Source organism: Panthera pardus, unplaced genomic scaffold (genome assembly GCF_024362965.1).
Source record: "Panthera pardus isolate Hobbes unplaced genomic scaffold, ASM2436296v1 HiC_scaffold_10, whole genome shotgun sequence".
Classification (NCBI taxonomy): Eukaryota; Metazoa; Chordata; class Mammalia; order Carnivora; family Felidae; genus Panthera; species Panthera pardus.
In genome coordinates, this window is record NW_026526655.1 from 110,023,093 (window position 1) to 110,224,986 (window position 201,894).

General features: G+C 41.4%; 4 protein-coding genes and 1 non-coding gene across 18 annotated transcripts; 2 read left to right on the forward strand and 3 right to left on the reverse strand.

The window, feature by feature from the left end:
* Positions 1-3,157: 3,157 nt before the first annotated feature.
* On the forward strand, positions 3,158-5,964 carry SFT2D3 (SFT2 domain containing 3). Its single transcript, XM_019469479.2, has one exon. The coding sequence runs from the start codon at positions 3,198-3,200 to the stop codon at positions 3,852-3,854; it is 657 nt and encodes a 218-aa protein (XP_019325024.1). The 5' UTR covers positions 3,158-3,197; the 3' UTR covers positions 3,855-5,964.
* Positions 5,965-6,972: 1,008 nt separating this feature from the next.
* On the reverse strand, positions 6,973-114,156 carry WDR33 (WD repeat domain 33). Of its 12 annotated transcripts, none has more exons than XM_019469466.2 (22): positions 114,042-114,156; positions 74,806-75,032; positions 72,896-72,964; positions 72,202-72,306; positions 69,567-69,662; positions 69,229-69,380; positions 67,417-67,514; positions 29,426-29,552; positions 26,930-27,084; positions 26,763-26,841; positions 26,207-26,317; positions 25,335-25,429; positions 25,048-25,134; positions 24,441-24,580; positions 23,692-23,844; positions 21,733-22,803; positions 19,010-19,118; positions 15,508-15,946; positions 11,121-11,284; positions 10,916-11,008; positions 9,829-10,044; positions 6,973-7,627 (listed from the first exon to the last, which is right to left on the reverse strand). In XM_019469466.2, the coding sequence occupies exons 2-22, from the start codon at positions 75,007-75,009 to the stop codon at positions 7,398-7,400; spliced, it is 3,993 nt and encodes a 1,330-aa protein (XP_019325011.1). In that variant the 5' UTR covers positions 75,010-75,032; positions 114,042-114,156; the 3' UTR covers positions 6,973-7,397. The 12 variants fall into 12 exon arrangements, with proteins under 12 accessions (XP_019325011.1, XP_053766078.1, XP_019325013.1 ...); XM_053910108.1 differs by having other exon boundaries at positions 7,514-7,627; positions 9,829-9,946; XM_053910103.1 differs by lacking the exon at positions 19,010-19,118 and having other exon boundaries at positions 9,829-9,946.
* Positions 92,615-92,721, forward strand: LOC128772870 (U6 spliceosomal RNA). The gene has a single exon (XR_008416969.1). It is a non-coding gene; the product is annotated as a U6 spliceosomal RNA (small nuclear RNA).
* Positions 114,157-131,980: 17,824 nt separating the features above from the next.
* POLR2D (RNA polymerase II subunit D) lies at positions 131,981-146,893 on the reverse strand. The gene is made up of 4 exons (XM_019469480.2): positions 146,760-146,893; positions 139,428-139,608; positions 134,625-134,720; positions 131,981-133,693 (listed from the first exon to the last, which is right to left on the reverse strand). Exons 1-4 carry the CDS (start codon positions 146,830-146,832, stop codon positions 133,615-133,617), a joined length of 429 nt encoding a protein of 142 aa, XP_019325025.1. The 5' UTR covers positions 146,833-146,893; the 3' UTR covers positions 131,981-133,614.
* Positions 146,894-151,951: 5,058 nt separating this feature from the next.
* Positions 151,952-174,064, reverse strand: AMMECR1L (AMMECR1 like). Of its 3 annotated transcripts, XM_053910171.1 has the most exons (9): positions 173,762-174,064; positions 172,090-172,199; positions 162,977-163,421; positions 160,500-160,610; positions 160,075-160,189; positions 159,318-159,408; positions 157,258-157,354; positions 156,280-156,333; positions 155,457-155,570 (listed from the first exon to the last, which is right to left on the reverse strand). In XM_053910171.1, exons 3-8 carry the CDS (start codon positions 163,381-163,383, stop codon positions 156,306-156,308), a joined length of 849 nt encoding a protein of 282 aa, XP_053766146.1. In that variant the 5' UTR covers positions 163,384-163,421; positions 172,090-172,199; positions 173,762-174,064; the 3' UTR covers positions 155,457-155,570; positions 156,280-156,305. The 3 variants fall into 3 exon arrangements, with proteins under 3 accessions (XP_019325026.1, XP_019325027.1, XP_053766146.1); XM_019469481.2 differs by lacking the exon at positions 156,280-156,333 and having other exon boundaries at positions 151,952-155,570; positions 173,762-174,058; XM_019469482.2 differs by lacking the exons at positions 156,280-156,333; positions 173,762-174,064 and adding an exon at positions 172,545-172,669 and having other exon boundaries at positions 151,952-155,570.
* Between the last annotated feature and the right edge of the window lie 27,830 nt (positions 174,065-201,894).

Here is a 201,894-nt window from a genome sequence, read left to right on the forward strand (position 1 = left end):
AAATGTCTGGTGACCTTGTTATGAACGATTTTGCTGACATAGTGGGATGAAGAGGGTTCAAGGAAGAACAGGACTAAGAGGAGATGCGGGGTTGACAGATTCTTTAAATGAATTCTGCTGCAGTAGCTGGAGTGCAGGTGGTATCCAGGGATGGTTTCATTATGTCCTTCTATCAGTGCAGGAACCAAACCTGAACATATTGTCAGCTTTCATGCAGTTCGATCTTAAGGAAGATTGCCTTGTGCATTAGGAAACCAGAACTTACAGCCCTGCTCTACCACCAACTTTGGTGGGGGGGGGGGGTGGGTTAGGCAGGTTATTTAACTTCCTGGTATTCCAGTTTCCCCTAATCTGAGTAGACTGTCTTCTGCATCTCATAGCTGCATAAATGATTAGGAAAAAAGTCATTTGTGGACCACTATTCTTTCTGTCTCTATCAATCTGACCACTTCATAGAAGTGGAATATTACAGTACTGGCCACTTTGTGACTGGCCTATTTCACCTAGCACGATTTTCTCAAGGTTCATCCATGTAATAGTATGTGTTAGAATTTCTTTCCTTTTAAACACTGAATAGTATTTCATTGTCTGTATACACTACATTTGGCTTATCCACTCATCTTGGATGGACACTAGGCTGCTATTGTTAATAATGCTACTATTAACATGGATGTACAAGTATCTCAAGACCCTGCTTTCAATTCTTTTGGGTATATACCCAGAAGTAGAATATTGGATCACACAGTAATTCTATTTTTAATTTTTTGAGGAAGCACCATACTGTTTTCCATAGCAGCCATACCACCTTCTATTCCTACCAACAGTGCATGTTACAGTTGCTCACATCCTGGCCAACACTTGTTATTTTCGGTGTGTTTTTTAAACGTTTATTTATTTATTTTGAGAGAGTGTGTGTGCATGCACAAGTGGGAGAAGGGCAGAGAGAGAATGTCAAGCAGGCTCCTCCACACTCATCTAGACCTGACACAGGGCTCTATCTTATAACCATGAGATCATGACCTGAGACGATCTTATAATCATGAGATCATGACCTGAGCTGAAATCAAGAGTTGAACACTCAACTGACTGAGCCACTCAGGTGCCCCAGTGTTTTGTTTTTATTTCATAGTAGCCATCCTAATGGTTTTGCTCATGGTTAGTGATCCAAGATGATCACCATTATTACCAAGTGCAGAAGAATTTCAATCTAAAATGAAACCAGAGGACAGGAAATGGACATGCTCTCAGGAAAACAAAACTTAAGAACTGAAAAGCTGATTTCCTCTAAATCCTCAGTTTACAGAAGACAGAAATTTATCTCCTGACCAAGGAACATCCATCAAGGCTCTCTCCCCATCTGGGAACCAATGAACTTACCATCTGGACTCTGGCTGGATTCCCCCATCTTTGCACTCCTTGCTCATAAATACAGCCCACCACACCCCAAATACTTAGTGGGAGTCACCTGTAGCTTGCTAAAGTCTGCATTCCCCAAACTGTAATTCCTCTGCTTTTCCCAAATAAATTCAATTCTGATAATTCAAGCTTGCCTCAGTTTACCGCTTTAGGTTGAGGTAACAAATCATAATGTATGTTGAGAAAGAATAATGTATATCAGGATGCAACCAGACAGAAAATATTAAAGAGAATTTAATGGGGACAACGGTTACACAAGTAACAGGCTGAGAAGCCAGAGATGACACCAGCAGAAAGCCATGAACACCTGCCTCTTCCTAGGGTAGAGGAGGAAAGAGCATTACCTGTCCATTAGCTAGCGTCATGTTCTGTCACTGTGGGGAAGCTAGTACCAAGGTGATGAGGGGAGCTGTAGTGCAGCCAAAAGAAAATACCCCGGCTTCTCTGCATCAGTGCCTCTGAAGCCAGGTGACAGAGGATTACTGGAAACAGCTATAGAGGTAGGCACTGCCTCTCATCCCCGGTACAAAGGAGTGTAGGGTACGAATGGTCTTCTGGGGCAAGCAAGCCAAAGACCTGCCCAAAAACAGACTGCTGTACAACTTACCGGTACTGTCCTTTACATTCCAAAAGGACTTCCATATCATCATATTTAAGTTTGCAAGAGCTATTTATGAAGTCTAGCAAAATAGGTGTTTCAATCGATGGCTTCAGGCCAGATCCCTCTCAAGCACCTTTACTACACCAGAATTGACAGCTTTGTGCATTTGCAGCAGCCTTTCAAGTCCTAGAAAAAGGGAGACAAAAGAGACCCTGTGCTTGAGTTGCTGGCACAGCCTTAAACAAATAAACTTTCACAACTGGGAAAGGTGAGAATGTCAGCCGTAGGCAGTTGCAAGTGTGGCTAGATCTGAACGTCCAGGAGCAGGAATTAGCCAGGTGGAAACAAGAGAGCACAGAAACCATGGAGGAGACCTGCTGGGTGTGACCTTTGTGAGTAACCCCAGACAGGCTCTGAGGAAGAGCAGGATCCCTGGGAGCCACCTCAGAACAGATCTAGGAATTGACTGAAGTATGGGCAAGCTTATCACTGATCTGCCCATAAATCAGGAGACCGGGACCCAAAGACGCCAGGAGCACAAAAAGGTGAACCAAAAATATAAGGCAGGGGGACCAACAAGTCTTGCACATAGGTCTTGAAGGAGTCAAGAAGCCTCTGATGAAATGGGGAACAGAAGATAAGCAAGTAGGTGAGGGGGGGTGGCGGGGGGTAACTCTTCATTTATCAATTCCGGAAGCCTTCCCAAAGAAACCACCTAAGTCCTGAGCTCTGAGCTTTCTTAAAAATTAATTTATGAAGAACTGCAGATTAGCATACAGTGTTAAGTAATACGGAGATTCTCCCAATGGCAACATCTTGCAAAACTACAGCACGGTACTGATACCCATAAGCTCAAGATACAGAACTGTTCCATCGCCACCCCAAGGGTCCCTCGTGTATCCTTTTATAGCCACAACCCACCCCGCCCCACAACTAACTTTTAATGACAGGACATAATCCAGACAGTAACAGCTCCCACCTGTAACACTTAGCCTGGGCCGCTGCTAACCCAGACAAAAGTCTGCAGAGGGGCGGCCCCGCCCCTTTCACGCAAGCTGCAGGCCCCGCCCCCCCGCCGGGGCTGACCAACAGCCATCTGGAGACGAGCCGCTTCCGTCAGCGACCGAGAAAAACCGGAAGTCGGCGCCAGTCTTCCCCTCTCGCGGCTGCTCCGGCCAAAATGGCGGACCTCCACCGCCAGCTGCAGGAGTATCTGGCGCAGGGGAAAGCCGGCGGGCTGGCGGCCGCAGAGCCGCTGCTCGCTGCGGAAAAGGCGGAGGAGCCCGCGGCGGGGGGCGGGCCGGCGGGGGCGTGGCTGGGCCGCGCCGGTCTACGCTGGACGTGGGCGCGGAGCCCCGCGGAGCCAACGGCGGCAGTGACCTCAGAGTGCTTTCCCAGCGTGACGCGCGCGCAGCGGCTGGTGGCGAGCGGCGTGTGCCTGCTGCTGGCTGCGCTCTGCTTCGGCCTGGCCGCGCTCTACGCGCCGGTGCTGCTGCTGCGCGCCCGCAAGTTCGCACTGCTCTGGTCCCTGGGCTCTGCGCTGGCGCTAGCTGGCGGCACGCTATTGCGTGGCGGCGCGGCGTGCGGGCGCCTGCTGCGCGGCGAGGAGACGCCGTCGCGGCCAGCGCTGCTCTATGTGGCCGCACTGGGCGCCACGCTGTACGCGGCGCTCGGGCTGCGCAGTACGTTGTTCACGGCGCTAGGCGCCTGCGTGCAGGTGGCCGCTCTGCTGTCCGTGCTATTCGGTCTCCTGCCGCGGGGTGCGGTCACCGCGCTGCGGCTAGCGTTCGGGCGCCTGGGCCCGGGAGCCGGCCTCGCCAAGGCGCTGCCGGTGTGAGAAGCCCCGGGGCCCGTGCTGTCGAGCAAGGACGGACGGAGGTCCTGTACGGAGGCGACGCGGAGCCCGGCCCCGGGACGCGCCGTCGGAAGACCACCGGGAGCCGGTCCCTGGCGCGGCGCGGACGGAGCCAAGGACTGCGCCCGCCGTCTTCCATATCGCGCTGGGTAGAGGCTGCTCCGTTGTGCCACCGAACCTGTCACCTTTGAGCAGCTATTCTAAAACTGAGACTTGAGCCGCCTCGGAAGCTCTTCGGTTTCAGCGTCTTCCGCCTTACTGTTGCATGTGCTATGAAATCGAGATGTTGTGGTTGATTTGGTGAGAGTACTGCTGTGAAACACGGTAAATTGCTTTTGCGTTAACCGTGGTCTTAGATTGAGCGCAGTAAAAAATGAATGGCTCTTCGGTTTTAATTAGCTGCCCTTGTGACTTTTCTCAGACTTTTACCTTTTGTCGTTTCAGAAATCCAGTGGTAGATTGTAGTAGCTTAGCTACAATACCCTTTTCTTTGCTCTCGAAAATTTATTCTTCCTCAATGAGTGGATTCTTAAGCGTATCAAATTAAACACTAAATTTAGCCACCAGGTTTTTATTTAAGTACTTTAGTTAAGACCGTCTACCTCGGTTTTTCTTTTTTTTTTTTAAGTGAAATTGTAAATATGGTGCCTTATAAAATTGAAGGAAAATTGGTTTTGTATTAGACATGAAAGCGACGGACCAAAAAGTAAATGCCCCAAGCATGACCTGTCGATGATGCTATGAGAGGTCCCTGGGCAGAACTGGGTTGGGGACTCTTGCCAGACAAGAGACTTCTACATGCAAAGTTCTGTATTTGACGGAAATCATGGATTTCTACAAGTCCTAATTTATCATTCCTAGTTTTATTACCTGCTTTTTAAAGTGCAATTTATATTTTGTAGGCTGATTCTAATGCAGTGTAAGATGCTTTTCATATCTGACAAGTTGCCTCTTAGGTTCAGCATTTACTCTTGTCTTTGACTTTATTGCATACCCTAATGTATTGCCAAAAAGTTCGGACTCAGTATTCTGATGAGTCCAGAAAACAAGTTTTGTCAGTAGCTCTATATTAACTAGAAAGTAAATGTACTTAGGATTTTCAAATTCTTTATCAGTGGGTCTCAGTTCACATCAAAATTACTTGAAGAACCAGATCAATTCAGCCAGAATCTGGAGAGGGGTGGCGGGGAACCCAGGCCTCAGTAATTTTTTTAGAGCTCTCCAGATGATTCCCTGTTCAGCTAAGGTGGAGAACTACTTTTCTGTGCACTGGATTGCACAGTTTGAAAATAATTTTCTGGGGCTGGATTCCACTTTGCCTAAACAGGTGTGTCAGGCAGCAATAGAGCATTGCCTCCTTTTGCTCAATATTTATATTCCTAGATCCTGATCAGTGTCCTAATCCCTGCCCCAACTTCATGGGGGCTCCGCACCCCAGTATTCTCTAAGAATTACTGCCTTGTTCCCCTTTCAGTAAACAGGGCTACTTACCTACCTCAAGAGGAACAGACAAGAGGGTGTTTGTAGTAAAAGCACATGTTTTTAGAGAGGGACTTTTTTTTGTAATTGGAAAAAACTTGTGCCATTGGCTGCTCCTTCTATCCCCTAGTTAAATCTCTGTCCTAGTTCTCAATTTCTCTAGAATTTGCACAGCTGAAGATCTGACAGTGTTTAGCCCATTTTTATGTTGATGCTGTTATGGTTTTTTTAAATTGTTTTCCCAGCATTTTCTCAAGAATTCACCAAAAATGTAGCATTTATAAAATTCAAAGCACAATACCTTGTATGTACTTGGTAGTGATGTTCTAAAAGTTCCTAAGTATTCAGTAAATTACAGTGTAAAGATTGCAGTTTTTTTTTAAAGGAATTCTTTCTCAAAACGTGATGTGGTTATCTGTTTGCTGAGGTACTGTATTGTTTAAAGCTGAAGCCTAAAATGTTATGATGGTAAAGATCTTAGCACATGAATCTCAGAAAAAGCCTCTCAATATGGGTTTGGTCCCTGGATCCCATTTTAGCTTATCGGAATTTGATTACAACTTCTTAAGCTGTGCCAGTGGAGGACAAATAAAGAACGTCCCACAAACTTGAAGCATTCTGGAGCCTCCTAATCGTGTGTTCACATTGACATGCTGGTAAACGTCCTTATATTTCAAAACAAAGTGAAAATTATTCACTTGTAGTCTCTAGGTTCTAGCACCCTGAAGAGCAGTGTGTGTGCAGAAATAACTTACCTTTTGCCATGTTTTACATTGACAGGGAACCAATTAAGAGGGTTTTGTTATCTGTCCACCTGTGCCAGCATCCCTGTCTAGGCAAACGCTGAGACTCCCAGCACCAATGAACTGGCCAGGTCAGCTGGTCTCCAGTACCAAATTGAAGCTGGCAAAGTAATAAGATGTTAGGGCGGCCACGGGAATATCCTTTGAGTAATAGTTTTCTTATAAAAACAAAGTGTCAGTAGAGAAAATATGGGGTTATCGAAACTGAACCTTTGCTTCCAATCCAAACCGGGCCAAATGTTAACATTTATTTAAAACTAAAGGAGTTTGTTGGGGATGAGAACTTCCTGGCTTTAAGCTAGAACTATTCCCTGCCTTAAACACTGGTAGGAGAGAAAGTTTTGCAAAACTGTTTAGGAGATATTTGGTCTATTCCTTAAACAATTTGTGACATGATGTACAGTAATCAGAAGGGTACACGTAGTTAATTTCTGGCTTACATCAGGTTCCTCTCATCAGGAACAAGAGAATTCAAGTCTTAAGTGTGATTACCAGGAGATGCACCCAAGGGCAAACCCCTACTTGCACAGCCAGAAGATTTTTTTTCTTTGGAGTATAATTTTCCACCTGCCAGAGCTGGTGGGTAGCTAAGGCTTTGGATCCACATCAGACTGTATTATAGTTTCAAAGTATTTCTCACTCTTACAAAAATAAGTGTGACAGAATGGGTAGAGGAGGATTTAAGACAAAGTTCACAGATAAAGTTAACTTCGACGGCTTAGAGGTACCCATCAAGTGTGCTCACAGATACAAGCTGTAACTATACACCCCTCAGCAGCCTGGGTGCGGTGGGAACGAAGGGTTCCTTAAGGCAAGCATTTCACAACTAGTTTTCTGTTATTTCTTGCATAAATCACATTCTGTATTCATACAAAAACAACTTAATGTTTTTCTCTGACAAACTGTACATATAGAAACATTTCCAATTGGACATGAACTTAAATTTGTGGAGGCTCCATGTCGCGTGACACCTAAAAAAAAAAAAAAAAAAAGATTCCAGCTTTTCTCTTCACAAAACAGTGGGAGTCAGGGCAGTGAGGGTGGACAGGACAGAACGAGGCCGGCCACTCTGGGTCGCCAGCAGCAGTCTTCATCTCGACCTCATTAGGGACTCCTGGGCTTCAGCTGCCCCAGAAAAAGTTCAGGGCTACATGGTGCAGGCTTCCTTTTGTTTCTCTTGGTAAGTCCACAAGAAGTTCTTAAATACTGTCCAGAGAGGCCTTGGGATACTCAGCCCCAACTTCTACCGACCCCTTCCACCACCCCTTGAAGCTCCTCGCCGTGGCGGGCCAGAGTTCATGTTACTCCCTCTACCCCAGTTACTGCTGCTCCGGCCCCCTCTGGAAGGAGTACCGCTGCCCGGAGGGCCCCCAAAAGGTTCATCTCTGTGGTAGCCGTCGTGGTGATCCCCATCCAAGGAGCTGGAGCGCCCAGATTTTGGCACTCTCTGGGAAGGTCCTGGGCCCCCTCGGCCTGAAAGAAAACAAATTGATTTCACATGTTACTTTTTTATATCAGAGACTGTTAATCTAAGTCCTGGTGCAAACTCTTAATGGTGATAGTGGAAGGAACACTCTGGGTCTTTAAAACAGAGTTCTGAGGACATGAGCAGTGGCACTCAGAGGGTTAGAAGTCGTGCCTCCACCCTCTGGTCACCACTGTCGCAATCCCATCCAGCCTGGGGCCATGCTCCTCAACAACCACACATGCTCCCCGAGGCTGTGCGATGGACAGGACAGGAAACCCAAGGTAAACACGGAGCACCTCTGGGAGCCACAGACCACGCTGGGCCACGTCTCTAGCAAGTGTATCTTCACTCTCAAGTGCCACCAGGGGTTATTCTGTTCTGGGGAGACTTGAAAGGCAACTAAGAACTTTGGAAGCAACTAAGAAATACAAACTGTTGATGTTAATTACAATGTATTATCATTATCCCACAGCTGTGGCATTTTTGTTTTCTTTTAAATAGTAAAAGTATTTCTTTAAAAATAAGCAATTAAAAAAAGGAAAAAGAAAACTCAGCTTTCAGAATTATTTCTCCCAGGGATAGGTTTTTTTTGTTTAAATTTTTTTCAATGTTTATTTTTGAGAGACAGAGCACGAGTGGGGGAGGAGCAGAGAGAGAGGGAGACACAAAATCCCAAGCAGGCTCCAGGCTCTGAGCTGTCAGCACAGAGCCTGACACAAGGCTTGAACCACAAACCCTGAGATCATGACCTGAGCCAAAGTAAGACACTTAACCAACTGAGCCACCCAGGCGCCCCCTCTTCCAGGGATAGTTTTATCTGTTCCAGACTTGGACACAAAAACCTTTTAGGTATATTAAAATTCTGACTTAAAACATTTTTTTTCTCATGAGCTGAATTTGGTCATATTTCCCATAATGTACTATCAGAAGACAACTGCCAACTTTATTTTGTCTTAATGTTTTTTTAATTTTTAATGTTTTTTTTTGTTTTGTTTTTGAGAGAGAGAGAGAGAGTACAAGCAGGGGAGAGGCAGAAAGAGAGGGAGACAGAAACCAAAGCAGACTCCAGGCTCTGATCTGTCAGCACAGAGCCCAATGTGGGGCTTAACCATGAACTGTGAGATCATGATCTGAGCTGAAGTCAGATGCTTAACCAACCAAGCCACCCAGGCACCTCTTTTTTGTCTCAAAATTTTGAATGGAATGTGAATCTAGGTAAAACAAGGAGGTTAGGAAAGCTAGCCAAAGGGGAAATGTTGGCTTCTTTTCCTACAAAGTGTAGCCCAGACCCACCTGAAGGTGACTGGGCAGAGAAGATGTCGTTAGGAAGTAATTTCCACACTAGCCCTGTGGCCTTGGCTCGGGACCCACAGGTGTCCTAAGTGCCCATACTGACCAGCAAAAAAATGTGTGCTTAGGTAGGGAGACCTACCAGTGACATGAAGTAGCTTCTGAGGGTTTTGCTTTGAGAAGAACCACCAAAAACAAAAAGCACAACGTTGTAATGAAGAGACTGTAAATATGAGGCAGGTTAACTGGGCTTACTTTCTAGCAGCCTCCAAACTACCACATATGCAGTGGCCCAGCCTAATCTGAGACCACATGGTGGCTACTGTTCCGGGCTAAAAGTGCTACATCCAAAATAAAGTTCCCAAGTTTCACGCTGTAGAAGTAATCTACTGCCCCTGAAAACACCCCTTCCGGACCATATTCCTCAAAGTCTTTGTGACTCTGAGCATCAGCAGTTCCTTCCAGACCCGGAAAACACAGAAGCTGGGAGAAGACCATTGTTCCTGCCACCGAGGAAAGCCTGGAGGGCCGGGAGCAGCCAGAAGCAGACAACACATGTGCCAACGAGAGCATGAGACATCCTGCTCTGAGGTACCCTGACAGCAGGAGTGGAAACCTGAAGGAACGAGGGAGGGGACTCTCAGAAGCAAGTGAAGGAGGCTAATGCAGAGGATGAGCCTGCAATCACTGAGTGAGGGCTCAGACTGTTGGCATGAGCCCCAACAAGCTATATCTGTAGCACATTTGGGGACATGTGCCTTTACACAGCCTAAGACCTGGAGGGGAGAATGGAGGAAGGACCCTGGGTATCCTGCCCAGAACGGATAGAACAGGAACACAGGGATGGGGCTGGCCTATGGCCCCGCAGCCTTCTTGACAGAGCTCCCACCACTGTTGATCACTGGCCTCCACTGACCTTTGCCTCCTCGATCCTCAGACGGACCCCCCGGGGCTTCCATTTCTCTGTGCTCCGAGGTCCCCGGCCCGTCGTGCCAGGGGCGCTTTCGGGGTGGCAGGGATGCCATGTCCATGCCCTGCAGAGAAGAGGAACGTTCTCTGCTAGCTGGGGAATGACCGTCGTGAGGGGGATGATCAGGGCGCGGAGCATCACGGAAATGTTCATGACCTGGCCCTGAAACGGGAGACACAAGGCTAAGCATCTGACAATCTTCTAGTGTGACCGAAAGCAGGTGGAAATCATACTATTTAGTACCAACTTGAGAACCAATGTTCATTCATGCAAGAAAGGTATGCTGAACACCCACCTAGGCCACATCACGAGTACATAAAAAAAGGTCAAGATCAGAAATCAACGTACCTCTTAAAATAAGAGACAGGCAGCGTCCAGAAAAGTGGTTCTCAGACTTTTTAGTCTCAGGATGTCTTTACACTCTTAAAAATTACTGAGATTTAATTTATGAGACTTATATTTCATAAAATTTGCCATACTAGCAATTAAAGCTGAGAAAACTTTAATGCATTTAACTATATTTTCTGAAAACAAAGCCACTTCGTGGAAAGAATGGTAATGTTTTCTATTTAGACAAACCCCTCTGACATCGGGCTCAAGAAGAAGAAAGGTGGATTCTCCCAGCCATTTCTGCACTCAATCTACTGCAATAAAATGCTGCTGCCTCAAGGATCTGAAGACAATCCATCTTCCCATGGAAATGTGAGTTAGAAAAGAGAGGACCTGGGGGCACCTGGTGGACTCAGTTGGTTAAGTGTCCGACTCTTGGTTTTGGCTCGGGTCATGATCTCATGGTTTGTGAGTCTGAGCCCCGCATCTGGCTCTGTACTGACAGTGAGGAGCCTGCTTGGGATCCTCTGTCTCCCTCTCTCTCTGCCCCTCCCCCCACTTGGTCTCTATCTCTCTCTCTCTCTCTCAAAATAAATAAACAGTAAAGAAAACGGACCTGGTGGGCCCCCAGAAGTCCCCAGACCACACTCTATGAGCGGCTGGGCTCAGATCACCAGAAGCCACAGCAGCTCTCCTTCCTTACCTGGCTCTCTATTTCCATCCCAGGAGTCTGGTTTCCGTCCTCCTTCAAAGCGAGGGAACTCATCAGGAGTGGGGAGCAAACCCTTCCTTCCTCCTACACACGGGAACAACACAACACCACACTCACAGACCATTTCAGGTGTGTCCCCAGCGGCAAACTCTCCAGCCCATCCTTGCTAAGCCCAGCATCCTCAGCACACACTCACCTCGTGGGGTACCCCGACCTCGACCTCGGAGATCTCTTCCTCGGGCCGATTCATCAGAAGGATCAAAATTCTCCTCTGGACCAAAGTCTTCAGGACCAGGAAAGCCATCCCTACCTCGGGGCGGGGCACGGCCTTCATGTCTTGGGGGTGCTCCTCTTCTAAAGCTGTCAGGGAAAAGCAGCAAAATATCCACCTGATGAAACCCCTCACAGCTCTTGAGTTCATGTTTCAAAGAAACATAATGGTGTAAGAAAGTATGATATTAATGTTAAATGGGAGGAAAACAAAATAAAATTATGTATTTTTTTTTTTTTAAGTACAGATTTTATAGTCCCAATATTAAAGGCAAAAACAGGAAAGAAAATGTAGGGTTATGTTCATTTTCTCCGAAAGCTTTTAGGAGTAACGAAAGCAGTGAATACATTTTAAGTGCTAATAATCATGCTTTCACTTTCAGATTTCATTTCATCCTCAGCACCCCATTATTAATTCCATTCTACCCATGAGTACACTGAGGCACAGAGAGGTAACATCATTTATTTATGACACACAGTAAGTGTTGGGATTTGAACTCAGCCAGTCTTGCCTCCAGCCCATGCTCTTTTACCACTGCCCTCCCAGTATTTTTCATGATCATTTACAATCAGAAAAGGGAGGGTACAGATTTATGACTGCCAACTGTACCAGACTCGTTTGGGAACATCTGCTCTCCCGTCTGCCCTAGCCCACCGCTTCTATGCAGGGCTGGCCATGAACTTCACCCACAGCTCCACTCCACAGCTGACTGCTGTACAGGCAGGCACTTGGCAGCCCCCACACTGGCTAGCTGGCAGCTTAGAGCCCTGGCTGGCGGACAGGTTCACTGTCCCTCAGGATTCTGGACTGGAGGCCAAGTTGGCCAAGAGTACTGCCAAAGCACAGCCATTACAAGAAGAGTGTCCGAGCCAGAGGAGGCCTGTGGGGAAGCAGAAAAGGGGCCTACAAGCATAAATGGGGCATGAGCACGTGGAGAGAGGCCTCGGGGCTGGAGAATGGGTCAGGAGGAGTGAGGGCACAGGGCCAGTCTACGCGAGCAGCCAGGCCTTCCACTTTTCCTGAGTCTCCATTCAGTTATCTTTTACTCCAACATTTCACTTTGCAAAATTCCAAACCAAGAACACAGTTAAAAGAACAGAACAAACACCCATGTGTCCTTCACCTAGACTGATCAGTTCTCTTCATTTTGTTTTTTTAGAGTCATCAGTTCTTAGGACACTGCCATGTGTACTTTATCTTCTCTCTCCATCTACTTACAAATCCACTTTCTAAGCCATTTCAAAATCAGTTGCCAACAACATGACCCTCATCCCTAACACCTCAGTATGTTTCTTCTAAGTACAAGGACTTTCTCCTACAGAACAATACCATTACCACTTGAATAACATGGAATATTCTTTAATACAGTCCAATTCAAATTTCTCCCATTGTCTTCAAAATGTCCTTTATAGTTGTTTTTAAATATAGATTTCAGTCCTGATCATATACTGTTATTTAGCGGCCCTGTCTCTGGTCTACTTTATCTAGGACCTTCCTATATTTGATCTTTCATGATCCCAGCATTTTTTAAGATTACATCCAGATAAAACAAGGAGCCTGGGTGGCTCAACTGGTTGAGCATCCGACTCTTGATTTCACCTCAAGTCATGATCTCACCGTTCATGAGATCCAGCGCCATGTCAGGCTCTGCACTGAGCATGGAGCTTGCTTAGGATTCTCTCTCTCTCTCTCTCTCTCTCTCTCTCTCTCTCTCTCTCTCTCTCTCTCTCAAAAATTAATATTTTTAAAAAAAGATTCTCTCTCTCTTTCCCTCTGCCCCTCTTGACTCACACACATGCACTCTCTAAATTAAATTTTAAAATTAAAAAAAAAAAAAATCCATCTAGGTATTTTATAGAATGTACCACAATTTAAATTTATCTATTTCCTCATGACTAGACTCAAGTTAAACCTTTTTGGCAAAACTGCTTATACCGTCTCAGTGATGCCAGGTTGTCTGCCTGTTTATGAGGTAAAAGTGGTGTGCTGAACCAAATTTCACTGTTGCAAATGTACACTTTCTTTCCTTCACAAGTAAGGAATCTGTGGAGTGATCTATACAGGGTTTTAGTGTAAAAAGAGCTTTCCCTTTTCCACCCCAGCTATCTTTTTTAAGAACTGTCTTGGTCCTGTGGACCCTGATGACTCATGCTCCTGCAAGCAAAGAGGGTGTGCCCAGGACACTGGCTGAAATAACAACTAAAGGTAAAGGTGGAATTGGCCAAAAGGAGATGAGTGGAGCAGGAAAAGTACAGCAGAGGGCGCTGTCTCCCTGGGACAGAGTTGGGGAGAATCCCCACGCCCCCAAACACCACAGGACTGGCCAGGCAACCATTACAAGGCTGCCCTAGTTACGACAAGACAAGAGAATCTAATGTACCCTCATTAGAAAGTAGCTCCTATCAAGGACTAAACGTGTCCTCTGTAAAACTTGTACATGGAAGCCCAAATCCCCAATGGGATGGTATTAGGAAACAGGCCTGTGAGGGGTAATTAAGATTAGGGGAGGTCATGGGCATGGGGGCTTTGTGATGGATCAGGGTCCTGATAAGAAAGACACCAGCAAGGGCTAGCTCACTGTCTCTCTACTGTGCAAGGACACAGGGAGAAGGTGGCTGGCTGCCTGCAAGCCAGGGAGATAAGTCTCACCAAAAACCCACCCTGCTGGACCTGGACCCGTGTCTTCAAGCCTCCAGAACTGTGAGAAAACAGACTCATGTTATTTAAACTTCCCCAGTCCTTGGTATCTTGTTATGGCAGTATGAGCTGATGAGTACATCCCCGAATGAACTGATCCTTCTCAAATACCTCTCCCCATTTGACAGATTCACTAATTCAACAGTTACTGAGCACCCATGCTGTGTCACCATTACTGCTCTGGGTCCTGAGGCCACAGAGGTACATAAACAAAGCCCCTGCCCTGGGGAAGCGGTCATGTTCCTGGGAGATACACATAATAAGAAATAAACACATTGCTTAATGTCAAGCAGTGCTAAGTGCTATGAAGAAACAGGAAGCAGGGTGAAAGAACTGGGGTGAGAGGAGGAGGGCTCTGACTGCAGTGAGCCACAAACGTCTGCAGGACTGTGCTCCAGGCAGAGAAAACAGCACACACAACAGGAGCAGGAGCACCTCTGGCTTATTTGAAGAGTGATATTAAGAGCACTAGGCTGCGGGTCTGTCGCTAACAGATGAAATACAATACAAACTGAGGCACAGTAAAATCTGAAACTGAACAAGGTGCAGAGATTCAGGAAATTGGTGAAGGTTATGCTGATGCCAAAGCCACTGGAGATGCAGCTCCTGCAGACACACAGAGCCGTTTCGAAGATCCTTGAACACCACTGGTATACCTCGGATACCATTAAGACAGGCCCTCAAGAAAACTAGGAGCCCTTATGTCTTTTTAAAGAACTCCCCTCTGATGGCTGCTCCCCCAAACCCCTTGGCCATCTTATCAACCATTCTTGTCTAACACATCCCGTGAGGAGGAGGGAATGCCAACCCTTGACTCTATCCTCTACTAGCAATGGTCCAAATGTGACAGGAAACACTGCGGCAGGGATGGAAAGCAGGAGTGGCACACAGCACCAGCACCGCAGTCTGCCAGCCTGGCCTGAAGCCGCTGGGACACTTCTGCCTGTCCGACGCGTCCACCTGTCCTAACGTCAAACTGCTGATTCTCAGCATGGCCCCTCATCTGGACACTGCTGACAAGAACACCGATCTCACAATTCAGTGGCACACAGAAATGCTCAATTATCATCACCCCTGATTATTTTCTGTCTCATCTGCGATTCACTAATTCTTGTTTTTGCTCCTTATTTCTTTATACCTTTTTTACCCCAGGCAAGCTGAGTGCTCAAGCCTGACCTTGCCCTAATTCAGCAGCAGAATATTTTTTCAGCTTGATTCCACGGTGTTAAGCTCTTTAGGCAATTACACAAAAACAATCTCATAATTCCTTTACTCTCCACCTGGATTATCTGTATCCTACTGCATCATTCTAAGAGAAGCTGGTGCCTCCTAATCAGGCCCCAGAAACTTGATACTATCCTGATGCTCACATCTCTTTAAAAGAACCAAAAAGTAAGCAAAAACAAAAAGATTCCTAAATTGCAAAGATAAAAAAGAAGCACAAAAAGGTTAAAAAGCATAATTACTCGCTTCAAGTCTAAACGCAAAACCTAAAGAGGGTAGAACTAGCAATCAGTCCAGTGCCCCCTGCCCAGCGAAAGAGGAAAGAGACTTCTGGGGAGAGAACAGGGCCACAGCTCCAGGGAAGAGCTAGCAGACAAAGCGTCCGTCCCACCTTTCTTCTCTGCGCCCTCGAAAACGTGGGTCCTCAGGATCCCGGGGGAATCGTTCATCTCCAGGTCTGCGGCCTTCCCAAGCCCCCGGAGGGCCCCGAGCTGCGCCCCGGCCATCCCCCTCGCTGAATTCCCTGTGATCAGGCGGAAACGGAGGCCCGGGGCCCCCGCGCCTCCACTTCTCTTCTTGTGGTAAAGGTCCTCCTCGCCCCTCAAATTCACGTAATCGGTGGCCAAAGCGTTTGTCCGGGTGGAAGTCATCTGGTCTGCTGAAGTCGTCAGGGAAGTCGGGGTGAGGGCCACGCCTATCAGGGGGACCCCTGCAGTCCTGGCCGCCCCGGAAAGGCCCCCTCTCAGGCCCGTGCTCAGGGCCGCTGCTCTGCTCATGCCGCCTCTCTGACATGGGGCCCATGTGGTGGTTTGGAGGGCCGCGTGAGTCACCTAAAGGAAACAAAGCTGATTTTTACCTTGTCTTCCAGGAATCCTGCCAACACAGGTCTGATTTTCAGCATCTTAAACTCTCAGAAAGCATTCTGGCATTTAGAATGTTTTCCCTCCTTAGCTCTCAGCACACTCAGGAGACAAATCCCTCAGGCATCATCTAATGGAAGAATGTAGGTTTTGGGGTGCAGATTTCAACCTCATCACTCACTAGCTAAGCAACTCCACCTAGGGCAAATTATTAATCTCAAATGAGATTAGCAACTACTTGGCTGCTGTGAGGATTAATTCAAAAAACATGAGTCTCACAGGCATAAGGACGAGCACCCCTTCCTGTCCCCATTCCTTCAGTGACTTCCTTAGGCCTGCCTGCCCCCTACCCAGGGAGGAGATGGCAGAGGACACCCATGCAGCAGGCCAGAAAGCCAAGCATAGGGAGGCCACCTCTACACCTGAAAAGGCCCTCAAAGCCCAGGGTGCTGTACCTCCACTTCCTCCACCCCTGAGGTCGCCCTTTTATCCTCCACTTCATTTAATTGATTCGTTAACTCACACTTTCTTTTTTTTTTTTTTTTTTTTTTTTTTGACAGGGAATACTTTATTCAAGCCCATCAGAGAAATGGACAGCTTGGGTCAGTAACAAAGCACACTTTGACTCTTAACAAAATCCTCTGAAAAGCACATGGAACCACAGGCCTCCCTAATAACTGCCTGGTGACCAAACAGCCTTGCTATGCTTCAGTTTGGGGGTTTATACAAACACATTTTCCTGCCCCTTCGCATGAATGATATATATCCCTCATCTGTAAGAATTATCACCATTCTTTGCAGACAGCGTTTGGAAACCCACTAGAGATTTTTTGAAAATACTTTAATATATGTAATATATTCAACATCCTGAATAAAAATGGAAACAGGCCAATTAAACTTGTGATGGTTACCTTAGCTCACTTCTTAACCTTGGAGGGATTTGTTCTCCTGGCTACTGAACTACTGCAGCCATCGTAAATGGGTACCTGTTTTCTGTCAGCGTACAATTCAAACCAAGCATTTTTAAAGGTAGGTAGCAAAGGGCCCCTCTTGTTCCAAAACAACTAGGTTTTTAGGATGGACTTCCTCCGAATGCCTCCTCCTGCCCCGCTCGTGCCTTTCCCCGCTTCTCCCTGGCAATAAAGATGAATACCCTCTCCTCGAGCCACAGCCAGCCAGCTTTGTCCCCTCCCATGCCCTTCCTCATCCCTTTTGTTCCTTTCTCTTGGCCATTTCAATCCCACCTCACCATTCAACATGAATAAAAAACTTGTAAATATCAGTATAAAAAAACACCACTAGAAGGGTTCTCTCTGCTCCTAAGCTCTTCCTGCCTCCCGCTCTTTCCTTCAGTAAACCAGTCCTCTCCATGCTGAGGAAAGCACCTTCTAAGTTGCCTCTTTGTTCAGTCAGTTTGCAAATCCCAGGGCCCTTTCCTACTATAAAGTGGCCCCCCCACTTCTCAGTGGGTTCCTACAGCTAATGGCTTCTTCTCTGACTTTAAGTTGCTTGAACTTGGTGTGATCTCAGACACAGCAGACTTTGACCTGAGGAAGCTGAACACATTCCATTTGGACTTACCTATGAATAATAATCCTCCCATTACCTCTATCTGTTTAAAAGTACCCTGGCTCCTCCAAGGAAAGAAACCCACCACTACAAATTAGAAGGGGTGTGGCCACCGGTGGTGGGGCGGCGGCGTTGGTTAATCCAGTAGGGGATGGCAGGGCCACTTTCTCGGCTCTCCCTTCTCCCTTTGGTCCCTGGGAGGAGAAAGAGAGGAGGAAGAGAGAGAGAGAGAGAGGTAAAGAGAAAAGGGGAAGAGCAAGGAGGAGAGGGAAATAGGTGGAGACAGACACAAGGTAGGGGAGAGGAAGAGAGGCAGGCTCTCAGTTCGTTGATAGCTGTACCTTGTGGGTAACAGACTCTTCTTTTCTCAGGGTCCCCAAATTCCAAAGATGGGTTCCTGCTTTCTCTGTTTCCCTGTTGGCCACCACTTCCATGCAATGAGACTACCATAAAGATTCTCCTAATCTCTTTACTGCTCCCTTTCCTAGGACGTGCTGCTTCTCCCAAAGTCCTAGTGCTGCAAAATGCTGATGGTAATTTGATAAAGTGAGGGCAAGAAATGTAACGTCCCACAGAGTGCTGTGGGCTCCGCTCATTAAAAATTACAGGGACTGAAGTTCATTGAAGTGCAGCCTCCACAGTGCTCCTAGGTTTCGGGCCTGTGTCCTCCCTGTGAGAAGCACACTGACTCCAACGCCTGCACCTCCAACCTGCCCTCCATCCACACCCCTCATAGTCCTGCCCTTGCCCTCTGCAGCCAGCAGCCTGCGGCCCCCTCGGTCCCGCTCCAGCCCTTCTCGTGTGACAGCACAACATGTGAACGAGACTAGGGGCTGCCTCTGTGCTCTCCTTCAATTCCTGCAATGAACTCAACTTCCAAACAGCCTTACATCTTGATACTGACAGTTCTCATCTCTGTGCTTTCCATAAGATCAAGAACCCGATGCATCAGTACATTGCTTTCTTCTTTTTCTTAGTGAATCATGCAGAACAATATAAGCAGCTAAAGCATTCAATATGTGGCACAACTCAGGGGCAGAAGAGGGTGATATGAAAAACACTACTAAAACCTCTGCATTCATGACCTCATCAAAACCTGTAAGTGGAAGCAGCTGAGCTCTCCAGGATGCTAACGACATGCATGTGCACTCAGTGTGCACAGGAGTCGCTCCCACTCCCAAGAGAGGCACGCGGCTGACTGTCCGAGGCACAGGCCCTTCTCCCAGGGGTCGTCCCAGCAGTCTCACTGCCAGCTGCCACCTCCTCGGGGCGGCATTTCCAGCTAACCAAAGCAAGTCTAAGAAAACACTGTTAACAAAGCCTTTACCTGAAGTGACTGTGCTCCTAGTTTTCCTATAGGTTCAAGTGCCCATTCTATCAGTTACTTACCAATAAACTATTTACTGTGAGATTTACCCAGAGGTAGTAGAATGCAATCCCTTATTCAGCCAAGCAGATATTTACCTTTGTTAGGGCCAGGTCCTTGTCCAGGGTTAAGAGGGGGGATGCGACCTTGTGCTCCCTGCTGCCCTAGGCCTGGTATCAGGGGTGGGGGGCCTGCGTTCTGTCCTTCCTGAAAAGATGTTTTTAAAGCGGGGGTGTGAAATCATAGGCTTGTGCTTCATGAATAGCAATTTCATCATAATGTGACAAGATTAAAACACTAGGTTGCCCCAAAGCCTCCAGCAGTAAATATACAGCTAGTGACATTATAGTAAAATGGTCCTTAGATTGGGAGGAGACACTTCTCTTACCATAATAAAATGAAACACTTACATTTTAAACCTGATGACAGGTTTCATGTAAAGCTAGATCTTTACCTGTAATGCCAAGTAAGAACCACAATGGAAAGTCAGAAATCCTACATAACACTCTGCATAAAGGAGGAACTTCCAGCCAAAGTGAAGATCTGGAAATCTGCCGGGACAGGTAAACTCTGCTCTCACACTCAAGACTCCCTTCCAGCTACAGAGAATAATCAGTCCTCTCAAGAGGCTAGGGCTGGGTTTGAAGAGGCAGAAGAAAGGAGTTCGTCCACACTGGCTTTCTCCCACCACCTCCTTCCTTCCCTCTTTCTCGACCTCCTCATTTCCCATCCTCAGCACCTACTTCTCATTCCCAGCTGAATCACCTGGGACCCTACCAGACTCCTTAGGTCCCTGCAGACACAAACCTGCTGCTCTGATCCTCTGTCCCTGCGCTCGGGAACCCCAGAGTTCACTCCAGCGTGTCCCCAAGACTCTGCATTTTTACCCAGCCACGCCTAAATTCTGAGTCTCCACACTGTCCAATGACCTTGGATCAGGTCTCTTAACAAATTCCTTTATATAAAAAATGCATTTGGTGGCTGGACCTACTATGAAAACAGTAGTTGCACATTCCAAACCAGCTCCATGAAAGAGCAGCCATGACAGGACATGTGGCATGCGGCTACAAGGCCACCATTAACTCAACACCAGTAATTTCCGTCCTTTGTTTCCTCTCCCCCTGACCCAAAGACTGCTCTTATCAACATCTCTCAAGCTGTTACTTTAGCACCAGAAAGCAATTTCACTAAATTAAACCAACTGACACAATGGGTTTAAATAGTTGGCTTCATCAAAGTGAAGAAAGTCAAATTTCAGCATATAAAAAATATGACCAAAGATGTTTATCAGGCAACTCTTGAGATTTGAAATGTCCTATAATGTATCAAACCTTCACACTCATTCCTTAGGTCAACTAATGAGTCTTTAGAACCATTACGCCTTTCATGTATAAAATCTGTCACTACTTGATACAATAAAAACTCTTACTGAACTGTCCCAGAAACTCAGGCCTATCCTCTTAAATCTGACATGTTTATAATTTCAGTCATAATGTGGTAGCTAAAGTTCATCACTATTTTTGTCCTTCAAATGAAAGCAGTTAATTCATTACCATAAGGTTAGGTAACTGATACTGTAAACACACACAAATGCTCTGTGTGTTAATAAAATCTATAACACTTCCAGTTTTAGGGCAGTTAAGGACGATCAACCTAGATTTATTCCACTCATCCTAAATTCTAAAACATGCCCAACAGATTCTGGAAAGAAACTCAACTACCATCGGGTTCTTTGCTACTGTGACACCTCTAAATCCTGGGAGATCTACAGAAGGGTAATGTGTAACCTTATTTAGCTATTTTAATTCAGTAGACCCTACGGTCATCTTCATGTGACAGATTCTCAGGTGTCTGAAAAAGCAAAACGGGCCGTGTTCTGCACATGCAGCATCAGCAGCACATCCTCTCCAAGTGGATCGAGTGCCTCCCAGTGAAGACCCAGGGGGTCAACATTAGCTCACTCACTCACTCACTTTTGGTCCACAACTGACTTCAGGGACACAAACCCAGTTGTTCACACCCAAACAATGCTTCCACACTATGAAACGGAGAAAAATATAAAAACCACAGAGCCACACTGTCAAATCCATTCATGCTCATGCAGTCTTTCTCTAAGTCCCCCATGAACCCTGAGCCCTCCTCTCAAAGCACAAGCCCAGCCAAGGGGTAATAAAACTTGGCTAACAAAACAGAATCATCAAAAAAAGGGCCCAGAAAATGTCTACAGAAATATTCCCTCCAGTAAATTGACATGTGAGCTAAAACCCTGAACAGAATTTTGTCCAAAGGGTCATCATTTGATGATGCATCATTTGAGAATGCACAATTCCGGGCTCAGAGGTCTCTAAAAGCATTCACTGAAATGAAAATAGTGAGATCAGAGTCTGCTGTAAACTTGTGAGTTACATACTCCATCCTATCTTCAAGAGTAGAGCCGGCAGGCAAACCAGCCCGTGAAACACCAGGCTACAACATGAAGAGCCCAGAAAGGGGAGGCCTGACAGGCTCAAAGCCATCCATGCCTCTTCCTCAGGGTCACAGCTCTTTTAGCCCCAGGGACAATTAGGAACTGTACTAAACTAAGAGTTGATCTTTTCTGGAATAACTGCTATTGAAAAGATTCATATTACATTATGTATAATGGTCCATTTAATTATTCTCATTTGCTTCTTCAGCCATGATGCTACTCTCAAGCCACCATCACTACTTGAGAGCCCCTGATACGAACTGTGACGGCTTCCCATAGCATCTGGAAGGGCCACTTCTGTGCAGGGCATATTTTCCCAATGTGTAATGCCTAGAAGTTAGAAATAAATAATACCTGATTGAAGGGGGCCCGAGGCCCATCACCTAGCAGAGCTGTTTTCTGCTGCTGGAATGGTATTGGCCCTTGAGATGGATGTGGCCCTCTTGCCGGGTTCTGCTGTCCCTGAGGTCCAGGGGGCCCTTGCATGCCACCCTGGGGTGGAGGCCCCAAAGAGCCCTGGGGCGGCCCCTGCTGACCTTGTGAGCCTGGAGGCCCCCGCAATTCCTGGGGAGGGCCTAGCATGGACCCTTGGGCTGGAGGCCCCTGCATGCCTCGCATCTCCTGAGGGCCGTGTCCCAGCAGTCCACTTGGAGGGTGAGGTCCTCTCATCTCTTGAGGCGGGTGGCCCATCATCATCCCTTGGGGAGCAGGACCCTGGTTCTCTCGGGGGCCTGGAGGACCCTGCATTCCTCTTGGATTCAATCCCATCAGAGGTCCCTGAGACACAGGACCTTGGATCCCTTGAGACCCTGGCCCACCTTGGATCCCATGAGGGTGAGGAGGTCCTTGCATTCCTCTGGGACCAGGTGGTCCCTGCATACCTTGAGTACCAGGAGGCCCCTGAGGGCCCAAGTGACCCTGGGGACCAGGTGGGCCTTGGGGGCCTATGTGACCTTGTGGGCCAGGTGGACCCTGAGGCCCCATATGACCTTGAGGACCAGAATTACCCTGTGGTCCAGGTGGTCCTTGAGGTCCCAAAGGGCCATGAGGTCCAGGATGCCTTTGCATTCCTTGGGGCCCATGCATGTCCTGAGGCCTCGGCAACCCCTGGGGTGGGCCCTGGGGCCCTTGTGGTCCCATGAATCCTTGTGGCCCCCCACCTCCCTGATGCAGTGGAGGACCTTGTGGTCCCATTTGTCCCTGGGGTCCAGGGGGTCTAAACTGTCCCTGCGGCCCCGGAGGCCCCATTTGAGCCATGTTCATTGGCATCTGCTGAGATGGATGGGGTTGTTGAAAACCTTGAGGAATCTGAGACATTGGACCTTGTCCTGGAAAGGGCTGGGGTCCGAGGAGAGGAGTGCCAGATGAAGGAGGAGGCTGAATTTGCTCAGCCTGTTTCTGTGCAAGTCTTTCAATTTTAAGTTGCTGGAAAGAAAGAACAAACACACTGATAAATATGCCGCAGCCCTCAACGATGACAATATTGCTATCACTGGGAGAGCCTCAATACAAACATAAGGCATCGACCTCCCAACACTCCACAGTAACTACAATCCATACAACATTCAGGTATTCTGGGAGCATGTAAGCACCTTCTTTTGAAATACTGGGAAACAATAGTCAGAATTATTCATATCCAATAATTTACTAGTTCTTTATCGTTCTTGCTAACTTTCAAAGGTTAAAAAAAAAAAAAAGGAGCAAATCACCTGCTCTAGAGCTGACAGAAAAAGAAAAATTATTTTATCTGTGGGTAAATAAATGAATTCAAGTTAAAACTGTGCTGGCTTTATCTTTTCTATGGAAAAGGTACGTTTAACTTAGTTCGACTCACTGCTTGACTGATCTGGTTTCAAAGTCTAAGAAACAGAATTCTTTCACAAACTAGCTTCCTAATGTAGCAATAAGAAATGGTGGTGCTGGGTGGGGGTATGGGCAAAATAGGGGAAGAGGTTTAAGAGGTACAAACCTCCAGTTAATAAAATAATTAAGTCACAGGGACAAAACGTACAGCATTGAGAATATAGTCACTAATACTGTAATAATGTTGCATGGTGACAGATGATACACTTATCATGCTGTGCACAGCATAAGGTATAGAACTGGTGAATCACTATGTTGTACACCTGAAACTGTGACATTGTATGTAAACTATACTTCAATTAAAAAATGAGAAAAACAGAAATGGTGGTGTTCGTCAGATCCATCTGAGAGTCCCATCCCCTCTCCTTAAGAGCATGTCAATAAATGTCTTTTAAGAAAGATCTACTTTCTTAGATCATCTTGAACCCTCCGCTAAAGAGCATCACACACCTCCAGAAGCTGTGGGTTAGTATACTGTAACGTGGCCATTTCTTGTTCAATTTCCGCTTGTGTTTTCTTCTTCTCTTCCAATTTAATGTCCTCTTTTCTGTCATTCAGTACCTCATTTGGGGCAGGAATTGGAACTTTATTTTGCATCCATGCCTTGGGAAAGAAGAGAATATTAAAATATACCCTAAGTGTGTATATTATAATGAGAGAAGGTGAAAACCATTCTGTAAGGTCATTGGCTCATTCCAACCTGCTGAAAAGAAGTCAGTTCACCTGGTACACTGCCTTTATTTCTAATGCTTCTTCTTGGTGACACAAGAATGGAGTTAGGCAAGCACATTGCCAGGTAGAAATTACTAACTTAATAAAAACTATAAGATCTTATGTGTTATTAAGAATGAAAAGTCTGCCCACATCTTCAAAAGGGCACAGGCACTTTGTGTTGCAGAGACAAATAAAGTAGAAGACAGACAGACAACGCAGAGGAGAGTCAACATACTCTCTCTGTTCCATGCTTCTCTCTTCTCTTTCCTCTGATGGCTTGGACAGTAAGACATAGGTGAGAATCAAAGAGCTACAAGAGTCATGACGAACTCCACACGAATGCAGAGCAGCAGATGGGAACTCTGTCTAAGAATACTCCAAAGAAGTCTGTAGTGCAGAAAGACCTTCCACGGATGAAAACATGCAAGAAAGCCTCAGCAGGCAGAACCTCCTGGTGGAGGAGGGGGCTGCTGGTAGTTACTCACCTGCTGGAACTGAGCAGGAATAGGTTTTGCATATGGAACTTTCTTCTGAGGAACTTTTTTCTGATCCTTTTGCATCACCTCCTCCATTCCCCAGTCCAAACCTGGAATTGTCATCTCAATTTCATTTGACTCATCTTTCCCTGTAACCATAAAAAGAAGCAGTTAGCCAAGGAAATAAGAGAAGGTGGCTACTTCATCAGTGAATGCATTTTTAGAAGAGACTTTAAATAATATGTAATAGATAATTCGATGACTTTTATCAACATGTCTCAACATAAATCATTTGGGCACTTTCAAAATAATTCAGCATCATGAAGGTAAGAAACAGGTCTCCAGGGGCGCCTGGGTGGCTCAGTCGGTTAAGGGTCCAAACTCTTGGTTTCAGCTCAGGTCATGATCTCACAGTTTGTGAGTTGGAGCTCTACACTGGGCTTTGGGCTGCCAGCTCAGAGCCAGCTTGGAATCCTCTCCCTCTCTCAGACCCTCCCCTGCCTGTGCATGCTGTCTCTGTCTCTCAAACAAATAAATAAACTTAAAAAAAGAAGAAAATAGAAGAGGTCTCCAAAAATTTTATAAAAATAAAACGTATAGGTACAATGTCTCTTACCCATCTGCTCCTGTTCCATAGCCAGTTTTAGTTGTTCTGGTATTCCCATTCCTGGAATTACTGCCAGGCTATTAGGTTCAAGGTCATCTACAAATAGAAATACATCTATTGTCAATAGAGATTTTATAAACATAGTAGTCCAATAAAATGAACACTTTATAAAAATGAATTATCACTCAATAAACTGTAAAACTGAAATTAGTTTTATATAATCTTATCCATACCTAATAACACTTTTATAAAAGAATATCAGATTTCAAAGAACAATAAATGTGCAAGGGTCTCACCATATTCTACTCCATCTTCAGACATTCCAGGCAATAGGTTGAGATTATATCGATCTCGCATTTTATCACCTGGTCGGTTTCGGGTCCAAAATTTGCTGTCAAAACAAAACCATTTGGAGGGGCGAGGGGAGGAGCATAGTTTTGGTATATTTCTGGGCACTTACAAATACCAAGCAGGGTAAACGCAATAAAGTTTTAAACACCTTTCTTCTAAAAATTTAAAATGTTGAATGATTTTTTTTTATAAGAAGGCAGAACAAAATTTGAATAACAAAGTCATACTCCATACTCTATCTCCTTATTATTATATACATATTTATAAATCACTATAAAAATGTTGAACTACAGGGGCGCCTGGGTGGCTCAGTTAGCTGAATATCTGACTTCGGCTCAGGTCACAGGTCATGGGTTCGAGCCCCATGTCGGGCTCTGTGCTAACAGCTCAGAGCCTGGAGCCTGCTTCAGATTCTGTGTCTCCCTCTCTCTCTGCCCCTCCCCCTCTCATGCTCTCTGTCTCTCTCTCTCTCTCAAAAATAAATAAAGATTTAAAAAATTCATAAAGGGCTCAGTCTGACTTTGGCTCTCAGGTCATAATCTCACAGTTTGTGGGTTCGAGCCCTGCGTTGGGCTCTGTGCTGACAGCTCAGAGCCTGGAACCTGCTTTGGATTCTCTGTCTCCTTCTCTGTCTATCCTTCCCCCTCTCATTCTCTCTCTTTCTCTCTCTCTCTCTCTCTCTCTCAAAATTAAATTTTAAAAAATTTATAAAAAAGAGGTTGGACCACAAATTAATACATCAATAAAAATAAATATATATCTTCTCTGCAGCTCTATAAACACAGTAATTCCTTGTTATTTTTGATATAAAGCTTACCTAGTATGGTCATTTGAACCTGAGCAGAGAATATGTCCAAGAGGATGCCACGCCAGACTCCAGATCATTCCTTCATGGGCCATCTCCATCCCACCCACTTCCTTCTCTACCCTGTAATAGCACCACAGAAAGAAGTCTTTTCAATAAAATCACACACACACACACACACACAGACATTTTGTTTTACTGTAACACAAAGCTACCAAAGCCTTTTACTTTGAATCTGGTCAGTTCCACATGTTTCAGGGGTACTGATTTGTCATCAGTAATATAATCTTTGATTCAAAGAGCACTTCAGAGGGAAAAATGCTTCAAGAATGATTTCACCAATAAGAATCAAAGAAATCTGTTTTATTCTCCTTTAATGGTTTCCACATCCAAAATGAAGGTGCTAAGTTTTCTATTCCAAGCTGGGTTTACAGAATTGAAAACTGCAGGAAGACTCTGATACAGGACATAGGAATACTCAGAAAAAAACACAAAATACCATGTTCTATACTTTTGGGAGCTCTCTTCATAAAATATACAACTGTTTTACATGGTAAGTATTACATACCCCACATGCCAGAATAACAAAGAGCCATCGGACCCGCCACTGGCAAATAGTCCTTCGTGAACAGGATGCCAGGCCACAGCTGTAAAACAAACGTGGGGGAAGGCAAAGTCGTCAGCATCTCAGCATACTAGTGGTGACAGAATGAGAAGCATGCCACAGCCACCGACCTGTGGCTTCTTTCTTGTGACCTCGGAAGACTTGAAGCTCTTCTTTCAGGTTTCGGATATCAAAAAGTTTGCAGAGGTGGTCACGTGATGCGGTGAGCAGCCAATTGCCATTGAGATTTAATTTCACTTCCATTACTGTGTTTTTATGGGCGTGACTAGAAACAAAGTACCAAGGAAATAATCTGTCAGAATTTAAAACAAGTATGAATCCATACAATGGCCATTTTGGTTAAAAAGGACATGGGTCAAGACGGCAAGAGGTCTGTAAAGCATGTAACAGCACGAGACCACAGTTAAAGTACACTTGAAAGAAATAGGTCAATGACAGAAATAACATCCATTATCTAAGCATAGTTTTCATTAACCAACTAAAATAGCAACAGAACCTCAACTGTACAGGGAAGCTGATCTGTGAAGCAGGGAAGCACCTGAGCATGTAAATTAATATTCAATAAATCTCATTAACTTTTCAAAGTTCAGTGAAGCTCCTCTCATTAAGACAAAGCATAAAAAAGGGTCACAGGCTAGTTTGAGGGTTAATTTGAACTAAAAACACCGCAACAAGTCGAGGCCTGCAAGGAGCACCGCTCACATTTCCCTTCAGCGGCTGCAGCCACTGCAGTCTGCAGCAAAGCAGCCTTGCTCCAACCCCTCACTCTGGATTTGCCTCCCTTCCCAGTCACAAGGACCAGGATCCAGCTGTTTCGTCAAAAACATGTTAGTAACATAGCCATTTAAATATGAATGTCAACAGATAATTCAAAGACAAAACTTTATTATGAGGCTGCATCAGAAATAAGCACCTCAGACAAAAAATGAGAATGGATTCAAAACTGGAGGGGAAACTTCTCTCTAAACAGATGTGGTGAGATGGAGAGGGCTGGAGCAGATGTGCCGAGATGGACAGATGTGGTGAGATGGACAGATATGGTGAGATGGGACAGATGTGGTGAGATGGAGAGGGCTGGGGCAGATGTGGTGAGGTGGGCAGATGTGGCGAGATGGAGAGGGCTGGGACAGATGTGGTGACATGGACAGATATGGCGAGATGGAGAGGGCTGGGGCAGATGTGGCAAGATGGAGAGGGCTGGGGCAGATGTGGTGAGATGGGCAGATGTGGCAAGATGGAGAGGGCTGGGACAGATGTGGCAAGATGGACAGATGTGGCAAGATGGAGAGGGCTGGGGCAGATGTGGTGAGATGGACAGATGTGGCGAGATGGAGAGGGCGGGGGCAGATGTGGCGAGATGGACAGATGTGGTGAGATGGAGAGGGCTGGGCAGATGTGGCGAGGTGGGCAGATGTGGCAAGATCGAGAGGGCTGCGGCAGATGTGGTGAGATGGACAGATGTGGCAAGATGGAGAGGGCTGGGACAGATGTGGCAAGATGGACAGATGTGGCAAGATGGAGAGGGCTGGGGCAGATGTGAGATGGACAGATGTGGCAAGATGGAGAGGGCTGGGGCAGATGTGGCAAGGTGGGCAGATGTGGTGAGATGGAGAGGGCTGGGGCAGATGTAGCGAGATGGGCAGATGTGGCGAGATGGAGAAGGCTGGGCAGATGTGGTGAGATGGACAGATGTGGCAAGATGGAGAGGGCTGGGGCAGATGTGGCAAGGTGGGCAGATGTGGTGAGATGGAGAGGGCTGGGGCAGATGTGGCGAGATGGACAGATGTGGCGAGATGGAGAAGGCTGGGCAGATGTGGTGAGATGGACAGATGTTGGCAAGATGGAGAGGGCTGGGGCAGATGTGGTGAGATGGACAGATGTGGCAAGATGGAGAGGGCTGCGGCAGATGTGGTGAGATGGACAGATGTGGTGAGATGGACAGATGTGGCAAGATGGAGAGGGCTGCGGCAGATGTGGTGAGATGGACAGATGTGGCAAGATGGAGAGGGCTGGGACAGATGTGGCGAGATGGACAGATGTGGCGAGATGAAGAGGGCTGGGACAGATGTGGCGAGATGGACAGATGTGGCGAGATGGAGAGGGCTGGGACAGATGTGGCGAGATGGACAGATGTGGCGAGATGGAGAGGGCTGGGACAGATGTGGCGAGATGGACAGATGTGGCGAGATGGAGAGGGCTGGGACAGATGTGGCGAGATGGACAGATGTGGCGAGATGGAGAGGGCTGGGGCAGATGTGGCGAGGTGGGCAGATGTGGCAAGATGGAGAGGCCTGGGGTATGTCTAGTAAGTGGCACAACATCAGCTCCATATACCAAATGGTACATTGTGAGACATGGCAACCTAGGGTAGCGAGAACCACCTCCTCCTCCCCACCCCCACCCCCAGGATCCCCAAATTACATTTAGATACATATAGCAGAACAGAAACCACACTTAATTAATAAGAAGACTCTAGGTACGAGTCCATCTGTTGTCTACCCTAGATTTTCAAGAATACATGGTGGGAAAGAAGGCTCAAAGTTAAGGAATACAGGCAGCCTTGTGCCCCTTCGTTTAGGGACCAAGGTAGGGTTCCTATCACTTACAGTGTTGCAAGACTCTGCCCCGTCTTGGGATCCCAGAACTTGATTGGTTGTTGACTATCTTTACTTCCTGAAACAACTAACCCTTTTGTTGGATGCCAGTCTACACATTTCACATCTGCACCATGCCCTGTGGGAAACAAATTAAGATAAAACCTAATCAGTCACACATTTAAAGCAGAACTCCACTGAATTTAAACCAGAGTAGACAAAACTATTATAAGTTTTGATCCTAGTACTGTCATATTAATCTTTTTGAAAAGACTCTTTGGTCTTTCGAGTTTTGGATACAGCAACCTCTTCCAAGGCCACGATGCACAGGAACTATTCCTCTTCTCCTACAACTAAGCTCATCTTCTTGCCTACCTGCTGGAGGGCCAGTCAAAGCATTTTGGAAGCTGCATCACCCAAGCCCCATATTTAAAGCTTTTTATGTTTTTGCAGGACGATCATAATCATTGGGCACGATCCTTGCCGTTCACTCCAGGTTTTCCCACTTCACAATGATCCTTATAGATCAAAAGTCCTAAATTCAGATTCACACACCAGCATTTTCTAGATGTGGCAGTAGGAAAAGTATTCCACTTATTGAAATGAATTGATGAATTTGATTAAATCAAAATGAGAAAAACAATCCCTGTGTCATTCACACACATGCCAGCTACTCTGTTTAGTGCTTACTACAAGCATCACCTCTTGAAATCCTCACAAAATCCTGAGAAAGATATGATCATTACATCCTTTTTATAAGGGAAGTAAAGAAACAGAAGGACTGGAGGGGTTAACTAAGACGTCCTAGTTTCCAAAGCTAGTCAACGAGAACAGGAGCTGGAATGTGAACCTGGTCTACAGGATTCCAGAAATAGTTCTCTCAACCACAGTGCTAGAGCATGAGGTCACTTCACAAGTGGAACACATTAACTGATACTAAAACTCACTAAAGTCAGAATCACAATTTACAGAACTCAAAGAAACTAGTTATGGCTTTTAAAAAATCAGTGCTATCCAGAAAAAGCCTCAGGAGCAGTTTATACAGCACTACAAAGCAGGTGAAAAGGGAGGTAGAGAGTATTTCAAACAGCTCCCTCTCTAATCAAGACCAAATCCAGCTTCTATGAAGTTTGAGGTGGGAAGGAGAAAGGATATGGAAGAATATCAAGGGAGGGAGGTAGGGAAGAAGGAAGAGATGGTTCCAGAGGCAGTAGAAAGTAAATTTGCACCAATTAAGGTGAGTGATTTGGGGCACCCATGTGGCTCAGTTGGTTGAGCGTCCCACTCTTGATTTTGGCTCAGGTCATGATCTTGCAGTTCGTGAGATGGAGCCCTCTGTCGGGCTTGCGCTGACGGTGCAGAGACCACTTAGGATCCTCTCTGTCCCTCCCCTGCTCGTGCTCTCTCTCTCAAAAGTAAATGAAGAAGGAGGAGGAGAAGGAGAAGGAGGAGGAGAAGAAGGAGAAGGAGGAGAAGGAGGAGAAGAAGGAGGAGGAGAAGAAGGAGGAGGAGAAGAAGGAGAAGGAGGAGGAGGAGGAGGAGGAGGAGGAGAAGGAGGAGAAGAAGAAGAAGAAGAAGGAGGAGAAGAAGAAGAGGATGAGGAGGAGGAGGAAGAGGAGGAGGAGGAGGAGGAGGAAGGAAAGAAGGAGGAGAAAAGAAGGATTTGCATCTCAAATAAGCAGGAACTTTAAAAACAAGACCCCATGCTGGCAAGCATGTAAGAAGATGCCAACTGCCTGGGCAACAGTTTAACAATGTGTACTGAAGCCTGAAAAATGTGCGTATCCTACGACCCAATGACCTCATGTCTCAGAATTTATCCTGAGGAAATAATGGATGTACAGAAAGATTTATTTACAAGAATGTTAACTGATAGTTTATTCTGAAATGCCCTCCAGAAACATATTGCAAAATATATTTCAGTATGGCATATGGGCTCAATGGAATATGATGCACCTGATGCACCTGTTAAATGATAATATAGTAATTTAACGATGTAATTACAATGTTCATGATACAATCTCAAAAATACCAGTGTGTGCAGTATTCCTGATGCCACGAATGTAAAAGATAAATTAAGACCATGAGTGTATGCAAGCCTATCTAGAGAAAAAATGCAAGAAGTCTAGACACCAAACTGTTTCCAGAAATATTATTAAGATGAGTAGAGGTATTAAGGTGATTCTTATTCCTGTGTGTTTTGTTTTTATATTTTCTTTTTGTAATGTTTTGTGCTGTATATATATAATGAACATATATAATTTTATATATGGGACCCGAAGGTGGGAAAGGGGAAATTTTATTGTTGTTTTGATTTTATTAAGAAAAAGAACTGAGCATGGTAATATTGAATAGAAATACACTTCAGTCCCCCAGCCCCTTGTTTGGCTTAAGAAAGTTTAATGTCATTAACAACTAAGATATGGCCAGGAAATTAAAAAAACTTTATGGGCCACTATCACCCAAAATCAAGTATTATGTATAGATACATGTGTATTTTAGCCAAATTTGGAAAATACGTTAGAAAACACTTTTAAAATACGATGCATTGTGCAAAAAAAAGTTCATACTCTAAGCAGCCCCCTCTAACCTCGCCTTTTCTGGGATACTTTTGATATTGCCTCCACTTTATATGTTTAGTCTATATAGTATATGTTTAAAGAAGTATATGCAAAAAAAAAGAAAAAAGAAAACCCTATCAGTTCATAAAAAAGAAACAACAAAATATATTTTAGCTGCTTTGATTTTGTTTTCTGAAGTTTTCTACAATGTATTTAAGTAGAATCCAAGCCAAGTGAGGAATCCCATCTATCCTTTTCTGCTAAACAAATTTACCCATATCCAGACAAATCACTAATAAAAATTCAACTGATTGGAACTGATTCTTGGATATTATTTTATTGGTCATTGTCCTTAATAATAAAATAAAAATACTACTATTAGCAAGCATATACACTTATTATATGTATGGTATTATTCTTTTTTTTTTTTTTTTTTTAAGAGAGTAAGAGCATGGGGGTGGGGGGGGGGGCTGGTGGCGGTGGACAGAGAGAGACAGAGAGAGACAGTGTCTTAAGCAAGCTCGACGCTCGGTACGGAACCTAATGAGGGGCTCGGTCCTACAACCCTGGAATTGTGATCTGAGCCAAAAACAAGAGTCAGACGCCTGGCTGAGCCACCCAGGCACATCTGTATGGCACTATTAGTTATTCTAAGCAAAGCATGTATACTAATACTTTACATATGAAAATTACAAATAGGTTGAACAACTTGCCCATGATCACACAGCTGATATATGGCAGAGCAGACATCTTGAATGCAGGGAGCTGGCCCCTAAGCCATAGCTCTTAAATGCCTATTGCCCCATTAGATGTGGAAAGGTTCGTCTAAGAGTTACAGGAGGAAAAGAAAACATATCCCTTTCTATTGGCTTCTATATGCACAAAGACTCACTGAAAGATAGCAGACAGGGAACAGATGGAAAGGCAAGTATCCAAGTCTTTACATTATTTTATTTTTAACTATATGCACATGTCATCTATTTTTTTTTATTAAACACAAATAAAAGTTACCTAAGAAAATATGTACAAAATAATATGTGCACCATGCTAATTACATTTGTAGCTTAAAAAGACACACACACAGAGCACACACAAACATTTGCTCAAAAATGTACAAAATGTGCCTGAAAGAAAACACAAGAATCTCATCACATTAATTGCCTCCAAGAGAGGTAAATGCGTAAGGAGACTTCACTGTATATTGTTTGGTACTTTTTAAGTACTGAAACACATGAATCATCTATTGAGAAAAAAATCAACTAAAATTTTTAATTTACTAAATAGCAGTAGACTGATTACCTCTGGAAAGTGGATACGAAATGGTTACAAGTAGCATGTATCATTGTTACAATTTTTTCAAATGAAAAGGAGGAAAAATAAATAGCTTAACCCTGGCGCAGAAGCACACTGATCTGCAACCGCTTCCTTCTTCAGTAAAAAAATGTTACTAAATTTCCAATGAAGTGACAAAAATGCTTTCAAATGATAAAATTGTACCCTCTCATGTCAGTGTTGACACAATTAGATCCAGAACAAGGAGACTAATAGAAATTTATCCTAAGAAAATAATCTAAAGGTTTTTTTTAACTTTTATATTTAAGAGATGGCATTTGAAACCTTGTTGAAAGTAGTGAAAATGTGTGAACAAATTTTAGAGGTGGGATAATTAAGCGAACTGTGTCATGGCCAAAAAAAAGAACATACAACTATTAAAATAAGGATTCTAGGAACAAAGGAAAATGCTCGTGAAATAAAGTGAATTTTAAACTAGCAAGCAAAATAACATATGTATAAATGGTGCATATACCACAGGGGTGATTATGAAAATGTTCATGTGTAAGTACAGAAATATGAATAAGCAGCAAATGAAAACTATATTGAGATCACAGAAACAAAGGTGAAGTGTTCATATTTCCTCTAATGTTACAGTGTGGTTTTAACCATAAATCACATAGGTTAGATTTTTGTGTGTGGGTAACTTTCTGATGTTTTTAAAATGAGAAAAAAAACCACCACTGAATGCAAGTTACTTTGCTAGGCAGTATTTTTCTATCAGAGTAACAAAAATTAAATTTGGTGACCCCAGCAATAAGAGAATAATAGGCACTGTCATCCATTACTGGTCAGAAAGTAAACTGGTACAATTTTGGGAGAGGCCATTTGGTCAAATCTATCAAAATGTTACAGGCTTGGGAATGCAAGCTGGTGCAGCCACTCTGGAAAACAGTATGGAACTGTTTCAAAAAACTAAAAATAGAATTACCCTATGACCCAGCAATTGCACTACTAGGCATTTATCCAAGGGATACAGGTGTGCTGTTTTAAAGGGACACATGCACCCCAATATTTATAGCAGCACTATCAACAATAGCCAAAGCATGCAAAGAGCCCAAATGTCCATTGATTGATGAATGGATAAAGAAAATGTGGTACATATATACAATGGAATATTACTTGGCAATCAAAAAGAATGAAATCTTGCCATTTGTAACTACATGCTTGGAACTAGAAAGTATTATGCTAAGTGAAATTAGTCAGAAAAAGACAAAAATCGTATGACTTCACTCATATGAGGACTTTAAGAGACAAAACAGATGAACATAAGGGAAGGGAAACAAAAATATAAAAACAGGGAGGGGGACAAAACAGAAGAGACTCATAAATATGGAGAACAAACTGAGGGTTACGGGAGGGGTTGTGGGAGGGGGGATGGGCTAAATGGGTAAGGGGCACTAAGGAATCTACTTCTGAAATCATTGTTGCACTATATGCTAATTTGGATGTAAATTTAAAAAAATAAAAAATTAAATTTAAAAAAGTTATAGGCTTAATTCTCCTAGAAATTTACCTGTGTCTGTAGTTGTAAAATCACACCAAAATTTTACAAACATATTTATTGTTCCTTGTTTGATTCCCAAGACTGAAAACAACCCAAACATCAATCAATGAGGGGTTACTTAGGAAAATTAAGGTAAATCCATGTAACTGAAAACAGTACAGCTGTTAAACTGAGGCAAGATGAGGGAACGTTTTGGGGGTGAAGGAAATGTTCTATATCTTGATTATGGTGGTGGTTACAACAATGAAGCAAAGGAAAGGAACATTTTGAAGGGACTGAAATGTTACATATCTTCATTATGGTATATGTCAAAATTCATAGAACTGAATACCTACCAAGGGTGAGTGTTACCATGTGTAATTTAGACCTCAATAAGCCTGACTTTTAAAAAAATATAAGCAGAAAAGCAAAGTGTAATTTCATCCAATTTGTACAAAAGAAAACGTAGCTGATAATAGTTTTTTAGGGAAAAGAAATGCTATGGGAAAAAGTAGGCATTTACTCTTGTACTGCCTGAAGTTTTTAACATGTTCTTTTATTACTTTACTTAATGGCAACTGCCTTTGGTCTCCTTCTATTCAAATCTTAAGAAATGACTGATACTAATTAGTGCCTTTGTCACTCAATACAGAACTAACCAGTGCTTGCAGTCCCAGGAAGATGTGCTTCAGAACCTCAGTGGGGATGCACTTTTTCGGATAGCTCTCAGACTCAGTATGAATGAATGAAGTTGCATATTTCAGGTTTTGTGAGCTGGGTGCTATATATAGAAGCTTAATTTTATATAAATTATTCTCTCACAGAAAAATGATTGAAGCCCAAACACACAGCTTATCAACTGTAACCATTAACCCAAATGAATGTCTCTATACTAATTTTTATCATTTCAAAGGTCCAGAATTTCAGGATAGAACCATTCAAAATTCTTTGTGATCCCCAAATATGGAAACTTCACGAACGTAATTAGTATTTGCAATGCTGAAGCAATTAACACAGATGGAATTGAAAATTTATTCAAGTGATAACTGTTTTTACAAACCAGTGACCTAGATATTTTAGAACTAACATCTTGCTAATGGCTCAAGATCTAGGACTAAAAACTTCTTGCCAATGGAACACCAAGCAATTTTTAAAGTGGCCCTTAATTGTAACTTTTCAGAATCAAGCCTGAAAATATGAAGATAAAATTCAACATCAAACCCACTCCAGGTACTACAAAGCCTAACACAGGGCAAGGTGTAGCCTTGCAGGGATCTGACAGGGGTCTACAGGTAGACTGTGGTAAACACATACAGTCTTCCATAGGAGAAGAGCTTTAAAGAGCCAGCAATATAGGTGCATGGTTACCAAGTAAAGATTCCAGGATCCCTGGGAAAGGTCACAGTACCTCTACCCACACTTGACTGCAATTAGAAAGGGAGGATATGCTGGAAGAAAGATTAATATTCAAAGTTGGAGCTGCAATCGCTAATTCTAAAACTAAGAGATTCCAGTTGCAAATCATTACATAAAGAACAAGACTGTCATAATAAATCTATGTGTGGAATCCCTTAAATACTTACAGATACTTAAGAATTTAACCTGCACTGTCCAATACAGTAAAACTTATCAGCCACACGTGGCTACTTAAACTTGTGTTAATCAAAGTAAAAATTTACGTTCTTCAGTCACACTAGTGACTTTTCAAGTGCTTGACAGCCACATGGAACTATTGGCTAGCATACTGGACAATACAGACATGGAAAAGTTCCATCATCACAAAAATTCCTATTGGACAACACAAGTTTAGACTGTAATTAGCCATTTTAAAGAAAGTTCCTCCTTAAGTTCCCATAATGGTATCATTTTTATTCACTGTTACATAATGAACAACAAAAGAAGTATCTTCAATTGATACTAGAGCCAGGGAAGACCTGCAAAGTTATCCAGTGCTGAAATTGTTACATTAAGATAAAGCTGAGGCCTAAAAGGGGTAAGCCAGTGTCCAGAGGTGGCCTGGATTTCCTTACCATCCCTATCTTCCCTTCACCTTACTATATAGAACATCCAAATGAAGTGGCAAAATACAGCTGACCCTTGAACAGGGGATTGAACTGCACAGGTTCACTTACATGCACATGTTTTTTTGATAAATACAGCACTGTACTGTAAATGTATTTTCTATTCCTTATGATTTTCTTGGTAAAATTTTTTCCCTCTAGCTTACTTTATTCTAAGAATACAACATATAATACATATGACATATAAAATATGTATTTATCAACTGTTATGTTATCAGTAAGGCTTTCCCATTGACAGTAGGTTATGAGCAGCTAAATTATTTTAAGGGAATCAAAAGTTACACATGGAGTTTGCAGCGGAGGTATCCAGGTCCCTAACCCCTGCATTGGACAAGGGTCAAAAAGGTTCCTCTTGTTTCACCATCAGTCACATGTAACTGAGGAGACTGCAGTAGACCAACTTCTGTACACCTTTCCATGTCTCAGAATGACAGAAGAACAGAATCGAAGGGTAAAATTTAAAAATAAATACATAAATGAGAATTGCTTCTTTTAACTACCTGAGAAGTAATCAGATGGATTCTGGAGACCAGGGAGTCTTATTAAGAATAAAGGGATGTGGGGGACAGGGAAAAGAAAAGAAAAAGAAAGGAACATGGCAACCATGACCTAACTCCACCCAAAGAAATTATAAACTAACTTAACAATACTAGGTTACCTTTAGAGATTAAGCTTTGTGGGGAACGAATTCTGCATCATTTCTTAGCTAGCTAACACTCTCTTCCGGTCCTAGCTAAATGAACAGTGACAGAATTAGCATCTTTTAGGAGACAGGTGGTACTGCTTTGTGGATGAACTGGAGTCTGACACACCACACTTGTTTAACTTACTTCTTCAAAATAATTATTTGCAAAAAATAGCCGTAAGTTGTACACCAGAATTTATGCCAAATAGGAAGAAAACAACAATTTTACTTATTATACGTGATCATTCCTTCACACGCTCATTTGTGTGCTTTCCCTTGCTCATTAATTCAAAATAAGTGTGCACAATAGCAACATTTATTGGGCTCCTACTTTGGATGCTCAATCTCTAAAATATGTATGTGATCACCAAACAAAATGAGGACTGAACACTGGGGAAATATTTGTAGAATCATATAATCCAGGTACTGTAACTTTCAACAAAGTTAATACTTAGAATAAAATGTTTGCCGAATAAAGACTGAAATCAAGCTAACAAAAACTAATGGTTCTTAAGAGACTTTTCTCCACAAATGAAAACAGAAAAATCTCTTTTAAAAAAAAAGTTACATAACTTGCCTAAAATAGCAAGATGCAGAATGCAAAACAATTTTTCCTAACTTGATGTGTTTTTCTTAGGACAGATCCTAGAAATAAAATGCAGAGACTTCTTAATAAAACCTAAAACTCGAAGAATAACAGGACAGATGGTTTAGTCATTAGATATTTGATGAACAGTCCCAGATGCACTTTTGTAGAAAGTGGAGGCTTTTCTGTTTATTTCCTATCTCAGAACCATAACATGTAGTTCAGTGACAGAAGCCAGTAGGGGAATGAGGTCTGTTTGTAGACTCTTCCTTTAGAAGAGGAGGTTCCCTGGCTTCTGTGATATTGTATGTAAACTGTGTGCCTCTGTGTATTCAAGAACCTCATCTCTCCTCCACAGCCTCACCAGATCCTAAGGCATCTGTCATCCCACACAGGTAAATAGTCCTGCCTTAAGACAATGCATATGACCCCAAGGCTCGGTGAACAGTCTGAAAACCAGTATTTTTATTTGAAGGTCAAAAATAGTGTCCATTTTCCCATTTTATTTTTCCTGGATCAGGCCAGTATATGAACAAATCTTAAGAAAAATTTCTTTTACACATAACTTACAAAAAGCACCAAGATTTTCTAATACAGGAAGAAAAAAAGCAAACAAAGAATTCAAGTACCATCTCATACATTAACAGTTGAAGAACTGTTATTCAAGAAAATGTGTCAAACAATAACAACAAACTCCATCTACTTCCAGCCACAGGAACATAAATGTGACAGATCAGTTTAAAGCAAAGGGTATTTGTTGCCAGGGTCCACAGCCAGACATTTTAGTATTCAATAGATTAGCGAACTCCATTAAAAAATTAAACATCATAAATAACTTGTACGCTGGCCAATAAATAGGCAATTTATTAACATTTTACCTCCCTTTTTTTGCAAAATGATTTTAAAGCCAATCCAACTGTCAATGTCAACTGAAAGTGATACTATTAGTATTTCCATCATCTAAATCTAGAAAGTGACATTAGTAAAAACTGATAGAATTAAATGGAAAGTCAATCATGGAAACATTATACCTCTAGGCAGTGTTTTCAAGGAGTATGTTCCAAGCAACAACAGAGCACAAAATCTTGGATTTTGTTCTGTGGTCAAAGAGTCAGGCAATGTTGAATTTTAAAAATTAAGTTTTTTTTTTTTTTCCATGTCTGAGAGTTGCTTTCAATATAGATTACAAATCTGCAGGTGAGAATCTGACCATGGTTGTTTTTTTTTTTTTTCCTCAAACCACTCGCAAGTCTCCCAGAAGATGAATGTGGGAAATTATGAAATGCTAGCTTATTATATTGTGTGCAGTGATGAACTAAAATTCAGGACCGCAGACACCTCTGAGGGAAGAGGGGAAGGGCACTGGGGAAGGGCGTGTAAAGGGATTTTCACCACGTCTGTAATGTGCTCTTCTTTTAAAAAATTCAGAAATAAGCATGGCAAAATGGAAGGATTTGACACAGCTGAGTGTTAACACAAAAGTGTTTATCAGGTTGTAAAAAACTGAAATGTATGGTGTCAGAAGAGTATCCAGTATACAAGCATAAAAATTCAAATGAAACAAGGGGGTAAGATACATCATAAATTTGCCAATCTCCTACTTAAGTCACACATTTAATTTGCATATGCAAGTAAAATGGTTTCTATTTATCTGTACCATGTATTTACATGAAAGACTGACCTAAAAGAAATTGTCAGGTAGGTTAAAAACTGAAATTAAGCATACATGTCATAAGATTAATGCCAGGTAGCTACTTCTGGCATCAAAGTGAAATGTTTTATGAATATATGACATATAAATGATTTCTGAGCCCAATAAAAACATATACAGGTATAAGTTTGCTAAAACTTACATGTCAGACTGCTACTGAACTTACACAATAATGTGGGGGAAGGGTGTAACAGAGGAAAAGCACAGCTTCCCTGAGTCAATTTAAAAGACTGTATTTAGAAAAATCTTGTGGATTATGTAAGGGAGAAAAACAATTAAGAAATGATTGATACAACAGGAAACTCTACACTTTCCCCCCAAAACACTGCCTGATAGTGTAAAGAATGAGTATCAACACTCTATATTCTTCAGTTCAAAAAGCAGGAACATTGCATCTTGTTTTCTGCCAACCTGCAAACTCTTTGTTGGTTTTTCTTCTTTTAAAATATTCAAAAAAAATAAAATTACAAGGCTATTTTGGACAATATTCATCAAAGAAGCCTAAAGGGAAAGAATGCAACCAAATATTCTTTCAATCTCATTGCTATTTTACTGTCCCAAATATTAACAACCAGTATCACAAAGCACAGGAGCCATTAGTCTGAGATGGGAGCTACCTGGTGTCCCATACACATGGCAGAAACCAGCTACAAAGTCCTTTATAAGAAAGTGTGCACTGGTGTGTGTGTGTGTGTGTGTGTGTGTGTGTAAGATCAGAAGTTCTCTAGCAAACATTTCTGCACACATTCATAATTCAGTATTAATATACAGATGATGTAATAGTCTTAAAGAATCACGAAAAGAAGCATATAGTCACCACTTGAAAAACTAGAAAAGAAAGTATAAAAACCAAAAAAAAAAAAAAAAAAAAAAAAAAAAAAATCTTGGAAAGAATAATGGGAAGGCCTGGCAATACCAAGACTCCCAAGACTCCCAGAAAGAGTAGCACCTATGGTGTACCACATTAACAACAGAGTCACGACCACTAGTAGACAAGACACCTTGGCCAAAAGTGAAAAGAAGCCATGCCTGAAACCCCTAATAAAGAAGAAAAGGCAGAATCACAAAAGGAAAACAAGAGTAATTTTAAATTATACTTTAAGGCATTTTGGGGGAAAGCTTTCCTTCTGAAAAAAAGATTTAAAAAGTAAACTGATTCATCACCCTCAATTGGCCAGATTAAGGTCACTGTTTTTTAAAGTTGGAGGTTTACATACACAAAAGCAGTAAGGAATCCTGACCAAACTAGAAGTAATTAATTAACCCCATGATAATCATAGTTATGCCCAACATCAACTGTACTGTGAATCTCTTGAGTTTTGCCAGTATCTACTTGTGTATATTTGCACATTTTTGGCTCCCTATAAACCCTTTTCATCTACCACTAAGGAAGGTAACAATGGCAAACTTAAAAGAAATTTACCTGTATCAGAACAAGGTTACACAAACCCCTAAGTAACTGCTGGAGGCAGGTGTCTACCACATGATTCCCAGCAGACTGTAATTTCAAGCTATTATTACTAAGAACTTTTTCTATAAATACATAATCCGAGATGGCATCAACACTCCAATTGGCTCTTAATTATCTCCCTTTCTGTTTCAAAGCAGAAATAAGAAAACAAAACCTCAGCTGGGAGCTGGTGATATTACTTAGCTTCCATCATAGTATAAACAATCAAATAAATATGAGTCCACAATGACCTAAATAACTGAATAAACAAATAAGAGTGGGGAGAAGAGTTGAATCTCTTGTGCATGAAAATTCCAAATAACTTATGTAGTTACTGCACCCTCAAGGACATGAAATGGAACTTCCCACACCTTAACTGTGGGCTGTGCTTCATGACTCTGCCTTCCAAAGAGCACAGCAGGGGAAGGCAGAGAAAGAGTAGCCTTACACTGGACAATTCTGACAAACACTGCCTCAACCTCGTGATCAAGGTCATCAGGTCATGTTGTTAGTGTACATCCTTGCTCTGAGGTAATGAAAAGGGCACTTGACCTCTGTGATGTTCCCCCTCAAATCCCATAAAACCACAACCAATCATGAGAAAAACATCAGATAAATCCCAATTGAGGGACATTCTACAAAGTACCATAAAATTTTCTCTTAAGTCATGATCTCATGGTTCACGGGATTGAGCCCTGCATCACGCTCTGCACTAACAGTGCAGAACCTGCTTGAGTTTCTCTCTCATCTCTCATCTCTCTCTGCCCCTCCTCTCTCTCAAAATAAATAAACATTAAAAAATTTTGTTTTTAAAGACAGAGTAAAACTTCTCATCAAAACACTAGCTCCAAGAAGACTGGAACAAGATCTTGACAGTGCTAAAGTTGGGGGTGCGGGGCTGGAGGGAGACTCTGAATCTAGAATTCACTACCCAGTCAATGCCTCTTTATAAAGGTAAACATGAAATGAAGACATACAATAATTTTTTTAAATTTCTCCCACAGATCTCAGAAAGAAAAAAATATTTACCATTCTAGAAATGTGGAAACCAAGTAATAAATACTTAGTAGGAAATGTGAAAATCCAAACCGCTTTAAGTTAAACTTAATATATTATAAAGAATACCAGCATTTCCTTGAGGTGATTAAAATCTGCCATCTTCTTGTATTTTACTGAATGAATAATGAAAAGCTGAGAGAGCAAAAAATACATCCATGCACATTGTATTAAAAATCAAAATTGTTTTCTTAGGGAAAAGAGATCAATGGTTAATTCTGCCCTCCTCTCTGAGCAGCATCAAGACAGAATCACAAAAATTCTCATTTCCACATAGTCTACTAGACTTCCCTCCATAGGAAGAAAAGATGAAATTAGCTTTGTCCAGTAGAAGCACAGGTACAGTGCCAAAACAGTATTATTTGAAAGCAAAGAAAGGATATATTAAATATACTTTAATTCATAGTGGTACATTGTTTAGTGCTCATACATTATACAGCAGTTACTGGTAAAAAATATGGAGTAGGGGCACCTGGGTGGCTCAGTCAGTTGAGCATCCGACTCTTGATTTTGGCTCAGGTCATGATCTCCCAGTTCGTGGGATCGAGCCCTACCTCTGCACTGACAGCACAGAGCCTGCCTAGAATTACCACTCTCTCTCTCTCTCTCTCTCTCTCTCTCTCTGTCCCTCTCTTAAAATAAATAAACATTTTTTTAAAAACCTGCAGTAAACCTGACCTGTTCAAACATCAGATGTCACCAGTTACAGCCTTATGTAATTTACTTAACCCTTGCTAAGCCTTAATATTTTTAAGTGTTAATACTCAATTATTGGGTTGTTTCAGGAATTAAATGAGAGCTATATAACTTATCATCATGCCTGGCACACATTTTGAACAGTCAACAAATGCTCTTATTTTGATTCAATCTCTGCCCTGAAAAATTCCACCATGAGGACAGATATTTCCAGAGTCAGTTATCCAGCAAGAGCTCTTCCTACTATGAACAGAATACAGGAAAGCAGAAAATGGCTCGATTTAAAACTACTTCCACAAAGTAAGACTTAAGATTTTGCTAAATTTCAGTTTTCAAATGACCTCTGAGAAAAGAACATTGAGTTCCAATGACCAACATCCAAACCAAGTTTTAGACTTGATCTCATGCCGTGTCTCTCTCAGAACTGGAAAATCGATAATGGGGGCGGTCATTGCCTGAATGACTTTGACAATGTTTTAAGTAACTAAGAAAGACAGATAATACTTTTGCTATAACTATGGATTCCACTAGACTAAGATAATGCAGTCTCCAACACAGAGACTTACTTTTATATGTATGGAGTAGATGTTTGACGATTCTCTGCAGTTTCTCTTTTTTAAAAGAATATTAACTCCTTTCTAGGGAGAAAGAAACCTATAGGAAAAATACCAGGTTTAACTCAAGTGTCTTTCAGTCATTTTACTCGATCACTTACCTCTAAATCCCCCACTGCCATGTATTATCTTAAGCTTCAAATACATGATTAAAAATTTCAATACATACTATTTTTTAAGATATAGAGAAATGATGTAAGTAGGAAAAATGCCAGGAGGGAAGTAATGGAAATTGCTTTATTTCTATTTATTTTATTTCTAAAGGTCACTGACGTGAAAAAGAAATTATGTCTTAAAATAAATCATGATTTTAGTACTAAATGAAATGGTGTATACAAGCCCCTCCTTTACTTTCAAAGGTTTACAGTGAAGGCACTTATTTCCCAAGACCACTAATTTTATTAAAATTTCAAAAAACTTCAAGCCAAGTGTGAGCATTCTCAAAAAATAAGTGGGCTTATTACTGAAGAATAAACCAGAGCAGAAACAAACGAAACCCTAAATACACAGCAGACTGTTAGAGGCCTTTAAGACACTTGGGGGCACCTGGCTGTCTCAGCTGGAAGAGCATGTGACTCTTGATCTCGGAGTCGTGAGTTGAAGCCCCACACTGGGTGTAGAGATTACTAAAAAATAAACAATAAAAGACTCTAGGCTCCAAGACAGTTCAATGACAAAGGCTGTGATGTTGTAGTGAGGATAATTACAGAAGCTTCCATAAAGTGACTTGTCCAGGCCCCTGCTGACCTCTCATTTATACAGAACAGCCACCTTCAGTTAAAGTCAGACAACAGCTTTCTAAACAAAGCAGAAGTTAAGTCTTGGGAGAAACCCAAGAACAGGATTTAAGACTGGAGGAGAAAGCAGCACATAGCTTGAGGCAATGCTGCACTGTGACCCCGAAGCAAGGACAGAAGGGAAGGAAGAGGAAGAGTGAATGGGGAAAGAGGAGACAAGAGAGGGAAGGAGGGTGGGGAGGAGGGAGAAAGGAGAAGAGGCATTCTATCTGAGAGTGAAGTCAACCAAGCATTTCACCTCATAACACAATCCACTTAACCGTGGCTTGTGGCAGACGCTGCTCACTCCACACCTGTCCTTCCCACCATCACCACCCCCACCCCCACCATGCACACACAGTCAACAGTGAGGGCTGGCATCCAGGGGAGGAGACTCTGGGGTAAGTGGACTTATTTAATGGTAAAAGAAATGAAAGACAGCTACTTATGCTAACCAATACAAATCTTCATTCAAATATTTAACCAACCAAGGATCACTGAACATCTGAGAAAAGTCAAACAGGAAGAAAGAGAAAGACCAGGAAAAAAGAAAGATTAAGTTACCCCAGGGAAAACAAACAGGAACAAGACCAAGGCAAACCAAACCAAATAAGCTGATTACTATGCTAAAAACTTAAAGGGGTATATTCATTTAAAACAAACAAAAAAAGCAGGTCACTATGAAAAACAAAAATACCAGGGAACCACTAGGAGATCTTGGAAATTACACACAGTGGTAAAATTAAAATTTCATCAGAAGGGCTACAGAACAGACTGGGCATGACTAAAGACAGTATTCTGGAAGATAAAAACAGAAGAAATCTCCCAATTCTTAAGAGGAAAGGAGAGAAACAAAATATGAAAGGAACAGTTAATACAAGGCAGATAGCTCCAAGAGGCCCAACATTAATATATTAAAAGTTCTACAAGAGATAACAGAAAATGATAAAGAAAGAAGAAAAACTCTTTGAAAGAAAGATTTGAAAGTGTAGATTAAAGTGAGCCAAAAAAGATAAAAGTTTAAAATGCTAGGGGCTGGGGCACCTAAGTGGCTCAGTCGGTTAAACGACCAACTCTTGATTTTGGCTCAAGTCATGACCTCACAGTGCATTGAGTTCAAGTCCCAAGTTGGGCTTTGAGCTGACAGCTTGGAGCCTGCTTGAGATTCTCTCTATCCCCCACCGCCCCCCTCTCCCTCTCTCTCCCTCTCTCTCTGTCCCTCTTCTGCGTGCTCTCTCTTTCCTCTCTCTCTCTTAAAAATAAACACTTTTTAAAATTTTTAAATAAAATAAAATATATGGGGAGCCTGAGTGGCTCAGTCAGTTAAGCATCCATCTCTTGATTCTGGCTCAGATAATGATCTCAGGATCATGAGTAAAAGCCCCACAGTGGACTCCATGCTGAGTGTGAAGCCTGCTTAAGAGTCTCTCTCTCCTTCTACCATTCAAGCTTTCTAAAAAAATAAATAAATAAAAAATAAAATACTTACACCTTAGTGTGGGTACAGTAAGAAAAGAAGTTGACAGAGAAAGAGCAATCATTTCAAGAACATTCAGAAAGGAAATCTAGGTTATATGCATAATAATGAGAATCAGAATAACATCTGAAATTGATAGATAATAGAGGCCTTCAAAATTCTGAGGTGTATTCTAGAAGCAAGAATTCACAACCCAAACTATGAGTCAAATATGATGGCAAATTATACACCTCTCCAGGCACTAAGAATTTTGAAATTTATCTCCCAAACACTGTCTCTGGAAAAAAAAAATTTTTTTTCTGATGTATTGTCAATTAAACTGAGAAAAAATGAGTGGACTTAACAAAGGAAGCCAAAGAAATCCCAGTATGACTACAGTCACTGGCACAGAAGACAGTTCAAATCAAAGCAGGAAGTCAGAGAGCCGGCTAAAGAGTGTCTTCAAAAATAAAAACAGGCAGCTTTCTGCCTCCAGGTCCTGTCCCCATGCTTTAATAAAATCACTTTTTTTTGCACTAAAACAAACAAATAAACAAACCAAAATTCATGTACTGTCACTGCAAAACTAAAAGAATTTTTAAATGCTTTTGGTGACCTTACAAACAAAAAAACGAGGAAGTAGTTAGAAATTGCAAGAAAAACTAACGCAAACTAAAATCCTTGGCAGTGTCTAAAAGTAAAGGGAGGAGAGAAAGTAGAAAGACACCGAGGGGCATGTGTTTCCTCATGTAACATAAGGTGAGTGAGTCAAAGGAGGCTGCTTAAAGTTGGTGGCCTGAAAAACTAATGAACTAATAATAAGCACATCGAAAGCTATCAGAAACCACCAAAACAACTATAATTTGTAATGATAAAACCCAGGAGGCAGAAGGCAGTTGGTGGTGTAAGTACATGAAACTCTTCATCTTTCATGACAGGAAGTAAAGAGACACCATATCAGACAGATATACCATATACCAGGAAATATATTATTTTAAATTCTGATGGTAACCACAGGAATAAAAACAAATTGGTTTAAAATTTTTATCTCTGGGGAGTTGTAATGGATTGGCAGATTTTTATGTTTCAAATTCCATCCTGCTATGATGCTGGAGAAAAGACTTTACCATGTGAGCAGACTGTAATTTTTAAAAATAAGATTGCATTCTTAAATGGTGGGAAAATCTTAAAATGTTAACCCTGTCATTTTTAGTTTTTGGCTAGACCACAACAACATTCTTAAACTTTATCATTAAGGACTCCAGGACTGTGAGGACAACTAAGAAGTATCTCCCAAAAGCTTAAATGTTCATAGTCTTTGATCCATCAGGTTCACGGTTAGCTGTCTATCCTAAAGGAAAACTTACATGAGTGGGAACAAATAAAAAGGTACAAGAAAGCTTAGTGTACAACTCTAAACCTCTTGCAAATCCTAAACGTCTATCGATGAGAATGGTTATGTAAGTTATGGTAGATACATGCTATGGAATGTTATAGTTACCTAAAAAGACTGAGGTAGTAATGACACGGAAACATGACCGTGATATATTGTATTGGGAGAAAAGCAAACAGCAGAAGAATATATATGTGGTATAATCCTGTTTCACGTAGTTTTTTTAATGTATACCTTTTTGTATATGCATAAGAACTGTGGAAACATACACACCAAACTATTAACAGAATAGTGATGAACTCTGGACATGAGACTGAAAAAGGGGAGAGACAGACTTTTCACTTCTAATTGTGTGAACTTTTTATGAATGTTTATTACCTTTGTAAAGGCAGAAAACCTCAAGAAGATAACTTCCACATTAATCCCACCCAGTTCTTTCCTTACCTTTCCACCCCTCCACTCCCCCAACACTGTTGCACCACAGATCTCAGCCTTCCATCTGGCACATGGTGGGGATGTGTGAATCCAAACCTTACAATACTCTCCGAATCTTACTTCCGTGCAATACACAGAAAATACTTGCTGCCATGCATGACTGATGAAAACAATGCATCTTAATGTTGCATTTAGTCTTCGGCTTGGTTGGCTGCGGCATGGCATTGCTAATAAAGCCAAAGTTACAAGTGATATCCCCACATAAGCCAAAAACTGTTATGCAGTCTGCTTTCATACTCATCTGTCATCTTCCTGGTGACAGTACAAGGTGTGGAAAGAGCAAAGTAAATCCATTTTAACTAGTGGGAACAAATGGACAGTGGGCTTCAGTCTCATGGTTGTATTCTGAAGAACACACATGCACATTTGTGTGACCAGTTTACACATTTCTTTGCCAGTCGACTGCACACAGTCACTGAGTTGTGTCATGTTGCCCAGAGAGCGCTGGTCAGCTGAGTATCTGCAGCAACACTGCCTGTCTGTACTCTGTGGGAATAGTGTGATGCTGGGGTATGTGGGACCACGAAGTTCTCAGTTTCTGTTCTTTAATTCCCGTCTTCAGTCATCACAGTGAACAACAAAATCAAAGTAATATGACAGAATGAAGGCTACACAACCTTCACTGTGCTTGAAGTATCATTTTTCTTTCATTACTCATTTTTAGAGAAGGCAACAGTAAGAGGAGAAAATCAAGACTGACGGATAATAGAATATATGTGGACTTACAAAGGGACCACAGTGCTAGTTATATAAATATCTCTAACGATGGAGTATTGGATTCTGATCTAAACTTAAAATGTCTATTAAAGGGGCGCCTGGGTGGCTCAGTCGGTTGAGCATCCGATGTCGGCTCAGGTCATATCTCAGGGCTCATGGGTTTGAGCCCCGTGTCGGGCTCTGTGCGGACAGCTCAGAGCCTGGGGCCTGCTTTGGATTCTGTGTCTCCCTCTCTCTCTCTCTCTACCCTCCTCCGCTCATGCTCTGTCTCTGTCTCAAAAATAAAAAAAAAATTAGAAAAAAAATTTTTTTTCAATGTCTATTAAAAATGCCCAAATAAACAACTCACACAACAAAAACGTATCATGCTTTTGGCCCTTATATTTATTTCAGGATACTATAAACCTAGTAAAAAGTAGCAATGGAAAAGGGGCACCTGGGTGGCTCAGTCAGTTATATATCTGACTTCAGCTCAGGTCATGATTTCACAGTTTGTGAGCTGGAGCCCTGCATCGGGCTCTCCGCTCTCAGTGCAGAGCCCACTTTAGATCCTCTGTCTCCCTTTCTCTCTGCCCCTCTCCTGCTCACGCCCTCTCTCTCAAAAAAAAAATTTTTTTCTTTTAAGTAGCAATGAAAAGAAAATTCTGCTATAAATCTGTAAGACAACTCAGTATATCTTATGCTCACCAACTATCAACTGACCTAACTAGAACTCAAAAAGAAAAAAGCTAGGAGTTATCAGGAAGACTCCAATCATTATCTGTTCAAAAAGCAAACAGACCAAAGGAAAAGAACAGAATCTGGGGGACAGTGCCTGGGGAATAATGGGGGTGCACTACCGCCTTAAGGGAATACGGTGGTTCTGAGATGACAGTTGGAAGTAAAGTATGAGGACTTGCATAAATACAATTTTAAAAAATAAGTCATAGTTCCATTTCAATGTTATTTATTTAAATGTGGCTTACAATACAATTAATTTGATTGATGACACTTCTAATCCTAAGAACCCTCACTGAAAATAGGATAACCACATATAATATCCCATCCCAAATCCCAAATCTTGATCTAGTCATATCCTTTTAAATAAATCCTTCATAATGCCTTTCCTAATGAGCTCCAAAATCCTCTTAAATCAAATTCACTGAAATATGTGACTTTCTTTACACCATCTTTCTTTGCACATAAGTGATGTAAGCAACACACATTTACTGCATGCCTGCCACGTGAGAAGGGGATCTTCTGTGTGCTTCTCCGACCCTCACAACCACCCTGTGAGGTAGGTATCATTAGCCCTATGTGACAGAGGAGGAAACACAAACTCAGGTGGACTTGCCCAGTGGCAGAGCTGGGACTCAAAGCCAGAACTACGGACTCTCAGATGACTTATGACTGCCCCCAGGGAAAAACTATACTGTACCTAGAACTCTGGTGCAGCTGGAGAAGAGGCTCGATAATTTTAAGTTCCTTTTTCCTTATCACTTAAGCATTGTAAACAGCAATGACACTATGTTCTCCTACCATTAAGTTATTTTTTTAATTTGGAGGGTATCTTTTATTTATTCGTTTATTTTTTAAGTTATCTCTACACCCAGCATGGGACTCAAATTCGTGACCCCAAGATCAAAAGTCACATGCTCTACTGACTGAGCCTGCAGGCTCCCCTCTTATCATTAAGTTTTGAATGTTAACAACACATAAAATAAAATTTACCCCTCCCATTTTACAGGGAAAAAATAACATACTACAAATAGACTTACAGTCATCATTAATTAGGAAAAGACATAGTAAACTGTACTATTATTCTACATCAATCCATCTGGTAGATGGATACTTACAAAGACATAAATGTAAATCCACTGGTTGTAATAAATCATAGAAGAGTAAATTCTGTGGGGATCATTAAAGTGGGTTGCTGCCCAGACAGATTTAGTTTCAAAACACAAAACCTGATCCAGAAACTTTAACCAAGAGAATGTACCACAAACCTACATGCCTAAATTATATGAAGACATGTCCTGGCATCAACACATAATTTAGACACTGATAAAAATGGTTATGTAATAGTTCCCTGCTAATCTTAAAATTGTGGTAACTCTAGGATCCCTTTCCCTATGCAAAATTGCGTACTGTAGTTGGCAAATAAAATCGAAATGATAGTTCATTTTAGGGTGTTTAAAACTTAAAACACACACATTTTTCTGCGTGGAATGGTCTTTAGGTCTGAAACATTATCACCCTTAGTTGTGTCCAAAGCAACCACACTCTAATGCTACTACTGCTCTACCAAAAGCACCAAGGTGTAAAAAGTTTTGCAATCTAAATACTTTCTTAAAGGTTTCTGAGAATCTCATGAATATGCAAAGCTATCATAAAGCTATGAAGAGTTCAATGACCGAACATTATATTCTTTGTTGCCACAGGAAAATTCCACAGACCAACAACAGATCTAGTAGTACTGCAGGAGGAAGACTGGTTTGCCTAGAAGGTATCTTGCCTGATGGAACTACACACTTTGCATTCTCCCTTCTTGTGACACCACCCAAACGTGCTACTCAGCTAAGTCTTAACTACTAACCTAACTTTTCTAGTTCTAACACTTACTCATTTTTATTTTTACCACAGTTTTTATTTTTTTCAGTATTAAGGAGAATACCCTCAACTTGTTATTCAAGATGAAGATATATAAAGAAGCAACTGATACATATTGCAGTTTACTAGGACACAAAATTTTGTCCTCAAGACCTCCAATTTAGAAGTATCTCTGGACCTGCCTGAGCCGATGCTCCAGAAACATGTGACTTTTAAAAATTACTACTTTTAAAGCTACAAAAACTATAAAACTACCTTATTAATCATACATATATTCTTCTGTATACTGTAATAAAATCATGCAGTGCTTAGTCTAGAATATATGTGAAATTAAGAGACTATTAAAAGTGATGACTGTAAAGCAAAAATCAGCTACCACTAGTATTGCTCATGAAGACAGGAATGGCTATTTGACCCCTTCTTCCATACCCAGGGCCTGGCACTTAGTAAGCAGCAATTATTTGAATAAATGAATAGATATAAATTTCCCTTTCGTGCTCTTTGATGAACATGACTAAGATGGACAATGGAGCTATGAAAACATGATCCTTTTTTCTTTTTTTACCTTAAGTCAATCTGACAGTTCATAAGGAATTTTTACAATTATTATAATTTTTTGTTTGTTTGGAGAGAGAGAGAGAGAGAGAGAGAGAGAGAGAGAGAGAGAGAGAGAGAGAGTGTGTGTGTGTGTGTGTGTGTGTGTGTGTGTGTGTGTGAGGGGGGAGAGGGACAGACAGAAAGATAAAGAAAATTCCAAGCATGATCCACACTCAGCACAAAGCCCGACACGGGGCTTGATCCCACAACCCTGGGATCACAACCCGAGCCGAAATCAAAAGTCAGACACTCAACTAATTGAGCCACCCAGGAACCCCAATTATTATAATTTTTACTCGTATTTGACAGAGTTCTTAAATCTTTAAAATCCCTTTGGTATTTACTGCTTTATATTAACATAGATAATATAGAAAATGAATGACTGACCCTTCCCAGATGGAAATAAACCACCCCTGAAGCACTACAAACCAATCCCTGGATACCAAATTTAGTGGGGTAAACCCTGGGATCCCCCAGAGAGATTAATGCAGAAAAACTCACACATCTCATTTCTTTTATTAAAAAGAACATGTTTGTATTTTATCCACCACTTCTAGCCAGCTGAAAACTGATGTGCTTCTCAACTGTTTTGTTTTATAAAAACATAACTATTGGTACCACTGCAGCTTGTTCCAATGACATGCCCAATGTCACGGCTACTGAATCCTGACCTCCCCCCACCCCAAGCTGGTTTCTACAGAATGAGAAGCCAGTTTGGATTTAAATGCTTTTAAGTTTAAAAAAAAAAAAAAAAAAAGGCAGTCTCTGACCCCTGAGAAATAATCTAATACTCACAGCTAAGCCGCAATGTTATTACAAACTGATTTGACATTTACCATTTTGCTCTCCTGATCTCTCCAGACATCTCTGTCATTCTGAGACCATAATGAAGTCAGATCAAAAAAAGATCACCGTTCAACCCACAAAATATAAAATGTCTCTTATGCTAAATGAGTGACAGTCCTCCCTCCCCCAAATCACCCAAAGCCCAGATCCTATAATACAATCTTTGTAACACCCTCTCACTGAGACACCCCATAGTTCTCTATGGTCTGTATTCTTTGCTGCAGAGAGTAATAAATCCAACTTGCTCAATTACAAGTGTTCCTGGAGGTCTCTGAATGAAGGGTATTGACGTCTGTAAATACTAATGGTGGAATGAAAATAGACTACATGTTCTAGGGTTACAAAACGGTTCCAAAATATGGCTTACTAGTACACATCTCACAATTCACAGAGAGGGCAGCTTTGGATAACTTTGGTATAACACTTCTTCCATTTTGCTTTTAATGTCAAGACCATGCTAACATGTGTTGAAAGTTCAGATAAAATAAAAAGCATTAATGACAATCGTACTGAAAATTGTTAAGGCATGTAGGAAAAGGCCAGCTAGCAATGTTCATTAGGAGAATGAGCAGGGGCGCCTGGGTGGCTCAGTTGGTTAAGCGTCCAACTCCAGCTCAGGTCATGATCTTGTGGTTTGTGAGTTCGAGCCCCACGTCAGGCTCTGTTCTGACAGCTCAGAGTCTGGAGCCTGCTTTGGATTCTGTGTCTCATTCTCTCTCTGCCCCTCCCCTGCTCACACTCTGTCTCTCTCAAAATAAATAAACATTAAAAAGTTTAAAAAAAAAAAAAAAAAAGAATGAGCAGGCATTCGCCAGGAACCATGTCAATCGGGGACATGCTCACATATCTGGGCTATACCCAGATGCAGAAGTGTTTTAAAACAAGGACTCCAGTAAGATACCCAACAATAATAAAGCCAAAGGTATAAGGAAAAGAAAAGGTGGCAGAGGGTAACTTTTTCTTTAAATAGTGTTCACCATAACTACTGGAAAATCTGGATAACAGGCTGTGAGAGGAAAAGGAAAGCAAAATTTTTCTATGTGCTCTTCACTGAAAGACTTTCTCAATGTGCAAAATCTCCCACTTTGCAGCTAAATGTTATTTTTGTAAGTATAAATCACACCACACAGAGGTATAAAAACCAAGAATACCAACTTAGAAAAAAAACAAGTCCTTACAACACAAATAAATCTACTGAAGACACTAAAAAACTAGAAGTCCTAAAGAACCTGAGGGGAATAATAATTTTTTTAAAAACCCTTCTCTGCCCCAAAGATAAGGCAGAAAACACCTTTTAAGTGTCAATTGTATAATCAGATTTTTACAAACCTATGAAAATAAAGCTCCCATTACCTACCTACCTTTTAGATAAAACTGAAAGATTTTCATGTCTAGGAGGTGGGGACATGGGTTGTGTGTGTGTGTGTGTGTACACACACACACACACACACACACACACACACACACACACACACACACACACCCACTTCCCCAAGTGCCTACTGTGTCCTTCCTGGACTTGGAAGACTAAGTGTGGATCATCACATAAAAGTCACGGTCTTCGAAGGCACATCATTTCTTAGCAACCTGCACTGTATGGGAATTTTGGTTCAGAGAAAAAAATACATTCATCACCACTACCCTCTCATCTGTGTAGCACATCAAGTGTTGTATATATTACAATCTGATTTCCGTTAGATAGGCATTACCACTTACTTTCTATGAATCATGAAAACCTTGTTACAAGTAGAAGGAGCAATGATTTAAACTCATCTTCTGATGCCATTATGTAGTTCAAAACTATGATTTAAGGGGCACCTGGGTGGCTCAGTCAGTGAAGCATCCAACTTCGGCTTAGGTCATGATCTTGCAGTTCGTGAGTTTGAGCCCCGCACTGGGCTCTGTGCTGACGGCTCAGAGCCTGGAGCCTGCTTCAGATTCTGTGTCTCCCTCTCCCTCTCTGCCCCTCCCCCGCTTGCACTTTGTCTCTCTCTGATAAATATTTAAAAAAAAAAACAGAAACCAAAAACTATGATTTCAGAGCACCTGGGTGGCTCAGTCGGTTGGGTGTCCGACTTCCGCTCAGGTCATGATCTTGCAGTCTTTGAGTTCAAGCCCCATGTCGGAGCCTGGAGCCCTTCAGATTCTGTCTTCATCTCTCTCTGCCCTTCCCCTGCTGTGTGTGTCTCTCTCTCAAAAATAAAATAGAAACATTAAAAAACCCTATGATTTCAATATAAAAATGAGAACCAATTTTTAAAAAACTATTTAAAAGCTTGTTCAAAGATAATACGTATTATATGAAGTAATGCCTGTGTGACTTACAGTAGGAAAAGAGAGTTTGTGGTCTCCAAGTCCATGTGGTGAAGGAGGTATTAGGTATTTTGGAGAATAATGGGCTAAATATTCTAAGTTACATTTTATAGTACGTTTATATCCTTTCATCTGTATTTGTATTAGAGTATTAGAGATAATCCAATTAAGAAGGCTGACTTTTCCACTAACTCCCGGCCTCCTCTATAAACCTCTTCTACAATTTTTCTATGAAAAGGAGAATTACGACCCAGTGAATTTTAGCACATTTAATTCAAGTGTCATTCTACAATAACAATGAAAAAAGACACCAAACTGTTGACTACTCTCTCTTTACAGTGTAATCCTAATAGTGCCAAGTTTTATCCTTTATGATATCACAGACCTTGGTGTGCCTCCTCCAGGACTAAAACTCTCCTCTTTCAAATACCTTTCATTTCATAAGCATCAATATCTAATATCCAATTCTTAAATCAGAACTGTCACCACCTGATTTCCCCAGTGTGGGAGGGCAGCAGTGTTTTTTTTCCCTTAAAAAAAAAAAAGGCCAAATATTAAAAAAAAACCTAAATTTCAAACAGTTCATTCAAAGAGTTAAAGTATTTTACAGTAATTGACTTAATAATTTCTCTTCTAGAACTTAATAAACCAAATAAAATGCCTAGCAAATCACTTGAAGAATTTTTTTTTTTTTTAAGAGAGAGAGAGAGAGAGAGAGAGAGAGAGAGAGAGCACATAAGCAGGGGAGGGGGAGAGAGAGAGAGAGAGACACAGAATCCGAAGCAGGCTCCAGGCCCTGAGCTGTCAGCACAGAGCCCAACGCGGAGCTCAACTCTCGAAGTGCGACATCATGACCTGAGCCAAAGTCAAGACACTTAACCAACTGAGTCACCCAGGTTGGGTGAGCCCGAATTTTTGTTTAAATAAGCATTTTATTTTTACCAAGAAGATCCTTGGTAATTTACACTTGCATGACACATTAAAACAATAAATCTGTAAAGCAATAATACACTTTTAAAAGATGTAAATGAAAGTTTCCATAAATTTCTAGAAAATGATGAAACATGTAAACTATTAATAACCAAACTTCCACAGTATTTAACATTCAGGGCCTACAGAAATAACATTAAAACTGGGCACTGTATTGTATGACCTCAAAAAAGCAGAATTTAAGTTTGGGAATTACTAAACTTACAGTGTTCTTTAATGCCTCGTATCTCCTTTAATACCATTCTATTTGCTCTTAGAATCACTTTATCAGTAGGGCCAATATCTGCCACACCTGAGATAAGGATTTAGCCTCCCACCCTCCAACAAACTCCACCAAAGACTTTTGGGGTAGAACAGGTGACATCCCAGCTAGTCTGATGGGATGGGGTAGAGGCTGATCAGAAGGCCCCAAAAAATGACATTAGGTTTCTGTATTTAAGTCCCGTCTACTAGGACAGAAAATACATAGAATTAGCTTCCCCAAGACCCCTAACTTACCACTGACCACCTTACTCATCAAAGAGGATAAACAGAAATGATATTCTACCACAGTTAGCACTAGCTCATCCAACTTCATTACTAAATGGAGTCAGAAATTACTGTGATTAAATTTGGTCAATAGGAAAAAACCTGTTCCTCCCCCCAGAGAACAATAAATGCTGTCCCAGTGAAATAGTCTAGACACCAGTGACCAGTCTGTAGAGGTGTGATGAGTTGTGACAACTTGATTTTCAGTGTATTCAGCATTCACATTCACCATGGTGCTTGCCCAATTCACAAAATGTATTTGAAGAAATGAAAGAACTAGGGAAATGTTGGAAATGCTGCTTAAGGACGAGGCCATGCCTTGAGAATTTTTATTGACCAGAGTTGGCAATCATTAAATATTTGATTCATGTAACAATTAAAATAGAATCTTTAGGGGCACCTGGGTGGCTCAGTCAGTTGGGCATCCGACTCCAGCTCAGGTCATGGTCTCACAGTCCGGTCCATGGGTTCAAGCCCCGCATCAGGCTCTGGGCTGATAGCTATCAGAGCTATCAGTCAATAGCTATCAGCTATCAGCTGGGCTCTGGGCTGATAGCTATCAGAGCTATCAGTCAATAGCTATCAGCTATCAGCCCAGAGCCTGAAGCCTGCTTTGGATTCCGTGTCTCCCTCTCTCTGCCCCTGCCCCCCGCTCACACTCTTTCTCAAAAATAAATATTTTTTTTAAATAGTGAAATAAAATAGAATCTTTAAATGCTTCCATATGAGATCTTGTTTAAAAAGGCCAATTCTGAGTGTGGAATTTTTTTATACCTGAAAACATCGGAAAATCGTGACATTTAAGCAAGTGGCCACAGTGCTAACCCCAGCAGAACGTACACTAAAGAAGTGGTCCTATTTATGGACCACTCGTAAACAGGAACCTTTACAACTGCAATAACTAATGGCAGTGGCTGAAAAAATTTACATGAGAAACGTAAAATATACTTCTGAAATAACCATTTTTATCCTTAAGTAGGCAGAGAAATGGAAGCAGGCTCTGAAATTAGTTTTGGAAATGAGGTAATAACTGACATTGATCAAACGTTCTTTATGGCACTACATGCTTCTCATGAATTAACCTATTTTATTCTCATCACTACTCAGGAAGGTCAGTACTACTATTAATCCCCATTACACAGAAGAAAACACAGATACAGGAATGTGACTTGCCCCAATGTCTCATGGCTGGTAAGGAATAAACTGTGACTAACATCCAGGTTCCAGAGCCTGTGATGATAATACACAATACTATCTCTTTATATAATAACTTTTGTTGTGTTGCTTTTAGTATCAGGAAACTAGTAAATGAAGCTAATCAGAGAAATAATAAAACACTGTTTTCAAAAGAACACAGAGGCAGGGCTCCTGGCTGGCTCAGGTGATCCAGCATGTGACTCTTGATCTTGGGATCATGAGTATGAGCCTCACTTTGGGACTAGAGTTTACCTAAAAAAACTAAAATTAAAAATAAATAAATAAACCCTTAATGTTTATTAAAAAAAAAAAAAAAAATAGGGGCACCTGGGTGTCTCAGTCGGTTGAGCGTCCAACTTTGGCTCAGGTCATGATCTCACCATTTGTGGATTCAAGCCCCACATCATGCTCTGTGCAGACAGCTCAGAGCCTGCAGCCTGCTTCAGATTCTCACTCTCTGCACCCCCCAACTTGTGCTCTGTCTCTTTCTCTCAAAAATAAATGCTAAAAAATTAAAACAAAAAAACAAACAAACAAACAAACAACAACAGGGTTGCCTGGGTGGCTCAGTCAATTAAGCATCCAACTCTTGACCTCAGCTCAGGTCGTTATCTCACGGTTCACAAGTTCAAATCCTGCATGTGCACTGTCAGTGCAGAGCCTGCTGGGGATTCTCTCTCACCCACCTTGATCTCTGCCCCTGCCCCGTGCACATGCACTGTCTCTCAAAGTAAACAAATTGAAAAATATAAGAAAGAACACAAAGGCAAATCAAGGAAATTAATACAACTCTACAAAAAGGAAAGGGAGATGATAGAAAGAAACCACAATATGACCCCAAAAAACCCCTTGAAAAACAGTAGAAAAAAAGGGAAAGTAATTTAAAGAAAATATGTTTGAAGGTCTAACCTACCTAACAAAAGGCTTGGGTGGAGTAAAAGGCATGAAGGAATCTTTAGAGTGCTGAAAACATTCTTTATCTTCACTGATAATGACCACTACACATAAAACTTTTTATAAAGGCACCACCAGTGCACACTCTTGAGAAGAAAAATCTATTTTACATAAAGTGTTCATTATAGGGTATTACTGCCTCCACCAAAAACCAGTGGTTTGGAATAAGTTATGCTAAAACAATCCTTTTTTAAATTTTCTTTTCAGAATTACTGAAGGAGTGTCAACGAAATTATAGTCAAATAATAGGCAATCTTTTGAACTAGTCTGTGGATCATGGCAGAAGATCATGGCTTTATAGCCACATGACTGAAAGGTCATTTCCAACGTTAGTTTCCACTAGATGTTTTGTTACCTGTGATGCAAGTCTGCAGAGAGGGCTGCAAGGTTCTTTACTTGGCTTCTGTCCCGTTTAACATCTTTTTTTAATAATCTAGATGGCCAGCTTTGCAAATTTACAGGTGATCCAAAGCTGGCAGTTCTCTAGGTGTTAGGATTCAAGAAGATATTGTGATGTTAAATTTAATGCCTTAATACATAAAATGTTAACTGAAGATAAATATAAGGCCCAGTATTAAGGTTTTCAACCTCAATTCTGGCTTATGAGTTTACATAAGAACAAATGTAGAGGCACCTGGGTAGCTGACTCTAGATCTCAGCTCAGGCTCTGTGCTGATAGTGCAGAGCCTGCTTGGACTCCCCAGCTCCCTCTCTCTCCCCGAAAATAAATAAACTTTAAAAAATGTGCAGGTTTTAGATGATTAGTGTGAATTTGTATGGTGTCCTGCCTTCCCCCATTTAGCAAAAATGGGTGTTCAGAATGGTGAAGCTTAATTCTGCACTAGAGATGCTCAGAATGGCAGCCGGTCCAGAAATCGAGAAAGAGTAAAGGGATTAAGTATTCAACTTGGGTAAGAGAGACTTAAATGCCATTTTCAAATATTTAAAGCATTATGTTTGAAAGTCGGGTTGGATTTATTATATACAGATCTAGAATTCAGGGGGTGGGGAGGATATATCATATATGGGTTTAATGATGGAAACTTTTTCCTATAGAAAAATGAGAGGGCTGCTGTGTGAGCTCTTAAACGTTCCCTGGCCCAAACTGGGAGGTCTGCTTGCTGGCCCCCTGTGGTGGCTGTGCCTTCCTGGTATTCCCTAGGGACCAATACAGTATTTAAAGATATCAGCAAATTGAAGCAGATATAATTCATTGGGCTAATCATCCAAGTAAAATGTGATATGCCAAAAGAATGCTAATAATGGTAAAGTTTGCTCTTTGAGAGCAAAGAGAGTTACAGCAAAATACCTTCAAAGGGAAAAAAACAGAGGATTCAGCAGATTGGCTTTGAAAAAGTAATTAGTGCTTGTTGGGGAAACTAAGACTAGTTTATGAAATAATCCATAAAAAAGGATAAATGGGGTGGAGGGGTGGATGGGATAGGACTTAGAAATACCATTTCTTGATTTCAACAGAAATTCTTAATCTGGTCTCTCTATAACTAAAGAGACCATAGCACTGTAGGTGCTTCTTATAGATTCCAGACATAGGACATAAGTCAAACTTTAAAATGGTTTTCTGACACATCATTAAAATATAAAGGGAAAAAGTAACTATTAAAACAACAGTATTGGGGTGCCTGGGTGCCTCAGTCAGTTGAGCTCTCGATTTCAGCTCAAGTCAAGATCCCAGGGTCGTGGGATCGAGCCCCATGTCGGGCTGTATTGAGCACAGAGCCTGCTTAAGATTCTCTCTCTCCCTTTGCCCCTCTCCCCTGCGTCCACTTGCTCACTCTCTCGTCTAAGTTAAAAACAAAAAACATAAAAAACACAGTATTTGTTTTGGTACTTAACCTCCCTCGTTGACAATTATTTTTAATGTATCATAATCATTTAAGGATCTACCCACTAAAACTGAAAAAGCCAAAAGTATATTACCTATTCATCTAATTTCATCAGCTCTTTGCAATGCTCTGAATTTTAACTTTAAAAACTACCAAAGAGGGGAGCTTGGGTGGCTCGTCCGACTTCAGCTCAGGTCATGATCTCATGGTCCGTGAGTTCCGGCCCCACATCAGGCTCTGTGCTGTCAGTTCAGAGCCTGGAGCCTGCTTGGGATTCTGTGTCTCCCTCTATCTCTGCCCCTCCCCACTCATGCTCTGTCTCTATCAAAAAATGAATAAACATTAAAAAAAAAAAACTACCAAAGATAGGGGCACCTGGGTGACTCTTCGTTTCGGCTCAGGTCATGATCTCAAAGGTCATAAGCTTGAGCACAGCGTTGGGCTCTGCACTGACAGCACAGACCCTGCTTGGGATTTCTCTCACCCTCTCTCTGCCCACCCCCCACCTCAAAATATGAATAATAATTTAAAACTATAACCAAGAGCTGGATGCTTAACTAAGCCATCCAGGAACCCCTAAAGAAATTTTTTTTAACTATGAAAGATCTAATTAGCTGGGAAGCTCTAACAATATAACCAGGTAACTAATTCATCACCAAATGGAAATTTCAGCCTCACTCAAAATAAACTGAAGCAGGGGCACCTGGGTGGCTTAGCTGAGTGTCCAACTTCGGCTCAGGTCACGATCTCACCATTCATGAGTTCAAGCCCTGCATCAGGCTCTGTGCTGGCAGCTGAGAGCCTAGAGCCTGCCTGGATTCCGTGTCTCCCTCTCTCTCTCTCTCTCCCTCTCCTGTTCACACTCTGTCTCTATCTCTCTCAGAAGTAAATAAACAAGCAAACAAATAAATAAATAAATAGCTGAAGCAATTATAAAATAATTAATGCAAAGATGCACATTCTTTCTGGGAATCGACTGCCTAAATTATTTTTTTTTTAATGTTTATTTTTGAGAGAGACAGAGCACGAGCAGGGAAGGCAGAGAGGGAGACACAGAGTCGGAAGCAGGCTCCAGGCTCTGAGCTGTCAGCACAGAGCCTCATGCAGGGCTCAAACTCACGAACTCTCTAGATCATGACCTGAGCCAAAGTCAGACGCTTAAATGACTGAGCCACCCAGGTACCCCTCAACTGCCTAAACTATTAATCATTGTGATTTGTTGCTGTCAAGAAACCAGAATCTTTTATATAAAAGTGTCTGGAAATTGCTAGACTCTTAATTAAAACACTGTTGGTGGCAACAGCATGCAACTCTGGCTTCCCAAGAAAGCCACAGATCTATTTTCAACAAGTTTTTTGTCATATTATGTGCAACATTTGAAATTAAGTACAGAAATAGAAAGAATAAAGCCCAATATAAAAATCTGAAAACAATTCCTGTAAAAATGTGAATGTACCATATAAAATCAATATTTCAGGGGCACCTGAGTGACTCGGTCGGTTAAGCATCCAACTCGATTTCAGCTCAGGTCATGATCTCCCAGTTCACAGGTTTGAGCCCCTCATCAGGCTCTATGCTAACAGTGCAGTGGGAATTCTCTCTCTCCTTCTCTCTGCCCCTCCCCCTGCTCTCGCTCTCTCCCCCTCAAAATATACATTTTTTAAATAAATAAACAAATAAACAAACAAAATGGGTATTTCAGAGCCCTACTAATTTCTCCAAATAATATGCTTTGGAAGTCTTGTTAAGACTTATTAAGTCTTTTTCCCACTCATTCTCAGATGATTCTTTACATAGAAGAACCTACCATAATCCAGTCCTTACAGGAGAGAAGGAAAAAAGCCTTAAAATAAACTTCCTCAAAATAAGGAAACACCAAGAAAATCAGTGTCCATAAGTAAAATTGGTTTACATGATTATTTGGATGATTAAGTAAGATGTCCTTGAAGAGCTTTAATATTAAAATATGCTATGTTAGTGGAAGGAGTTATTCTGATACAGTCTTTTTTGCTTTGCCTTTTTTTTTTTTTTTTTTTAATAGGATCTTTTAAAGGAAACTGGGTGTTTCTGGCTTTTGTCTGGGGGAGAACAGACAGGATCTTGAGGAATGTTTTGTAAAACATTATAGAAATAAAGTAGGTCTCTTAATCATAAACTATGTGGTTTACTTTAATAAGTAAAATTATTTCCAGTAAAGCATCAAAGATTTTTGGAATACTCAGACTTCGTAAACATGTCTTCACAAATTTCAAAACACACTGCTGAACCAAAAGATCTTTGCAGAGGGATTGATCTCATTTATTAAAGACCACAGTCAATGCAATAAGGAAGGCATACACAGGGATTTATCAAAAGTACTAATAATATTCTTCTTAAGTTGTGTGTACTCAGGGGTTCATTTTCTCTCCATGAGTGCTAGATCTGAAAACTAAAAACAGACCTTACCCCCGAATAAATCTCACGATAACTCCTTATGTCCATGTCCTTATTATATAAACCAGCATATATCTTATAACCCATTCAGTTTAAACTATTCACTATAGTTTAATTTTTCTGTTGTTAAATATATCATACATTGAAAACCTATAATATGGACAGTTTTAAAGAATAGTAAAATGACCTTGAGTACTTAAATTACTTCCCTCTAACTACACTCCTCCTCTTCCCCCCCCCCCACCCCCAAAAGAAACTCTACAATTCTGTCATCACAGCTTAGGAAGACATCATTATATCCATGTTGATATCACTTTTAAAACAGAAAAGAGGCAGTTTAACATAGAGATTGAGTATGAACTCTGGACCAAAAACCCTGGGTCCAAATCTTAGTCCCACTTCTTATAAGCTACCTGACCTTAAGACAGGTTTACTTAATTTTTCCATACCTTGGTTATTCGTTTGAAGTGTGGAACAAACAGTATTCAGCTCACAGGGTTACCAGAGATTAAACAAAGTTCTTAGAACATGCCCAATACATAGTTAAGTGTAATATGTCGGCTATAGTTAAAACTAAGAAGGTAAAACAAAAACTAAAGCATGCTAAAACTTGTAACCTGGGTTCTTTTTTAAGAGTATTATGCTTCTAAAATTCGTTTCAGTGTTCTTATTGATTCTATGCTTTTACCCCTTCTCATGTGCATTCTAACTCTACACTTCTAACACTATCATGACCTCTGATAAAACTGGTAAAACTACACTTCTAATGCTATCATGACTCTTCTCCCATATTCTCCACCATCTTAAGTATGTGAAAATACCTTATCTTCCCTACTAAACTTTTTTTTTTAATGTTTATTTTGAGAGAGAGGGAGAGAGCACCCACACTGACAGTGTGGAGCCCGACGCAGGGCTCAATCCCCACAAACCATGAGATCACAACCTGAGCCAAATCAATTAGTTGAATGAGCCACCCAGGCACCCCCACTACTAAACTTTAAGAAGGAGAGGGGTCATACCTTTTAAAAAGATTCTTCTACCAATGGTAGAAGCATATGCTCATTAATTTTAATGGCTCTGTTTCACTTGGAGTCCAATGCATAAGTATCAGTAAACCAGAGACTCATTTAGTCTCATGTACTCCTGGTGCTTAAAGGTTCTTTTAATCCCAGCCCATATACTGAGTGCTCCAAAGAAAAGAATAGAGGCACCTGGGCAGCTCAGGCAGTTAAGTGTCTGACTCTTGGTTTCGGCTCAGGTCATGAGCTCATGGTTGTGAGATAGAGACCTGCGTCAGGCTCCGCACTGGGCATGGAGCCTGCTCAAAATTCTCCCTCACCCTGTCCTCCTCTCCCACTTGTGCGTGCTTGCTCTCTCAAAAACAAAACAAAACAAAAGAAGAATAACTGTGTATAAAATATGCTGACTTGCATGTGCTTTAGTAATGACTGGTATATGACACTTCTCAATTTTGCAGTATATTCAATTTCATACCTATGGACCAATCACCATCATCTTTTGAGTAGCAAATCTCGTAACGATAGGTCTGTGTTCGTTTTAACCTTAAAAATCTGATTGCTTTCTCTTGTGTAACTTCTTCCTTTTCCAAGAAGCATGAGAACGATCTCAGAAAGGACACTTAAAGGTAACCATAAATCCTGCGGTCAGTAGTACGGTATCATGGCTTCTGCCATGCGTAGGGATCCTGTATTCTTACAGCTGACGGTCTACGTTAAGAAGACATGATAACAGTCTTCAAATAAAGGGCTGCCATGAAGAAGACAGTATAGTATAGACTAATTTTTTTGTTATCCAGAGGCAGGACAAGTCATACAGAAGCAGATTTCTGATATAATGAATGAACCTTCTGAAAACTAGAGCTATCCAAAATTGGAAAAGATAATCATCTGAGGTAGTGAATACTAGAATGCTAAAAATGTTTATGGGTAGAAGACGGGTTTTTAGGAATGATGTAGAAAAGGTTAAGTATTTGATAGAGTTGAACTACATGATCATAAACACCCCCTTCAATTAAAATGCTCTTATATTTTCCTTATAATTAAACCCAAGTTGCAGTCTAATGTACAACACTAACATGATGCAGGAGTATGCTTACCTGCCCAGTGTTTCAGAGTCTATATGGGTTACAGGAACAGCAACCCTTCACAGAGGCCAACTGGCATTTTAGATGTTGGAAGATCCTATCCTTATTTGACTCTGTGATCCAATTTTCTATGTATAAAAGCTAAATTAAATTCACTTCAAATTTTATATGAAGAATTTCACAGCAGCCTTGAGACAACTGGAATCCCATCACCCTGGGGATCCTCAACCCACAAGCAAAGAACAGGAAAATCATAACACCAGTTTTACTGTTTCATAATCACTGCTAAATTTCAGAAAATTTAGAAAAACAGGGAATGACAGAAAATGGATACTTGGAACCTAATAACTTATCTACTATACCAACCTGCCTGCTACTAGAACTACTACTTGGAGATACAATTAACTTGGTTTAATAGATTCATATTGGTCCCATATACTCATGGAGGTACTAAGAAAAAATATTTTTAAAAGGAAGCAAAAATCGTGAATAAGCTAGAACACATATCATAAAAGTACATGGAAGTTCATTATACTTTTGTATGTTTGAAATTTCCGTAGCAAAATTTAAAATATTTAAATTTAAAATTAAAAGAGCCCCCACATAAAGAAGAAAATTCTACTCTCAATTAATATAGACAGGATGCTGGTATATTTTTTAAGCTACAGGAGCAGATAATAACTCAGCATCCATTTACCATTATCCAAATTCACCTCAATTCAAATCTGAAGAATATCTCACATACATTCTACATTGCAGAGGAAAAGTTTTTTAAGTACTATTTAGAAACAGCTGCATCACCAAATTGGGTAACATTTCATTGGAACATGAAACTGAAAAATGTTATCATATGTCAGGTTTTCTTTTTTAATCCAAGATACATAGTGATTTTAAATCAGACTTCACAATTATTGTGGTCCTCCCTAGTCCTCTGTAAAAATAATTGTTTTGATACTTTAGAATATTGCTTTTAGTAACTACAATTATTGTGTTTCCTTTTTATTTCTTAGGATTTTCAAAGCCCAGAAAAAGTTGTCCGTCTTAGTTCTGTTTAACAGCGAAGACTTCTATCAAGAGGAAAGATGCAATATTATCACAGCATTAGGCAAGGAGTCAAGTGATAAGATTCTAGTCCTGGATCTGAACTTATTTCAGATGACCCTGAGCATGTCATTTACTCCTGCTGGGTTATGATGCTCATCCATAAAATAACTCCAGCTAAATAACTCCAAAGACTCCATCTAGTTCTGAAATTACACAATATTATAGCCATCATAGTGAGTACACTCTTTAATACGTACTATATCCTTATACTAGCTATCACCATACAGTAAGTACTGTGGATGAACCCACACAAAATGTGCAAAGCCAGGAATGTTTAAACAAATATGATTTCAAAAACTACTGGCTTGAAATATGGGTTAAATATCAAGGGCATTTATTTTCTTATCTAGAAAGCATCAACACTGAAGGCTTTATAAAGTTCTGGAACATTGTTAAAAGCTTATAATTTAATCAAGACTTGAAAGGAAAGGAAAATTGCTGAACAGTAATTTCTTGACACCCAATGTCTATGGTACTCATGTGTCTACCCTGCATTTATGTGTCAGAGGAAGATGTTACTTTTATGCTATACTGAAATCAAGAGATTGGAGTAGAATGTTTGTTAAATCAGTACAAATTCAAATTAAGCACTTGAGAAAACTACCTTCCTAGTTAACAATAAACCAATGAGATTACATGTTTTTATTAAATGTAAATGTTTTTGCCTCAATGTTTGTATTACATATATAAAACACAGTTAATTCCCTAACACCCACTGATTTCACATAAATGGTACTGATAAATTGTTAGCATTTTCACAGCCTTACTTTAAAACTAACCTAATCCAAGGTAAAACTATGGATTTCTTTTGTAGAAGGGAGTAATCATAAACGTTAGTTTCTAATTATGAAATCAATAAAAGTAAACAAGAAATCCCTCCAAAATTTAATAACAAGTGGGCCTGTAATGTATAAATGTGATATACTTTAAAAAAATACATTTTTTTAAACACCTGCTTGCAGAAACAGCAATAATGAGAAGTACAGCTATTGATACTTCAGGTAATCATTGTAATAGGACTACCAGGAGAATGTGAGCCATGTAAATAAAAAATATAGTGTCATTATGTTGGAGAAAGCTACCTGGGCTACAAGACAGGAAAAGGAATATAGCCCTAACAGATAAATACAGATAAGCAAGTAATTGGGGAGGGGGGTGGAATGACAGAAGGGGAACAGTTGTATTTAATTTATAGCTCAAAGAATTCAAAGATTTTAGTAGTAATAAAAATCTACAAAATGACTGTGAACCAGAAAGAGAGTTCAGGCTTCTTTAAAAAGGCTGGCGGAGACGGTGTATATGTAAAAAAATTGAATGGAGATGTAAGCTGGTATTGTGGTATTGTGATGATTTAACCACAAATGCCTTCCCTATTTAAATATTCCAATCAGGACTGTTAGTACACGTACCTCGGAGAATTCTTTCCTCATGGCAACGAAGAAAGTCCCAGATTCTAACAGTGCCGTCATCAGAGCATGTAGCAAATTTATTATCCGTGGGTGAGAAACTGTTACATGAAGACACACAGCAGGGGAAAGAAGTCAGCATTTAACAGATTATCTGTGCTTCTCAGACAGGGAAAAATAAAAACACTGTGCTGCGTTATAAACAGGAGAGGGAAGTACTCCAAGAGTGAAGAAGCCCTTAAAGAGAATGTTGTCAGCTAACAAAAGCATCTCATCAAAGGAAGAATTTAACACAGCAGTTGCGTCTTAGTTTTCAATCATTGATATTCAGAGACCTTTACCGGTGTATTATTAGCACTGATGCTTCCCACACTCCCCACAGTAGAATATTTCCTGTCATACCAACAGAAAACGTGAAGCTCATTTAAGTGTAGAAACTAAATGAAATCTGTTTTTGCAATATTCCTACAAACACGCTGTTAAATCACATTAGGAATACCGCTCCAAAAATTAGCATCAGCTTCTTCTGCCTGGGACACTTCATGACATGATGAGCTGAAAATTTTGGACAGGCTCTTTAAAACTCGTGGCTAAACATCACTACATACAATGTTTCTCGTTTATTTGCAAGGTCTGTGGAAAACTTTCACACCTTCTCCCTGGCAAGCTATTCCATGAATGTTGCTCCTTTTAGGGAAAACTTTAACACAGGGACCTTCAGACTGTGTTTGAAGCCAAAGGTAATCTCCTGCAAAGGATTTTGCCATCTTTACCTCCTTGCCATGAAAGACCATCACGTTTCTCATCTACCTCTAAGAACTTCCTTGAACTTTTGGGTCCTGTGACTAACAAAGAACCAACTGTGAAAACTCAATGTATGGGCAGGACACTACAGCACAGTCTTTGCAGAAGCATGTCAGTCCAACAATTTTTGTTAAGGCTCTGAACGTAGAAACAAGTGACTGCAGCGGATGATGTTTCTATAAAGATGTCAACCTCCTCCCACACATGGGCGGTACGACCGTAAAGAATGCTGCTTAGCTTTATTCTGAGGCTGCAGCAATTCGTCAGGCTTGTTTTTGAAACTTTGTTTTCCAGTTTTACTATGCATATCTCATTGATATGTAAAAATATACAACTCACTGAAAATACTTTAAACTCCACTTATTATTATACATTTGCATAACTGATGTTCTCAACAGTGAATCAGAAGAAAAAGTCCTAGAGTCCTCTTGACAATGGTCTGCTTACAGTTTCAAAGCTTGAAGAACCCATTCATTACTCCATTAACGTTTGCCACATCCAGGGTCACTTGTGAGTTTTTAGTCCTACTACACTTTCCTTTTGAAGTCGTGGCATAACCAAGCCAACCAGGTCTTCACTTAAGCCTTTTTTTCTTGTATTTTGTGTGAACTCTGAAGGTGTTTTCTGTAGGCTTTAGATTTTATTCAGTTGTATAATTAAAGACTGAATTCTTTATTTGGAATGAAAGATTCTTATCTTACACAGTAGGTAATAAAAAGGAATAACGTATACACATTATTAACCATAAATGAAAAGAGAAAACCAGTGCAAAATGCGGCAGACAATACATCTCTAACATATTGCAAAGGCTGATACCGGGACAACACTACTTCAGAAAAGTGCCAGCAAAATGGTGAATGTGTGAAAACAAAGAAAAATATTGTGTTTATAGGGTGCAGAAAGTATCCCAGAATCTGACAGAGCCCATGCATCTCTGCACCCAGAATACACTTAGAGAATAATTTAACCATGACAATAGGGACTACAGAAAATGGTATATTGTGTATAAACCTGGCCTCTCTAATCGCCTCCTTATGTGCCTGGAACATCTTGACGTTGTTCATGTTCGACTGCCAATATTTCACATATCCTCCATGGTCTGCTGTCAACATCCACATGTCATTATGTGACCAAGTCATGGCCCTCACTGGGCTATCATGAGCCTGTGAAAACATAAAACAGTTTAAACATTATATAAAAGAATGTATGACAGAAGGCTTTACAGGAGCAGACATCAACTCACAACAATTACTTGTCCAATTTCAAGTTTAAAACGCCAACAAAGTAACTGTATCTCCAGTTCGTTACAGGACCACAGGAGGATGCTACAGTCTGATGATTACTGTTACCTGTAATATTGTTTCAAAATTGAAGGTGAGTCCATTCCACAAAGTGAACTCTCCACTAGAAGCTCCAGTGACCAAACGTCTTCCTTCTGGAGTCCACTAGGAAAGAAAAAGAAGACAGGTTATCCAAGGTCACAATTCCTCAATCTAGTTAATTTTTAAAGCACTTAGAAAGGATTTATAAAATATCCAATAATCACCATTAAATAGACAATACTTTCACTGAATCGTAGTTCAGATTTATAAGTACTTTGTCAGAAAAAAAAAAAAAATGTTAACACAGTGCAGGGAAAGCTCTAGCACTTTAGCCCATAAACTAAATTAATAATGGTAAATATATTATAAGTACCTGGTTAAGTTACATATACCTACATACATTAAAGAACCTTTAAAAACAAAATTTGCGAAGACCACATTTTTCTAGGATACAAGGCAGGCTAACAAATAAAATGGTCAGTCACCAAAAAAAAAAAAAAAAGAATTACATCTGCTAGTGGACCAATTCAAGCAGAAAAGTTAGTGGTGTTTTATGAAAAAAGCTAATTTAAGGACATCAAGGCTATCAAACTTTTCCTGGCAACTAAATGTACTTTAAAAAGCTCTCCTCTGTTCACAGTATCAAGCAGTCTTATAGTGATCTACTTTCCAAAACATGTAATACAACACTCATGACTAACACTACAGCAATATTTTAATGCCATTATTTGTATACTGAAGGAAATCTGTGACATATGCTTATCAATTCAAAACACAACATTTTTTTCTCAACTTTTTATTTTCAAGTTTCCATGACAGATTACACACTAATTTTCCTTAGACAATGTAAATACATGAAATGAAAATACAACAACTGCATTTTCCAAACTAAAAATTGTAACACATACTTGAAAACTGGAAGTGTGCTTATCAGAATAGCAGGATGAGACACATAAAGACTATTTGGGGGGGTGCCTGGGTGGCTCAGTCAGTTAAGTGTTGACTCTTGGTTTCGGCTCAGGTCAACAATTTCACAGTTTGTGAGTTCAAGCCCCACATAGGGCTCCCCACTGACAGCTCAGAACCTGCTTGGGATTCTTTCTCTCTCCTTCTCTCTCTACCCCTCCCCTGCTTGCGCGCTCTCTCAAAATAAACAAAAATTTTTAAAAATAAGGGGCACCTGGGTGGCTCAGTTAGTTGAGTGTCTGACTCTTAGTTCCGGCTCAGATCATGATCTCACTGTTTCCAAGTTCAAGCCCCACATTGGCTTCTGTGCTGACAGCACAGAGCCTGCTTGGGATTCTCTCTCCCCCCACCCTCTCTGTCCTTCCCCGACTTGCACGTGCACTCTCTCTCAAATAGATTAAAAAAAAATTTTTTTTTTAAAGACTACTTGGTAAACCTGGCTTTTTACTGCTTACCTGCACATCACGACTTTGACTATTATGAATAAAATCTTCCTACTTTCCTAGTTCCTGTTATCTGCTATGGATTGTAACCAAGTAAATACTACAGGCAACCAACTATATAGGCACAGGACCCTGTTTTTATGTTTTAATTTCTTATAATTTGGACTCTGCCTCCACTATGTGCAAGTGTCTCCTAAGATCTTACAGTCTGATCACCATATAAGAAATTTATCTAATGAACTCCAACAAATAAAGTTTTACCCTTCTGTACTGTGACGCAAAACGCTCAGATTTTATTCATTTCAAAAGATGTTCTGGGGCGGCTGGGTGGCTCCATCAGTTAAGTGTCTGACTTTGGCTCAGGTCATGATCTCACAGTTTGTGATTTCGAGCCCTGCATCAGGGTCTGTGCTGACAGGTCAGAGCCTGCAGCCTGCTTTGGATTCTGTGTGTCCCTCCCTCTCTGCCCCTCCCCTGCTCATGTTCTGTGTGTGTGTGTGTGTGTGTGTGTGTGTGTGTGTGTGTGTGTGTGTCTGAAAAAAACTAAATAAACATTAAGAAAAAGAATGTTAAGGGGCGCCTGGGTGGCTCAGTCGGTTAAGCGTCCGACTTCGGCTCAGGTCATGATCTCACGGTCCGTGAGTTCGAGCCCCGCGTCGGGCTCTCTGCTGACAGCTCAGAGCCTGGAGCCTGTTTCAGATTCTGTGTCTCCCTCTCTCTGACCCTCCCCCATTCATGCTCTGTCTCTCTCTGTCTCAAAAATAAATAAACATTAAAAAAAAACATTTTTTTTTAAATATACATTTTTTAATTTCATGCAAATGTATGGAGTACCTACTATGTACCTTAATGGAGCTAATATTTATGGTTGACCATTGGTCTTTAGCTCTTCTCAGGTGTTTTCCTTACTAGTGACACCTAACAGTCTTCATTAACCCTGAGATGCACTTTCTAAACAGCAGCAAAAGCATCCCTATTCAAGAGCAAGTCCGAGACCTGCTGCAATATAGATCCATGGCCTGCGCAGAGAATTCTATGGAAATTGTAACATGAAGAACAATCCAAAAGCAGTATCTTACTCAATGTCGCTATAGTGGGTAAGTGACTGGGTATTTCAAAAGATTTATTAGCAACACACTAATGTTCATACCAGATATATATTTAAAATAATTTAATTTTCTCTGTCCTGTTAAGTATATGTACAGATTAACTCAGGATTAACTTTTCCAAAAAACATCCAAAAGAATACTTACCCTAACAACAAATACGGGACACTTTACTTTATTTGTTGATGTTCGAACAAATTTTGTTGTTACTGCATTCATAGGATTATTCAACATCCCTATAGGTGGGACCAGCTACAAAAAGAGAAAATTGGGTTTTAAAGAGCTCCTGATTATGCACAGAGCATAAACCAGGGACAGAGCAAGGTAATTATTTCAACATGTAAAGACAAATTCAAGACTATACAGGACTTTCAAAAAAACTATTATTATAGATAATAATCAGTCAGTATTAATTAAATTTAAAAAACTGAGACACAGGACAGTTAAATGCCCATTATTAATAAACAAACAAAAAAATCAAGTACCAGATTTCACCAATTACCTCTCAAGGTCAACATAATAAAAACATGTTTCACAATAAGCCAAATTTAAAATTAGCTTTTGTATTCCACAGACTTTGAGGTAGTGCAGTCTTTTGTTAGACATGGCTTTAAGCCCCAAATAAAAAGTTCACCCACCATTAGAGTACAAGAAAAATTTTAATTGAGATAAAAACCAATGGAGTACATACATGTTATATTATCTCTTTAGGAATCTTTTGTTTTAATTATAAATCCGTAAAAAGAAAATTCCATGTTGCATTTGAGGTCACATAGTTTTAGGTTCAAATGTCCAAGCAAAGAGGTTTTATTAAACTAGTATGACACATCTTAATACTCACATCATTATAATAACCTGCGTCAGGCTGAACTGCCCGCATGTCTCTCTGGTCTCTTTGCCATATTCTATTCTGTTTGAAATAAACAAATTAATTAATTAACATATGGCGCATTATACTCAGTTTCAAACTAAAGTAAGCATTAACAGAATGTAAGCTGCTATCAAATGGGGAGAAAATAGGATTAAAACCTTTTCACAGGTTCTAACACAAAGATAACAGTGGGTATCTTATCCTAGGGGTGCCTGAGTGGTTCAGTGGGTTAAGCACCAGAATCTTGATTTTGGCTCAGGTCATGACCTCTGTTGGTGAGGTTAAGCTACACCTTGGACTCTGCACTGACAACACAGAGCCTGCTTAGGATTTTCTCTCTCCCCCTCTCTCTGCACTTCTGCCACTCATGTGCACACAGCACTCCTTCTCTCTCTCAAACACAGAAAAAAATTTTTTTTCTATGTTTGTTTATTTTTGTGTGTGTGAGAGAAAGAACGAGCATGAATGGGGAAAGGGCAGAGAGAGAGGGAGAGAGAAATCCCAAGGAGACCCTGAGCTCCCAGCACAGAGCCTGACGTGGGGCTCAAACCCACAACGTGTGAAATCATGACCTGAGCCAAAACCAAGAGTCGGACGCCTAACCGAGCAACCCAGGTGCCCCAGAAAATTTTTTTTTAAAAATCAGGGGCACCTGGGTGGCTCAGTCAGTTGTGTCTGACTTTAGCTCAGGTAACGACCTCACGGTTGGTGAGTTCGAGCCCCATGTTGGGCATTGTGCTGACAGCTCAGAGCCTGCTTCAGATTCATTCATTCTCTCTCTCTCTCTCTCTCTCTCTCTCTCTCTCTCTCTCTCTCTCGCCCCCTGCCCCTCCCCCCGACTCATATTCTGTCTCTCCCCTTCTCTCAAAAATAAACATTTAAAAAAATTAAAAATTAAGAGAGAGAGAGAGAGAGAGAGAGAGCTCTTACCCTACCTACATTGCTTAGAATCTCCCTCCTCTCTTTACTACACCTCATCCCCAACCAATCATCCAAGATATTGCTGACCATTCTCACCGTACTTTAATAAAAGGAAAAAGAATAAGGGATAGATAGGCAGATGTCTTCAATTTCTTCAAAATCCTCAGCACAAAACAATTTCTGGTATCCTGCCCTTGGTTGTCTTAAGACATCTCAAGCTCTCTTAGACTAGTTTTGCAACTGAATTACCTGGAAAAAACTAAATCTGTCTTCACCTCTGAATGAATCTTTTTCTCATGTCTGCAACATACTAATTATATCCAATATGCCAACAGGTCTTTAACAGGTCTCAGGTAAGAAAAAGCAAACATTTTCTTCATTGGAGGCCAGAGAAGACCAAAACCTGATCAAAGTAATAGGGTTAGTAATCAAAAGCGAGTCACAGAGACTAATTCCTTGGTGAAGACAAGTAAATAAAGAACTCAAAGGGAGAAAGATCAGACAGAGGTTTCTGCAGACCCCTATCCTGCCTGTGAGTGCCACCCCCCAGCAGGGCCTGAAGAGTCCCTGTGCCTTGCGCCAGAGCTTCAGACATGCAGAACCGCTATTCTGAACGTGTGTTCTCACAGGAATATCCTCATATTGGTAGTGTCAACATTTCATATGTACGTGGGTTTAACAAGTGTCTTAAGGCTGGCCTAGGGATTAAAGTACCATTTTCTGAGATTTGCTATGAACTTTAGAACAAGGCATATTTCTAAATTAGAGTTTAAATTTCACAATTTTTGAGAAGACTCACACATGCAAAGAGTCAAAATGTACTGGTGACCAGCTGCACTCTGGAACTGCACTCCATCCCATTAATCCAAGGACACAGCTATGCTTATAACCCTGTGTTTTAAAAACTTTCTTTTTTTAAAAAAAGACAAAGTTTGATCATCAGAAGCACATTAACTTACCTCCAAATACTTAATTACAGATGGATTATAGTCTATGGTTTTTCGGTTTACTGCTTTCCTCATCCGTTTTCCATCAAAAGTAAGCTGTTGCATTGCTTGCTGCTGGGCAAAATCAGGTCGCTTATAAAAGAGTTGTCGAGGTGCTTGGTGTTGGAACCTTGGCATATGGAAAAAACGAGGAGGAGAACCAATTTCTGTAGCCATGGTGAAGTTTTCGTTCTAGGACACTAGGGTAGGGAAAAAGTACTTTCACTACAAACATCAGCACTAAGCACTGCTTGAAAATATTTTTAAATGAGTTATTTTTTACACTTCTCTTCCTTTTTCAAATAAGTATCATTTCTAGCTTTTAGTCAACCTATTTACAAAATGAACTATTGGATTTAATGGCAGAGACCAGTTATATATTTTAAAAAGGTCAATTCACAGAATAAGTGCTAATAAGCATTTATTATAAAATTCAGGCTGACGGAAGGAAAAAAACCACAGTTTTTAACAGTGTGGGGTGTGTGTGCTGAGTATTGTGCATGTGTGAGGTAGGGGGTAGGGTAGAACCACTGAGAACTGTTCACATTGTTAAAATGAAGTTTTCAGGAGGCGTCTGGGCAACTCAGTCAGTTCAGAGTCTGACTTTGGCTCAGGTCATGACCTCACAGTTTGTGGGTTTGAGCCCCACATCAGTCTCTGTGCTGACAGTGCAGATTCTCTGCCTCTCTCTCTCTCTCTCTCTGCCCCTCCCCAACTTGTGTTCTCTCAAAAAAAATATATAATAATTAATTTTAAAAATGTGTGTGTGTGTATGTATGTGTGTATATATATATATATATATATATATATATATATATATATATATATATATATGAAGTTTTCAGGGCACTAGGGTGGCTCAAGTGGCTAAGCATCCGACTTCATCTCAGGTCATGATCTCACAGTTCGTGGGTTCGAGCCCCATGTTGAGCTCTCTGCTGTCAGCACAGAGCCAGCTTCAAATTCTCTGTCTGCCTCCCTTTCAGCCCCTCCCCTGCTCACACACTCTTTTCCATTAGAAAAAAAAAAATTCTTTTTGTTTAATGTTTATGGGGGCACCTGAGTGGCTCAGTCGGTTGAGCATCCGACTTCGCCTCAGGTCATGATCTCACAGTCTGTGAGTTTGAGCCCCACGTCGGGCTCTGTGCTGACAGCTCAGAGCCTGGCTTCGGATTCTGTGTCTCCCCCTCTCTCTGCTCCTCCCCAGCTCTCTGTCTCAAAAATAAATAAAAACATAAAAAAAAAATTTAATGTTTATGTATTTTTGAGAAAGGAAGAGAGACAGAGTGCAAGCAGGGGAGGGGCAGAGAGAGAAGTAGACACAGAGTCAGAAGGAGGCTCTAGGCTCTGAGCTGTCAGCAGAGCACCTGACTCAGGGCTTGAACTCAGGAGCCACGAGATCATGACCTGAGCCAAAGTCAGACACTTAAGTGATTCACCCAGGTGCCCCCCAAAATAAACATTTTTTTAAAATAAATAAAAATATTAAGCTTATCATAAAACCCCATTTTATTTATGCAAGAATAACTAAAAAAATGTTTAAATCGGGGGGGCATCTGGATGGCTCAGTTAGTTGAGTGACTGACACTTGATTTCGGCTCAGGTCATGATCCTGAAGTTCATGAAATCGAGCCCCACATCAGGCTCTGTGCTGACAGCACGGAGTCTGCTTGGGATTCACTCTCCCTCTTTCTCTGCCCCTCCCTGACTTGTGGGCTCTCACTCTTACTCAAAATAAATAAATAAACATTAAAAAAAATTGTAAAAAAAAGTTTTCTTTTTCTTTCTAATTTTTAATCTTTTTTGTCCTTTCAAATTTCCTAGGAATAGTGTAAAAAGAGCAATAAACTATCCTATTTCATATGAATGTGGAAAGTATGTATATCTAATTTCAGGATCAAAACAACTACCACAAAAACGTGTTTCTCAGCATTGTGTATTTACATATTCATACAAGCAACACTAACATCTGAACAGGAAAAATATTCTCTTGATTTCGACTCAGGTCATGACATCAGGTTCATCAGATGGAGTCCTACATTGGGGCTCCGTGCTGAGCAGGGAGCCTGCTTAGGATTCTCTCTCTCGCTCCCTCTGCCCCTCTCCCCTGCTTGTGCTCTCTCTAAAAAAAAATAATAAATTGTTTTAAAAAGCTCAAAAATAAATAAAAATCAAATGAACATCTTTAGGGGTGTCTGGCTGGCTCAGTCAGTAGAGCCTCCAACTCTTGATCTCAAGATCATGAGTTCAAGCCCCAATCTAGGCATGGAACCTACCTAAAATAAATTTTTAAAAACAAATAAACAAACAAACAAACATTTTTAGGGGCTACACTTCAAGGAACTATATACCACCAAATGGAGAAAATGAAAATAAGAGCTTTATCCTTCATAATTACTGTGATTTCTACTTACTCTATTATTCACTTAAGCTACATTAACAGAACAACTTAAACTACACTCACGTTTGTCCCCAAAGCATGTTCATCTATCTAGTGTGGAGGGAAGGTGGGACAAGAAAGAAACTAAGGTACAGAGAGGACAAGTAATTTGGGTATGATTATTAAACACTACATACTAACAAGAAAACCAAATGGCTAAGGAAAAAAAAATCCACATGAAACAATGAACTCATCATGTCTTTATTGTACACACAAGCCTTCAATGTTTCAAGCAATAAGCAAAATTTCATCAAGTGCCTACTTTATATTATACCCTGCACCACATATAGCATATCATTCTGATTTACTGAGTATCACTTCTAAGTTCAGAGAACAGATTTCAGACCTTGTGGTGGTTGGACCCATCTCTATTTTTGGCAAATACAAAGACTCCTGAGTTCACAAGAGTTTGCAGCATATTCTTAGCCTTCAAGCTTTCAACTACTCCCCAAAAATAAGCAAACCACTCAACTTTCTGCCTATGTGTTCTCAACCTGGACAAGGAAGTTAATGTACATAACTTCCAAGATTCTTTTTGCTCAAAGATACTATTTTAAATGAAATCTACTATTCTGTTAGCCAACACAGTGACTAGTCTGTTGAACAAAGTGGAATATCCAGACTTAGTTCTCCACTGTTTGCGCACACAAGTCTATATCAGCATTATAATTATGGTTCTTGTCGCAACTGACACAAAGTAACAGGTTTTGTAAGCTTCATCATGTGGCAATTATACCAAAATTATACCTGAAGATAGAAAAGTGAATAGAAAAAAACCGTAAGTGCTTTCCTTCAATAACAGTCATTACAAATTTCACATTGTAGAACTGTGCTAAACAAGAACTCATTTTATTAAACCTAAGCCTCCAAATAAAGTAACAAAAACTGTACATGAATGCTAACAAAGCCTCAAAAATTATGAAACAAATAGTACAATGAAGAGAAAGAACAGGAAGGTATTCATTAGTAAGGGTAAGACTTAAGTTGGAAATTAGATAGAAAAATTAATATAGGGTAATGAGCAGGCACTACCAAATGTACTGAGGCAGTTCCCAGCCATGAATACACACACATTTAGAAATTGCTGAAACAGTTGAAAAATCCCCATGGCAAAGGGAAGCATAATGAGAAATTCAATTCATTTCAACAATTTATCAGTGAGCACTAACTACCTGACAGGTTCAAAAGACACACACACACACACACACACACACACACACACTGCTATCAAAAGACTGACAGTTTGTAAGTAGGTATTGTGCCTGACTACAGTAGCTATGGCAGAATTTGGTCCAATAATCAAATCAAGTAATTCTTACCATGTCAACCAGTAATCAGAGCTTCTGATCACAAAAAAAAAGCTTGTTTTCCCAAACTGAGATGAAATAATTCTAACCAAGAGCAAATTATCTATGTATTAAAGAGCTAGGATAGCAAGTACAATAAGTATGGAACTTTTAAAAATAATAAAAGGTTTTAAGATCCCCACATGATTAACACAAACCTGGATTCCACTGTCAGAACCTTAGCCTGGAAACCTCTATTTTAAGATTATTGATCTCCAGGGGCACCTGGGTGGCTCAGCTGGTTAAGCGTCTGACTCTTGATTTCAACTCAGGATATGATCTCGCAGTTTTGTGATTTTGAGCCCTATGTCAGGCTTTGTGCTGACCATGTAAGCATGCTTAGAATTCCTCTTTCTCTACCCCACTCATGCTCTCTCAAAATAAATAAATAAACTTAAAAAAATTTTTAAGACTATCGATAGCCAAACCAGTAAATATGTCCTGGGATGAATAGTCTACCCTAAATGAGATCTGATACCTACAAAGTCCCAGAACTTTGAGGGGACCTACATGAGTGGTAAACAAGGCCAGTAACAAAAGCATCATCATGATCTCTTTTTCTTCACTGCCCAATCTTTAATAAATGTGAATCCTCAACAAATTAGGAGAAATTATAATGAGACCATTCAGTTTTTTAAAGAATAAACAAGACAGCTGTTTATATAAGTAGTTTTTAAAAGTTCACATGATTCTGTATCTTGACTGTGGTAGCAGATACACGAACCTATCCAAAAGGTTATATCTGATTGTACACTGTCATTTATGTGACATTCTTGAAATAACAAAATAACAAAAATGGAGAACAGGAGTTAGGGATAGGGAAGGGGTGTGATTATAAAAGGGGAACTACTGTGGTGATGAACTGTTAAGGATCTTGACTGTGGTGGTAAATACACAAATATATACATATAATGAAATTACAGAAAATTACTCACACGAGCACCAGTAAAACTCAAGAAATCTGTATAAGATCTACAGATTAAAATCAATATTAATCTCATCTTGTGATATTGTGCTATCATTTCCAAGCTGTTACCCCTGGGAGAAATTAGACAAAGTACATGGGACCATTAGGTATTTTTTTTTTAATTTTTTTAAATTTACTTTTTAAGACAGAGCATGAGTGGGGATGGGGCAGAGAAGAGAGGGAGACACAGAATCTGAAGCAAGCTCCAGGCTCCGAGCTGTCAGCACAGAGCCCAACACAGGGCTCAAACTCACAAACTGTGAGATCATGACCTGAGGCAAAGTTGGATGCTTAACCAACTGAGCCAGTCAGGCGCCCCATTTGGTATTTTTCTTCCAAATGCACTAAACATACAATCATCTCAATAAAAATTGATTAAAAATGTTAACATGAGGGGCACCTGGGTGGCTCAATCCATAAAGCATCTGACTTCAGCTCAGGTCACAATCTTGCTGTTTGTAGGTTTGAGCCCCACACTGGGATCTGCACTGTCAGCTTAGAGCCTGTTTCGGATTCTCAGCCTCCCTCTCTCTCTGCCCCTCCCCCATTTGGGTTTTCTTCCCCCCCCCCCTCCCCCCCCCCCCCCATCGGGGGCCTGGGTGGCTCAGTCGGTTAAGTGTCAGACTTCCCCTCAGGTCATGATCTCACAGTTCAGGAGTTTCAAGCCCTGCATCAGGCTCTGCACTCACAGGGACAGCCGGCTTTGGAGTCTCTCTCTCTGCCCCTCCCCAGTTTGCACCTTCTCTCAAAATAAACTTAAAAAATAAAAAAATAAAGATTCTATCTCTCCCCCTCTGCCCCTCTCCCCTGCTCACTTGTTCGCTCTCGGGGGGGGGGGGGGGGGGGGGGGAAGGAAAGAAAAAAAAGAGCATTTTAAGACTACCATAAATTTGTTGATAACTAAATTGGACGTTAAAAAGCAAATTTTTTGAAATGTTTATTTTGAGAGAGAGAGAATATATTAGTGGGGAGGAGCAGAGAGAGAGGGAGCCAGAGGTTCCAAAGCAGGCCCTGCACTGACAACAGCAAGCCCAATCCAGGGCTCGAACTCCCAAACCATGAGATCATGACCTGAGCTGAAGTCAGACATTCAACCAACAGAGCCACCCAGGCACCCCTAAAAATCAATTTTATTTAACTCTCAGTGTAGGAGTTTTCCAACTTTTATAGCTTTCAGCCAGTTTCAACTGCAGAACTCTTCATAACCTGGGGTGAGGAGCTTGCACTGCATACTTAGCTGTGAAGTTACTGAAATATTTAGTGGATACTGAACTTGACCAATTTAACATGTTACTTAATACTATACTTGGGCTTTTAGATTGTTTTCTGTGCCATTTCAAGAGCTTTTACATATAATCCACACGTGAACATAATTCTGGCTGTCGACTTAATTAGAAAATAATTCAATATTCCACAAGTGTGATTCTGGGATAAAGAAATCTGTACTATCAATTGTCTCAATGGAGATAAACTCAGTGTGGTTTTTCCCCTTGTCATTAGCATACAAAACAAGAGAGCTTTTCCATTTTTATGTGTTTTTTAAACTGGATTATGTATTAACTTACCAACTATTTAAGCCAATAAAAACTGAACAAACGAAGTCTCACTGGATTACTGAATTCATCTTTGCAAAAGTAAAAATGATGCAACATTTTCTAGATAAAGTAATCTCCTAAACTAGGAATAAGGAATTCAAAGATTCAAGTATGAGCCAAAACCAGCAGTTCCCAAAGCCAGGCTTTAAGTCTCTCATCTTCATTCTGATTTAACTGTATGGGATATAAACCAAGCAGCAGAGATTTTTTTTAATGTTTATTTATTTTGAGGGAGAGAGAGCAGGGAAGAGAAAGAGATAGAGGAGAGAGTGAATCCCAAGCAGGCTCCACACTGTCAGCACAGAGCCCGACGAAAGGTTAAATGAGAAAAACCACAAGATCATGACCTGAGCCAGAATCTATAATCAGGCGCTTAACCAACAGAGCCATCCAGGCACTCCGTGAGCAGCAGCGCTTTTTAAAGCGTGAATCAAAAAAAAAAAAAAAAAAAAGCGTGAATCATCAAACAACCACAACCAAGATGCAGAACCCTCTGTTATCAATCTCCTATCACTACCCCTAATCCCTGGCAACAACTGATGTTTCCCATTACTGTAATTTTTCTCTTTTGTTGAATGTCAGATAAATAGAATCACACACTGTGTACCTTTTTGAGTCTGGCATTTTTCACGTAGCTTAACACTTTTGATATTCACCAATGTTGTAGCAAGTACCAATAATTCCATTTTTTTAAGTTTTATTTATTTACTGAGAGAGAGAGAGAGAGAGAGAGAGAGAGAGAGAATAAGCAGGGGAGAGGCAGAGAGTGGGAGAGAGACTCCCAAACAGACTCCACACCATCAGTACAGAGCACAACACGGGGCTCAATCCCATAAACCATGAGATCGTGACCTGAGCTGAAATCAAGAGTCAGATACTTAACCGACTAAGTCACCCAGGTGCCCCCCACCAATAATTCCTTTTTTATTATTGAATTCTATGGATATACCACATTTTGTTTATCCATTCTCCAATTCAGGAGAATGCCTGTAGCACTTGACAATTTGAACAAAATTGCTACTGACATTCACATGTAGTTTTTGTGTGAACTGTTAAGTCTTCATTTTTCCTGAGTAAATATCTAGGATTGAAACTACAATGGTGGAGGGCGCCTGGGTGGCTCAGTTGGTTTAGCGTCGGACTTCAGCTCAGGTCATGATCTCGTGGTTTCATGAGTTTGAGCCCCATATCAGGCTGTTTGCTGTAAGCACAGAGCCCACTTCAGATCCTCTGTTCCCCTCTCTCTTTCTGCCCCTCCCTCACTAGTGCTCTCTCTCAAAAATAAACATTAAAAAAAATTTTTTTTAATTAAAAAACAAAACTACAGGGTAATGGAAGTTTTTGTTTAACTTTATGGGAAGCTTTCAAAAGATTTACCAAAGTGGCTGTACCATTTTGCATTCCCACAGCAATGTATTGTATGTGGGAATGTGTGTGTTCCAGTTGCTCTACATCCTCACTAATACTTAATATTGTCAGCTAGGGAGAGAAGGATTGTTTATTTTCTTAAGTCACCCTAACAAGCGTACAGTCACATCTCACTGTGGCTATAATTTGCAATTCCCTAATGACTAATGATGCAGAGAATCTTTCAAGTCCTTACTTGCTACCCATACATCGTGTCCAGTGAAGTTTCGGGTTCAAATCTTTTGCTCATTCTTTAATTCGGTTTTTTTCTTATTATAGAGTTTCAGAATTATTTCTGTACTCTACATATAAAATCTTTGTCAGATATGTGATCTGCAAATATCTTCTCTCAGTCTGCCACTTCTTTTCACTCTCTTCAGAGTATCTTTCAAAAAATGGAAGTTTTTATCTTTTTTTAAGTTTATTGGGGGGAGGGGGAGAGAGAGAGAGAGAGAGAGAGAGAGAGAGAGAGAGAGAGAGAGAGAGAGAGAGAGAGAGAGAAAATCCCAAACAGGCTCTGCACTAGCAGTGAGGGGCTCAAACTCATGAACCATGAGATCATGACCTGAGTCGAAATCAAGAATCACACCACAAAGAGTGGAAGTTTTTAATTTTAACGACATCCAATTTATCAATTTATGTTATGCTTTTGGTCATATGTAAGAAATTTCATCTAAGCCAAGGTTACAAAGGTTTCTCTCCTTTGTTCTCTTCTGCCAATTGTATTATTTTACATTTTACATTTTACATTTTACATTTAGATCTCTGATCTATTTCAGTTCATTGCCACATTAGGTATAAGATAGTTTAAAATTCTTTTTTCTCATATGCTGTCCAATTGTTCTGACTCCATTATGTGGAAAAAAAGGCTATCTTTACACCTTTATCGAAATCAACTGACTGCATTTTTTCTATGGGTCTACCTCAATACCCTGATCACTATAACTTCACAGAAGGTCTTGAAATCAGCTACATTTCAGATCAAATCCTCCAACTATGTTGTTCTTTATCAAATGGTCTAGCAATCTGTGTTCTTCTGCCATTTTATAATTTTTAAAAGCAGTTTATCATTATCTACAAAAAAAAGTGTTACTGATTTTGATCTGGGTGCACCAGGCTGAGGAGAAATTACATTTTAACAATACTGAGTCTTCAAACCACAAAGAGTAATTCTCTACAAATATTTAGGCCTTCTTTGATTTGCTGCATCAGTGTTTCGTAGTTCTAGACACACAGATCCTGTATACACTTTGTCAGATTTACACCTATTTTTGGTGCCACTTAAGTGGTACTGTTTTTTACTTATTTCCATTCCTGGTTGTTCATTGCTAGTATAAACAAATACAATTAATTCTTATACATTGTGCATATATTCTGCAACCTTGCTAAATTCACATGTTGGTCCTAGAATCTCTCTTGTAGATTCCTTGAAGTATTCTACATAGACAATCATTATCATCTGCAAATACGGGCAATTTATTTCTTCCTTTCTGTTCTAAAAACTTTTTATTTCTTTTTTTGCCTTATCACACTTCTCCATCTTAAAGGAGAAAACATTGTCTTCACTAGTAAGCATTATGGCATTAGCTATATACTTTTGTAGATGCCCTTCATCACATAAAAGAAAAACTCAATTCCTAGAATTTCTAGTTTGTAAGAATTTTTATCAAGTATGAAAAATTTTGTCAAATGCTTCTTCTCCATGTACACAGATGATCATATGGCTTTTCTTAGTCTTCATACAGTAAATAAGCCTCAACAACTTTTAAATGTGGAACACACTTGCATTCCCAAGATAAATCCCACTGGTCATGATGTATCATCCTTTTAATATATTGGTGGAATTTAACTCACATCTTGTCGTGACTTTTGCATCTATGCTCATGAAGAATATTAACATAGTTTTCTTTTCTTGTAACATCTTTATCTGGTTTTATTATCAAGCCTCATATAATGAATTGGGAAGTATTCCTTCTAACATTTCCTGGGAGACACTGTGTAGATTTGGTATCTTTTCCTCTTACATGTTTGGTAGAATTCACTTGTGAAACCATCTGGATGGACTTCAAGTTTCCTCCACTGGAAGGTTTTAAACTATGAATTCAGTTTCTTTAAAAGAAGACTATTCTAGGGCACCTGGGTGGCTCAGTTGGTTAAGCATCCAAATCTGATCTCAGTTGAGGTCTTGATCTCAGGGACCTGAGTTCATGCCCCATGTAGGTCCCCATATTGGTCACGAAGCCTACTTAAAAAAAAAAAAAAAAAAAAAAAAAAAAGATGAAGACTATTCCAGTTATCTATTCCTTCTGAGTGGGTTTTGGTAGTTTGCTCTTTGAAGGAATTGAGCAGTTTCACTCAAGCTGTCACATTTTGGGCATAGAGTTGTTCATGGTATTCTTATTATTGTTTTAATGTCTATAAGATCGGTAGTGATAGCTCCTCTTTCATTCCTGATATTGTTAACTTGGTCTCCTCCCTCACTATCCATGCTCTGCTTCTATTAAACAGTCTGTCATTCTTTCAAGTAAAACACCAGGTTCTGTAAAAAGTGAATATTAATATTAATATGAATATTAAATAATTTCCTCAGGGAACTACTGTACTTCTGTAAATAGCAAAAGTGCTTTATCCACACTTCCCATTTCATCACACACTATCCATTAGTCTGCTTGGCTTGCCATAACAAACTAGTACCGACTGAGAGGCTGAAACAAAAATTTCTTTTCTCACAGTTCTGGAAGCTAAAAATCTGAGATCAGGGTGCCAGCACAGTCAGGCTCTTGGTTTGCAGACAGCCACCTTCTTGCTGTGTCCTCACATGGCAGAAAGAGACAGCAAGTACTCTGGTGTCTCTTCTTATAGGGACCCATCAGGAAGCCCCTACCTTCATTCCCTCATTTAAACCTAATTATCTCCCAAAGGCCAGATTTCCAAATCCCATCACATTGGGGGTTAGGGCCTCAACATATAAATTTTACAGAGACATGATTTAATCCACAGAACGCTCTATTTAAAAAAACATATATTCAAGGTGGGTGGGAGGATGGGTGATACAGGTAATGGGGATTAAGGAGTACACTTGTCATAATGCACACTGGATGATGTATGGAATAGGTGAATCACTACACTGTACATCTGAAACGAATATAACACTGTGTGTTAACTATACTGGAATTAAAATAACTTGAGGGGGAAGGAGGCCTGGGTGGCTCAGTTGGTTAAGCATCCAGCTTAGGCTCAGGTCATGATCTCACAGCTTGTGAGTTGGAGCCCCACATCAGGCTCTCTGCTGTCAGTGTGGAGCCCACTTTGGATAAATAAAAAATAAAAATAATTATAATAATAATAAAAAACAAATTGGGGCACTTGGGTGGTTCAGTCAGTTAAGTATCTGACTCTTGATTTCAGCTCAGGTCACGATCTCATGGGTTTGTGAGTTTGAGCCCCACATCAGCCTCCATGCTGGCCATGCAGACCCTGCTTGGGATTCTCTCTCCCCCTCTCTTTCTGCCCCTCCCCTGGGCATACACGCGTTCTCTTTCTCAAAATAAATAAATAAATTTTAAAATAAAATAAATTAGAGGCGCCTGGGTGACACAGTTGGTTAAGCATCAGACTTCAGCTCAGGTCATGATCTTGCGGTTCATGGGTTTGAGCACTGCAACACACTCTGTGCTGACAGCTCAGAGCCTGGAGCCTGCTTCAGATTCTGTGTCTCCCACTCTCTCTGCCCCTCCCCCATCGGTGCTCTCTCAAAAATAAGCAAACATTTAAAAAATTAATTAAATAAATTAAAAACGCAAAACCAAAGTGGCGCCTGGGTGGCTCAGTCAGGTAAGTATCAAACTCTTGATTTCGGCTCAGGTCATGATCTAACAATTAGTGAGTTCGAGCCCCAAGTTGGGCTCTGCACTGACAGTGTGGAACCTGCTTGGGATTCTCTGTCTCCCTCCCTCTCTGTCTCTCTCTCCCAGAAATAAACATTAAATATATATATATTCTCAAGGGTTGATATTTAATTAAATTATTTTTAATGTTTTACCAATAACATTCTCAGGTGAAATTGACTTTTTTTCTTTCCAACTACCAGTATAAGGTGGTAGTAAACATAAAATGACTATTAGTAGAAATTTGATACCACTGCCTTGAACCATGCTAAGGAGCCAAGAGCTTTATCCATTACTGCTTTCACACCATACATACAAATGTCAACATAGTAAAAAGGCCTAATAATATCTTAGTATTATGAAAGTAGTTCTGACCTTAATTTGAAAACTTGCCACTGCTATACAGAATTAAATTCAAATAACTAGCACAGAAGAACTTATTACAAACTATGAAGTACATTATTAATTTAAGATATTACAAATTACAAGAAATTATTAATTTAAGATATTATTACAAATTACAAGAAATTTCACAAGAAACATAACCAATAAAACCTGACCAATTCCTAAGCTTTCCAAATTTATTTATGAAAATAATAAAGTTATGCTTTCAACTTGATGAATATACACCTTAGAAAGAAATGGGAAATTCCACAGAATCTAAAAAGAACAAATAAATAAAACTATCTTGGTTGGAATGAAACAAACAAACAAAGCAGGCCAGTGGTATGCTATAAACACTCTCAAATTTGTTTATGCTTGTATCACTTATAAAAAGATATGCCAGGGGCGCCTGGGTGGCTCAGTCGGTTAAGCGTCCGACTTCAGCTCAGGTCACGATCTCGCGGTCCGTGAGTTCGAGCCCCGTGTCGGGTTCTGGGCTGATGGCTCAGAGCCTGGAGCCTGCTTCCGATTCTGTGTCTCCCTCTTTCTATGCCCTCCCCCATTCATGCTCTGTCTCTCTCTGTCTCAAAAATAAATAAACATTAAAAAAAAATTTTTTTTTTAAAGATATGCCAGAAACACTATCAGTGATGGCTTCTGGGGAAGGGAATTAGATGACTTAATGTAAGGAGGAGAAGAAACTTACTCAACACCTTTTGAATTGTAGGTGTTCAAATTCTATTTGAACCATCTATTATATGTGTTACCGCCCAAAATAAATGAGATTTGTTTCATTGGTAGTATTTAATGTTCCGGTGTATTAAAAACTCAATGTAAAACACTGTAAAATTTCACCGTCTCACTCAACTTAAAAAACAGAAGTCAGAATTCAGTTTTGTTTTTAAGAATATATTTTTCCAGGGTACCTGGGTGGCTCAGTTGTTAAATATCTGACTTCACCTCAGGTCATGATCTCATGGTTTGTGAGTTCGAGTCCCACATCAGGGGAGCTCAAGCCCCACTTCGGGTGAGCCTGTGCCCCGCTTCAGGTGAGCATGAGCCCCAGATCCGGTGAGCTCAAGCCCCGCTTCAGGTAAAACACAAGGCCCACTTCAAATAAGCCCCGCTTCTCTCTCTCTCCCTTCCTCCCTCTCTCTCCTCTGTCCCTGGGATTCTCTCTCTCTCTCTGTCCCTTGCTCACTTGTACCCTCTCTCCGTCCACAAGAACATATTTTTCCATTTCAGTATATAGTATTATGTATTATCATTCTAAAGCAGTAAGGGTCCTATTTGATCTCCTTTAATGAGTAGATAGTATCCATTTATAAATGACAAAAATACAAGTTTAATTGCATATTCTATTTGGGATTAAGTTTTCAACCAAAAACTTGGGATAGTTTTTAGCTGGAAGCTCTGTAAGACTGAAAAACATGCTTACATGCTTGACATCTATGTGATAGGTCTCTCCAAATGGAGAATTCAGTTCAATACAGTTATTTCTGGAGAACTGACAGTTTCACTAGTACATTATTTCAAACACACAGACAAATAAGGCACAAGTCTAACAACTATTTTATTTGGAATACCATTTTTAATACTTTTAACCAAAATTAATTTTAAATGGAAAATATGACTGTCAAAAAAACTGTCCTTTCACATGTGCTTACACAATACTGGAAGAGAAAAGGAAGACTTATTCCAGATTATGTGACTGTTTATCTGTTTAGATAAACTAACCTTGGGGGCGCCTAGGTGGTTCAGTCATTTAAGCACCTGACTTCAGCTCAGGTCATGATCTCGAGGTTCATGGGTTCGAGCCCCATATCAGGCTCTCTGCTGACAGCTCAGAGCCTGGAGCCTGTTTCGGATTCTGTGCCTCCCTCCCTCTCTGTCCCTTCCCCACTCGCACACACGCTCTTTCAAAAATAAATAAACATTAAAAAAAATTTTTTTTTAATGTAACTAACCTTGATGGAACCCTGATTTAAAAAAAGAAAATGTTAAACAAGTGTCAGTGAGGATGTGGAGAAAAGGGATACCTTGTACATTGCTGGTGGGAATGTAAATTGGTATAGCTACTACGGAAAACAGGATAAAGGTTCCTCAAAATATTAAAAACAGAACTACCCCAGGATCAAGGAATTCTACTTCTGGGTAATTATCCACAGAAAATAAAACTACTAATTTAATAAGATATATGCACCCCATGTTTACAACCTAAGTGTCCATCAACAGATGAAAGGATAAAGAAAATCTGTGTGTGTGTGTGTGTGTGTGTGTGTGTGTGTGTGTGTGTGTGTATGCAATACAATATTTGGCCATAAAAAAGAATGGAGTTTCAACATAAAAAAGAATTGCCAGTTTCAACAACATGGATGGACCTTGAGGAAACTATGCTAAGTAAAATAAGTCAGAAAAAGACAAATACTGTATAGGTGAAATTTACATGTGGAATCTAAAAACAAAACAAACAAACAAAGGCCAAGTTCATACATTTAAGAAAACAGATTAACAGACTGGTGGTGACCAGAGGCAGGGGATGAAGGTGGGAGACATGGGTGAAGGGGATCAAAAGGTACACCACTTCTAGTTATAAAATAAGTATGTCATGGGGATGTAACGGACACTTGTTAATGGACACTCATTAACAATACTGTATTGCATATGTGAAAGCTGCTAAGACAGATCTTAAAAGTTCTCATCACAAGAAAAAAAAATTTGTAACTATGTGAGGTGATGGCTATTACTAAATTTGTGGTGATCATTTTTCAACATATGCAAATACTGAATTATTTGTACACATGAAACTAATATAATGTTATATGTCAAGTATACCAGAATTTTAAAAATATAGTGCAAAAAAAGTTATACAAAATAATTTATTGAATTTATATATAGTTCAATTAGGTAACCTGGGTAAATAAAGTTAGGTAAATAGAATTTATCTGCCACATTAGATAAACAGAATACATATTAATTAATATTAGGTAATTATTGCTAGTTTTCTTTTCTTACTGCTATATGGTTAAGAAAATCTCTTTATTACTGCTGATGATGAACACGGAGGTTTTTAAAAGTCTGCATCTTTCAGAGCTCATAAAAAACCTAAATGAACAAATTAATCCCTCTCTAACGACTATTAGAAGTCACTTGAAGATCCTGTTCCATCTCAGTATCACATTATTATGGACACTGATGATCCCATTATATATGCTGAGTCAAATCTGTATTGTCTATTACATAATTTGTATATTTTTAAGCCTTGGTCCACTGTGAAAACAACACATGGTAATAACAGATTATCTGATAAAAGAGGAGAAAATAGGGGCATCTGGATGGCTTAGTCAGTTAAGCATCTGATGTCAGCTCAGGTCATGATCTCACAGTTTGTGGGTTTGAACCCCACATCTAGCTCTCTGCTGTCAGCACAAAGCCCACTTTGGATCTCCTGCCTCCCTCTCTCTCTGCCCTTCCCCCCCTCTCAAAAATAAATAAACATTTAAAACAAAAGAGGAGAAAATAAAGTAGAAAATAAACATACCACCATTTGCCATTAATCATGTGTACAATTGTGGATTATGTACATTTTTATTCTTTTTTCACATTAACAATTACAATTTAAGAGCTTTCCACATTACAAAACTCTTTGTAAATGTTTTTAACAACTTCCTAAATGTTCCACTAAGAATATGATTTACTTAAATGTCTCAATGCTTAGTAAAGGAAATGAGCCTCCACCATCTCTTCTTTAATAAGATCTCAATTCACAGACAATGTCCTCTATGCTGTATTTGCCAATGGAAGTGGACAACAATTACCTTGGGTTTGTTTGGTGATTATAATTTCAGGTCTGTCACTCTTGTGACACTGGTGGACATTCAAAGGAAGAGAGAAAATATATACAATCATCTCAACTAATTTTTACTTCTAACAGGTAAACGTAAGTAGCAGTGCAGGGGTGATCTCTGTTTCCTGTACCGTGACATGCAAAAGGCTCTCCTAATAATCCACATTCAAACTGAAGAGGAAAACTGAAATCTCTAATGAAGCTGTATGTACTTATGAGTATCAATGAATAAAAACTGCTTGGATGGTTTACCTTTAAAAAATCTCATTGCTGGATTTTTTAAAAGTATTTTTAAAATTTTTTTAAATATTTATCTTTGAGAGAGAGGGAAAGACACAGTGCGAGTGGGTGAGGGGCAGAGAGAGAGGGAGACAGAAAATCTGAAGCAGGCTCCAGGCTCTGAGCTGTCAGCACAGAGCCCAATGCGGGGCTCGAGCTCACAAGCTGTGAGATCATGACCTGAGCCAAAGTCAGGTGCTTAAGTGACTGACCCACCCAGGTGCCCCTGGTATTTTTATACAGAAGCACACATAAGATTATGTTTCAGCTGGTCTTATGCAAATGTCATCCAAGGCTCACAAGAATCTAACCCTGTATTTCCCCTAGGAACAACCATTTAGTATTTGCTAATTCAGTGTCATAACAATATCACAAAATATTATTGCCATGAATAACAGGAATCAACTAGAGCTGGGAATACTTACTATTAACAGGGAAAAAATAATAGAATTGGATGGGAAAGACAGTGCAAGAATGTTCTCATTCTCTTTTTAATCTCTTCCAACTATAAGAGCCCCTTCCTCAAGTCAGTCTTAGAAGCAAGTTCAAGATACACAAGAAAATTGTACCACTCTAATACTATTCACAACTCCTCCACAGAACACCTAAGCCTTGGGGGGAGAGGAGTACAAAGCATTTGAATAAAAAGTATAAGGAACTAGGAAAGCTAACTAAGACTCTATTTGAGGCTCTGATAACTTCCCTGCCAATGCTGGAGAACTTTTTGACACTGTGATTTCTTTTTTAAAGTTTTTTTGTGTGGCTCCTGGGTGGCTCAGTCAGTTGGGCATCCGACTTTGGCTCAGGTCATCTCACAGCTTATTGGTTCGAGCCCCACGTCGGGCTCTGTGCTGAAAGCTCAGAACCTGGAGTCTGCTTCTGATTCTGTATCTCCGTCTCTCTCTGCCCTTCCCCCGGCTCGCATTCTCTCTCAAAAATAAAAACATTAAAAAAACATTTTTTTAATAAAGTTTTTTTTTGGAGGGAGGGGGGCAAACAGAGAGAGGAGAAAATCCTAAGCAGGCTCAGCACTGTCAATGCAGAGCCCGATGCAGGGCTCAATCTCACAAACTGCAAGATCAAGACCTGAGCTGAAATCAAGAGTCAGACATTCAACTGACTGAACCACCCAGGCACCCCAATATTTTGATTTCTAAAATGAAGGAATAAAATTAAGGACCACTAATATCACTCAATACTTAAAATTTGTAAAGCACAGAATGATTATGAATTATAATCCTGTATTTGATATTCAAGAAAACTTTTGCTATTTTTAAACCAGGTTACAACTGGCTGTGATTTCCAAAAGTACCTTTGTATATTTACAAATTTCAGAAAACCATTCTATGATTTAATAGAGATGAACAGAGGCAAACAAAAAATGTCTTACAAAAAATTTTGTCTTGCAAAAAAATCTTTCAGTCAAGTTCACAGGCATAAGCAGCAGAGAGGAAAAAAAAGACTATTACTTCAACCTATCTGTAACACGAAATTTTATATAACCATTTAAAATCTCGAAATATTTTAAACAAATTGCACATGATCTAATGTTAAGTGGAAAAATCAGATTGTGAATAATTACAATTACTTTAAAAGAACCATACACTTTTGCGCAAAAGCCAAAAAATAGGTGCTCACTTCAGCAGCACATATTCTAAAACTGGAACAATACAGAGAAGATTAGCATGGTCCCTGCACAAGAATGACACACAAATCCGTGAAACGTTCCGTATTTAAAAAAAGGGGGGGGGGGGAGGCAGAAAAATGGGAAGGAACACATAAGAAAGGCAACAAAGCATGGGAGTTACAGTAAAATTTTGCTGTCTTCTTTATACCTTCAGTTTTTCTAAGCTGTCCACAACAGATGTGGATTACTTTTACAAGAAGGTAGGAATGGTGTTTTCTTTTTAAAATGCTCTTCTGGGGGCACCTGGGTGGCTCAGTCATTTGGGTGCCCAACTCTTGATTTCACCTTGGGTCATGATCTCACAGTTTGTGGGGTCCAACCCTGCATAGTACAGAGCCTGCTTGGGACTCACTCCCTCTCCCCTGACCATGTTCTCTCTCAAGTGAACAACAACAAAACTCTTCAAAAAAATAAAAATGCTTCTCTAATATCTCTAACTTTGCCAAATACTCCCACAACCACTGTTAACTACAACCAAACCACTGTTAGTTAATATATTCCTATACTGATGCTCTCAATTTTTTGTTAATTTATTCTTACCTATTATGCTCAATTTATTCAGCAGTCTTTGAACTCCCAAAATATACTATGCATAATCCTAGAAAGCATACATCACACTGGTAAACACACACACACACACACACACACACACACACACACAATCTTTCTACCTAAACTTCAAATTCCTTGTAAGCAAGGACAGCATGGGGTTTTAAGTTGTTTTTTTTTTTTTAAGTTTATTTACTTTGAAAGAGAGCATGGGGGAGGGGCAGAGAAAGAGGTGAGAGAGAAATTCCAAGCAGACTCTGCACTGCCAACAAAGCCCAATGCAGGGCTTGATCTCACAAACCTGAGAGATCATGACCTGAGCTGAAACCAAAAGTCAGACTTAATCAACTGAGCCATCCAAGCGTCCCAAGGACTGAATGTTTCTTTTTTTTTTTTTAATGTTTATTTCTTTTTGAGACACACACACACACAGAATGAGCGGGGGCGGGGGGAACAAAGAATTCAAAGCAGGCTCCAGGTGCGGAGCTATCAGCACAGAGCCTGATACGGGGCTCGAACTCACAAGCTGTAATGTGACCTGAGCTGAAGTCGGAAGCTTGACTGACTGAGCCACCCAAGTACCCCAGACTGAATGTTTTTAATCTCTGTATTTCCAATGCCTTGCATACAGCCTGGCACATATAAAAATTGTCATATATATATATATATATATATATATATATATATATATGTTAAAATATATACTAACAGGGGCACCTGGGTGGCTCAGTCGGTTAAGCGTCCAACTTCGGCTCAGGTCATGATCTAGCGGTTCATGAGTTCAAGCCCCGCGTCGGGCTCTGTGCTGACAGCTCGGAGCCTGGAGCCTGTTTCAGATTCTGTGTCTCCCTCTCTCTCTCTGACCCTCCCCCGTTCATGTTCTGTCTCTCTCTGTCTCAAAAATAAATAAACGTTAAAAAGAAAAAATTTAAAAAAAAAAAAAAAAAAAAAAAAAAAATATATATATATATATATATATATATATATATATATATATATATATACACTAACAGAAAATCACCATTGGAACACCCAATAATACTTTGCTGCAGACAGGATCCACCAATGGATTAAGAAAATTCATAGGCAGAAGTTTGAGAACAGTATATTTTACATAATTCCAAAGTATCTACTCCAAGATACTTACTAATTACAAATGAAAAAACAGTAACTATGCAGTAGAGAACCTGCAAAGTATCTGCACAGAGAACAACATTAATTGTTGTATTTCTATATTACAGAGAATGAGCTAAGAGAATTTTCACCAGATTGAAAGGGTATGTTCCAGATAGTCAAAACTTAAAATACAGAATATGTGTTGCACATATAAAATAAACATTTTGAGGTGGTGACACAATCCCTGAGATACACAAAAAGATAAAGTCCATTTGCCAGAATAACTATAACAGAGACAACTAATGTAAACAGCCCTCTTAACTATCCATCAAGAGCCTTCTGTATATATACTCACGTATATTAATACAGCCTTCTGTATTAATACTCTTGGATGGGTGCGTCTGGGTGGCTCAGTCCGTTAAGCATCCGACTCTGGACTTTGGCTCAGGTCATGATCTCACTGTTCATAAGTTCAAACCCTGCATCAGGCTCTGCCCTGACAGTGTAGAGCCTGCTTGGGATTCTCTCTTCCTCTCTCTGCGCCCCTCCCTGGTGCTCACTCTCTCCCCCCCTCTCAAAATAAATAAACTTTAAAATAAATAAAATAAAGGGGCGCCTGGGTGGCTCAGTCGATTGAGCGACCGACTTTGGCTCAGGTCATGATCTCACAGTTCATGAGTTCAAGCCCTGCACTGGGGCTCAGAGCCTGGAGCCTGCTTCTGATTCTGTGTCTCCCTCTCTCTCTGCCCCTCCCCCACTCATGCTCTGTCTCTGTCTCAGAAATAAACATTAAAAAAAATTTTTTTTAATAAATAAATAAAATAAAATAAAAATAAAAAGGACGACTGCTCTAAATAAACAAGACATACAGGGCCTGGAGCCTGCTTCAGATTCTGTGTATGTGTGTGTCTCTCTCTCTACCCCTCCCCCACTCTCACTCTGTGTCTCTCAAAAATAAACAAACATCAAAAAAATTTTTTTAAATAAACAAGACTTAGGAGCCAACCAAATCGAACATATAAACCTTGATTAGGTCCTGGTGTTTGAAAAAAACAGCTATCAAAGACCAGCTGAATGTAGAACAGATATTACATAATAATAGGGAACTATGACTAATTTTCTTAGATACGATACTGCATGTTACTACTGTATGCTGAAGCAATATGTGTCATGTCTGCAATTACTCTCAAATGGTTCAAAAACATGTATGTACGTATGTATGTATGTAGAGACAGAATGTTATGGATTAAATTACATTCCCCCTCAACATCCTTAAGTTGAAGCTCTAACCCTTAGTACCTTACTGGGTACTAGGGTCATTGCAGATGTCATTAGTTAGTATGAAGTCATATGGAGTAGGATGAGCCTGTAATTCAACGTGATTGGTGTCCTGATAAAAAGGGGAAATTCTGGACTTCTAGCCTCCAGAACTGTGAGAGAATAAATGCCTTTTGTTTGAAAAAAAAAAGGGGGGCATGGGGATTTGGACACACATAAAGATTGGAGTTATGCCAGCACAAGCTAAAGAACTACCAGAAACTAGGAGAGAAGCCTGGAACAGATCCTTCCCTAACATCTTCAGAGGGAACAAGGCCCCACTGATACTTGATCCCAGACACCTAGTCTTCAGAAATGTAAGACAATAGGGGCGCCTGGATGGCTCAGTCCGTTAAGCATCCAACTTCGGCTTAGGTAGATCTCACCACTTATGAGTTCAAGCCCCCATCAGGCTCTCTACTGTCAGTGCATAGCCCGCTTCAGATCGTCTGTCTCCCTCTCTCTATGCCCCTCCCACACTCACATTCTCTCCTTAAAAAAACCTCTTCGACCTCAGCTGCAGCAATTTCCTACTTGACACATCCCCAAAGGCAAGGGAATTAAAAGCAAAAATGAACTATTGGGACCTCATGAAGATAAAAAGCTTCTGCACAGCAAAGGAAACAACAAAACTAAAAGGCAACCAACGGAATGGGAAAAGATATTTGCAAATGACATATCAGACAAAGGGCTAGTATCCAAAATCTATAAAGAACTCACCAAACTCCACACCCAAAAAATAAATAATCCAGTGAAGAAATGGGCAGAAAACATGAATAGACACTTCTCTAAAGAAGACATCCAGATGGCTAACAGGCACATGAAAAGATGCTCAATGTCACTCCCCATCAAGGAAATACAAATCAAAACCACACTCAGATATCACCTCACACCGGTCAGAGTGGCTAAAATGAACAAATCAAGAGACTATAGATGCTGGAGAGGATGTGGAGAAACGGGAACCCTCTTGCACTGTTGGTGGGAATGCAAACTGGTGCAGCCGCTCTGGAAAACAGTGTGAAGGTTCCTCAAAAAATTATAAATAGACCTATCCTATGACCTAGCAATAGCACTGCTAGGAATTTACTCAAGGAATACAGGAGTGCTGATGCATAGGGGCACTTATACCCCAATGTTTATAGCAGCACTCTCAACAATAGCCAAATTATGGAAAGAGCCTAAATGTCCATCAACTGATGAATGGATAAAGAAATTGTGGTTTATATACACAATGGAATACTACGTGGCAATGAGAAAGAATGAAATACGGCCTTTTGTAGCAACATGGATGGAACTGAAGAGTGTTATGCTAAGTGAAATAAGTCATACAGAGAAAGAGAGATACCATATGTTTTCACTCTTATGTGGATCCTGAGAAACTTAACAGAAGTCCATGGGGGAGGGGAAGAAAAATAAAAAAAATAAAATAAAAAAAGAGGTTAGAGAGGGAGAGAGCCAAAGCATAAGAGACTCTTAAAAACTGAGAATAGGGGCACCTGGGTGGCTCAGTCGGTTAAGCGGCCGACTTCGGCTCAGGTCATGATCTCGCGGTCCGTGAGTTCGAGCCCCACATCGGGCTCTGTGCTGACAGCTCAGAGCCTGGAGCCTGTTTCAGATTCTGTGTCTCCCTCTCTCTGACCCTCCCCCGTTCATGCTCTGTCTCTCTCTGTCTCAAAAATAAATAAACATTAAAAAAAGAAAAAAAAAAACCTGAGAACAAACTGAGGGTTAATGGGGGGTGAGAGGGAGGGGAGAGTGGGTGATGCGTATTGAGGAGGGCACCTTTTGGGATGAGCACTGGGTGTTGTATGGAAACCAATTTGACAATAAATTTCATATTTAAAAAATAAAAAAAAATGTTTAGTGGGAGGGGGGATAGGCTAAATGGGTAGTGGCACTAAGGAATCTATTCCTGAAATCATTGTTGCACTATATGCTAATTTGGATGTAAGTTTTAAAAAATAAATAAATAAATAGAAAACAAACAAACAAAAATGTTTAGAGGGGCACTTGGGTGGCACAGTTTGATGGGCGTCTGACTCTTCATCTCAGGTCAGGTCATATCATGGTTCATGGGTTCAAGCCCCACATCAGGCTCTGCACTGTTGGTGTGGAGCCTGCTTGGAATTCTCTCTCCTTCTCTCTGACCCTCCCCTGCTTGTGATATCTAAGTAAATAAACTTAAAAAATAAAATAAAAAACAAATAAATGTTTAGAACTGTAAAATAAAAGTGACTATTGTTTTTTTTTTTTTAACATTTATTTTTGAGACAGAGAAAGACAGAGCATGAACAGGGGAGGGGCAGAGAGAGAGGGAGACACAGAATCCAAAACAGGCTCCAGGCTCTGAGCTGTCAGCACAGAGTCCGACGCGGGGCTCGAACCCACGGACCGTGAGATCATGACCTGAGCCAAAGTCAGACGCCCAACCGACCAAGCCACCCAGGCACCCCAATAAGTGACTATTGTTTAAGCAACCCAGTTGTGTTATGGCTGCCTAGCAAACTAATAGAAAAAGAAACTACACCAAAATTGTAATAAATGTTGAATCTAGGAGGCAAGTCTATGGTATTAACTACTTTCAACTTTTCTGCATATCTAAAATGTTTAGTACCTCAGGTAATACCTTAGAAATGTGTGAATATTCTGTTCTCTAATAATCAACCATTTAGTAGCCATTGATGATACTTACCTGAATAAAAGGAGCTTTGTTTATCGATGTATCCATAAAATAGCTTGCTGGGATTTTGAATTGGATCACACTGAATCTACAGATCAAATTCAAAAGAACTGACAGCTTGAACAATATTGAATCTTCCTATCCATGCAATATGGAATATTTTTCCATTTAAGTATTATTTGATTTCTTTCAAAGAGTTTACAGCTTTCCTCATGCAGATTTTGTACATTTTTTTAAGATTAATATCTAAGGGATTTGGGGGGGGGTGCTAATATAGATGGCACTGCTTTATTTCCAGATTCCAACTGTTCGTTGCTGGTATATAAGAAAGCAACTGGCTTCTGTATATTTATCTTGTATTTTGAAACCTCGCTATAATCACTTATTAGTTACAAAAGATACTTTGTTAACTCTTGAAATTTTCTTTTTTTTTTTAATTTTTTTTTTTAACGTTTTATTTATTTTTGAGACACAGAGAGACAGAGCATGAATGGGGCAGGGGCAGGGGCAGAGAGAGAGGGAGACACAGAATCAGAAGCAGGCTCCAGGCTCCGAGCCATCAGCCCAGAGCCCGACGCGGGGCTCGAACTCACGGACCGCAAGATCATGACCTGAGCTGAAGTCGGACGCTTAACCGACTGAGCCACCCGGGCGCCCCAACTCTTGAAATTTTCTACACAGACAATCACATCTGTGAACAAAGACAATTTTATTTTTTCAAAGAGCTTAGTTTATTTTTTTTTAACTTTATTTATTTTGGGGGCGGGGGGGAGCACGCACAAGGCATACGGATGCATGGGGCAGGGAGAGAGACAGAATCCCAAGCAGGCTCTGCAATGTCAGCACGGAGCCCAACCTACGGCTCGAATCCACAAACTGTGAGATCATGGCCTCAGTCAAAATTCAGAGTCAGACACTCAACCAACTGAGCCAGGTGCCCCGAACAAAGACCATTTTAATTCTTCCTTACCAATCTGTATACCTTTTATTTCCTTTTCTTGTTTTACTGCATTCTCTAGGACCTCCAAGACAATGCTGAAAAGGAGTGGGGAGCAGGGACATCTTTGCCTTGTTCCAGATCTTAGCCTTTAATTTCTCACACTATTAAAGTATGATGTTAGCCATGGGGGTTTTAGAGATGTGCCATATCAACTTGGGAGAGACCCCCTCTATGTTTGGTTTGCTGAACATTTTTATCATGAATAGATACTGAATTCTGTCAAACGCTTTTTTGCATGTATTAATATAAAGCATGATTTATTAATCTATTAACATAATATTAATTTTCTTCACATAATCATATGATGTGATAAAGTACATCATTTCATTTTTGGATGCTAAACCAGGCTTGCATACCTGAAATAAATCCCACTTGGTCATAATGTGTGTAATTCTTTTTATTTACCGTAAGATTCATTCAATTTGCTAATATTCTGTTGAGGATTTCTGCTTTTATGTTCATGAGAGATACTGATCTGTAGTTTTCCTCCTGTATGGTCTTTATGTGGTTTTGGTATTAGGGTAATGCTGGCGTCATAGGATGAATTAGGAAGTATTCCCTATTTTCTGGAAGTATTCCTTCTATTTTCTGAAAGAGACTATAGAGAATTGGTATAATTTCTTTCTGAAATGTTTGGTAGAATTCACCAATGACATTATGCTAAGTGAAATAAGCTAGCCACAAAAGGATATAGTATAATGTCTCTTATATGAGGTTTCTAGAGTAGTCAGATTCAAAGAGGTAAAGTAGATTGGTGGTTGTCACGGACTAAGGGAGGGAAGAATGGGAAGTTAGTTTTTAATGCGTACAGAGTTTCAGTTAGGGAAGTTGAAAGGGTTCTGGAAACAGATGGTTGTACAATATTGTTAATGTATTTAATGTCCCACAAGTGTATATTTAAAAAGGTTAACTACCACTGGGAGAAAAGAATGAAGTTAAATTGTCAATTCTACACTAAGCATGTTTTAACCAAAACAAACAAACAAACAAACAAAGCTAGACATGGAACCTAACAGGTATTCAATAACTATGTAATGAACTAGTGGCTTTAATAAATGTGTATAAAGGATTAATTTTTAAATGCTATGAGAGGGAATACTATGGGAAGAAACAAGAATTAATGAGCGCGGAAGCACAGATTTAAAACAAGTTTCAAGTGAATTCATTTATGCAGTCAGTGATAGGAGCACCTGGGTGGCTCAGTTGGTTGAACTATTGTTTTCAGCACAGGTCATGATCCCATGGTCATGCTCAGGTCACACTCTGCACCCAGTGTGGAGCCCACTTAAGATTTTCTTTTTCTTTCTCTTTCTCTCTCTCTCGTTCTTGCTCTCGCTCTCTCTTCTCTCTCAGGGCACCTGGGTGGCACAGTCGGTTAAGCAGTCAACTTTGGTTCAGGTCACGATCTCGAGGTTCATGGGTTCGAGCCCCGCATCAGGCTCTGTGCTGACAGCTCAGCCCCTCCCCCACTTGCGCTCTGTCTCTCTCTGTCTCTCTCAAAAAATGAATAAACATTAAAAAATTTTTTTTAAAAAAGATTCTCTCTCTCTCTCCCTCCGCTCCTCTCTCCAACTCATGCTCTCTCTTAATAAAAATTTTAAAAATTATGCAGTGATTAAAAAAAGGAATATACCAACTGGACAACAGGCAGAGTGAAATAGCAAAAAGAATAAAAGGACTCTGTTCTAATGGAGACAAAATTGACATATAACACTGGATTGGTTTTAGGTGCACTTAAGTTTTTAAAAGTGGTTCATGGACAGGGTAGGTGTTAAGAGTGAGCAGCAGAGGAAGTTCATATATTGGAGCTGAATTCTGAAATTCCTGTTATGTCAACCTACACATGCTGAAGACATGCTAAATCTATCAAATAATGCAGGAAGCCTTAACTGGGGTCTATGGATACATAAATGAGCAAAAGGAGTTCAGTGACCCCCTCACCTCACAGCTGCAAGAATTCTAATATGAATATTTACATATTTGTCTGGGAAAAGAGTAAACAACTTTCATCAGACACCTCACGGGGTTCAAAAAAGTATAGGGGCACCTGGGTGGCTCAGTCGGTTAAGTGTCCGACTTCGGCTCAGGTCATGATCTCACGGTCCGTGAGTTCGAGCCCCGCGTCAGGCTCTGTGCTGACAGCTCAGAGCCTGGAGCCTGTTTCAGATTCTGTGTCTCCCTCTCTCTGACCCTCCCCCATTCATGCTCTGTCTCTCTCTGTCTCAAAAATAAATAAACGTTAAAAAAAAAAAATTAAAAAAAAAAAGTATAAAACTATTGTGGACAATGATGAGTCATCCAAGAAATGTGAATGATAAAATTTGAATTTTAGAAAGATAAATTATCCTATGCAATTTTAAAGGAGGAATAAGAGACAAGAAAAGAATTTACTCAATTATAATAATCAAGGAAGATGTACATATCTTTTTACCAAAATCTCTCACTAAATTTTTTAGTCTTCACAAATTTTTTTTAAATCTATGGTTTTGGGGCGCCTGGGTGGCTCAGTCAGTTAAGCGTCCGACTTCGGCTCAGGTCATGATCTCGCGGTCCTTGAGCTCGAGCCCCACGTCAGGCTCTGTGCTGACAGCTCAGAGCCTGGAGCCTGTTTCAGATTCTGTGTCTCCCTCTCTCTGACCCTCCCCCATTCATGCTCTGTCTCTCTCTGTCTCAAAAATAAACGTTAAAAAAAAAAATTTTTTTTTAAATCTATGGTTTTTACCTATACAAAACAAGATTCTAATGGACGGCCCTTGAGATCTACTTTAAATAATGTATTCAATGAGCTGCATAACATTTTACTATGCAAAAATACACCCCAGAAATGATCAAAAAGGGGCAAATTAGTGATTTGATTTTATTTTGAGAAAAACAGAAAGTGAGCAGAGGAGGGGCAGACAGAGTGGGAGAGAGAGAATCCCAAGCAGGCTCTGTGCTGTCAAGGGATCTATCTGTGGGTTTGAACTCAAGAACTATGAGATCATGACCTGAGCTGAAACCAAGAGCCAGATGCTCAACCAACCGAGCCACCCAGGAGCTCCCAAATTGGTGATTTTAAATTCCCTTCAATACTCATGCTGAAGAATGACTCTTCATCACTTACTGAAAAGCAACATCACTCAAAAAAGCAAAAATCAGGGGTGCCTGCTGGTTCAGCAGGTAGAACATGTGACTCTTGATCTCAAGGTTGTGAATTCAAGCCCCACATTAGGTGTAGAGATTACTTCAAGTAAAATCTTTATTTAAAAATAAAAGCAAAATACCAGGGCACCTGGGTGGCTCAGTTGGTTAAGCGACCGACTTCAGCTCAGGTCATGATCTCATGCTCCATGAGTTCGAGCCCCGCGTCGGGCTCTGTGCTGACAGCTCAGAGCCTGGAGCCTTCTTCAGATTCTATGTCTCCCTCTCTCTGCCCCTCCCCCGCTCATTCTCATTCTCTCTCTCTCTCTCTCTCTCAAAACAAACATTAAAAATTTAAAAAAAAAGCAAAATCCATAATACATGTGTTGATGTGAGAGAAACAACTATACTCAGGCACTAATGGGGTACATACTTTGACCAAGCAATCCCATGTCCATGAATTCACCCCTACACAGGCAGAGCACTTTTTGCAATAACAAAGACTGGAAACCAACTATGTCTGTTAAACAGAGGACTAGTCAAAGTAAACCATGAAATATATATACAGTGCATATTACAAAAACTACCATAAAGGAGGTAATTCTATTTAGGATCTCCAAGATAAACTGTTAAGTGAAAAAAAGGAAGTACAAACCAATATATAGAATGTTAATGTGTGTGTGAAAAGCAACAGAAAAAGGAACACATACACATCTATAGTGCATAAATTTGCTACATATACCTCACATTACTTTGGAAGATTTCACAACAAACTGATAAAGACAGCTACTGCATAGAAGAAAGAAGATAGTTGCAAGAAGACAGATCACTGCACATCCTCTTGTACTTTTCACTGTTTCTTAACACATGTATATAGCACATAAATGAATGAATACACAAAAATGAAATAACTTATAAAAGTAATGCTACCAACTGTAGTGTTAGTGTTATGAACACAGCCAGACACAAAACTGGAAATGTCTACTCTGGGCACAAAAGCGACATAAAAAATATAACTGGAAATGAGCACTGGGGTAGAAAATGTAGGTGAAGGGGGCCTGGGTGGCTCAGGTGGCTCAGTCGGTTGAGCGTCCAACTCTTGATTTTGGCTCAGGTCATGATCTCACAGTTCATGAGTTTGAGCCCCCCCACATCAGGCTCTGCACTGGGGGTGTGGAGCCTGCTTGGGATTCTGTCTCCCTCCTGCCCTCCCTCTCTCTCTGTGCCTCCCCAGCTCTCTCTCTCAAAATAAACTTAAAAAGAGAGAGAAAATGTGGATGAAAAAGACTCTTATTAATAATACCAACTACAATTTGAGTATATGAAACATAGGGAGGCACGGGGCTACATTTGGGATGTGAGGGTGGGTGGCTGTGTGTGTTTCTGTGTGTATAAAATCTACTAAGAAATATTCTCCCAAATGCAGATTTAAAGACTGAAAATCATCACATTACTAAAATAAAAATACACCAAAGTTCTCACCAGTAACCAATTCTGAACAAAGCTATTTGTGACAACTTAAGGACCACAAACAATGTGACCACTTAAATCCTGATGGAAGATTTTCCTATTTTAGACTCTTTTAGGTATGTAACTTGTCATTTTAGCTCTCTCCCAGAGACAATGAACCAAACAGCCCTTCCAAGTTATACTATGAAATGCTCTGGGTTTTTTGTAAAGGTGGAATGAAGAACACTAAACTGGTATTCAGGTGACCTGAATTCTGCCACCGTGTGACTACAAACAAATTTAATCTCTTCAATCCTGTTTCTTTATCTTCAAATTAAAAAGTCTAGATTTGATGACCTTCAAAAATAAAACAATTCTATAATTTCAAGATTACACAGGGAATAGGTAAGAATTTTCCTAAATTTCGTTCAGCTCATTTTTAATCTAGCTTAACAACTAAACTGAAGGTAAAAGCACTTAACAGAATACCCAAAATCATTCCCAAAGCAACAATCCCTAAAGATATGGTCCTGAATATTTCAAATTTGTCAACAGCAAGATAAACTGACATGCTCAAGGCTTTGAATGTTTCTTGATTTTGGACCAGTTCTCAGTTTCTAGTTCTTACCCATATTGGCCTAAAAGCCTAACAAGTTCCTCAGTATTTGGCATTTACGGTGTCTTTAATTACCCTATGACACACACTATCTCAATTTGTATTTCCCTCCAACCCAGTCTGGACCTCAAAAATATAGTGGTTATTAAGGACACAGTAAACTGAGAGTTAATCAAATATTAAAAGTGAAATTAGGGGCACCTGGGTGGCTCAGAGTGTTGAGCGTCCAACTCTTGATTTTGGCTCAGGTTATGATCTCATGATTTTTGAGTTTAAGCCCTGTGTTGGGCTCACGCTGCCAGTGCAGAGCCTGCTTAGAATTCTCTCTCCTCTCTCGCTGCCCCTTCTCCTGCTCGCATGTGCACACACAATCTCTCTTTCCGAATAAACTTAAAAAAATTTTTTTAATAATAAAAATGAAGTTAAAAAAATTTCACTAATGGAGCACCTGGCTGGCTCAGTCAGTAGAGCATGCAACACTTAATCTCAGGGTTGAGTTTGAGCCCATGTTGGGGGTAGAGATTACTTAAAAGCTTTAAGAAAATAAAAATAATAAATAAATTTCACCAATGAAATATATATCCTTCCTTACCCTTTATAAAATAAAGGTTAAGTACAGTTATGTAAAACTGCTTTTATTAGAGCCAAAACTAAAGCTTAAAGATTTCTAACCACAAAGTAAAGCCTTACAAGTTTCTAACCAAAAAGTCAAAATCCTACTCATATACCCTATGGACAACACACATTCTTGGTTGGGTAAATCAAATGCTTGACCAATTGCTAACTGCATCAAATACAGCAAATATATAATATATTCATGACTATGAGACAAAGCCTTCTTAAGATATAATACCAAAAGCACAATCAACAGAAGAAAAAATAAATTGGACATCATCAAAATTACTTTTGTGCTTCAATAATACCATCAAGAAAGTGAAAAGACAATCCATAAAATGAGAGAAAATTTCTGCAAATCATGTATCTGATAAGGGACTTGCAGCATTTACAATATATTCAGTAATAATAAAAAACAACCTAATATTTTAAATGGGCAAAGTATCTGAAAAGAGACTTCTCTAAAGAAGATATATAAATGGCCAATAAGCACATGAAAAGATGTTCACCATTATTAGTCATTAGGAAAATGCAAATCAAAGCCATGAGATAACACTGCACATCCATTAGGGTAGCTATAATCTAAAAGAAGGCAAATAACACGTGGTGGTGAGGATATGGAGAAATTCTAACCCTCATATACTGCTGGTAAGAATATGAAATAGTACAGTCTTTTGAGAAAACAGATTTGGAATCTCCTTAAATCACAAATACAGAATTACCATAACAACCAGCAATTCCATTCCTAGGTATAATGCCAAGAGAACCGAAAGCATTATGTCTACACAAAAACTTGTATGCTATTATTCATAACTATTATTCATAACATTATTCACTATTTTTCGTAATAACTTGAAAGTGATAACAACCCAAACATTTTACTTACTAGATTACTGGTTAGTCAGATGGAAGAGACATACAGGGCAAGGTATGTAGGAAAAGGGTTAGAGCATCCACATCCGCTGACCCACCAAGCTACCCAAATCTCTACACAATCACCAAATTGGAAGCTTTCTGAACCTCATCCTTTTGGCCTTTTATGGAGGCTTCTTTACCTAGGCATGGTTCACTAAATCACTGGCCACTGGCAACTGATCCTACCTCCAACCTCTCTCTCTGAGGTTGAGAAGGTGAGACTGAAAATCCAACCATCTAATCACTTGGTTGGTTTCCCTGGCAACCAGCCCCTATCCCACAGCTTTCCAAAAGTCAGCTCCTTAACATAAATACAGTGTGGTTCAAAGAGGTTTGTTTTGAATGTCAAGACACACATCACTCTAATCACCTAGGAAATTCCAAGAGTTTTAGGAGCTCTGTGCCAAAAACTGGACAAAGATCAAATATGTATTTCTTATTATAAATCACATTATCACGGGGTGGGTGTGGGGGAAGGGGGGAGCTCTGAATTGATATGGAATGATTTCTTGAATATATTGTTAGGTGGAAAAAGAACAAGGATCACACACAGAAATGGGAAACATCAAACTTTCCAACTTTTGCACAGCAAAGAACACAATTAAGAGAGAAAAGGCAACCTACAGAATGGGAGAAAATACCCGCAAATCACATGCCTGATAAGGGGTTAGTATCCAGAAGAGGTAAAGAACTCCTACAACTCAACAACAAAAAATCAAATAATCCAATTAAAATTGGGGCAAAGGATTTGAACAGACATTTCTCCAAAGCTGATATACAAATTGCCAACAAGCTTATGAAAAGATGCTCAACATCACTAATCATGAGAGAAATGCAAATTAAAACCACAATGAAATATCACCTCACACCTAACAGAATGGCTACTATCAAAGAAACATTGTTGATGGGGATGTGGAGAAATTGGAACCCTTTTGTACTATTAGCAGGAATATAAAATATAAAATGGTATGATCGCTATGGAAAACGGGATGGAAGCTGCTCAAAAAATGAAAAATAGGGGTGCCTGGGTGGCTCAGTCAGTTAAGCATCTGACTTCAGCTCAGGTCATGATCTCACAGTTCATGGGTCTGAGCCCCGCGTCAGGCTCTGCAATGACAGCTCAGAGCCTGGAGCCTGTTTCCGATTCTGTGTCTATCTCTGCCCCTCTCCAGCTCATGCCCTGTCTCTCAAAAATAAATAAACGTTTTAAAAAAAAATTTTTAATGAAAAATAGACTACCATATGATCCAGCAATCCCACTTCTGGGTATATATTCATAAGAATTGAGGGGCGCCTGGGTGGCTCAGTTGGTTAAGCGGCCGACTTCAGCTCAGGTCATGATTTCGCGGTCCGTGAGTTCGAGCCCCACGTTGGGCTCTGTGCTGACGGCTCAGAGCCTAGAGCCTGTTTCAGATTCTGTGTCTCCCTCTCTCTTACCCTCCCCCGTTCATGCTCTGTCTCTCTCTGTCTCAAAAATAAATAAACGTTAAAACAAAAAAAAATTTAAAAAGAATTGAAAACAGGATCATGAAGAGATATTTGGACACCCCCATGCTCACAGCAGCAGTATTCACAATAACCAAAAAGTCAATGAGCCATGGATGAATGGATAAATATAATGTGGTATATACATACAATGGAATATTGCTAAGCTGTAAAAAAGGAAGGAAATCTTGCCACATTCTACAACATGGATGAGCCTTGTGGACATTATGGTTAAGTGCAATAAGCCAGCCACAAAAATAATGCATGATTTCAACCATATGAGGTATCTAAAATAGTCAAACTCCTAGAAACACAAAGTAGAATAGCCACAGGCTGGAGGAGGCGGAAATGGGGAGTTGTTCCATGGGTACAGAGTTCCAGTTTTATAAGATGAAGAAAGTTCTCAGATCTGTGGCACAACAATGTGAATATACTTAATGCTACTAAACTGTATGCTTAAAAATGGTTAAGACGGTAAATTTTTTCATCACAATTTAAAAAAGATCACAAGTTTTTACAGAAAAGAAAAATAAGAATACACACATACATACACTGGGTGAGTGAGAATTGTAGTGGAGAGCCTAGAGACAGAACCAAGACTGAAGTAATTCTTTCAGTATAGTCTTAAATTGTAAACCATGTACCTATTTGATATATTACAAAATTAAATCGATTGGGTGCTGGGTGGCTCAGTCGGTTAAGCATCCAACTTCAGCTCAGGTCATGATCTCACAGTTCGTGAGTTCGAGCCCCACAGCAGGCTCTCTATCAGCACAGAGCCTGCTTCAGATCATCTGTCCCCCTCTCTCTCTGCCCCTCCTCCCCTGCTAAATCTCTCCCTCCCTCTCTCTCTCAAAAGTAAACAAACATTAAAAACAAAAACAAAAAACAAGAGGGGCTCTGGGTGGCTCAATCGGTTAAGCATCCAATTTCATCTCAGGTCATGATCTCACAGTTGGTGAGTTCCAGCCCCACATCAGGCTCTGTGCTGACAGAGCCTGGAGCCTGCTTCAGAGCCTCTATCTCCCTCTCTCTCTGCCGCTCCCCTGCTCTTGTTCTCTCACTCGCTCTCTCGCTTGTTCTGTCTCAAAAATAAAAACATCAAAAAAAAAAAAAAACAGAGAGAGAGAAAAAACAATAAAGGGGTGCCTGGCTGGCTCAGTCAGTGGAGCATGTGACTCTTGATCTCGGGGTTGTAAGCTCAGGCCCCACACGGGGGGGTAGAGATTACTTAAAAATAAAATCTTTAAATGGGGCGCCTGGGTGACTCAGTCGGTTAAGCGGCCGACTTCGGCTCAGGTCATGATCTCACAGTCCGTGAGTTCAAGCCCCGCGTCGGGCTCTGTGCTGACAGCTCAGAGCCTGGAGCCTGCTTCAGATTCTGTGTCTCCTTCTCTCTCTGACCCTCCCTCGTTCATGCTCTGTCTCTCTCTGTCTCAAAAATAAATAAACGTTAAAAAAAAAATTTTTTTTAATTAAAAAAAATAAATAAGGGGCGCCTGGGTGGCTCAGTCGGTTGAGCATCCGACTTCGGCTCAGGTCACGATCTCGCCGTTCGTGAGTTCGAGCCCCACGTCGGGCTCTGGGCTGATGGCTCAGAGCATGGAGCCTGCTTCCGATTCTGTGTCTCCCTCTCTCTTTGCCCCTCCCCCGTTCATGCTCTGTCTCTCTCTGTCCCAAAAATAAATAAACGTTAAAAAAAATAATAATAAAAAAACATTAGTTTAAAAAAATAAGTAAATAAAAAATAAAATAAAATAAATAAATAAAATCTTTAAAAGGGTGCCTGGGTGACTCAGTCGGTTAAACATCCAACTTTAGCTCACGTCATGATCTCACAGTTCCTGAGTTCTAGCCCCGCATCTGGCTCTGTGCTGTCAGTGCAGAGCCTGCTTAGGATTCTCTCTCTTCCTCTCTCTCTCTCTGACCCTCCCCTGCTCATTCTCTCTTTCCCTCCCTCTCTCTCTCTCTCTCCCTCCAAATAAATAAATAAATTTAAAAATTTTTAAAAATCTATAAAAAATAAAAATTAAAAAAATAATCAATGCCAAAGACTTAATGCTAATTGCCTCAGGCACAATAATGGTATCGTGTTTTTAGTACTGCCTTAGATGGAGTCAGGCTTGAAATAAAAATGTTTAAAGTGTAGAAGAATGACACTATTTTTAAAAGATGCATCCTGGGGCATCTGGATGGCTCAGTTAGTGAAGCATCCAACTCTTGATCTCAGCTCAGGTAATGATCTCATGGTTCATGCGTTCAAGTCCCATGTCAGGTTCTGCACTGACAGTGCTGAGCCTGCTTGGGATTCTCTCTCTCCCTCTCCCTCTGCTTCTCCTCTCTGCTCTGTAATCCCCCCCCTCCCCATGCACATGCATGCTCTCTCTCTCAAAATAAATAAACTTTAAAAAAAAAAAAAAAAAAAAGAGGCATCCTGAGGTGTTTAGGGGACAAATAGCATGGCATATGCAATTTAATTTCAATTGGTTGTTGAGAGGGGACTTAGATAGCTAAAGCAAAATGGTTAAGTGTTAGTAACAGGTAAATCTAAATGGAAGGTAATAGGTATTCATTCTTTCAACTTTTCTGGATGTTTGCAATTTCTCATAACATAAAAAGATAAGAAAGTTACCAGAATATCCCACATCCAAAAAAGGAGAAATGGCTCTTAAAAGTATCTTCCTAAGTGGGACAGTGAATAGAGCAGGAGCCTATAACAAACTCAGCCTCAAGCACAATTTTGCATTTATCATCCCACCCAAGGACCTACTCAAAATGGGTAAGGCATAGTGCCAGGTACTAAAGGACACAAAGTAACAGAAGGCAGTCACACAGACCCTAGGCTAACTGGAGAGAGGAATTATAAATAAATAAAAAGGAGAGCCTGGGTAGCTGAGTGGGGTTAAGTGTCACACTTCAGCTCAGGTCATGATTTCACGGTTCATGGGTTCGAGCCCCACGTCAGGCTCTGTGCTGACAGCTCAGAGCCTGCAGCCTGCTTTGGATTCTGTGTCTCTCTAGCTCTGTGCCCCTCCCCCACTCATGCTCTGTCTCTGTCTCTCTCAAAAACAAATAAACATTTAAAATGTTTTTAATAAATAAATACATGACAAGTTTCTGAAGACCTTATTAATGGGATGAGATTTAGCTGGATTTTGAGGAATGAATAGGTTACGAATAGTCTAGAGGAGGAAGACAGGCAAAAAGTTAAAGCCAAGGAGTAGAAATAAACCAGATCTGTGTGAAATGAATCCCAGTAGAATCATGAGAATAGTTTTTGTGGAAAATTCACTCACTTCTATAAAACAATTTTTAGAATGCCATGGTTTTATGAATACAAAAATGTAAGGCAATGAAGGATCTGCCTTCAAAGAGCTCACAAAGTAGTGGAGAAGATACACAATCAAAATACATTAAGCAGAGATATGTACCAAATGCTTTAATAACACAGGGAAAGGAATAGTTTACAAGAGAATGAGACTGCCAAGTCTTTAATAAAGATATCTGAGTTAATCTTTAAGAACTGAAAAGTGGAAGGGAGGCAAAATAGGTGAAGGGGAAAAGGTACAAACTTCCAGTTATAAAATAAGTCATGGGGATGTAATGTACAACATGGCGACTATATTTAATAATAGTATAGTGCATATACGTAGATCCTAAAAGTTATCACAAGAAAAAAAAATGTGTAACCTTCTATGGTGACAGACGTTAACTAGACTTATTGAGGTGGTCATTTTGCAATAGATATAAATACTAAATCATTATGTTGTACACCTGAAACTAATATCATGTTACATGTCAATTATACCTCAAAAAAAATAATTATTATAATAGTTATCTCAAAGGTGAAAGAAAATGATAATGTAGTAAGCATTCAATAAATTTTGGCATTTTTCTTTCTGTTACTTGAATTTAGTTGGCTAAGTAATTTGTAGGGTGTTTTTATTTATTTAACACTTTCATGTGTAAGGAAACTGATGTTCAGAGTTTCATTATCTGACCCAATATTTTAAAAAAAGCTAGTTAGTGGTGAGCCTGGCATTCAAACCTAGGTCTGTCTGATGCCGGAAGTCAAGCCCTTTCCAATACTACCCAGCTCTGAGAATTTATAAGCATTCAAATTATGAATATACGGTACAATACAAACATTATGAAGTCAGTCAATTTTCACGAGAAAATACTACATAAAACAATCAAGGACCAGAAATGGAGAAGTGTAATTTGGGGAATATTTTCCAACATACTTAAGAGCTTCCATGTCTGGCACTAATGTAAATCTTTCGCAATGGGGACACAAATGTTACCAGCCACAGTGTGTGTTCAAGGAGGAAAGTTTTTAAACTATGTCACTGTCAAAGACAAAAGATAAAATATCTTGAAGCATTAAAACTATGGTCAGGAGACCTACTTGTCACAACACATTACACAGCAACAGAGAAACTTTCACCATTCGACAAAAAAAAAATAAAAAGAAAAGAAAAGAAAAGAAACAAAGAAGAAAAGAAAAGAAAAACAGATATAACCTCTCTTACAAGCAAAAATTTCAACACAAAATCTTGGAATGTTCTGGAATCTTAAAAGAACAAATCTGCAGTATTTAAGCAAGTTGTAAGCTTATGGTATTTAATTAAATATTCTTTGATAATAAAGATTTCTAATCTGCAGACTACAAATAATACCACTTTATCTAAAAACAGTACTAAGACCCCTAATTTTTTGCTAAGCAACCTCAAAAGGATTACATATATATTCATAAGTGAGACTTTCACTAATATTTCTGTCAATATATCTGTTGTAGTTTGGGTTTTTTTTTAATTTTTATTTTTTAATAAAAAGCCCAACACTGGGTTTGAACTCACGACCCTGAGATCAAGAATCAGATACTTAACTGACACACAAGCAACAGATTTGTTGTAGTTTTAAAGCTTTGCTATAACCTTACTTTCCTACTCTGAAATATGAAACAGTTTGGAATTTGGCAATAAATAACATGTTTCTCCCAAAGCAATGTGAAATATGGACTTATTACTTAGCAAAGAGAACTGAAAAAATACATTAAGTGGTTAGCAAAAGTATAATTAAAGCCTTAGATCAAGATAAATCTGTGATGGCAAAATCTGACCTTTTAGTACTTTTCACCAAAGTATGTAAGTTAAGCCATCAACATCATAGATAAGAATTTATTTGTAACTACATCATTGTGATGTAAGGTCAACTTTCTATCAATATTCTTACCACGAGTACAAAAAGAGAAAATTTTTCCGTAAAGTTCAATGAAACAGGCTAAAGAGTAACTGCAAGCCTCTGCCAAAAAAAAAAAAAAAAAAAAAGTCGTTCCAGTTATTTTATCTTCCAAGCAAGGAGACCAATTAAAAACTGCAAAAGTATCTTATGGCGATTAAAGATGGGTGTCAAATCCAATTAAGATTAGGAAAAGAAAAAGCCACCATGAGAACAATTAACATGTTTCCTTTTAACTAACAGTCTCTAAAAGTTTTGTTTTAAATAGATCTACCATTGCATCACGTTCACAGGCAAAAATACTGCATACACTCTATCTCCAGAGTGTACTTAAAAGTCAACTCAGCGCTCCCAAAAGGTATTTCTTTTAACACCGGCTTTTTTTGTTCATACTCTAATGTCTTCCAAAGTTCCTAAACAGTTAAGATAATGTCATCTGTGCAGAAATTACTTAAAAACATTCTTGACAAGTTTTCTACAAGTAACAAGTACTTTTCTGATCTGATTTGAACAGATCCAATTACGGAATTCCCTGTCGACCCACCTTCCTCTTACGACGGAAGGGTCACTAACCACAAGGGTTACAAAAGAGTATTAGTATTTCTTTAAAAAAAAAAAAAAAAAAAAAAAAAAAAAGCTAAAATCCTAAATACGTAGTTGTCAGGGAGCAACTTAAAACCGGAGATAAAGAGGGAGTTACTGTAGGCACACTTGCAACTAACATGATCGAAAGCAAGCAAAACAGGAATGTAACTATTCCAAAGGAGAAGGGTTTTTGCCCGTCAAGCTGTGGACTTATACCTATTACAAACACCAATTTCAAGACACGATAATATCGAGGCTAAACCTGCTGCTGTTTCACAGGTTTCCCATTAACTTCCCGCGACCCTTGAACCAAAAGCCGCACTCCATTCAACTCTCGGCTCAGCCCCTTCCACTCCCGCCCCAAATCTACGTTTAACGCGCTTCCCTTCTCCAAACTTCACGTCTTATCCGTGGCCTACCCTACCTACGTCTTCTCGTCGCCAATCAGGGGCTTTACTTCCACCATGCCCTCCTTTTCTGGTCTACCTCAAGCCTCCAGCTCCCTCCCCTAAAAGTCGACCCAGCCTCAAAGGGCCCTCCCGACGACGATGCTCCCAGTTCTCCCAACCTGTCCCCAGGCGCCCCTCTAGGCCCCCAAAGCACGCAACGGCCGAGCTTGAAAATGGCGGAAAGTGCCATCGTCTGCAGCAAGCGAGCAGTCCCGTGCCGCCGCCGCACTCACCCTCCGGCGCTGAGCAAAGCTCCTAATGAATGGCGAGCGAAGAGTTCGTCTCCACCGCCGGGAAGGTCTCTCGCATCTAGCCTCTTCCCTCCTCCCCTCTCAATCCCTCTCCTCCAAAGGAGCAGCCGCCATCTTCCCCTACGAGCCACCGAGCGCACGCCCTGGCGTCACCACGCACCGTCGGACGTTACTACGTCACTCGCGCCTGGGGCGCCTAGCTCGGTCGGCCTCCATCTGCGCAGGTGCGTAGGTGAGGGGTGGGACCCGGCCGAATCCCCTTGCGGCTTGCCTGAGGGCTTCCTTTGTTCCCGCTGAGCGGAAGTCCGCGCTGCCAACGGAGGCGCGGCGAAGGTGTTAAGCGGTGCTGACTTTCTTCGCGCTGTGAGCTAAACTTAATGCCCTCAAGAACACCCAGTTTTTCAGGGTTTGAATAAGAAATTTGTTCGGGGGCGGAGTGGCAGTTCCAGCGTGTGGCCTAGAGTGAAACTGTGGTCAAGGCACTTGGCCATGCTAAGTCTATTTATCCGTGAAATTGGAGCTCCTGCCTGCTAGTATTTTGAGCATTTAAATGAAAGCACTTAGCTTAGTCAAGCGTGCAGCTGGAGTTTATATCACCCCAATGCAAGTCGGGCCTCTTAGTGTGACTCCCTTCCTGAGTCAGACCAAGTTATAAAAGCTGAACCATGTGGTACGACCACTTTGAAAAACATTTAACAGTGTCTGTTGGAGCTAAGTTTATACTCACTCGGCGTGCGACCCAGCAATTGGAATGAGGGCATACATCTAATAGAGGCTTGTACAGAAGTGTGCATAGCAGCTTTGATCAGAATAATCGATCCATCCAATGTCCAACAGTGCTGCTGCATGCAAATGAACCGTAGTGTGGTCATACAGTGAAGTACATGAAATAAGTACTGATAAACACAACTTGGATGAATGTCACAGATGCCGTTAAATAGGGGCAAAAGAGGATAGGGATGATTCCATTTATATGAGGTTCACAATACAAATTCCAAACAAATGGTCTTCTAACTTTTGGGAAATAATACGACAACATGAATAAAAATTTTTTTAAATATTGGGCAACTGGCTGGCTCAGTTGTTAAAGCATACAATTCAATCTCAGGGTCGTGAGTTAGAGCCCCGTACTGGACAGAGACATTACTTAAAAAAATAAAGGGGTATCTGGGTGGCTCAGTTAAGCATCCAACTCTTGATTTTGGCTCAGGTCATGATTTCATGGTTCATTAGTTCAAGCTCCACATCAGGCTCCATGCTGACAATGTGGATCTCTGGCTCGGGATTCTCTCTCTCTCTCTCTCTTTCTCTCTCTTTCTCTCTCCCCCTCCCTCCCTCCTTCAAAGTAAATAAATAAAAATAAATAAATATGGGGCACCTGGGTGGCTCAGTCAGTTAAGCATCCAGCTTCGGCTCAGGTCATGATCTCGCAGTTTGTGAGTTTGAGCCTCATATCAGGCTCTGTGCTGACAGCACAGTGACTGATTTAATTTAAGTGACTCCATTGTGTTTAAGCCATAAACAGTACTGCCCTGCATTTCCTCTAACTTCCAAGCACAGAATGAACCAGATCTCAAAGAGTTCCTTGCAGTACAAGAGACAGACAATTCCAGTTCCATGTCGTTAGTGTAGGATAGGATAGCAGGAATACTGAAGGACAGTCCAGTCAGGATGGAATTTAGGATTCTCAGAAGCTGAAGTTGGATAATGGAGTCAGGAGAGTGACCTTAAGGCATCCACCCTTAAGTAGAATTCTAAAGGTAGAAAAGAAAAATGACAAGCAAGTGGTCCGTTCCTAGATATTACAGCTCCAAGTGGTAGGGAAGGCATTCAAGCATATTAAAGTATCCTGATCCTTGAAGAGTCTTAAGATGTGCTGCATTAGAGGATCAATCTAATCATAAGTAAAAGCTATTCATACCTCTAATCTTGTGAGTCATGCCAGGAAAATGGTTTTGTTTTAATATTTTATTTTTAAGCAATTTCTACATCCAACATGTGGCCCAAACTTACAACCCTGAGATCAAGAGTCGCACATTCTACCAACTGAGCCAGGTAGGCGCCCCAGGAAATTTGTTGTTATTTGTTTTTAAGTTTATTTATTTATTTATTTTGAGAGAGAGAGTGCAAGCAGAGTCACGGCAGAGAGACAGAGAGAATCCCAAGCAGACTCCACACCATCAGTGCAAAGCCCAATGCAGGGCTTGAACTCACAAACCATGAGATTATGACCTGAGCTGAAAGCTCAATGATGCTCAATCAACTGAGCCAGCCAGGTGCCCCATGTTTTTTAAATTGACTAGGAGATAACACCACAAGTATGCAAACAGTCATATTCTATAGAATTCTATACAAGTGATCTATCTCCAAGAAAAGTTATTAAAGAATAGAGGCATCAAGGTGCATGGCTGGCTCAGTCCATAAAACAGGAGTCTTGGTCTTGGGATAGTGAATTCAAACCCCACATGGGTCATAAAACTTACTTAAAAAAAAAAATAGAGGCATGGAACTGTTACAGATTGATTTATCAATTAGAGACTTAAGAAAAAAATTCAGCTGAGCAAAATTGAAGATCTAATTGGCTTTGTTAAGCTGCTTATGAATCCTGCAGCATCCCATCCAGCAAATACAAAAGAACTTCAAGGAGCTATACAAAAGGAAGGGTTTTATAGACAGAAATGGGGTAGGATAGTTAGCAAAAGAAAAGAAAGGATTGTTTCAGGTAAGATCACCTTCCCTTGGTGGAGTGAGAAATCTTATCAGGTGAAATATCTCAACTTCCTTTAGGGGATGGAGAGGGCCCCTGTCACAGTGTTGGGAAGGAAAAATTTTCCATACCCTTCAAGATTCTTCTAGCTAGTCTAAGAATAAAATTGACACGAAACAGATTAAGAGGAGGAAAAAGCCGATTTAATTACATGTGCAAGAAGGCCCAATAACAAAATTCAGACCAAACAAATTAGTAGGGCAGGCAGTTTTTGTAGTTTTTACACAAAGAGACAATAAATCTTTGAGGAATTGACAGGACAAAGAAAATTCATGTTCATGAGCTTCAATTAGTAAGGAATTTTATTTTTATTTAAATTTTAGCTAGTTAACTTACAGTGTAATACTGGTTTCAGGCGTAGAATTCAGTGATTCATCACTTACATACATACAACACCAAGTGCTCATTACAAGTGCCCTTCTTAGTACCCATCACCCATTTAGCCCATCCCCCATCCCCCTCCCTCCATTCACCCTCAGTTTGTTCTCTGTCGTTAAGATTCTTTTGTGGAGGTGCCTGGGTGGCTCAGCTGGTTAAGTGCAGACTTTGGCTCAGGTCATGATCTCAAGGTTTGTGAGTTCAAGCCCCAGGTTGGGCTCTGTGCTGACAGCTCAGAGCCTGGAGCCTGCTTTGGATTCTGTGTCTCCCTCTCCCTCTGCCCTTCCTCCACTTTCTCTCTCTCAAAAATAAATTTAAAAAAAAATTTTAAATATTCTTTTGTGGTTTGTTTCCCTCTCCTTTCTTTCCCCCTTCCCATATGTTCATCTGTTTTTTAAATTCCACATAAGAATAAAATCACATGGTATTAATAAGGAATTTTAAACTGAATTTGTGTTGGGGCAGTAAATTAGTAAAAAGTAACATCATTATTTATATACCCTTCTCAGGTCTAAATTCCCTATCTCTGGTAATAAGTATATATTATTACCTCCTGGTGTAGAAAGGATGCCATTCACAAGGGAAATTTCTATCCTGTTTTCTGGAGACAAAGGGGCATCAGACATCTTTTTCAGCATTGGCTGTTTCTTAAGTAACTTTTACTTAAAATAATCAGTATGCCATGGAGCACCTGGGTGTCTCAGTCAGTAGGCTTCCAACTCTTAATCTCAGCTCAGGTTATGAACTCAAAATTTGTGAGTTTGAGCCCCACGTTGGGTTCCTACACTGCCAGCTTGGGGCCTGCTTGGGATTCTCTCTCTGTCCCTCCCCTGCTCTCTCTTGAAAGCACTTTCTCCCTCTCCCTCTCTCTCAAAATAAATAAATAAATGTAAAAATAATAAAATAAAATAATCAGTATGCCAAAGTAGCACATTTTGGGTTGGCTTAACCTTGGCCCATACGACAGATTACCTCACTGGTGCTGGCCAGAAAATCCCTGACTGACCAGGTAAGATTGCATTTCTGGAGGAAGTTGAAACAGCAATTACATTAAGTGTTAAACCTCAGTTTGGCGATGTGGCCTATCATGAATAAGTGACTCCGTTTTGGACCTGTGATTTTTCTTTTTAACAAAAGACATGCTAGCTAAATGCAGTGTGTGGCCCTTATTTGTATCCTGAACTGAACAAATGGAGTTTAAAAAAAAAAAAAGAAAAAGTAAAAATATTTTTGAAAAACTGGATATATTTGGACATGGATTGGGTGGGTAGATACTAGATGGCATTAAAGAACTATTCAATTTTTTACATGTAACAATGATATTTAATTAAATCTTAAAAATCTTTTCATATTAGTTACATTCTGAATTATTTGTGTGTTAAATGATATATAAAATGATGTAATAGGGGTGTCTGGGTGGCTCAGTCAGTTAAATGTCTGATACTTGATTTCAGCTCAGGTCATGATCTCGTGGTTAGTGGGATTGAGCCCCACATCTGGCTCTGTGCTGACCTCTCTCTCTCTCTCTCTCTGCCCCTTCCCTGTTCACACTCATGTGCACGCATGCACACACACTCACTCTCTCTCTCAAAATAAAGAAACTTAAAAAAAAAGTTTAAAATATTCCAGTCAAGGACATCAGCAGGTATGGTTAAGTAAGGACATCCAAAAAGGCACTCCTCCATAAAAGGAATAAACACTAAACAATGTAAATAATAATAAAATTGGCAAAAATTTCTCAAAATCAACCTGAATTTTCAGTTTTTCAGAATTTGGGAAATTAAGGGTTTGCAACGATCTAAGGAATGTTCTTTTTTTTTTTTTTTCAATAGCTGAATATCCTTAAGGGGGAAAGGGAGGAAAGAGAGAGATGACACAAGTTGGCTCGGTGATAGGCGAGAGTTCATTATACGCTATTCTGTTTTTGTGTGTATTTGAAATTTTTTTTAAATAAAAGGTTGAAGAATTGCCTCGTTGATTTGGGGGGATTAATACATGCAAATGGCACAAACTTAAAGGTACAAAAAGGGAAAACAGTGAAAAGAGGATCACTCTCCACCCTCACACACTCCCTCACCTCACGCCACGCTTACCAAAGAGAGTACCTTTCCAAAGACACATGTGAAAATACTGTACACAAGATTTTTTTTTTCTACATAAATAGGATACTATACAAACTTACCTTGCTTCTGTTGTGACAATATATCTTGACTCTTTTAATTTCTCAGTTCACACACAGATATGTCCTTCAACTTTTAACAGCTTCATGGTTTTGTCATATGGTTGAACAATATTTATTTAATATCTATACCCAATGTGGGGCTCAAACTCACAATCCCAAGACCAAGAGTCACATGTTCTTCCAAATGAGCCAGCCAGGCACCTCTGAACAATCATGTAATGAGTGCTCTATTGGTAGCACTTAGGTAACTTTATATATATATATATAAAATATGTTATATATGTGTTATATATATTTACATATATATTATATATATTTTTTATATATTATGTATTCTTATATTTTTTAAGTTTATTTATTTATTTAAGTAATCACCACCACCACCACCACCCCCACCCCAGTGTGGGGGCTCAAACTCAACTCCTGAGTTTCTCCCTGACTTACAAAGCGCCAACCATTTCAGCTTGTTTTCTCTGCATCGGTACCCCTGCCCCCATTCATGCCTTCGCTCTTAGCATTCTCTCTCCTGATCTGGAACTCTCCCTGCCGCCCCCCTCCCACCGATTTTTCTATCTTTGGCAGATCAAATAGCATCTTCTCAAAAAGGCCACCCCCAAGCACTATATCTAATGTAGCACTTGTTCCCAGGCTAATCTACATAGCTGGGTTTTTTTTTCTTGTCTGTCTCTCCCCACTAGCATGAAGGCTCCAGCAGAGCTGGAACCTTCCTATCTTGCTCTCCTTCTTTAATCCCAGCCTGATATGGTGGGCACATAATAAAATGTGTTGAGTGAAAGACCCGATGTAAAGATTGTAAGAGCATTAGAGAGCATAAAAGCATTAAGTGCGTTAGAGTGTTTTAAAAATTCCCCAAGTGTTGTGTGAAGTTTCAGTAAGATATAGAAAACACTTAACAGTGCCTAGCCACAAACACCTGGGCTCACAGGCAGGCTGCCCTTCATCCTTCTCTATTTTTTCTTGAATTTTATTTTTAATTTACATCCAAATTAGTTAGCATATAGTGCAACAATGATTTCAGGAGTAGATTCCTTAGTGCCCCTTCCCCATTTATCCCATCCCTCCTCCCACAACCCCTCCTGTAACCCTCAGTTTGTTCTCCATATTTATGAGTGTCTTCTGTTTTGTCTTCCTCCCTGTTTTTATATTATTTTTGTTTCCCTTCCCTTATGTTCATCAAAGTCCTCATATGAGTGAAGTCATACGATTTTTGTCTTTCTCTGATTTCACTTCGCATAATACCCTCCAGTTCCATCCACGTAGTTGCAAATGGCAAGATTTCATTCTTTTTGATTGCAGAGTAATACTCCATTGTATATATATACATATATATACACACATATATATGTGTGTGTGTATATATATATATATATATATATATATATATATATATATGTACACATACACATCCATTCATCCATCGATGGACATTTGGGCTCTTTCCATACTTTGGTTATTGTTGATAGTGCTGCTATAAACATGGGGGTGCATGTGTCCCTTCGAAACACCACACCCGTATCCCGTGGATAAATGCCTAGTAGTGCAATTGCTGGGTCATAGGGTAGTCTATTTTTTTTTTTTTAATGTTTTTATTTATTTTTGAGACACAGAGAGACAGAGCATGAGTAGAGGAGGGGCAGAGAGAGAGGGAGACACAGAATCTGAAACAGGCTCCAGGCTCCGAGCTGTCAGTACAGAGCCCGACGCGGGGCTGGAACTCACGGATTGTGAGATCATGACCTGAGCCGAAGTCGGACGCTTAACCGACTGAGTCACCCAGGCACCCCTCTATTTTTAGTTTTTTGAGGAACCTCCATACTGTTTTCCAGAGTGGCTGCACCAGCTTGCATTCCCAGATCCTTTCTCTATTTTGAATGCAAATAAATCTGGGAGTTACAAGACCTGTGTGTGTATGTATATGAGAGAGACAGAAAGAGGAGATTCAGCTGAGTAGTACCCCAGGGCTATACCAATTACTAAAATATCAAAATACTTTCATAAGTAACCTCTGACCATTCCCCATCTCTCCAGGACCTTACCCTGATCTGGCATTAGAGGCTTAATGTCTGACAGCACTACGGTCAATGGCCCCTAAGTTGTTAAACATTTTGAAAACCACCCCTGCTCGTTGAAAATTAGAAACTGGCAGAAGCCAAGTTTCTGAAAAGGTGAGTTCTGACCAGATCCTAGTTAGAATCCCAGAGCTACCTCTGTGCAATCTTACATAGGCAAGCAAGCTATGATTATGATTTAAACCAGCCCATTTTTATCCACCAAGAACAGGACATACAGCAAACGGTTTTGTTTTTCCACTTTAAAGAGGCATATACAACTGGCAGCCTCTTCATCCGATCCTGAAATGCAGAGATGTCGAAAGCTGTGATACCAGATGCAGAGCTGCGGTTCACCCAGCTGTGAGTTTGCAGTCCACGGGAAGTTGGTGACTAGGAGGGACAACAGCAGGCTGGCACCATAAAAGGAGGCACTGAAACTGCTGAAGCCTTCTCAGGGGCCCTGATGAGGCAAGGCAGGAACTGGAATCAGGCCCTCTCACCCCTAACCACAGAATCCAGTGTTCTGCTGCTAGGTCTGCAGAAGAGCTGAGCCAACCAACCCGAGTAATAGAGCTCAGGAGGGGACAGTCACCTAAAATGGAAGCTCGGTGGCAGAACAGTAACAAACCAGTCTGTGCTAAGATAGATGCCAACGCTGACCTTTCACCGACTTTGTCCACCATTACAATACTAAAAATCATGCCCAGGAGTGGAGATTTCACAGGCTAATTAGACGTGCGAGGCAAGAAGCAGCATGACCTTTAAGTGGAAAAAACAAACAATCCTTGCTCCTACATGTTTAGACTTCACCCTTTCCCACCTGTCTCTATCAGGCTCTCTGGGAGACTTCTCCTCTGGGAGCCAGCCTGAAGACTCTCCTTTGTGTTGTCTCTCCTGTGCTGGAGCACAAGCCCCAGTAAAGGCTTGTCTGGAACTCTCCTTTGAACTCTTGTCAATTTGTGCTGTTCAGAGAGCCCAAGCCAGTTTGGTATCACGGCAGGTAGCTGAGGCCTTTGCTCCTGTCTATCCAAGTGAGTGCAGGCTTAGCAGGGGTCAGCAGGCATGAGATCCAGAGCTCCCACATCCATAAGGGGAAGGGGGGCTGAACAGTTGGCACTTCCTGTCTACTCTGAAGTAAACTGACCTGGATGAGAAGGCAAGTTCAGTTCTCAAACATCCCTTTTGGAAGTACAAATGTTTACCTCTTTTGTGTGTTTACTCAAGTATCTAGTTTTAACTTTAAGTCAAATAAAAAAAAACAAAAAACCTTTTTTTAAAGTAGGCTCCATGCCCAACGTGGAGCTCCAACTCACAACCTGGAGATCAAGAGTCACATGCTATTCCCACTGAGCCAGCCAGGTGTCCCAAAATAAAAAAAAATTTTAAAGGTGTGTGTGTGTGTGTGTGTGTGTGTGTGTATACATATATTTATAAAAAATATAAGTTTTGTGTATATGTATATACAAACACACATATGTATATTCTAGCCTTATTGAGGTAACTGACATATAACATTGTATTAATCATTATATATATACAGTAAGATGATCACCACAATAAATTTACTTAACATCCATGCCCTCACATAGTTACAATTTTTTTTCCAGTGGTGACAACTTTTAAGATTCACTCTTAGCAACCTTCAAACATACAATACAGTATTATTAACTATAGTCACCATGCCGGGTATTATGTCACCATGACTTATTTATCTTATAACTGGAAATCTGTACCTTTTGACCACCTTCACTCATTTCACACACACACACCAACTTTTGACAAACCAATCTGTTTCTTTGAGTTTGCGTTTTTTAGATTCCACATATGAGATTATAGGATATTTGTCTTCCTCTGACATTTCACATAGCATAATGTCCTTAAATGTCCATCAAATACAAAATACAAAATACTTGGGTTGTAAGCCATTTAGTTCCTGAAAAAAGTTCACCTGTTTAGTAGGTGAGAAATATTTCATTAACAACTGATCACAACATACCACACCATTTCTCTATCGGAATAAGGAATCAGTTGGGGTGCCTGGGTGGCTCAGTTGGTTGAGCATCCGACTTTGGTTCAGGTCATGATCTCATGAGACCTGCATTGGACTCACTGCTGTCACCGCAGAGCTTGCTTTGGATCCCCTGTCCCCCTCTCTTTCTGCCCCTCCCTTGCTCACACTCTCTCTCAAAAAACAAGTAAAACATAAAAACAACAACAACGACACCAAAAACACCTCTGAAGGATAGAGGGAAATTATTTTATTTATTTATTTATTTATTAAAAAAATTTTTTTAAATGTTTATTTATTTCTGAGACAGAGACAGAGCACGAGTGGGGGAGGAGCAGAGAGAGGAGACACAGAATCCGAAGGCTCCAGGCTCTAAGCTGTCGGCACAGAGCCTAGAGGGAAATTATTTTTAAAAAAAGAAAAGAGGGGCACCTGGGTGGCTCAGTCAGTTAAGCATCTGACTTCGGCTCAGGTCATGATCTCACACAGTTCATGGGTTTGAGCCCCACATTGGGCTCTGTGCTGAGAGCTCAGCCTGGAGCCTGCTTCAGATTCTGTATCTCCCTTTCTCTACCCCTCCTCTGCTCATGATCTGTCTCTGTCAAAAATAAACGTTAAAAATTTTTTTATATTTATGAGAGCGAGAGAGAGAGAGCGTGCACCAGTGGGGGGAGGGGCAGAGAGGGAGACACAGAATCCGAAGCAGGTTCCAGGCTCTGAGCTGTCAGACAGAGCCCGTCACAGTGCTCAAACCCATGAACCACAAGATCATGACCTGAGCTGAAGTCGGACGCTTAACTGACTGAGCCACCAAGGCACCCCCCACCCCAGAGTTTTTTTAATAATAAAAGAAAATCAGCTCTTGACAGAGCTTTTTCTGTATTCCAGATATTTGATATACAATTTCAAGAAATAGAATCATTAGGTCAGAGCATGAACATTTTTATGGTACTTGATCTATGTTGGTGGGCTTTTGTCTATACTACCTGCTGTGAACCACCTCCACCTCCCTCCCCCCCTCCAATCATATGGTTCCTTGGGGATTATCTGTAGTTAATGAACTTAGTGACACTTGTCTTCACATGACCAAATCTACTAGCCTACATGCATGCTTTGTATGTCCACATTCTCCACGTTCTTTCCTATGAAAACAGATAAACCATCTCTGTTATCGTACCTCTCCTCTACTTAGGCACTAGACCCAATTTCTTCTTTCCTCTATGTGGGCTTTGCTCTTGCAGTTGCCTTCCATCCCAGGTAGTAAATTTGTCAGCCCCTGGGTCATTCCTATCAACAGATAAACATGCACAAAGCATCTTCCGTCTCTGATCCTCTCTTGACTCCCCACCTCCCCTGCCAGTTCTCTCTCCAAAGCTGTTCCCTTCACACAACCCTTCCCCACATAGCTACACACTGACCTCAGGCCCACTATCTTTTTGTTTCTTCTAAGCTCATTCCCACCTGAGGATCATTGCACTTTGTATTCATTCTGCCCTGCAGGTTCTGTCTCCAGACTTCTGTCCTCCTAGGAGGAGCCTCTGACCGACCAACCTCAAGTAGGCCCCCAAGAAGTCACTCCATTGTTACCTGTGTTCTTCATGCATTTATCACTGCTGGTAATCACTCAGTATCTCTTCTTAGTACACTGCAAGCTTCCCGAAAGAAAAGATCTTGTTGGCCTTATCATCCCTGTATCCTTGGATACTGGGACAGTGTCTGAGAGAGCTAACAGGTGTTCAGCACACACTTTCCAACTAATGAAAGCCATGTGGGATGTAGCTGAGACGCAGGTAGAAAAAATAAGCAACTGAGTCTGCAAAGAGTTTTAAAGTCTTCAGAGAAAGGCTGAGCGGAGTCCTGCCAGGCTAGAAATCAACTGTCAAGTGGAGAGGAAGGGGATGGACATTCTAAACAGAGGGAGCAGCATGCTATGCTCAAGACAGGCAACCTGGTTGGTTCCTGGACCCTTGAGAAGTTCATTGTGGCTGAACTGCAGGACAGGTAGGGTGTGAAGTCATCGCACTTTGTACATGTTCACACGCATGTGATCTTGAGCATCACAGCATGCTAAACTCCTAAAGACACAAAATCCTAGAAATACTTTAATTGAACATGCCTGCCATGACCACCCAAGAAAGAAAGAAAGAAAGAAAGAAAGAAAGATAAAGAGAGAAAGAGAGAGAGAGAGAGAGAGAGAGAGAGAAAGAGAGAAAGAAAGAAAGAAAAGAAAGGAAGAAAGAAAGAACAATGTACAATTGAGCTTCCAGTTTCAAGTTCAAACTGATGCTGCAGCAACTTTGGTTCGGGTCAGTGAGGTGGTATCAGGCCTGACTGGCTAGCAGCTTCCTTCAGTTTACTTTCCAGGTTAGCTCTCAAAGCTGGGAAATTAGCACAGAGACCCCCTGCATCAAGCCAGGAATTTGAAGGGCTGTCCTCTCAGTGAAAGGTGGGCCACTATCCATGGATAGTGACAAGCGTCCTGGTCTTCCAGGCCCTGGGTTTAAAAAAGTCTCCCTGAGAAATCAAAACCTGGCACATGTGCCACATGTGGATTTGTATTCAAAGTGACATTGCCCATATGGTGTAGGAATGTCTCAGCTGAGAAATGATTGTCAGAAATGTGCCCAGGCCATTGATGCTACAGGCCTGGAGACATGCACACAAACAGTCCTACAGTGCAGGCACGTTTCCACAATTAAAGATCAAATTAATACAAAACAAATGAATATACACCAAGAACTTGAGATAACCAAAAAGTCTGAAAAAAAATATATTTAAAATATATTCAAAAGAAACGATAGAAACCATGATGCAAAAATAAGACACTATTAAAAAAACAGGCTGATTTGGAAGACACCAAATTAAAAATCATGAAGTAGAAAACTGTAATTATTGAAATAAGCAATTTGGGTTAGCGTTGAGGAGTGTGGGAATGGTGGAGAGTGATGGGAAGTGACTTAATGGATACAAGGCTTCTATGTGGAGTGATGGAATGTTCTAAACTTAAAGATTGTTTTGATGGTTGTACAACACTGTAAATATACTAAAGATTTTTAATCTGTACATATTGAATGAGTGAACTTTATGGTACACAAGTTTATTTCAATAAAGTTGTTTAAAAAACCTCAATGGACACATTAAAGAGCAAATTAGGCATAGCTAGAGAGAATTAGTGATTGAAAAAATAGATTTGTAGAAATCATTCAAAATATAGCATCAAGGTATAAATAAATGAGAAATGTGAAAGAGAAGTCAAGATACAGAAAATCAGAAAACCAAATCTAGATCTAATAAAAGTCAAGAAGGAGAGAAAAGGGAGAATGGAAAAGAAGCTGCAGTTAAAGCGACAAAAACTAAGAACTTGTCCCAAATCATAAAAGACATGAATCCACTCACAGAAGCACAGTAACCCCTAAGAGGATAAATAAAAATGAATCCATACCCAGATATCTTGTAGTGAGGTTGTAAAACACAACAAACAAGAAAATCAAAAAAGCAACTAGAAACATTATTTACCAACATTAGGACTGTCCGATTTCTTATTAGCAACAAAGAGGTCATAAAACAGTGGACTAACATGATCTTTAAAGTACCCTGGAGGGCCTCTGGGTGGCTCAGTTGGTTAAGCGTCGGACTGTTGATTTCGGTTCAGGTCATGATCTCATGGTTCATGAGTTTGAGCCCCACATCGGGCTCTGTGCTGACAGCACAGAGCCTGCTTGCGATCTCTCTCTCCCTCTTTCTGCCCCCCCCCCCCCACTCACGTTCGTTCACTCTCTCTCTCAAAATAAGTTAATTAAAAGAAATAAAAGCTCCCCGGAAAGTTAATGTCTATAGAATATGGACTCCTGTAACTACTATTCAGAATGACATTAAAAGACATGTTTGGCCAAAGTCAGGCTGAGAGCATTTACCCTCACACTGATTCAAAGAAGGATCTTTGTGAAAAAGAGAACAAACCAGGAGGAAGGGAGGCAGAGAACAATAAGCAAATAAGCTGATAAAAATGTAAATCCATGCATCAACTGTAAAGTAACAACTAATATGTATGTATGTAGATGTGTGCATCCCTGGTAAAAACAGGGTCAAGCTGAAGTCCTGGACAAAAATAGCCTGAAAGGGAAGGGGGTTGGAACTCAGGAGCTAATAATGTGATTAGAACTGAAGCATTCCATTGTCCTTGTGTTACTTAGGAGAGCTAAGACTTTAGTAAGACAATTGGAAGTATTCAGTTTTAAGGGTGACTACCTAAAAAATATATAGAAGGTACAACTTTCCAAGGAAGATAAAGGCAGGGCTGTAACACTCACTCCAATACCAGGCAGGTTGACACAGAAAAGCATGGCAAGCAGGAAATACATCTCCTTATGTCTCACTGAGGCTGCAGACTTGGGAGAGCTGGCATCTTGTCTTACTCCTATATCATTACAGGACAGCACTTAATGCAAGGAAGTTGCTCATTAAGTGATAACATGGGGGATTTGTCTTTTGTACATTTCTTTAAAGTAGTTAATCTATTTTGAGAGAGAGAGCAAGCAAGCAGGGGAGGGGCAGAAAGGGAGAGGTGGACAGAGAATCCCAAGCAGGCTCCGCACTGTTCGTGCAGAGCCCAATGCAGGGCTCAAACTCACCAACTGTGAGATCATGACCTGAGCTGAAATCAACAATCAGATGCTTAACTGACTAAGCCACCCAGGCACCCAAATGTTTATTTTTGAGAGAGAGAGAGAGAGAGAGAGAGAGAGAGAGAGATTGAGAGAACACAAGTGGGGGAGGGGCAGAGCAAGAGGGGGACAGAGGATCTGAAGAGGGTTCTGTGCTGACAGCAGAGAGCCCCAAGCGCAGCATGAATTCATGAACTGTGAGATCATAACCTGAGCCGAAGTTGGACGCTCAACCGAGCCACCCAGATGCCCCGCTAGTAGAGGCAGATTTTTAAAAACAGAACTTATATTATACAGAAACTCAGGGGCACCTGGGCAGCTTGGTTGAGCGTCCCACTTTGGCTCAGGTCATGATCTCGAAGTTCATGAGTTCGAGCCCTGCATTGGGCTCTGTGCTGACAGCTCAGAGCCTGGAGCCTGCTTCAGACTCTGTGTCTCTCTTTCCTTGCCCCTCCCCCGCTTGCTCTCTCTAAAACAAATATTAAAAAAAAAAAACAAAAAAAAAAAACCTCAGGGGTGTATAGAAAATGATATACATCTTTAAACCCCAGAAATTTGGAGACCAAATTTTGATTAATGGCCCGATTATCACTACTGCTTTTGTCGAGTTAATCTTGCTGATATCTTCATTTCAATGGCCTGTAGGACATTGGTGTTGGGAGCCGAGAGCTGTGCTGTTCAACACAGTAACCACTAGCCACTGGTGACTGTTTTCTTAAAATTAAAACTAAGTAAAATTTAAAATTTGGCTCCTCAGTCACACTAGCCTCAAGTGCTCAATTGCTACTTGTGGCTGGTAACTACCGTGGTGGACAGGGAATGGAATATTCCAGTCTTGCAAAGTTTCGTTGGACAGCTTTGACTTGTCATTCCAGATTCCCAGGTGTCTTCTGGACTCTGTCCGGCACTTCCACCTTATCTCATGGAACTGCTGCTCTTATTTTACTACTTCGGGTGCATTCTCGCTTCTCCCTGCAGCTCCACACTAACCTTTCTCAAAATGGGGGATGTGTATTTAACATTTACTAAGTACCTACTCAGTGCCATGCAATGGGGAAAGGAGTCACACATGACTGAAATCTGAATGTTACTCCAGGTTTGGTGGCTTACAGACCTGCCTTCACTGTCACCATTCACCTGGCTCTGCCTCTAGTCCCAAAGCGCCCTCCTGCTGACTGGAAGGAAGACTGCAGACACATTACTAGCAAGTGCTACTTGGGACCTGAGATCTACCCAGTGTCGATCTTCATCCAGGGCTGCATAGAAGTATTCGTCAGGGTTCCTTGTGGCGACTTAATGGCAGTAATCACATGTATATTTTTCACAAGTGTCAGTTTAAACCCTTAATCATAACTGCTTTCATAGAATACTAAATTATACCAACACTGGGTCCGACCTTGGCTCAGAACTCTTCCCCCCAAAAATTGGAATTATGAACTGAGTATTAAATACCAGGAAATTCTGGTCGACTTTCCCAAGTGCAAAAATGCTACTTACAAAATATTATTTTTTTAAAGTTTACCCAAACTTTAAAAGTTTTGTTAATTCATTTTGAGGTGGGGAGGGGCAAAGAGACAGAGAGAGAGAGAAGGAATCCCAAGCAGGCCCTGCACTGTCACCACGGAGCCTGATGTGCGGCTTGAACCCACAAACCATGAGATCATGACTGAAGTCAGATGCTTAACCCTAGGCCACCCAGGCACCTCCAGAACAAAGTGCTTTATTTTTAATTTTTTTAATGTCTGAGAGAGAGAGAGAGAGAGAGAGAGAGAGAGAGAGAGACAGAACGAGTGGGGGAGGGCAGACAGAGAGGGAGACAAAGAATCCGCAAAGCAGGCTCCAGGCTCTGAGCCATTAACACAGAGCCCGATGCGGGGCTCAAACTTGTGAACCAAAAGATCATGACCTGAGCTGAAGTCAACGCTCAACTGACTGAGACACACAGGTGCCAATAAAGTGTTTTTAAAAGTGCAAGCTTAAGTAATTTCAATGAAGCGTCAAGCTGCTTTCAACTGCTTCCTAGCAAAAATAGAGATGAAGCAAATATTACAAACGTTATGTTACATGTAAGTGATGATAGGTGATCAATGTACGGTCTTTGAGCTTCTCTGTTTAAACTTTTCATAACAAAAAGTAGAAAATATGTCACACCACTGGCATATCCTGTGGGCTTCAGTAATTTTGTGCTTTTTGTACATTTGTTCCTTTTTATTGCTAAACAGTATTCTGCCATTTGGATATAGATTTTGTTTATTCATCAGTTGGTGGGCATTCAGATTGTTTCTAGGTTTGGGCTATTATGAGTAACACTGCAAGCACCATTCACGTGCAGGTCTTCATGTGGGCAGCAATGGTTCTGTAAATAAACTTAAAACATTAATGCTTGAGGGGCGCCTGGGTGGCGCAGTCGGTTAAGCGTCCGACTTCAGCCAGGTCACGATCTCGCGGTCCATGAGTTCGAGCCCCGCGTCAGGCTCTGGGCTGATGGCTCGGAGCCTGGAGCCTGTTTCCGATTCTGTGTCTCCCTCTCTCTCTGCCCCTCCCCCGTTCATGCTCTGTCTCTCTCTGTCCCAAAAATAAATAAAAAATGTTGAAAAAAAATTAAAAAAAAAAAAACATTAATGCTTGATAAGAACAGCTTGTGCTGTTCAGGCTCCATTCAGGAAGGCTGTTTTTCAAACCTTAAGTTTTTTTTTTTAATTTTTTTTTAATGTTTATTTATTTTTGAGACAGAGAGAGACAGAGCATGAATGGGGGAGGGTCAGAGAGAGGGAGACACAGAATCCGAAACAGGCTCCGGGCTCTGAGCTGTCAGCACAGAGCCCGACGCGGGGCTCGAACTCACGGACCGCGAGATCATGACCTGAGCCGAAGTCGGCCGCTTAACCGACTGAGCCACCCAGGCGCCCCTCAAACCTTAAGTTTAATAAAGTTTAATAAAACCAGAATGACTACAATCTTCAGCAAAGTTTCTTCCAGTTAACTTAGCTTTCTGATGATGGCTTGACAACATGACATCCCTGTTTTAATGCTCAGTAGGTTTTGTTTCAGCTTTTGCAAACACAGTACAGTGAGCCTCACCATGTGTCACAGATGATTAAAGATTATGCAGGGTCTCCTAATGATTCTGTAAGACGTGGTCTGGGACCGCACTGCAGAAAACAATGTCCAGCAGAACATTAGCCAGACTGAATCTGTAACATAGCATGACATCGCTTTTACAAATAGTTCCCTGATATGTTGTTGTTCTTTTTTCCCTAGTATTTCTGATCATCTTACTACCATTCATCAGTGCCTAACTCTATGCCGGGCCCATTACATGCTTTGACGTGCTCAGGCGGCTCACGGACTACTGGCACGTGGGCGACAATGCACTGCTCCCTTGCCATATAGCACACAGGCCTAGGCTGTCCCTTAGGTCTGCTTTTAGGTCTCTTCTTTCTGTGCCACTAGTTGGTGCCAAGCCACACGTGTTACTGCCTCTCTTTAAAAACAATTCTACGGATCCAAGTAATTTGGCTTTCATAGCCTGATACCAGTACCAGTGGCATGCTACCAAATTCCTACACTAATTTCTATGAAGCAAGCTAACTACCTATGTCTACTTGCTCATCTGACCGAGATGCTAATGTGAGCGAACGTTTATTGGGACATAATAGATGTCACACACTAATTAGGCTCTTTTTAGCAATCTTCTCAAAATTATCTATGGAATACATACTATTAGCATCCACATTTTATAACCCAGAACACTGATGAGTTTCAAAGAAGGGAAGTTGCCAAGGATGAAAAGATGATTTCCTTCAAATACTAAATATCAGTGACTTATAAACTGTGTCATTTCAGAAAATGAAAGAATTTATAAAGTTTATTTTTGCCTTAGCCAGCTCATATCAGACTATTTTATTTTTTAAGTAAACTCTACACCAAACATGAGGCTTGAACTCATGACCCCAAGATCAAGAATCATATGCTCTACTGACTGAGCCAGTGAGGCACTCCAAACTATCTTACCTTTTAAAAGCTAACTTTGTTGGGGCCTCTGGCAAGCTCAGTCAGTAGAGCATAAGACTCTTGATCTCCGAGTCAGGAGTTCAAGTCCTACAATGGATGTGGGACCTATTTAAAACAAAACAAAACAAAACAAACTTTGTTGTCTCTCCAACCTTTTTTTGGGTCATACATTCATCTGGAGCCAACAAGCGCTCTAAAGAAAAATCTCCAAATTGTGAAGAAAACAGGCATATTTCCTCTCAGAAATATCAAAGCTAGAATGTTTAGCTTTTTCTTTTTTATTCAGTGACCAGTATCTGTGCCGTGGCTAGACCTCATTGGCTATGATACTGCAGTACACCCAGCTAGAATGTTTAGCTATTAAAGAGATTCCCCCAACTAGCTTCACATCGAGCGACTGCACTGTAGTGGCTCCCGAAGAGGCAGGCTCCCTCCTTCCAAGTCACCCTCATCAGAGAACACCTACTGAGTAGCAAGCCAGAGGTTTGGACCAGAATGTCCCATTCAAAGACTCTTCAAAGTGTCCAAACCTTCAAGTTTGGCCTATGAAGGAAAAAAACCTTAATTTGGGAGTGAGAAAATAGTGCTTAAGGACCACTGCCTCCAAACCTACATTCTGCAACAGTCCAAGAAAAAAGGCCAAGTACCCATGTACCTCAGGGCTATGGGCTCCATGATGCTTGGCAGTTATCCTCAGGTGTAACTGCTTTCCAGCAAGCTTCTTCCTGGACTTCCAGGTTAAGCACGATGCCAATGCTGTCTCACAGTCATGACTATCCTCCTTTCTTTAAGAATTTTAAATGACGATACAGATCTGGTTTAATTCTTCCTTTTGCATTTATATTTGGGGACCCCTGTTTGGGTTTTGTTTGTTTTGTTTTTTTAAGTGGGCTCCATGCCCAACATGGGGCTTAAACTCATGGCCCTGGGATCAAGAATTGTATGCTATACTGACCGAGCCAGCCAGGGGCCCCCTTAATTCTTCCTTTCACATTGAGATAAGACTATTGCTTCCTATACCAGTTTTATACATTCTATTAGTTTTAAGAACTATAAACAGATTGAAACTATTAAACATGAAATCTTAGGAATCAAAAATAACACAGGAGCTAAAAAGATAAAATCTTAAAAAGGGGGCACCTGGCTGCATCAGTTGGTAGAGCATGCGTCAATTGATCCTGGGGTCATGAGTTAAAGTCCCATGCTGGGAGTAGAGAGGACTTAAAAAATACCACCAGGACCAAAACCGTGGTATGAGGTAGTCAACAGTGTAGCATATGAGCACATCACCCCATCTCACCCTTCTGAGAGGCAAGGTCAGGTTATCAAGGTCCACTAGTCAAGTCCGACACAGCAACCTACACCAAATGTCTTCTGCCATACAATTTCTGTGTAAGTCAGCTCCAGAGCCTGGGACAGTGGTGCTGGGCTGGGGTGTCGTGCCCTCAACAGCAGAATGGTACCTGGAGATTAATACTGAAAGCTGCGCTTGGTCTGGATATCATCAAGAATCTGCTGCAGCTCCTCATCTTCAAACCGCCCCTCCAGGCTACGAGAAGAAAACCAAAAGAACTAAGTGTCTCAGCGACTGACAATGTTCCCGATCTCTTTTTAACACACTGATCTTTGAGCACCGCTGTGCCCACTTCTCCATTTCAGCTCTACTTCCTGCATGCCATTCCTTTTAGAAACACTATGAAGTATTTCAAAGATTTAAAAAAGTATAGAAAATAAGGTAACCTTAATAGTTACTCCTACTTGATTTAGATTTCTTTGATAAACACAACAGAACAAATTAATGAATGGCTCTGTGTATGCTCCCTATCAAAATACCTTCCCCAGAATTAGCCATTATGCTAAATTTGGTATTTACTATTTCTATACTTATTTTATACCTATAATCTATCTCTCTCAAGTCATATGCAGCACTGTTTTTACTTTATAAGAAATGGCATCATTCTGTATATATCCTTCTACAATTTTCTTCACTCCAAATTCATTTTGGTATTTGATGTTATTCCAGTTCATTAATTTTTCATTGCTATATAAATGATTTTTTTATTCATGCCCATGTTTGACAGATTATCAAGTTCTGTTACCATGAACAATGCAGTAATGAGCACTAGAATACATGCCTTCTTATGAACTGTATGAGCTGCTTTCAGGGCATGTACCCAGGAATGGTTTTTGGGTCAGTGTATAATCATCTTTAACTTTACTAGATGTAGCTAAATTGTTCTCCAAAGTGAGTGACTGTACTAATTTGCACTCCTACCATCAGTGTATGAAAGATTCAGCTGTTCCACATTTTTGCTAACGGTGTGCTATAAAACCATCATTTTCATACCCTGTTAAAAAAGGCACTCCATTCAATGCTGATGATATCAGTCCATATTTTAAATGCACACACCATTTAGACACACTAATTCTACTTGTAGGAATCTATCCAACATACAGAACTCAGCACAGCCGGTACTAACCTTGGGATCAGAGCCTTTGACTCCTCAGCAGTCTCTGGGCAAAGGTTGGCCAAACAGGCCAACTCAAACTTATGAAGCTTCTTCTGCAGCAACAAGCTGATCACGGAGTAGAGAATCAAAACAAACAAAAATCAAAGAATGATGACTAGGAAAAAGAGAACCCAAAGGTACTTAGCAAGAAAGGTAAACAAGCAAAGCACTTGCAATCTTTCATATAGTTAGCTTGGCGGCCAAATCACACTTTCAGATCATTTCCTGGAGAACAGGAAGTTATAGTGAAATCAGACAGAGGCCACAAAAGTGAGCAGAGCACACAGGGCAAGAGAAGCCCTGTCATTTTAACTTTTGAAAAACCACCATATACACCTTAAGGACTACACAACCTTTTCCTCAGGAATTTATTTTGTTGTTATCTCCTCCCTTGTTTGGACATTGTGACAAGGAGGAAATTCTCTTTTAAACTTATCTACAAAATAAATATAGGCAAACCTTACTTTGTACAAATATGTGTGCAAACAGCATCTTATTTTAAATGCACAGTTCTAATTCAAATTGTATAAAACACTGTCAAATCCTATCTTGTTTTTTCACACATAGAGCTCTTAAAAGAGAGCTCATCCTTGGGGCGCCTGGGTGGCGCAGTCGGTTAAGCGTCCGACTTCAGCCAGGTCACGATCTCGCGGTCCGTGAGTTCGAGCCCTGCGTCAGGCTCTGGGCTGATGGCTCGGAGCCTGGAGCCTGTTTCCGATTCTGTGTCTCCCTCTCTCTCTGCCCCTCCCCCCTTCATGCTCTGTCTCTCTCTGTCCCAAAAATAAATAAAAAACGTTGGGAAAAAAAAAAAATTAAAAAAAAAAAAAAAGAGAGCTCATCCATGGTGGATTTGGTTTCAGAGAACACCTTAAACATCTGTTCGGAAACAAAACATTTACTGTGCGTATCATTCTATTACAAGCATATTAGTTATCACACAGAATTTAGAAAATACAGGACAGATAAATAAAAGCTACCCATATCACTACCTAAACAAAATCAATGTTATTATCTTAGCGTATCATTCCAAACACTTTTCTGTTTTAGAATATTCACTCACATTCATCACTTTTTGTCACTTAAAAAGCTATATCCATTTTCTAAAGAAAATATTGTAAACTTAGTTACTTGGGAAGAGGTTTCTAAAGAAGTGTAGTGTAGGTATGTATGTGGAGGGGTTTGTTGTAAAATGAACATATACTCATAAACAATACAAAAGATATCAAAAAGGTGAAGATAACCTGAAATCCTACCCAGAAATAACTAGTATTAACTTTTCCATGGAGATCACCTTCCCCTCCTCTGTAATTTCTTTTTTAAAACAAATGAGTCATAACAAATGTCATTCTGTGATTGGCCTTTTTCCAATCAACAACACAGATGTTTTCCTATTAGTACACACATAATAGCACCCTGAACATGGCACTCCACTAAAAGGCTGTGCCATAATTTATATATCAAATTTCCTGCTGTTGAACATTTCAACTGTCTCAATTATTCATTTTAAGTAATGTTTTTTGAACATTATGTGTACTTCTTTGTGTATTTGATCGATTACTGTGTGATTTAGTTTTGATTACTGTGCATTTTTTTTAAAGATTTAATTTTTAAGTTCTATGCCCAACGTGGGGCTTGAACTTACAACCCTGACATAGAAGGTTGGCTGCTCCACCAACTGAGCCAGCCAAGTGCCCCAATTACTGTGTGTTTTAAAGATAAATTCCTGGAAGTCAAATTATCCAGAGGATATGAATGTCTTTAAGTTTATTTATTTTGAGAGAGAGAGGGAGGGAGGGTGAGAGGGATAGAGAGAGAGAACAAGCAGGGGAGGGGCAGAGAGAGAGGGGAACAGAAGATCCGAGAAGTGGGTTCTACGCTGACAGCAGAGAGCCCAGTATGGGGCTTGAACTCAGGAACTGCGAGATCGTGACCTGAGCCGAATTCTAGAGTCAGACACTTAACCGAGTCACCCAAGCGCCCCTTTTTCTAATCTTTTCCAATCTACTTAGCTCTTTTACCATTTTTTGATTTCCTTGAAGATGAGCATAATTTCATGTGAATTAGCTAGCCATTTAAAGTTCTGATTCAAATCAAGCCTCTAATTGGAGACGGTGTCCATTTTCAAAAACTGGTGTCACCTCTTTCTTAATTATTTGCTGGGAGTTTTCAATGTTAAGGATACCAATTCTTTCCCTGTTTATTTATACTTATATTTTGCATGCGGCATTTTATTTGACGTAGGGGAGTTTAAAGATATTTATACAAATTCTTTTTTTTATTCAGTATTTATTTAGTGCCCACAATGAGTCTGACAGTGATGAATACGACCAAGTTCCTGCCCTCACAAAGCTTATATTCAACTGAAATCACTCAAGTTTCCCCACATTTAAAGTCCTACTAACCACAGCCAAAATAATACGTATATTCACTCACATTGTCACATAACACTTTTATTCGCCATGGTTTATATTCCAATCCTTAATTCCTGAGGAATTAAATTCGGTGTAAGATACAGTGTTCAGGGGTGCCTGGGTGGCTCAGTCAGTTAAGTGTCCAACTCTTGGTTTTGGCTCAGGTCATGATCTCACAGTTTGTGAGTTTGAGCCCTGAGACAGGCTGTGTGCTGACAGGGCAGAGGCTGCCTGGCAATCACTCTCTCCCTCTCTTCTCTCCCCCCCCCCACTCTCTCTCAAAATAAATAAATAAACCTTAAAAAAAGGGGAGGGGGTATGTGTCTGGGTGGCTCATTCGGTTAAACGTCTGACTCTTGATATCAGCTCAGGTCATGATCTCAGTTTGAGGGACAGAGCCCCATGTCAGGCTCTGTGCTGACAGCATGGGGCCTGCTAAGGAATCTCTCTCTGCCCCTCCCCAACTCAAAATAAATAAACTTTAAAAACGTGATATAGTGTTCAAACTTTGTTTTAAAGTATTTCCCCACTAACCTACAATGCCATATACTGGACTCACACAAAATACGATAGAATTGTATTTGAATTTGTTGTCATTTATGACAAATTCTTCATTTTTCTTAGAAAATTTTTTCTGACAATTCTTACAATTTTAAGATCATTTTATTAGCCTCCTCCCCCCCCCCATTTCCTTAAGGTTGCAGAATGGCACTAAATATATACAGTAATTTGGGGAGAACCAACATGTTTACAATCCTGAGACCATTTGTTCACGAAGGTATAAGCCTACCTTCATCTACTCAGGTCACCTCACAGGCCCAACACTGCACACTCCCCTCCCATCTTTCCTCAGTGTGTACACCCACACTTTCTAGAACAGACTGTATACTTCAGATATAATTTTATCACCTTCATTTTCTGCACACTTAACATGTCAACATCTTTCATTTGCTACAATATTTTTTTAATTTTTTTTTAACCTTTATTTATTTTTGAGACAGAGAGAGACAGAGCATGAATGGGGGAGGGTCAGAGAGAGGGAGACACAGAATCTGAAACAGGCTCTAGGCTCTGAGCTGTCAGCACAGAGCCCAATGCGGGACTCGAACTCACAGACTGCGAGATCACGACCTGAGCTGAAATCGGACACTTAACCAACCGACTGAGCCACCCAGGTGCCCCGCTACCACAATTTTAATAACAATATAGTAGTTCACCAAATGATTTACCACTTTATTTATTTAATTACTATTGAATGTTTAGGTTGCTTTTCTTTTTTTTTCTTTTTACCCTTGGCTATTAGAAATATCTCCCTGAAAAATGTGTATATATATCTTTTTTGTACACTTGCTTTTCCTAAGGACAGTACTTCTCAAACATTTTCTCTGGAACACAGCAAACAAGTACCCCTAGGCGACCTGGGCACATGGGCTCAAATGACTTTCTGCATCTACAAGTAGGGTTTTAAGTCTTGTAATTTAATTCAAGAATTTATACACAGTTTTTGTTTTACTCCACAGTATGCTGGTATCTGTTTGTTTTAATGTAGAAATGTTTTAAAATCACCTACCATTAAATTAAACTGCTACTTGAGGAAGATGTTTCTCCTGTGGCCTCCTATATGCCCCAGAGCATCACTGTTTCCCAGGTTACATCCAACTCAATTTGAGAAGCAATGCCTTGGGAAAAAATGCTGAAACCCACCTTCTGAAAGGTACAGTTCCTGATTTATATTTACAAGCATATAAAGATCTTGAGGGGAGCCTGCGTGGCTCAGGTCATGATCCCGTGGATCATGGGTTTGAGCCCTGCGTCTGGCCCTGTGCTGACAGCTGGAGCCTGGAGCCTGCTTCAGATTCCGTGTCTCCCTCTCTCTCTCTCCCCCTCCCCCTCATGCTCTGTCTCTTTCTCTCAAAAATAAACATTAAAAACAATTAAAATTAAAATACAAAAAAAAAGATCTTGAAGACATTTCAGGTGAATAATAAATAAATAAGCCCATTTTATTAAAACAGCCACCACCACAAATCACTTGTGTGTTGTTTATAGGTGTATATATGTATGTGAATGCATGGAAAAAATCTGGAAGAATAACAACAAACTGCCAATAGCGGTTACTGTACAGGATGACCATGGGGATTTCAGGTACCGGAAAAGGTGATCAAAGAGCATTCTGGTGATCAAAGAGCCGTTTTTAAATTTCTGACAAAGACATTATTTTTCTTACGTTCATGGTATAGATGATGCCCATTGGGTGCTGGTGCTGGTGGTGCTGGTGGCGCTGGTGGTGCTGGAAGCAAAAGTATTTTACGCGCAGACATCCACGAATTTGGATTAATAAAAACTTTCCCTTAGCACTCACCTGCGGACACTGGCAATAGTCTCTCTGTTTTTGAAACGACTGAAACGGGCTGTGTAATTTAAAGTTTTCATGAAGACCTCAGAAAGTTCCTGTTCATCCTCTGCACTCTCATTCTGTTGCTTTCGATGCTCCAGAAGCATGTGAACTTCTGAATTTAGTAGTGTCTCCGCTGTTTCAAACTCTATTTGTGAGAAGCACAAATGTCAGCTGAAAATATTCCTTCAAAAGACAGCTTCTAAATGTTCATTTTGCTTTCGAGATTAACAGCAAGTTTGCATCCCTGCATAAATCCAGAGGCCGCATATCCCACAGCTTCACCTTCAGCCAGACCTGCCTACCACAAGGCACAGAAGAGTTCATGAGACTAAAATTTAGTTCAGTGGGGCCAGACAGTTTCTAACATCAAAGAACCTGACCTGGACGTGCTATTAAATAATGACACGTCATTATCCTAATTAGGCCAGTTACTGATTCCAAAAGGGAGCATAACCAACAATTATTTCTCTTTAGCTTGCATGAGCTCCTAATGTAGTTTCATAATACTAATACTATACCCTCAATTTTAATAATTATTACACATTAGGGAGGGCCAAGGGTTTGGAAACACACAATAATGCACCCCCAATTCTATTTTAGTACCTGAATGAATCTATTATCTACTCATTCACCCAGATCACGTACTTGGCATTGGGCCTGAGGCCAGAAGTCCCTACTCCCTACCTTCCAGGTTTCATAGTCTTATGTATTTATCAACTAAACCTATTTCAAATATTTACCATCACACAAATCTCCTGCCCTTGATACCCATTTATTTTTTTAGTTTCAAGTTTTTTAAGTTCTAGTGAGTTAACATACAGTGTAATATTAGTTTCAAGTATATAATTTAGGGATTCATCACTTATACATGACACCCAGTGCTCATTACAAGTGCCCTCCTTAATACCCATCACCCATTTAACTCATCCCCCCGGCCCCACTTCCCCTCCAGCAACCTTGTTTTTTTTTCCTATAAAGAGTCTGTTTTCTGATTTGCCCCTCTTTTTTTCTTTTCCCCTATGTACATCTGTTCTGTTTCTTAAATTCCACATATGAGTGAAATCAATGTCTTTCTCTTATGGCACTTAGCATTATACTCTCTAGCTCCATCCATGTCATTGTAAATAGCAAGATTTCATTCTTTTTATGACTAAGTAATATTCCACTGAGTGTGTACGAGTGTGTAAGTACACATATATATGTTATATATATATGCACATGCCACATTTTTATCTATTCATCATTTGATGGACATTTGGGCTCGCTCATTTAAAATAATCCTCAGTCGGGGTGCCTGGGTGGCTCAGTCTGCTAAGCATCTGACTTAGGCTCAGGTCATGATCTCATGGCTCGTGAGTTCGAGCCCCGCATTGGGCTCTGTGCTGACAGCTCAGAGCCTGGAGCCTGCTTCAGATTCTGTGTCTCCCTCTCTCTCTGCCCCTCCCCCACTTGTGCCATGTCTCTGTCTCTCAAAAATAAACATTTAAAAAAATTTCTTTAAATAATCCTGTCGGTTGAGCATTTGACTTTGGCTCAGGTTATATATAATCTCACGGTTCATGAGTTCAAGCCCTGCATGGGGCTCACTGGTATCAGCCTGACAGCGCAGAGCCTGCTTCAGACCCTCTGTCCCCTCTCTCTCTGCCCTTGCCACACTTGCTCTCAAAAATAAAAAATAAACATTAAAAAAAATCCTCTTGGAGCACGTGGGTAGCTCAATCAGTTAAATGTACAACTCTTGATTTTGGCTCAGGTCATAATCTCAAGGTTTGTGAGTTCAAGTCCCACACTGGAGTCTACACTGGCAGCATGGAGCCTGCTTGGGATTCTCTCTTTCTCTCTGCCCTTCCCCTGCTTGTGCCCTCTTTCTGAAAACAAACTTAAAAAAAAAAAAAATTATAATAATCCTCATGAACAGTAAGAATACCAGTAAGCAGTCTTTAAAAACTAGTTTTAAAAGATAAATAAATTAAAAAACTAGGTTTTTCCATAATATATGGCAAACTTTCCCTATATTTTCAGAATAACATTATCTCCTTGGGAAACCAGTGTCTCCCTTGCATCCCACAGGAGCATACATTCCTAATAATTATTATAAAGTATTACAGCTGGTTTCTGCCTTTTCTTTATCAGGGAGTTCCTCCAGAGTAGGAACCATTCATAAACATGGATTCATGTTTCTAATCCCACACTGATGAAGACTAATGAGGAAAACCCCAAATTATGTGCAATTTAGCATTTCCATGGGATCTGGGTATGTTTACTCTCGGGAAATCACTAATACCACTATCAGAGGGGTGGCCCCCCTCTCTCGGGCCAGGTGACAAGAGCTCCACTCTGCTTTCACAACAGTCTGTGCTGGGGGAGGGTGGCAGCAGGAGGAAACAGTATTTTTACTTGCAAGGTTCTCATTACTTCTGAATCTAACAGGCACCAAAAAGCTATTTTCTACTCAAGGTCAGCAGAATTTGAACAAGAGGAACTCAGAGCCAATTCCTGTCCAGCCCAGGTCACTGCCTGTTACTCACTGGTGAAGTGACATACAAGTGAAGAAACTACTGCTTTCAAAGCAATGAGCTGAGAAAGCAGTAAATATTAGGAGCGTAGGACTCCACAGCTCTGAAGTGACAGTCACAAGTGACATAAGAGAACAAAAAGCAGCAGCAGCAGCTAAAAAGTGGGTTAATCTCAACTTCTGAGGCTGCTGCATTGATACAGACTCAGAAAATGGAAATCAGGGGCATCTGGGTGGCTCAGTTAGTTAAGCATCTGACTCTTGGTTTCAGCTCAGTTCATGATCTCATGGTTTCTAAGTTCCAGTCCATGCTGACACTGCAGAGCCTGTTTGGGATTCTCTCATTCCTTCTCTCTGCGCCTCCCCCACTTGTGGGCAAGCTCTCTCAAAATAAACAAACTTAAAGAAAAAAAAGAAAATGGAAACCAATAGGCTAAACAAGAATTACTAGTAAGAATCATCTCCATGTTTGTTACAGCTATTGCTGCTTTTAAGGCTCCTGGAAAATTGGCCAAGTAAGATATGCCTCCCTTTCCATACCAAGCAAAATTTACCTGTTAAATATAACAGAACAGAACTGTCAGAACACCAGGAAGTCACCTGTTCCTATTCTTTACTGAGGGTAATGTCCAAGTACTATTTATACATCACTTTCACTCCTTTCAAACAATGAAAGGTCAAAGCAGCCAAACTATGCATGTTACTCTTCCTCTGTACTGATCTTTTAAGAACCATAGCCACAATTTATTAATCCAAATCATTTATCAATTCATCCAAATTATTTATCAATTCCTTCCTATAAGAAGGAAAAATATTCCTTGACCAGTACCTCAACTGGGAATTTTCTTTTTTATTAAAAAAAAAAAATTAATGTATGTTTATTCTTCAGAGAGAGCAAGAGAGAGCGAGTGCGCACGCGTGCACAAGCAGGGTAGGGGCAGAGAAGGAGATACAGCATCCGAAGCAGGCTCCAGGCTCTGAGCTGTCAGCACAGAGCCTGATGCAGGACTCGAACTCACAAACCATGATATCATGACCTGAGCGGAAGTTGGACACTTAACTGAGCCACCCAGGGGCCCCTCCACTGGGAATTTTGAGGACGCTTCATTACAAACATTATGATAAAGGTAGCAATTTCAGATGGTCTTCTACTACAAAATTTTCTCTCTAGTACAAAATATTCTAGGGGATTTCTTTTTCAACGTTTTTTTTTTTTTTTTTTTTTTTTTTTATTTTTGGGACAGAGCGAGACAGAGCATGAACGGGGGAGGGGCAGAGAGAGAGGGAGACACAGAATCGGAAACAGGCTCCAGGCTCCGAGCCATCAGCCCAGAGCCTGACGCGGGGCTCGAACTCACGGACCGCGAGATCGTGACCTGGCTGAAGTCGGACGCTTAACCGACTGCGCCACCCAGGCGCCCCTCTAGGGGATTTCTTTAATTAAGGGAGGGAGGGACTGGGATCATACAAACCTTTTTGGAAAAAATGGCTTACTTACTAGTTTTTTCAGTAGAATTGCTGTTAATTATATCACATGGATAAAGGACAAATTGTATTTTCAGGCAAACATGCTGTGAAAACTACCACTACAAACTCTCAGATGCTTTCAGTTGCCTCATGCATTCTTTCTGTCCTAAAATGAATTAGCACACATTTGTTTGCTTGCTATCTACAGCAAAGGCTTTCCTTAACTTTTAAGTACTTACTGTTGTTTCTATATATCTTCACATTTTTTTTTAAGTCAAGTCTACCCCCAAAATAGGGCTTGAATTCACAACCCCCGACATAGAGTCAAATGTGGTACTGGCTGAGCAAACCAGGTGCCCCCATCTTCACATGTTCTAAACTACATAATAAACACTGTGTCGTCCCCCCCCCCCATATGAGCTGAGAAGTTAAAGATAAGAGATATTCAGAACTCTGACATACCATTACTTGACAGAATCTGAGATCTAATTATACCAAATTCAATAAAATTTTCATGTGTACCAGATGCTACCTGCCTTTATCAAAACAAATATTTTCAGAGTGTAAAAAATAAAAAGTACCTAGATAAAACCCAAGTACAATAAGCTTTATCATACATTAAGAAAGCATCTCTCAGTTATTACACTTAAACACACACACACACACACACACACACACACACACACACACACACACTTCTATTCTGCCAAAAACTTCTATGAAGCTATCCTATGGAAATTTGACATTGAGCCTATGAAATAAAAAACTGGAAGCCACCTATATGCTTATCAACAGATAAATAGTATTATGGTAAACCACTAAGTATATCCGGCCCTTTAAGAGAATAAGACAGGAGTGCCTGGCTGGCTGAGTCAGCAGAGCAAGCAACTCTTGACCTCCAGGCCATGAGTTCAAGCCCCACAATGGGCCTGGAGTTTAAAAACAAAACAAAAAAAAAGTTCTACACAATATATTGTCAAAAAATTTCTTTATTAAAAGAAATTTTTTTTAAATGTTTATTTATTTTTGAAAGAGAGAGACAGAGCACAAGCGGGGGAAGAGCAGAGAGAGAGGGAAACACAGAACCTGAAGCAGGCTCCAGGCTCTGAGCTGTCAGCACAGAGCCTGACTTGGGGCTGGAACTCATGAACTGTGAGATCATGACCTGAACCAAAGTCGGACGCTCAACTGACTGGGTCACCCAGGCACCCCTACCGTCAAAATTTTTAAAGGCTGTAGCACTTCTTTTGTATAATCTCATTTTTACAAAGAAAAATAGTGTATGTGTATATTAATAAATAAACATAAAATTAGTCTGGAAGGATAAGCACTAAATTGTTTACAGTAGTTTCCTCTGGGTGAAAAGGGTGTAGAGTTTCAGTTTTTATCGTGGATATAACAATTTTAAAATTATTGGGTAATTTTAAGATTATTGTTAAGGTGGATACTGTGAAAATTTAGTTTGCATTTTCCACTATCTGTAAAATATGGTTATTTTAAAATCTTAAGCTTCTTGCCTATTTTTGGCTTCTAAATTACAAATAAAGTACATCAGCTAACATTAACAACTCAGGCAACAGATGTTGGCGACAATGTGGAGAAAGAGGATCTCTTTTGCACAGCTCATGGGAATGCAAACTGGTGCAGCCACTCTGGACAACAGTATGGAGGTTCTACAAAAAATTAAAAATAGAACTACCCTACGACCCAGCAATTGCACTACTAGGTATTTATCCAAGGGATACAGGTGTGTTGTTCCGAAGGGACACATGCACCCCGATGTTTATAGCAGCACTATCAACAATAGCCAAAGTATGGAAAGAGCCCAAATGTCCATCAGCAGATGAATGGATAAAGAAGATGTGGTATATGTATACAATGGGGTATTACTCGGCAATCAAAACCAATGAAATCTTGCCATTTGCAACTACGTGGATGGAACTGGAGGTATCATGCTAAGCGAAATTAGTCAAAAACAAAAATCATATGACTTCACTCATATGAGAACTTTAAGACACAAAACAGATGAACACAAGGGAAGGGAAGCAAAAATAATATAAAAACAGGGGGGGGACAAAACACAAGAGACTCTTAAATATGGAGAACAAACAGAGGGTTACTGGAGGGGTTGTGGGAGGGGGAATGGGCTAAATGGGTAAGAGGCATTAAGGATTCTACTCCTGAAATCATTGTTGCACTAAAACCTAACTAACTTGGATGTAAATTAAAAAACTAAAATAAAAAAAGGAAAAAAATAAATTACAAATAAAATACATCACACTGCACAAAGGAAGTTCCCTGACAGTAAAATGTGCTGTACTTGTAGGTAGTCCTCTGACAAAGGCTCTCCTTGACCCAAACTCTAGCCAGGCTCCTCTGAGTCCTCCTTTTGGGACTCAACCTTGGCCCAGAAAGTCTTTAACAAAACACTAACATAATTTCTAACAGCTCAAGGCCATGTTCCTAGGATGACCTTAGCCTCTTTAAAGCTCCTGCCTCTGAAAACCCAAGTCTGCCCAAGAAATTTACTGTTTGTCCCGCCAACACCTGAAGGTAGGGCCTCCTCCGTCAGTTCACAGTGAGAGCTGTGGGAGAGGATAAGTTTAACTCTTGCAAGCGCCAGTTAACAAACCCAAATGGGTTTCAAATCGACCAACCCCCCCCCCTTCCCGGTTTTTGTAATTTTTCACTTCCCTGATCCTATGGAGACCCCACTCACCTCCTCCCCATTTCTTTATTCTGCCTTTAAAAGGCGCAGTCACTCTGCACACATCGGAAGTTCAGTCCACGCTAGTCTCTTTTTCCTTTTGCAACCTTACATTACCTTTTTTTTTTTTTTAATCGGCTCCTTGCCCAATGTGGGGCTTGAACGCATGACCCTGAGATCAAGAGTCGCATGCTCTACTGGCTGAGCCAGCCAAGCGCCCTTGGAATGGCACATTAATGATTAATGATGATGTCCTTACCACTTTAACTAGTGTCGCTTTGTTCATCCTTGCCACATTCCTGCAGCACTTCGCAGTTTACCGGGTAAATTACTTAAACGAGTAGCAAGAGGCTGCTCAGGGGTGGCGTGAAGCGGGGCGCCCCCGGTTCCAAGGCAGCAGGCGTGGAATCCGACTGGCCCCTCTAGAGGTACAGTGGCGGTGCGGGCCCAGGCCCCTCCCACGGCCGCATCCCCCATTCTCCCCGCCAGTCTCCTAGCCGGGAACCCGCCCAGCTGCCCGCCGCAGCCTCGGGCGAGGCACAGGGCGACGCCAGGTTTGCGGCGACCACGCGGGACAGCGGGGGCAGTCGCGCAGCCCCAGCCCCACCTTTGGGAAAGATAAGCTGTGAGGCATCCTCCTCTACGTCGCCGGCCCGCGGGTCGCTACCTCCGGCCGCCATCGCCACGAAACGCCACACCACGCCGCGCGTCCCACTCACACCGCCGGAAGCGGAAGCGCGGGTCCCGGCCACGGAAGGGGCGTGGTCGGAGGATGGGTTGGGCTTCCACCAGGAAGCTGGTGGGGGTGGCGCGGCTCTCTGGGATTCCCAGGCGGACAAGGGCGACGGAGTCCCGGAGCTTTTTGGGGAGTCGAGGGTCCCTTTGTCGTGCGTCCTCGGACTGGTCAACTGACCTTTCTGAGCCTCAGCTTCCTCGCCTGTCGTAAGGCCTGCTTCCTAGAGCCGGGGGAAGGATTAGATGAAACGCGGGAACGCGCTAATTGACCCTAGGAACTCGTCTTGAGGGAAAGCTGGGTTAGTGACGCCGAAAACACAGTGGAATTTCTTTGAACGCTTAAGTATTTTAAAAAATGTGATCGAGGGGCGCCTGGGTGGCGCAGTCGGTTAAGCCTCCGACTTCAGCCAGGTCACGATCTCGCGGTCCGTGAGTTCGAGCCCCGCGTCGGGCTCTGGGCTGATGGCTCAGAGCCTGGAGCCTGTTTCCGATTCTGTGTCTCCCTCTCTCTCTGCCCCTCCCCCTTTCATGCTCTGTCTCTCTCTGTCCCAAAAATAAATAAAAAACATTGAAAAAAAAAAATTTTTAAAAATGTGATCGATTTGTAGTGAATTATTCTGATACTTCTGAGCACGTGGGAAGTGATGCTGAGAGACCTTTAATACATCTGTTGGAACATTTGGATGATACACAGAAATGTAAGCAAATGAAAAACGATGCTGTTTTCGGCTTGGGAGAAAATAGAAGATTGTACAACAAAGGAAGGAATTAGTGCATTATTTGTCTCTGTGGTGAACAGTGTTTAATTGTCCTTTAAACTGTGTTTACAAATGATGAATTAAGGGGCGCCTTGGGTGGCTCAGTCGGTTAAGCCTAAGACTTAACAGGTCATGATCTCCCAGTTATGGGTTCCAGCCCCACATCTGGCTCTCTGCTGTCAGAGCAGAGCCTGCTTGGGACCCTCTGTCCCCCTCTCTCTCTGCCCCTCCCCTGATCACACGTGCTCTCTCTCTCACACACAAAAATAAATCAACATTAAAAATATATATATTACTTGACAATATGTAATCTGTATTCTTTTGATTTATAAATATAGTAATTTTTACAAAATTAATTTGCTGTATATCTGTATTTCCAGAAGAAAATTACTGGGTAAAATAATAGTAGGTTATATAGCATAGGCAGACTGTTTGAAAATGTTTTCCTATACGGTTCATTCATTGGATGCGCAGGAAAAATGTCCTGATGAGGAGTCTGGGGACATGCAGCAGCTGGGTGTGGGAAATGGGCCTGGAACTCAGTATAGGCCTTTTTCTTCCATCTGTCCAACCAACAGGCCATTACAAGCACCAAATACCTACTGGACCTTACCATGTGCTGGCCAACATCAAGCTGGATACCCAACACTTGGTATCTTCTATATACACACAGCAGGAAAGAAGTGAACAGGTGAAGAAAGTAAGGAGAAAATGCACACTGTGATGTTTGCAAGGTGGAAGGTCTACAACATTTTCATTCAGGAAACCTTTATAAACACTCATGTGGAAAGCCCTGGGGTTAAAAAGATGATTGTCATAAATATGTCCCCACAAGATGACCAAAAGCAGCTGATGCAAAATCTGGGCTTATTTTCCATAACAAAAGACAGAAAATGGCAAGTGGTCAGAGAAAAGAAAGTGAAAGAAAATGCTATAGAAAGATACATAGTGGGGCGCCTGGGTGGCTCAGTCGGTTAGGCGTATGACTTCAGCTCAGGTCATGATCTCACAGTCTGTGAGTTCGAGCCCCGCATCCGGCTCTGTGCTGACAGCTCAGAGCCTGGAGCCTGCTTCAGATTTTGTGTCTCCCTCACTCTCTGCCCCTCCCCTGCTCATGCTCTTTGTCTCAAAAAAAAAAACATTAAAAAAAATTTTTTTTTAAGATACATAGAGAAAAAAGTTACTTGTGGTTGGGGGTAGGTGAGTCACAAGAGATATGAGGAGCAGGGGTGGGCACTGGAACTGTTCTTTAACATTTAGTCAAAACAGATGGGGGTAGTAACATGAATGAAATTATCAGGTACATACGAGGAATATTCACTCTGAGGTAAATTCATATTTCAATTTCCTTAAATGTCATTTTCATCATATAATTCTTGGGAAATGAAGGAAAACACTAATTATACAGAACTTACGCAAACACGTTTGCTGTAATACATATTTTATTAATGTTGCTCTACATTTTTTTCAACCAAAATAGTAATTTACAACTTTTGTAACCTTTTGGTGTGCTTCTCAAAGAATCTCTTGTAGACTGAATCACTAATGTCTTTCCTGGACCCAGGTATTCTGCCATTAATATAGTATGCTGATATGTTTCCCACTTCTCCCTATACTCAAAGTTAATGTTAAGAATCTCCCAATTTCATCTATTCTCTCAAAAATTAAAAAAAAAAAAATCTTGGCACCTGCTGCTGGAAGTTGCCTGGTAAGTGTACAAAGGAAACCAAAGGAATAAACACGTGACCCCCTCCCTTTCACTATTAATACAATCTCTAGAGATACAACGGAATGGGGATGTGGGGATGTGGGGAGGTTATGTAACTGTGCAAACCACCCTTGCCTTCCAGGTACAACAACTTCCTGGAGGCTGCCCTGAGAGTCCCACTCTTGGATTCTAAAGCCCGTCTGGGCAGTGTGCCCTGTGTTGGAACTGTTAAGACTCTCCCTGAAAAGCCCTCTTGAGGGCTTGAGGTCAAGCTGGGCTTACTTCAGCACTCACCCCTTTCAGAAAGCCTATCCTGACCTGAAGGTCTGAGCATAGTTATGCTTCCTCCTCCCACATGTCCAGAGTAGCTTAGGGGTCCCAGAGGTTTTGATACTTGCCTAGTGGTCCCCATCTACATCTGACACTGGATGACAGTCCAGATAGTCATCCAGCCATTGCAACAGTACACTGGGGCCTGGGCAAAGCCTTCCTGGCAGGTTACCTTGGAGGTTCACAGCCCTGTCACAAAGCAGAACATTTGGCTCAGAGTAGTAACTAGCTGTCTGGCTCATAAATGGCAGAACCAAGATTTGAGCTCAGGCCTAGCAGACTGCCAGCCTAAAGATTCCAGTATCAGCATCCTTGGTTACTTATTTGGTCAGAAACCAGGGTGGGATCAAAGAAGGAATGGCCATACTGGGGGTGGGAGGCTGGATTCGCAGCAGGAACCTGAGTGGCTGACAGGATGAATTTGAAACCTCTCTCTCCTGTTTGGTTCCCCTAGCAATAGGTACAGTCTTGAAACTGGAGGGGTCACTTGTTTTTTAATTTGCTCTAGCATACAGAACCTCATGGAAACAGAAAGTAAGCAGAGGGAAGAGATCCTAAAATCCTTGTCAGAGCTTCATTTCAGAATGAGGAAAACACTCAGAAGGGACAGCACTTGCATTACATTCCTCAGGACACTACTATGGTTCTTTGTGCAGTGTTGGTTCCGAGTCAAGTCCTTCAAGTATCTCAAAGCCAGGTCTTCAATCGAGGTCAGACCCCGAGTGATCTGGAAGAAGCTTTAGAGCACTTACCCCACCTCCGCTCCCACAAGAAATAGCCCTGCCGATCTCTGATCAGGTGGCTTAGTTCACATTTCAAGACTATAGGGACGGCTAAAATAGCAAATGTTGGGTTATGCACATTTAACTACCACCACCTACCACCCACCCCCCAATCCCAAAAACCCACAATGATATGGCATCCCATGCTGTTTAACTGCAGGCAATAGTATAACACGCAGCAATTTCTAGAACAAGAATTTCTCTTTAAGAAACAGAGAATCCCTTTCACACCCTGCAGTGTTACTACCAATTTCTGTGTTTAACCAGTTGCTTGTAGTCTATTTCCAAATTATCCAGCCCTGACAGCACGTTATACCTGTAGCCACAGGCTTATGAGTTCTGCTAAGGGTAAGGGCCGCAGAACTGGGTATCTTAAAAACAAAACAAACAAAAAACCATCCTTGCAAATAAAGATTTAAACTTAAGACGGACAGGGGCGCCTGGGTGGCTCAGTCAGTTAAGCGGCCGACTTCGGCTCAGGCCATGATCTCTCAGTCTGTGAGTTCGAGCCCCGTGTCGGGCTCTGTGCGGACAGCTCAGAGCCTGGAGCCTGTTTCAGATTCTGTGTCTCCCTCTCTCTCTGACCCTCCCCCGTTCATGCTGTCTCTCTCTGTCTCAAAAATAAATAAAAACGTTAAAAAAAAATTAAAAAAAAAAAATAAACTTAAGACGGACAGTCCAAACACATGTGTATTGGTATGTTTGAAAAACTGTTCTGGGCCATTTTCTTCAAACACTTCGCCTCTTTTCTGGGCCATCCAAAAGTAATGAATGTTTCCCTTTAAGGTTAGACAACACCAAGAGGCACCTGGGTGACTCAGTTAAGCATTCAACTCTTGGTTTTGGCTCAGGTCACGACCTCAGAGCCCCACGTCAGACTCTGTGCTGACAATGCGGAGCCTGCTTGGGATTCTCTTGCTTTTCCTCTCTCTGCCCCTCACTGGTTCATGCTCTCTCAAGATAAACAAACTTAAAAACAAACAAACAAACACAACAACGTTAGACCACACCAGTATGTCCCAGGGTTTTTGCTTGGATTAAGGTCACCAAATGATAGCTTCAGTTAGAGCATTACTGCCCTGACCCCTTGCTTTTAGTTTTTTTGATAATATCAGTTATAAAAGAAAATCTGATGAAAACTATGAACCTTCTTTCTAGAAAAATCCAAATTTTAAAAGGTTCATGAACCTCAGTTCAGGAAATTGGTTCTAAAAAGCCAGTGGCACTGCTACCAGCCCCACAAAAAAATGCAAGTGTAAATAAAAAAATACAATGAGGATCATGATGGACACCATGCAACCATGCAGGCTGACTGAACACCGTCTGCTGGCTCAGTCCAAAGAATGTGTGAATCTTGGTCTCGGGATGGTGAGTTGGGGCTCCATGTTGGTTGCAGAAATTACTTAAATAAGTACACTAATAAACTTAAAAAGATGAATGGTACTACTATTCTTAAAAAAAAAAAAAAAAAGGCAGGACAAAGAACAGTTTTTACCCATTATGATTTATTCTCTACAATACTTCGTTAAAGAGTTCAATGATTTGCACTCAGAAGTTATATAGCCAAGAGGCAACCAAGTGTAATACAAAGAATTGGTCTGAAGTCTTTGCACTGAAGGCCATACAAAGTCTCTTGCTTCAGGGAAGTTAAGAATGAAAATAAACAAAACGAACACATAGCTCCCTAGGCTCCAGAATCTCGATAGAAAAGAGCATCAACAGTTAGTGAAAGTGTAGGTGTTAACACATCATGGAAAACAGGTCTTGTGCAAATATTAAAATTAACACCCAGGACTTCTGTATAGATGATTTTTATTATAAACAATAAAATATATGTAATGTCTCAACTACAAACCTTTCATGTTGAAAGGGTCTCTAACATGAGTTGCTTTAATATTATGAAGCAAAAAAGTTTAAGAACCTCACAGTGGAAACAATCCAACACTGACAAATCCTAGTGATCAAAGACATTCTCTTAGTTAACGTAAAACAAGGACGACTCATAATTACAGAGAGAATGTCCTAGCTGTGGGTATTATGAGACAAGCCAACTTTCCAGACCAAAAGGCACTCACAGCTAGGGGTAAAACGAACTCTGAACCAAACCGGCCAAGGTGGGCTGGTTCCTTCACAGCGGTTACCTACTGTTCAGCTTGAGCAGCCCGAAGACAAAGTGAACAACACCAAGAAGAAAACATTCCCTTCTCTTTACACCTGCCACTCACACCAAATGTACTGGCCACCCTCACCACCGCTTTGGTCAAGCGCGTGGAAGGTAGTTCAGTTCGAGTTCAGAGCCGTCATCTCCCCATGCAAAGCTGCCACATGGATGATCCAGACTTAGTATTTTTCCTGAGAGCCACCTGCCACACATCTTCATGAAGTGACTGTGATCGTACACTTCCAGACTGCTTCCTGACTAGGCCCCATTCAGGACAGACACTGACAGTGGCATTTCTTATGGGGCCAAATAGTTTTCCTTGGTCGACTCGTTGAGTCCCCCTGACAAGGCCAGAGGGACTCGAGCATCTCCACTGCTGGACTTGTATGGGAGCATGAGGGAATGTGCAGGGAGTAAGGCTTCTTCACTCCAAAACCACTGAGCCCACTTCAGTGTGGTGCTGGGCATACCCAGCCCAATTCTTGTGCACTGATTTTTTCCCCATTTCGTGGGTTTTTAAGTTTTCTGTTCATTTTCATAAATGGCAGGTATCCTACCCCACCCTCAGTAAAACAAAATAAAAAACATACTATACACTGGGGAAGACAAATAGGGCAACATTTCCACAAGAAAAACAGGCTTGAAGAGCATGGCACTGTAGTAAATGCTTGCATGACCAGTCTCACTGAGCGTGCTCAGGGATGAAAGTTTAGCACCAATTTTTTTGCTTTTTTTAATCTTTAGAAATTCAACACAACTTTTAACATAGAACACTTGAACAGTAATGAGTGTAGCCCTATGTATCAATACTGTTGTACAAATTGGAGGTGGGTGGTTTAGTCCAGAGCTGACCACCCTGACATCAATCCATGGCACCTAAGAGTAACTATCGTCACGTTTGTTTGTAACAAAACATTTATTATTTTCAGCAGCAGGAAATCACGAAACAATCCCTTCATCTTCAAAAGCTTTTTTTCATTAACCTCGCAAGGGACAAGTGGCAGGATGCGAGAACGCAGCACAACAGTAAGGTGGGGTGGTGTGGCCTAACCTGGCCACCCCGCCGTCCGCCCGCTTCCCTTGCACGTTCTAGATCCTCGCGAACAGCAGAGGATGGTACCGAGCCAATCTGCTCACCCTCATCCATTTCTTCCAGGAAACAAGACAGCAATGCCTAGAATGGCATGTGTGTCATTTCTTGGATTATGTCCCTGCTCCCCCTCCCCCATTCCTGGCAGAAGAAAACTCAAAATTTCTTTTGATTTGGATATTTGCCCATTTTGGAAAGCCACACCATCACCACATAAACTTTAAAAATAAATTAAATCAAAACAATTGTGTTCACCGGATTGACACCCAATCCACTTCAAGAGTTCTCTGAGCATGTTGTTGAAAACCAGTGTATCACCCTCCGGGTCCTTTCTTCCAACTGGCCACCTCTTCCTGTGAATCCGTTCAGCAGTGCCTCTGTGACAATGTTTCCAAAGCATCTTCCAAGTCCCCAGCTTCAATGAACTCTGCCACCAAATGAGTGAAGAACAGGCAAGAGGGAGGAGAAACTTGCTGACAGCTATTTGGAATCAGCAACAATGGGGAAGGGATAAATATGCCACATGAAAGTTTGAATGACCTAGAATAAAATGAGCTATTTGGAACTTTATCATGGTGGGGCGAAGAGTCCCAGCATGTTAGGCAAGATAAAGATTCATCTTGTTAATTACACAGCTTTGTTCTAAAGTCCTGGAAAGGACTGAAACAGCAACAGTCTTCCCACTTCTACAGGCAAACTAGACAAGGAACTCCTCTGCTTAAAGGTCCCTCAGGATGTCTGCCTGAAAAGAAAACAGCGTGGAGACCCTGGATTCTTTCCTATGACAACGTGTCCTTCTAGAAGCCCGACCCAAGTGCTTGTTTGAACACCTATGCCTTCTGAGAACCTAGATCCAGCTATAGGCACTGCTACCAGTAGAGGAGTGAGGTAGCCGGGTGGTAAGGAAGAGGTCTCTCCTTTCTCACTGCACGCAGCGATGATTTCGGGACCTCCCACGGGCATCCCAGTCCAGTCCTCAGCAGGCTACACCACAGAGCTTTGTTCAATACCAGGAGACTCGATGCAGGAAGAGTGCCAGAAAATCCAACTGAGAGTGGGATGAGAATTAAAACCTTCGAGGCTAATTGAGCAATGAGATCTGCAACGCCATCCAAAGGGCTTCCGATCTTGATGTGGGTCTCTGTCCAAGAGCCTTAGAGGACTCATGGTGCCCACGCTCAACCCTAACATGGCGTCCACTTATGAAGCATGGAGGTTGTGATCAACTCTTGGTACGCAATAAACTGGAAGTTTAAAAAAGGAATTTAAAACAACCTAAAAATGTTTCTTGTTGGTCTCCGTTGCCCAGACTGCCAGGGGAATACACCTACTTGATCTGGGGAGGCTGTAGGGGTGCGTGTGGGGTAAGCCTTCATGGACCACCAATTCCAGCTTCCACTGTGTGGCCAACACACAGGCGGCAAATCACCAGTGGCACCTGCATGCCAAGGGTCTTCTGAACCCACACGGTAATTCTCACTAGTCACGGAGGAGCCCCAATCCAACGGAACCCCATATTGAGGAAAGGCTGAGATAAGGCTTGGGCCCCTCAAGTTCTGTTTCATTCAGTATAACCCTGCCCCCCCCCTCAGTCAGCTGGAGGCAGACTTGGCAACGGAAGCTAGCATCATAAAATGGTGCAGTAATAGAAGTAACTGGACCAGGAAGAGGAGGCATCTGCTCCAATGATGTCATAGCCATTGGTGGCCACAGGGGGGTGGGACTGGTCATGCAGCCTTGTGTCAGGAGTAATGATTGTAGAGGGGCGGGGCATGAAGAGTGCCATTCTGGAAACAGTGTTGTCGAGAAGCAATATACTCTGCATAACTGATTGTCACCTTCTCACTTCGGTACCTGTATAAGGAAACAGGAAAGGGTATTAGGAACCTCAAACCCTTCATTTTGTAAAGTCACTCAGCAGAGAAAACCAAAAGCTTATTCCACATTTTGAAAGAATAAGATGGAAGACCAAGAGCAATCTTACTTACAGAAAATGAAAGACAGCACAAGAAAACAATGTTGTTATTACAAATGAACAAGATGAAAAAGCACAATCACAATTCACCCCTGAGAATGTATTTTCTGCACATCCCACCTTTAAACACTACATATGCTTATCGTCAGGCTGCTCTTAAGCAATCTGCTACTGGGGTCTGGATGAAGAATGTCAAGGTCAAATTACGCGGGTGGCAGATTGGAAGATGGCTATACCAATGCCCAGTGCAAACTGCATATCTACTGCATAAGATGTGATAAATTTGACAGAAATGCAACCTCAATTTGCAGAAAAGCAACAAACAAGTTACTGATAACTAAAAGGGGCACAGATACCTAATTCTGGGTCAAATTCTGATGCAGCAGGTTAAAGGATCCTGGGGCTATATAGGACGGGTCTCAATTCCCAGATGAATATGCCATATCATATCACAGGGTCATCAGAACAGAGTTCATAGCACTTTGGCTTTGCTCTGGAAAGAGCCATGAGTCAGGATGCGAAGCATGGGGTGTTACAAACCTATGGAGCCTACTACAGACCACAGGAGCTGGGTGTGACAATCCTTACCCAGAGCCATCTCTTTCCCACTGTAATCACTCCTCCACTGCAAGGTGATTATTCCTGAATTTTGACAGGGAAATGGCTGTTCAAATAAATTATAATAATAATAATAATAATAATGCTTTGTATTTGAAGTTTTTCTTTTTTTTGGAATCCAAAGCATTTCAAAAACACTGGGTTATCTTCCAAATAGACCTGTGAGGTTAGTATATGATTTTCAGTATTTTACAGATGAAGGGGCCAACAGAGGCCCACAGAAGCCCACAGAAGCTAAACCTCTCAGTGTTTCCGATTTCAGTAGGGATGGCAAGAGAACCGACATCTACTGACCACCTACAATTATTGCCTGGCCCTGTGCTAGAAATTCTTCATACATTACCTTACCACATCTAATACAACCCCAAGGAATTATAATTCATTTCTTACATACAGCAAAGTCCCCCTCCCCCTCAAAGAGGCAGAGTAAGTAACCGGCTCAGGTCATGGCTAGGCAGTGGTGAGCTGGGGTTCAGACTCCAAGACCATGTGCATTCTACCACATGAGGCAACCTCCCCCAACAGGTGCGGCCTTTCTTGGAACCCTCTGTAAAAAGCACTGACTATCCTGTTAACACACCACCTGTATCCCCTGCCACCTGACTGCATGTGACTTCAACTGACCCTGGAACTCTACGCTGAGAGCCTTTGTTCCTGGCCTCAGTCTGCCCTCTTAGCCTCCCAAACATTGGGTCTGGCAAAGACACCCACCACCTGACCGTGGCCTAAACTCTGCTCCAGCTCTGCCATCACTTCAGCTGCAGAGATGCCCAAGACACTGGGGAGTCTTTGCTTCTGCTGCCACTGCTTCCTCCCAGCTTAAACCTGACCCACACTTCTTTAGGGACATTAGCAGAGAAAATCTTTTCTAACCCTTTCCATCACAAGTATCCTCCATCCAACCCCAACTAAATTAAAGTGACAAAGAAAATGAAACAGTGGGTTTACCTGGTGAGTTTGATCGTTTTTCTGAATTCACTGGTAATTGGAGCCTTAAAGCCACCTTTCCTGAGCAATGAGTCTATTGTCTGGATCTGATCCCAGTCTGAGAAGAGAGGCACAATGAGGTCAGTGCTTGATGACACAAGAGTAGGGCATGTTCTAACATGAAGAGAAGAGAAGCCAAGTCTGCTACGGTCAAAGGGAGCCCTGGATACTGTCCCCACATCCCTAGAGCCCCATCTGCCTCACTGACAGTCCAAGTAGAACCTGAGATGTGAGATGATAAACCCAACACACACAACGGCTGTCCCTAGGCCCTCTGCTCTGTGTCTTTCCTGTCAGATGTGATCCCAGCATAATTACCTAGCAACAAACATAGTCTCAACTTAAGACCTGCCTGCTGGACTAGTGCTGGTAACTAAGACTGTTCTGTGGGAGAAGAGAATTCAAATTCTGTCGTCTATACTTCTTTGTGTGGCCCTTCCTTTATTTTGATGATTTCTAGAAGTCCTGTTTTCTATTACAGAGAACTGATAGCAGGAGGGAAGCTATTCCTTCATGAAGGACAGGAAAATTTTTCACACATATATTATGTTATTTCTGTACATTTTTAATAAAGTCAAATGTATCAAAATTGGAAACCAAAAAGAAACCCCTAAAATTACCCCCAATTTTTAAATTACGTCAACCAATTTTCAAACGGCACAAGTAATTTCATTATTTATCTATACTGTCACCACATCTCACTGTTAGGAAGTATTTATGGTGTGCCTCCTTATACAGAAATGTTAGACTTATGACCTTAAGGTAGCTAAAAGGCTTCCTTTTTATGCTACATCCACAATGCTTTTGAAAAAGTTTAAACACAACCATGATGTAAACCAATAAGGCAATCACTCTCCACATAATTAGTTCATCGATACACTGAAATGGCTATTTTTCTCTATTCCAGGTTCACATCCAACAAATACTGTTGTGTTTTACATATTATTTTCAAAAACAGACAAGAAAGAAGAAAGGGACAAAGAGAAGAGAGAAAGAAAAGTAAATTATGTTTAATACGTTTTTTAAAGTTTATTTTGAGACTAGGGGGAGGGGCAGAGAGGCAGACAGAATCTCAAGCAGGCTCCCTGGTATCAGCGCAGAGCCTGATACGGGGCTCGATCTTGCAAACCATGAGATCATGACCTGAGCGGAAATCAAGAGTTGGACATTTAACCAACTGAGTGACCCAGGTGTCCCAAAAGAAAAATGAATTATGTATCACAGAACACAGAGGCAACATTGAAAGGTATTCTAAATATTCTTTTAAAGAGAAAACCTATCTAACCCACCTCCTACCTTTATTGTCTCATTATAAGAACTTACTAAGTTCTTAGAGAGAGAGAGAGAGCAAGCGGAAGAGGGAAGATTATGTTTTCCCTTTATCCAGGTATAACATTGTTCAATAATTAATGACCAAAAGTTCAAAACCCAGTGATACAGGAAACTTCACTGTACAATGAGCTCCATAAAATCATCCAGTTGATTACTGGAATTCTGCTACAAATACTACTCGTTTTGGGGGCCAAAAAACAAAATTTTTCACCAAGAAATGAAACTAGGGGTTAAGGGAAGTCTTAACCTCTCTTCTTCCTCAGCTCCTACATCTTTTTAAAAAATTATTTCTTATGAATTTTTAAAAAGTTTATTTATTTACAGACAGAGCGCGCGTGGACGTGCGCATGCATGCTCTAATGGAGGAGGGGCAGAGAGGGGGAGAGCCAAGTAGGCTCCACACCATCAGCAGAGTCCAACGCATGGCTCAAACTCACTAACTGTGAAACCGTGACCTGGGCCGAGACCAAGAGTCATGCTTAACCGACTGTGCCACCCAGGAAACCCTCAGCTCCTGCATCTTTTTGGGAGTTTATTTCTCATTCCCTAAGACTTGATAGATGGTAAGAGGAAGAAAGGCACTCATTTGTAGTTGCAGTTGGGCTGAAAGACAACACTCCACTTTCCTGCCTTTACATGGTAATTGTGTGAATAGTATCCTTCACTGAGATTCCATTTGTCCAACTCACCTTGTTCCTTAGCAACCTCAGGTAAGTATGTGGCTGTACGTTTGACGCCTTTTTCATTGATGAATTCAATTCGAATCCCATGGACCCCTACCTACAGAAAAAATAACCAATAAATGGCATTTACTTATTCTAATGGAACTGCAGTCATCCACACTTAATTGACATTGTCCCCTGACCAGCTCAATCCAGGTCTGAGAAAAGGAGAACCTGCTACTCTTCGTGATTAACTCTTTCCTCAGCTATTGAAGCCGAAGTAACTTCAGCTTGAGGGAAGCTGTGAGTCTACCTGTAGCCACCTCTCCCGAGTATGAGGGTTGCAGAAATACATTCTTTCAATAGCTCATCCAATAATCTTAAATATTCCACTTTTAATCTATTCCATTAAACATACCACAGGGTTTTGATTTAGGTTCATGACTCCTCACATATGGCTCCGAACAACAACTTTTTTACTCAAGGGCTGGCCAAGAGGGATCTGAAATGCTCTCTTTTATCCCCAATATCAGTTTCTATTAGGAGTGGGAGAAGGATAGGGAAAAGAATGGACTGGGAAGACACAAGAAAAGAAAGACTTCACATTTCTTCCCTAATTCTAAGATCACAGCACCTTTCCTATCCCCTATATGGCCCCCAATTGCTTCTAAACTCAGCTTTTACATTCTTATACCCTCTCTCAATGAAGGAGATACATTACCATGTACTAACCCGAACCCAAATGCAACGAGAGATGCAGAGTTCCAAATGCGGCTGTTCTCACCTCCCAGTCCAGGTAATCACTGGCATCCTCAAAGTTAGTAAGGAGGGAGACAGAGCAGAAAAGTTTGGGCAGCTCCTCTCGGGTCAGGGGGGGGAATCGGCTGTCCTTAAGTGCACTGGAGGGGACAGAAAACAGAAGTGAGGCTGCTCTGGAGTTAGGAGCCAACATTATATGCCCAAATACTTATGAACCCTGAGCTATGCAGAGAATATTGATTACCCATCTGTACTAACGTGCTAAAAATAACATGATGCTATTAACTGTCTACACTTGAACTGATTAGTGACTCACCAGATTAAGGCCCCACATTTCCTGATTACCAAAAGAAGAACACTCAAACTTTTACCACTTAGAAGAAATAAAGTCAGGTAGTTCTTTTCAATTCTAGCCAATTTATCTGCACAGCTTATGTCTGGTGTCATTACCTGGTTAACGTGTATTCCCTGAGTCCTGAATGAAGATTCATGGCTGAGAAGGTCCCAATGCAGCCACGAAGCCGCTTGTCCCGCCCTGTCTTCCATGTCACAAAGAGCGGACTAAAAAAGCAAAACAAAAAACATTCTCCAGCCCCAAAACAATTATGGATAAGAACAAAGCTTTGCTTTTGCCCTGTTCATTTCGGTTATTCCCCAAAAGGACTGTTACCTGAACTGCAGCTACCTGAAGGACTCTGGCTTCCTGGGAACCATGCAGATGGAGACGGGAGGACACTACAGCACGGCAGCCTGAAGGGAGGCGCTCTCTGCCCTTCCTGTGCTCCTTGCCTATGGTTCAGTTCACTTTGACATATGTTTGGGGTATTTTCCCTTTCCTCTGCCCAGGACTCCATTTCTTCTAATTTTCCATATCTTTCTCCTCTTAATTATTCTTAGAAGTGTCCATGTTTCCCAGTTACATCCTTCATGAAGACACAACCTGCATATGTCCTCTCCATTCCCCACGACCCCACACTGTTCTCCTAATTATTTCTGCCCCTGGTCCTGCTCATAAATGTTTGGAAAAGAAAAACAATGTATCCTTAAGAAAGCTTGTTATTAGTGGAAGTTGCCACTTTCTGCTTTTAGGCCAAGTCCTGCTTTATCAGGCTACACTAGATTGATGGGAACAGATATTTTACCAACAGGTTACAGGGCTGTCTCTTCTTCCTGAGATTCTTCTCTATGTCTATGCCCTTAGTTCTTAGATTGAGCAAAATACTTCTAAAAGCAACTTAAATTTTTAAAGCTGTCTACTCTGATCACCGTTAGGAAGCAGATCTGCCACCTATCTTTTTCCTCCAGTAAACACCTGAACAGCAGCAGCCGAAGTTCCTGTCCCAAAACCTACTCAAAACCCCTCAAAAATTCCACTGTCTGCAGGATGGAAAGATCAGCCCCTGAATACAACAGCCCATACCTTACAGCGCTGCAGCCACTACCCACTCTTCCAAATCTATGTCTGTCTCCTGCTAGGGACACATTTGATCCCACTAGGATAAAAGCTCAGAATCTCCACATGTTCAGTCAGGAATTTTCTGACCATGGTATCCCATGGCAATACTTCCCTAAAAAGTTAGAACATTTTCCTCTATACTTGCTCTCCTCTGACACAATCACACAGGTATAACCTCCCCTCTCTTTCTGCCCAGTGTGCCATACACACTATTTAGCTTTGTGTGTGTGATCTGCCAACTCAGTAAGTCTCCCAAGAGGGAGGATTTTTTCTTTATACCTCTCCACTCCCTGCCCAGTGGGGCTATGCATTGCCCCAATATGGCATTAACAGTTGAGGAATGAATGATTTTAGGTCAATGAATGCTCCAAAAGCATCTCTTCAGTGCTTTTAAAGCCACCTCAGAGGGGCGCCTGGGTGGCTCAGTTGGCTGAGCGTCTGACTTTGGCTCAGCTCATGATCTCACGGTTTGTGGGTTCAAGCTCCATGTGGGGCTCTGTGCTGACAGCTCAGAGCCTGGAGCCTGTTTCAGATTCTGTGTCTCCCTCTCTCTCTGCCCCTCCCCTGCTCATGCTCTGTCTCTCAAAAATAAATAAACATTAAGGCAAAAGAAAAAAAAAAAAAGGAAAAAAAACTAAAGCCACCTCAGACCTGCTTCCAATTCTGAGGAAGAAGAAAACACCAGCATGAAATTTCTTCACATTATACATATTCCCTTTTATTTTTATTTATTTTGAGAGAGAGAGAAGGAGTATGTGTGGGCACTAACAGGGGAGGGGTAGAGGGAGAGAGAATCCCAAGCAGGCTCCACACTGTCAACCCAGAGCCCAATGTGGGGCTCAAACTCATGAACCATAGTATCGTCACCTGAGCTGAAATCAAGAGTCAGAACGCTTAACCAACCGAGCCATCCAGGCGCTCCTGCATATTCTTCATTTAAGTCATTGACACCTTGAGACAGCTTGGGACAAATAACAGAGTCTTGAACTGAAAACAGTAAAGCAGATTCTGACACTCTTGGCGGGGTACCAGCAGCCATGTGGGATTACCAACAAAGTGAGGAGACCTTCCTTAAGAGCATCACAGCTCCTAGTCTCCAGCCTGGCCCTCAGACACATCCAATTCACTTGAACTTCAACATCCAGGTCCACAGTGATGTGATGGTGTGGCTTCCTACCCACTGCAATATGAACCAACAAACCAACAGAAGAACCAAGAACAAAATCCTCCTGATTTCTAGAACATGACCTTGAAAACAAGCCTATACCTCCTCCAAGCATAATGAAGACCTCTTCCACTCCTGAATCCAGATACCGTTTTAGCTATGCCTGGACATTTCTCATTGTCCTAATCCTGTTACCCTCTGCCCAAATGATGCCAAAGCTTTGTAGAAGTACAGGATCTCAAGAGAACGACCCAAGAAAGACGTCGTCACGCCTTTCTCACTGTCCCCTGTACCTGATTTACTCACTAGGGGTCATTGGTGAATCTAGGAAGTCGTGGCTGTGGGAAGCCATAGAGGTGACAGTAGAGGACATCAAAGCAGTAGCAGCACATCTCTGCAGTCACCACCAGGTTCTTGGTGGTGTTGGCAGTTCCATTTGGCCGGGGGAGAGGGCTCAGCGCTCCCGATGCGGGATTCATTCGTGTAATGGGAGAATTTCCAGGTCCTAGAGTTAAGTCCGACACATTTTCCCGACCACTGCTGCCATCCACATGCTGGTGGTTTTGAAGAGGTCCTGAACTAGAGCCGGGGACAGTTGTGGACTGGTTCCCGTGACTGTGCGTTCCACTTCCAGATAACTTGGGCTTCTTGACCCCACAACAGCCTGCTGCCAACTTGGGCTCAAGTGGAGGAACACAACGTCTTTTTCCCATCCTGATTCAGTGCTCGAGGTCTGGAATGCTGCAGAACCCTAACAACAAGAGAAAGGTTAAGCATTAATTCAAAAGATTAGTTAAAAGGAGAAAATAACCAAAAGACAGGGTCTACATGGAGAGGGTAAGAGTCATCAAATCCTCTTTCTCATCCAGGTCACCAGGTCACAAAAGGCTTCAGACCAACACAACTGGAAGACCCTGATCTCCAGGCCAGGGACTCCTAACCTTTTCCTAAAGAATCACTATTTTTCACTTTCCATAAAGCTTATGATCATCACAGACAGAGGCAGGCAACTACAGCCCCTCTTGCCCAGGACTCCCAGGGGCAGAAGGATGGGATGGCAGCCATCATGAAAATGGATGAGGACATTTCAAGACTGCAAGACAGCACTGAACCTGTCAGATTCTTCATCATTGTCTTCTCTACCTTTTTAGAACCTCCAAATTAGACCGCCCTATTTTTAAAGAGCCCCAGAAGGACTTTCATGCTTTTTCCTCATTGACCACATCCTTTCAGCATTTTACTCATCACTAACCTAAATCTATCTGTGTGATTTTGGCCCTAGACCTTAGTGAATATGAAAAGCTGCCATTCTAAGAGCACGCCTTCCAACACAAGGCTCCCAACCCTCTGTCCTCACAGCTCTCGCTCTCCAATGCCTTGCTCATTTTCTTTGGTTCTCTGAACTCACTCCAATTTCTACACATCTCTCTATCCTTTCAAAACTCCAATTCAAAAAAAGCTACAACTTAGTAGGAACCTTTATTCACAGAAATGACCTAAGCTTCAGAGGCCTTTTGTGAGGTAGCCATTTCCTCCCTGTCACAGCGAGGCAGATGCAGGCAAAGCCACTCAGCCTAACAACGTGTGGCAGTGGACAAGTGAGAAAATCAGAACATCCCATCTGATGATGTGAACAGAAGGAATGAAGGGTTTTTTACTAAGTTTTTTTCTTAAACAGCCAGAGGTAAAAATGCATAGTTATAACACGACCAAGATCCTTTCTCTGACTCAACCGAATCAGGAAAACAGATCCTAATTCTTTTTTTAAAAAATGTTTATTTACCTATTTTGTGTGAGAGTACTCATGTATGCAGAGGAGGGGCAGAGAGAGAGAGAGAGAGAGAGAGAGAGAGAGAGAGAGAGAGAATCCCAAACAGGCTCCACGCTGCCAGCACAAAGCCTGACATGGGGCTTGATCCCACAAACTGTGAGATCATGACTTGAGCCAAAATCAAGAGTTGTACGCTTAACCGACTGAGTGACCCAGGTGCCCTAATCCTAGTTATTTCAATAGTGATGATATCAAAGTTTGTAAAATTCTGCTGCCTTGAGAAAAGCATACTTAAATTTTCCTGTGATTTGGATATATGCCTTTTTAGGCAATGCTCTATATAATACGGTATTTTGGTTGTAAATTCTACAAACTTTTAAATCAAATTAGATATTTACATGCCCATTTGCAATGCCATTATTTTTACACAAACAAGTCGTCACTTTAGGCTGAGACACAAAAATTTCACAAGTATTATTTATGTTCTTGATATATGCTAATCCATAGCAAAATACAGATTTTTGTATTTAGGGCAATTCTTAGTGTGATGAAAGTTGTCTGTAGCTGAGGATAATAGCTTGTACACTTCAATGTCTCACTTGAAAACAGCTTCTTTTTGAGAAAACCTTAGGTACTTGATACAATAAAAGCCCCAATGACAAGTTTGTTTCTGAACGTGGATGTCACTGTCTTGTTTAGACTGTTACAAGAGGGAGGGGTGCCTGGGTGGCTCAGTCAGTTGAGCGTCCAATCCTCAATTTCAGCTCAGGTCATGATGCCAGGGTCGTGGGTTCAAGCCCTACATGAGGGTCTGCACTGAGCGTGGAGGCTGCTTGGGATTCTGTCTGTTTCTCCCACTGCCCCTCTCCCCAACTTGTGCATGCACACTCTCTAATTAAAAACAAAAAACAAAAAACAGGGGCACCTGGGTGGCTCAGTCAGTTAAGCATCTGACTTTTGATTTCGGCTCAGGTCATGATCTCACGGTTCATGAGTTCAAGCCTCATGTCAGGCTCTGCCCTAAGAGGGAGCCTGCTTGGGATTCTCCTTCTCTCTATGACCCTCCCCTGATCCTGGTCCCTGTCTCAAAATAAATAAACATTAAAAAAATTTAAAAAACAAAAAGAGAACATTTTTCTTAAAAATAGTGCCTCCAGAGCCAAATGGCCTGGGTTCAAATTCAGATTCCTCCAGGATCAACGTCCCCATGACTCAGTTTCCTCAGTATGGGAACAACAATAATACTTGCCTCATGGGGTTTTAGGAGAATTAAATGAGCTTAATACGAATAAAGTACTTGAAACAGTGCCTGCCATATACTAGGTGATAATACATTTAGCTGCTCTTATCACTTTGGGTTTTTGTTCAACTGCCCCATTAGGATGGAAATTCCCAGAGGGCCAGGACTGCTAGGCACTCAGCACTTAGAGGAGTGCTTACTCTGAACAGGTGCTCTTTAAACAGGATTTCATTAAATACTCAAAACCTCAAATCCTCAGCAAGGTAGGCAATGTAACCATCATTTTACAGATGAGGAACCTCAGGCTTAATAAGCAAGATAACCTGCCCAAAGCCAGATAGCATGCTGCTAAGTGGCAGAGTTAGGATTTGGACCACAGTCTATCTGTCAGACTCCAAGGCCTGGGTCCTTCCACCAGCCACAAAGAAGAATGACGCCTGCCAATAATATCCACTGGATTCAGTCATTTCTTAAGGGTATGATAAAAAAAACAAGTTACATTCAAGCGTATACTAAAAACAAACCTAATACTTCACAGAATCTTGCCAACAAAAACGGAACAGGAGAGGCACCAGGCTGGCTCGGTTGGAAGTGCATGCGACTCGATCTCAGGGCTATGGGTCCAAGCCCCACATTGGGAACAGAAATTACTAAAAATAAATAAATAAAACTCAATGAAATAAAAATAAAATGGAGCAGGAAAAAAACCGACCTAAGCTGAAAGCCAAGATCTCAAGCCATGACCCTGAAAATTACCAGTGCCCCTGTCACTGTCATTTGATTCCACAGTGGATGTCACCGGCCTCTTGACTTTCTATCTTGTGTATCACTGTGGGCTGGGGGCTTAGACACAGGTTGAATGAAGCAGCAGAACTACCTCTAAAGAGCTGGAGCTCTAACAGGGTGTCCGGAAAGCCCCAAAGTTCAAAGCAGCAAAGAGAAGGGATGAAACACAAAAGTCAAAAAAAGGTACGTTTCCTCATTCTCACTGCACCAAAGCACACCTGAAGAAAGAGTGAAATGTCATGACATGGTGGCAACTCAGGTGTTCCTTAGCAGGTGTCATCTGCTACCTGACTGGTGAAACACCCCACAATGGAGCGACAGAAAGGATTTCAAACCAGGCCAAGGCAGGCAGGTGAACTCAAGCCTAGGAAGATTCTGCCTCTGTGCCACCATGTACAAGCACTGCTCTGTCATGGAGCACGATCACAACCGACACCAAGTGATTACATTCAACAACTCCCCACACCTAAACTACGATTTGAAATCAATAGAACCAACCCAAATCTTGTGGCTCCTTAGGCCCAAGCATTTCTCTGCAGGCCACTAAGGAAACAATTCAATCGATATTCTCAATTAGTGACCAAAGGCGTTGTTAGATTTTTTGCATCAAAAATACATGAGAAGGTATTTCTTCAAAAATTTGTTCTATAAATTTCAATCTATAAAAATTTTCAAACATAAAGTAGGATAGTGTAATGAACCAAATAACCAGCTTTAGTAATTTTTAACATATGGCTAATCTTATTTCATCTATAGTCTACATACTCACTCTATCTCCCCTCCTACTGAATCATTACAAAGACATGTTTTTAAGGGGGCCAATATTTTACATATTCTGTCAGCATAAGGCAAATAACAAGTGAATTACAGATAAAGAATGTAAAGTAAACCAAAGTGCTGGGAGTGAATACATATTTACAACATCAACCCTATTTATCAATTTCATCAAAACTTTTTCTTTTTCTTTTTTACATTTATTCATTTTTGAGAGACAGAGAGAGACAGCGCACAAGTGGGGTAGGGGCAGAGAGAGGGAGACACAGAATCTGAAGCAGTCTCCAGGCTCTGAACCGTCAGCAAAGAGCCCAACACGGGGCTTGAACTCACAAACCGCAAGATCACGACCTGAGCCAAAGTTGGATGCCCAACAGACTGAGCCATCCAGCATCCAGGCGCCCCTCATCAAAACTTTTTCTACGAGACTTTTTTTTTTTAAGATTTAATTTTGTGTGTGTGTGTGTGTGTGTGTGTGTGTGTGTGTGTGTGTGAGAGAGAGAGAGAGAGAGAGAGAGAGAGAGAGAGATAGCACACAAGCAGCAGAGGGGCAGAGAGAGACAGAGACACACAATCTGAAGCAGGCTCCAAGCTGAGCTGCCAGCACAAAGCCTGAAGCAGGGCTCAAACCCACAAACCGTGAGATCATGACCTGAACCGAAGTCTGACGACCAACCGAGCCACCCAGGCGCCCCTCTCTGAGATGCTTTTAATCCTACTCCAATAAAGTGGGCCATCTCACCACAACTAAGCAGTCTCAGACTCCACTCCCAGGACTGTCCTCCAATGACCAAAGAGTCACTCATTTCCCCAAGAGTTTGGCTTTGTAGAGTACAGCCTAAGAGATCTCAGAACAGCATTTCAATACAACAGACTAACCAGCTAAAACCAAATACCCCTAATGGCATACTCTATCTTTTCTAAAACCGCGTGTGCATTTGTTCTTAACCTTTCCCAAATCTCATGAAAACTACCAATGATGGTACTTTGAGCAGAAACATTCCTGAATGGATACTATGAAGTTGGTTCATTTGAAATAACTGGAATTGAGTGTAAAAAGTTGCTCTGGGCTGGGTGGCTTACAATGCTCCCAAAATCCAGTCAGCACTGGGCTCATCAACCACCTTTGTATACACATACATCACAGAGACGGTTCCACGCCTTCAGCTGGTTACTCTTTCAAAGCTAAACTGAAGGGACAGCCACTTAACTAAAAATTTTTTTTTTATTTTGAGAGAGGACAGTGTTAGCAGGGGAGGGCAGAGAGAGAGGGAGACAGAGAACCCCAAGCAGGCTCCGTGAGGCCAGCGAGAACTCATGAAACTGTAAGATCACGACCTGAGCTGTAATCAAGAGCTGGATGCTCAACCCACTGTGCCACCCAGGTGCCCCTGAAGGGCCACTTAAAAAGCCAGCAACGCTGATCTCATTTTCCTACTGCCTGTCCATTTTAGACCAGTCAACGAGAATGAACAAGTTAAAACTTGATTTCCACCAGATGGAGACAATAACTATACTTCCACAAAAAGCTGGAAAAGTGAACAAGAATCATGGTTTTACCTCTTCTTTCAAGATCTCCTAACCTAACAAGCATCAAATACATTGAAGTATGTTCGTTGCTGAAAAAGTCACCACGCCCTCCCTGACACACAACCCTCAAAGGATCTGCTGTCATTAGGTTCCACAATAAAAGCTGGATGGTAGCTCTTCCTCCCTCTGGGGAAGCGGAGCAGTGCTTTGCTGCTCTGGGCTGGGGAGCTTACGCTTCTGTCCCAGCCAGCACTGAGCTCGTCATCGCCTTCCGTCTCAGAGGCTGCGGCATTTGTGTTTTCTTTCACGGCACCTAACACAGTCCCTGCATATAGTATACACACCAACAGTCTTACCTACAAATCTGGTAATTTCACTGAAGTTCATCTTTTCTTTTTAAGCAGGCTTCACGCCCAGTGCGAAGCCCAACACGGGGCTCACAACCCCGAGATCAAGACCTGAGCTGATATCAAGAGTCAAATGCTCAACTAAATGAGCCACCCAAAGTTTGTCTTTTTTATAAAAAGAATGCTTATGGCACAAACTAGTCTTTAGATCCTTGGTTCCACTGTGAGGTGTTGACTGTGGAGTGCGTCAGAAGCTGAAGGCAGCTGAATTACAAATCTTATCAACAATGTCAACTCTATTCAGCCTAAACCAAGGAATGGTTTAATTCACAGCTAAATGGATAGCCAATGTGTCCAATTCATTCCACAAATTAGATCAAATATCTCTTAAATTAACTTCTTGGTTTGATTTATGCTTGTAGCGGTTTTCTTTGCTAAAACACAACAGTCACTGGTTAGTCCTGGACTTAGCCTTGGGAGGTATTTAGTTTTAAGATGATTCAAGGCTTTCCTTTAACAGGCCATACCTAGCTTCTGAACTGTACCTGAGAAATTTTTTTTTGTTTTTAAATGACGGGGTGCTTTAAGAGCTACCCACTGGAACATTATTTGCTTGAGAAACAATTTATCATTTCAGGAGTAAATACAAATGATGTCTCATAAACTGCTGATGTCTATTTACTTATATATTTTTACATTTTACTTATTTTAGACAAAGCACAAGCAGGGGGAGAAGGGCAGAGGATGGAGAGGATTGATTGAGACAGAGAAAGAGAGAGAGAAAGAATCATCTCAAGCAGGATCCCCACTCAGCACAGAGCCCAATGTGGGGCTGGATCCCACAACCCTGGGATCATGACCAAAGCCAAAATCAAGAGTTGGATGCTCAACTGACTGAGCCACCCAGACGCCCCAAACTTCTGATGTTTATAAAGGTGTGGAGACCACTATGGAGAGGAAGATGTGAAGATACCCTGACTGATCTGGCTGGAGGACAGGATAGCCCTCCTCCCTTCCAAGGCTCCTTAAGTTCACTGACATCTTCACAGAGCAGCTCCAAACATCAGAGGGCAGAGCCTAGGCTTTGGGATTACAGTCTAGGTTCAAATTCTAACTCAGACTTGTCACGTACTGGCTATGCAAACTCAGGAAGGTTGTCACATGTCTATGGACTTAGGTTCCTGATACCACAGAAGGTTATCTGTAACCATTCAATAACTAACACATGAAAAGCATCTAACATTCTTTGGCACATTAACTATTATTTATTCAAGTGTCTGCTATGATTAATACTACCACTACCTAATGTAAGTAGGGTATGTTATAAAAATAACATAGCTTAGAATTCTTACAATTTCTAGGAAAATAAATGCCCTCATAATAAAATTCTATTAATAACTACCTTGTAGTCAAAAAAGATCTTATTATTAACATGAAATTATTACTTTAATGACCTTGATGCTCTTCCTCTTTGGAGAGCAATGGCTTCCAATAAATCATCTACTGTTCTGTTCACAGTGAGGTCCCAAAAAATACAAAGTATGAATACTGGGCTCTTTGAGAGTTGTACATAGTTCTATTCCACCAGAGTCCTCTTTTAAGCTTACAGATATACACTGCAAGGAGATGAAACTTGCTAAATATGCTATTATTGTAAAAGTCTTGATATATTGAGTACTAATGGAAATACTGCGTCAAAGTAGTTAGATTTTGAACAAAAACCAAGTTAAAATATCTAGAAAAGCCTGGGGAAAAAAAATCTGGATTCACCTTTTGAAGACAAGCCTCAAAACAGCTTACTGGGGAGCATGACCTTATAACAAAGAAAGCAGATCTGGGAGATAGGAAAGAGGCAAAGAAAAAAGGAGTGCCTGCTTTTTGTTGTTATTATGTAGTGTCCCAATGTCTGTTCAAATCAAGCTTTATACAGAAAGGAATGGGTTGTTGTTTCCTTTGTGACACAGAGAGTTGAACTGAAATTCAATTTAATAATTATGTGGTATGAGTAGGGAAATGGCACCTGAACTGTAATTCTGGCCTACTTATGTAACTATTCCAAGAAACAGATGAAAAACCCACAAACATTCTGGTAATCATTTCAAATAATCACTTCTATATTTTTGAAACCTCAACATACACGCGTACACATATCCAAACACTTGCTGTGTGAAAATTTTCCATGCAAAATACAGATCTACCCATAAAATTTAAATTTAAAATTTACAGATTTACAAAAATGCACAGGGCTACAGATTTTCATTTCAACGTAGCTTAAAAAAAACCCACAGGGGTCAAAAGTTTTGTTTTTAGTTCCCCTTCCTTTACTATGTGATCTGTGGCAAAGTGCCACATCTTTCTGGGCCTTGGTTCTTTCATTTATAAAATGAAAATATTTGCCCTTTGCCTCCTTTACGGAGGGATTACGAGGCTCCAATAAGATGTGAAGAACTGTGAAAAACGCTATCTTACAAGTGTATGCATACCACAATTAATACACTCAAGGGGACACAGCAGTAATAAAAATTTTTCCAGAAAACAGTATCACCATAGCAGATTTAGGGCAAAATGTTCCAAAACTCTCTGAAGATTATAACTGTATAGAAGAGACCCAATAATTGACCTTGATCAGGAACTGCATTAACCTCTGAATGTTGATCTTTGGTTGTTTTAAAAAAATGAGTAATTTGGGAAGAGGTGGGAGCTAGACTTATGTACTAAAAACATAAAGGATAAGTGTACTACTACTATACCACCATCTAGGTCACTCTAATGGGATTATGGAAAACAAGTTCATCTTTACACATTTATTTTAAGAGGACAAGTGGAAGGAACTCCATCAACATTAGGACCCCCTCAAGGAAGCAGAAAAATACAAGTGAAAAAGTCTACATCCTAATGTCCTAGCACAGGGCTAAAACCAATAACAGCAACAAATTCTAAATATTCTAAGTATGTCCAAGGTAATACTCACTGAAAGCAGACAGTTTCTATTGCCAGGGGTACAGCTATAACAGAGGAGGGGAGCTATTTTGTCTCTGAAATGAATTTTCTTCCTTCCGATTCCATTCCTTCTTCCTGTACCTAAGACAGAAATTCAGGGGTAGTGAATGAACAAAATCAAGTCAGTCCAGAGGTGAGATAAGGCTTGCGAAAAATTACAACTCCTAGAGCAATTTCTAGAAAACAAAAACAAAAAAAGAAAACAACAGCTAGGGAACAGGCTCTCCCTACTTCAAAACATTTCAAAATCTAAATATAAGGCAGCAATGGCAGTCCCATGCACTGAATCACCTCATCCTTGGCGTCATCACCAAGAAGGGAGGACAGTGAGGATCAAAGGTTTTATTGAACCTGAACATGAGACACACATTAAAACTTCCTCCACCACTTATTTAGATCAAAACTTGCTCTCAGGCCAAGATATACCATTTCAAGGCTCTCCACTGGTTTCAGAATACAAGCATAGTCCCAAATTCTCTGCAAAGATGGTGTTGAAGAATTACTGGACAGCATGCCAAGGTCCTGAGGACAGGCCATCTTGTCATCCCAGGTGGAGATGATAATTGTTGGTAAGAGTCATCCATCCTTACTATTAGTCTTGCACAAATCTCTTCACAATCCTTTAACAACTCTCCCCACCTCCCCCACCCCCCCCAGTACAAAATTAAGCTATTCCCAAAGATGTAAACAGGAGACTCCAAGCCCCACCCACACTATCCAAGGAGAGGGCAGTGAAAGAGGATAGGCCCAGAGGGATAAGGGTAAGGGAGTGTGGCAAAGTGAGGAGTTCAGATCAGGACAGGGGAGGGAGGAGGACAAGGAATGAAGGGCAAAACCCACAGCCTGGGAAGGAGAGAGAAGCTTAAAATCCAAAGAGTGTAAGGTGGAGGGATAATGGAAATGGGGGCTACGGGTGGATAAGGAAGCAGGGAGTGAGGGTGGGGCTGGGAAAAAAGAGAAGAGGGAGAAGAGGAACAGGAGAGAGCGTGCGCGTGAAAAGAGTTAGGCAAGAAAAGGACGAGAAAGAGTGGGGAAAGGAGAGGCCGGAGCGGGGAGGGGCACAGCAGGCAGAGAGAAAGGTGAAAGGTAAGAAAAAAAGGGGGTGGGGAGGGAGAGTACGGGGCGCTGGGGGTTGTTGGGGAGATGCCGGGGCGACGGGTAGGACAGAGAGGGCCGAGCCGCGGGGGTGGAATCCAGACGCCGGGCGGGGGAGGGGGCGGCGGGACAGTGGGTGGGGGCCGCCAGGCGGCGCCGGAGACCACCAAACTTTACACAGACCCGAGACTGTTTCCTGGAGGGAGTGCAGAAAGGAGCTGGAGTCTCGCCTCGCCTCGCCTCACCTCGCGGCCCAGAGCAGGGGCGGCCGCCCACCCCTCACCAGCATTGCCTCCCGACCCCCCTGCCCCCGGCCCGGACACGAGGCCCGCAGGCCCCGCCTGGCCGCCGACTTACCCCGCCGCCAGGGAGCCCCTCCCCCACGCTGCCCCGGGACCCTGGCCCCTGACCCCAGGGACCCCGTCCCGGGCCCCTCCACTCGCCTCCGGGTAAGGAGGCCCGGCGGGCAGGGCGGCTGAGGCCCGAGGGAGGCCGGGCCCAGCGGGGAAGGAGGAAGAGGAGGGCGCGGCGCAGCCCGAGTTTCCCACCTTTTCTCCTGGCCCAGACGCAGCCGGGGTGGACGGGACCTCTCGCGCTCTACCTTCTCCTCCTGCTTCATGGAGCCATGCGCCTGGGTGGGGGCTCCCGAGAGAAGCGGGCCCGCGGGCGGGCCGGACGCGCGGCGCGGACGGGGCGGGGCGAAGAAGGCCGGCGGGCGGGCGGAGGAGGAAGCGGCGGGGCGGCGGTGGCGGCAGGGAAGAACTGCTAGAGGTATTCCCCGGGCAGCTGGAGGACTGAGTCGAGCCGGGACCCGAGTCCTCCAGTATCCCAGCAGCCACCGGAGGCAGTGAGGTAATGGAGGAAGAATGTAGGGAGTCCTCCAGTGGACCACACGCCCTCTAGCGAGCCGCGAAAACCATAGAGATCAGGGAGCCGCCAGAGCACCGCCCCGCTACTGTCACGTGCCCCGGGTCTGCGCATTTTATTGGCTGGCGCCTACTCTACGGGGTTGAATTTACAGGGCTGCTTTCCATTCGTGGGGCCGAGTCCCAGGGAGTTGGCAATAAAAAGAGGACGCGGAGCGGATCCAAAGGCGCCGGCCGGCCTCGTAACCGGGCGTCACGCTCTGCCCGCTCGGAGACCCGCTCGGAGACCCGCACAGTCGGCCGGCGCAGTGCACGCCGGGCCGCCCGGGCCTCTGAGAGCGGACGCGGAGTGCGCCGGGAGATTTCGTGCGGGCCCGGGCGGGCAGCATTGTCCGCGCAGAGGCCCTCCTGGGGTGTCTGGCCCTCACCCGAGTTAGAGGCGGACAGACACCCAGCTTCCCACAGCCTTTCTTCCCAAGCGCCCAAGCCGATTCGGCCACAGCCTTCAAAAGCAACCAAGAAGGGGCAGCTCAGGGCAGCGTAAATGAAGACTATCCCCTGACCAAGGCCAGGGCCGCGGGAGATGTTCCAGGTTCGGTGCCAGCCTCCTCATGGACGGAGAAGGGCAAACGACACCCAGCGTTTGGTGTCAGGAGTCCGTCTCTCTGTCTTGAATCCCTGAATTCCCAGGCTGGAGATGACTTCAGTGCAATTGCCCACAGGACAGGATTATTCCGTAGGCACAGTAAAAGCATATTCCTCAGCACTTATCAGGGCAAGGGGCTCAAAAAGACCAATAGAAAACATTTTTAGAAAATATTAGAAGTAAGTGATTTTAGTTTCCAATACTTACTATTTGGTTTGATTTGAGGGCTTGGCATTTTTGTTTTCAGTTAAGATGGAGTTGCACGAAGTTTCTGTCCTGCTCCCTCACCCTCACCATTCCAAACACAAACTGCATCTAGGTCCTGCAGCAAAGGCATGCCCTCTTTTGAAGCAATGCCAGTCTTGTTAAGAACACAGACTCGAGCCCACAGATAGACTGGTGTTTTGCTATTCTGTTTATGCACAAAGGAATCCTTAACATGTTTGTCCTCAAGGAGCAAAGAAAGCATCTAGTAAAAAATGCAAATCATATCTGACAGTGAAGCTTTCCAGCAAAAACCTTCTGCTCTAGAATGCATAATGTACTCAAGCATAATAAGATCTACTACTACAGACTTTTAGCATAATTACCTGTCGGCAACAAAAACCGAGGAAACTGAGTATCAGTCTCTTGGACCTAACTGTCGAAGGGAACCTGGCGAAGGACAACAGGGAAAGGAACAGACAGCTATGCTTTGTAGAACAGGAGGTGACTTTAAAAAAGCTATTTCTATAGCAGTCTTCACAATTACTGTCACAGTCTTGACACATTTATCTGCTGTTGAGGCCACTTTTGCCTGTTTCTAACCTCTGTCTGCCTGAAAAACTACAAATTAGATGATCATATGGCCCCCAGCCAGAAATCTAGGAGGCAGCAAGCCAGCGGTCAATTTTTTTGTTGTTTCTAAATAAGAAGACAAAATCCTGACTTAAAATAATCCGAATAAATTTCACATAGTGAAGGTTTTTCCAGCTGAAAGTCTTAAAATACGGCATCTGGAAAGGGCCTTAGTCTATTGCTCCCAGGGCGCTACTATATCGTCATTAAACAGCCCACAGATAAGGGAGTTATTGCTCCCTCGTTATCAAGCTGTCAGGAGGTAAATGATGGAACTAAGTCGGATTTGAAACACTCCCAAATTAAAACAAAAACAAACCTTGTGCTGAGCTGTCAAAAAAGGCATTTTACTGAGAGCTAGGACTCGGATGTGGCCATTGTTAATGGATGCCAAAAGGCAAAAAAGTTCAGGACTCTTAAAAAGTCACTTTGGGGTCACTTCCATCGGTAAGCAACAGTTTAAACTGATGCAAAGATAAGCAGAATGAAATTATGACTAGGAAGAAGAAGCTGAGGGCAATATACGCCAGAAATAGGGAAGAGGCTGTCTTAGTTGTTTTCTCTTTTCCCACACAAAATACAAAAACCTGGTACATAAGAGGCATGCACTAATTATTTGTAACCTGAATAAGTGAAGAAACAATCCAGCAAGGAGCAGGAATGTAATATAGTTGGGAAAGGGAACTGTAGCTCAAGCTCTCTGCATGATCCTGAAATGTCATCCTAGTCTGCTGTGATATAACTGCACTGCTCTATTAAAATAGCTCAAATCACCTGCTTCCAGATGCACAGCTTTCCATCATTTCTTACCTTAGATGGCTAAGAATATATGGTAACATAAGAGACTAGACCTTAATTGTTCCCACCACAAACAAGAAATAATTATGTGATATGGTAGAGGTGTTATGTAACTCTGTAGTGGTAATCATATTGCAACATATAAATGTATCAAATTAACAGATTGTACAACTTAAACTTACACAATGTTATATGACAGTTATATCTCAATTTAAAAATTGTACATGGTAATGATTAAGAGAGTGCATTCTGGAATCAGCCTGTGTTCAAATTCCAGCCCTGACACTGAATACCTTTGAACCTAGAGCAAGTTAATGTCAATGACTTGGTTCTATCATCTGTAAAATGGGGATTGCAGCATTATGTAACTTGAGGTTATTGTGAGATTTAAATAAGTTTACACATATGAAGCTATTATAGGACTAGCAGGTCACAGATGCTCAATAACTGTGAACCTTATTAGTATTAGGGTGTAGTGATAAACATGAAATTGGCCTGTACAACAGACATACACATTCTCTCAGCTTCGATGCACTAAAGGCATTTGTCAACCAGTAGTCAGGAAATAAGCTTTCACAAGAGATCTTGATGGGTTGCACAGATTTTATCTGTCCCCCTTTCCAGATTGACATGGGTCTGGTCTTAGTAGGAAATACAGAGTCTGAATCTGTGCTCTGGTCTCCAGAAAAGGCAGGTACAGAGAGACTGTAACTCTTTCGGAGATAGTGCCTGTCTCTTGTGTATCCTCCACAGAACAAGTCCAGTTGGGCACTTTAAAAGGGTGGTGAATACTAATCTGATTAAAATAAAATCTTTACCTTTGTATACAAATGTCTACGTGGGTTGAGTATTAGAAATACAAAATAGTTTAAATAAACTGACAAGACCCACAGTATTTTGTTTGTGGTAGAGTTAAACCACATTATTCTGAGAAATTGTATTTTTAAACTGGATGTCACTTGGTACACAATTCAAAAAGTTTCTAAACTTCTAGTTATTACTGGTGGAAATAAATGAAACCAAGTTGGAAAGCTCAAGTCACATATCCATTTATTCTATAAATACTCTTAATGTCTAGTCTGTACTGAAACTTTTATACTACTTTTTTACTGAGATGTAACATGCACATATAGAATGCACAAACCTTAAGTGTATAAGTTGGCTGATTCTTACATTAGTATATATCCATGTAATCACCATCTAAATTAAGATGTAGAAATATCCAGCAGTCCAGAAATCTCCCATGTGCCCTCACTTAGGTGCTAATCCCCCTTCAGAAGACAACCATTATTTTGACTTATATCACCAGAAATAGTTTTGTTTGTTCTTGAATGTCATAGAAATGGATCCATACAGTATGTATTCATTTTTGCCTGGGTTTTTTTGTTCAACATTATGTCACAGAAATTCATCTCTCTGGTTAGGTGCAGGTATGTTCATTCTTTTTCTTTGCTGTATAGACTGTTGGGCCATTCAATACGAATATGTCACAATTTGTCTATCCAGCATTATTATTTTTAAAATCTTGTTCCCTTCTCTGAGTCTAGGGATTTAAGACTTTCTACAATATCTCATGTTTTTTGCAACCTCAGTGTGGTTCATCCTTGAATTGCAGTGGTTATAAGTGGCTATTGTATCCATCAGAATCCAGTTAGGAAAGAGGTATTTGAGAGAGAGCAATACATCCTCACTTGTCTAGCCTTGGGTTATGTCACCTATCCTTCTCTCTGCCATAATCTTGCCTGAAGAGAACTTAGTCTTCCTGACATTCCACAGGACATCACACCGATCCATTACATTGGTGACATTTTGCTGAATGGACGTGATGAGGAGATGGCAAGTACTTGTGATGCATTAGAAAGTCACATGTGTTCCAGGAGGTGGGAAATAATCCTGGTACCAAGTACCATATTGACTAAGGTCCAAGAAATAGAAACCACACTAGGCATTTCAAACAAAAGGGTCTTAATACAAGGAATTGGTTATACAGATGCTAGAAGTCTAAAAGAATAAAGTTGATTTTGAGGTAACCCAAAAATTAGCAACTGTAAGAAGTAGCTACCATCTCTAGGGGTGAGAGAACACAAGGGAAGATTTAGCATTACCAGAATGGAGGAACTGGAAGGATAGGCTGGCTTGATTGAGAGACCATTGTAGAACTTCTCTGGTGCTGGGACCTCTAAGATGGTACTGTGCAGCTGGGCCTCGGGCCTCTGAGGGGTGCCCTTGAACTGAGGGCTTTGAGAACCAGAGTAGCAGGGAGCTGGAACTAACTGCAGTTACTGGAGGAGTCCCACAGTAGCTGAAAACAGGAAGAGATGCCCTTCTTATCTCCTCCCACCTTCCAGTTTTTCACCAGTGCCCCCCCATAGGCAGAGCCTAAAAGGAAATCAGGTGGCAAGGGGTTCTGGGAAATGTGGTTTGCTGACACCCAGACCCAGCATCTCAGAGTGGAATTGAGAGGGTAGGCTTGTCCTGAGCAGCAATAGGTAACTACCATCGCAGATGTCACGTCAAGGTTTCACCAAAAGAAGAAGATTGCCCCCCCACCCCCCGCCGCCCCGAGAATATGCCAGTTGCAACTCTTTTGGGTCCTGGTTGAAACCTTAGAAGTTCTGGATCTTCTTCCAAGAATGCTGAAAGCTGTCACCCTCCTTGAATTGTCTAGCACCTTAGGGCTCCTAAACGTCTAACTCCTAAAGCTACAGCAATTGGATATACACCAAGGGAAGGAAAGAGCCTAAGGTCGGACACACTTTCTCTTCTTAGCCCTATCTGAGGTCAATGGGACACATTCCAAGAGTCAGTACCTTACAAATGTTACAAGGACTTTCTTGATATAATGACTTTAAGTCTCTCGGATATAGAAACATGAAAGCAATTGAAGACTACCATCCTTTTCCCCCTTAATGTTCTATTAGGAGTACATGCTCAATAAGTGTTTACAGATAATTTCTTAAAAAACATGCTGAAGATGATTTAAGAGAAAAAATTTATTACTTGCAAAAAATTTTTTTAAGTATTTTTAAAATTCTCTTTTTTAAAAGTGAAGTATGGGGGCATCTGGGTGGCTCAGTTGGTTGAGGGTCTGACTTTGGTTCAGGTCATGATCTCACAGTTCGTGAGTTTCAGCCCTGCATCAGGCTCGCTGCTGTCAGCGCAGAGCCCACTTCAGATCCTCTGTCCACCAACCCCCCCCCCCGCCCCTCCCCTGCTCAAGCTTGCTCTCTCTCCCTCTCAAAAATAAACATTAAAAAAATAAATAAATAAAAGTGAAGTATGTAGTCAACATGATGCTAGAAGTTCTAGCCAATGCAATACAGCAAGAAAAAATAAACAAAAGGAGTACAGATTGGAAAGTAATAAAACTGTTCCCATTTGCAGATGACATGATTGTCTATATAGGATATCCCACGAAAATTACAAAAAAAAACTCCTAGAACTAACAAGTCAGCTTAGCAAAGCCATGGAACACAAGATTAAAACACAAAAATCTATCGTATGTCTATATCCTAGCAATAAACATGTGAAGGCTCAAATTAAAGGTATATACCAGTTGCAATTGCTCAAAAAACCCCAAACACTTAGGTGTAAACCCAACAAAATATGTAAGGGGTTGTATAATGAAAACTACTAATGAAAGAAATACAAAAAGATCTAAAAAAAATGAAGGGACATACTGCGTTCATGAATTGGAAGACTGAACATAATAAAGATATTGGTTCTACACAAATTGATCTATCTACACATCTAATGCAATTCCTATCAAAATTCTACCAAGGATTGGGTAGACATAGAAAAGTTTATTCTGAAATTCATATAGAAAAAACAAGAACTAGAATATCTCAAAGAATTTTGAAAAAAATAAAAGTAGGAAGACTCACTCTACCTGATATTATGCCTTCCTTATATAGCTACAGTAATCATGACTGCAATATTGGCTGAGGGATAAACACATAGATCACAGAACAGAGAACCAAGTGATAGTCAACACAAGTCTAACCAACTGGCTTCTGACAAAGATAAAAAAGCAGTTCAGTGAATGAAAAGAGAGTCTTTTCAACAAATGGCATTGGAGTAATTAGACATCCATGGGAAAAACCCAAAACCCAGGCTTAACTCCACACCTTTTACAAAAATTGGCTCAAATGGATCATAGATTTTTAAATTAAATTAAATTTTATTTTATTATTTTATTTTAGAGAGAGTGAGCAGGGGAGAGGGGCAAAAGGAGAGAGAGAGAATATTAAGCAGATTCCACACTTAGTGCAAAGTCTGACACAGGGCTTGATCCCAGGACCCTGGGATCATGATCTGAGCTGAAATTAAGACTCGGACACTCAACTGACCAAGCCACTCAGGCACCCCAAAATGGATCATAAATTATTTTATTTTATTTTATTTTATTTTATTTTATTTTATTTTATTTTATTATTTAGAGAGAGAGTGGGTGTGCATGCATGTGTGCACTTGAGGAGGGGCAGAGAGAGAGAGAGAGAGAGGGAATCCTAAGCAGGCTCCACCCTGTCAGCCCAGAGCCCGATGCAGGGCTCGATCTCATGAACTGTGAGATCACGACAGTCATGACAATCAAGAGTTGGGCACTTAACGAACTGAGCCATCCAGGTGCCCAAGATCGTGGGTTTTAAAGTAAAGTGTAAAACTATTAAATGTTTAGAAGAAAACAGCAGAAAACACTCAGGACCTGGGGCTTGGTGAAGTTGTAGATATGACACCAAAAAACACTATCCATAAAAGAAAAATATCAATCAATCGGATTTCATGAAACCTTTGTCTCTGTGAAATGCCCTCTAAAGAGGGTAATAGCACAAGCTACAGATTGGGAGAAAACACTTGCAGACCACATATCTGATAAAAAACTCATTTTTAGAAATATAAGGAACTCTCAATCCAATTAGAAAATGGTGGGGCGCCTGGGTGGCTCGGTCAGTTGATCGTCTGACTTCAACTCAGGTCATGATCTCACAGTTCGTGAGTTTGAGCCCTGCATCAGGCTCTGTGCTGACAGCTTGGAGCCTGGAGCCTGCATCGGATTCTGTGTCTCCCTCTCTCTCTGCCCCTCCCCTGCTTGTGCTCTGTCTCTCTCAGAAATAAACATTAAAAAAAATTAACAAAATAAGAAAGTGGGCAAAATGCATGAATAAACATTTCACTGGAAAGGATAGATGGAAGGAAAACAGGCATGTGAAAAGATGCTCAATATCACTTGCCATTACGTTAAGGCAAGTAAAGACCACACTGAGACGCTCTTACACATCTACCAGGACAACTGAAGTAAGAAGCAGCGGTAATACAAAATGCTGGCAAAGATGTGGGGAGAACTGGATGCCTTGTACTTCGCTGCTGGGAATGTAACCTGGTACAACGACTTTGGAAATAGTTTGGCAGTTTCCTATCCCTATGGCCTGGCTACACCACTGGACATTTCTCCTAGAGAAACGAAAATTTGTGTCTTCACAAAAACTCTGACACAATTGCCCACAGCCTCTTTATTCATGCCAGCCTAAAACTATAGACAGCCCAGATGTCCTTCAGTGGGGGAAATAAATTGTGATAGGTCCATACCATGAAGTACTACTCGGTAGTAAAAATGAACAAAAACTACTGATAAATGCACCCACCTGGATGGAGCTCAAGGAGCAGGATGTGATGTGAGGTCCCCCAGGGGCACAGCTCTGCCCCTCCCCAGCCTGCACTTAGGGCAGCTCGACTTCACTCTCCACTGCATGGACAGGATGGAACTCAGGCCTGACATCTCATCCTTCTTGTCCTAGCACATGGCTCAAGCATGACCATGTGACACAACTCAGGCCAAAGACAGGGGCTGGGCGTGAGCCACAGGATGCCTTTCTCCAGGCTCTGCCCCTGGGTGTCTTGCTACTATGCAGCACATGACCTGGAGCAGCTGGAAAGGAACCACGCTGATTATATTGTTTGAGCCTCTGAAAGAGTCCATGCCTGCAGGTAAAACTACCCCAGACTCATGTGATAAATTGTATCTTCTATTAAAGGAACAAACTATAAAGAGTCCCTGGGACAATTCAAGTAACAGTGGACAAGATGCCTCTACTCTGAATAAGTAGATTAGAGAAACATTCTCCTGTGTTACCTGAGCCCCGTCTTCCATGTTAACAAAAATGGAAGATCCCTCAGTAAGTCAGAAGATTTTTGTGCAAGCAGCTACCCGTTTTTCTGACCCGCTTTTGTGACAGTCTCATTAAGAAGTAACTTAAAAAAATTTTTTTTAATGTTTATTTATTACTTTTGAGAGACAGAGACGGAGCATGAGTGGGGGAGGGACAGAGAGAAAGGGAGACACAGAATCTGAAACAGGTTCCAGGCTCTGAGCTGTCAGCACAGAGCCTAATGTGGGGCTTGAACTCACAAACCACGAGATCATGACCTGAGCCAAAGTTGGACGCTCAACTGACTGAGCCACTCAGGCGCCCCAAGGAGTAACTTTTTAGCTCCAGGAGTGGAGCCAGAATCAGTTTCTTTTTCCTCTAAAGAGAATGCTCACGGGGCGTCTGGGTGGCTCAGTCGGTTAAGTTTCTGACTTTGACTCAGGTCATGATCTCACGGTTGGTTAAGCATCTGACTTTGACTCAGGTCATGATCTCATGGTTCGTGAGGTGGAGCCCTGCGTCGGGCTCTGTGCTGACAGCTCTGGAGTCTGCTTCGGGTTCTGTCTCCCTCTCTCTCTGCCCCTCCCCCACTCACCCTCTGTCTCTGTTTCAAAAATAAATAAACATTAAAAAACTTTTTTTAAATAAAGAGAAAGCTCACAAAATACAGGTAACAGACAGCAATGTGTAATGTTTCCTCCCTTTGCTAGAAACCAGTGAGGGAAAGAAGTGTGTGTGATGGCGGGGGCGGGGGGGGGGGGGGTGCCCCAGCCTAAGAGAGGTTATAGTTTCTCACAGTCCAAACAGAGTTCACTGATGAAGTGACATGAGTATTATTTTAGCAGCTTCAAGGAAACTGATTCTTCTTTACCAGCTCAGCATTTCCATCCACAGATAGCAAAGAAGTAGCAGGCTCCAGGAGCCTGGCTGTTGTTCCTTTCTATCTGAGGGGTTGGCCATTGTGCCCTCATGTGACAGGTCACCTGATCTGGTCCAGGCTCTTTTTTTTTTTTTTAATTTTTTTTAACGTTTATTTATTTTTGACAGAGAGAGACAGAGCATGAGTGGGGGAGGGTCAGAGAGAGGGAGACACAGAATCTGAAACAGGCTCCAGGCTCTGAGCTGTCAGCACAGAGCCGGACATGGGGCTCGAACTCACGGATGCTTAACCGTGAGTTAAGTCGTTAATCTCGACTTCACGGATCGAAGTCGGATGCTTAACCGACTGCGCCACCCAGGCACCCCTGGTCCAGGCTCTTAACAAGAAGAGTGAGACATTGAGGGATGGGGCTAGAATAAAACATAAGGAACCCACCAATCACCTGGGCTGAAAGTCAATCCCTTTTATCCATGTGAAACTTAGTACTGGCCCCTACATTAAAACTACTGTATTATAGGGGTGCCTGGGTGGCGCAGTCGGTTAAGCGTCCGACTTCAGCCAGGTCACGATCTCGTGGTCCGTGAGTTCGAGCCCCGCGTCAGGCTCTGGGCTGATGGCTTGGAGCCTGTTTCCGATTCTGTGTCTCCCTCTCTCTCTGCCCCTCCCCTGTTCATGCTCTGTCTCTCTCTGTCCCAAAAATAAATAAAAAACGTTGAAAAAAAATTAAAAAAAAAACTACTGTATTATAATGAGCTATATTAGTCAACTTTATAATTAAGGCCCATAGACTTCAACTACTCTAGCAGAAAATTTCTGCCAAATTCTCATTATGAAGTGACACTTTTTGTGAGATATTTCAGTAACCTTGGCAGAAGGAAGGAAATGACCCCAAGATATCCTAACTAAATGCCTTTTGAATAATTGTAAAGGAAGTGTTTTAAAAAAAGACTACATGAATTCCTTTATTGCCATAGACGTACCATAGATCGAATGTTTGTGTCCCCCAAAATTCATATGTTGAGACCAAAATTCGTATGTGTGATGGTATTGGGAGTGGGGCCTTTGTGGAGGTGATATTTATGGAAGTGATTATGACATGAGGGTGGAGCCCCCACAAATGGGATTAGTGTCCATATAAAAGGGACCCCATAGGGCTCCCTCACCCCTTCTACCATGTGAGGACACAGCCAGAAGACAGGTGTTTATTGAAAAAAAATTTTTTTTTAATGTTTATTTTTGAGAGAGACAGAGCATGAGCAGGGGAGTGGCAGAGAGAGAGAGAGAGAGAGAGAGAGAGAGAGAGAGAGAGAATATGAAGCAGGCTCCAGGCTCTGAGCTGCCAGCACAGAGCCTGATGTGGGGCTTGAACCTACAGACCTCAAGATCATGACCTGAGCTGAAATCAGTCGCTTAACCGACTGAGCCACCCAGGTGCCCAGAGGATGGGTGTTTATTAACCAGGAACAGACCCTTACCAGCGAATCTGTTGGTGCCTTGATCTTGGACTCCCAGCCTCCAGAGCTGTGAGAAATCAGTATCTATTGTTGAAGACCCAGTCTGTGGGGTTCTGTTATAGCAGCCTGAACGGAGACAAAGGAGGGGACTGAAGATAGGCCTCAGTGTGTACTTGTTTGTTAATTCATTAATTCACTCAATGAAAAGGTTTTTTTTTTTTTTTTTTTTTTTAGGTGATAAAAATGGTACTTGATTTTTTAACTTTAATTTCTCTTTAATAACAATATACTGGTTTCAGGGGCACCTGGGTGGCTCAGTCAGTTGAGCATCTGACTGCAGCTCAGGTCATGATCTTGCGGTTTGTGAATTCAAGTCCTGGGTCGAGCTCTGTGCAGACAGCTTGGAGCCTGGAGCCTGCTTCGGATTCTGTGTCTCCCTCTCTTTCTGCCCCTCCCCTGCTCATGCTCTGTCTCCCTCTCTCAAAAATAAATAAACATTGAAAAACAATTAAAAATGAATAAAACAAAGTAAAATAAAATAAAACAAAATCTTAAAAAAATAAAAAATAAAAATTGCGGCAAAAAACACATAACAAAATGGTCCATTGTCACCATTTAAAAAAAATTTTTTTTAACATTTGTTTATTGTTGAGAGACAGAGAGAGACAGAGTGTGAGCAAGGACTGAGTGAGGCGTGGAAAACTCTACTGAAACATGATAACCTTCCTTGTGGAAAATCAAAATGGAAAATACCTGGGTCGCTCAGTCGGTTGAGCGTCCGACTCTTGATTTCGGCTCAAGTCATGATCTCACAGTTCGTGGGATTGAGCCCCGTGTCAACCCTCGCATTGATCTCTGTGCTGACATCCTGGAGCCTGTTTGGAATTCTCTCTCTTTCCCTCTCTCTCTGCCCATCCCTTGCTCAAACTCGTGCGTGTGCTCTCTCTCTCTGTGTATTTCAAAATAAATAAACTTAAAAAAACAAATAAAAACACACTAGCAACTCTTAATTACCATTTGGTGTAATAAATATATATTTGATCTTCATCGCCTGTTCTGGTGCAGAGCTCCTAAAGCCCGTAGGATGTCATAGGACATAAGAGTTACGAGAGCACTTTTGTTCGTAATAAACCTCTCTCAACCAGATGTGAGTTTATGCTAATAAGGTGGCCTTGGTGGGTCCCTAGATGGCTTCAGGATGCAGCCCAGGTACCGAAATAGCCATAGAATTAGATGGTCGGAGCTTAGAGCTCCGGACCTGTGGGGAGCGGGAGAGGGGCTGGAGATTGGATTTGATCACCAATGGCCAGTGATTTAATGAGTCATGCCCTTGTGATGACAGTCCTATAAAAATCTCTAAGCAGCAGGTTCAGAGAGCTTCCCGATGGATGAACACAGTGAGGTTCTAGGGGGAGGTGTGCCTGGAGAGGATAGGTTGCTCTGTAGTAGCTCCAAATACCTTCTGGCTATTCCTGCCTTGTATACATCTCTTCCATTTGCCTGGTCCTGAATTGTATCCTTTACCATAAACTAGTAAACAGAAGTAAAGTGTTTTCCTGAGTTCCACGAGTCATTCTAGCCAAGCATGGAACCTGAAGAGGGGAGTCACAGGACCCCTGATCTATAGCTGCTCCACCAGAAGTATGGGTGGCCCCTCCGGGACTTGCAATTGGCACCTGCAGTGGGGGTAGTCATGTGGAACTAAATCCTTAAACCTGTGGGGTTCTGCCACTAACTCTGGGTACTTACTGTCAGAACTGAATTGAATTGAATTGTTGGATATCAGGTCGGTGTCACAGAGAATCTGAGAGTTGATGCCAGAACTGTAATGACAGGTGGGCATCTTCTCTAGCTCCAAAAGGAGGCATCTGTGGAAAAGGACACCAGGCAGGCAGGCAAGCTCAGTGTATCTGGTGCATATTAAGAACTCATTTCCTGTAGGGGCGCCTGGGTGGCTCGGTCGGTTAAGCGTCTGACTTCGGCTCAGGTCATGATCTCACGGTCAGTGAGTTCGAGCCCCGCGTCGGACTCTGTGCTGACCGCTCAGAGCCTGGAGCCCATTTCAGATTCTGTGTCTCCCTCTCTCTCTGCCCCTCCCCCGTTCATGCTCTGTCTCTCTCTGTCTCAAAAATAAATAAATGTTAAAAAAATTTTTTTTAAAAAGAACTCATTGCCTGTAGAAAAAATAGTTATTAAAAATAAGTTGAATGCTGAAATGCCTTGCAATGTGGGGACATCTGGAATATTCTAGTAAAAGCTATGGGACATTTACTAAAGATTCTTACTTCAAGTTTATTTATTTATTTTTAGTAATCTCCATACCCAAGTGTGGGGCTTGAGCTGACTACCCTGAGATCAAACGGAGACAGCCAGATGACCCTCCAGATTCTGATTTGAAATCATTATTCTATGCTCTTCACCTTGAGGTTAGTCCCTCAGGCCAGGAGGGGCCCAGTTTACCAGTCTCACTCTTGAGTTTGTAAAATATAGAACCTGTATTAGGAAAAATGCTGTTTCCTTGATTATTGGCAGCCCTCTCCAAATCATACACAAAAATCCTCATGTAACCTGCTTAGAGATAAATGCGTTAGCCACAGAGAGGGCGAATGAACAGGAGGAAAGTGAGGAAGACAGCTCAAAGCAGGCTGTTTCTGCTCGATGGCTAGAGACAGCGGTTTTCCACCAGGTACAGCAAGTGTCGACAAGGGAATGGGTCAGAAGAAGTTCTCCAGCTTAAACCTACTCCATCAGTGACTGCAGGACAGGATCTGTAATTGCAATCAACACATTCTTTAGAATCCAGGGGATTCTAAAGCCATCAAAGTTTGAGAAGCATTGATTTCTTGTACGGACTGAATTGTGCTTCCCCCAACACCCAAATTCATATGTTGAAGCTCTAACCCCCACAATGTGATTGTATATAGACATTATAGAGATAGGGTCTTTGGGACACATTAAGGTCAAATGAGATCGTCAGGGAGCAGGTGTGCTAGCAGGAAGAGAGCTCTCACCAGGAACAAAATTGGTGGATGCCTTGATCTTGGACTTCAAGCCTCCAAAGCCATGAGAAATAAATTTTTGGGCTTTGAGCCACCAGGGTTTTGTGGCACTTTGTTGTAGCAGGCTGAGCTGGCTAAGGCAGATCCGGGGGCAAAAAATTCCAGTCTGTTGTCAGCTACAAAGAAGGGACCCTCATTCTAGATCTCAAGTCTCTGGTGTGAAAATCCAGGTGTAGCGGTTATCCCTGGCTGGAGGCTGGGACCAGTGGCTGGGAGGGGGCACAAGGGTGCTTCTGAAATATTGGCAATGCTCTGTTTCTTGGTTAGGGTGTGATTACACAGACGCGTGTGCTTTGTGAAACCTTGTTAGGCTTAGGATTTGCGTACTTTCCTGTGTGTACTTCTACTTAAAAAAAAAAAAAGACAATATTCAAATAAAAAGTTCAAAAGTTTACTTCTTAGAATGGTGAGGATTAAGTGAGCACCTATGTAAGGTGCCTGACCGTTTTTAGCACACAGGATACACTCATTATGTATTTGCCAGCTCTCATCAGCTCATTAGGTGAAAGACCAAACAAATATGCAAATGACCAAACTGTGTGAGTAAAGCATCACCGGTCCACGCCCTCCCCCTCCCCCCCCCACAAAAGAGTGCAAGGAGCAACTGCACAGATTTGGGGTTTGTAGTTATGCTTCTCACCCCCGGGAGCAGGGTCACTTAAGCTCTCTGAGGCTCAGCTTTGTAACTGCCCAACAGGTGAGTTGCCAAGATTAAACACTGTATGTAAAGACCCTGTCCTCACAAGCTCTGCTCCCTGCACTCTTACAGCTAGAGGAGTGCTAAGCATGATGGTGAGGAATGGGAAGATTTGATGTGGCAAAGTCCCCAGGCTCCTGAAGGCAAAATCAGCAGGCGGCTTTAAATGCAGATTCTCTGGTGGCCATTAACCCCTAAGCGGCTGTAGGCTAAAGCTTTCAGTGTTGCTCTAGAAAAGGTAAACTTTCCAAGAAACGGTGTTTGCAATTGACCTTCAAGGAAATCATTTGCAGATGCAGCTGCCGTGTGCTGGCTTTGAGGTTATTGCTGGCGATGACTGAGCCAAGACAGCGGGTGCCAAATACAGCCTTCCTGAGTGACCTTAAAAAAAATTAAGCTAATGGCAATTTTATGTTTTATGGAAGCTTTTCCTGTCTACTAACTGCCAACAAGAGCCAATCCTGGCGTCTTGTGCCTCTATCTCAGCCTGGACACTTCAGGAAACCCAGCATGAAAGTATATCAGTGCAGATTAAGATGCCTCTTAGCTGTACTGTGAATTTTAGGAGACAAAGGCATACAACTAGGTGCTTGTGGAAACATGATTTTAACAAGTATTTTAACATGCATGGTAATGGTCACTATTACCCTCCTCAGGCCCTTGTTACAGCCCAGATATGACGCAGGCATCAACAACACGTCCCAGTGTTTACTTACCCATCAAAGGTGAGGAGGGGCCTCATCTCCTACAGTCTCTCTCTCATGTCACCTTGGCTCTTTGCAAGAGCTAAAAGGCCACACATAGTTTTCTTGGTATCTTGGTATAGTTTTCTTGGTATTGTACACTCAAAGAATATAGACATCCAAGATCAAGAATGAGTAGATGCATCTAAAGCTGATAGCCAGACAAATGTGCTGCAAAGGAAGGGACATTGGAGTGGATGCCTGAATTCTGCCTGTGTTTACCTGCTCTTTGAAAATAAGAGGGTGTGTGCACAAGTGACATAGAGAGATTTGTACTTCCTTTTTTAAAAAAGTTTATTTATTTTGAGAGAAAGAGAGAGCATGAGCAGGGGAGGGTCACACACACACACACGCGCACACACACAGAAAAAAGAGAGAGAGAGAGAGAGAGAGAGAGAATCCCAACCAGGCTCTGCACTGACAGCACAGAGCCCGACTCAGGGCTCAGTCCCACAAAACTGTGAGATCATGACCTGAGCCGAAATCAACAGTCCGACGCTCAACTGACTGAACCCCCCAGGCGCCCCAGGAATAAACTCCTTTTGTGCCTAACCCATAAACCTGGCTTTTCTATCATAAGTCTTATCCATAAGCACAGAACAAGTTAATGACAATGGGTAGGTTTCCCAGTCATGTGATTGTCCTCATTGCTGTATGCATAGCTGTCCCCAATCAGGAAGGGTTTTCAGTATCAGATGACAAAAATCCATTTTGGCTGCTTTAAGGAGATGAAGAATTTATGGAAAATCCTGTACTTCTTTGGAGAGCTGACGAAGCAGCTTGGTTCCCAGGCCGTGCATGAAAACCACAGTCAAAACTGAACCTTACCACAGGTCCTGCGAGGACAGCAAGGCTGCTGCTGAGCAGTACAGGGTTCAGAAGCCAAGCCTCGGGCACAGTGCTCCTGGCGTTAGCACCCCAGGAGGGGAGGTCTATTTTGCCATGACTAGTGGTGGAAGACTCGCTATCATTCTGGACACTTCGCATCTTAGGGACTTATTTCAAGTCCGGGAGAGACAGATCTGACAGCCAGAGTCACATCCTATGCCGTGGTTGACCCTTCTAGAGCTTGCCCACACCTAGTCCTCTTTTCCTGCCAGGGACATTAAGTGTTACATCTTCTTGTCCTCTTGCAGTAAGACAGAGAGGGCAAAGGGCTGTAAGTCAAATGGGCTAGCCAAAGGGGTGTGAGTCAAAGTGGCAAGTCTCACTTCTGGGCGGAAGCATTTTGTTGCCCGGTGACCCCCCTCCAGCAGTCTATTCCTCTGGGGTATTGACAGGGAGGGTCCAGTTATTTCCAGCTATAAGATGGTAAAGCTCTGTCAGCCTGGGTTGCAAGGGGAGTGTGCAGTGCAGGGTCCTGGGACAACCGGTATTACATATGTAACTCAAGCAAGGAATAAACTTGTGCTGTTGAGCCACTGGGATTTAAATTTTTTTTTTCAAGTTTGTTTATTTATTTTGAGAGAAAGGGAAACAGAGCACACAAGTGGGCAGAGAGAGAGGGAGAGAGAGAGGATCCCAAGCAGGCTCCACACTGTCAGTGCAGAGCCCTATGCGGGGCTTGAACCCATGGACTGTGAGATCATGACCTGAGCTGAAGTCAAGAGCCAGACACCCAACCGATGGAGCAACCCAGGTGCCCTAAGCCACTGGATTTTAGGATTTTTGTTCCTATAAGAAAATAGGTCAATCTTTCCCTTAAAATTTAGATATTGCTGTATAGTCATTAAATTTGGTACAGAGAAGTCAGGTGAGTCTTATATTTTGACCTCTTGAAGAAACATTTTTTTCTTTAATGTTTATTATTTATTTTGAAAGAGAGAGAGCACAAGCACACACCAGCAGGGGAGGGGCTGAGAGAGGGAGAGAGAGAATCCCAAGTCAGTTCTACTGACAGTGCAGAGCCCAACATGGGGCTTAATCCCACAAACCGTGAGATCGTGACCTGAGTTGAAATCAAGAGTCGGACGCTTAACTGACTGAGCCACCCAGGTGCCCTGAAGAAACCTTTTCTTAAAAATATAGCTTTACAGAGATATAATTTACATGCCATAAAATTCACTGGTTAAAAACGTGCAACTTAATGGGTTTTAGTATATTTGCAGAGTTTTGCAACCATCACCATAGTCTAGAAGACTTTTATCACTGCAAAGAAGGATCTGCTACTTACGAGCAGTCACTCCCCATTCTCTCCTCCTTCCAGCCCCTGGCAACCATTGATCTATGAATTTGTCTATTCTGGACATTTCGTGTATATATATGGAATCATGCAATGTTTGTTTTTTTGTGTCTGGTTTCATTCACTCAGCATGTGTTCTAGGCTCATCCATGTTGCAGCGCATATCAGTACTTCATCCCATTTTAGGGTCAAGTAATATTCCTGTGTATGCAAGGATATATAACATTTTGTTTACACAATCATCAGTTGATGGATATTCGGGTCGTGTCCACTTTTAGGCTATTATGCACATTCATGTTCAAGCTTTTTTAAAAAAATTTTTTGTATAAAGTTTTTTTTAACATTTATTTATTATTGAGAGACAGAGAGACACAGAGCGTGAGCAGGGGAGGGAGGGGGAGACACAGAATCTGAAGTAGGCTCCAGGATCTGAGCTGTCAGCACAGAGCCCTATGCGGGGCTAAACTCACAAACTGTGAGATCATGACCTGAGCCGAAGTCGGTCACCCAACCAACTGAGCCACCCAGGCACCCCTAAAAATTTTTTTTAATGTTTATTTATTTTTGAGACAGAGAGAGACAGAGCATGAGTGGGGGAGGGGCAGAGAGAGAGGGAGACACAGAATCTGAAGCAGGCTCCAGACTCTGAGCCATCAGCACAGAGCCTGATGCGGGGCTCAAACCCACAAGCTGTGAGATCATGACCTGAGCTGAAGTTGGACGCTCAACCAACTGAGCCACCCAGGTGCCCCAATGCATGTTCAAGTTTTTGTGTGGACATACGTTTCCATTCTTTTGGGTATATACCTAGGACCACAATTGCTGGATCACATGGTAACACTGTTTGACATTCTGATGAACTTCTTGTTTTCCAGAGTGGCTGCACCGTTTCACATTCCAGCTTGCAGTGTATGAGGGTTCCAGTTTCTCCACATTGTGAACAATGCTGTTATTACAGTGATGCTAATTGGTGTCTTCTTATGATTATTTGCATAACTAATGATGTTAAGCATCTTTTCATGCACTTACTGGCCATTTTCATATCTTCTTTGAATAAATGTTTATTCAAATCCTTGGCCCTTAAAATCCTTAAAAAATTGGGTTATTTGTCTTATTGAGTTGCAAGAGTTCTTTAAATATTCAAGATACAGGGGCGCCTGGGTGGCGCAGTCGGTTAAGCATCCGACTTCAGCCAGGTCACGATCTCGCGGTCCGTGAGTTCGAGCCCCGCGTCAGGCTCTGGGCTGATGGCTCGGAGCCTGGAGCCTGTTTCCGATTCTGTGTCTCCCTCTCTCTCTGACCCTCCCCCGTTCATGCTCTGTCTCTCTCTGTCCCAAAAATAAATAAAAAACGTTGAAAAAAAAAATTAAAAAAAAAAAAATAAATAAATATTCAAGATACAAATCCTTAGCAGATACAAGATTTACAAATATATTCTATTCTGTGGATTGCTTTTTTACTTTTTTGGTGATGTCATTTAAAACACAAAAGTTTTTTTTTTTATTTTATAATTTTTATTTATTTATTTTTAAATGTTTATTTATTATTTTTGAGAGACAGAAAGAGACAGAGCACAAACGGGAGGGGCAGAGAGAGAGGGAGACACAGAATCTGAAGCAGGCTTCAGGCTCTGAGCTGTCAGCACAGAGCCCAACGTGGGACTCGAAGTCACGAGCTGTGAGATCATGACCTGAGTCGAAGTCAGACGCTTAACCAACTGAGTTACCCAGGCACACTTATTTCTTTTTTTAAATTTTTTTTTTAAATTTACATACAACTTAGCATATAGTGCAATAATGATTTCAGGAGTAGAATCCAGTGATTCACCCCCTACATATAACACCTGGTGCTCATCCCAACAAGTGTCTTCCTTAATGCCCCTTACCCCTTTAGCCCATCCCCCCCATCCACAACCCCTCCAGCAACCCTCGGTTTGTTTTCTATATTTAAGAGTCTCTTATGTTTTGTTCCCTCCTTGTTTTTATATTATTTTTGCTTCCCTTCCCTTATGTTCATCTGTTTTATATCTTAAATTTTTTTTAATGTTTATTTATTTTTGACAGAGAGAGAGAGAGAGAGAGACAGACAGACAGAGCATGAGTGGGGGAGGGGCAGAGAGAGAGGGAGACACAGAATCTGAAGCAGGCTCCAGGCTCTGAGCTGACATCACAGAGCCCGACGCAGGGCTCAAACTCACAGATCGTGAGATCATGACCTGAGCCAAAGTCAGACGCTCAACCGACTGAGCCACCCAGGCGCCCCTGTTTTGTATATTAAATTCCTCATATGAGTGAAGTTGTATGATATTTGTCTTTGACTAATTTTGTTTAGCATAATACCCTCTAGTTCCATCCACATAGTTGCAAATGGCAAGATTTCATTCTTTTTGATTGCCGAGTAATACTCCACTGTATATATATACCACATCTTCTTTATTCACTCATCCGTTGATGGACATTTGGGCTCTTTCCATACTTTGACTATTGTCGATAGCGCTGCTATAGATATTGGGGTTGAATCACAAAAGTTTTAAATTAAAAAATTTGTTAATGTTTTTATTTTATTTTTGAGAGAGAGAAATCAGGGGAGGAGCAAAAAGGGGGGGACAGAGGATCCAAAGCAGGCTCCATGCTGACAAGCACAGAGCCCCACACAGGGTTCAAACTCACAAACCATGAGGTCATGACCTGAACTTAAGTTGGACGCTTAACCAACAAAACCACCCAGGTGCCCCACAAAAATTTTAAATTTAGCTAAAGTCCAACTTATTTTTATCTCTTGTCACTTATGCTTGGATTTATATCTAAGAAATTGTCTACCTAGGTACACTGTTTTCTTCTCAGAGTTCTATAATTTTAGCTCTTACATATCGGTTTTTCCGCCATCTGGATCCAATTTTTGCATGTAGTATGAAGTGAGTATCCCAAACCATTGTTTTGCATGTGGACATCCAGTTGCCCTGCAACATTTTGAAAAGACTATTCTTTTCCCACGGAATTGTCTTTGCATGGACACTTGGCCTTTTGCTTAGTTGTCTGAAAAAATGTTTATCCTTAAAGTTCAAAAATGTAACCAAGTAGGGTCTTTTTGTTGTTGTTAAGATTTTATTTGTAAGTAATTCCTACACTTCATATGGGGCTTGAAACTACAACCCCCAGATCAAGAGTTGCACACTCCACCACCTGAGCCAGTCAGGCATGCCAAGTAGGGTCTTTATGGCAATTGTTCTCTATCACTTTTTTCTTGTGTGTGTCTCTTTAACATGCAATTTAAGTGTGTTCACTACAGGGGCACCTGGGGGGCTCAGTGGGTTAAGTGTCCCAACTCTTGATTCTGGCTCAGATCATGATCTCACAGTTTGTGACTGAGTCTGAGTCCCAGGTCGGGCTCCACGCTGACAGCGTGGAGCCTGCTTGAGACTCTCTATCTCTTTCTCTCTCTTTGCCCCTCCCCTGCCAGTGCATACTTGTGCACACACTCTCTCTCTCAAAAGAAATAATAAAATAAACATTAAAACCAGTAATCATGTACAGGCTCCTGGGTGGCTCAGTAGGCTAAGCATCTGACTTCGGCTCAGGTCATGATCTCGTGGTTCGTGAGTTCCAACACCACATCAAGCTTTGTTCTGATAGCTCAGAGCCTGTAGCCTGCTTCAGATTCTGTGTCTCCTTCTCTCTCTGCCCCAACCCTGCTCGTGCTCTCTCTGTCTCTGAAAACTAAATAAACATTAAAAAAAAAATTTAAAACAAAGTAATTGTTTAAATATATATATTTAAAAAGTATGTTCACTACAGGGATGCCTGGGTGGCTCAGTTGGGAGAGTATGTGGCTCTTGATCTTGGGGTCATGAGTTTGAGCCCCATGTTGGGTATAGAGAGTACATAAATAAATAAATGTAAAAAAATTTTTTTAAATTTAAGTATGTTAATTTCAGGGAAAACTATGCTATATAGGCATATCTTGGAGATATTGTGGGTTTGGTTCCAGACCACCATAATAAAGTAAGTACATATTGCAATAAAGCAAGTCAATGCAGTTTTCGGTTTCCCAGTGCATAAAAAGTTATGTTTACACAATATTGTAGTCTATTAAGTGTGAAGTAGTTTTTATGTCTAAAAAACAATGTACATACTTAAAAACAGTTGATTGCTGAAAAATGCAAACTATCATCTGAGCTTTCAGTGAGTCTAAACTTTTAGGGGGTGGAGGGCCTTGGCTCAGCGCTGGTGGCTGCTGACCAGGGTGCTGATTGCTGAAGGTGGGGTGGCTGTGGCAATTTGTTAAAGTAAGGCAACAGTGAAGTCTGTGGCATCTATCCACACTTCCTTTCACAAATGATTTCTCTGTAGCATGCAATATTGTTTAATAACTTTTTACCCACAGTAGAACTTCTTACAAAATCGAAGTCAATCCTCTCAAGCCCTGCCACTGCATTATTAACTAAGTTTATGTCATATTCAAAATCCTTTGTTGTCAGCTCAACAATCTTCACAGCATCTTCACCAGGAGTAGATTCCATCTCAGTAAACCATTTTTTTGCTCATCCATAAGAAGCAACTTCTCATCTGCTCAAGTTTTATGAGACTGCCGCAACTCAGTACCATCTTCAGGATCCACTTTTTTTAAAAACATTTTTTAACATTTATTTATTTTTGAGAGAGAGAAAGAGAGAGACAGAGCATAAGTGGGGAAGGGGCAGAGAGAGAGGGAGACACAGAATACGAAGCAGGCCCCAGGCTCTGAGCTGGCAGCACAGAGCCCGACATGGGGCTTGAACCCATGAACCATGAGATTATGACCTGAGCCAAAGTGGGACACCTAACCAACTGAGCCACCCAGGCACCCCAAGGCTGTTTTGCTTTCTTATCGTTCATGTGTTCACTGGAGTAGCACTTTTAATTTCCTTCAAGAACTTTTTCTTTGCATTCACATCTTGGCTGACTTTGGTGTAAGAGGCTTAGCTGTTGGCCTGTACTGACTTCTGACATGCCTTCCTGAGCTTAATCATTTCTAGCTTCTAATTTAAAGTAACACATGTGTGACTCTTCCTTCCACTTGAACATTTAGACACCATTGTAGGGTTATTAATTGTCCTAATTTCAATATTGTTTTGTCTCAAGGAATAGTGAGGCCTGAGAGGGAAACAGACAGGAACTAGTGGTTGATGGAGTGGTCTGAACACATACGATATTTATTTATTAAGTTTGCCATCTTATCTTACATGGGATGTTCACGACACCACAAGACAATTATAATAGTAACAACAAAGATCACTGATCACCATAACAAATAAACAATGAAAAGGTTTGAAATATTGCAAGAATTAACAAAATGTGAACAAATGCAGAAACAGGAAGTGAGTAGATGCTGTTGGAAAAATGGCACCAATAGACTTGTTCCACACAGGGCTGTAAAAAAACCTTCAATTTGTAAAAAATGCAGTATATGTGAAGCACAGTAAAGCTAAATACAATAGGGGCGCCTGGGTGGCTCAGTCAGTTAAGCATCCGACTTTGGCCCAGGTCACGATCTCATGGTTAGTGGGTTTGAGCCCCACATTGGGCTCTGTGCTGACAGCTCAGAGCCAGGAGTCTGCTTCCTATTTTATGTCTCCCTCTGTCTCTGTCCTTCCCCCCTTTTGCTCCCTTTCCCTCCCTCTCTCTCTCTCAAAAATAAATAAACATTAAAAAAAAAAAAGCTATGTGTAATAAAATAAGGTATGCCTGTATACTAGAAGAGGGTAGGGGAGGAAAACTTCTCTTTCCTCCCTTCCAGTTTCTTTGGCTGGCTTACTAATTACATTGACATGAGATAGACTAACAAGAGAAAAACAAATTTAATTATATGTGTACAGGAGCCTCATAATAATAGGAGCCCTACAGGCAGTCAGGCAATTGAATATACTATGGCATCATGAGCAGAGGAGAAGGGGTAGGGATCTGGGACTTCAAAGGGAGGAGAGGAAGACAATTTATTGGAAGTTAGGAAGAACAAATGTTTGGTAAACGTATTTGCCATGTTTTGCAGAGAGGTGGGACACAGAAGAATTTGATCTCCAGGCCCTGCCAGCTTCCCCCCCAGTTTAACATGCCTACCCCATATTCTTTGTAGTGATTCCTGGTGACAGTCCTCTTCCTGAACCACACTCTCCATCTAAATTCTTCTAGGTAGTTAAAGGGGAAGTAAATAGGTCTTCCAGAGGGTCTTGATTGACTTCAGCTCAAAATAATCCACATGCCAAAGTGACAGAGTCGTGTATTCTGCTCCCCTTCAAAGGGCAGCTCCAAAAAGAATTAACACCTCTTATACTAAAATTCAGTAATTCCCTCCATTCCATTTTAGTTTTTTCACCTTTAAATTTGAGCAAAATAAAGTTTAATGCTGTTCATATAAAAAAATAGTTTGCATAGCGCAATCCATTCTATAAAAGTGTTATCTGCCTTTCATCTCAATTATCTCCCTCTTATGGTAATGTCTAGAAATATAATCACTGAATGTTAACATTAATTTTTTCCTAAATGGTAGAGTTTGGGCACATTTACTAATTTCTTCTTTATATCTCTCTGCGTGGGTTAGTTAAAAACAATAATGAGAATGTATCATTTTTATATAAAAGTAAAGTCATGAGTTCAAAAATTCATCATAAGTTTTTCAAACACCTTTAAATGGCTTTCAAAGCAATTTCGTTCTTTAATATCACTGCAATGTTGCACTTTACTAATCTTTTTCCCCAATTTTATTGAGATATAATTGAAATATAAAATTGTGTTAGTTTCGAGGATACAGCATAATGGTTTGATATATGCATATGTTGCAAAATCATGAGCACAGTAAGTCTAGTTAAACCCATCTCCTCATATAGTTCTACATTTTTTCCCTTGTGACGAAAACTTTTAAGATCTGCACTCTTAGCAACTGTACAATACAGTGTTGCTAACTGTAATCACCATGCTGTACGTTACATCCCTAAGACTCATTTATAACTGGAAGGTTTGGCCACCTACACCCATTTCTCCTACCCTTTAACACTTATTTCTGATCTAGAGGTCCCTCACCTCTGATGAAAGCAGTGAATGTTCATCGCTGTCTGAATGCCTGGCCCTGTGTTGCTGTCTTAAAGGCTTTGAATAGAATGTCCCATTTAATCATCTCATTAACACCTCAGAAATAGGAACTATGATCCTAATTTGACAGATGTGGCAATTGAGACTTCAGGATGTTAATTCGCTCATCCAGGGTACTTGAATAAACGCATCTATCTATCTATGTATCTATCTATCCATCCATCCATTCATCCATCCATCTGCTTATCTATGTATCTGAGGAGATTTATTGTAAGAATTTGCTCATGTAGTTATGGAGTCCAAGAAGTCCCACAAACTGCCATCTGCAAGCTAGGAAACCAGGAAAGCTGGTGGTATAATTTATTCTGAAGCCAAAGGCCTGGGAACCAGGGGGCTGCTGGTGTAAGTTCCAGAGTCTGAAGGTGCAAAAACCAGGCCAACGTCCAAGGGTAGGAAAAGATGGCCCAGCTCAAGATGGAGAGTGAATTCACTCTTCTTTTGACTTTTTGTTCTGTTTGGGCATTCAATGGATTGGGTGGTATTTGCCCACATTAGTGAGGGTGGATCTCTACTGAATCACGTACTTTATTCCAGAAATACTCTTATAATAGACACAATCGGAAATGTTTATCAGCTATTTGGGTATTCCTTACCCTGGTAAAGTTAACACATAAATTAACCATCACAAGTCCACCCCTTAAAGATACCTTTAAGGTATCTCCTTAAACCATACTTAATCTCCAAAGAAAGATAGTAACAAGGTTATAATTCTCCTTAATGTGATACTACTATCTTGTATACAACCCAAAACCTGCTAACCCCTTTCCTGGAAGAGGAGGTCAAGTCCCTGAGTGATGTTTGTTCTTCTTCTTGATATTCTGTAGCTCAAATAACATGATTTAAAATTAACAGTACCAAGCACCATGATATAAAGTCAGTATATCTCATGTTATATGAGAGAATAAGAGAAGAAAGGAAACAGAGATATTTTCTTAATATATGTATATATCTAAACAAAAGTGTATTCAATACAAAATGAAGAGGAAATACTCATAGCAATTACGGTCCTCGTTTCTGTAACCAGTCATGTGTCACAGCTGGTATTTATAACACCTTCTACTACTAAGCATTTTGTATTCACTTTGTCTTCAGCAAGTACCTCAGCTGGTTGTGGTTCTTTACCTGGTGGGATGACTCAAACCTTCATTTCTGAAGGGTCTGGGTCATTACTAGTCCTGCCTGGATTGGGTTGTTGTAGTTTTCCACCTACCTTAATCACAAGACATGGAACTTATAAGAGACGGCCTGGGGGTGTCCTGTACTCCAGACACACTCTTCTTTCCTTCCATCACGTAGTAGTCCAATTTCCCCCATGGTAGTCAGGACCAATCCGCCAGTCACTCCCTTCCTTGCCTGTTGATTCAGAGGCATGAGAAGCCCAAAGTGACTGGGAGGCAGTCTTAACTTCTGGTTCAATGGAATCACTGTTGTGTCTCTTTGTGGAGGTTTCCCTTCCTTTGGAGTTAAGACCTCTAGGCCAGCAGAGCATAAAGTCACAGGAGTAGGAAGCAAATGTGCTCGTGGGTTGCTATGGGTAGCAGTGAGTGGTTCCACTCCCTTTTCTTCCCCTTGGTTCTTGAATCCTGACTATGGAAGGAATAGCACCAGATACTAGTTGCTGTTTTATGGAACATACAGCCTAATGGAGAACCTTGTCCCAGCACTGCAAGGTACTGCCACCCAGCTCGGGGCTGTTTGTAACTGAGTCTTCAAAAGCCAGCTGCTTCAGGATGGTGGGGACATGGTAAGACAGTGAATTCTATGAGCATAAGCCCATTGCTTCACTTCTCTTGCTGTGAAGTGAATTCTTTGAACTGCAGCAATACTGTGTGGAATACCATGATGGAGGATAAAGCATTCTGTAATTCTATGGATGGTAGTTTTGGCAAAAGTTTTGTATGCAGGGAAGGAGAATCCATATCCAGAGTAAGTGCCTTTTCCAGTAAGAACAAAACACTGTCCCCTCCATGATGGAAGCAGTCCAATGTAATCAACTTGCCACCAGGTAGCTGGCTGATCACCCAGGGGAATGGTGCCATATTGGGGGCTCAGTGTTGGTCCCTGCTGCTGGCAGATTGGGCACTCAGTAGTGGCCATAGCCAGGTCAGTCCTCATGAGTGGAAGGCCATGTTGCTGAGCCCATGCATAACCACTTCTGCCATCATAGCCTCTCTGTTTATGAGCCAGTTAGGTGATGCTAGGGCTGGCTGGGGAAAGGCAGACTGATGTCTACAGAATGGGTCATCCTATCTGCTTACTTATTAACATCCTCCTCTGCTAAGATCATCATTTGGTGAACATAGGATGCAAATATACTTATGGTTTTTTTTTTTTTTACCCAAAGAGGTCTATTCAAATACCTCTTCCCCAAATTTCTTTGTCATCAATTTTCCAACCATATTCCAAGTCCCCAATCATGAAAGCAAATCATTGGCTCAGCCATGAATCAGTATACAATTACACATCTTGCCACTTCTTCCAAGCAAAGTGGACAAGCAGGCATACTGCCTGAAGTTCTGCCCACTAGGAGGATTTTCCTTCACCACTATTCTTGAGGGATGGCCCAGAAAGGGGCTGCATGGCTACGACCATCCACTTTCAGGTGGTGCTTACATATCACGCAGAACCATCTGTAAACAAGGCCTGAGTCTTTTCTTCCTTTGTCAACTAGTCACAAAAAACTCCCTGTGAGGTGACAGGTGCAGGAACGAAGGGAGAAGGCCATGCAGCGGGAGTGGAGAGCATGGGCATTTGGGCCACTTCTTCACGTAACTTACTTGCACCTTCAGGTGCCCGGGTTTGGTCACATATATACCACTTGTCATTTGATGCTGGAGTGTGGTTGTGCACGCCCAACGTTGTGGCTCGGTGGGTCAGATAACACCCAGTTCATGATAGGTAGCTGAGGTCACATGTAATTTGATGGCCCACAGCCAAGCATTCAGTCTCTTCTAGGGCCCAGTAGCAGGCCAAGAGCAATTTCTCAAAAGGAGAGTTGCTATTTGCAGAGGATGTCAGGGCCTTACTCCAAAATCTTAAAGACCTGTAATGCAATAAATCTACAGGGGCCTGTGAAAGGCTCCAGGCATCATCCCTAGTGCCACTGACACTTCCAGTACTTCCATGGGATCTGTGGGTCACATGGCCCACGTGGCAGAGCAGCTTGCACAGCAGCCTGGAATGTTGCAGAGCCTTCTCTTGTTCTGGGCCCCACTAAAAACTAGCAGCATTTGGGGTCACTTGGCAGAT

Bases quoted from the DNA above. Each gene is read 5' to 3' on its own strand.
- SFT2D3 (XM_019469479.2), top strand. From the start codon at position 3,198: ATGGCGGACCTCCACCGCCAGCTGCAGGAGTATCTGGCGCAGGGGAAA.
- WDR33 (XM_019469466.2), bottom strand. From the start codon at position 75,009: ATGGCTACAGAAATTGGTTCTCCTCCTCGTTTTTTCCATATGCCAAGG. The intron at 67,515-69,228 runs GTTTATACACAA...TTCATGTAACAG, and splicing joins GAGGCGATTAGAGAGGCCAG to TTTCTCACCCACGGATAATA. The intron at 24,581-25,047 runs GTAAGAGACATT...TTATGGTTACAG, and splicing joins TATGGAACAGGAGCAGATGG to GGAAAGATGAGTCAAATGAA.
- POLR2D (XM_019469480.2), bottom strand. From the start codon at position 146,832: ATGGCGGCCGGAGGTAGCGACCCGCGGGCCGGCGACGTAGAGGAGGAT. The intron at 139,609-146,759 runs GTGGGGCTGGGG...TCTCACAAATAG, and splicing joins ACAGCTTATCTTTCCCAAAG to AGTTTGAAACAGCGGAGACA. The intron at 134,721-139,427 runs GTGAGTGCTAAG...CTCCGTGATCAG, and splicing joins ACTATTGCCAGTGTCCGCAG to CTTGTTGCTGCAGAAGAAGC.
- AMMECR1L (XM_019469481.2), bottom strand. From the start codon at position 163,383: ATGGGAAAAAGACGTTGTGTTCCTCCACTTGAGCCCAAGTTGGCAGCA. The intron at 160,611-162,976 runs GTGAGTAAATCA...TTGCTTTTTTAG, and splicing joins AGATTCACCAATGACCCCTA to TCCGCTCTTTGTGACATGGA. The intron at 159,409-160,074 runs GTGAGAACAGCC...TTTTTTCTGTAG, and splicing joins GTGATTACCTGGACTGGGAG to GTAGGGGTCCATGGGATTCG.